At 43.2% G+C, this 288,358-nt stretch overlaps 2 protein-coding genes across 2 annotated transcripts; one reads left to right on the top strand and one right to left on the bottom strand.

The window, feature by feature from the left end:
• The first annotated feature begins 3,562 nt into the window (after nt 1-3,562).
• LOC121278332 (regulator of microtubule dynamics protein 2) lies at nt 3,563-167,254 on the top strand. Its single transcript, XM_041188638.1, has 10 exons — nt 3,563-4,594; nt 65,330-65,540; nt 78,325-78,427; nt 93,007-93,067; nt 136,565-136,640; nt 137,656-137,733; nt 151,235-151,333; nt 153,217-153,270; nt 153,394-153,471; nt 166,641-167,254. Exons 1-10 carry the CDS (start codon nt 4,110-4,112, stop codon nt 166,692-166,694), a joined length of 1,299 nt encoding a protein of 432 aa, XP_041044572.1. The 5' UTR covers nt 3,563-4,109; the 3' UTR covers nt 166,695-167,254.
• A 107,109-nt stretch (nt 167,255-274,363) lies between these two features.
• LOC121278439 (cytochrome P450 1B1) lies at nt 274,364-279,043 on the bottom strand. The gene has a single exon (XM_041188871.1). The coding sequence runs from the start codon at nt 278,992-278,994 to the stop codon at nt 277,345-277,347; it is 1,650 nt and encodes a 549-aa protein (XP_041044805.1). The 5' UTR covers nt 278,995-279,043; the 3' UTR covers nt 274,364-277,344.
• Between the last annotated feature and the right edge of the window lie 9,315 nt (nt 279,044-288,358).

The following is a 288,358-nucleotide window of genomic DNA, read 5'->3' on the forward strand; positions in this document are numbered from 1 at the left end:
TGGAAAGTAGGAGCAGAACCGTTGTTGATTTTTTCCATTTCTCCTCAGTCCAAGGAAAACTATTGCAGTCCCACTAGTAGCCATTATAAACTGAACAATTCAAATGATTATAACCTAGGAATCAACCTAGGAATTTTTACTATGTATGGCTCAGGACATCATGGAACACATTGCTCTTGGTTTGTTAATGTAATCTGATCTTCTGAAATGTGTTATAATCTTGGTTGCTTTGACCTTCTGAAATAGACAACATGTTGAACTCCAAAGACATTGACTTAGTGTAGGCAGTGCACACTGACATCTGTGGTTGTTTATAAGGGGCCAAATTCAAGGCTGTGGTAATCAATCAATCTGAACATCTGCCACTATAACAAATGTTTTACTTGAAATTCAAGGTTTATTTACCTCAGAAGTTAAGGTTGAATCCTTTATCTGCATGAAAAATAATAGTAATGATTTTAGCATTTAGCTGTGTCTGCAGTGTTTCAGCTTCATAATATTCTGGTTTAGCCAGTAGGGCAGGTCAGTCTAGGGATTACATGCCTTTGTGACCACTGTCATTCTCTTCAATGACAGCTGACAAGAGGCAGACAATAGGCTGGATTTTGCGGTAGACATAATGGTGAAACTGTCAGCATTCGCTGTCATTATTCATCTTAAACTGACAGCAACTTCTGGAGTCCGCACGTGTGCACTTAAACACGGAAGACTGTAAGATGCTGTCAGTGATTCCACGCTTCTTTGGATGAGCTGTTGAAGATGGCAATCATTGAACTGGGCAAGAATTCACTCTTTTACATTGTTCACCTCTTTGTAAAAACCCTTGAAGAAGTTACACCTTGTTGAATGAGATGTAACTTGGTTTGCCATGGTAAACTAAGTTCATAATTACTACTCAACAGCCTCACTGGCCTTGGAAAACTAGATTTATATTTAAAGTTTGTCAAATTTCTTCATTATGATAAAAGTTCCACATATTTTAAAGAATTTATAATCTTTTAACTTCTTCCTCAATCCCATGTATATGTTCCAATCATTTATTTTGCTCTCTGCAAAATCTAATTAAAAGTGATGCATAATGAATGTTTTTTACTTCCTGGTTTGCTGTATGTGAGAATACTTCAGTACAATTGGCTCATTACTCTGCTTGATGACATAGCTATTTGCTGTAGATTCCCTTGTCTTGGCGGCTGATTCAAATTGATACTTTGATAGGGAAAAATCCATACCATACCACTGAGTTGGTTATATCTTAGTAGTTACTCTCTTCAAGGTCAGCAGCAAGTGCTATAACTTTATCGCTGACTGCAAAATCTGGGCCTCTGTGGGATGGAGTAAGTCTTATACAGATTTTTTCCCCCTTATTCCCAAGTGTTAAGAGCCTGGGCTGCTACAAGATCTAACTTGATCAAAAAATAAACAGTGCATATAGCTAAACCTAAATAATTTGGGTATTTGAATCAGGATTTTGGGATAGAAGTTTATTATCCACCACTACAACTAAGAAGCCACCTGTACATTTTGGACTTCACGTCCTCTGGAGATTTTGTTGCCACTTTAAAGCTCCTGACCTTACATGCCTGCTTCTATCTATTCCCCAAAATAATGAACATGATTGTCCTGATGGATTTATCAGGGTGAATATTAATCTTCACTGCCCATTTGAAACTGGGCAATGAACATGGAGCAGCAGATTTGCCCAATGCTACTTCTCCCCAATCTGGCCAATTGCAATTTTAAATTGTAAATGGTAAGAGTATTCACATAAGTCATTGGGGTCATCCTCAATAAGCAAATTGGCTCATTTATTCAAAAAGGGAGGAAGACAAAAAACAGGTAACTGTAGGCCAGTTAGCTTAACAACTGTCATTAGGAAAATGTTAGAGTCTATTATAAAGGTTGTATTGGCAGAGCATCTAGAAATATATAATATAATCAAGCAGAGTCAGCATGGCCTCATGAAGGGGAAATCATACCTGACAAATTTATTAGAATTCTTTGAGGAGATAACAAGCAGGATAGCTAAAGGGGAGTAAGTAGATGTAATATATTTGAATTTCCAAAAGGTGTTCAATAAGGTACCGCACATAAGGCTACTTAATAAGATAAGGGCCCATGGTGTTGGGGGTAGTATATTAGCATGGATAAAGGATTGGCTAACTAGTAGTTGGGATAAGGGGCGCATTTTCAGGACGGCAACCTGTAACTAGTGGAGTGCCACAGGTATCAGTGCTTGGGGCCACAATTATTTACAATATATATTAATGACTTGGATGAGGGAAGTGAATGTACTATTGCTAAGTTTGCAAGTGACACAAAAAAAAGGGAGAAGGCAAGTGGTGAGGATGACACAAAGAGTCTGCAGAGGGATATAGACAGGTTAAGTGAATGGACAAAAACTTGGCAGATGGAATTTTGTGGGAAAATGTGAGGTTATGCACTTTGGCAGGAAGAATAGAGGAGCTGAATATTATTTAAATAGAGAAAGACTGTAGAAAGCTGCAGCACAGAGGGATTTGGGGGTTTTCGTGCATGAATCACAAAAAGCTAGCATACAAGTTCAGCAGGTAATAGGGAGAGCAAATGAAATGTTGGCCTTTATTTCAAAGGGAATGGAATATAAAAACAGGGGAGTCTTGCTAAAACTATACAAGGCACTAGTTAGACCACATCTGGAATACTGTGAACATTTTTGGTGCCCTTACCTAAGGAAAGATGTACCGGCATTGGGGGTGGTCCAGAGAATGTTCAGCAGGTTGATCCTGGGTATGGAGGGATTTTTCTATAAGGAAAGGTTGAGTAGGTTGGGCCTGTATTCATTGGAGTTTAGAAGAATGAGAGGCAACCTTATTGAAACATATAAGATTCTTAGGGGCCTTGACAGGGTAGATGCTGAGAGGTTGTTTCTTCCTGTGGGAGAGTCCAGGACCAGAGGGCATAATCTCAGAGTAAGGGGGCACCAATTTAAGACAGAGGGTAGTGAATCTGTCGAATTCTTTACCACAGAGGGCTGTAGAGGCTGGGTCGTTATGTATACTCAAGGCTGAGATGGAACATCAGAACATTAGAAATAGGAGCAGGAGCAGGTCATTTGGCCCCTCAAGCCTGTCATTCAATAAGACCATGGCTGATTTTAAATTATTAATTTTTAATTACAGATTTTTTATCAGTAACGGAATCAAGGGTTATGTGGAAAAGGCAGGAAAGTGGAGTTGAGGATTATCAGATCAGCCATAATCTCATTGAATGGCGGAGCAGACTCAATGGGCTGAATGGCCCACTTCTGCTCCTACGTCTTATGGTTTTATAACATCACATCATGATGCCATTTTAATCTGAGCCCTATGGGAGCGTCTTCCCTGCCAGGCCAAACCGACTGGAATAGGATCTAGCTCCAGAAGAGGCCCAAAAAGCATTATTTATTTATTTTTACTTGGCTCCTATGGCAGTCTGATCCTACCTAACACTGTAGCCAAGCTTTTGGTCACTGGTCCGAAAATCTCATGTGACTTGAGATCCAACTTTTTTTTTCGCTATCATTCCCGTGGAACATTTCACCACATTAAGGAGGCTACATAAATGCAAGTCCCTGTTGAGTAAAGAAGATGGCAGTGCAGCTGGCTCTTCAATCATAGTTGAACCCGATGCAGTTACTGGTCCCTGTGGCAGAACAGCACGTGGAACAAAAACGTGAGGTGCAAAATCACTGCAATGTTAGTGTGCAACATGTCGTAAACGAAGACAGAAATATTTTCATATGATGAAATACAATATTTGATGTACTGAATGTGACAGACCAACAATTCCGATATCAATTTTAAAAAAGAAACTACCTGACCGAGCGTGATTTCGCCTCCCGTATCAGAGGGCAAAATAGACTTTTGAAACCAGCAGAAGAGTCTCTAGTGGGCGGTTATGAATCCCGCCTGACAGCAGATAAGGGGGAGAAGTACTTTGTCGTTAACGTTAAATACGACGAGCTGTTTGTGACAGAGGTGAAGGTTAAGGGGGCACAGCAGCAAGAGAGAGGGAGGGAAAGGCCCTGCAGTTGGGCCAGATTCCAGACGCCGCTCGCGCTCGGTTCAAACGGGCCGGAGGCTCGCGCGGTTATGGCGCAGTCAACCGACGGCAAGGCCCTGACGCTGGGCTTGTTAGCCGGGGTGGGCATCGGGGTGGCCGCCCTCACGCTGGCGGTTGCCTGGTACCAGAGGACCAGGAAGAGCAACGGCAGCGTCTCCGCGGCGAGGAGCCGGACTGACTTTCACAACCACTTGAAAGCCTCTCCGCGTCAGGCCGACATCTTGGAGAAGCTCAGCGGGCTGATCCGCAGCCTGGAGGAGGTGAAGGGCGAGGTGCAGAGCCTGAAGGAGGCCGTGCCTCGCCTGGAGGAAAAGGTGAGGAGAGAGCTCGCCCAGTTCGGGCCGGAGCGGAGTCCAAGAAAGAGGAGCAGCCCCGGCCACACTGCGGCCAGGAAAAGGAAGAGGAGCGAGCAGGTCGCAGAGGATGAAGGTGCAGGTGGAGATGCTGCAGGTGGAGATGCTGCAGCTGCTGGCTATGCTTCCCTGAGCTCTGAGGAGGTGGAGAGTGAAGGAGGGTGAGGAACTGAACTCGCTTTAATTTTACACACGCAATAGAGCCAAGTCCAGATGTTTGCATTTTTGTTTTAAAAAAATGTATAAATCAATTACAAATGTAATGATATGGTAACTTTCCAGTGACATTACAGCATTATCACAGAATTTTCTTGGCATGTTGATACTCCAGAATTCCCCAGATGCTGGAATTGTCCCCATTGATTTGAATAGAAAACCTGCCATTCAAAGAAGGAGGGAGAGAAAAAACATGAAACCTTGACCATTTAATCCTGACATCAGTGTTTGGGGAAAAATGTGGCAACATGGCACTTTAGAAAATCATAACAGATTTATGAAGGGGAAGTCGTGTTTGACAAATTTGATGAGTTTTTTTAGGGTGTAACTAGTAGCATAGGGGAAGCAGTGTGTTTGGTTTTTCAGAAAGGTGCTGCACAGCTAGTCATTATACAAAATTAGGGCTTGTGGGATTGTGGATAATATAAAAGCAGGGTTTTTTAAAATTGGTTTATGGGATGTGAGTGTCTCCAGCAAAGCCAGCTTTTATTGTCCATCATTGCACCTGAGAAGGTGATGTTGAGGTACCTCCTTTAACCACTGCAGCCCATGTGCTGTAGGCACACCCACAATGATGTTAAAGAGGGAGGTCCAGGATTTTGACCCAGCGACAGTGGAGGAGTAGCAATAAAGTTCCAAGTCAGGATGCATGTGACATGATGGAAACTTGCAGGTAATGATGTTATCATGCATCTGCTGCCCTTGTCCTCCTAGGTGGTAGAGGTCATGGGTTTGGAAGATGCTGTTGAAGAGCCTTGGTGAGTTGCTGCAGTACATCTTGCAAAATGGTACGCACTGCTACCGCTGTGTGCTGGTGCGATGGGTGCTTTTTCCTGGAGGATGTTGAGCTTTTTGAATGTTGTTGGAACTGTACTGTTCCAGGCAAATATAGAGTATTCCATTACTATATTTGACTTGAACTTTTTAGCTGGTGGATGTCACTAGTACAGGGGGTGAGTTACTCACTGCAGAATTCCCAGCCTCTGATGTTCTTGTGGCCACAATATTTAAAATGCTGCTCCAGTTAAGTTTCTGGTCAATGGTACATATGAACTAGGAGTAGGTCCCCTGGCTCCTCAAGCCTGCTGCATCATATGATAAGATCATGGGTGATCTGACTGTGGCCTCATGTCTATTTTCCTGTCTATCCCTTAAACCCTTTGACTCTCTTGTCAATCAAGAATCTATCTATCTAACTCAGCCTTAAAAATATTCAGTGACCCTGCCTCTATTGCTCTCTGGGGAAGAGAATCCCACAGACTAATGACCCTCAGAAAAAATTTTCCTCATCTCTGTTTTAAATGAGAAACCCCTAATTTTTAAACTGTGTTCCCTCATTCTAGTCTCTCCCATTAGGGAAGCATCCTTTCAGCAATGGTAACCCTCTCCAGGGTATTGATGGTGGGTGATTCAACGATGGTAATTACCCCTAGTTCTAGATTCTCCCATAAGAGGAAACATAAGACCATAAGATGTAGGAGCAGAAGTAGGCCCACCGCGTCTGCTCTACCATTCAATGAGATCATGGCTGGTCTGATCATCCTCAGCTCCACTTTCCTGCCTTTTCCCCATAACCCTTCACTCCCTTACTGATTAAAAATCTGTCTATCTCCTCCTTGAATATACTTAACGACCCAGCCTCTACAGCCCTCATCCTCTCCTCATCCACTCAGTCAAGATCTCCCTCAAGATCTTGAAGGTTTTGATCAAGTCATCTCTTTCTCTTCTGAACTCTAGTGGATATAAGCCTAACCTGTCCAACCTTTCCTCATAAGACAATCAGCCCATTCCTGGTATGAGTCTAGTAAACTTTCTCTGAACTGTTTCTAATGCATTTACATCTTTCCTTAAATAAGGAGACCAATACTGTACATAATACTCCAGATGTGGTCTCATCAGTGCTTTGTGCAATTGAAGCATAACTTCTCTACTTTTTTATTCAACGCCCCTCACAATAAACAATAACATTCTTTTAGCTTTCCTAATTATTTACTGTACTGTGAATGTTATGTTGCATGAATGTTACTTACCACTTATCAGTTGCATGGGGGGCATGGGCTGCTTCCGTATCTGAGGAATTTCAATTGGTACTGATCACTGTGCAATCATCAGCAAACGTCCCCATTTCTGACCTCCTGTTGGATGGAAGGCCATTGATGAAACAGCAGAAAACATTTGGTCCCCCGACCTGCTGCTGTTTGGTCCTCTGACCCCTCGCATTACTTACATCCACTAACATGGGGACCAGGAAGGGGTTTAAGGTAGCCGGCAGTTTGGTGGGATTGGGCTCAATTGAGAAGGTGGTGAGACTCATGGAGAAGTTGAACTCAGATAGGGTATGATGTGAGGTAAGAGAGAAACTAGAGAAAGATGCAATTTAAGGGCATAAGATCCTTAGTGAAAAATTGGACCCATCGGTTAGGAAAATGGCAGAATCAATCCCCTTTTGTAATTTTAAAGACTTCTCATCTGCTCTTTTTTTGTAAGAGGAAGAAGCCACATCCTGATCTTTCTTTCCTGATGGTTATACCCACTTATTTACAAGGATGATACCAGAACTCTTTTTTTTGCACTTTTTCTATGCTCCTTTGTCCTTTTTGTACTATGATTCATGCAGTTTTGTTGCATCAGCAGCACAAACTGTTCCATAACATTCTGCAGCTAAGGCAGAAAGTGTTGATAGAATGTTACAAAATCAGACTAGCTATCCATTGATTAAAACTGACTGAATAATAGATACCAAAGTGCATGTTGCATTTATGACTTTTGTCTGCCACTGCATAATTATTGTATTTAGCAATTTTTTATTATATTTGAAAGATACAAGTATTCCTATTTTCTAAACTGTAAAATACTGTAGGCACACTTTTTACTTGCCACAGTGATGTCATAAAGGATATTAGTCTAATCTCCTCTGCATCCTCTGCAGTAGAGAGGGTGCAGAGGAGATTTACCAGGATGCTGCCTGGGCTAGATGGTCTGAGCTATGATGAAAGATTGGATAGGCGGGGTTTGTTTTCCTTGGAGCAGCAAAGATTGAGGGGGGAACCTGATAGAGGCATATAAGATTATGAGGAGCATAGATAGGGTGGATAGGAAGGCACTTTTTCCATTAGTAGAGGGGTCAATAACCAGGGGGCATAGATTTACGGTAAGAGGTAGAAGGCTAAGAGGGGAGTTGAGCAGAAATTCTTTCACCCAGAGGGTGGTGGGAGAGTCAGAAACCCTTGTAACATTTAAGAAGTTTAGACAGTCACTTGCTTTGCCATAGACTCCAGGGCTATGGGCCAAGCATTGTAAAATGAGATTAGTGTAGTCAGATCTTTTGTTGACTGGTGAGGACACGATGGGCCAAATGGCTGCCTTCTGTGCTGTAAACATCTGAGTCTATGATTCGTCTTTGATCTACAGCATTTGATAAAGCTGTTGGTGTTTAAGATGCTTAATATGCTACATGCCTATATCAATTACAAAAGTAGTTCTGATAAAAAATTATTCATGATGGTTAGTAGATCTGATGGACTAAACAATATAACACGTTATATGGTGTATCCCCCTCACTTCGGCCAACCATTGACAGTCATGCCTTCAGCTGGAATTCCCTGCCTAAGCTTCCACACTACCCTCCTTAAATCCAACCTCTTTCCAAGTTCCTAATATATCTTTATAAAGTACAAAATTCAACATTTTTCTATATTAAATGTGCTATATAGATGCAAGTTGCTGAAAGATAACCTGCGAGTGAGTGAGCAGGGACCAGTATTGCTGGATTGAGGACTGTAGGCTGCAAGTGAGGGTAACCCAATAAATAAAGTTATGAAAGCTTTGTTCATTGATAATCTGATTATAACCACTATTCCTATATCATATTGAATATGCAGCACAGAAACTTTTAAACTAATCCTGATTTACCATTGACTTGAACCCTGTCTATCAAAACCATTTGGGGTTGTAATTTATTTAGATTTGGCAAGGAACATTAATATTAATTTCAGTGGAAATATTAAACATTTCTAAGATTTAGTAAAACATTAAAATATTATTTCAAACAATGACTGTCCTCATGAATTTGAATTTGTTTTAAGTTACCAATTAAGGATTAAGTCATATGTTAGAGCAAACATTGAGGAGATTTGGGTTGCTTTGGGAAGTCAGTATATGTTCTATTTGAATGCTAGATGTAAGAGTAACTTATATAAGTGGCAACACAAGTTTTTTTTTTTCTCCCTAAATCATTTGTTCTTAACATGCATTCTATTTACATGCTAAGTAAGGCCTATATTTTAAAGAAGTTTTTAAAGTTGTTTGAATTGATTTTTTTTGAGGTAGTCTTAACTGTTTTGAAAGTGGGGTGGTATTATTGTGGTCAGTTAATAGAGCCTGGACATTGGCCAGGAATTCCTAGTCAGCTGAAAAGTGAAGGCATTCACCGCTGACCTTGAAGAAAACCACTCACAAAGATCTAGCAAACTCTGTGATATGGATTTTCCCTGTCCTGATGTCAGTTTGAATCTGGCACCAAATCAAAGGATCTACAGGTGCCCAACAATAGTGATGTAACCAAGCAGGGTAAGTAGCCAGCCACATTTTAATATTCTCACTGATAGCAAACCAGTAGGTAAAATGCACTAAATTTTTCACTTTCGAATTACAATTTATAGAGTGTGAAATAAATGTGTAGGACATACACATAGGATTAAGGGCAAAACTGAAATATCATAAACTTGTTTTAAACCTTTTTTTACCATAATGGAGAGATTTGACATACTGTAAACATGAAATCAGTTTTTCAGTGCCAGTGAAGCTGTTTAGAAGTAATTATGAACATACGCCTTTTAAAAACCCAGTTGCACCTCATTCAACATGGTGTAACTTTTTTAAGGTTTTTCATGCTGAGACCAAAAGCTTAAAAGAGCAAGTTTTTATTAGCTTAGTGATTTCTACTTGATTACAGTTTGGGAAGATTTAAATAGTGCACCTTATGGAGAAGCATACAATCACTAACAGCAGTTTCTCTTTAAAACTGTGTATGTTGGACATCAGAATTTGCTGTCAGTTTCAGAGGAGTGAACACTGACAGTTTTGCTATCAGTACTATTGCAAAATCCAGGCCATTGTGTTCTATTTCAAGCTCGAGTCCAATAGCTGTTAGTGCATAAACTATTGATAAAGAGGTCAGATATATAAATTATTTCAAGTGTTACTTGTGTTGTTCATTGGCTGCATGCATCAACAGGGAACCCAATATCATGAGTGGCTTATGCTGCATAAAGGCAGCTTGTTAGGGAGGTGCATTGTGGTTGTAAGATGTGGTGGGGGTTTTTTTGTAAAGAGAATCTGGTTCTGTAATACTTTATGGAGTAGCTGAACATGAGAGAGAGAGAGAGAAAAAACAACATTTTTTGACAATGCATTAGGAGTCTTCATGCAAGATGTGGAGAAGAGAGAGGTCCTGTATCCGCAAGGGAGCAGAAGGCCCTCCAGATGTATGATGTGGAGCCAATAGGAAGAAGTAGTGGCAGAGGTCAATGAAAACAATGTGCTATTAGAACATGGATGCAGCGGGAGGAGGGAATTTAAGGATATGACACAAGGTGAGTTTGGCTTAAAATGGCATACCCTCTCAACTGTCTCACTAACTTCATCTGCTGCTTGATTCACAAGACCTCCATCAGCTATCTACCAACAATCTTTATCAATAATACTCAACCCTTCAATTCATACGTTTTACCTCACTTGCACACACTTAGCACTGTTGCAAGCCTCACACCCATAACTCTCAGCTCTCACACACTGGGAGCTATTTCAATCATTACAACTACATCACCTAAACATATTGCTGGACAATTAATGACTCATTTCCCTCCTTCTTGCAGGCAAATGTGATGCATAACAGAGGCAGTAGGAAAGGACTGGAGGAGGACAAATGTACCTGCATGTTTTAATCCCCATAGATGAGACAGTGCTGGTCATCATGGGAAGGGGCATCACTGAGGTCATGGGCACTAGCAGGGATGGAAGGAATTATAATGATATTGGCATACCTAATCCTCCTCCTCCTCTCAACATTCTTCTCCATCATCTCAAGTCATCTGACCCGTAAGCTACAGCTAGTGTAAGCACACAATTTTTGCTTTCTCCTCTTCCCTTACTACAACCCAACTCATGTTCCTTTTTCATTTCAGGCACTCAAGAACTGTAACCTCCTACTTAGTGAAGGAAGACAACGAAGATAATGAAGATGAAGAGACACCATTACTTCATATTATACTTGCTGCTACCAACTCAGACGCTGACATTGTATGTTAGAGGCAAGGCATGTGATGAGACATAGGGTAATAATACACAGGTGCCAGTTTGCAGGAGGGTGAGATTGCACACTAGTTCTGCAAAGGAGTCAGATTACGATTTTCATGGATCAGGCTATAGAAAAAGGCACCAGCCTTTTGGGTTGCATAAACAAATGTTTGGTGCACTGGAAAGCCTGCACACAATGTCCAGGAACATACATTCACAGAGTCACAGAATGGTTACAGCATTGAAGGAAGCCTTTCGGCCTGTCGTGTCTGTTTTGTCTCTCTGAAGCAACAATTCACTTAATACCACTCCCCGCCTTCTCACGATAGCCCAGCACATTCTTCCTTTTCAGATAATCCAATTCCCTCTTGAATACCTCGATTAAAGGAGGAACATGGAGGAGTCCAGCCCCAATTTGGTACAGAGCTTGGAGCCCATTCTTTCCCACACGGAATGGGGAAGTTTTACATCAACACACCATCATTAGGACCCACTAGGGTGCAATGTCTGGTTGATGTCAAAATTTCCTTTGCAAGAGAAACAGCTTCCACTGCAGCACAAATGGCTTTTATCACAAGTTGAGAGCTGCAGTAGAATATCAGATTGCTGCTATAGTGGCTTTGGATACCAATGTCCAAAAGAAGTTCTAGGACATCACAGGGGTTCGTTTAATTAGTTTTCCAACAGACTGCTGGACTGTTGAGGGACTGCTATTGATGAGTGACAGTGGCTGTATGGAATATAAACCTGCTTTTTCTCCCAGGATAACATTCCTACACCTACTCCTGCTAGTCCAGAGTGCCTTGCTGTTGCTTGCCATCTAGCCAGCCCAGAATACTGCTTCCTAAGCTGAAAGGTTGCAAGCTGATGCTGGGTCTTCTGGCCCAAAGCTGCTTGAGGTCGCCCTCCAATGACATCAACATCTCAATCGTAGATCAGCTTTCTACCACCCTCTGCCATCTTCCACCACCCACGTTGCCCCACCAGGGAAGCAATTAGTTGGAGCACTCTGGGCCTGGGAAGTGGGTGGGAATGGTGGGGGGGCGGTGGGGGGTGGTGGCGGGACGGGCACAAGCTGCTAAATGCAGTAGACCATCCTGACTGACAGGCTATTTGGCCATTGATTGCTGTGTTCAGAACAACAGCAGTCATTGGCCGAGTAGGACACACCAGATTCCAAAGTACCTCTTTTTTTGCTTACTTCATGTCAGGATTTGTCTGAGGACTGTTCTATTTCTGTTGGAATTTAGGCGTTGGTGTCTTCTTCACTTCAGACCTGGCTGGAGGCTGCTGGAGCATAAAGTCAGTTAAAATGTCTAGTGCTTCACCATTATCCCCAGAAGGCTCTTCAAACCTCCTCCCTCTCAATGGTGTGTGGCTCCTGGGCCAGGCCCTACCTGCCTGACCTTTCTGAGTAAATATTGATCTGCATAGCATGATGCACAGGATGTAAAATTAGAAGCCTGATAAGTGTGACTAACCAACGTGAATGCTGTGGAGTGCTACGATTATCAACCCTTTGATGCCTTCAGAACAACCATTTTAACGAAAGACATATAATCTTCCGCTATTAACTTTGCCAGGGAAACAATGGGCTTGGACAGTAGGTGAAAGGGCTAGGTACAAGAAACAAATGTGTTAGTGGATATTGATTGCAGTAAAACTACAGTCATTTGGTGATCTTAACCTTAAGGATCATGCTTTCCTTCTTTCTTGGACAAGGGCAAATTATGATTGTAGAAAATGGCCTGATGGCAGATTGAGGAATTTCTATTAATCTCACAACAAATATTTGTCTACACGTAACATGTGGGGAATCTTAATGCAAAGTCCAAATGCCATTTGCTCGCTCTTTGTGAGGCCTGAGGAGGACACCATTGTCCATAATCTCATTGCATGAGATGTTGCCCTTTGTGATCTTTCCATGTACCTGCTTAGACCGATCTCACAACCAACGGATGAGATCTAAGCTCTGCAGTCTTGCCACATCCAGTTGTGAATGGTGGTGGATAATTAAATGACTCACTGGAGGAGGAAGCTCCACAAGTATCTCCATCCTCAATGATGGATGATTCCAGCACATCAGTGCAAAAGCTATAATTTTCAGCCAGGAGTGCCAAGTGGATTATCCATCTCGGCCTCCTCCAGAGGTCCCCAGCAGATGCCGATTTTCAGCCAATTCGATTCACTCCACATGATATCAAGAAACGGCTGATGACACTGGATACTGTAAAGGTTATGGGCCCTGACAATATTCTAGCAATAGTACCGAAGACTTGTGCTCCACAACTTGCTGCACCCCTAGCCAGTACAGCTACAACACTGACATCTACCTGGCTATGTGGAAAATTGAGCAGGTATGTCCTGTACACATAAAAACCGGACATGCACTCTGCCACTCCTTGTCAAGCCAGGGTTTCATTCCTAGTTCATTGTTAATGGTAGAGTGGGGGATACGCCAGGGCATGACGTTTCAGATTGTGGTTGAATGCAGGTGTATTGCTACTGATGGCCCGCAGGACTTCATGAATGCTCACTTTTGAGCTGTGTGACGAACCCCCAATAAACAGGAAAAAAACTTTGCTTAATCAGTAGTCAGGGGCTGGAAACTCCAGTTCCCAGTGGGCCTTTGGGTTTCTGTGCATCCATCTGCCATAGGATGTTGGAATGTGTAGAGTTCGTGTTCTTTTATGATCTTTGGGTCTTCTACGCATGTGCCAGCTGAAGAATGGCCGCACATGCACACATGGTGGATTAGACTGAGGACTGGCCCTGTGTGTGTGCATAGTTCATTTCTGTAGCTCTGCAGATTGGGAACTGGCCCTGTGCACCTGCACAAAAGGAAAAGAAAAAAAGGTGAAATGGTGTGAAACTGGAGGTCAGATGACCTCAAGTGGAGCACCATGGCAGAGAAGGTGTTCCAAGGAGCAGGAGACTGGAGGGGAACAGGAAAGAGGCCCCAGACAAAGAAGATCCCAAACCAGGGAGTGGGGCAGAAAGAGGGCTCAGAAGATTGTTTGAGGTAAAGGACAAGGACAGAGATTAGAAATGGGTCATGTTGAATAAAATTGAGAGAAAGAAGCAGAGCAATTGGCTCTTGAGTTAAAGAGAAAGCTGCAGGGAACAGACTTGAACCAAAGTGGGCTTGAGAGAAGCCAGAAGACCTGAGGAGCCAGCAAAAGGTTGGTGACTCCTTACTGTGGGCCCTTGGAGCAGTGATATTCTGCTTGGCAGGACAAACCCAACCCAGCCAATTAGTGCCCTGTCAGTCTACTCTCGATCATCAGTAAAGTAATGGAAGGAGTCATCAACAGTGCTATCAAGTGGCACTTACTTACCAATAACCTACTCATTGATGCCCAATTTGGGTTCTGCCAGGGCCACTCAGCTCCTGACTTCATTAAAGCCTTGGCTCAAACATGGACAAATGAGCTAAACACCTGAGGTGAAGTGAGAGTGACTGCACTTGACATCAAGACAGCATTTGACTGAGTGTGGTATCGAGGAGCCCTAGCAAAACTGGAGCAATGGGAATCAGGGGGGAAACTCTCCACTAGTTGGAGTCATACCTAGCACAGAGGAAGATGGTTGTGGTTGTTGGCAGTCAGTCATCTCAGTTCCAGGACATCACTGCAGGAGTTCCTCAGGGTAATGTCCTAGGCCCACCCATCTTCAGCTGCTTCATCAATGACCAACCTTCCACCGTAAGGTCAGAAGTGGGGATGTTCGCTGATGATTGCACAATGTTCATCTTTCACAACTCCTCAGGTACTGAAGCAGTCCATGTTCAAATGTAGCAAGACCTTGACAATATCCAGGCTTGGACTGACAAGTGGCAAGTAACATTCGCACCACACAAGTGCCAGGCAATGACCATCTCCAACAAGAGAGAATCCAACCATCGCCCCTTAACACTCAATGGCATTACCATCACTGAATCCCCCACTATCAACATGTTGGGGGGGTTACCATTGACCAGAATTTGAACTGGACTAGCCAGATATCTGAAAGTGTGCTTGGAAGGTGAAGCTGGAGTGTACACGGTGATCCAGGGCAAGGAACATTGGAAGGCAAGTTTGAAACCCTGGAGGTGGATCCTTGTTGAAGGTGTCTGAATGGAAGCGACGTTTGGAAGACAATTCCAAGGTGTGTTCTTCAAGTGTGGAGATTGGAAGCCCTCGTGAAAAAGCTGGAGTTTCGGTGAGATCGGTTGGCTCGTGGTGTAACAATTGTTTGGACGGGGGGTTGGGGGTTGATGAGAAATCCGTGGAATCTGCTTTGGTGACATCTGTTACTTGTTTGGGGGCATTGTGGCTCTGACCACAGTTTGTCTATTAGTTTACACGTACTGCTTACTTGCCCTGAATAGTAGAGTATAAGATAGATATTGTAAATTAGCTTTACAAAGTTGTATGTATCTGTAAAGGTATAGTTAGGGCGAAGGCAGAGCATGACTTGACTCATTTACTGGTGTTTGTATTGAAATTTTTCCAACCTTTTGTCAGGTGTAATATAGTTCATTTTTTTTCTTGTTTAATAAATGTTTTATTCTTCATGTTAAAAGTACACTAGCAGACTCCTGTGAATGTGTTCAGTAACTGCCCTCCACACTTTCCTCAAAAAAGTTAGGATCTGTCAAGCATAGAATTGGACTTGTCCAGTATTAAGATCAGCTTGGATCTTAACAGTTGCGAGATCTGTTCTGAATCTCTCCAGCAGCCACCTGAAAGAGTCGCCTTGAAGCCATAAGCATTGCTGTATTTCACTCTGAGGTTACAATTGTAACTGCAGCATTTGGCAGATTTCAGACACAATTGTTTTGCAAAACGAGCACATCTATAAGAAATTAACATTTTAATACATTATGGATTGATTTCTACTTTTATTATTTTAAACGTTGTACTGTTAGTAACTTGCTGTATTGTACACCTTATTTTCACCTACCTCTCCTTTAGGTATTTCATTAAAACTCATCTCTATGAACAAGCTTTCCACCCTTCATAGTTTCTCCTCTTTTGGGTTGATGTCCATTTTCTTTCATAATGCCTCTGTGAAGCACCTTGGGACGTTTTTCTACTTTAAAGATCTATATAAATGCAAATTTGGTGTTGGTGGTCTGATGCTGATAAACTTCTAGAAATAGCCCTAACCAACCTTGAGAATGGTGCATTATCTCTCCGCTTGATATCTTTATAGAAATGGTCATGGTCACCCACACCATCCTGCTTCAACAGTTTTCCCCTTGTCCAGTTATTGGAATTGCCCTAGCTTGTTTTCGCTGTTGCCCACCTGATTGGAACCAGAACATCTTCAGCAATGATTTCTATTCCTACTCCCCACACAGTTACCTCCAATGATATATCTTTAGCTGCCTCCTCTTCCTCATTTTTATATATATAAACATAGAAAGTAGGAGCAGGATTAGGTCGTTCGGCCCTTCAAGCCTGCTCTGTTACTCAGTATGATCATGGCTGACCCTCTATCTCAATGCTCTACTCTTGTGCTCTCCCCATACCCCTTGACGCCTTTAGAGTCCAGAAATCTATTTCCTTAAATATGTTCAGTGACTTGGCTTCCACAGCCTTCTGTGGTGGAGAATTCCAAAGGTTCACCACCCTCTGAGTAACGGAGTTTCTCCTCACCCCTTAATGGTCTACCCTGAATCTTGAGACTGTGACCCTTTGTTCTAGACCCCCAGCGAGAGGAAATGTCTTCCCTGCATCCCGTCTGTTCATCCCTATCAGAATTTTATATGTTTCAATGAGATCTTCTCTCATTCTTCTGAACTCCAGTGAATACAGCCCTAGTTGGTCCAGTCTCTCCTCATATGACAATCCTACCATCCCAGAAATCAGTCTGGTGAACCTTCGCTGCACTCCCTCTGTGGCAAGTACATCCTTTCTTAGGTAAGGAGACCAAAACTGCATACAATACTCCAGGTGTGGTCTCACCAAGACTCTGCACAGCTGTAGTAAGACATCCTTGCTCCTGTACTCAAGTCCTCTTGCAATGAAGGCCGACATACCATTTGCCACCTTAACTGCTTGCTGCACTGTGTGTGGTTTTACATTGATTAAATATTCTGACTTGCACATTTTGATTTAGACTCTGCATGCCTCAGTAAAGACTGTATCGTCTGTTCAGCTAAAGGGACACAGTTGTTTTCCTTGTTCACAGAGGTCCCAAATCCACCAGGACATCAGGTTGTATGAGATTACTAAAGATCATTAATTGGCTCTCAAAAGTCCATAAGCCTGGGCCAACTGTAAGTGATAATTCAGTATGTTGAAATATTTGCCATAAATAGTGGGGCAAAGTCCATACATTATTTTAGAAAGGAAATGCTTGAAAAAGAGAAATATTAAAGGATATAGTACGCATGCAGGAGAGTGGGTGACTTATGTGGAGAAACACATTGACAAAGACTAGTTGAGTCAAATGACCTGTTTCAATAATTCAAATTGTTGTCGGTTAAATTAAATGTAAGAGGCTTTGAGGTGTGACTGAAGTATGCTAAGCACAAGACTTTGCTATGTATTGATAACACAAATTGCTTGATAACCTAAACTGTTACTTTCTTAGGTCAGTATGAAACTTGGCAGTTCTTAAGAGATTAAAAAACTTACTCCATCTACAGTCCTTGTGTTTTTGTTCTAACATAGGATATTATATTTTAAGAAGTGCCAAGTGTCTTTATATGGTGAAATCTAACAAGCAGTTCTGTAAATTATCTGTAATCCTCAGTAGATGGCAGTAGAAGTCCCACAGATGCTACCTGTTAGGTTCAATGATAGCAGAAATGATCAATTATTAAATAACACATTTGTCTTAAAGTTTATTATCAAACATACCACCCCATTTGCTCACCATTAAATATATCCAGCATTTGCTATGGTGGTTACTGAATTGAGGTAGCCGTTTTTGTTTATTTTTTTGGGTTAAACTATGACTTTGAAAATATCTTTGATTGTGGCAGTTGCCATAGTAGTTTGACCTGTATTGAGCTGTATAAAGTTTCCACTTTGCCGCTGCCTCTAGTCAATTTTCTGGTCAAACTTTGCTAGTTTGTACAACTCTCCAAATCCTCAAGCTTTCTGCTATTCTTCACAGCTTTATAAAACCTCTTCTAATTTACTGTTATCCTTAATTTACTTAGTCGGCCATGGATGGATCATTTTTCACATGGAGTTTTGGCTTCTCAATGGAATATATTTTTGTTAAGAATTTTGAATTATTTAATTAAATGTTTGCCACTCTTTACCTACCTATAACTTTTTAATCTATTCTTCCAATCAACATGAGCCAACTTGCCCCTCATCTATGTCATTGGCTTTATTTAAGTTTTAAGACTCTCTTGTTTTTGGGTTTAAGTATGTGACTCTCAAACTTAATGTGAAACTCTATGATATGATCACTCTGCCCAATAGGCTCCTGAACTGAGATTGCTAATTAACCCTACTTCATTAAACAATACAAGATCTGAAATAACTTCATTTCTGCTTGGTTCCAGGACATTGTTCTGGGAAACTATCTAAATACATTTTATGAACTCATCTCCTAACTCTTTGTCATTTTTTTGTTCAGTCTTTATGAAGATTAAAGTTCCTCTTGATTATTGCATTATCTTTGTTACAAGCTCCTACTATTTCTTGATTAATACTCTGTCCAACAGAATATTTATGCTTAGAAAGCCTGTAAACTACTCCCACCAGTGTTTTCTGCCCTTTGTTATTCTTTATCTCCACCCATACTGATTCTACTTCTTGATCTTCTGAACCAAGATCCTGTCTCACATCTGCTGTTGTGTCATCCATTATTATTAGGGCCACCCCTCCCTACCCTTCCCTCCTTTCCATTCTGCCTATCTTTATGAAATGTCAAGTTTCTTAATTTTTAACTCCCAAACTTGGTCACCTTGCAAATACAGCTCTTTAATGGCTATTAGATCAAACCCATTTAACTCTATATGTGCCAATAGTTCATCAATTTTGTTATGAATTCTTTGTGTATTCATATAGAATTTTTAAATATAATTATGCCTTCCTTGGATCTTATTCTCTGATGCACAATTACCATTAAACTATCTGTCCATTCCTGTCACACTCTGCTTATCTTTACCCAAATCGCTTCACTGCTCTATTGCCTTGACTTTTTTTTAGATTTCTAAACTTCCCTCACCTGACATGCTGCCATTACCTTTTTCGTTTAAAGCCCTATCTGCAGCCCTAGTTATTTAATTGGCCAAGACATTGATCACAACCCAACTTAGGTGGAACCTGTCCCAAAGTAATACTTCCCTCTTCCACCACAGGTACTTATGTTTGTGGTTTCTACATGGGCATGACAACTGGATCCTCCTCCCATCCCACTCCAAGTTCTTCTACAGCCATGGCAAGATATTCATAATGCTGGCACAGCTTTCAGGGCTCCTGGTCACAAAGAACAATATCTATTCCCTGGATTATGCGTTCTCCTTACCACTACTTCATTTCTTTTTATCTACCCCCAATCTCTCCCTGACTTGGATGGCTCTCTGTACCACAGTTCCATGGTCAGTTGGCCCAATCTTCTTGCAGTCCTTGTTCTCCTCCTTGCAGCTAGTAAATGTCTCATACCTGTTGGACAAGATCATGGGCTGAGGCTTCTGCATTGCTACATCCTAGGTCCCCATACCTATCTGACTTGCAATCACACCCTCCTGTCCTTGACCAGTGAGTGTCTGTGAAGCGCTACTAATTAGCTTAAGGGGCATGACTGCCTCCTGGAGCACAATGCCCAGGGTTGTTCCCTCTTCACTTTCAGTGGTAGCTTAAAATTAATGACTCCTTGCCACTGGTATTTATTGCTTATCCCTAATTGCCCCTGAGAAGGTGATGGTGAGCTGCCATCTTGAATTGCTGTAGTCCATGTGATATAGGTACACCCATAATGCTATTTGGTGGGAGTTCCAGAATTTTGAGTCAGTGACAGACAAGGAATGGTGATAGCATTTCAAATCAGGATAGTGTATGTCTTAGAGGGGAAATTGCAGGTGGTGGTATTTCCATCGCCTGTTGTCCTTGTTCTTCTAGATGGTAGAGGTCGTAGGTTTGAAGGTACTGTCAGAGGAGCTATGGCGCACTTCTGCAGAGTTTTATTCCTATGCTCCATGCTCTTGTTTATAAAATACAAAAAAATCACTTGTCTTTATGGCTTTATCTACCTGCACTTGCGCTTTTAGAAAGTTAGGTATTTGAACTCTCTTTTTTCTGTTCATCCACTATCTTCAGTGTCTTACTGTAAGTGTATACTCTCATTGCTTATTATTCTCCTAAAATATATTTCTTATACATATTCAGATTAAATTCCATCTTTCCTAAATTCCCACTTGGCTACATTATCTATGTTGCCTAATTTGAATTGGTGGATTATTCAATTTTTAACACACAATATTCACTCAAAGTAATCGTATCATCTAGAGATAAACTCTAATTACTGTAGTTAGAATTGTTCCGTATCTAGCTACAGATAATCTCTAGTAAACACTATATTGGATTCCAGGACAGATTGTCTTCATTCACTCTAGCTTCATAAACCTAGGTTACAAGTTGCTTAAGATTGTCTTTAAAAGATTGCATACATCGAAGAGGTTTCAGTTCCAAGGTGCAGTTCGTAAAATACGTGATTTTTATTGCGGATCAGTGTACACTCTCATTATACCAGAAAATATATAACACGTTTGTCGTCTTAATACCAGGTGGCAGAAGTTTTTGTAAAAATAAATAGAACATTTTGAGGGAGGAACTTTTTTTGGTAATAAAATTATTTATGGGCATTTTGGGCTTTTCTTCCTACAGGTTTACAGTGTTAGTTTCACATTTGTCTCCCCCAGTTAGAAAGGAGATGCTTGCAAATGGAGAATTTTCAGGAGATCCTTATCGAAGGATAGAGCTTGTTAATTGCAAAGTTGTATTTGACAGAACATGGAGAATTTTAACCCTGACCCCTACCAGGATGGGAGCAGGTGGAATCAGCAAATATGGGTATGTGGACCCCAACCCAACTCAAAAATGCCTAGTTCTGCTTCAACAGCAGTGGGTTGGAGGGCATCTGAATAGTGCACTCTGCAGCAGCGGGTCTGTCATAATATATTAATGATGTTTCTTTCCTCAATTTTTGGAAGCCATTGCATTTAATGCTGGCTGGCCAGGTTTCCCTGGACTCGGGCAATTTCAACATTTTTGCCTGCATACACTCACCCTGATCCCTCTCTGTAAATACTGGGCTAATTAATCTGTTTCTTTCTTTATATTTCTTTTCCAGGGCCATACTATTCAAGCTGTATGACCTTTTAGAAAGTGAAATGTAACTTTGAGTATGATAACTAAAGAAATGTTCGTAAGCAGACATTATTGCTATAATATTTTGGAATAAATTTGCTGCAACTTTATTATGGTCAAATAATCAGGGGACATAGTCTTCTACCTCTTACTTTAAATCTATGAGGGGAGTTGAGGAGAAATTTTCTCACCCAGAGGGTGGTGGAAGTCTGGAACTCACTGACTAGAAGGGTGGTTGAGTCAGAAACTCTCATAACATTTAAGAAGTATTTAGATATTCACTTGCGTTGCCATAGCCTCCAGGGCTCCAGGCCAAGCGCTGGAAAATTAGATTAGTGTTGGCAGACTTTTGTTGACTAGTGCAGACACGATGGACCGAATGGCCTCCTTCTGTGCTGTAAATGTCTACAAGTCTGAGTTCAGCTGATGAATACTGCATTTAGCAAGGGTGAAATAAGAGTGTTTATCCACCTCCCTGGGAGATGGGTAAAAACAAGAGGAGCTGAGACAATGCTGGAATATGGTTGAGAAATTATTAAACTGCGATTGTAGAATTGCAGCAGTGCTGAGTTTTTACATTTGATGATTTTAGGTGGAAGGCCATCATTTCCTGGGGCTTTACCATTGGCAAGACAGCTAATAGCCTTGTTGTGCTCTACTATGCTGGCCTTGCTGTCCAACTTCTCTATGACAAGAAAGTCTGGAATGACGCTTAGCTTCAGTGTAAATGTTCTCTGTTGCCTAGAGTTCGAAGTAGTGATCCACCCACCTTTCCATCCATTTGCTAGATTCAGTGATGATCATCCTTGTCTTTGTCATCAAGGGTGCGGATTAGTTGCTTCTGGGCCTGTTGTTTTCTTGATTCCTTTAAACATCCGTCTAGCATCCCCAGATTCAGCAGCATATTGTATGTTGTTGCAGAGTTTCAACCGGTATTGATTGATGCAGTGCCGAGCAGTTTGTTGAGACTGGATTCTGGCAACTCTGAGAGCATCTAGATTTTCTTTGCTGGGGACTTGCTTGTAGTTTATTAGGGCTTTCCTCTTAGTTGCAACAGCTAGCTCCATTTCAGTCCAGTGTGCCTCAAACCAGTCAGCATTCGTCTGTTCTCTTTTCCCATACACAGTGAGTACAAAATTATATATGGTGTTACACAGATGATCCCAGTTTGACCCCACAGTCTGGACTTGGGCCTTGTCCAAAAGAGCCTGATCAAGGACTTTGAGGAACTCCTGGGTCCTTTCTGGGTCAGAGGTATGGCAAGTGTTGATCTGAGGTTGACCTTTTTGGAGTGGTATAGTTTCCTTGGTTTAAGCCTGACCTTGCTGCACATCAGGGAATGGTCAGTGTCATAGTCACTGCCACAAGTGATGAGGACGCTGTTGAAGACGATATGTCTGGTGATGACATCTAGCTGCTATCAGTGGTGTGATCTTGGATGACTCCAGGACACTTTATGGCACAGCTTGGTTTGGAAGTAGCTGCACGTCACACACAGCCCATGGTAACAGCATAGCTCCAACAACCTCTGTGCATTTTTGTTCATCTTGTCAATTCCATGGTGCCTATGTACATTGACCACACTGAGTTGTTGGTACTGTTATGGCACAGTGGATGGTAAATACTGAGGGAAACTTGAAACAACTGCCACAACTATTTTCCAATTTGTATTTATTTAGAAATGTGTAGATAAGATCACCGAGTCTTACAAGTTTCCTACAAAACTAAATTAAACCTTTTATTAATTAAAAAAAAGTGATTTTAAGCACATAGGTTTACAAATTACCACTGTGATAACTCTGAGCTCCCCTAGTTAATCTAACTCCCAGTTACACCTCTGTTAAGGCAACAGTAAAACAGAGATTTTAGAAAACCCAGGCAAAGTAACACAATACCCTGAGCAGTCGAATTCAAAGTGACTTTTCTTCTCTTCAGTTCGTGTAGACAGTAACTTGAGGCTTAGAGGCTTTAGGCTTTTCACACTTGTTAGATCTTAGAATTCCTTCCTCTTACCTCATCTCCTTTATGCAGGTTCCTTTCTATTTAATGGAAACCCCATTGTCCCAATATGTCTTTTCAACTCTACTTTTCTACTAATAAAAATATTTCATCATATCAATTTTATCAGCAAGCTTTGGAAAAAATAAACACTTTTTTTGGCTTCTTCTGGCTCAGTGCACCATTTCACCACCTCTTTTGAAATTCAAATTACTCTGGTTTATCTAAAAATGAAAATTTTCCTTTTACACCTCACATTCTAAATCTCCAACCATGTTTACCTATTTAACATTTCAAACCTAACTCCTCTTCTGATACATCAAAGCCTTCAGACCAGCTATCTTCAATTCAGTTAAATCGCTCTCTCTCTCTCTCTCTCTCACACACACACACACACACACACACACACACACACACACACACACACACACACACAATTCCTATCTTACAATAAATTGCAATAACATTATGAAAATTATATTTTCCTGACAGTACCTACCCTTGCATTGAAGTCCCGTAGAAAGTAAAGGCCCTTGGTGTTTGGAATTCTGCTGGCAGCAGTGTCAATTGCCTCGGAGAATTGATTCATGACACTGCTGTGGAGGTGAGTTTTGAGGCATAGATGCACATGAGGTAACTGAGTCTGTGTTTGCGGGGTGGGAGGGGTGTCAGTCATTGTGGTTAGAGTATTCTTTACTCTAAAATCTACTCCATCCTCCTGTTTTGTCTCTTGGGTTTGCCGTACCAAGAAGAATGCGTACATGTTCTCTTTAAGGGATCCACTTTGAGTGAGCCTAGTTCCTTGTAGTGCAGCAATGTTCACATTGAGCCTTGTAAGTTCTTTGTTGATCATAGCTGTCTTCCGTGCATCATCAACCTGAAGATTGTCAGTAAGGCCAGGATGCATGGTCATTGCATTCTAGCTTGCGATGAGAAAGATTGTGAATTCTTTATTGAGTTTGTCTTAACTGGTGCTCACATTGGAGAGGTGATGGCGTAGTGGTATTGCCACTAGACTAGTGACCCAGGTTCAAATTAAACCAGGGCAGTTGGTGGAATTTGAATTCAATAGAAATCTGGACTAAAGAGTCTAATGATGACCACGAAACCATTTTTCATGCATGTCCTGTACACAAAGAGCAGGACAAATCCAACTGCACTTGCTTAGCAATAACCTGCTCATTGATGCTCAATTTGGGTTCCACCAGGATCACTAAGCTCCTGACCTTATTACAGCTTTGGTTCAAACATGGACAAAAGAGCTGAACTCCAGAGGTGAGGTGAGAGTGACTGCCTTTGACATCAGGTAGCATTTGGCCAAATGTGACAGCAAGGAACCCGAGCAAAACAGTTATCTCAGTTCCCGGACCTCACTGTAGGAGTTCCTCAGGGTGATGTCCTAGGCCCAACCACCTTCAGCTGCTTCATCAATGACCTTCCTTCCATCCTAAGGTCAGAAGTGGGTTTGTTTGTGCAATCATCAACAATGTTCAGCACTATTCGCAGTCCATGTCCAAATGCAGCAAGACCTGGACAACTCAAGTTCTGTTGAAGGGTCATGAGGACTCGAAACGCCAACTCTTTTCTTCTCCGCCGATGCTGCCAGACCTGCTGAGTTTTTCCAGGTAATTCTGTTTTTGTTTTGGATTTCCAGCATCCGCAGTTTTTTGTTTTTAAGACCTGGACGATGTCCAGGCTTGGGCTGACAAGTGGCAAGTAACATTCGTGTCACACAAGTGCCAGGCAATGACCATCTCCAACAAGACTGAATCTAACCATTGCCCTTTGACATTCAATGGCATTACCATTGCTGAGCCACCCATTATCAACATCCTGGGGGTTACCATTGACCAGAAACTGAACTGGACTAGCCATATAAATACTGTGGCTACAAGAGCAGGTCAGAAGCTACAATCCTGTGGCGAGTAACTCACCTCCTGATTCCCCAGAACCTGTCCACCATCTACAAGGCACAAAGTCAGGAGTGTGATGGAATACTTTCCCATCACCTGGATGAGTGCAGCTCCAACAACACTCAAGAAGTTTGACATCATCCAGAACAAAGCAGCCTGCTTAATTGGCACCCCATTTGCAAACATTTATGCCCTCCACCACTGACACATGGTGGCAGCGGTGTGTACCATCTACAAGATGCACTGCAAGAACTCACCAAGGCTCCTTCGACAGCACCTTCAAAACTTATAAGTGCTACCATCCAAAAGGACAAAGGCAGCAGACACATGGGAACACCTGGAAGGTACTCGCCATCCTCATCTGGAATTATATTGCCATACCTTCGCTGTCGCTGGGTCAGAATCCTGGAACTCCCTCCCTAACAGCACTGTGGGTGTGCCTCCATCCCGTGGACTACAGTGATTCAAAAAGGCATCTCATTAGCACTTCTCCAGGGCAATTAGAGATGGACAATTAATGCTGGCCTAGCCAGTGATGCTGACAACGCATGAATGAATTTTTTAAAAATAGGAACCTGGCTGTCAAGAAATATTCCAAGCACCCATTTGAAGCAAGCAGGCTGTGGTGGGACAACACCTAACTGACTGGGGCCTGCCCAGCTTGAGGTGGGTGGTAGCTATCCAATGACATGCGATGATCTCTCCTATTATTGGAAGTAACCCCTGGTGCTAATGCTCTATGCCAATCAAGCGAGAGCTTATAACTAGTAACTTTTGCTTCCTGTGTTGTACCAATGTAAACCACAAAGCTGGAGTCTCCTCTCCAGGACATATGCCTGGGCAAATACTATGGAGACTGAGTTGTCCCAGCATCAGGACCCCTCTGTTGGCATTGTTGGAATTGTCCAAAGGCAAGGATAAAACCAGTACTGTTTGGTACCAGCTATGCTTCAGGAATTGCTAGAAAGCTGTCTGACTGATTACTGCCTACGGGACTCCACTCTGGATTTTCTGTGAGCTTTATTTCCTTAGCTGCCTTCTTTCCTGAGGCACCCACAAGGCAGTGGGGCTCTTACATTAACCACACGCCAATGGGCCTGTATGCCGCACATCTGGGGGCCATGCCTCCTCCGAGCCCCCTGTAGTTTAGCTTGGATCCGCAAAGTACCAAGTTTATGCATGTATGGGAAGCGCTACATAGGGTTTGTTGATGAAGAGTCTATCTACTGTGGGAGACACTTATGCGCTAGGCTCTCTTTTCGCAGCAATTTAACTGCTAGCCAGCGTGAGAATTGAAAGCAAGAAGTGACAAGCAAAATGGTCACTATGCACCAGCTACTATGCTAACACGTTTGATGCATTGCATCAGTTGGAGCCATACATATTCTCACTCAATGCCTACAATTCTATAAGGGGCATAGGGAGGGCATTAGTGGATCAGACTAAAAGCCCTGTTTGACTTTTTTTCCCCTCCTTCCTTTGTAATCCTGAAGTCACCTACAGTGTCTCAACTTATGTCCAAGCTGAGATACGTTAACTCAGCACAGACCAGAGAATGAACCTGGAACCTTCTGACCAGTATGACTTATGGTATACTAAGTTACTAGGTAACTTTGCTCACTGACCCCATCAGGGAGCTCTTACAAAAAAGATGAAAATGATGTGTTATAGTGTTTTTGTTTTCCATGTAAGTGGAAAACACAGGCTAATGGTGCCTAGAATAAATTTTGCTTAAAGCAAAATGTAGGTCTCTACTTGTGAAAGGATATAACTACATAGGTGCAATTTGATATTACTGTAGATAACATTGTGTCAAGTGAATTAGAAAAATATGTTCCCCTCACATCCATGGTAAAATTGGAAATATATGAAATGACTAATGTTCCTTGAATTAATTACTGATCAACTTTGATACTATTAGGATTAAAATTGAAAACCACAAGGAGATAAATGGATTAACGCGCATAGCCTGCAATTAACATCATGCAAGCTTGTTCACATCCTCCTCCTGTTTTGAACATAGTGGACAGTTTCAAATATTTTGAAGAGACCACTGATTGCTTTTTTTTTGCTTGACGTGATGGTTTGGAAAATTGCCTGTCTGTAATAAAATTTATCAAAGCAAGCTGTTTCCATTTCTGGCCAAGTTAGACGGAGATCCCTTACGGCAACATACCAGCAACTCAGAACATTAACAGACCAATACTTTGATGGTTTAGAACTGAAAACACACCTGCTTCTTCATATTATGCAGTTTGCAGATGCATTTTCCTTGCTGTAGCAGACTGAGAGCTGTAAATGTGATAGAAGCCTAGTTGTATTATGCCATTATAGGGCTATTAATGATATAGCAGTATTGGAAGTATGATAAAGGGTGGTGAGGAGGGGGAGGGCATGATTATTGAATATATAAACCATTGGCAACAGTCTCCTCACAGTCAACAAATAGCACTGGTACAGGCACACAATAAGATGAGTGGTAGGGGTGATAGTGGTAACATTTTTTAAAAATTTATTTTTTTTAAAGAATTCAGGTTGGCTGCAGGTAATCTGGCTGTGAATTCTAGCCTCAAACTGATGTTCCTATTCAGCTCGCCAACTTTTACTGGTTCTTAACTATAGATAGCACTATCTGCCATTGACAAAAAAAAACTGATGAAAATCTGTAACAAAAACAGAAACAGCCGGAAATATCAGCATCTCAAAAAGATAGGTCAAACACCTATATGTTACTCTTTCACAAAAGCAGTAGTCTGCTACAACTATTTGTCGTCCTAGAGTTTCTTGCTGTGAGCCTGAAAAATGCATATGGTGGAAGAGATAGCTGCCAAAGTTATCAGAAAGTGAACAACTGTAGATGTTGCCCCAGTTCTATTATGTCTCTATTCCCCAGGAACCCAAGATACTAACTAAGTATCTGCTGTATTGTGGTCCGGAAATACTTGGGAGTAAACTCAAATGAGCCAGTCAGCTTAACAGCAAAAGGATGTGTGAGCAATCATTTACGGAGTATAACTATGAAAAGGCAATTTTGGAGAACAGATTTGCTAATTTAATGGAACCTCTTCTTTCAGACCTAAGCAATCTTTTTTTCCAAAACACATGTTCATAATTTATAAAAATACATTACATGACTGTTCAAAGTTGACATTATGTAACGCGCAAACCCAATCAGTTTCCTCCAATACTATATGTTACTCACTACATTTGCAGTTAATATTTACAATATTCATTGCAAGTCAAACATACAGCCTGAAGGGTTTGACCCAGCTTCCAGCCCCTCTGTGCACTATGGCTGAATTAAAGCCTTCAACGGTGGCCTTTCCCCATCTGTACCTTTGCGGCAACTGCCCCAAGGTTTCGTGCATCCCTCGGCACATAGTCCTCGACCTTAGAATGTGCCAGTCTGCAACACTTGGTTGTGGACAGCTCTTTGCTCTAGAAAACTAGCAAATTTGGGGCAGTGTCTTACACTGAGATCACTCTCCAGCTTCAGATCATAGCTGAGCAGTCAGGAGCTCTCATTATCTGATGTAACTTCTTAAAAAATATTTCTGAGCCCCTATTGATGACATCAATCAGCAAAATTACCTCCATGGTCTCTACCCCAGAGGGCTTGGAGGCTAAGTCATTGAGTATAGTCAAGATAGAGATAGGTAGATTTCTAGTTAGAAAGATATCAAAGGAAATAGGGGTAGAGTGGGAAAATGACATTGAGGTAGAAGATTAGCCATGAATGGCAGACCAGGCTTGAGGCGCTGAATGGCCTACTCCTGTTCCTGTGTTCCATATAAATTGTAAATGGGTACTCACTGTATGATGTACTTCAAGTCAGAAGGAACTTGGGTTCAATCCTATACCTCATCAGTGGAGGTAGTGATGCACTCTGCACACAAACCAGGAGCAGAATAAGAATCAGCAGAAGTATTCACTCCTGAGTTTTGCTGGGATGTATACAGGTGCTTTTATACTGAATTAAGTGCTGTGCTAGTGCCACTGGCTTCTGGTATGTGGCTCCCAGGCAGCTGCTTAGAATCCCAAAATATATTTGGTAAATTTGGTTAGACTCTTTCAAGCATATCTTCTAATTGGCATGAGGCTTTTTTTGTTTTTTTTTACTTTTTTTAATATACAGCATTCATGCTGGCTGCATAAGATTCATGCATTAGAAGGTGATGACATCAGCCTGGCATTTACCAAATATGAGAGAGCTTATATGTGTGAAGATTTTGATGAGGACAAGTTCTGATTCCACCCAAGTTGTCTGCATAGTTGAACAGTGTGCTCACACAAGAAGTGCTTAAAAATGAAGGGTGAAGTTCTGACAGACTGCAATCTACACCAATCATATACCAAACAGTTCCCAAGTTCAGGACAGAAGGGAACTCTAAATGTTTGCTGCTTTTCTGGCACACTCCCACTAAGGAACCTGATCTCAACTGAGACTCAACTGATCTGCTGTCAGTATCCATGGGGTTATGTTCAGAAAGGAAATTCATCGTAACCTAAACACGATCACTTGTAACAGAAGGGACAGGCATAGCCAATGAAAGGGAATCATTGTCCCCAGTATGGGATTGCTGGGCAAAAGAAAGTGCCCCTGAGGATTCAAGTATTTGCCTAGGCTTGCAAAGAATCAATCTGCCAATATATAATAATTTTACAAGGGACTGAAAATCATCTGAGGATGGGGCCATCAGCATATTTCTGAGCAGCTGGCCCCTGCTGCCTCACCGGCACCTCTTCTCTCACCTTGTAGTAGTGGGCTACCAAGATATACCAATATTGACATGGTGCCTGCTCTTTGATCATAAGGAAACATTCACTGGCCTTCGTTCTTTGTGGCAGAGGCTCTTGATGGAGGATTTTGGGATCTCCTCTTGAATGAAAGGCCTGTGCTTGCATGGACTCGGGGGAAGAGAAGAGGAAAAAGACACAGGAGAAATCCTCTTTCTTTCTCTAATTTGGGGAGAGGGTGGCATAGTGGTAATTTCACTGGACTAGCAATCCAGGTTAATACACTGGGGACATGAGTTCAAATCCCACCATGGCAGCTGGTGGAATTTTAATTTAATTAACAAATTTGGAATTGAAAACTAGTTTCAGTAATGGTGACTATGAAACTGCCATTGGTTGTTATAAAAACCCATCTGGTTCATTAAATCTCCTTTAGGAAAGGAAATCTGCCATCCTTACCTGTCTGGCCTACATGTGACTCCAAAGTAATGTGGTTGAGTCTTAACTGCCCTTTGAAATGCTATGGCAAACTACTCAGTTCAAGGAAAATTCGGGATGTACAACAAATACTGGCCTTGTCTGCAATGCCCACATCCCATGAAAGAATTAAAAAATTCATGAATGCTAATGAACTTATATTCTTAAAACCTGTATATTTCAAAACTCTGCTTTTTTTGTAATTTTGTTGGTGGATTAGGAAAAAAGTGGCATCTCCTATTTTATAATTAGGGGGAAATTACAGGCTTCTAGTTCATTTATTTTCAGTGACCTTAGTTCTAGAATATCTCCATGTGACCTCATTTAGATTTGAGGGAGTTTTTTTTTATTCATGGGATGTGAGCTTCCAGCATTTATTTCCCATCCCTAATTACCCTTGAGAATGTGGTGGTGAGCTGCCTTCTTGAACCGTTGCAGTCCATTTGATGTAGGTCAACTCACAGTACTGTTAGGAAGGGAGTTCCAGGATTTTGACCTAGTGACAGTGAAGGAATTGCGATTATATTTCCAAGTCAGGATAGTGAGTCGCTTGGAGGGGAACTTGCAGGTGGTGGTGTTCCCATCTATCTGCTGCCCTTGTCTTTCTAGATGGTCATGGTTGTGGGTTTGGAAGGTGCTGTCGAAGGAGCCTTGGTGAATTCCTGCAGTGCAGTTTTTGAAGGGATAACAGAGATGGTTGATGAGGGCAAGGCAGTTGATGTGTATATGGACTTGTAAATATTGTTCGATGCAGTGCCACACAGCAGACTTGTGAGGAAAGTTATAGGTCATGGAATGAAAGGGACAGTAGCAATATAGATACAGAACTAGCTGAGGGATAGGAAACAGTGAATAATGGTTAATGGGTATTTTTTTGGCTGGAAGAAGGTTTGTAGTGGAGCTTCCCCAGGGGTCGGTATTGGGACTCTTGCTCATTCCCGATATACATAAATGATCTAGATCTTGGTGTGCAGGGGACAATTTCAAAGTTTGCAGATGACACAGACTTGGGAGAATTGTAAACTGTGAGGACGACGGTGTAGAACTTCAAAAGGACATTGACACATTGCTGGTGTGGGCAGATAGGTGGCAGATGAAGTTCAGTGATACACTTTGATACAAAGAACATGGAGAGACAGAATAAATAAAGGATTCTATTCTAAAGGGTGTGCAGGAGCAGAGACCTGGGTGTATATGTGCATAAGTCATTAAAGGTGGCAGGACAGGTAGTGAGAGCTGTTTCTAAAGCATACAGTATTCTAGGCTTCATTAGTAGGGGCATAGAGAATAAAGGCAGGGAGGTTATGATGAACTTATATAAGACACTGGTTAGACCTTAGCTGGAGTATTGTGTACAGTTCTGGACACCACACTATAGGAAGGATGTGAACGCATTGGAGACAGTGCAGAAGAGGTTTACGAGAATGGTTCCAGGGATGAGACACTTCAGTTATGAGGAAAGATTGAAGAAGTTGGGAATGTTTTCCTTGGAGAGGAGAAGGTTGAGAGGAGACTTGATAGAAGTTTTCAAAATCATGAGGGGCCTGGACTAAGTAGATAGGGAGAAACTTGTTCCTGCTTGTAAACAGATCGAGAACCAGAGGGGACAGTTTTAAAGTGTTTTGCAAAAGGAGCAAGTGCCAGATGAGAAAAAACTTCTTCACACAGTGAGTAGTTAGGGTTTGGAACGCAGTGTCTGGAAGTCTGCTGGAGGTAGGTTCAATTGAGGCATTCAAGAGGGCATTGGATGATTATCTAAATAGAAACAATGTGCAAGATTAGAGGGAAAAGGCAGGAGATTGGCACTAAGTTTAATGCTCAGAGAGCCAGTGCAGACATGATGGGCTGAATGGCCCCCTTCTACACCGTAACGATTCTGTGATCTTGTAGATCGTACACACTGCTGCTACTGTGTGTTGGTGGTGGAGGGAGTGAATATTTGTGGAGGCAATCAAGCGGGTTGCTTTGTCTTGGATGGTGTCAAGCTTCTTGTGTGTTGTGGGAGCTGCATTCATCCAAGCAAGTGGGGAGTATTCCATCATAATCCTGACTTGTGCTTTGTAGATGGTGGACAGGCTTTATTGGGGAGTTAGGAGTGAGTTACTCGTCACAGGATTCCTAGCCCCTGACCTGCTCTTATAGCCACAGCTTTTATATGGCTAGTCTAGTTCACTTTCTGGTCGATGGTAACCCCAAGGTATTGATAGTGGGGGATTCAGTGAATGTAATGCCATTAAATGTCAAGGGGCGATGGTTAGATTCTCTCTTGTTGCCTGGTACTTCTGTGGCATGAATGTTACTTGCCACTTGTCAGTCCAAGCCTGGATATTGTCCAGGTCTTGCTGCATTTGGACATGGACTGCTTCAATATCTGAGGAGTCACGAATGGTGCTGAACATTGTATAATCATCAGCGAACATCCCCACTTCTGACCTTATGATGGAAGGAAGCAGCTGAAGATGATTGGGCCAAGGACACTATCCTGAGGAACTCCTGCAGTCATGTCCTGGAGCTGAGATGACTGACCTCCAACAACCACAACCATCTTCCTTTGTGCTAGGTATGACTCCAACCAGTGGAGAGTTTTCCCCCGATTCCGATTGACTCCAGTTTTGCTAGGGCTCCTTGATGCCACACTGCATCAAATGCTGCCTTGATGTCAAGGGCCGTCACTCTCACTTCATCTCAGGAGTTCAGCTCTTTTGTCCATGTTTGAACCAAGGCTGTAATGAGGTCAGGAGCTGAGTGACCCCGGCAGAACCCACAGTGGGCGTCAGTGAGCAGGTTATTGCTGAGCAAGTGCCGTTTCATAGCAGTGTTGATGACCCCTTCCATTACTTTACTGATGATCAAGAGTAGACTCATGGGTGGATTTGTGGCCGGGTTGGATTTGTCCTGCTTTTTGTGTACAGGACATACCCTGAGCAATTTTCTACATAGCCGGGCAGGCCAGTGTTGTAGCTGTAATGGAACAGCTTGGCTAGGGGTGCGGCAATTTCTGGAGCACAAATCTTCAGTGCTATTGCCAGAATATTGTCAGGGCCCATAGCCTTTGCAGTATCCAGTGCTTTCAGCCATTTCTTGATATCACGTGCAGTGAATCGAATTGGTTGATGATTGGCATCTGTAATGCTGGGGGCCTCCAGAGGAGGCCGAGATGGATCTTCCACTCGGCACTTCTGGCTGAAGATTTTAGCAAATGCTTCAGCCTTATCTTTTGCACTGATGTGCTGTGCTCCCCCATCATTGAGGATGGGTGTATTTGTGGAGCCTCCTCCAGTGAGTTGTTTAATTGTCCAACACCATTCACGTCTGGATGTGACAGGACTGCAGAGCTTAGATCTGATCCGTTGGTTATGGGATTGCTTAGCTCTGTCTATCACTTGCTGCTTATACTGTTTGGCACGCAAGTAGACCTGTGTTATAGTTTCACCAGGTTGCCACCTCATTTTTAGGTAAGGCTGGTGCTGCTCCTGGCATGCCCTCCTGCAATCTTCAATGAACCAGGGTTGATCCATGGCTTGATGGCAGTGGTAGAATGGGAGATATGTCAGACCATGAGGTTACAGATTGTGGCCTGTTGATGCTGATGGCCCACGGCACCTCATGGATGCCCAGTCTTGTGTTGCCAGATCTGTTTGAGATCTATCCCATTTAGCATGGTGGTAGTGCCACTCAACACGATGGAGGGTATCTTCAATGTGAATGCAAGATTTCGTCTCCACAACGACTGTGCAGTGGTCACTCCTATCGATACTGTCATGGACAGATGCATCTGTGGCAGGCAGGTTGGTGAGGATGAGGTCAAGTGTATTTTTCCCTCTTGTTGGTTCCCTCACCACCTGCCGCGAGACCTAATTTAGCAGCTATGCCATTTAGGACTCAGCCAGCTCGGTCAGTAATGGTGCTGCTGTGCCACTGTTGGTGATAGACATTGCAGTCCCCCACCCAGAGTACATTCTGCGCCCTTTCCACCCTTAGTGCATCCTCCAAGTAGTGTTCAGTATGGAGGAGCACTGATTCATTAGCTGAGGCAGGGTGGTACACATACAGTAGCTATAAAAATCTTCACAACACTGGCCACAAATCAGTTAGTTGTTATCCTCTTGCAATTCAACATTTCAGGAATTGTTTTAGTCCAGTCTTGTACCTGACAAAATTTGGACAAATGTCGAATGGCTGTAATGGATCTCCTTATTTTGTTTGTTCATGTTATTTTGATCATTTACAGAAAAAAAGCTCTGGTAACATTCAATTTCTTTAGCATCTTGAACACTTGCAATTTGATTTTTGTTTTTAACCTATATCCCTGAATTTAATTTCACTCAATGCTGGACTCTGAATAAATGGAGATCACCTATTAAGATTGACTGCTTCCAACTCACTTGCACCTGTAAGCAAAACTAATCTAATTTTTAATAGGAGTCAGTTATTTTTGACTCAGCAACATCACAACAGCCTGCCAAGCCCTAAAGTCATTTAGACAATGTGTGTTACGTGTATGTCTACTTTTTATCTGTTTTTTTTCCACATTTAGGAGAAACTCAGCGAGGGTTAACTTGGCTAATCATCAAAATGGGCATTGGGATCATAGTATATGATTAACCAGTGCTCGATCATTGCATTTCGGGCAGCACATTAAATTGATACTGCATACTGTTTTGCATGTAAATTTAAAGGTGCATTATTCATTGGCTGCATACATCAAATTTGGGCCTAATATCCTGAGTGGCTAGTAGGGTTAAAAACAGCTTGCCCTCTTAAACGGCAAGGGGACTGCATGGATTGTGGTTGCAAGAAGCAGTGAAAATTTCTTTGCAAAGTGATTCTGGCCTATGTTCTTTGAGGAAAGGTTGAATGTGAAAGGGAGTGAGCACCAAGATTCTCTGACAATACATTGGAGGTCCAAGAACATGGGTACAATGCAGGAAAAAGTTTAACAATCTGACATGAGTTATTTTTGTGGGTATCCTTTCTTTAACTGGGGGTGTTTCAGCAAAGGCTTTGCCCTTTGATATTGGAAACTCTTCTGCAGTTGTTAGTTCTCCTTTGAAGGGGCTTCAGTGCCTAATATCGGGAATTTAAAGAGGTGATGGCTGCAACCAGTCGAGCTCCAAACCAGGGAGTGGTGGTGAAAGACAGCGAAGGAGTATGCCCATTGACCATGCCTTTTTCATTAGAAGAATTCTTTTGGAATCCTGTGGATTCGAAGCTGCGAAGATCTACTGTCTGCAAGACTTCCCCCAGCACTGGATACTTTGATGTGACCTCCAAGAATGTTGCTGTCTGCATCAAGTACCTGAAGATGTTCAAGGAGAAGAGAGACCAGCCACAGATAAGAATTCTCACTGTGGAGCCACTCTTTACTCTGCTGTCACAACAGGATCATGTGGTGACTGTGCACCTCTACAACCCCCATGTTTCTGTCGTTGATGTGCTCACCTCCCTTGCCAGGTGTGTTGATAAGGTTGGAAACTGCACTGAGGTCAAAAACACTTTCGGGATTTGGATCAGCAAATGCCAGGTCAAGGTCACATCCAAGATGGATGGTAAAGGAGCAATCCTCCATCCTCCTTCCAGCTTCACTACCGGGGAAGCCGTAGCTACCTTATCTATGCTGGGAAGCCCAAACTTTGTCACTCAAGTGGCAAATCTGGTCATGTGGCGGCCAACTGCAGCACCGTCCTTTGCAAGAATTGCAAGCAGGAAGGGCACCAAACAAAGGACTCTAAACAGATTAAGTGCTGTACCCTATGTGGCGAGGCAGGCCACCTCTATAAGACCTATCCCAAACGCTGCCTCACTTATGCACAAGTGGCCAAAACCAATGAGGGGCAAGCAGACAAAATAGTCAATGTCACTACTGCCAAGGAGACTTGCAAACCTTCATCCACCAATGTCTCCAGAGAGCACAATGGGACAAAGGAGGACACAGAGAGAGAGACAAGACGAAGGAAAGGATTGAGGCAGCAGACGGCAAAACGACTATATTGCCCCCCCAAACCTCCCACCTCTCACCAGAGCGAATCAATCGAGGAGGGACCAGCAGACAATCATGAAGACCAAAAAGACGAAGGAGTTAAGAAGGAACCAAGCCACTTCCCAGATGAGCAGCAAGAGGTGACTCCCATCTGACATGGATGACAAGGGCTGCTGCTTTTCGGATGAAGAAGGGCAAGGGCCGCACATACAGAAGAAGCGGCAAACCTTGAAAAAGCTGGAGGAGGAGACACTGGAGCTCCAGAACATTGGAGACAATGAAGAGACCAGCGCGTCCCAACTTCGCCCTCAACTTGAAGGGGCCAGCACACCCCCAGCCCCAGGAAGCTGGGAGCAGTGAAGCACTCAGCGCTCCCCAGTTCCAGGAAGCTGGGAGCAGCAACGCCCCGGAGGGGGAATGGATCGGAGAGACTTCTCCAACAGGGAACAATTCAAACCTCACTTCTTGCAAAAACCCCCTGATGCCATCTGAGCAGAACGTCTCCAGTGGGCGGTTCAGGACGATTTCCTCAGCCCATCCAAAGTGAGACAAATTGCAAACACTATGGGTACGCAGGAGCAGACCAAAGACAACAGGCCTGGTAAGCGACAAAATGCTTTAAAAATGGGGATGAAGGTTGTATCCATTAATGTGTGTGGCGTTGAATCAACCACGTGATGTGTTGTGACCTTGGATCACCTTGCCAAAGTCAAAGCTGACCTGTTACTGCAGGATTGTGCGATACCACATCTCAGCTCCTACAGACAATGATCACGATGGTGGTCCCATGGGTCATCGATCTGGTTGGGAGAAAATGACTCATGTTCCTCCACCCTGGGCATTCTGCTGCAGGGAGGCAACTTCGCCACTATCTTCGAGGTTAAGGAGGTGGTGGGCAGGTGCCTCCTCATAGCAGACCTATTATACAAGAATTCTCTGCTCCGGTTAATTAACGTTTATGCCCGGGCTCAAAATAGCGAACGGGTGGCGGTCCTTCAGCAGCTCCCACTCCTGCTGGTGACTTCCAGGCCGGTCGTTCTGGGTGGTGACTTCAACTGCATCATCGATGCAGCTGGATGATTCGATAGGGCCGACCGCCGATTGGACACCATGTCCAGATGCCTGATGGAAACAGTAAAGGATGCCAAGCTGCATGACGTCTTCAGTAACCCTGTAGAAGGAGCGCAGCATAAATACACCTGGTTGCGGCAAGACAGGTCCAGCTGTTCCAGGATAGACTTTCTGTTTGTGTCCCGTGCGTTCACGGTTAGATCCACTGACGTCAAGCCGGTGTTCTTTTCTGACTGCTGCCTCCTACTGGCCGACTGTCACTTACAGGAAGACTAGAGGGTTGGCAGGGGTACATGGAAGCTGAGCGTGCAACTCCTGACCCCAGAGAACATTGAGGAACTCAAAACGGAATACAAAGGTTGGAGAAACATGAAGCCCCTCTTTAAGTCCCTGACACACTGGTGGGAAGCAATCAAGTAGAACATCAAGAAGTTTTTCATCCTTAAAGGTGCCCAGAAAGCTATAAAGGAACAGAGGGAAATGTCCCGACTCCAGAAAAATATGCACAACCTGCTCCGGCTGCAGTTGATGGGGGCGGGGGTCGATGTCAAGGAGGAACTTCAAGAGGTGACGTGCCAGTAAGCCTTGCTCCTTGCCTCGGAGGCCTCCAAGATCATCTTCCGGTCCAGAGTCTGCTCCTTGGAGCAGGATGAGACGTGCTCACGTTTCTTCTTCCAAAAGGTACACAGAGAGAGCTCTGATCAGCAGCCTGATGGAAGAAGATTGGTCAGTAAAGTCATTGCAGTCTGACATTTTGAGGATCAGAAAATCCTTTTATGCCAGATTGTATGACGTGAAGTCCACGGACAGCGTGGCCCCCCAGTCCTTCCTGTCTTCTATCATAGAGGTCTTAGACAATAGTACACGGGAGAGTCTGGACAAACTGCTAACTCCTGACGAACTGACTAAGGCCTTCGAGAAGAGTAAAACTCCCGGAAGCGACGGCTTACCGGCCGAGTTGTATTCGGCACTGTGGGACTGGGACTGGATTAGCCCAAACCTGCTAGAACTGTATGAGAGTATGCTTCTGGCCAGCAGCATGTCAGAATCCATGAGGAAAAGCATCATCACCGTTATCTACAAGCGGAAGGGGGAAAGGGAGGAAATTAGAAATTGGCGACCCATTTCACTGTTGAATATGGACTGTAAGATCCAGTAGAGGGTCATCGCCAATCAGGTCAGGTTTGCTCTGAAGTTGGTTATCCACGTTGACCAGACCTGGGCTGTACCCAGCAGAAAGATCTCTGACAGCCTTGCACTACTCAGGGATACGATTGCCTATGTACGGGACAGGGGGGTGGACACCTGCCTCATCAGCATGGACCAGGAGAAGGCCTTTGATAGAGTATCACACACCTACATGATGGATGTGCTCTCCAAAATGAGGTTTGGGGAGGGAATCCACAACTGGATCCAACTGCTCTAAACAAACATCTGTAGCACAGTTTAAATCAATGGGCGGGAATCAGAAAGCTTTCCAATTAAATCTGGAGACAGGCAGCACTGCCCTCTTTCCCCTGTCCTGTTTGTGTGTTGCATAGAACCCTTTGCTGAGTCCATCAGGAACGATCTGGGCATAAGAGGAGTTACAATCCCAGGCAGTGGAGGCACTCAGGTCAAAGCCTCCCTGTACATGGACAATATCACCGTCTTCTGCTTGGATCCACTGGCGGTGTGCAGATTGTTTAATATTGGCGACCAGTTCGAACTGGCCTCCGGAGCCAAGGTAAATCATGGCAAGAGCGAGGCAATGTTCTATGGGAACTGAGCCGACCAATCCTTTTATCCCTTTCAATGTAAGGTCAGACTGCCTGAAGGTGCTGGGGATATGGTTCGGAAGGACCAGGGTACGCGTTAGAAACAAGGAAGGAGCAAGTGGCTATGGTGAAAAGAAAACTGGGCATGTGGGAGAGATGCTCCCTCTCCATTGCAGGTTAGAACACTCTTAAGAGGCACTCTGTGTTGCTGTACGTTGCACAGGTCTGGCCCATTCCTCACTCCTGCGCTGTGACGATCACACAAGCCATCTTTCACTTTATCTGGAGGTCAAAAATGGTTCGTGTTCGCAAAGACACGATGTACTAACCTCTAGATAAAGGAGGAAGAAACATGCCCAACATTGCCCTCATCCTGATGGCCACCTTTTGTGTGTGGCTGCATCAAGCTGTGCGTAGACGCTCAGTACACAAACACCAAGTGCCACTACGTGCTGAGGTTCTACCTGTCCCCGGTGTTGTGAAGGATGGGTCTGGACATGCTGCCGTGGAACACTTCAAGTAGTTGGACTGTGCCATACCGCCTGTCCCTCGTGGAAAAAGTTATGCATAGAAATACCTTTGACCACAAGTCACAGGCAGTAGTCTAACGTCCTAGAGACGATGCGGGAAAAGGAGATAGTGGATCCTGTGAGATGGTTCCTCGAGCAGACAGTCAAAGCCATTTGGCAGAATGTCTCATCACCAGAACTTTCTAACAAGCACCAAGATGTAGCTTGGTTGGTGGTGAGAAAGGCCCTCCTTGTCAGATCTTTTTTGCGCGCCAGGAGTCTCACCCCATCTGTGAGTTGCCCTCAAGGTGGCTGTGATGGGGAAGAGACCGTTGTTCATATCCTTGTGGAATGTGCCTTTGCAAAGAAGGTCTGGAGAGAGAGGCAGTGGTTTTTGTCGAGGTACATCCCAAGCAGTTCTGTGACATAGGACTCTGTGCTCTACAGGCTCTTCCCAGGGACACACACCGAGACAAACTGCAGCTGGAGGATCATCAACTCAGTGAAAGACACTCTTTGGTCTGCCCGAAACTTGTTGGTCTTCCAGTGCAAAGAGTTGTCCCCGACCGAGTGTTGCAGACTGGCACATTCCAAGGTCCAGGATTATGTGCTAAGGGATGCACTAAAGCTTGGAGCAGCAACCACAAAGGTCTTAGACAGCGACCTTTCTCCATTGGAGAAAGGTTGCAGTCTAAGACCTTCCAACCATAGTGTACCAAGTGGCTGGGAATTATATAGACCCCTTGGGCTGTAAGACTCACATTAAGTGTATGCATGTATCACAATTGTATTGAAGCACTTCAGAGTGCATCATGATTTATGCTGATAACTTGAATACCATTGCATTGTCTGTTTGTGATGACCATGTTGAAATGTCTGTAAGGTTCATTGATTATATTGAAGCTCCTCATGTTCTATGCGGAAAACTGGAATATGATTGCACTTTTTGTGATGGCCATTTTGAAATGTTTTGTAATGTTCTTTCAGATATTTTATGAATAAAGTATATTTTTCCAAAAAAAAGACAATTTATCAAGGTATGTTCACCTTCAAATGGCATATCATACCATCTGCACCAGTAGCCACATTCTCCACATTCTCATCCCATACCAATCTCTAACAATACTCCACAATCTCTTCTGACTCACAAGCTGCAGATGGTGTAAGCACGCACTTCTTATTTTCACCATCACCAAAATCAAACTCCTTTTTCATTTCAGAGGAAAAGGAACCTTCCCAGGCTTTATAATATTCTTTGTGGCAGTATGGCTGCATGTATCTCTGGCAGAGCCTGGAAGGAGCTGGTGCATAAAAATTAAGAGCCACTGTCACCTTGATAGCCATGGGCAATGCTATTCTTGCCCTGCTTTGAGATTACACTTGTGGTTGCAGTAGTTGGCAACTTTCAGTTGTGACCTCTTTTGTGAAGTGAAAACTTCTGATGCATTGGTTCTCATTGAAACTGAGGTAAAAGAGTCCTTCAGCAAAGATGCTTAGCAACTATGGTAAGCCCTGCTCCCCCTTCTTCCTCTTCTATCAGCTTTCCCTATTCTGTTTGGTTTCTTCATTCTCTCAAGTTTCTTAATTCTCAGGAAGCCCTACAAGGTCTGGAAATAACATTTCAGCACAAGCTTTTAAATGAATGGAAATGTATTTCAGTATCATCCGGAACACTCCCTATAGACTATTCAAACTTTAGTCAAGTGTAAGAAAGCTTCAGAAACAAGTACTAAGCCAGAAGAAATAGGCCAGTAACTAATTTGTAATTCATGAATTAAGTAACGCTGATGGGGACTCCTTCATTCTTTTTAACAACGTGTTCTTGCTGTGCAAAGTTTAGAAGAGGCATTTGCTGGAGTTCAAAAACAAATCTTCATTTTGCACTGATTGATGCTTTCATCTGTCTGCTCAGCATGCTGCTGGTAGTCATTGCGTATGAGAGCACGCAATCCCCTTTGCCCAGATGTTAGCCTACACACTTCTTGTCACAAGTGCTCATGTATTTCTTACACTCCATTTTTGATCATTGGGTTTCTATGTAGCATCTAAAAACAGGTGCCACATCAACCAATTTTGCCCTCAGCATACTTGTAAATCAACAGTTCAATTGAGTGGAATGATTCATTTTAATTATCAGCGTTTCCACTCTTCATCAGATGCCATGTTGTGCTGAAGAATCTCTATAATAATTAAACTAGAAACTGGACACAGTATTTTCCTGTTGCATTATTCTAGAACTTATTTAATTTATATTTTTGTCATCACTTGCAAATTTCTGTTTCTCACAAATCTACTGCACTTTTCTGGTAATTGAATTGCACCCAGATGGCAATAGAACAGAATAACGTTGATTGATCTTCTGGAACTGTTCCAGAGAACTTATGCCTGTGGTAAATGCAGTGAATTTAAATAATTTTTACTTTGTCAGTACACTTTATTAATGAGAACTGCAAGCTGCTATATCTATTTTAACATCTATAATCTTGTATATAGTTCATATTTTCTGTAAGAATTTTCTATCACACCGGACTACTGCACTTAAAATAAGAATCTCTAAGTTGGTTTGTTATATTTACCATTTATTGCCTCGTTTTTCCCACATGACTGACTCAAACTCTGGTCCGTACAGCCTTCCATTTGTATCTTTGCACTGGCGGGGCTGTTCTCCACAGCAACATTGGCCTGAGATTTGTGAAACTTGAACTTGCACCCAATACAAATGATGGCTGCTTTTCCCTGCTACGAATAACAGAGATCGTTGCTACTGTGCCTACTGCTTCTTGACAGTATTCCTGTCCTACTACACTGTCTTGAACATTGTGGCTTTCCCACTACCATAGTACTGTGTCACTGACTTGTCCACATCTGGCAGTACCATGGGGGGTGATTCTCAACTTGGACACCTGGGTGGTAACCTGGTGGAGCAAATTATCTGACTTTTATAGAATTTGCCAAATTATTGATGCATTGATTTTGATTAAATAAAAATAAGACAAGTTCTACAATTTGCAGACAATCTATTCAGCTAGCTTACCATACAAGTGGCAAAATTAATTTTAAACCCCATATTTGTGTTTCTACCTTTGAGGAGCCATACTAAATTTTGACAAATGTTTACTTTGGTTCCAAGAACTTGACTCCTAAATGTATGTCACTATGACAATTGCTCCTTCTGGAAGCAAGGGAAAATGGGTGTTATGGATGGCCTTCCCAGCACTATACCAAGAGAAAGGCTTTAGTTATTTAGTAAAGTTCTATAATAATTGCCAATGTGCAGTCAATAATGACAAAAATAAGTACTTTTTAAGTGGTCGTTTGGTAGTACAGAACTTGAGTAATTGCTGGAAAAAAGAGGCACTTTTTGTCAAAGTTTTCCGTCTTTCACTCGTCAGGACAATTCGCAAGAGTACCAACTGAAAGGGGAACAACAGTTTATACTGCATGATAAAGATTGTTTGAAATTTAAACTAGGCAGCTTGACTCTGGTAGAGGCATTGCCATGGAGAATACACCTGTCGATGGTGGTTGACAGTTAACTGCCAAGCATTGTTTGAAATTTAATGTGTGTACATGTTCTTTCTGTCTGCAAAGAACAGGGCCCTGTGCATTAATATATGTAGCTTCCAGTACACACAAATGCGCAACACTGCAAGCCTGACTGGCAATCTTAAATTCGTTGTCTGTAGTTCTTAGCACACTGAGGATTATTTAGTAAATGTTGTCCAATCGCAGAATCACATCCATTGTTGGATACTGTTTTGAGTTTTGCAAGCACGGGTTGGTTGGATATGGTCTGTACCTTGCCCATTGAACAGCGGAAGGGACACACTCTTGATACGATCTGCCAGTCTTTGGCATATGGGCTACATAGCATCACACTCACACTGAAATTCATACACCACATACTCATTTGTTTGATAGGCAGAATGTCTTTTTGGCATCACAAAATAATTGACCACCATTCATTGGTCATGGCATTGCCCTGAGGAATGAACCAATCAGAGTCAAGCTGTCGGCTTTAAATTTCAAGCAATTCTTGGCAGTTAACTATCAGTCACCATTGACTGGTACATTCTTCATGGTAATGCCTCTACCAATCAAAATCCACTTGCCAACCAATCAGCACTCTCTTCTCATGCAGTATAAATTGTTATTCCCCTTTCATTTGGTATTCTTGTGAATTATCCTGATGAGTGCAAGACAAAAAGCTTCGACAAAAATGTTTTTTTTCAGCAATACTTTTTAAGTCATAGAGAGAGTAACATGAAACTTCTGGGAATAATTGATAACTAATACCCTTCATCCTCCTTCACTGACCCACCTCAAAACAAAAAATACCATCTCTTAGCTCTTACATTATTATATTCTAGATCCACCAATAGTACCTATATCATACCAGTCCTCAATAGTCCTGGAATATAGGACTTAACTCCCCAACCCTCCCTGACCCTTGCACCCTCTTTACCAGTATGCAGGCAACCTACAATCAGCTTCGCATTCCCAAATCTCTTCCCCATGCCCACCCAATTCCAGGGGCAGGACTTTTCATTTGGTGGTCGGGCTTCCCACACTGGCACTGAAAATGTCAGCAGGGATCATATCCATGCCAATATTGGCTGTCGTGCAGCTATTTAATGCCCTGTGGAGCATTAATTGGCTGGAGGCGGGAGTTCCATCCCTCACTCGGGAGGAAGTCCCCTCAGAGAACTGCCAGTAAATTTCATTGGCCGGCAGCTCTCTAGTCTCAGCTATGCCACTGGGAGTGGTGGACCTAGTCCTTGAGCTTAATGCTGGAGCCCAGGACAAAGGTAAGTACAGGTGGACTCATGAGGCAGGAGGGGTGATCCCAGGGTGGGGAGTGGGGGCGGGGGATGTATGATGGGTGGGAGAGTCATATTGGAAAGGCTAGGGGGAGAGTGAACACATGAGAGCAGACGATGGAGGAAAAGGGGCCAATGATAGAGGTGCCCCTAGAGGCTAACCTGCTGGATTTTCCCACTTCCATCCCTGACTTCTTTCCACACATTAAAAATTGTAGCTGACCGGGAAGTGACCCTTAAGCGGCCATTAATTGACCTCTTAAGGGCTTCAATTGGGGTTGCCCTAGGCCTCACCCACTCCTCTGTAAAATTTCTGACAGGCCAGGGCTGGGCGGGTAGGCAGTGGGAAGACCACCCGATGAATTTTATGGGTCCTCTCACTGGCAAACCTGCCAGAGGGGGACCCATAAAATTCTGCCAATGATTTTTGAGATCAGCAATCCTCCCTACTGTTGTTTCTAGTAGTTCCAATCCTGATCTTGTTGAAAAAGGACAAAGATAAAATTTGCTCATTACAATTTCCTCATAAGCGTGAACAAAATCATATAATTTAAATGTGAAAATACTGGTAATATATTGTAATAAAAATCAATTCAATTTGCTGAATCACCTCAGTTCCGGTCCCCTGATAATATATTGTGCATTTCTGTGGCACAAAACAGCATATCTCCAACCAGACTTCATCCGAATTAAAGATGTTGCATGTTGATTGTCTTTTTGATGCTCTTCCTTTAATCTTAGTCAATTTATAAATTTGTGCTGAAAGCATCTCATATTGAAATTCTATCTACTGATTTTCTTAATATGCACATTTTAATTGAAATTCAGCCCATATTAGATTGTTGGAAGAACAGAAGGTTAACAAATGAAGTAAACAAACTACAAATGAAAGGATTTATAATTTTTTTGTCAGTGATTTTACCCTTCCGATGTCCTTTCCAAAGACCTCTGGGGGCTATGACTTGAATTCTGGCTTCAGTCCCAGAGTTGGACTTTTAATCTGGGCTTTGGGTGCTGGGGATTTCTGTCTTGGACACAATCCATTGAATTGAATTGAATAAACATATCTTTTCAGTGTTGTTACGTAGTTTAGGCCATTGAATAAAAATTCTAAGTTAGAAGCTGTTTTCAAAGAAGTATATTTTTAGGTCACTGGGAAGGAAACTGGTTGTGAAGCATGAAGGGAATGTTTGTAACGCTCTTTGACTGATCCCTTTTATTGTGTCCAGAGTCAAGTCAGCCAACTTCAGAGCATGGCATATTAGAATCTGTTCAATGTCAGTGGAGACTTGACAGTGGGGAAATGTCCCTTGAGAATTAAGGGAGAAATACTTTATTATGTAAATAACTAAGAAATATGGTTTGAACAGTGGAAAATAAAACAAACTTACAATTAAAGCAAGGTTTCAGTATGCATTTACTATGGTGGATGGAGTAAAAATGATGGTACAAGTATAAGAATAAAACGATTTCAGGTGGGTAGTGTAATTTATTTACATTTTGTAAAGTGCTAGAATAATGGTAGATAACACGTACATCTGAGGGATAGGTGGAATAACACGAAGGAGTGAGGAGGCAAGCTTTCTGATGGAAAAACTGGAGGTAAAAAGAGGCATTGTTGGGTAAGAGAACGAGGAAGAGAATGAGAGGACCAAAGCAGGTGAAAAAATAAAAACAAAAGCTGGAAAAACTCAGCAGGTTAGGCAGCATGTGTGGAAAGAAATAAAGTTAAGGTTTCAGTTGATCATCTTCCATCTATGATAGATGAAATTCCATTTTGAACTATGCCATAAAATCCCTTGCTAATGATTCCAACCCAGTCCCGAACCACTAACAGGTTGAACTAGACTGTCCACGTCAGTGTCCTATTTGACCCGGCCTAAGCTTCTCATATTCTAGTCCATTGTAAAGACTACTTACTTCCAACTCACCAGCATTGATTGTCTCCATTCCAGTTGTGGCCCATTTCTCCAGTCTCAAATATTGCATGAACTCCTGGCTAGTTTCCCATCTTCTAAAACTTCAGATCATCCAAATATCATCCTGTCCTATACCAACTCCTGCTCCCTCAACACTGGCCAGGCAAGCATTGGAAAATTTGAGACTGAGGTTGAAAAGCATGGATTAGGGTTTCAACAACAGCTCAGCTGAGGCAGGGCAGATGCGGGCAATGCAATGTGATTGGAAATTGGCAATCTTGTTGGGGAGGAGGTGGATTGGGGGAAGGGGGGATTGGGGTCAGAAGCTTTATTTGGTGAAATAAAGCTTCAAGGTTGCAAACAGGCTGGTTCACCCTGAGACATTTGAGGGGATGGAATTGGTGTCATTGGAATCTTGGGAGTGCTGAAATCAATGGGTTCAGTCTACCCAATGAATTTTAATTTGAGGAAATTGTAGCTCATCCAGAGCTGGGTGTCAGATGGTCAGTCTCATGCATTGCAGGTGCTGAGAGAGATGGCAGTGAGGTAGAGCTGGCTGTCAGTGTAGGTGTAAAACCAGATGCTGTGTCTTCGGGTGATGTTATAGAGGAACAGAATGAAGATATAGGAGGGGTCAAAGATGGATCGTAGGAGGACTCCTGGATAACAGCAGCACCAGGAAGGGAAGCCATTGCAGGGGATACTCTGGTTACTATGGGTTATAGGGTAGTGAGGGCAGTCCCACATTTGACAGTGCTTTGGATGCTTCGGAGGAGGATTTTGTGGCCAACTGTGTGAAAGGCTGAAGAGAGGTTCAGGAGGACATGGAAGGATAGTACATGATAGTCACATGTCACAAGGAATGTTATTTGTTACTGATTAGAATCGTTTCAGTGATGTGGAAATCTTATTGATTATTCCAACAGTGTCAAAACACTTGGCTCAATCTCTGAGACAAGTAGTTATAGATTGTGCTTTTTAGAATAGATCTTGTTTCAGGTTCCTTGCATGTGTAAGTGCTGTATTGTGCTTGGAAGCAATTTTTTTTATCGGAGAGATTCTTGACAAGTACTTTTGGCTATTTAGAACCACCAAGTATTTTACAATCAGTCCAGATAATGTCACCAGACTCTTTGACTATGGTGGGGAACACAGTGCTGCCTTCACCTGAAGTTAATTACACTATTCAGCAGGGGCCAACAGCTATTAATGGTGAATATTGCATTATTTTGACTCTTTTCTTGCCCACGGACATTGAAGCCAATTGCAGCATCCATTTGCTAGCAGGACTGAGACTAGCTGATTCAAAACATATTGCAGATTGAACCGGAGACCTCCTGGTCTTCAAAACTCAGTATCATTTTTTTAATATTCTTTCATAGGACGTGAGTGTCACTGGCAAAGACAACATTTGTTGTCCATCCCTAATTACCCTATAGAAGGTGGTGGTGCACAGCCACATTGAAATGCTGCAGTCCATCTGGTAGAGATACACCTATAGTCTATTAAGAAGGGAGTTCCATAATTTTGATCCAGCGACAGTGTAGGAATGGCAATATAGTTCCAAGTCAGAATGGTGTGTGGGTTGGACTGTTGGGAGCCGAACTCATCCAGGCAAGTGGAGAGTATCCCATCTCGCTCCTGACTTGTGCCTAGTATATTGTGGACAGACTTTGGGGAGTCAGGAGGTGTGTCGCTTGCTGCAGAGTTCCCAGCCTCTGACCTCTTTTGCTTCAGTATTTATATGGCTGATCCAGTTCAGTTTCTGGACAATGGTAAGCCCCAGGATGTTGATAGTGGGGGATTCAGTGATGGTAATGTCATGTCAGTGGACTGTCAAGAGGTGATGGTTAGATTCTCCCTTCTTGAAGATGGTCATTATCTGCCGCTTGAGTGGCGTGAATGTTATTTGCCACTTGTCAGCCCAAGCCTGGATATTGTCCAGGTCTTGCTGCATTTGGACATGAACTTCTTCGGTATCTGAGGAGTTTTGAATGGAACTGAACATTGTGCAATCATCAGAGAACATTCCCCACTCCTGACCTTAAAAAGAGGTCCGTTTTTTTTTCATTCATGAAATGTACGCATTTGTTGGCTAGGCCAGTATTTCTTGCTCATCCCTAATTGCCCTTGAGAAGGTGGTTTTGAGCTGCCTTCTTGAACCACTGCAGTCCATGTGGTGTAGGTACATGCACGGTGCTGTTAGGGAGGGAGTTCCAGGATTTTGACCCAGCGACAGTGAAGGAACAGCAATATATTTCCAAGTCAGGATGGTGAGTGGTTTGGAGAAGAATTTCAAGCGGTGGTCTTCCCATGTTTCTGCTGCCGTCATCATTAATGAAGCAGCTGAAGCTAGTTGGGTCTAGGTCACTGTTCTGAGGACCTCCTGCGGCGCTGTCCTGAGACTGAGATGATTGGCCTCCAACAACCACAGCCATCTTCCTTTGTACTAGGTATGAATCCAACCAGTGAAGAGTTTTCCCCCGATTCCCATTGATTCCAGTTTTGCTCGGGCTGGTTGATGCCGTACTTGGTCAAATGCTGCCTTGACGTCAGAGGCAATCACTCTCACTTCCCCTCTGGAGTTGAGTTCTTTAATCCATGTTTGGACCAAGGCTGCAATGAGATCATGAGCCAACTGGCCCTGGTGGAACCCAAACTGAGCATCAGTGAGCATGTTATTGCTGTGTAAGTGCTGTCGGCGCCACTTTCCATTATTTTACTGATAATTGAGAAAAGGCTGACGGGGGGTAACTGGCTGGATTGGATTGTTCTGCTTTTTGTGGACAATATTTCCATACTGCTGGGTTGATGCTAGTGTTGTAGATATGCTGGAACAGCTTGGTTAGGGGTACAGCTAGTTCTGGAGCACAAGCATTCAGTACTATTCCTGGAATGTTGTCAGGGCCCATAGCCTTTGCAGTATCTAGCGCCTTCGGCCGTATCTTGAGATCATGTAGAGTGAATGAAATTGGCTTAAGACTGGCATTTGTGATGCTAGGAGCCTCAGGAGAAGGTTGAGATGGATCATCCACTCGGCACTTCTGGCTGAAGATGGTTGTGATTGTCCAGCCTTGTCCTTTGCATTGATGTGCTGGGCTCCCCCATCATTAAGGATTGGGATATATTTGGAGCCACCTCCTATTATTTATTTAATCGTCCACCACCATTCATGACTGGATGTGACAGGACTGCAGAATCTGCCAGAAAGGTTGATCTTTGCACTAACATTGTCAATATCATCCTGAAAAATGCATTTAGTGGTCAGAGCTGTTGATTTTTTTTCTTCTATTACTCTCATCTGCTCTGCACAACAACCATGCTGCAGCAAAAGTGGTTCCACGTTTGTTCAGTACATGCAGAATTTTCCCTCCTTCCATTGCCACCCAGTTGTACATCAAAAGATAAAGGAAAATCAAATATGCTATTTGGCATCCATGTAATATGTTCCTAATTCTAATAAGCACATTGATAAAATCTGCCTATCTCCACCTGTGTTATCAGATTTCAACATGATTTGAGAAGGCAGGTATTTGCTGTCTTTGGAAGAGCTTACTTTCGACATGTAGAAACTGAAAGAATCTTATCTTGTACACTTAAAGGTTTTTCTTTCATGATTTCCTTTGACTGAAAATCATAAATGCAGCGTATTAACAATTTTCTTTTGTAAATACTCATGGGTGTAAGATTACAATGTTAATGTTTTTTTTAATTAAAGGCAGATTCCTTTTCTTCCCCCACCCTGATTTTATCACTCCACAGTAGATTGCGACCTGTTAACAATTTAAGTAATGTTATTGGTTACATTTTTGGAAATCTAAATATGGTAGCCATTGATGAGTGATCATTCGTGGATAATACTTATGAAAATACTGTATCATTGTGCTGTATCTACAGAGTTTTTAAAATCTTGCAAGCTGTTTTTTTTTTGTTTCAATATCACAGAATTGTTTCCAATCACTTGTTCCCAATTTTTGAAATGTAGGAATGGCTTAAAAGCCAACATTTTTGAACACAGAAGTAAGCTATGTGATTTTGTGGAGAAAAGAACATTATGACACTTCATTGTTAACTGGTTTGTACCAAGATGTGGTATTTCTGACTAGCGTATTGTGATGTATGTCCAATATGCAGAGTTTTTGTAATTTAATACATTTTTAAAAGTGCTTCCAGCATGGATTAAGAGTTTTCCTTTCTCTGTTCCAGCACTATGTTCGTGCTTGTCTACTGCACCTACAAGAATCAAATCCACTAATGCTGTAATCTCTGTAGGACAAGAAATATTAAAAACACTGAGCTTACAGATATTTTATATTGAATAACATTATACTTGCTGTCAGCAATGACTTGTATTTATATGGCGCCTTTTGCAAAATGAAGATATAAGCCTAAGTAAAAGATGTTAAACTCCTATTTCCCTTAAATTTTTTGTGACAATATGCTTTTCACTTTTGTGAATTATTTTAATAGTGCAATTTTTCATCCTGAATTAATTTTTTATACTACTTCATATTTTTTTTGGATTGCTGACCACTGTGCTCATATTTGTGCATTTAACCAGCTATCTATGAGCATCAGTCCCCCCAGTAATTTAAATAGCTTAGCAACTTTTAGCAAAACTTAAGTATTCTTAACAAATTCTTTGTTTCATGAAGTGAGAAGAAATGCATCACCTTTATTATCTCACTTCTGGATTTTCGCCAAATTTGTTAAGTGACGACCTCATAGTCTTGAATGTTCTTTTTAAATTATGGACGTGCTACGATCTATCAGTGAATTGGGCCATATCTGTAAACATTATATACTTGGATACCAGCTTGTACATATGAACATATAAAACTAAGAGCAGGAATAGGCCATTTGGCCCCTTGAGCCTGTCTGTCATTTGATAAGATCATAGCTGATCTGATTGTGGCCTCTACTTTCCTGTCTAGACCCCTAAACCCATTATTCCCTTGTCAGCCAGAACTCAGCCTTAAAAATATATAATGACCTTACCCCTGCTGCTCTCTGGGGAAGAGAATACAAAAGACTAACGATCCTCAGAGAGTAAAAAATGTCTCCTCACCTGTGTCTTAAGTGGGACACCATTTATTTTTAAACTGTGTCCCCTTGTTCTGGTCTCTCTCATAAGAGGAAACATCTTCTCGGCATCCACCCTGTCAAGTCTCCTCAGGATCTTATATGTTTCAATAAGAGTACCTCGCATTCTTCTAAGCTCCAATTGATACAGGCCCATCCTGCCCAATCTTTGCTCATAAGGTAACCCCTTCATCCCAGGAATCAGTTGAGTGAACCTTCTCTGCGCTGCTTTCAATGCAGTTACATTCTTTCTTAAATAAGGAGATCAAGACCAAAGCTTCTCACCCAAACTTCAAATGCCAAACTTAATCTGTCACCCTTGAGGCATTTTATTCTTTTTGGTATTGAGTGAAATGAAAATAATTTGTGTATTATTTTATTTTAAATGGTGACTTATGACAATAGAAGATAAGAACTTTGTTACTTTTAGCCAAGCTTCAAATTTCATGCCACAATCTTTTTTTGATTTTTGTAAATTATTAACATTTTCATTTGTATTTCTTCCTGAAACCAACTCATCTTGTGAAGAAGTGCTTGACTGTTTATATGATTGTAGAAATAACTCAGAATTTTCAGAAGAATGAGGTTGATGATGAGGTCTTCACTGTTGAGTTAGAAAGAGGGCCTCATGGTCTGGCTCTGGTGCTAGTGAATGGACTGAGAATCCTGTTAAAATGAGTGGGATTTAATTAATAATCAAAAATGGCATGCTTCCCAAGTTTGCAACTTTTGCAGCAGATGTGGTCCAGTGCGGTTCTGGGCTTGCTGCTACTTGACATTAGGTTTCCCTGGGGAGTTCACTATCCTCACAACACGTAGTTAAAATTAACATCATCAGGTGCTGACTTTTGAATCTCACTGAGACAATCGCCTGCCTAGAGCGAACACCAGAACACACCTGCTAAAATGATGTGGACTTAGTGTACTGTACACTTTCACAGTTTTAACCCCCTGCCTGCTTAATTTCCTGTGTCTGAAGAGAATTAAAATTGGTCCTTCAATTACCCAGTAATTCAACCATTTATCTTTCATTGTCCCTGATAAGTTATCCTGCACTCAGTTCCTGCTTGACATTTGACAACATAATTATTATGTGGGCGTCGCTAGCAAGGCCAGAATTTGTTGTTCATCCCTAATTGCCCTTGACTTGAGTGACTTGCTCAGAAGGCAGTTAAGAGTCAACCACGTTGCTGTGGATCTGGAGTCACATGTAGGCCAGATCAAGTAGGATGGCAGATTTCCTTTCCTAAATGATATGAGTGAACCAGATGGGTTTTTATGACAATTGGTGATAGTTTCGCAGTCACCATTACTAATACTAATTTTTCAATTCCAGGTTTTATTAATTGAGTTCAAATTCCACTAACTGGCATGGTGGGATTTGAACTGTGTCCCCAGAGCATTAACCTGGGCCTCTGGACTACTAGTCCAGTGACATTACCACTATGCCACCATCTTCCCCAAATATACATAAGTCTAACATGTTGAAAAAGTTTTAATCATTGGAGAAGTGATAGAACCAACAAATTAGGAGCTTAAAATAAAGTAACTATCAAAATGAACAACAAAAGAGCAGCTGTCTGAGTTGGAGCTGTAGAATTCATAACGATGGTTTGTCTCTAAGTTGCTTGAACTTGTCATACTTGTTTAAAGTTTGGCATTTCTAAATGCCAACATAAACAATATTTTAAAACATGGTAGTATGGACATTTTATATCGTAGGTTTGCCACTCCATTTTGTACTGATATCAAAATAACTTTATTCTTGCATTTTTATTTGAAGGTGTGCAAATGTTTAGGCAGAATTTGATCTGCCAAGGGGTGGCATGTTCAAATGTGTGTGTGGGCGGGGTTGGGGGGAGGTGCGGGGTGGTGGCTGGGTTGTTCTTGCAGAGAGCTGACTCAAACTCAACAGGTCAAATGGCCACCTTCTGTGCTGTAACCATTCTGAGATTCTATATGATAACTCTGAGATATTAAAAATTATGATGATCTTTGATACAGCAGGTAGGGAGAAACTGTTTACTCTTGATCAAGTTGGTCAATAACTAGAGGTTATAGGTTTTAAATAATTGGCAATTGGTACTAGAGGGGAAATAAGGAACTCCACCTAGAGGATTGTTAAGAGCTCGAATCCACTGCCTGAAAATGTGGTGGAATCTGATTCCGTAGGGACTTTCATAAGGTGATTGGACATGAATTTGAAGTGGACCAACTGGCAGAGTTTGGGGGAAAGTAGCATTTGGCTAGGAACCCAGTATGATTCTGCCCACTTCTTGATTTAACCCAGGCAGGTTTGCAGGCAAGCGGGAAACATCTGTGGAGCTGTCAAGTAATCAAAATATTCAGAGACAATTAACTGAGGATTTAACCCAAATTTCTGGCTTTAACAAGCAGCACAGGATTTCCTGAGTTGTGTGGAACTTGCCATGTCAACCAAATGAGACCATGGTGGGTAACGCTATTTCAGTGAAACTGACAGGCTGGAAAACAGTCAAACAGTGAAACTGAGTAGCTGCAGCCCGACCTAGTAAGAGGCTGCTGCTCACAGCACTTTGTCTGAGACTGCGCTCCCTGCTTGACAGATGATCTACTCTTGTAATTCAGTTGGACAATCTTGGACTTCACTCATCTTGATCTCCAACTCCCTGCTGTCAGTCTTCACCACAGCATGGGAGCAGCATATGCAGCTCTACCTTGCACCTCTGATGAGAAATAGAGGAGCAGCACTGCCAGGGGCAACACCACCAGCAGCAGAACCAGCTGCCTTCTCAGCTAAATGCTCCTCTACAGGCCAAAGGGGTTGGTCTGAGATACAGTTCGTAGGAGGGGAGACAACCCCTAATACAAGGAGGGAATCAACTCCATCGCTGTGTGAGTACCAGCGCCTCAGAGGCTCAGACTTTCACGTTAAGCGATTGGTGACATCTGCAGCCTCCTGAAACAAGAGCTTCTTCCCAATGGAGTAGGTGGGCACTCATTGCTAGTGCTTATCAATAGACATCAAGATGGCTATTGCGAGGGAGCCGCCCTCCCCCAATCCCCTCTTTCCCTGGTTGTCTGCCTCTCCCTGGACTTCACGCTTTCTTCTCCCACAAAGAGAAAACAAAGATCTGAGTCTGTGAAATTAATTGTATGGAGGGGAGGAAAGGACAACATTTGTAACGGATGTCTGTGAATAATGGGTGTGAGATGGCACAAAGATGAGGAGAGTGTATGAATTTTGGCTGTCCAGAAGGGGATGTGAAGAGGTGTCTGGAGAGAGAGGAATTATAGGAACTGCAAGTTGAGCTTTTGTCCGGAGAATGCTGGAAAAGTCAGAATGTGCAGTTGGCACCTGAAAGTGTTGTGCCACTCATCTTTCCTGCCCTCCACAGGTCCTTGAACCTCTTGGGGAACCACATTCCTGCTTCTCACTTCTGTCACTTCCATTCATGCTTGCTTGGTTTGAGGGGCTGGCCTCTTCCTTCCATCTTTGACAAATATCACCTTACTTAAGTTCCATGGAACCTTCAGCAGGACCTCCAGGTAAAGAGTTCAAGACCAGATGGAGCCGGGATGGGAGGCAGCCTTCCTAGGCCTCCTTTCCATTGGCTGCTGAAGCCATGGGAATCAATGTGCACTCCAGCCATTATGATGTTGCCAGGGCCCCTTTAACTGGAAATTCTTCCTTTGACAGATTTGGTGCATCATCCCACCCATCATGGTTGGTCAAGAACAAGATACTAAGACCATGACTAATTTGAACAGCCATGACAAAACCCATTGACAAAATGGGTTCCAGGCCCGCTACCAGCCTTCTCACTGCATGCAGATCTATTTTGTTAAGATTCGGTCATAGTGTCAAATTAACATAGATGCACAGTTCCACTGACACAGTGTCCTGTAACCAACTACCTACCTTTTTCTCCTGCACCAATTGATCCAGGTCAATTCATGACTTCAAATCCATCACCAAACAACTGAAAGGATGAGTTGGCACTTGGCAGTCAACAATCATCAACATGGTAAACTGGTGCAAAATAGAAATTTCATGTGAGTTGATTTTTAAAAAAAGAGAACTTCTCATATAAATACTTACACAAATGTTCTTGGTGAGCTACCAAGCTTTAATTTTCATTTTGCCTACTGCTTCTATGTGGTGTAACCCATGTAGTTTCAGGAGAGTTAGATGCAGCTTTCTCTAATCCCTGCTCTTAATTTTGAGATGCTCTTCATTGATGACCTCCTAGGTGATATAGCCCGGAGGATCCTGCTAAAGAATGCTCTTCCTACAGGAGTGGGCTCTGCCTTGTACAAGAGGAAACAGCATGCCCAGCATTGATTGAATAGGGGCAAGAATGAGGCGTGGGAGTACTTAAGTGGAGCTTACACTTCTATTTCTTCTTGTGCCATCAGCCTTTCCTAGGCCAACAGCACACCACTCTCCCCTCTCTATGGGGAGCAGCTTGGTGCAGATCAGTGCTGTGTTGTAAGGCCACAGCTAAGTTATCTGTTTAATGCGGCAGATGTGTTGGCATCCATAGACTTCACGGCCTCAGTCATCACTACATGGATTGATTCGATTGTACCAATTGAAGTTCCACGGAGGAGGTCAGTCTATCCATGGAAGACATCCTCACAATGGCTTGTGACATCAGTCCACAAACGCATGAGCTGCACTCCGCTGCCCTCTCTGCTGTTGTGAACAGTGTGCGTGTAACAGGACTGTTAGGGCCTACCAAAGTTACTGCTGTCCATCCTTTTCACTGATGGATCCTGGGGTTCAACATCTATGTCCAGCTGAGCAGTGCTTGCACAGGAATGTGTCCTCTAACGTGGACTCTCCACATCTGTGCTATTACCACTTTATGTACATGCTTACTTGTCAATTGTGAATCACCAGGTGAAAATCCACCTAATTTATTTGAGGTCCGCGTGTCTGGTTGGTGTGTTCCTGTGATGGTGCACCCTCTGAAAGAATGATCACTGTTGCACATGAAAAACTCTGTACAAAAACTCATATCCCAACTTTGATTAGCATTCTGACATAGGTGATTGTCATCTAGAAAGGCCACGGGCAGCTTTGAAGGCACTGGAGGAGAGCACAGGTATTTATGACTAGTAATAGTAATTTAGTAAGTAATAGCTACTTAGCATGAAGTTATTTTATTTGGCTAGTTGCTGAAATCAAGTCAACATCATTGAGTGCTGTATGAGATGTGGGTCAGAGCTATGTCTTGGTGCATTACAGCTGCATAAACCCAGACCCTCCATATTTCCAATGGTCAGTGCCAACTATCACTCGGTTAGTAGCACACTCACTTTCAAATCACAAGCTTCCGGTTTCAAGTCATAATCCAGGGCTTCAGCACAAAAATCAAGGCTGACTCCAGTGCAGCACAAAGGTAGCATTCCACTGACAGAGGTGCTGTCTCTCAGCACCTCTGTCTCTCTTAAACCGAGGCCCTGTCTGTCTGCTTGGGTTGATGGAAAGGATCCCATTGCACTTATTTGAAGAAGAGCAGGGGAGTTATCCCGTGTCCTGGTCAATGTTTATCCCTCAATCAGCATCACAAAAACAGATTATCTGGTCATTATCACATTGCTGTTTGTGGGAATTTGCTAAGGACAAATAGCTGCTATGTTCCCTATAACAACAATGACGACATTTCAAAATAAAGGTACTCATTGGCTGTAAAGTGCTTTACTGCTGGTGATTGTGAAAAACACTATATAAGTGGAAGTATTTCCTTTCAGGGATACAGATCTCCGTGGGGTCTTCCTCTGCAGATATCAGCTAAGCTACATTGGGGAGGCTTGTGCCAAAATTGGGAGAGGTGTCCCTCAGACTAGTCAAGCAATAGCCTGAAATAGCCATAGTCGTGGAATGATACCTTACAGATCATGTCCCAAACAACACCATCACAATCTCTGGGTATGTCCTGTCCCATTGGCAGGACAGACCCAACACAGTTGTGGGAATTGCCCTCGGAATCCTCAACATCGACTCTGGCCCCCATGAAGACTCATGGTATCATGTGAAACATGGACGAGGAAACCATCTGCTGATTATCACGTATCAGTCCCCCCACCAAACCGCAACCCCCTCTCCACTTAGCTGATGAATCAGTACACCTCCATGCTGAACACCACTTGGAGGAACCACTGAGGTTGGCAAGGGGACAGAATGTACTCTGGGTGGGGGACTTCAATTTTCATCACCAAGAGTGGTTCGGCGACACAGCTACAGACCGAGCTGGCTGAGTCCTAAAGAACATGTTGCTAGACTGGGTTTGCAGCAGGTGGTGAGGGAAAAACATACTTGATCTCATCCTCACCAACCTGCCTACTGCCAATGCATCTGTCCATGACAGTATTGGTAAGAGTGTGCATCGCACAGTCCTTGTGGAGACAAAGTCCTGTCTTCACATTGAGAACACCCTCCATCGTGTTTGTATGGCACTGCCACCATACTAAATGGGATAAATTTCGAACAGACCTAGCAATGCGAGACTGGGCATCCGTGAGGCGCTGTGGGCCAAATGCAGCAGCAGAATTGTACTCGACCACGATCTGTAACATCATGACCTGGCATATCCCCCACTCTACATTACCACCTAGCCAGGGGATCAACCCTAGTTACATGAGGAATGCAGCCAGGCATACCTAAAAATGAGATGTCAACCTGGTGAAGCTGCAACACAGGATTACGTGCATGCCAAACAGCATAAGGAGCAAGTGATAGACAGAGCTAAGCAATTCCACAATCAATGGATCAGATCTAAGCTCTGCAATCCTGCCACATCCAGTCGTGAAAGGTAGTGGACAATTAAACAATTCTCTGTTGAGGAGGCCCCACAAGTATCCCCATCCTCAATGATGGGGAAGCCCAGCACATCAGTGCAACAGATAAGGCTGAAACATTCACAACAATGTTCAGCCAGAAGTGCCAAGTAACATTTAAACAAGTGCTTAGCATTGACAGCTCCAGCAAAAGAGAACCTAACCACCTCCCTTGACTAAAGAATAGGCTGAAACACTTGCTACAATCTTCAACCAGAAATGTCGAATAGATGATCCATTTTGGCTTCCTCCAGCATCACAGATGCCTGTCTTCAGCCAATTCAATTGACTCCATGTGATATCAAGAAACAGCTGAAGGCACTGAATGCTGCAAAGGCTATGGGTGCTGACAATACTCTGGCAAAAGTACTGAAGACTTGTGCTCCAGAACTTGCCGCGCTCCCAGCCAAGCTGTTCCAGTACAGCTACAATGCTGGCATCTACCTAGCAACTACCATCTAGAAGGACAAGGGCAGCAGATAGATGGGAACACCATCACCTGGAAGTTCCCCTCCAAGTCACTCACCATTCTGACTTGGAAATATATGGCCATTCCTTCACTGTTTATGGGTCAAAATCCTGGAACTCCCTCCTGAACAGTACTGTGGGTGTACCTACATTACACGAATTGCAGCAGTTCAAGAAGGCAGCTCACTACTACCTTCTCAAGGGCAGTTAGGGATGGGCAATAAATGCTGACCTAGCCAGCGATGCCCACACCTTATGAATTAATTTTTTAAAAATGTGGAAAATTGTGCAGGTATGTCCTGTACACAAAACGCAGGGCAAATAAAACCCTCCAATTAGAGCCCCATCAATCTACTCTACATCATCGGTAAAGTGATGGAAGGAATCATCAACAGAGGTGTTAAGTGCCACTTGCTTAGCAATAACATGCTATCTCTGATGCCGAGTTTGGGTTCCGGCAGGGTCACTCGGCTTTTGAAATCATTACAGCTTGGGTTCAAACATGGACAAAAGTGCTGAACTCCAGAGGTGAGGTGAGTGATTGCCCTTGACAACAAGGCAGTATTTGACTGAGTGTGGCATCAAGGAGCCCGAGCAAAACTGGAGACAGTAGAAATCGGGGAAAACTATCCACTAGTTGGAGTCATACCTAGTACAAAGTTTGTGTTTGTTGGAGGTCAATCATCTGAGTTCTAGGACATCATTGCAGTCCCAGTCCAAATGCAGCAAGGCCTGGACAATATCCAGGCATATACTGACAAGTGGCAAGTAACTTCACGCCACACAAGTGTCAGGCAATGACCATCTCCAACAGGAGAGAATCTAACCATCGCTCCTTGACATGGAATGGCATTATCATTACTGAATCACCCCACTATCAACATCCTGGGAGTTACCGTTGACCAGAAACTGAACGGGACTAGCCATATAAATACTGTGATTACAAGAGCAGGTCAGAGGCTAGGAATCCTGTGGTGAGTAACTCACCCCTTGACTCCCCAAAGCCTGTCCACCATCTACAAGGCACAAGTCAGGAGTGTGATGGAATACTCTCCAGTTGCCTGGATGAGTGCGGCTCTGACAACACTCAACAAGTGACACCAGACCCACAGCAATGTAGTTGACTCTTAAATGCCCCCTGAAATGGCCTAGCAAGCCACTCAGTTATAACAAACCGCTACAAAGTCACAAAAAAGGAATGAAATTGGATGGATCACCTGGCATTGACCTCAGCATCAGAAATGACAATGGCAATCTCAGCCCTGTCGACCCTGCAAAGCCCTCCTTACTAACATCTGGGGGCTACTGCCGAAATTGGGAAAGCTTTCTCACGTACTGGTCAAGCAGCAGCCTGACATAGTCATACTCACGGAACCATACCTTACAGATAACGTCCCAGACACCACCATCACAATGCCGGGGTATGTCCTGCCCCACCAGCAGGACAGACCCAGTAGAGGTGGCTGCACAGTGGTATACAGTTGGGAGGGATTGGCCTGGAAGTCCTCAACATTGACTCTGGACCCCATGAAGTTTCATGGCATCAGGTCAAACATGGGCAAGGAAACCTCCAGTTGAGTACCACGTATTGTCCTCCCTCAGCTGATGAGTCAGTGCTCCTCCATGTTGAAAACCACTTGGAGGAAGCACTGTGGATGGCAGGGGTGCAGAATGTACTTTGGGTGGGGGATTTCAATGACCACCAACAAGAGTGGCTCGGTGGCACCACTACTGACTGAGCTGGCTGAGTCCTAAAGGATATATCTGCTGGACTGGGTCTGCGGCAGGTGGTGAGGGAAGCAACAAGAGGAAAATACGTACTTGACCTCATCCTCACCAACCTGCCTGCCACATGTGCATCTGTCCATGACCGTATCCGTAGGAGCGACCACTGCACAGTCGTTGTCGAGATGAAGTCCCAGCTTCACAGTGAGGATACCCTCCATCGTGTTGTGTGGCACTACCACCGTCTAAATGGGATAGATTTCAAACAGATCTAGCAACTCAAGACAGGGCCATCAGCTGCAGCAGAGTTGTACTCCATCACATCTGTAACTCACGGCCTGGCATATCCCCCACTCGAGCATTATCATCAAACCACGGAATCAACCCTGGTTCAATGAATACTGCAGGAGAGCATGCCAGAAGCAGCACCAGCCATACCTAAAAATGAGGTGTCAACCTGGTGAAGCTATATAACACAGAACTACTTGCGTGCCAAACAGCTTAAGCAGCAAGTGATAGACAGGGCTTAGCAATCTCACAGCCAACGGATGAGATCTAAACTCTGCAGTCCTACCACATCCAGTCATGAATGGTGGTGGACAATTAAACAGTTCACTGGAGAAGGAGGCTCCACAAGTCTCCCCATTCTCAATGACGGAGGAGCCCAACACATCCAGCACAAAAGATAAGGCATTTGCTACAATCTTCAGCTAGAAGTGCCGAGTGGATGATCCATCTCGGCCTCCTCCAGAGGTCCCTAGCAACGCAGTTGCCAGTCTTAAGCCAATTCGATGATATCATGAAACAGCTGAAGGCACTGGATAGTGCAAAGGCTATGGGCCCTGACAATATTCCAGCAATAGTGCTAGTCCAACTTGTGCTCCAGAACTTGCAGTGCCTCTAGCCAAGCTGTTCCAGTACAGCTACAACACTGGCATCTACCCAGCCATGTGGAAATATATGCAGGAATATGTCCTGTACACACAAAGCAGGACAATTCCAACCCGGCCAATTACCGCCCCACCAGTCTTTTTTTATTCATTCATGGGATGTGGGTGTCATTGGCCAGCATTTATTGTCCATCCCTAGTTGCCCTTGCTCAGAGGGCTTTTTTTTTTAAGTCAACCACATTCCTGTGGGTCTGGAGTCACATGTAGATAAGGACAGCAGATTTCCTTCCCTCAAGGATATCAGTAAACCAGATGGGTTTTTACAAAAATCGGCAATGGTTTTGTGGTCATCATCAGACTTTTAATTTCAGATTTTTATTGAATTTAAATTTCACCATCTGCCAGGGTAGGATTCGAACCCAAGTCCCCAGAGCATTAACCATAGAAAAGTTACAGCACAGAAGGAGGCCATTCGGCCCATCTTGTCCATGCCAGCCCGAGGACACCCATGTGCCCTTTCTAATCCCACCTTCCTGCAGCCGGCCCATAGCCCTGCAGCTTACAGCACTTAAGGTGCAGATCCAGGTACTTTTTAAAAGAGTTTAAAGTTTCTGCCTCTACCACCAACTTGGCAGCGAATTCCAGACACCCATTACCCTATGCGTAAAAAAGTTCTTCCTCATGTCCCCCCTACACCTTCTGCCACTTATCTTGAATCTATGTCCCCTGGTTCTAGAATTCTCCATCAAGGGAAATAATTTTATCCTGTCCACTCTATCTATTCCCCTCATAATTTTGTACACCTCAATAAAGTCACCTCTCAACCTTCTTTGTTCTAAGGAAAATAACCGCAACCTATCCAATCTCTCCTCATAGCTACACTTTTCTAACCCTGGCAACATTCTTGTAAACCTCCTCTGCACTCCCTCCAGAGCTATTACGACCTTTCTATAATGTGGTGACCAGTTGTGACCAATACTCCAGTTGTGACCTCACCAGCGTTTTATACAATTCCAACATTATATCCTTAGTTTTATATTCTATACCTCTACCATTGAAGGAGAGCATTCCATATGCCTTCTATACAACCTTGTCTACTTGAATTGCTACCTTCAGGAACCTGTGTGCTTGTACGCCAAGATCTCTCACTTCATCTACCCCTCTTAGTATATTCCCATTTATTTTATAATCGCTGTAATTGTTTGACCTCCCTAAATGTATAATCTGGGTCTCTAGAATACTAGCCCAGTGACAATACCGCTATGCCACTGCCTCCCCTACTCTCAATCATAAGTAAAGTAATAGAAGGAGTCAACAATAGTGCTATCAAGCAGCACTTGCTTAGCAATAACCTGCTCACTGATGCTCAGTGGGTTCCGCCAGGGCCACTCAGCTCCTGACTTCATTACAGCCTTGGTTGAAACAAGGACAAAAGAGCTGAACTCCAAAGGTGAGGTGAGAGTGACTGCCCTTGACATCAAAGCAGCGTTTGACAGAGTGTGGCATCAAGGAGCCTTAACAAAACTGGAGTCAATGGGAATCGGGGTAAACTCTCCGCTGGTTAGAGTCATACCTAGCACAAAGGAAGACAGTTGTGGTTGTTGGAGATCAGTCATCTCAGCTCCAGCACATCACTGCAGGAGTTCCTCAGAGTAGTGTCCTCGGCCTAACCATCTTCAGCTGCTTCAATGACGTTCCTTCCATCATAAGATTAGAAGTGGGGACGTTTGCTGATGATTGCACAATGTCCAGCACCATTCGTGACTCCTCAGATACTGAAGCAGTCCATGTCCAAATGCAGCAAGACCTGGACAATATGCAGGCTTGGGCTGACAAGCGGCAAGTAACATTCACACCACATAAGCGTCAGGCAACGACCATCTCCAACAAGAGAGAATCCAACCATCGCTCCTTGATATTCAATGGCATTACCATAACTGAACCCCCCACCATCAACATCCTGGGGATTTCCATTGACCAGAAAATGAACTGGACTAGCCATATAAATACAGTGGCTACAAGAGCAGGTCAGAGACTATGAATCCTGTGATGAATAACTCACTTCCTGACTACCCAGAGCCTGTCCACCATCTACAAGGCACAAGTCATGAGTGTAGTGGAATACTCCCCACTTGCCTGGATGAGTGCAGCTCCCACAATATTCAAGAAACTTGACACCATCCAAGACAAAGCAGACCACTTGACTGGCACTACATCTACAAACATTCACTCCCTCCACCACAGAAACACACTGGCAGCACTGTGTACCATCTACAAAATGCACTGCAGGGATCCACCAAGGCTCTTTTGACAGCACGCTCCAAACCAATGACCACTACCTTCTAGATGGACAAGGGCAGCAGATAGGTGGGAATACCACCATCTGGAAGTTCCCCTCCAAGCCACATACCATCCTGACTTGGAAATATATTGCCGTTCCTTCACTGTGGCTGGGTCAAAAAGTGGAGCACCCTCCCTAATAGCATTGTGGGTTTATTTACACCACTAGGACTGCAGCATTTCAAGAAAGCAACTCATCACCACCTTCTCAAGGGCCTTCAGGGACGGGTAATTATTCTGGCCTAGCCAGTGACGCCCACATTCCGTAAATGAATTAAAAAAAAACAACTTTCGTAAAAATTAACGTGAGCCCATCATCTGAGTTGCCTAAGCTAATCTAAAAGCACAACTCTGCACCCTGGCCTTTTTCCAGGACAGAAGTTATTTCCCCTTCTCAGCCTTTCTATTGTTTACCAGACTCATTTACACAATGAGTAATTTTGACTGTGTCAAATGGGTGATAGTGATTCAGTAGCCATTTTACATTTCTCCGGAGTTTCATTTTGTTGGAGCTCAGTGGAATGTTATTTTCTTTGACAATAACCAAAAATGTGGTATATTACGGTATCATTCTAACTTTGTCTCTTCCTTTCTGACAGAACATAATCATTTCTATTGAGTGGGTGTTCCAAAAATTTCCCTTCTTTAATTCAGTTTTCTTTTTAAAAAGAAGCAAAGGAACACTGACACTGATGCACATGAAAAGCTAGGTTCAAAGACTCATCTCCCAACTTTGACTAGCTTTTTGAGGTGGGTGAATGCAAAATGTAAAACACTTGGATGTAAATAATTTCAGGTGTATCGATCTCAGACTAATAAAATTAAGAGGATCAAGAATCATTGCCACATTGTGATAAAATATTCAAAAGAATGAATTGCATTTATATAGGGTCTTAGCACCTCAAAAATGTTCAGAATACTTTGAAGTGCCGTGACTATTGCAGATAAATGTGGCAAGCTTTTGCATACAGCAAGATCCCACAAATAACAAGATCTGTTACATTAATGTTCGTCACAGAGAATGAAATATCTGCTTAAACAGGAACACAACTCCTTACTCTTCAAAAGTACCATGGCTTTTTAATCTACATCTGACCTGGCATACTGGACATCTATTCAGTATCTTATCTGAAAGATGACACCTGAAAGATGTAACGTTCCCTCAGCCCTGCATTGAAGTGTCAACATGCATTATCTGCATTTGTATTGGAGCCTGTAACTTTCTGACTTTGGCACACGTTGAGATCCTAACTCAGAGGTGTGAAACTTGAATTGTCGTAAAATGCCATTTGAATATTGAAGTTGTCTGCATTTGCACAATTTTGGCTACCTTTATTATGTAACATAAAGGACTTTGTGGTGAAAGTGGACATGTTAGTACAGCATAAGAACCATTTTAAGGCTTGTTCTTGCAGTGTCCCAACTTTATTAATTCTGACACTGCACATTTTTGCAGTCACATTTTGATTTGTCATGTGAAACAGTGAAAGCTCAGTAATTAGAACCTATAGCCTTACGCATTGTAATAAACCTGCAAACATTTTAATTTGCAGCTACATCACAGCACATACAGATACAGAAGAAGAATCTGAAGAGGAGAAGGTTATACGTTCTACAGTAAATACTGCATTTGGATCTTCGGTACCGGAAGACAACCAGTCTAGCGAATTTGATGTCCTAATGCAGAAAGCAGATAATCTACATGAGAATCCAGAATTGGATAAGGAAGAAGGATTCCAGTTACTGCTTGAAAAAAAAGATCAGGTAGCTACAAACTGCTGTGTATCTTCAGTTAAATTTTCTATAAACATAGTGAATGTTTAACATGATCTTGTGTTAGGGAGATGCAGAGTTTGTGGCTAACTAAGTGTGAACTATAACAAGTACCATAATATAATGTTATCGAATAGAAAACAATAGGAGCAAAGTTTTAACTTTATAGCAAAGATTGTGTTTTCAAATAGTCATTGCAGTTAAATTATATACTGGAATCAGGAAACTTTCAATCTTTACCTCAGAATGTTTGGTTTGCATACATAACAGACATTAGGCAGCAATATAAAGTAAAGGTACAGTTCTAAAAGGGTTCAGGAACAGAGAGAGGTTGGGGTATATGTGCACAAGTCATTGAAGATGGCAGGGCAAGTTGAGAAAGTGGTTTAAAAGCCATTTGGGATCTTGTGCTTTATAAATTGAGGCATTGAGTACAAAAGCAAGGACGTTTTAATCATCCTTTATAAACGAATGCTTCAGCCTCAACTGATGCATAGTGTCCAATTCTGGGTACTGTACTTTAGAAAGGATCCAAATACTTTAGAGAGTGCGCAGAAAGGATGTATGATAATGATTCCAGGCAGTAGAGACTAAAGTTGAGTAGCTAGATTAGAGAAGCTAATCCTTAGAGAAGGTTCAAAGGGGATTTGATTGAAGTATTAAAAATTATTTGGGATCTGAACAAAGTAGATGGGGAGAAACTGTTCCCATTGATGGAATGGTTAAGAACCACATTTAAGGTGATTCGCAGAAGAACTAAAGACGTGTCATGAAGAGATGTCTAGGTGTGTGACTGCGTGTGTCTTAATTGGATTAAAGTCAACTAGTTTGGGTGCTTTGATGTACTGTAGCTTTGAGATGTTAATTGTGTAAAGTGTTCATTTGCATTTGTTGAATAAACCATTAAAGACTGCAGGTAAACTCTTCCACCTAGCTAGAAGAAGCCAAACAATGTGTTTATTTTTTCAGCTTATTAATAAAATTGGTGTTATGAAAAGGGTTTTATTGTTAGAAGAGCTGAAGTTCAGAAGACCTAGTGATACAACAGAAAATTTACGTTCAAAGGGAAAACTAGGGATATAAAGAATGGAGTTTGTGTGTGCAAGGTAGAGGCATTTAAAACCTAACCAGCTTGTACACCTCCAACCAACTTGCAAAGGAACCTCATTTGCAATCCGTAAGGTCAAATGTGCTTTGCCTAGTGTCTGTTTAAAGTCTATGGGTTACTGTTGTCTTAGTGAAGATTTACCTAGGGGTGATTAATTAGGGGATTTGTTAAAAAGTTATTATATTAGTAATTTGTAGCCATGTGTATGTGTTTAATTTGTTGTTAAATTAATAAATGTTTAATTTAGTTTTATGTAATAACGATGAGACTTGGTGATCATATTCCTACTGAATTCAAAGACATTACAAATTGCAAAAATGGATTATAACAGTTGTTTCAAGTTTCCCTTTGGGATTTGAACAACTCAGCCTTTACCATCAGCTATGTTGTAATAGGCTACATGAGGAAAAACATTTTTAAGCAGCTAGTGGTTAGAATTTGGAATGCACTGCCTGACAGTGAATAACCCTCCACCACAATTGTGGCTTTCAAAAGGGAATTGGAAGAGTACCTGACCAAAAATAAAATTGCAGGGATCCTGAGATAAGGCAGGGGAGTGGGATTAACTAAATACCCCTTGCTCAGAGCTGGCATGGACTGAGGGCTTCTTGACAGTCTGTGGGCATATCCAACAGCCTTTCTCTGTCTGCTGCCCCATTGAGATCGGCATCTGCGTCCTGTGGAGCAGAAGCCTTGTGTAACTTTGCACTCCAGTGAGCTGCTACCGTGCTACCCTTTCACTTTGCCAGGCCACTCACGCCTGGTGTCTCACCAAGTGCAGATACTGCCTCTCAGCTAGCTTCTCAGTTACGTGCAATGTCTGTATCTGAGCTTGTGGCTGTGAGTGTGAGAACTGGTGGCGGTGTTTCTTCTTCAGCACTGTCTTCCTGCTCATCTACCTCTTTGTCTTCCAACACCATCTGGCCAGGTGACACTTCTTGGTTATCTGAAAGGAGACAGGCATAAGGGTAGGGTTGTGCTGAGGGGAGGTGGGGATCCAAGACTTTTATGTTTTGACCATCTGCAGCGTGCATACCAGAAGGGATTTTCAATGAGCGGTAGGTGGGATTTGAGAAGGAAGAAACAATAAGAGTATACCATCATTGTCGATGATTTCAGCTTCGTCATGGGCCATAGTCTCAGTAATTGCTGATCAAATAATGGTGACCACTGTCTCCTCCTCCAGAGTGAGGGCATGCAGCCATGCCTATACCCTATTAGTTAACTGCTGATGTGTACAGTTGTGCACTACCTCCTCTTGCAAGAGAGGGGAACGTCTGTCAGTGAGTGTGGTGCAATGTGTTTGGGTGATGTGGCTGTTAAGGTTGAAAACTGGCAGTGTCTGCAAACTGTGAGGTGGGAGTGAGACTTACAACAGTGGTTAGTGTGTGAGGGTGAGGTGAAACTATGAATGTGAGGTCTGAGTTGTGATTGATAAATACTTGCTGGTGAGTGATGGGGCTATGATGCATTGAGCAGCGGGTGAGTTCATGGTGCCAGTAGCATATCGCCTTAACTGCCTGTGTGAGGTCATTGAACTTATTAAGAACAAAAGAAATAGGTGCAGGGGAAGGTGATTTGTCCCTTCAAATCTGCTCAGCCATTCAATAAAATCATGGCTGATCTTCCATTTCAACTGTGCCTTTATGCACTTTTCCTATTTCCCTTGATTTCAAACAGTCATTTGGTAGTACAGAATTTGAGTATTGCTTAAAAAAAAAAGACATTTTTTGTCGAAGCTTTTCGTCTTGCATTCATCAGGACAATTTGCAAGAATACCAAATATAAAGGGAGCAACACTTTACACTATGAGAAGAGAGTGTTGACTGGTTGCAAGGGGACTCTGATTGGTAGAGGCCACGGAGAATACACCAGTTGATGGTGACTGACAGTTAAATGCTAAGCATTGTTCGAAATTTAAACCAGGTAGCTTGACTCTGGTCAAGGCATTGCCCTGAGGAATGAACCAGCGAATGGCTATCACTTATTTTGTTTAGCCAAAACGGCCATAATGTGTGTACATTTTCTTTCTGTCTGCAAAGAACAAGGCCCTATGTATTAATATATGTAGCTTCCAGTACACGAAAATGCACCTCACTGCATGCCTGACTGATAATCTTAAATTGGTTGTCAGCAACAGGTGAAGCTAGCTGATTCACGCTACTATTATGCAGTAGCAACATGAGTGGTATTCGCCACTAATAGGATGCTGCCGTCAAGCCAAGAAGACACTGTGCCTATCACACAAATGAGTAATGTGGTATATGAATTTCAGTACCATTGTGATGCTAGGTATGTAGCCCCATACCTCCCAAAGACTGGCAGATTGTATCAAACAGCATGTCCCAGTCGCTGTTCACAACAGGCAAGGTACAGACCATGCCCAACCAGCTGGTGCTTGCAAAACTCAAAACTTAGTATCCGACATTAGATGTGACTCTGCGATTGGACAACATTTGCTAAATAATCCTCAGTGTGCTAAGAATTTCGATGGCAACCAATTTAAGATTGTTAGTTGGGCTTGCAGTGTGGCGCATTTGGGACCTTCAGCAGTAACACAAAAGATGGAGGATTCAATGCTGGCAGCGTTTCGAGACCATTTAGATATGTGGTGCAAAGGTCAATAGGAAAGAAGAAACACAAACAAAAAGAATGAGGAGAGACCCCTTGCCAGCTCTAATAGACGACGGAATTGGGAACTCCAGCAGGAGAATGAACCCATAGGAATAACCGAGGAATGGTCAACAGATATTTCATATGTGACATGAAATATCATTATGCGATGAATTGTCCAAAATGGAATAACAAGGTTTTTGAGATGACGCATGACAAGGAAGGTGCGGAAGGGGAAGGTGACGATACTGATCATTCCGAAGAAGTCATATTGGTCACCAGAAGCTTTAGTCCAGTAATGGTGTTGTTTGCAGACTCACTCAGTTGTACTGTGTTAGACAATGGGTGCATTCCGCAGTATGTGGAGTGAATTAGTTAAAGTGTTACCTGGATTCTCCAAATAATAAAGACGAAGTAAGGCTAAGGAATATGAAAGTTCTACTTACTTCAAGTTCAGGGACAATATCACAAAGTCACTAAAGAAAGTGGTGATTTCATGTAAAATAGCGGGATAAACCATTTTATCAGCACAGATATCATATCCAGTGAAATTCCCCTAGTGTTGAGTAAACCGTCTATGAAAAAAACTTAAATAAAATTAGATACGGAACACAAAAGGCAATTGTTTTTGGGAAATCTGTAGATTTAAAGTTTACACAATCAGGACATTACTATGCCCCCTTAACAAGACCTAACATTTCAAATCACGATGTTATGATGACATCAGGGGATAGGGATTTAAAGGAAAAAAGGCAAATTGTTTTAAAACTACATTAGTAGTTTGCCCATCCATCTTGTCATAGGTTAAAAATCCTACTGAAGATGCAGGGGTAATGGCTGATGAATATATTAAACTTATGGAACAGATCGGTGAGAAATGTGATATCTGTTAAAAAAAAAAATAGGAGGGCACCATCATGGCCCATAGTGAGTCTCCCATTAGCAAGAGACTTTCATGGAAATTGTAGCAATGGACTTGAAGATATGGGATGAGGATAAAAATATTTTTCAATTAGTCTTTGTAGACATGGCAACTAGATTCAATCTATCAACAGTAATATATAGTAAAGACAAAAAGGTAATTGTGGACAAGATATTGGAAAAATATATAGGAAGTGGACTGGGAGCTCCAGCTAAATTCCTAACTGACAACGAGGAAGAATTGGCAACAATTAATTTAAAAGTATGTGTGAAAATATGAACATCATATTGATGAACACAGCAGCAGACAGTCCCATGCAGTAATCGATATGCTGCACAAAGTCTTAGCCGACGAACCGAGCTGTAAACTGACATCTGCCCTGGCACGGGCAGTCCACGCAAAGAATTCACTTCAGATGGTTGGGCACTACAGACCAGTAGGGGCCAGTGAATGGAGAGATGCCGCCATTAAAGGGAGAGCAGGAAAAGCCACCAGCAAATATATACATTGGCTGAATGTGCAAGATGAGGGACAGATGATAAGATCCATGGATTGGCGAAATGAGGTAGAGATGTAGAAGGCCAGAAAATGCAGTGAGTTCTGAAAGTAGACCTGGAAGTGACCACAGTCCTAAGAAAAGATCATGGACTTGGGAAAAGGACCCAGAGGAGGGAGAAATTATGTAGCAGTAGTCCAGAAAAATGTAGGAAGGAGAGTAGAAGTCATAGATTAGGTGAGGAATTCCACAAGAAGTAGAAGCCTTTATGATCAAGAAGTTTTAGTGTCTACTAACAAATTCGAAGATAAGTTGATAAAGGACGCCAAACAAAAAGAGTTGAAAAGTTGGAATTTGGTGTAAACACTGAAATACCAGATGGAGGGCAGCCAGCCTTATCACGCAGGTGGATATGCACAGAAAAGGTATTTCCTGCTGGTACGTATAAGGCTAAAGCCAGACTAGTGGCTTGGCCATCAAGATGTCAGAGTGTGCTCCTCCATTTCAGGAAAGATGAGCTTAAAGATCGTCTTAGCTCTTTTAGCAACATATTCCTGGGAATGTAAATCAAAATTCATAAAAGCTGCATTTTTGCAGGGTTAGACATTTCAAAGGGAAGTCTTTTTGAAACCACCTACAGAAGCTGGCAATATAGAAGGGCAACCATGGAAATTAAATACGTTGAATGACGTGTCAAGGGTGTGGTGTTTCTCAGTTAGGTCCATCCTCTAAAAACAAGCTCTATTCAGCTAAAAGCAGACCCAGCAATGTTCTGTTGGCATCACAAGGCTAAACTAACAGGCATCTTTATGATGCACGTTGATGATTTTCTGTGGGGAGATTCTCCAGAATTTGAGCAATGGGTGATAGATAAAATAAAGGAGTTGAAGGTTGGAAGTCAGGCTTCGGACACCTTTTAAATATATAGCATTAGGTATTAAGCAGAATAAGTCATGACTAACCTTGAATCAACAGTCAATCGTATCCCAATAAATCGGGCCGGGTCCTCACAAAAGGGGACTCTGCATCCAAGGAAGAAATAGACCAGTTAAGAAGTTTGATTGGACAGTTGAACTGGTTGTGCACTCAGACGAGACCTGATGTCAGTTATGACATATTGGAACTGAATACTATGATAAAACATGCTATAGTTGGGTAAGTCCTGAGAACATTGAGGAAATTAAATTCGGAGAAACGTGCACTCAAGTTTCCAGCCTTAGTTGATCCAGAAGCTATGAAGTTAGTTATTTTTAGCAGTGCTTCACATGCCAATCTTCTAGATGAATCTTCTAGTACAGCAGGACCTATCATATTCTTGGTGAGAAAGAATAACAAATGTTATCTGTTGGCCTGGGAAGTGAAGAAAATAAGAAGGGTAGTTAGTTGCAGAAACACTGGCTTGAGTAGAAATGATAGATATGGGATTTTACTTATAAAACTTCTTGAGGGAAATCCTATACAAGGGACAATGAGAAAAGTTTGCCCATTGAATGTTATGTGGATGATCATTCTCTGGGATAATGTACATTCAACGAAGTGTGTAACTGAGAAAAAACTAAGGATTGACCTTGTTAGCATAAAGGAATTATTAGAGAGAAAAGAGACCTCTAAGGCAAAATGAGTTGGTGCAAGTCACCAATTATTGGACTGTTTTACAAAAAGGAACATTTGCCTGAAGAAACTGTTGGAGGTCCTAGAAGAAGAATGATTTGTATTATGTGTATATTAAATGTGGAAAATCGGCTTTTCTCTTTGATTTGTTTTGAAACTATTTGAGTGTTATAAAATTATTGTTTAAAGAAAAAAAAAGTGAACCTCATAATGTGTTAATTATATTGTTAAGATACACAGGTGAAGGGCATTGTTTAATTAACTACTATGAGCCCATATAAATAGGAGATTAGCCTGCTCCTGGGCTTGGCCAAGGTACGCATTAACAGGTCCAGGCAGTGGGTGGTCGAGGGGACCATCCTCCCCGACTGTCTGCCCCTCTTCCACGGCTGCGTTCACGGCCCAGTGCCCTTGGAGAGGGAGCACACAATGTCCATTGGCATGCTCGAGGCCTTCCATGACCAGTGGGGACCGCAGGGGCTGCAGTGCTTCCTCAGCCCCCAAAATGACATTTTAATTTAATTAGATAAGTTTCCTTTAAGAGCAAGCAGGACCTTAAAAGTAGTAATCTTCGAATTATTCCCAGTGCCACACACAAGTGACTACAGAAATAGGAGGTTAAGGCAGATGAATGCGTGGCTGGAAAGATGGCGCAGGAGAAGGGCTTTAGACTCTTGGGACATTGGGACTGGCTCTGAGGAAGATGGGACTTGTACAGACCAGACGGGTTGCATCTTAACGGAGCTGGGGTGGAGTTCCTTGCAGGGGATTTTGCTAGTGCTTTTGGGGAGGATTTAAACTAACTTGGCAGGTATGTGGGAACCAGGAGCTAATATCAGAGAGGAGTACCAAGTTGCATAGAATACAGGGAGAGATAGGTAGGGAATAGTAAGTTAATCAATGGGCTCGGATTAAAGGACAAACTAATGGAGCCTAAATCTGGCTTACTGTGCATGTATGTGAATGCAGAGAGTACGATTAATAAGATTGGTGAGTTACAGCAGTGGATTGACATGTGATGTTGTGGCAGTAGCAGAGACTTGGCTTGAAGAAGGGCAGGACTGAGTATTAAAAATCCCTGGACACAAGGCGTTTAGGCAAGATAGAAAAGGAAGAAAAGGATGAGGAGTAGCAATATTGATTAAGGAAAGCATTGCGGTGCTGGAGAAAGAGGTGCCAAGGATACAATCTAGTTGGCTAGAGCAAAGGAACAAAAAAGGTACAGTTACATTTCCTGTGGTCTATAGGCAGCCAACCAGTGGGAAGGATCTAGAGGAACAAATTTGCAAGGAAATTGCAGAGTTGCAAAAATTATACTTATATTGGGGGACTTCAGTTATCCAAACATAGACTGGGATAGTAGTGGTATGAAAGGGCAGAAAGCGACATGGTAAAAGAGCAGGCAATTCAGTCACTAGATGCATTTAAAATTGAAAAGGAGGAGGTATTGATAGGTTATCTGTACTTAAAGTTCATAAGGCACTGGGACCAGATGAGATGCATACAAGGATACTGAGGGAAGTGAGAGTGAAAGTTGCAGAAGTACTGGCCATAGCTTTTCAGTCTTCATTAGAATCAGGTAGTCCCAGAGGACTGGAGAATTGCAAACATTACACCTTTGTTTAAAAATGAATATAAAGATAAGCCCAGCAACTACAGGTCAGTCAGTTTAGCTTCAGTAGTGGGGAAACTTCTAGAAACAATAATTCAGGACAAAATTAGTAGTCAAATGTGGATTAATTAAGGAAAGCCAATATGAATTTCTTAAAGGAAAATCATGCTTAACTAACTTGCTGGAGGTTTTTGAAGAGGTAATAGAGAGGGTTGAAGAGGGCAATGCTGTTGATGTGGTGTATATGGATTTCCAAAAAGTGTTTAATACCGTGCTGCAAACAGACTTCTGAGCAAAGTTATAGCTCATGGAATAAAAGCAACAATAGCAACATGAATACAAAATTGGCTGAGTGACAGGAAGCAGAGAGTAGTGTTTAATAGATATTTTTCATGCTGGAGCAAGGTTTGTAGTGGAGTTCCCCAAGGGTCAGTGTTGGGATCTTTGCTTTTCCTGATATATATTAATGACCTAGACCTTGGTGTACAGGATGCAGTTTAAAAGTTTGCAGATTATACAAAACTTGGAAGCATTGTGAACTGTGAGGAGGATAGTGTGGAACTTCGAAAGGACATAGGCAAGTTGGTGGAATGGGCAGATAGGTGGCAGGTGAGGCTCAGTGTAGAAGAATGTGAGGTGATTCATTCTGGTAGGAAGAACATTGAGAGACAATATAAAATAAAGGTACAACCCTAAAAGGGGTGCAGGAGCAGAATGATCTGGGTGTATATATGCATAAGTCATTGAAGTTAGTTGGACATGGTGAATAAAGCATATAGTATCCTGGGCTTTATTAATAGGGGAATAGAGTAGAAGAACATGGAGGTTATATTGAACTTGCATAAGTAACTAGTTCGGCCTCAGCTAGAGTATTGCATCCATTTCTGGACACCGCATTTCAGGAAGGATGTGAAGGCATTAGAAAAAAGAATGGTTCCAGAGTTGAGGACCTTCAGTTATGAAGATAGATTGGAGAAGTTAGGACTGTTTTCCTTAGAGAAAAGAAGGTTGAGAGGAGATGTGATCATGAGGGGTCAGGGCAGAGTAGATAGGGAGAAACTGTTCTCACTCACTGAAAGAATCGAGAATGCGAGGGTGCCTTGGTTAGTTGCTGCAGTGCATCTTGTAGATGGTACTCCCTGTTGTCACTGTGTGTCGGTGTGGAGGGAGTGAATGTTTGTGAAAGAGGTGCCAATCAAGCAGGCTGCTTTGTCCTGGATAGTGTTGAGGTTTTTGAGTGTTGTTGGAGCTGCACTCATCCAGGCAAGTGGAGAGTATTCCAACACACTCCTGACTTGTGCCTTGTAGATTGTGGACAGGCTTTGGGGATCAGGATATGAGTTACTCACCTCAGGATTCCTAGCCTCTGACTTGGTCTTGAAGCCACAGTATTTATATGGCTAATCCAGTTCAGTTTCTGATAAATGGTAACTCCCAGGATGTTGATATTGGGGGATTCAGCGATTATAATGCCATTGAATGTCAAGGGACAATGGTTAGATTCTCTTGGTGGAGATGGTCATTGTCTGGCACTAGCGTGTCGCGAATGTTACCTGCCACTTGTCAGCCCAAGCCTGGATATTGCCCAGGTCTTGCTGCATTTGGACGTGGACTGCTTCAGTATCTGAGGATTCGCGAATGGTGCTGAACATTGTGCAATCATCAGCAAATATCTCCACTTTTGACCTTATGATGGAAGGAAGATCATTGATGAGGCAGTTGAAGATGGTTGGGCCGAGGACACTACTCTGAGGAACTCCTGCAGTGATGTCCTGAAGCTGAGATGACTGACCTCCAACAACCACAACCATCTTTGTGCTAGGTATGACTCCAACCAGCAGAGAGTTTCCCCCCCGATTCCCATTGACTCGAGTTTTACTGTGGCTCCTTGATGCCACTGTCAGCCAAATGCAGCCTTGATGTCAAGGGCAGTCACTCTCACCTCACCTCTGGAGTTCAGCTCTTTTGTCCATGTTTGTACCAAAGCTGTAATGAAGTCAGGAGCTGAGTTATCCTGCCGGAACCCAAACTGAGCATCAGTGACCAGGTTATTTCTAAGCAAGTGCTGCTTGATAGCACAGTTTATGACCCTTTCCATGACTTTACTGATGATCGCGAGTAGACTGATGGGGCAGATTGGTTTGTCTTACTTTTTGTGGAATTGTTCAAAGTCTCCCCTGTTTCCTTGTTTCCCATTATTAATTCCCCAGTCTTGCCCTTTAAGGGGCCAACACTTACTGTCACCACTCTTTTCCTTTTGTATATACATGTAGAAGCTTTTACTGTCTGTATCTATATTCTTGCAAGCTTTCTCTCATACTCCAATTTCCCCCTCTTTATTATTTGTTATTTGCCCTTTGCTGGTTTCTAAATTGTTGCCAACTTCTGGCCTATCAGTAATCTTCACAGCATTATACACCTATTCTTTCAATTTGATACCATCCTAAACTTCCTTTGCCATGATGGTGATCCTTCTTGGAAAGTTTTTTTTTTGAGGAAACGTATCTTTGTTGAGAGTTATGAAATATTTCCTTAAATGTCTACTGTTACTTCTCTGCCATTTTACCTTTTAACCTACTTACCTAATCCATTTTAGCCAACTCTGCCTTCATAACTTTGTAATTACCTCTATTCAAGACACTAGTTTCAGTCACAAATTTCCCAATTCTGAAACCAAATGCAAAATTTTGTCCAGTGTTACCTAGAGGACCATTTACTATAAGGTCATTTATTAATCCCGTCTTGTTACACATGACCAGATCTAAAATAGTCTTTTCCCTCGTAGGTTCCAGAGCATATTATTCTAAGAAAATGTCTTGAATACACTCTATGAACTCATCCTCCAGGCTACCTTTGCCAATTTGATTCACTTAATCTATATGAAAATTAACATCACCCACTGTTATTGCAGTACCTTTTTACAAGCCCCCATTATTTCTAGATTTATACTTTGTCGTACAGTATAGCTACTGTCAGGGGACTGTAAATCACTCCCACCAGTGAATTCTTTCCTTTGCTTTATCTTATTTCCACCCGACCTAATTGTATATTTTGGTACACGGAACCAAACTCATTTCTCACTTCTGTATTAATCTCATCCTTGATTAACAGAGCTATCTCACCTCCTTTTCCTTTCTTCCTGTCCTTCCAAAGTGTCAGATATTCGAATATTCACACTTTGAAATCATGTCTCTGTAATGGCTATCATTAATTTCTATTTGTGCTATCAACTCATCCATCTTACGAATGCTGCACGCGTTCATAGTCTTTTTACCATCTTTTCTCTATTCTAACCTTATTGCCGGTGCACGCTTATGTCTGTACTCTATGTCCCTTCCTGTCACACTTTGGCTATGATTATCTGCATCAATTCCCTGTACTGTTGGCTTATCCTTCCTCTTTAGCTTTGGAATCTCCCCTCACTTGAGTGCCCCCCCCCCCAAGATTATTAGCTTTTGAGGTTTGCTTTTTAATTTAGTCCCTCAATCCTCATATTCCCTCAGCAGAACCTCTTTAATAGTCCTACCCATGTGGACCACAACAACTGGATCCTTTCCCTCCCACTCCAGTTCCTCTCCAGCCCTGAGAAGGCACCAGGCAGGCAACACAGCCTTTGGGTCTCATGCCCTCGACTGCAAAGAACATTATCTATCCCCCTAACTCTGCTGTCCCCTACTTCAGTGGCCTCCTGCACCACAGTCTGTTTGTTCATCCTCCCTGCAGTCCCTGCTATCGTGCACAAAAGTTGCAAGAACTTCAAAGCTGTTGGACAATTGTAAGGACTGAAGCTCATCCAGTGCCAATTTCTGCCTCCCATAGCTCCCTCACTCACAGTCACATCCTCCTGTCCCTGAACATGGACCAAACCCGAAGTACCTATCCTAAGGGGTATGACTGCCTCCTGGGGAAAAAAGGTCAACATTCCCCCCACCCCTGATGTATCACAATGTCCAAAGCTCAAACTGTAGCTCATCAGCTCAGAGCTGAAGTTCCTCAAGCTCACTTACAGCAGATGTGGTTGCCATGGATCACACTGGTATCCACCTGCACCCAGCTGCAACACATCATCTGCTGTGCCATCTTTAGTTTATTTTAGTTAACTAATATGGTTTCAAGTTCAGAATATCACTCAGGATTAGCCATAGTTATATTATGGAGCTTAATTAGTTACACTATAAATTTAATTTAATAGCCATATCTCTCTAGTACTGAGTTAAACCACCACCCTAGTTCAGAGGGGCAGAAACTCACCAATTGATCATGCCAGCCATGTTCAGATTGACTTTGTTGTTACTCCATAAACTTTTATGTTCCTGACATTGCACTTGTGTTCAAGGATTACTGAATGTACTACTTAATGCAAAAATGTAAGAGACATGACAAATACTTAATGAATACCGTTTGTTTTTCAAGTTTTGGGATCAGGTGGAATTTCTGTGGCGATTAGCACGGGCATATGCTGATATGCATGACATTACGGCAGATGTTGAAGACAAGAAAAACTATGCTACACTTGGTAAGGTGTGAATAAAATGTTTGATTCTGCATGCTCTTTTATTTTTAAGAAACAAACTGTTGTTTCCAAAGCAGTTGATTTGGAACTTTGTTAAGGAATTTTTAAAAGTTTCAAACAAATGACAATGTGTGCTGTTGTGTTTAAATAATTTCTTCTGACCTTTTAAAACCTGGTTTGGAATATAGTGCCGATCAAAGCAGGAAAGTTGTCTTCATCTCTGATAGCTGTAAATGTTCTATATGACATGGGATGCGGGGTTCCCAATCCACTTTCTGGTGAACATGAATAAGGGTATTAAACTGCTCATAATTTGATAATAAATGTATCGCCTCATTCATCAAAGGCACTAAAGATGCTGCTGTGGAAACTGAAAAGTCAGTAGCAGCGTTGCTGTTCCAAGGTTGAGTTTCAGGAACTGTTTTAGGGCAAAATTGAACAGAAATGAACTGTCATGCCGCCTTTCTTCTTGACCTCTCAGAACTACTGACAGTCCTCATCCTGGTGACCAGAAAGTGTTTTTTTCTCTATCTTTTGTTCTTTCTTTCATTCTTCTTATCACGTTTTCTCCTCTCCCCTCCCTCTCCCTCTTTTTCTTCTCTTCATCATTCTTTTTGTATGGCTTGCTCTTTGTCTGATCCACAGACATACACACACAGACAGAGACACATAAAATGAGTTGAAATTTTTGAAAGTTAGAGGATGGAAGAGGCTAGAGAACATTGAAGTTAACGAGTTTGGAGGCGGCAATGACATATATAAAAATTTGAATTGCATACTGGCTGAGGTAGGGGTGGAGACAAGTGTGTTACAGAAATGGACAGGGATTTTCTTTTAATCATTCACGGGATGTGGGCTTTGTTGGCTGGACCAGCACTTATTGCCCATCCCTAGGTGCCCTTGAGAAGGTGGTGGTGAGCTGCCTTCTTGAATTGCTGCAGTCCATGTGGGGTAGGTACACCCACAGTGCTGTTAGAAAGGGAGCTCCAGGATTTTGACCCAGCGACAGTGAAGGAACAGCAATATATTTCCAAGTCAGGATGGTGAGTGACTTGGAGGGGAACTTCCAGGTGATGGTGTTCCCATCTATCTGCTGCCCTTGTCCTTCTAGATGGTAGTGGTCGTGTGTTTGGATGGTGCTGTTGAAGGAGCCTAGGTGAATTCCAGCAGTGCATCTTGTTGATGGTACACACTGCTGCTACTATGCATTAGTGGTGGAGGGAGTGAATGTTTGTGGAGCCAATCAAGCGGGCTGCTTTGACTTGAATGCACTCATGGGGAGTATTACATCACATTCCTGACTTGTGCCTTGTAGCTGGTGGACAGGCTTTGGGGAGACAGGAGATGAGTTACTCTTCGCAGGATTCCTAGCCTCTGACCTGCTCTTGTAGCCACAGTATTTATTTGGCTAGTCCAGTTCAGATTCTGGTCAATGGTAACCCCAGGATGTTGATGGTGGCGGATTCAGTGATGGTAATGCCATTGAACATCAAGGGGCGATGGTTGGATTCTCTCTTGTTGGAGATGGTCATTGCCTGATACTTGTGTGGTGTGAATGTTAGTTGCCACTTGTTAGCCCAAACCTGGATATTGTCCAGGTGTTGCTGCATTTGGACGTGGACTGCTTCAGTATCTGAGGAGTTGCAAATGGTGCTGAACATTGTGCGTTCATCAGCGAACATCCTCACTTCTGACCTTATGAGGGAAGGAAGGTCATTGATGAAGCAGCTGATGATGGTTGGACCGAGGACACTACCCTGAGGAACTCCTGTAATAATGTCCTGGAGCTAAGATGACTGACCTCCGACAACCACAACCTTTGTGCTAGGTATGAGTCCAACCAGCGGAGAGTTTTCCACCAATTCCCATTGACTCCAGTTTTGCTAGGGTTCATTGATGCCACACTCGGTCAAATGCTGCCTTGATGTCAAGGACAGTCACTCTCACCTCATCTCGGGAGTTCAGCTCTTTTGTCCATGTTTGAACCAAGGCTGTAATGAGGTCAGGAGTTGAATGGCCCTAGCAGGACCCAAACTGAGCATCAGTGAGCAGGTTATTTCTAATGATTGAAAGTAGATTGATAGGGTAGTAATTAGCCATGTTTGATTTGTCCTGCTTTTTGTGTGCAGGACATTCCTGGGCGATTTGACACATTGCTGGGTGGATGCCAGTGTTGTAGCTGTACTGGAACAGCTTGGCTATGGGCACGGCAAATTCTAGAGCACAAGCCTTCAGTACTATTGCCAAAATATTGTCAGGGCCCATAGCCTTTGTTCCATCAAGTGCCTACAGCCGTTTCTTGACATCACATGGAGTGGATCGAATTGACTGAAGACTGGCATCTGTGATGCTGGGGACCTCCAGAGAAAGCTGTGATGGATCATCCACCCTGCACTTCTGGCTGAAGATTGTAGCAAATGCTTCACCCTTATCGTTTGCACTGATGTGCTGGGCTTCTCCATCATTGAGAATGGAACCGCCTCCTCCAGTAAGTTTAATTGCCCACCACCATTCATGACTGGATGTGGCAGGACTGCAGAGCTTAGATCTCATCCGTTGGGTTGAGGGATCACTTAGATCTATCACTTGCTGCTTATGCTGTTTGACACACATGTAGTTCTATGTTATAGCTTCACTAGGTTGACACTTCATTTTGAATCATGTGTGGTGCTGCTCCTGGCATGCCCTCCTGCACTCTTCATTTTAACCAGGATTGATCCCTTGCCTTGATAGTAGTGTTAGATTTGGGCATATGCCGGGCATGAGGTTACAGATTGTATTAGAGTACAATTCTGCTGCTGCTGCTGATGGCCCACAGTGCCTCGTGGATGCCCAGTCTTGAGTTGCTAAATCTGTTTGAAATCGATCCCATTTAGCACGGTGGTAATGCCACACAACACGATGGAGTGTATCCTCAGTGTGAAGGTGGGACTTCACCTCCACAACAACTGAGTGGTCGTCACTCCTACGGATACTTTCATGGACAGATGCATCTTCGGCAGGCAGGTTGCTAAGGATGAGGTCAAGCGTGTTTTTCCCTCTTGGTTCCTTCACCACCTGCCTCAGCCCAAGCCTAGCAGCTATGTCATTTAGGAATCGGCCAGCTCAGTTAGTAGTGGTGCTACCGAGCCACTCTTGGTGATGGACATTGAAGTCCCCCACCCAGAGTACATTCTGCGCCCTTGTCACTCTCAGTGCTTCCTCCAAGTGGTGTTCGACATCAAGGAGCAATGATTCATCAGCTGAGGGAGGGCAGTTCATGGTAATCAGCAGGAGGTTTCCTTGCCCATGTTTGACCTGACGCCATGAGACTTCATGGGATCAGGAGTCGGGGTTGAGTACTTCCAGGGCAAATCCCACCTGACTGTATACCACTGTGCCGCACTTCTGCTGGGTCTGCCCTGCCAGTGGGACACAACATACCCAGGGATGGTGATGGCGGTGTCTGGGACATTATCTGTAAGATATGATTGTGAGGATGACTATGTCAGGCTGTTGCTTGACTAGTCTGTGAGACAGCCCAACCAATTCTGGCACTGGTCCCCAGATGTTATTAAGGAGGATGTTGCGGGTTGACAGGCCTGAGATTGCCGTTGTCGTTTCCAGTGCCTAGGTCGAAGCTGTGTGGCCTGTCCGGTTTTGTTCCTTAAGTCTATAATGGAGAGGAAATATATTTGAAACCTCAGCTGCAGGGTTAAGCAGTTGACTGAAATTGAAAATAATCCAGTTCAGCATGAGACAGAGGCTGAGATGGAGAATAGAAAAAGTTTATGGGGGATGCCAAAGATGATGGCTTCTGTCTTCAGTGATGAACTGGAGGACAGTAGATTGGGTCAGGATTGGACGTTGGACTTGTAGTTTTGCAGTGCAATGCTGGGGAGAGGGAGTGGAGAAGCAGACTGGGCATTATGGCAGATATGTGGAGGCTTACTCCCAGGTCTTATGATTTGGATGACCCTTGTCACATCCATGTCTATGCACCATTCTTTCAATACACAGTGGACTGTCGGCCTTGATTAGGAGCTCAAGTCCCAGTTTGAGGCCTGAGTCGTAAAATCATATAGCACAAAATGAAACCATTCAGCCCACCATGCCTGTGCCAGCTTCTTGGAAGAGCAATCCAATTAATCTCACACCCTTGCTGTTTTCTCATAGCCCTACATTTTCTTTCCCCATCAAGTATTTGTGGAATTTATTTTGAAGGTTTGTGATGAATCTGCTTCCACCACCTTTCGGGGAGGACATACCAGATCATAACAACTCTGTGAAAAAGATTATTTTCTTACACAGCCTCAGGTTCTTTTGCCAATTACCTGAAATCTTTGTCTTCTGATTACCAACCCTTATGCTACTGGAAACACAGTGTCTCATTATATACTCTAATCAAAGTCCTTCATGATTTTAAACACCCCTATCAAATCTCCTCTTAACTGTTTCTGCTGGCAGGAAAATGGTCCAAGCTTCTCCAGTCTCCCAACAAAACTGAAGTCTGACAACCTCAATACTATTATAATAAATATTTTCTACACCTCTCGTGAGATCTGGCCATCCTTCCTAAAGTTTGGTGCCCAGATTTGGGCACAATACTGGGCACCAATAGCTGGGACCTAAAAACGTCTTATGGAGATTTAGCAGGATTTCCTTGATTTGGTACTCCATACCTCTATTTATAAAGCTAGGGATCCCATATGCATTTTTAACAGCTTTCTCAACTTGTCCTGCTACCATCAAAGATTTGGTGCACATCTGGGTTTCTCTGTTCCTGCATCCCTTTTAATATTGTGTCATTTAATGTATGTTGAATCTCCTAATTTTTCCTACCAAAATGCATAACTGTGCACTTCTCTGTACTAAATTTCACCTGCCACATGCCCTTCTGAAGTCTACTATTACCTTCCTCTTACTACAATATGTAACCTTCTGACCCAGAAGTGAGAATGTCAATAACTAAGTTGACAGAATATTTAAGATAATTTAAATGTGTACGGTATATCAACGTCCTTCCAACAAAATTTCTTGCATTTCTTTATGTTCTAACCACTGTTTATGTCAATTTTAATCCTGGGTATTGGTTAAGTAGGGGGAGGCAGTGGCGTAGTGGTATTGTTGCTAGACTAGTAATCTAACGACCCAGCGTAATGCTTTGCAAACCAGGGTTCAAATCCCACCATGGCAGATGTTGGAATTTGAGTTCAATAAAAATCTACTGATGACCATGAAACCATTGTCATAAAAACCCATCTGGTCCACTAATGTCCTTTAGGAAAGGAAATCTCTGTCCTTACCTGGTCTGGCCTATAGACATGTACAGTTGTAGCTGGATGCCCAGACCACATGGAGCCGCTGGAAGACTGATGCTGCTTTGCTGATTCTTGTGTGAATGTCAACCTCTACATCGCCCTACCTGGAGATGTTCCTTCCTAAGCAGGGGAAGTGGTCGATGTCCTCTGTGCTCTGTTGGCTGATGGTGGTGGGAGGGCATTGTTGCTGTCCAGCTGTCACTGTCTTGGTCTTCTCCCAACTGATGCGTAGACCAGTTTTGGCACTGCTATTGTCAAGACTGGTGGTCATGCCTTGGAGTACGCATGATTCTTTGACCAGCAAGGTGATGTCGTCTGCAAGGTCCGTCAACAGGTGGTGTTGCCATGGGATGCCAAAGTCTCACCCACCATTACCTTTCTCATAATGAAATCTATAACCAAGAGGAAAAGGCATGGGGAGAGTATGTTGCCTTGCCATATTCCTGTGATGATAAAGGAACCTGTGGTGCCCATGCTGGTCTTGATGCAGCAGCGGAGTCACGGCATAAGGCTTTGAAGATGTTAATATACTGCTCCAGGATGCTATACTATCTTATAATGTACCAGAGAGACTGCCGATGGGTGCTATTTTTTTCTGGGTCAGAATGAGAAAATTCAGTAAATGAAGTGATATTTTTAATCCAGTGTATTCTGAGGTGAGTGGGTTAGTCTAGAAATAAAGCTGTTTTCATCATGTTGATGTAAAAATGATTGAGTCTACCTATTTCAGGCACTATGCCCCTTCCTTGTAATTACTTAGAGTTTCTCCTCAGCTTGCGAACAGGCTTGAAAGAAAGAGACCCATGAGGATATGGAAGAGTCTTTTTCATCTTTTATATACAAAAAACTCAATTGCTTTGATGATCTCAAAGCAGCAAAGTTACTGCTATTATGAAGTGACATAGGCATACATAGTGTCAGTGTTGGGCATTATTGACGTATAGCTGGTTTCTTTTGGTGTAGATCCTAATACAGCCAAAGAAAATCCTGTTTCTGCTCCATATTAATCATTCAGACTGATTGTCACCTGCGTCAAGCTGGCAGATACTGCTGTCTATAGGTGCCTAAAGTCAAAGTAACCTCCAGTGCACTTAGACTGCATTGTGTGCTATCTATAAGATTTACTGCAGCTATCTATAAGATTTACTACACCTTAATTCAACAACAACTTCAGCCATGAAATCATAACCGCTGAGAAGGACTAGAGCTTCAAGATCATGGGGACACCAACATCTTCAAATTCCCCTGGATGGGACATGTATCATTGTTTTGTTTCTTCCATTGTAGCTTACTTATAATCATTCCTACCTATCACCATTGTGGAAGCACCACCATCACAAAGACCTCAGCAGTTCAAGAAGGCCCACTACCGCCTTTCTCAGGCCAATTCAGATACATGCACGAAAAGGAAAGGTTCAAATTACTGTTGTCCAGGAAGTGCCTATGACATTTTATTATACAGCTACCTATGGAACCTGTAATATTCTGAATGCAGACAATAACCAGAGCCTATTAGAAACCCCTGCAAAGCAGCAGCTCAAAAATATACACCTTCTTGTCAATCAATTATTGGGGCACTTGAGCATTAATCCATTTCTTTGAATCACTTTACGCAGGTGTAGCTCTCCAGTCTTCCCAAAATATTCAAAATTATTATTGTCTAAACCTACCTTACGGTTTTGCCATATGCAGCATGCCATGCAGAAGGGTGAGGGCAAGGGTCATTAGGTTGCCTGCCACAGATAAAAAAGGGGATGAGCTGGATGACATGAAGGGAGCTGATGTACAGTCTAGCAGTTTGTTGCAGAATCCTGAGATCCACTTCTAGTAATAGGCACATTCTGCCAACTCAGTTCTTGTTATTATTTCCATGCATTGTGCACTGCAAAAATTTTACCCTTATCAAAACTGAGCTACCCTACTCAATGATTATCACTTTTCTATGGTTATACCCAAGTTAATAGGAAGTTTAGTTCAAAAAACTTAATATATATCTGATGCTACTTATCAGTATCCCATGCTCTAAAACTTGCATCCATGCTTCCCCTTAATACTGTATATCATCTGCTTGCCTTGCTTATTAGTCTAAGCAAGACTTGTGTCTCAAGTGCTTCCTGAGTAAGAATAGAGTGGCAGGTTGCTAGGTGGTACTGCAGCCCTCTAATGTTGTTTATGGCCACAGACCTCTAACTGCAAGCTCAGGAGGGATCCTGAAATAGCTGGAGCCATATTTGTCAATAGTAGTGGTTGTCAGCACCAAAACACTCCCAGTTGTTTTATTGGAATCTGGCTTTAGAGGGAAGATTTGAGGCTACTTTGAGAGGTAGTCAACCCAACATTCCATGTACCTGATGTTAGGCATCCCAGGCAGGAGGATCAATGATCTGCATGAAAGTCCATAGATTATCTTCAATATCGATGAATCACATTATTGTTGTAATTTCCAAAAGATCTTCCACCTGGTTCATGCAATCAACCAATCACTGACTCATATAAATAGCTGCCAAGAATCTCCATGACACTAGTCACAGTTCTGCACCTTTTCCCTTGTTGTTTTGGAGTTTCCCTAAAAAAGGCCATGAAGGTGCCACTTGCACTGTGTTTCTGCTTTTCTCTGTTGCTGCAATATCTGAAGGCTACTCAAAATAAGAAGTAAATGTGCTCCTGCATCACTGTTGACTGTCAACTGCTAAGTTAAATTTGGCTGCCCTCAGAAATTTGTCACAATCCTTCACCTGCCCCATGATGATGTGCAAGCTGTGACCTTTATCAACAGAGCCACCACATCTCAGTGGAGACTGGGGTCAAACAAGGCTCTGTCATTGTACCAACTCTTTTGTCCATTTTTCTTGCTACAATACTGCACCTCACCTCCAACAAATTACTCACAGGCATGGAGTTAATATACAGAACAGATGGGCAACTGTTCAACCTACACTGCCTTCAAACATAAACCAAAACCACTCCAAACTCAGTCATAGATATTCAGTATGCATATGAAAATTGTGTATGCGTTCACTCAGAAACTGAGCTCCTTGCTAACATCTGGGGACTTGTGCCAAAATTGGGAGAGCTGTCTCACAGATGAGTCGAGCAACAGCACGACATAGTCGTATTCACGGAATCATACCTTACAGATCATGTCCTAGATACCACCATTGCCATCCCTGGGTATGTCCTTCCCACTGGCAGGACAGACCTAGCAGAGATAGTGGCACAGTGGCATACAGTCGGGAGGGAGTTGCACTAGGAGTCCTCAAGACCGACTCTAGCCCCCATGAAGTCTCATGGCATCAGGTCAAATATGGGCAAGGGAATCTCCTGTTGATTACCACGTTACCACCCACCTTTCTCAGCTGATGAATCAGTACTCCTCCATGTTGAACATCACTGACGGTGGCAAGGGCACAGAATGTACTCTGGGTGGGGAACTCCAATGTTCATCACCAAGAGTGGCTTGGTAGCACCATTACAGAACAAGCTGGCTGAGTCCTAAAGGACATACCTGCTAGACTGGATCTGCCAGGTACTGAGGGAACCAACAGAGGGAAAAACATACTTGACCTCATCCTCACCAATCTGCATGTAGCAGATGTATCTGTTGATGACAGTATTGGTAGGAGTTTTTTTTTCATTCACAGGATGTGGGCTTCCCTGGCTGGGCCAGCATTTATTGCCCATCCCTAATTGCCCCTGAGAAGGTGGTAGTGAGCTGTCGCCTTGAATCACAGCAGTCCCTTTGATGTAGGTACACCCACAGTGCTGTTAGGAGGGAGTTCCAGGATTTTGATCCAGTGACAGTGAAGGAAAGATGACATATTTCCAAGTCAGGATGGTGAGTGACTTGTAGGGGAACTTCCACGTGGTGGTGTTCCCTGCTGTCTGCTGCTGCTCTTGTCCTCTAGATGGTGGTGGCCGTCGGTTTGGAAGGTGCTGTATAAGGAGCCTTGTGACCACTGCACAGTCCTTGTGGAGACGAAGTACAGCCTTCACATTGAGAATACCCGCGAATGTGTTCTGTGGCACTACCACTGTACTAAATGGAATAGACTTCGGACATATCTAGCAGCTCCAGACAGGGCATCCATGAGGCACTGTGGACCATCAGCAGCAGCAGAATTGTACTCGACTACAATCTGTAACCTCATGCCTAGCATATCCCCCACTCTACCATTACCACCAAGCCAGAGGATTAACCGTGGTTCAATAAAAAATGCAGGAGGGCATGCCAGGAGCAGCACCACACATACCTAAAAATGAGGTGTCAACCTGGTGAAACTACAACACAGGATTACTTGCATGACAAACAGAATAAGCAGCAACTGATGGACAGAGCTAAGCGATTCCACATTCAACAGATCAGATCTAAGCTCTGCAGTCCTGCCACATCCAGTCGTGAATGGTGGTGAACAATTAAGCAATTCACTGGAGGAGGAGGCTCCTCAAATACCCCCGTCCTCAATGATGGAGGAGCCCAGCACATCAGTGCAAAAGATAAGGCTGAAGCATTTGCAACAATCTTCAGCCAGAAGTGCAGGGCGGATGATCCATCTCGGCCTCTTCCAGAGGTCCCCAGAATCACAGATGCCAGTCTTCAGCCGATTCAATTCACTCCACGAGATATCAAGAAATGGCTGAAGGCACTGGATACTGTAAAGGTTATGGGCCCTGACAATATTTCAGCAACAGTACTGAAGGCTTGTGCTCTAGAACTTGTTGTGCTGCTAGCCAAGCTGTTCCAGTACAGCTACAACACTGGCATCTACCCGGCAATCTGGAAAATTGCCCAGGTATGTTCTGTACACACAAAGCAGGACAGATCCAACCCGGCCAGTTACCACCCCATTTATCTACTCTCGATCATCAATAGTGCAATCAAGCGACACTTGCTTAGCAATAACCTGCTCACTGGCACCCAATTTGCATTATGTCAGGGTCGCTCTGACCTCACTTCAGCCTAGGTTCAAACATGGACAAACGTGCTGAACTCCAGACATGAGGTGAGAGTGACTGCCCTCGACATCAAGGCAGCATTTGACCTAGTGTAGCATCAAGCAGCCCTAGCAAAACTGGAGGCCAATCATCTCAGTTCCAGGACATCACTGCAGGAGTTCCTTAGGGTAGTATCCTAGGCTCAAACATCTTCAACTGTTTCATGAATGATCTTCATCACAAGGTCAAAAGTGGGGTCTTTCATTGTTGATCGCACAGTTGTTCAGCACCATTTACAACTCTTCAGATACTGAAGCAATCCTTGTCCAAATGTAGCAAGACCTGGACAATATCCAGGCTTTGGCTGACCCAATTATCCTGACCCTGTTTCCTGTTGGTTAACCAATCCTCTATCCATGCTAATATATCATCTAACAATATAAGCCTTTATCTTGAGCAGTAACCTTTTGGAAATTCCAAGTGGTGTTCAACATGGAGGAGCAATGATTCATCATCTGATGGAGGGTATTTCATGGTAATCAGCAGGAGGTTTCCTTGCCCACGTTTGACCTGATGCCATGAGACTTGTGGGGTCTGGCTGCAGTGTTGAGGACTCCCAGGGCAAATCCCTTTTGACTGTATACTACTGTGCCGTCACCTCTGTTGGGTCCAGGCTTGGGCTGACAAGTGGCAAGTAACATTCGTGCCACACATGTAGCAGGCAATGACCATCTAAACAAGGGAGAATCTAACCATTGCTTCTTCTCATTCAATGTCATTACCATCACTGAATCCCCCACTATCAACATCCTGGGGGTTACCATTGACTAGAGACCGAACTGGACTGGCCATATAAATACTGTGGCTACAAGAGCAAGTCAGAGACTAGGAATCCTGTGGCGAGTAACTCACCTCCTGACTCCGCAAAGCCTGTCCACCATCTTATGAGGCACAAGTCAGGAGTGTGATGGAATACTCTCCACTTGCCTGGATGAATGCAGCTCCAATAACGTTCAAGATATTTGACGCCATCCAGTACAAAGCAGCCTGCTTGATTCGCACCCCTTCCACAAAAATTCACTCCCTCCACCACCGACAAACAGTGGCAGCAGTGTGTACCATCTTCAAGATGCACTGCAGAAACTCACCAAGGCTCCTTAGACAGCACCTCCCAAACCCATGACTGCTACCACGTAGAAGGGCGAGGGCAGCAGATACGTGCGAAAACTACCACCTGGTTGATCCCCTCCAAGTCCCATATCATCCTGACTTGGAAATATATCGCCATTCCTTCACTGTTGCTGGGTCAAAATCCTGGAAATCCCTTCCTAATAGCACTGTGAGTGTACCTACATCACGTAAACTGCAGCGGTTCAAGAAGGCAGCTCATCACCACCTCCTCAAGGGCAATTAAGGATGGACAATAAATGCTGGCCAAGCCAGCAATACCCAGATCCCATAAATGAATTAAAAAAAGGTCAGTGTCGACTCCCTCTCTGAAGCACATGAGAAAATGGGCCTTTTCACAAAACATTGGAAAACCAAGGCCCTCTTTCAACCAATTCCTACAGCACAACACCTCCCCATGTTGATTAAAATCAACAGCAAGATCCTGGAAAAAGTGATCCATTTTCTGTATTTTGGAAGCCTCGTCTCGATGAAGGCAGACATAGACAACAAAATTCATCATCACCATCAATAAACATGCTAAGCCTTCAGCCAACTGAGGAAAACATTATTTGAGAACCAGGATCTCAAATCCAAGACTAAGGTCAGGGTTTACTGCGTTCCTGCAATCCCCACGCTCCTATATGTTTCAGAGACTTGGATAGCCTACAGCAGGGACCTCAGAGCACATGAGAAGTACCACCAGCGGTGCCTTTGCACGATTCTCCAAATATTGAGGCAAAAAAGACCGTCCATCAGCACCTTTCTCTTCATAACCATATCTTGATACAGCTAAGAGTTATTTAACAGACCCAGAAATTATTTTGCCTTTTATGGCTCTGTTGGTAGTACGTTTGCCTCTGAATCACAAGGTTCTTGGTTCGAGTACCACTGCAGGACTTGAGCACAAGAAAGAAGGCTAACGCTACAGTAATGGATGAGACATTAAGTCAAGGCCCCATCTGCCTGTTCCAGTGGACATAAAGATTCCTTCGCCCTATATTGAAGAAGAGTAGTGGAGTTATCTCTAGCATCATGGCTAATATTTATCCCTCAATCAACATCACAAAAGAACAGATTATCTATCATTATCACATTGCGGTCTGTGGGAATTTGCTGATTGCAGATTAGCAGTTACGTTCCTATTATTACAACAGTGACTGCATTTCAAAAGTATTTCATTGGCTGAGAAGCACTTTGAGACATCCAGTGGTCATGAAAAGCACTATATAAATGCAAGTCATTTTTATAAGGACTAACAGCAGCTCTTTAGGAACTAAAGGGATAGAAGGATTTCTAGAAGGATAGAATTGAAAAGTTAGGGAAGTTATGCTAAACCTGTATCAGGCAAGTAACAGTTTTCCCTTTAAAAATGTGTGCTGACTATTCATTATTATATTTTCATGTCTAGATTTTCTTCTATTCTTCCCCTTTAGTAAGGATTGCATTATTTTCCCTCCCACCGATATTCAGCTGACTGGTATATAATTCCCTGGAAATGTTTTGTCCCCTTCTAAAGTATAGCAATTACACTATCCTCCAGTCCTTTGGCACTATGCCCTTTTTCTAACAAATTATTAAATATGACTGATCCTAATCACTTTTGTAGCCTTTTTGCTTTCAGGGGTTTACAATCCATCAGTTACCTTCTTGAATGGATTGTACTATTAGTCTGCAACAAACTTGTTGCACTCAATTCCTTTTTCATTCTTTCATTGTCCTGTTTAAGTTGATTTCCCTTTCCAGTGCATTTAATAGTGTTTTCTAACCTAATGTACTCGGTATTCTCAAGAAGCATTGTTATTCTCATAATGTTATCTATTTTTGATTCATTATTTATAAATTGAGGCTGGAGCCAAACATCACACATGTTTTCATAGCTTGAAAACTAATGCCTTCAATAGCTCAAAACACAGTTATAATTTGACTCATTCTGTTTTCATTATGCTTTCATGAGATGTGAGTACCGTTGGCAAGCTTAGCGTTTATTTAAAAACAAAAAACTGCGGATGCTGGAAATCCAAAACAAAAACAGAATTACCTGGAAAAACTCAACAGGTCTGGCAGCATCGGCGGAGAAGAAAATAGTTGTCGTTTCGAGTCCTCATGACCCTTCAACAGAACTGGGTGAATCCAAGGAGAGGGGTGAAATATAAGCTGGTTTAAGGTTGGGGGGTCGGGGGTGGGGGGGTGGGGGTTGGGTCGGGGGAGAGAAGTGGAGGGGGGTGATATGATTGTAGGGACAAGCAAGCTGCTGCTTGTCCCTACAACCACACCACCCCCCACCCAACCCCCCTCCCACCTTAAACCAGCTTATATTTCACCCCTCTCCTTGGATTCACCCAGTTCTGTTGAAGGGTCATGAGGACTCGAAACGACAACTCTTTTCTTGTCCGCTGATGCTGCCAGACCTGCTGAGTTTTTCCAGGTAATTCTGTTTTTGTTTCAGCGTTTATTTCCCAATTCTAATTGCCCTTGAGAAGGTGGTGGTGAGCTGCTTTCTTGAACTGCTGTAGTCCATCTGGGTGTAGATATACTTACAGTGTTAGGAAGGGAGATCCAGCTTTTTCACCTAGCGTCAATGAAGGAATGGTGATATAGTTTCACATCAGGAAGATGTGTTGCTTAGAGGGGAATTTGCAGGTGGTGGCGCTCCCAGGCATCTGTTGTCCTTGTCTTTCTAGGTAGCAAGAGGTCGTAGGTTTGGGAGGCATTGTCAAAGGAAGCTTGGCAAGTTGTTGCAGTGCATCTTGTATATGATTTAGATGGCTGCCACTGTGCACCGCTGTTGGAGGGAGTGAATGTTTAAGGTGGTGGATGGGTGTCGATCAATTGAGTTGTTTTGTCCAGGATGGTGTCCAGCTTCTTGAGTGTTGATGGAGCTGCACTCATCCAGGAATTTGGTGAGTATTTCATTGTACTTGTGCCTTGTAGGTAGTGGGCAGGCTTTGGGGAGACAGGAGTTGAGTTACTCACCTCAGAATTCCCAGCCTCTGACTCACTCTTGTGGCCACAGTATTTGTATGGCTGGTTCAACTAAGTTGCTGAAAAATGGTAACCCCACAGGATATTGATGGTGAGGGAGTTCACTTATATTAATATATTTTGGAGTAAATCCTAAATCCTCCAGCTTTGTTAAATTGTAAACAGCAGAAATTAAAGTGTTCGCAATATCCTTTCCAGGTAAGGAGATAGCTATGGACGCAGTTAATGTGGGTCCCCAGAGTGCTGATAGCCACATGTGGTAAGTCTGAATAACCTCACAAAAATATTGAATGCATATTATCTGTCAGTAACACAACTAATTGATTAAAAAAAAATTCTAAATCCCCAAACATTTTCTTTGTATTTATCCTTTTGAGGCCATGTCATGTTATTAGGAATCTTTCTTTGTCAACATCTAGGCTCAAACCTAGAATTTTTACTGTAACATTCTTGCAAGATCAGATTATTATTGGGAGTATCATTTGATTCTGTCAATAATAATTTGTACAAATATGATGTAACTTTTTGAAGTCAAAACCTAACTTGTTTTTAAAACTTTTTGAAATAAGCTGGCATGGAGAATTATAGCTGTATTGCAGTGCTGCCGCACGTCGTTTTCCTAATAGTATGTTAAAAAGCAATATATGCAATTGATTTAGTGCCACATTGTTGAGGTGAATAGAGATGCCTTTCAGGGGAAGCTAGGTAAGTATGAGACAAAGAAATGGAAAGATATATTGACAGTGTGAAATGAAGTAATGTTGTAGAAGCTTGTGTAGAGCATAAAAAGCAGCATACACCCCCCCCTTAGACCAAGTAGCCTGTTCTGTTCTGTAAACACTGCATTATATTACATTGGATATATGGCACAAAAACAGGCCCTTTCACCTAAGCAGTCCATGCTGGTGTTTGTGCTCTGCTATTGACTCCTCCTATATTTCCTCATCTAAATCTGTCATCATAACCATCTATTTCTATTCCCTGAAATACTTGCCTAACCTCTTAAATGCATCTATACGATTCGCTTCAACCACTTCCTGTGGTAGCGAGTTCTCCATTCTTACCACTCTTAAAGAATTCAAAATAAATCTCTACCCAATTTGATTTCTTGGTGACTATCTTACTTTTATGGCCTCTAGTTATCATATTCCCCACAAGAGGAAACATTCTCTCTGTATCCACTCCTTTCAGAAATTTAAAGACCTCTATTAGATCACCTCTCAGCTTTGATTTTTTCAAGCGAGAAGAGATCCCGCCTATCAATCTGTTCTTGATATGTATACCTACGCATTTCTGGTGTCATCCTTGTAAATATTCTCTGCACCCTCTCCAGTACCTCTATATCCTTATCAAGGTATGGTGACCAGAACTGTATATTTAAATGTAGGCTAACGAAGGTTCAATACAGGTTTAGCATAATTTCCTTAATTTTCATTTCCATCCATCTATTCCATCCATCAGCAATAAAACCTAGCATTTGGTTTGCTTTTTGAGGGACTTGCTAACCTGCGGTGCAACTTTTAGTGAGTGATGCATCTGTACTTTTGTTCCTCTATCCAACCTAGATTTACAAATTCCAAGTAAAAGGTAACCTCCCTATTCTTACCAAAGTGTACTACCTGACATTTACCTGTGTTGAACTATTTGCCAATTATTTACCTATTCTGCAAGTTTATTAATACCCCCCTTAATTTGTTACAGTTCTCCTCAGTATTAACAATCCTTGCCCACCCCCCCACCCTAATTTGGTGCCATCTACAAATTTAGAAATTGATTCCAAAGTCCAAATGGTTAATGTACACTAATGGACTGCAATGTTTCAAGAAGGCACCACCTCCTCAAGGTCAGTTAGGGATGGGCAAGAAATGCTGGCCTAGCTAGCGATGCCTACATCTCATGAACAAATAAATAAATAAAAATTGCGAACATTGGTTCCATCACGAAACCTTGTGGAACATCACTTCCCGTTTTCTGCCACCCGGAATAACTACCCTTTATTCCCACTCTCTGATTTCTGTCTTGAAGCTAGCCTGCAATCCATTCTGCCATTTGTCCCTAAATTCTGCATTTTCTGACCTTATTCATTAGCTTATTATGGGACACCTTATTGAAAGCCTTTTGAAAATCCATATAAATTGCATCTCCTATATTACCATTCTCTACTCTCTCTCTTCCATCCTCAAAAATTCAACAAAGTTGATCAAGCAAGATTTTTCCTTTTGAAATCCGTACTGACTATTCATTATTATATTTCTCATTTCTTTCCTTTAGTAATAATTCCATTATTTTTCCACAACTGATGTTAAGCTGACTAGTGTATAATTCCCTGCACCTTTCCTGTCCCCCTTCGCAAATATAGGAATTATATTAGCTATATGCTAGTCCTTTGGCACTACACCTTTTTCTAACGAAGTCTTAAATATGAGTAATAATGCCTCTGCCATCTCTTCCGCAGATTCCCTTAAAATAAGTAGACATAATCCATCCATACCAGATGCTTTATCATCTTCAGGTTTGTTTAATTTATTCACTACATCCTCTTTAAAATTTTAAATGCGCATCTCATTGCTCATCTTGTCATTTAATGTCATGTTTACCTGCTCTATTTCCCCTGTAAATAGCAAGCAAAATAATTATCTAATATATCTGTCTTTTCTTTACCATTACCTGTGGTATTACCCTGTCTTTCTCTTAATGATCCTATTACTGTCACAGGCTTCATTCTTTATTGATGTGCCTGTATAATGTTTTACTGTTTTGTTTCGTATTCCTTGATAATTATTTTCAAAGTTCCTCTTTGTCTTCCTAATTGTTTATTTTTTACTTGTCTGCTAATTTCTCTGAGGCTGGATGCCACTTTCCTAACTCTCAATTGTTCCCTCATGTCTTTACTTATCCATGGAATCCCAATGGTATTTCATTTGTTCTTTCCTTTTAGTGGAACTTAGGTTTACCATTTTATTTTCCAACGTCCTATCCCTCAAAACCACCTTTTCTTGCAACCTATTAACTTGGCCTTTGTCACACCTACATCTTTCTCTGTCATCATCTTAAAGCGTATTATATTATGGTCACCATTGCCTAGCTGTTCCGCTCCTTTTATTTTTCTTACCTGCTCTGGTTCATTCCTCATTCCTAAATTAGCAATTCTTCCCTTGTTGGGCTTTTTACATATTGAGTTGGAAAGGAGTCCTGTATACATTGTAGGATCTCTAATCCCTTATCCCCTTTATCTGCTTGTTCTGCCAAGTTAATGTCAGTTAGTTGAATCAACCCATGATTATTATCTATGTTTTTTACTCACTCCCCTGATTGTCTACATATTTCTTCCTCCATCTCCCTTCCACTATTAGGTGGTCTATAGACTACACCTATTAATGTGGTTGATCCTTTATTATCTCTATCCATGTGCATTCTATTTTTTTTTTGTTGATAGCTGCATTCATTTTTTCTATTGCCATTATGCTATTCCAAATAAGTACAACTAATCAGCTTCCCCTTTTCTCCCCCTACCTTTTCTAAATATCTGATATCCTACAATGTTTAATTCCCAGTCCTGATTTTCCTGCGGCCATATCTAAGTAATCCATTCTATGACTGGTTCCTTCCAACCCATGATTGCCTCTAGCTCCGTGTTTTATTACAGAGAGTGTGTCTATTGCTGTACCGATGTTTTAATTCATTTTTAATAGGTTTCCTCTCTATGTTTAACCATCTTTTTAGATTCTCATTCTGTAACATGCCCTTGCCATCAGTGCCCTCCCTTACTTTGTTCTTTTCTATGTTTTCCTACCGTATTCCGTTTACATTTAGGCTGTTTACTTTTCTCATAAATTTCTCTCTTCCCCCCTCCCCATGCCACCACTGCCAACCTACCTTACTAGTATAAAGCCTTTTCCACCTCCTTATTTACTCTTTCCGCTAGAACACAGACTCCACCCAGTTCAGGTGAAGCCCATCCCATTGGTACAGCTTCTTCTTGTCCCAAAACTTGTGCAAAATGAAACAGAATTTCTCTTTCCCACACTAGCTCTTTAGCTACATGTTAATTCTCCTGATCAGTCTGTTCCTATGCCAATTTGCAGGTGGCTTAAACAATAATTCAGAGATTATTGCCCTTGAGGTCCAGTTTTTTAATTTAGAGCCTAACTCGTGATACTCTTTCAGCAAGCACTCCTCCCTGTTTCTACCTAGACCATGGCAATTGAATTTGCCCTCTCCCTTTTCAAGTTCCTCTAGCCGCCATGAGATAAGCCTTACCCTGGCACCAGGCAGGTAACACACTCTTTGGGATTTTCATTCTTGGCTGCAGAAGACCCCATCTATCCCCCTAATTATAGAGTCCCCTACCATTACCACATTTCTATTCTGTTCTCCTCCCATACCACCCCCCTACCCTGGCTGCTGTTGCCATCAGCCTTCTAAGCCCAGTGCCTTGTTCCATCTTGTGCTACTTACTTTGTGCATAAGCAAAACCTCTTGTGTTTATACTGGCAAAATTCCAAAAATCTGAGTCAGGCTCGGCTGACTAGGTAACCAGTTCTACAGCAGGCAGCTTGTTTCCCACTGACTAAGACTGAAAGAGATTGCAAATTAAGGTTAAAGTTAAGTTAAATGCTAAACGCAAAATTTAATTTTCGAACAACTCCAAGTTCTGCACGATGTGCTGTGCCAGACACCTCCATGTCCCTACTTTGCAGGCTACTTGGTGGGTCTGCCAAAGACCCAAGCACCTTTGTTTGCATCATCGTCAGCATTTTCTTATGGTTTGCTCCAAAATGGTCCTCAACTGAGTCCCCTGTAGCACATTGTTTGCAAATTCTACCTCTGGGGAGTTCTCTCACAAGGTGACCAATCCCCTGTCCTGGCTGCAACCCATTCCAATAACTCACCACAAGCAGATGCTGACTCGAAACTAAGCACTGCGTTTTGCACAATCCCCGTATCTGAGCTAGTGGCTAAGTGTGGCCTGTCAAGTAACGATACTTCTTCATCAGAGGGCTGTATTTCCTCTTGCCCTTTCATTTGAGGCATCTGTGGATGAGCAGCTGGCAGTTCTCAACTATCTGAAAACACAAATGCATAAAGAGAGGATAGGAGTAAGGGAATTTGTGGGTGGGTGGGGAAGAAAACAGAAAATTAATTGGAGTTTTCATTTTATGAAGCTGAGGAGCGAATGGGGAAGGTAGAATCATCCTGGATGGCCTCAGCAGCACCGGTCCCAATTGTCTGTATTCTGTGGCATTGGTGCCCATTATCTTATGGGCCATCTTTTCATGGCCACTGGGGGAATGATTACATGATGGTCCTCTGCTTGTCCCTCAATTCTCTCCCTTGTTGTGGGCGATCTTCTTTTGCAAGAGAGGATAGAATGTCAGTGACTGTGTTGGGTGACGTGCCTGCTAAAGCTGAATTGAATATTTTGTATTATTATATACTTCTTGTATGTTAGTATATCTAAGATAAAATATCTGTTTACCTGCACAGATTAGCCATAAGGACCCTTAACATCCTTCAGAAAAATTACTGACATTTTAAAAATAAAAGTCACACAGTTTAAGATGTTAGAAATATAATGTATGTGTTTCCATTTATATTCTATTAATTTGGGAGATCTGCAGAGAATTTTATCCTAGTTTGAGTATACTTATGCTCTCCAAATCAGCAATACAAAGTAATTGCTGCTGAAATGTATATCAAATGGACTTTCTCACTAGACCAGCAGAGCCTCAGTGTGCTGGCTTCACCATTCCTACCTCTATTTCAACTATGATTAACTGTTACAACATGGGACAAAATCCACCCCCCCGCCCCCTTGGGGGAGAAGAATGGGAGCGGGTGCGAGTGGGCGGATTCCCTATTGGGGGCGCCATTTTGCATGGGCCTTAATTGGCCCGCTCAGCATGACATCCGCAAGGAAGCACTATGCGCTCCCTGTACGGGCAGAGGAAGGATGGAGGGAGATTCTGTCAGCCGGGAATGCACTCTTTCGCACATGCGAAATAGCACACAAACCCCCCTAAGGCTGAGTGCTGCTTCAGGGTGATCGGCCCAGATTTTCAACTTTTAATAAAGGAGTTTAAAAAGTTTCCCTGCCATGTCTTCTCATGTGACACTGTCACATGAGTTGGGACATGTCCATAACTTTTATTTAAACCTTTAATTAAAATTTTAATACCCTCATGAAACCTTAAGGTTGGACGGGCAGGTCCATTAATGAGTTGAATTGGTTTTCCCATGGCCTTAATAGGCCATTGACAGGTCGGTGGGCGCGCATCCGACTTGGCTGCGCCTCCACCGACCTGAAAATGGAAATGACACAGGGTGACGTCGGGAGTTCCACCTGACATCACCCCGCGTTATTTTATGTGCCCTGCTCGCTGACCAGAAGATCCTGCCCATGATGTGACTTTGAAAAGAGCTTAAACATGTACCTTGTTGCTGCTTCGTCCTATCGAAGGTGTTTTAGATATGGAAACTACTTTGAAAATGCTACATTAAAGCTGTATCATTACAGTCACGTAATATAATGAAAAGTTCCTGTCTGTAATTTGACGAATTGATCTGCAAAATGAGGTACACTTTTCCCCACAAAGCTGCAACAAATTCAATAAAATAGAAAAAATGTGCGGGGTTACGGAAAAAATGCAGGAGATTGGCACTAAGTTAAAATGCTCACAGAGAGCCGGTGCAGACAGGATGGGCCAAACGACCTTCTTCTACACCGTAACAATTCTGTGATCCATGCCCTAAATTGAATTTCAGTAACTCATAAATTTTGAAATGAGAGAGGTTGTGTCATTACTGTTTCCAAAATATTCTTTGTACTATTGCAGCTCTGGTATCACTTGCCAAGTTCTTAACTTTCACAGTTTACATGACAGCAATTTTTCATGAATGGAATCGAGCCAGTCGAGGAAAAAAGAAAGGAATTTGCATATTAAATGTAAAATGATAGACAGTTGGAATGAACTCAAATGTTTTTAGTTTGTGCAGGAATGGCATAGTCAAGCGTATACCCAATGATTGCAAAGCAACTTGGGACCGCGTACCTTGAAATTGTTCTCAACTATTCAAGTTTCTTTTTCAGCTGCATTTGTTAAATTGAGTGCAATTGCCTACTTAAACATTACAAAAATTAAAATAATTTGGATTGTAACTAATAAGGCCCATTATGAGAGATGACTTATTTGTCAATTCTAAATATCTGAAACCAAGGTTGGAAATATAATTTAAACACTTTTTGCTACAGGTGAAAAGATGCTGCTTTATGCCATGTTAGAATTTCTTCAAAATCCAGACTTGGATGGACAAATGGTAGATGACACTTACATAAGTGATAGGTAGTTATTCACTCCAACAAGGAAAAGCCTAGCCACTTTTCTGTGAAATTTAATGCGTGAGGTGCTACGTTTTGGTAGGAAAATTAAGGAGGCCGCATACCTCATACTGCACCTCGAAAACTGTGTGCAGTTTTGGCCTCCTTATTTAAGGACGAATGTAAATGCATTGGAAGCGGTTTAAAGGAGGTTTACTATATTGATACCTGGAATGTGTGTGTTGTCTTATGAGGAAAGGGTGGACGGACTGGTCTTGTTTCCACTGGAGTTTAGAAGAGTGAGGGGTGATTTGATTGAATATACAAGATCTTGAACGACCTTAACAAGGTGGTCGTCGGAAGGATGTTTCCTCTTGTGGGTGAGTCCAGAACTAGGGGGCACTGTTTTAAAATTAGGGGTCGCCCTTTTAGGACAGAGATGTGGAGAATTTTTTTTCCCTGAGGGTTGTGCGACTTCGGAATTCTCTGCCTCAGAAGGCGGTGGAGGCGGGGTCATTGAATATTTTTTAAGGCAGAGGTAGGTAGATTCTTAACAAAAACAAAAACAGAATTACCTGGAAAAACTCAGCAGGTCTGGCAGCATCGGCGGAGAAGAAAAGAGTTGACGTTTCGAGTCCTCATGACCCTTCGACAGAACTTGAGTTCGAGTCCAAGAAAGAGTTGAAATATAAGCTTATATTTCAACTCTTTCTTGGACTCGAACTCAAGTTCTGTCGAAGGGTCATGAGGACTCGAAACGTCAACTCTTTTCTTCTCCGCCGATGCTGCCAGACCTGCTGAGTTTTTCCAGGTAATTCTGTTTTTGTTTTTGTTTTGGATTTCCAGCATCCGCAGTTTTTTTGTTTTTATCTCTGTAGATAGATTCTTGTTAGGCAAGGGAATCAAAGGTTACCGGGGTTAGTTGGGAACGTGGAAATCGAAACACAAGAAGATCAGCCATGATCTTTTTGAATGGTGGAGCAGGCTCGAGGGGCCAAGTGGTCTACTCCTGTTCCTATTTCTTATATTCTCATACTGTTTGGTTAATAAAAGATTGAAAGGGGTGGAGGAGCAAAGGGATCTAGATGCACTGATTCACAAATCACTGAAAGTAGCAACACAGGTTAAAAGGCCATTAAAAAGGCAAAACAAACACTTGGATTCATTTTTAGAGGGATGGAACTGGAAAGTTCATATAAACTTGCATCAAACCTTGATTAGACCACATTTGGAAAACTGCACAGTTCTGGTATCCATTTTACACAGGGTATTGAGACATTAGAGAAGATGCAAAAAAGATTCAAGAGATGATACCAGAACAGAGAGGATATACATATTAGGAAAGGTTGAGCATGCTGACGATCCTTTCTCTAGAAAATAAAAGGTTGAAGGGTAACCTGATGTATGCCTTCATGGTTTTGATAGGCTAGATGTAAAAAAAATGTTTCTATTTATAGGGGCTTCCAAAGCTAGAGGTCATAAATTTAAGAGTAGCCAAAACGTCCAATAAGGAATTCAGAGAAAACTTCATCAATGAAACATTTGTAAGATTGTAGAGCACGCTACCATTAGGAGTAGTTGAGGCAAATAGCACAGATGCATTTAGGGGAAGCTAGAATAGCAGAGAGGGTGAAAGGAACAGAAGGATATGCTGATAAGGTTAGATGAAGTAGGGTGGAAGGAGACTCTTGCAAAGCATAAATATCCACATAGACCAGTTGGGCAGAATGGTGTATTCCTGTGCAATACATTTGCTATTACTTGGTATTTCTTTTGAGCAATAACCACTTTTAACCTTATGATGGCGTGAAGGTCACTGATGAAACAATTGAAAATGGTTGGTCCTAGGTCACTGCTGTGAGGAACTCCTGCAGTGATGTCCTGGGGCTGAAATGATTGGTCTCCAACAACCAAATCACCTTCCTTTGCACTAGGTATGACTCTAGCCAGTGAGGCGTTTTCTCCCGATTTCCATTGACTTCAATTTTACTAGGTATGGAGCTGAGTGTTATTAGTAGAACCCAGACTGAGCATCAGTGAGCACATTATTGCTGAATAAGACTGCTTGATACTTTCAACGATACCTTCCATTACTTTGATGGGAATTGAGAGTAGACTAATGGAGCAGTAATTGGCTGAATTGGATTTGTCTTGCCTTTTTTGGACAGAATATACCTGGGCAATAAGCCTACCCTGGTAGTGTTCATCTCCTTTAAATTTAATTCATTAAATTTTCATCAGTTGTAGATACTTCTAAGCGAGTTCCTTACCCTGCGAAGTTCACCTGGACTCAACTACATTGGTAATCTTCCAAAAGTGTTTGTGACTTAGCCTGCCAGCTATTGTTGCTGTTCAGGTCTTATCAAAACTCATTATTTCTCAAGGTCTGTTCCCTCATTTCAAACACAGATGTTGGCTTTGCTCAATTTGATATCACTTTCTGGGAAAACGCAATATCTACAGAATACTATAGTTCAGCGAATTTTAACAGAAACCAGTGGTTTTCCTATCAAACTGCCCTTAGCCTCTTAAAGCATGATGGTAATTTAGGCAAGCCTCAGCCTGAAGCTAATTTTTTTTAGTAAAACTGTATTGTCTTACAGCATGCTCTCTTACACACCTCCCTAAACCAGGGTTTATCCCTTGGCTTGATGGTAATGGCAGAGTGAAGGATATACCAGACCATGAATTTAGAGATTGTGATGGAATACAATTTTATTTCTGTTGCAAATGGCCTATAGTGCCTTATGAATGCCCAGTTTTAAGTTGCTAGATCTGTTCTGAATCTACCCCATTTAGCATGGTGGTAGTGCTACACAATATGTTAGAGGATGCCCTCATGTCAAGACAGGACTTTGTCTCCACAGGATTGTGCAGTGGTCACTCCTACCAATATTGTCAGTGATGGATGTGTCAGCAGTGGGGTAGTGAGGATGAGCAACAAATGTCAACCTTGCTTGCAATGCTTAAGTCCCATGAAAACGTTTTTAAAAAGTAGATTTTTCCCTTGTGTTGGTTCTGCCACCACCTGCCCTGCATCCAGTCTGTCGGCTATTTCCTTCAGGACCCAACTGGCTTGGCTAGTATTGCTACCGAGCCTCTCTTGGTGATGTACATTGAAGTTTCCCCACCCAAAGTATCATTCTATCCCCTTTGCTACCCTTAGTGCTTCTTCCAAGTAGGGTTTAACATTGAGGACTAGCGATATATCAATTGACAGAGGGCAGTAGATACTTATAAGGTTCACTTGCCCATGTTTGACTTGATGCCATCAGACTTCATGGGTTCCAGAGCCAATGTTGAGGACACCCAGGGCCATTCTGTCCTCACTGTGAACCACTGTGCCACCACCTCTGGTCAGTCTTTCCTTGCAGTGGGACAGGAGTATTGCTAAACAAAGAGACATGTTGAAGCTTTCTGTCTTGCATTTATCAGGACACCTCACAAGAATACCAATATAAGGGGAAAACACCAGTTTATACTGTTTGTGAAGAGAGTGCTGATTGGTTGGCAGTTGGATTCTGTTTGATAGAGACATTGCCATGGAGAATGCACTGGTGATTATGATTGACAGTTAACTGCCAAGCATTGTTTGAAATTTAAACCAGGCAGTTTGACCCTGATTAGCCAAGACACTGTCCTGAGGGATGAGCCAGCGAATGGCTATCACTTATTTTATTTAACTGAAACTTTATTAGTCCAGTAACAGAACCACTATGCTATCCTTCTCGTATAAGTGCAAGATGAATATTCAGTAAAATTTAAACTTAGAAATGAATAGTGACATAACAGCATTTGAATTCTAACCTTACTAATCTGTTAATAACTAATTTCCTCTTTTCGTTTGGGATATTTGATTAGCGCACAACACTTCTTCAATCTAGTTTTGAATTTTATCTTGCTCTGTATATGACTGATTACTTTTAATGATTTTCATTGAAAATATGAAGTAGATTTATAATGGTCGGCAATGGCAGTAGTGTTGGTGTCTGTAGACAATGCAGAAAAATCAAAGGTGGTAATTTTAACTTGGCAATAGTATTTTTTTTCTTTATTCTTTCATGTGGTGTAGGTATCTCTGGCAAGACCAGCATTTGTTGCCCATCCCTAATTGTTCTTGAACTGAGTGGCTAGCTAGGCCATTTCAGAGGGCAATTAAGAGTCAACCACATTGCAGTGAGCATGGAGTCAAATGTAGGCCAGACCAGATAAGGATGGGCTCTTACGACAATCAATGATAGTTTCACGATTACTGAGATTACCTTTCAGTTCCAGATTTTATAATTGAATTTAAATACCACCAGCTTTTGTGGTAGGATTTGAACCCATCTCCCCTCGTCATTAGCCTGGGCCTCTGGATTACTGGTCCGGTGACAATATGACTACGCCACAGTCTCCCCTTAACTAAGCAATATTGAATCAGCCAGCTGTTATTTAACTTGAACAATTTTCCTTATCATTAACTTCAGTGGAAAGAATAACATGGCCAAGTGTGTAATTGCTGGCTGATCTGATGTTTCCTATTTCACACTTTCGCAACAAGTTTAAATTACCCGTAAGGCATGGATCCTGAACTGGCTGGTTTTGAACTGGAGTGAATCTTAATATCTGTTTTTCAACAATTTGTTTAATTTTTAGACTGCAAGAGTTCCTTAATGAAAACACCTCAATTTGCACAGAAATGTTTTGATTATGGAACACAAACTGTGTACCATATGAGTTCAATTCTGCTAAGTTGTTCTATCAGCCTTCCTGATGGCTAAGTGTTTGTACATTTCTGGCTTTGCCTTGCTCATACATGTCCCAGTATGTTAGAAGTCTGTTGCTGTGACAAGTAACTTCCAGAAAAGATGCAACATGATTAATAATATTCAGTGCTATGAAATTACATTTGTTACAAATTTATTTATTTGAGAATTCTCAGCATAATTTAAGCCAGTTAGTTTTGTAAACAGTTACACATTTATTTCTCAGCTTTATCTTGCTAAATGCAGTATTTTTACGTTGAAGCTTTTGCCTTTTTACTGTTATAAATATGCATTCTTTAAATATGTATTCTTCAAATACGTATGTAATCCCAAATTGCAAATCTCTCACTGTTCTGGATGTCAGAAAATAACATTGTTAACAGAAGGCATTTGATAAAGTGCCACATCAAAGGTTAATGCAAAAAATAAAAGCTCATGGTTTAGGGGGTAACATATTGGCATGGATAGAAGATTGGCTAGCTAACAGGAAACAGAGAGCTGGCATAAATGGGTCATTTTCTGGTTGGCAGGATGTGAGAGTGGTGTGCCACAAGGATCAGTGCTGGGGCCTCAACTTTTTACAATTTATATAAGTGACTTGGATGAAGGGACCGAAGGAATGGTTGCTAAATTTACTGACGACACAAAAATAGGTAGGAAAGTAAATTGTGAAAAGCACGGAAGGCGGCTACAAAATGACATAGATGGTTAAGTGGGTGAGCAAAGATCTGCCAGATGGAGTATAATATGATGGGCAAATGTGAAATTGTTCATTTTGACAGGAGGAATTAAAAAGAAAGCTTATTATCTAAATAATGAGAGACTGAGCATCACATCCACAAACATTCACTCTCTTCACCACTGACGCACCACTTGCAGCGGTGTGTACCATCTACAAGATGCAGTGCAGGAGTTCACCAAGGCTTCTTCAACAGCACCTTCCAAACCCACGACCACTACCATCTAGAAGGACAAGGGCAGCAGATAGATGGGACCACCACCACCACCTAGAAGTTCCCCTCCAAGTCACTCACCATCCTGACTTGGAACTATATCGCCGTCCTTTCACTGTTGTTGGGTCAAAATCCTGGAACTCCCTTCCTGACAGCACTATGGGTGTGCCTACACCACATGGACTGCAGTGGTTCAAGAAGGCAGCTCATCACCAACTTCTCAAGGACAACTAGGGATGGGGCCATAAATGCTGGCCCAGCCAGCGAAGCCCACATCCCAAGAATTAATAAAAAGAAAAGGAGTTCAGAGGGATCCGGGTGCCCTAGCGCATGAATCACAAAAGGTTAGTATGCAGGTACAGCAGGTAATTAGGAGAGCTAAAGTTATCATTTATTGTAGGGGGAATTGATTTCATAGATACTTAACATTTATGCTTCAGTTGTACAGTGCATTGGTGAGACCACATCTGGAGTATTGTGTACAGTACTGGCCTCCTTATTTAAAGAAAGATGTAAATGCATTAGAAGCAGTTTAGAGAAAGTTTACTAGACTAATACCAGGGATGAGTGGGTTGTCCTATGAGGAAAGGCTGGGCTGGTTAGGCTTGTATCCACTGGAATTTAGAAGAGTAAGAGGCGATGTAATTGACAACTTTAAGATCCTGAGGGGTCTTGACGAAGTAGATGTGGAGAGAATGTTCCCTCTTATGGGAGAATCTAGAGCTAGGGGTCATTGTTTAAAAATAAGGGGTCGCTCATTTAAGACAGAGATGAGGAGAAATTTTTTCTGAGGGTTGAGAGCCTTTGGAACTCTTCCTCAAAAGGCGGTGGAAGCAGAGTCTTTTAATATTTTTAAGGCAGAGCTAAATAGATTCTTGATTAACAAGGGGGTGAAAGGTTATTGGAGGTAGGCAGGAATGTGGAGTTGAGGTTACATTCGATCAGCCATGGTCTTATTGAATGGTAAGGAAGGCTAGAGGGGCTGAGTGGCCTACTCCTGCTCCTAATTCATATGTTCGTATGTAACTTAGTTGAAACTTACAACTAAAAATAAAAATTGCTGCAAAATCCATTAGCATCCAAAAAAAACTGAAACTTTTACTTGTTCAGTTAGCACCCATTCATAACTGACTAGTTCAATAATTCAACAGTATAAAATTGTTTTCTTTTACAAAATCAGTACATTTTGCTTTTCTTTTTTTGCTGCTGTGTTTAATAAGGTTGTGAAATCCTGATACTTGTTTGTACTGGTGCAATTTTTCAGTCTTGAGAGGAAAACATTTATCTTTCAATCCTAATGATGTCAGCATAATTGTTCATAGATATTTAACATCCATCTAAAGTTTGTCATTTGTTAAGTTTTTCAGCCAAAACTCAAGCAGTAACACAACTTTTTGTAGAATGAGCATATAGGAAGTTTATTTTACGGCAGTTAATTTGTCTTCAGTCCATTTTTGTGCAGATAAGCTTGATGCTGCTTTTACAATGCAGACCACAAAGAATTATTTTGTAATCCTTAAGTAAGTGCTAAGCAACATGCAACACCAAAGCAAATTTCATTTTTTTTGCACATTATCATACAGCACAGAAGCTGTGCCCAGCTAGTCTGCTGGTGTTTACGTGAGTCTTCTCCCAATCCACGTGCCTCATCTCAGCCTTTCAGCATATATTTCTACATTCTTTTCTCTCATCTACTCACCTAGTTTCCTTTTGAAAGCATCTAAACTGTTTACCTCAACCAATTTCAGGTTCTGTACTAGCTTCATAAGCAGTTAGTGAAATTAATTTACTTTTAATGTTCCAAATGGTAATTAAACTTTGATAGAAACTTTTTTGTTGCAGTGTGTTCTCTGGTCCTAGCAGAAGCTAGCTCCAATTTTAACAGGGATGAGGAAGAGATCAACATGGGTCAGCAGGGCAAGCAGAAAGCTTGCAAATTACCTGCGTAGTCCTGGATAATTTTAACTCCTAGGTCTTTCTAACATAAACCAAGTCCAACTCCTGCCCAAATATGGCAGGAATGATGAGATAGGCAGGCAGGAGTGGGATGGGCACATCAGGAGAACATTGCCCAAGAAAACATTTCCTGGTGTGATGAAGGAAAGTGGGGACAAGTTGATCAGAGGAAGGGGAGGGGAAGAAAGCATTCTGATCTCTAAGATGGTCCAGTGATAGAATTTCAGATTTTGAATAATTGTGAATTTGCCAATTACTTTAACATACTAGTTTTATGACCACTGATTAAGCATACAGGCCCCAGTTTGAAAGTGGGAATCGGAATGGAGCAGAACGATCCATGAAGTTGACAGTGAACCCAAGGAATCTAGAGGTGTGGAGCCTGACCAACTTAATGACTGGACCTCATTTAAATCAATTTTTCCGGGAGTCATGTCTGAAACTGATTAGATCCATTACGAGGCTGATGAGCAGGAGGGGGTGTTCGTCGACAGGAGGCCACATCCAATGACCCGTGTGAATAACCCCCAGCAGTCAGTTGGAGGAGGGGTGTGGGTATGTTCATCGCAACTGGGGAGAGGAGTTTTCTAGTCCTGATCAGGGTTGTGAAAGGGGAAGGCAGAGCCTCAGAGCCGCTAGTCTTTCCTGTGAGACCTGCTCCTCCTGGCACACAAGGAAATTTCAAATTATAATTTTTGAACTTACCTTGCATGGCCCTCTTCGAGCCCACAGTCCCCTTCCCAACAGGCTCAGTCTGATGCTGAATCCGTCACTACTCCCTCATTCAGGCCTCCAACTAAATTTGCAGATCAGGCCCCAATAACAGAATTGGACCCAGTTTGGATATTTAAAGAAAGACGCCACTTCAACCCTGCAAGTGTTCCACTTACCTAGTCAAAAGACCTTTAAAGACCCAATTTACTTGGCATGAGAGATGATCGTGGCACTGGCAAACGAGTGACAGACCCATCCTGCCTCATCATCCGGACCTCTGAACAGAATCCAGATTGGCACCTACCTGGACCCGATGAGAATAGTGAGGAGGCCAGCAGGCTGGATGGAACCATGACAAATCACAGGCAGCTGCACCAGAGAGTCACAAGATTTTTGCCTGGTGATTAGTTAAATATATCTTGTCCAACCTCCAAACATGATCAAAGTTAGAAGAAAAGTAGGGAACCTTAGGATAGGAGTAAGGCCCCATTAGTTTCTTTGTGGGGTCCTGCTCCAATTGACAATGTTAGAAATGTAGATCCCTTTAAGAATAAACCAGTACAAGCTTCAGAGTGAATTGAGAGCAGGTGATGCTCATTGAAGCCTGTACTTAAGAGCTAGGTTTTTCCAAAGTAAGGGTATTTTTGCTTCTGGACAGGGAAGGGATCTAGAAGGGAAGAGTGGAAACTGGTACTGAACTATAGTTCAACAATAAAACAGTTGTGATTCACATAATGTCTTCTGTTGCCTGATTCAGTAAATGGATATCCACCTATTAAACATGGGAGCAGAGGATTGACCTCGATATCTTCAGGTGGGAAGATAAAGAAAACAAAGTAATCCCTGTTTCTTACAAAAGCAAAATTCTCAGTGGCTTTTAAGGTGAACTGGCTGAGTCACGCTGCAGATTACAAACTATGCTTATCCACCAGCCTTTTCAGAACTGGAACCATAGGAACAATGAAAGAATGAGGTGGAGATCTGGACTGAGGTCGCTTCTGTAGCCATAAGAAAGAAAGGTATGGATTTGACCTTGTCTATACCAGGAAGAAATAAGATTAGAAATAAAGTATTTTAGGAACTGAATGTAACTGACTTAGATACTGAAGAGGGATTGATAATTCTACTACGGTTTATGGATAGAATTTACAAAAAAGGTGACTTATTAGAAGCCTACGAAGCATGGCCAATATTTGATAAATTTAAAAAGATGGATAGTCAGTCCATAGAAGAATCTGTCATGGATTTTGAGAGGTTATATAAAAGACTAAAGAAATTTGATCTAGAAATTCCAAAGTTTATACTTGCGTTCAAGTTATTAGATTGTGCACAAATTTCACACATGGATAGACCTTTGGTTTTGACAGGGTTCAATTTCATGGTGATGATTCTCTCTTTGAACAAATGACTGCTGCTCTTAAAAAAAAAAATTTGGGGGAAACAGTCGTTTCCAGTTACCTTCTTGAAACGTTGGAAGTTCTGCAGTGGTTTAGAGAATGGAAGACTCCAAGATTACTGACTCTCGAAATCGACGGGGGCCTAGTTGCAGGCACTTGTACAAGAAGGAATAGCTGGAAGACCTTTTGAGGTGGGTGGTACTTTTCATAGATTTATGGATCAAGGCGAAATGCAAGATTGGGGTGATAGCCAGCAGTTACTGAATCCCAGAAATATTTGAGGAATAATTAATAGGTGTTTCCAGTGTAACTCTAAATATCACTGTAAGGAATTGTCCAAAAATTAGGAATCAAGCATTTGAACATCTCATGAAACAGACGGTCCTAATGATGAAGATAAGGATGCATGGCAAGAAAATCTTGCATTAGTGACTGAAAACTTAAGTCAGCCAATGAGTATCTTGGTTGCTGATTCATTCAATTGTGCCATACTGGATACCTCAACAGTGTGTGGGGTCGATTGGCTATAAATAAAGTCAAGGAATATGAAAGCACTACCTGCTTTCGATTTGGGGATGCTAATACATTAACATCTTTAAAGAGAGTGGTCCTCCCATGTGAAATTGCAGGAATGCATCTTTACATCAGCACTGATGTGGTTTACAGTGACATACTGTTATTGCTGAGTAAGTCTTCGATGAAAAAAGCAAAGATGCATTTGGACATGGAGAATGACAAAGCATTTGTCTTTGGTGATGTGGTAAGCTTACAGTTCACTGGACCTGGATATTATTGTATTCTGTTGAGGAAGCCAGGAGTTTCCCTTCAAGAAGTATTGCTGACCTCTGGAGATAAAGGTCTGGCTAATGAGAATTATCTGGAAATTGCACAAACAACTTGCCCATCCTTCATCACAGAAGTTAAAGCTACTGCTAAAGGATGATGGAGTTGTGGATAAAGAATATGAATCCCTTGTAGAACAGATCACATCTCAATGTGATATATGTATTAAATGTCTGAAGACACCACCGTGCTTGGTTGAGGTGTCCTGGGAATTTAACGAAGTGGTAGCCATGGGCCTGAAGGTATGGGACAAGGATCGGTGTATTTATCTGTTACATTTTGTAGATACGGCAACCAGGTTCAGCATATCTATGGTAGTAAACAACAAGCACAGACAGACAATAGTGGATAAAGTCATGGAAAAGTGGGTGGGCAGGCGTTGGGTCACAAACAAAATTCTTAACAGTTAATGGAGGTAAATTTGCACACAACGAGTTTAGGGACATGTGTGAGAATTTAAATATTATCATCATGCATACTGCTGCAGGAAGTCTGTTCAGTAATGACTTATGCAAAAGAAACCATGCCATAATTGATGAAATGTGCACAAAATACTGGCAGATCAACCAAACTGTAAGTTAGAAATGGCACTGGCATGGCCAATACATGCAAAAAATTCCTTACAGATGATTGGGGGAATATAGCCCATACCAATTAATATATAGCCAGAATCTAAAATTGCCTTCAATACTATATGACAATCCTCCAGCACCCGAGGGAACGGCTATTAGCTCTACTTTCTCCACCCACTCAAATGCACTACATGCCAACAGGTAAGTGTTTATCAAAGCTGAAGCATCAGAAAAAATTAGGGGAGCATTAAGACATCGTATAATACCGTCTAGGGGAATTTTCTGTTCTGGTGACTTGGTTTTTCATAAGAGAGAAGGATGCAGAGAATGGAGAGGCCCGGGAAAAATTATTGGACAAGACAGGAAAGCCCTAATAATATGACATGGGAATCAGACTATAAAAGCATATTTTTCACGAGTAATAGGAATGAGTTATGAATTTTCAAACTCTGAGCACATAGAAGAAGATGATGATAATGAGGCGCCTTGTACTTCACATACCCATGAGTGCTACAATTTGGAGCCAGAGGGGCAGGATTTGAGAGCTCAAGAAATACATACCAATAAGTGTACTGATCATGAAGAACATGAAAAAGTAACCTCATGGTTGCCTAAAGTAGATTTCCAGGTGTTGTGCCAGACAGATGGAGGGAAGCCACGATAGCGAGACGAGCAGGGAAGTCTATGGCTAAATATAAAAATTTAAATATCCATGATGAGGGACAAGAGCTGAGGGCCATGGATTGGCAGCAGGGAGTACTGGAATGGAGAACAAGAAAACAGTACGAATTCAAATACTGATTCAGGTGATAGGTTTAGGAGGAGGAAAAGAGCAGGTATAATAGAAGGGACCTGCAGTAGAGATCCTGATATAAGTAGTCCTGAGAGATCCCATCAAGAGAAAAGAAGCCGCAGCCCCATAAGGTGACAGTGTAGCATGGGTAGTGGAGAGCTTTCTCGGACAAAGGACAGAAATAAAAGTCCCCTTGATCGAGAGGTGTTTGTAGCTACTAATAGATTAGAAGACAGGGCAATAAAAGAGGCTAAACTAAGATTACAAAGCTTGAAACTATTTGGGGTATATTCAGAGGTTGACAATAGAGGACAACTTGCTCTATCTCACAGATGGATCTGTATGGAAAAGGTCCTACCAGACAGGAACTATAAGACCAAGGCCAGAGGTTTTGAGGAATACTTGGGGGATAGAGAGATCAGAGTAGACTCTCCCACAGCTGGAAAGGTGATTTTGAAGATCTTTTTAGCCATTTTAACTACTTATTCTTGGAAATGTAACTCCATTGATATCAAAGTGGCTTTCCTTTAGGGTAACCTGTTCAAGAGGGAAGTATTCTTACAAATTCCAAAGGAAGCACCAGAAATAGAGGGGAAGCTCTTGAAATTGAATAAATGTGTTAATGGGTTAAATGTCGCTTCTTGGGTGTGGTACTTTTTGGTAAGGGCAGTTCTGTTAAAGTTAGATGTTCACAACTGAAGGCGGGCCCAGCCATGCTCTATTGGCACTGCAATGGAAAATTTTCGGGCATCTTTATGATACATGTGGATGATTTTTTATGGGGGAGCGCTAATGACGTTGAAGAAAATGTTATTAATCAAGTTAGGAAGGAATTTAAAATTGGCAGTTAAGCTTCTGGGGCTTTCAAATATGTGGGTTTGGGGATTAAGCAGGGTGAATCCGATGTAATATTACATCAACAATCTTTCTTGGACAATGTCAATCCTATCACAATTAGTCGTACCAGATCGGACAGAATGTTGCGGCTGCTACCAAGGATGAGATGGAACAAATGAGGAGTTTCGTCAGACAGCTCGATTGGCTAGGCACACAGACAAGACCAGATGCAAGTCTTAATGTGCTGGTACCTGGTCTGGTCATGAAAAATCTGAAGATGGAGGGCTTCTTGAGAGCGAATAAAAGTTTATAAAAATTAAAAAATAGAGAAGTGTATGCTGAAGGGTGCTTTCTGTAATTCCATGAAATTAATCATTTTTAGGGTGCCTCGCATGCAAACTTTGACAATGGATTTTTCCAGGGCAGGAGGATTTGTGATATTTCCTGTGGGAGAGAATGGGAAAGTTGCCCTTTGACATGGAAGGCAAAATAAATAAGAACAGTGGTGAAGAGCACACTACCGCTGAAACTCTTGTTCTCATTGATGCTGTTGACATGGCATTCTATTTGTCCAAGATCTTTGAGGAAATGCTATATAAAAAAGAAATTGAAAGATCAATACCAATACCAATAGAATGTTACATAGCTAACCGACCTTTGTGGGATAATGTACATTCTACAAAAAGCGTAAATGCAAAAAGGCTTAGAAATAGCCAGTTTAAAGCAGATGTTGGAGAGGAAAGAAAATCTCTAAGCCAAGGTGGGTAGTCATAACTATTATTTCAAAGTAAAAAAATACCTGGAAAAACTCAGCCGATCTGGCAGCATCGGCGGAGAAGACTACAGTTGATGTTTCGAGTCCTCATGACCCTTCAACAGAACTAAGTAAAAATAAAAGTAAAAACTATTATTTCAGTAAGAAGAATGCCTCTACAGATAAATTGTTGAAGGTTCTAGAAGAAGGATGTCTCTGTATGTAACAGTGGTGCATCTGTAATTATTTTCTTCTCCATATTTACACCTATGTATTTTTGTCTAAATGAATTGTTATTTTGTTTAAAGAAAGGGAGTCTGACAGTGTTAGAAATGCAGGCCCCTTAAGTAAACCAAGACAAGCTTCTGAGTGAATCAAGAGCAGGTGACGCTCATTGAAGCCTGTACTTAAGAGCTAGGTTTTTCCCTCATAAGGGTTTTTTTGCTTCTGGACAGGGAAAAAATCCAGAGAAAAGAGTGGATACTGTTATGTGTACTGAACTATAGTTTGACAATAAAACAGTTGCGGGTCACAGAATGTCTTCTGCTGCCTGATTCGGTAAATGCATATTTACCTGTTAAATACTAATGACCCAGCAAAGCAAATTTCAAAAAATTGTTACCCTGTACTTTGCTGGCCCTTGGTTCCTTTTGTGCTCAGCATTTAACACCAAACGCATGATGGGAACTAAAATAGGGTCTGAATGACATCATCAGACTCCAGCTTTTGAATTTCAATGATGCCTTGGCTGTGTGATGCGATGGCCTCACATACTGACTAAAATATGCCCCTTCTGTATACTATATCAGTGGTTTGAAGCCTTGTCTCCTGTTTCCAAAAAAGATAGATACACAAGTTAGTCTGGGGTGGAATTTCCATTGTAGGTGGAATTGGTGATCCAGGCGCTAATTGCAAACAAATTTGTACTAGTTTTCAGTTCTCTTTCTCAATTTTCTGCTCACTCATTCTCATTTTAATTTTCCAAATATAAAAATATTTGCCATGAACCAGCACTATCAGGCAGCGTTTTATAATATAAATTTCATTTTAAAATTTTAAAACACTACTTGATATATCTAAGAGTGGTAACTTGGTGTGCTTTGATTAAAATAGCTAAAGCTAAGTTTATCACAAAAAAAAGTACTTTGAAATCAGTGTGTCAGAACCTGGGAGTGACTCGATCTTAAGTACTGAAAATGACTTTTTTTAAAAAACTATACAGAATCACTTGCTAATTTTATATTGGTGTCAGTTTCTTATTTTATTTTAAATATATTCAAAAGCTTTCAAATTGTATCTATTAGTTAGCGTCCTTGCACCCAAAAGAACTAGTCTAATTTTAAGAACTCCTTTGAAGGCCTGCAAAAGGGGGCAGTTAGCAAAATCTTACCACGATGATGGGGGCATGGTCACTTTAATGGGTGGGGGACAGTTTCTAGCATGCTGTTTTTATACTAGCACAAAAGATTGTGGAAATTCAGTTTGTACTGCACGTAACTTGTGTTTGAAATTACATGATCTTCTGTGCTGATGTGGTCTATTTTGAGCGAATTTTGGTAAAACATGCCCTCTACTGGTATACATTTTAATTAGATAATTAAAATAAATCTGGAATAAAAAGCTAGTATCAGTATTGGTGACCATGTAACTAACATTGTCATAAAACCCATCTTGTTCACTGTTTATTGTTCACTAGAGAAGGAAATCTACCATCCTTCCTGATTTGGCTTATATATGACTTGGTAGAAAAAAGGCTGGGATTCAGAAACTTTGTACTAGAATTTTAGTGCCACATTTATGTTAAAATATGTGTAAATGCAACACAAATTTTATTAAAAATAAATAAAAGCAGACAAATGTGAAACTAATATCGCTATACCTTTGCCAACTGTGAAAGTAAAGAATCTCATGTGCTGACTGAACTGATGTGGAACTGGGTATTGCTATTGAACTAATACTAGCACCTTCCATGGTTACTCGGGCCAGAGTTTTCCGGGGTGGGGAGGTGGGGGTGGGGAAGGAGTCCAGGCGGGGAGGAGGGAGTAAGGAGGGGGAGTGGGGGCATTGTCCTGGTGAACGTGTAAGCGAGGGGTGTGTGGAGTCAATGACTGCCTCCTGGGGAATGAACTGAGGGTAGGCGTGGCAGGAGGAAATGGTGAGTATGCAGGGAGCAGAGTGAACCAGAAGTGTAGGAGGGTGAGGGTGTGATGGTAGCAGTAAAAGGGGCGGCGAGGGTGGTTGGTGGGGACTCGGGGACAGACACGGACATGGAAAGGAGGAGGACAAGGAGGTCAATGTGGTTGGAGATGGAATTCTTGTGAAGGTAGGGAACTTGCACGTTCACCTGGACATCCTGGAAAGAAAAGGGTTCTGGTCGGTAGGTGATGGTGGGGAGGTAAAATGTGATGCCGGTGGGTCAACAGTGATGGGGGAGAGGATGTGGGTGGAGGAAGAGAAAGGACAGGGGAGCTGAGAAGAAACCTTACTATGACCATGTTTTTGAAAGCGAAAATGAGAGGAACCTAGTGTTGGGCGGGCATAGGTGCTGCATGGGAATGCAGTCAGTGGGTGGATGGAGGTGCAGGTCAGCTCAGATGGACAACTGAAAGAGAACCCCAGAAGGCAGCATTGAAAATGCTTGGGTCATTGAAAAGAGTGTGATTGAGGAAGGCTTTGTGTGCATGGGAGAATGCTTCCATGAGGCTCCATTCAGAATCACTCATGGTCTGGCTGTGTGCAGCTGAACTGCTAGTGGGCGGAATGCAGGGGGAGGACTCGTGAAGCTGGTAGATGAAGCTCAAAGAGACCATCACATATTACTCAGTGAAAGTGAATATACTTTCAGTGACAAAATGTGTTCGCCAGTGCAGTTACTTGCGATCAGAAATTCCTAATGTTTCTAGGTCTACCACTTATTCTAGGTGCTGCCCTGACATCCACAGTACGGCTGGAGACAGTCTGTGCAAGGACTGGCCCTGTTGCCTCTGTTGACTTCGGCATGCCCTGAGGGCTCCGGCTTGCTTTGGCTGTCCTCTCCTTCTGATTATGAAGGGCATGGACAGGGTGGATAGGGAGCAGCTGTTCCCCTCAGTTGAACGGTCAGTCATGAGGGGGCATAAGTTCAAGGTGAGGGGCAGGAGGTTTAGGGGGGATGTGAGGTAAAATGCTTTTACCCAGATGGTGGTGACGGTCTGGAATGCTCTGCCTGGGAGGATGATGGAGGCGGGTTGACTCGTATCTTTTAAAAAGTGCCTGGATGAGCATTTGGCACGTCATAACATTCAAGGCTATGGGCCAAGTGCTGGTAAATGGGATTAGGTAGATAAGTCAGGTGTTTTTCACGTGTTGGTGCAGACTTGATGGGACAAAGGGCCTCTTCTGCACTGTGAGATTCTGTGACTCCTCCTGTTGGCCAGGTGCTGCCTATGCGGTGACAAAGGATGAGGTTGAGGTTGAGGGGACTCGGAGGGAGAGGACAGCCTCTGAGGTTCCTGAGTGGATGACCCAGGGTTGTCCAGCTGCCGCTGCTCCTCCCTTCTTGAGGAGAAGGAGCACCTGGAGGGACGTTGAGGTTCCCATTTCCTCCTCACGGTGCCATTGCAGGAACTTACCCATGGTTATGGCAATGGAGTACAAGTCTGCATACATCTCCACATTCTGCTGGACCAGGGTCTCCATGGTGACAGCTATCTTCTCCATGGAGATCTCCATGCACACACATGTGGACGCCACTTCATCAGAGAGCAGGCGGATGCGCTGCTCCAATTCACATGCCACTCTATTGAGGGCTGCCAACAGCTCTCCGTGATTTACCCCTGCCTGACTGTCCGCGATGATTTGGAAAGCTGAATCCAGAGGCTTGTCATCTGACTTGGACCTCACAGATGCCACTTCCCCAGCAGTCCTCCGAGTGCCAGAGCGCTTGGCTGTACCTGCCTCCTCCTGCTGCGGACACGTGTCCGTACAGTCACCACTAGATTGTGAACCTGAGCCTGCTCTCGATCTAAGTTCCACTGAGATGTGCATGGTGGCAGAGTCATAGGCAGGAGAGAGAGCACTCACATTTGCATTGAGAGAGGGATGATGTGGTGCAGGACCCACAAGTGGGTGTTTGCCGCTGACCTCACTGTCGCCACAAGCATGGTCCATGCCCTCACCAATCGGGCTGATGGCACGGTCTTCAAAATTTGAGGGATCTACTGTGAGCAGCTAACCCCCAGTTTGGGACCTCACCTGCTATTGTCAGCCAGCTTCTCCTGCATGAAAACAGATGGAGAGAGTGTGAACAGGACGCAGGCACTGCATGGAATGTTTGTGTGGTGAGCTGAGACGGGATGAGGACACGAGCTCCAGAGAATGTGAGCCTGATGGAGATGTGAGGGTGTGTGTGAGAGTTAGTGGTGTTGTCCCTTGAGGTGCGAGATCCCTATGGATATGTGATGGGTTTGTGAGTGTGAGAGTTGAAAGTGAAGAGGTGCTTGACTTACCCTGGTGGAACGGGTGAGAGCGTTCATCCTGTTCCTGCACTGGGTGACTGTCCTCTTTTGCAGGGTATTGGCACTGCCACCTTGCTTGCTGGTCTTTGTCCAGAGCGGGGGTAGAGGACTTTGCGGCAGGCCACTACCGCATCCAGTAGGTGCTCAAGGGGGAGGCGTTGTTAAATTTGGGAGCAGCATGCTTCCTCCCTTTGGCAGCTATCCGTCCCCAGCAGCTTCCTATCCCTTGAAGAGTGCAAGCTCTGTGCAGGGGCGCTCCTTAAATATGGCACCTGATTTACTGAAGGCCTGAGATGACAACGGGGTAGGTGAATCAGAGGCTGCCCTGCCACTGATCCGGCGTGTTTCCTGGGAATGCATTATTAATGAGATAGGTCGCACCAGAAAGGGGACGATATGGCGTGAAAAGCTGCCATTGCGGCTGGCAGGTAAAATGTCCTTTTCCCCACCCGCCATTGCACTTAGGGCGAAATTATCCCAGATTTACACTGTGTCGCATTTTAATTGTGATTGCTTGTGTGCTTATGCACTGTATCTTTGAGGAGACCTGCCCTGCTGTGACTATAATGTAAATAGAGCTGGCTTTGATCATAGCTCTCTATTCTTAAGAATTAAGAAGTAGGTATTGTTCTTACAATATCAAGGGCATTTATAAATGCTCTGGCGAAGGCTGTACAAAAAATTTTTTTGGCCTGTCCATCATTCAAGGCTTTATGTTTGTGCATTTCTTTTAATTTTCAAATTGTTTGAAATGTGGTAATAATGCAAAGTAAATTGGTAAGTTTTTTAAAAAAATATATTTTGCTACACTGAACTGTCTGCCAAATTGGATTTTACATCTTTCTCCCCCGCAATCCAACCGCCATCCAAATAACCTTTTATGGCCTTTTGAACTCCAGCCATTGCATAAGAGATACTTGTGCCCTGCTGCTGTAGTTGACAGACACACCAGCAGGATTAGCTAAATTCCTTTCACTGCTTTGATCAGATCACGCACCTTGTTTGACGTTGTTTAATGAACTATCACAAGCTCACACGAACCAAACCACTGTATTTACTTCCTAAACTTTACATAGCGATGTATTTTGAGTGCCGAAATATATTTTGGACGATATAGAATTTACCATTTTCAGCTGCATACCAGTATTGTAAAAGCAGCAGAATTAATATTGATTCGTTTTAATGCAATTAACATTGAGCTGGAAGAACACTTCACTTAATTTTACATATTTCTTGCCATGTTAAAACCAGAAAAAGACAAACTATCCTGTCAGAATTAACAGAACTGTATGTTAAAGGTAAGCAGGCAAGACTGTACAGCTATTTAGAGAAGGGAATGTATGCTACAAGAGAACATTTTTTCTTCAATGTATATATTTAATACTTATAGTTAATATTTATGTAGTCTGTGCAAAGTAATTTTATGCCACTTAACGAAAAAGTGCTCTGTTCAGGCTGGTGCCTAATGGAAGGTGTATATGGGTGGTCCCTACCAAAACCATTGTAACCTAGATATACAAGGAGTTTCTGACCTAACTTCTCCATTTGTTCCTTAATTCTGTGGTGGGGATGGGGGGGTGGTGGGTGGGCTGCACTTGCATGACATTGTGAACATGGTAACGTAGATATCCAGGTATGTAACTGTCAGGTAAAATTGAGACAGTTGTGCTTTTTCCCTGGAAAAGACAAAAATAAAAGGAGATCTGATAGAGATGTTAAAAAAATTTTGAGGAACTTCGAAAGGGTGGATGTGGAGAAATAGTTTCTGCTTCGTGCAGGGCCCACTTTCATTTGAATATGCTGGCCTTGTTCAAAACAATGTGATGCTAACCAACATGAAGGCACTCTTGGGGTGCAGTAGTTATAGGTTAGTTGCTAGTTTTATTTCTGGCTACTATGAGTTTGAGTCTTTTTGCTGCGTTCCGGCACTCAAAAGTTTACTTTGTCTCCTGAGAGAGATTTTTCTTCTTTTCACAGTGCTTTATTTTGTTCATTCAAGGGCTGTTGGTTTCGCTGGCTGGGCCAGCATTTATTGCTCATCCCTAGTTGCTCTTGAGAAGGTGGTGGTGAACTACCTTCTTGAATCACTGCAGTCCATGTGGTGTAGGTGCACCCACAGCGCTGTTAGGGAGGGAGTTCCAGGATTTTGACCCAGTGATAGTAAGGGAACAGTGATCTATTTCCAAGTCAGAATGGTGAGTGGTATTCCCATCTGTCTGCTGCCCTTGTCCAGCTAGATGGTAGTGGTCGTTGATTTGGATGGTGCTGTTGAAGGAGCCTTGGTGAATCTCTGCAGTTTACACACTGTTACTATTGTGCGATGGTTGTGGAGGGAATGAATGTTTGTGGGTGTGGTGCCAATCAAGTGGGTTGCTTTGTCCTGGATGGTGTCAATTTTCTTGAATGTTGTGGGAGCTGCATTCATCCAGGCAAGTGGGGAATATTCCATCACACTCCTGACTTGTGCCTCATAGATTGTGGACAGGCTTTGGGGAGTCAGGCGGTGAGTTACTCATCATGCGATTCCTGCTCTTGTAGCTGCAATATTTATATGGCTAGTCCAGTTCAATTTCTGGTCAATGGTCACCCCCAGGATGTTGATAGTGGGGGATTCGATGATGGTAATGCTGTTGAACATCAAAGGGTGATGGTTGGATTCTCTCTTGTTGGAGATGGTCATTGCTTGACACTTATGTGGTGTGAATGTTACTTGCCACTTGTCAGCCTAAGCCTCGGTATTGTCCAGCTCTTGCTGCATTTGGACATGGACTGCTTCAGTATCTGAGGAGTCGCGAATGGTGCTGAACATTGTGCAATCATAAGCGAACATCCCCACTTCTGACCTTATGAGGGAAGCTGCTGAAGATGGTTTGGCTGAGGACAGTACCCAGAGGAATTCATGCAGTGATTTCCACCAGTTATTTGACTGAAAACATTGGTGGTATGCTAGGATTGCCTTTAGGATTAGATGATATTTGGAAGTAGCAAGGAAAATATAGAGCCAAATAAACTGCCAGACAAGGGAAGAGGAGGGCCTATACATATGAGGGTCTTCATGGAGCACTTTTCCTACATCAACTTGACTGAAGAGTAATGCCTTTGGTTTTCCAAGTTTCTGTTAGTGAGCTATAACCTCTGTTCCAGCACAAACCAGGGTAGGAATGACACTGTCTGTGGTTGTTGATGTCCCTATCACCCTCAACTTTCATGCTGCTGATTCCCTTTAGGCAGCAGCGGATGGCATCAGCAACATTTCACAGGTGTAGTGCACCAATGAATCAAGAAGATCACCGAGCTTCTCTACACCAGTAGAAATACTTGCATCTCCTTTCCCAGAGGAGATAGCATGTCGTTTTATTTGTATAACAGGCTTACCCATGGTACAAGATCCAATTGACTGCACACATATTGTCTTGTGTGCAATCTGTAATCAGCCTGGAATACCTCTGTTTTATCAATTGAGAGGGATTACACCTGGTTTGTAACCACAGACAATATATCAAATTTGGGACTATCCCTGCAGCAGTCAAGACTATTTCATTCTGCGGTAGTTCTCTGTGCTGCAATTTTTAAAATATATTCTTTCATGGGATGCGAACCTCATTGGCAAGACCAGCATTTGTTACTCATCCCTAATTGCCTCTTCAGAAGGTGGTGGTGAGCCCACCTCCTTGAACTACTGCAGCCCATCTTGTGTAGGTACACATACAGTACTGTTAAGCAAATTCCAGGATTATGAGCCAATTACATTGAAGGAACTGTAATATCATTCCAAGTGAGGATGGTGTGTTGGGCTTGGAGGGGAACCTGCAAGCTGTGGTGTTGCCATGCATCTTTTGTCCTTATAAGTGGAAGAAGTCACAGTTTGGAAGGTGCTGTCAAAGGAGCCTTGGGGAATTGCTGAAGTGCATCTTTTGCAAATGGGGGCATACTACTGCCACTGTGCATTGGCGGTGGAGGAAGTAAATGTTTAAATTGGTGGATAGGTTGCCAAACATATAGGCTGCTTTGTCATGGATTGTGCTGAGATTTTTGAGTGTTGTTGGAGCTGTGTCATACAGGCAAGCAGAGAGTATTCCATCACACTCCTGACTTGTGCCTTGTCGATAGTGGGCAGGCTTTGAGGAGGCAAGAGGTGAGTTATTTGTCAGAGAGTTCCAAGCCTCTTGACCTGCTCTGTATCTGTGGTATTTATATGGCTATTGCAGTTATGTTTCTGGTTAATTGTAACCCCTCCGGGATGTTGATGGTGGCGGATTTAGCAATGGAATGCCATGGGAAGATGGTTATATTCTCTCTCATTGGAGGTGGTCATTGCTTAGTACTTGTGTGTTCTGAATGTTGCTTATTTTTAAAAGGCTGCCAATTTATTGGTGGTTTTTAAGCCTAACATGTTATTGAATGACAAGAGTTATTCCTTCTGGACATGACTCCAGTTAGGAGCCTATGCACAGCTACAGAGAACACCTACAACAAGGTCCATGATGCCATAAAGATCATCATTGAGGAAGCGATTGTTGTGCTCAAGTAACGTTTCCGATATCTTGATTGATCCAGAGTAACTTTGCAGTACATGCCCAGGCATCCAGATTTGTAGATGGTCTCTCCACTATCTACAAGGTGCAAGCCAGGGGTGTGATGGAATACTACTCGCCTGGATGAATGCAGTTCCAACAACACTTGAGAAGCTCGACACCATCCTGGGCAATGCAGCACATTTTATCGGTACCCAGACCATCACCTAAGCATTCACTCTCCTTACCACTAGCTCACAGTGGATGGCAGTTTGTACCATATACCAAATGCACTGCAGCAGCTTGCCAAGCCTCTTTTGATAGCCTTCCAAACCTGCAACCTTTATCACCTAGAAGAATAAGGGCAGCAGAAGCATGGGAACGTGGCCGACTGCAAGTTTCCCTCCAAGCCAACATCATCCTAACTTGGAATTGTATCGCCATTCCTTTATTGTTGCTGGGTTAATAACCAGGAACTCACTTCCTTACAACACTAGTTGTACCTACATAAGATTGACTGCAGCAGTTCAAGAAGACGGCTCACCATTATCTTCTCAATGGCAGTAAGGGACGGGCAACAAATGCTGGTCTTGCCAGTGATGCTCACATCCCATGAATGAATAAAAGGAAAGCCATTACCTCTAACTGGGAACCAACAAGTTTTTTAAAAAGGGGAAGAGTATTATTATTTCTGAACTAGTAATCCAGAGGCACAAGTTAATGCTCAGCAGACATGAATTCACACCCACCAAAGCAGCTGATGAAATTTAAATTTAATTACTAAAACCTGGAATTAAAAATCAGTAATGGTGACCATGAAACTAGCAGATTTTCATAAAAACCCATCTGATTCAGGAATATTCTTTAGAGAAGGAAATCTGCATCCTTTCCTGGTCTGGTCTACATGTTACTCCAGACGCACAGTAATGTTTTTGACTTTTAACTGACTATCAAGTGGCCTAGCCACCACTCAGTTGTACAATGCTGCAGAAAGTACAAAGGAGGATCAGAGCTTGTCACTATGTATGACCAGTTGCAGATGTCTTCAACACATGCTTCTTTCTCTGTTATGCAGTATACATCTAATGAGGGAAAAGTTGGATGTCCCCTCCAGCATCACCATTGGCCACAGCCTCCACTCTCCCTTTCTATTATTGCCAGGACACTTCTTCAGTAGCAGACTTTTGCCTGGTGTAGTGTGCCACCTTCTCCTGCAAGAAAGTGGGAAGCAGTATTGACTCCTGTGGCCATTAGGGCAGAATTGCTGATAGGATACATGTAATGTGACGTGATGGTATTTCAAGTTTGTAATAGTGCTTTTTTTCCCTTTTCAAGAGATGTGGGTGTCACTGGCTAGGCTAGCGTTTATGGCCCAGCCCTAATTTCCCTTGAGTATGTGGTGGTGATCCGCCTTCTATAACCACTGCAGTTCACATGGTGTATGTATGCTCACAGTGCTGTTAGGAAGGGAGTTCCAGTATTTTGGCCCAGCGACAGTGAAGAAACGACGATATAGTCCCAAGCCAGAATGATGTGTGGATTGGAGGGGAACTAGTAGATGGTGATGTTTCCATGCGTCTGCTGCCCTTGTCCTTCTAGGTGTTCAAGGTTACGGGTTTGGAAGGTGCTGTCGAAGGAGCCTTGGTGAGTTGCTGCAATGCATTTTGTAGAGATGCACATTGCTGGCACTGTGCATCAGTGGTGGAGGAAGTGAATGTTCAAGGTGGTGAGTGGGGTGTTAATAAAGCAGGATGCTTTGACCTGGATGGTGTCAAGCTTGTTGAGTATTGGAGCTACACTCATCCAGGCAAGTGGAGAGTATTACAGCACATTCCTAACTTGTGCTTTGTAGATCGTGGACCGGCTTTGGGGAGTCAGGAGGTGAGTTACCATTAGCAGCCTCTGACCTACTCTTGTAGCCACAGTATTTATGTGGCTGGTCCAGTTTCCCACAACACTCGAAACTTGACACTGTCCAGGACAAAGCAGCCCGCTTGATTGACACCACATCCACAAACATTCATCCCTCCAACACCGATGCACGGTGTGTGCCATGTGCATGATGCATTGCAGAAATTCACCAAGCCTCCTTAGACAGCACCTTCCAAACCCACGACCACTACCATCAAGGTCTAACAGCATTTGTGGAAAGAAAGACAGAGTTAACATTTAGAGTCCATATGACTCTTCCTCAGAGCTGAAGAAGAGTCATATGGACTCAAAACGTAAACTCTGTCTTTCCCTCCCCCTCCACAGATGCCTTTAGACCTGCTGAGTTTTTCCACCATTTTCTGTTTGTGTTTTAGATTTCCAGCATCTGCAGTATTTTGCTTTTACCACTACCATCTAATTGGACAAGGGCAGCAGATAGATGGGAACACCACCACCTGGAAGTTCCCCTCCAAGTCACTCACCGTCCTGACTTGGAAATATATCGCTGTTCCTTCACTGTCAATGGGTCAAAATCCTGGAACTCCCTAACAGCACTGTGGGTGCACCTATACCACATGGACTGCAGCGGTTCAAGAAGGCAGCTCACCACGCCTACTCGAGGGCAACTAGGGATGGGCAATAAATGCTGTCCCAGCCAGAGAAGCCCACATCCTGTGAATGATTTTTTTTAAATTTAAAGTTCAGTTTCTAGGCAATAGTAATCCCCAGGATGTTGAATGTGGGGGACTCAACACTAGTAATGCTACTGAATGTCAAGGGGAGATGGTTAAATTCTCTATTGTTGGAGATAACCATCCCCTGGCACTTGTGTGGCGAGAATGTTACTTGCAACTTATCAGCCCAAGCTTGAATGTTGTCCAGGTCTTGCTGCACATGGGCACAGGCCACTTAAGTATCTGAGGCATCGCGAATGGTGCTGTACGTTGTACAATCATCAGCAAACATCCTCACTTCTGACCTTATGATGGAGGGAAGATCATTGGTGAGGCAGTGGAAGATGTTTGAGCCTAGAACACTACCCCGAGGAACTCCTGCAGTGATATCCTGGGACTGAGATGATTGACTTCCAACAACCACAACCATCTTCCTTTGTATCAGTATGATTCCAACCAGTGGAGAGTTTTCCTCCTTATTCCCACTGACTTCAGTTTTGCTGGGGCTCCTCGATATCATACTCGGTCAACTGATTCCTTGATATCGAGGGCAGTCGTTCACTTCATCCTTGGAGTTCAGCTCTTTGATCCATGTTTGGGCCAAGGCTGTAATGAGGTCAGGAGCTGAGTGGCTCTGGCGGAACCTAAACTGAACGTAAATGAGCAGGTTATCGCTGAATAAGTACCACTTGATGGCACTGTCAGTGACACCTTCCATCACTTTGCTGATGATCAAGAGTAGACTGTTGGGGTCGTAATTGCCGCATTGAATTTATCCTGCTTTTTGTGGACAGGACATACCTGGGTAGATGTCAGAGCTGTAGCTATACTCGAACTGCTTGGCTAGGGGTGCGGCTAGTTCTGGAGCACATGTCTTCAGTACTTGGCTTTAATCTTGTCAGGGCCCATAGCCTTTGTAGTATCCAGTCTCTTCAGCCGTTTCTTGATCTCACATGGAGTGAATTTAATTGTCTGATGCTGGGGACCTCGGGAGGAGGCCAAGATGGATCATCCACTTAGCACTTTTGGCTGAGGATGGTTACAAATGCTTCAGCCTTGTCTTTTGCACTGATGTGCTGGGCTCTCCCATCATTGAAAATAAAGATATTTGTGGCCTCCTCCCCCAGTTAGTTATTTATTTGTCCATTGGCATTCACCATTGAATGTGGCAGGACTGCAGAGCTTCAATCCGATTCATTGGTTGTGGAATTGCTTAGCTCTGTCTCTTGCGTGCTGCTTCTTCTGTTTGGCATGCAAACCCATCAGTTGGAGTGGGTTCAAGCAAGGCCCAGAGGCGAAGAACAGCGCCGATTCCACTGTCGCGCCAAAGCAACAAATTCCACAGCACGTGCAACACGACCCAATCTGTGAAAATAGCAACCACAGCAAACCGCACCAGCCAATACTGACTCAGTATATATTAATCTCCAACAGGTGTAAAAAAAAAATAAACAGGGTCAGTTCTGGGCAGACCCAGGCTGTATTTTTCATGACAGCATTTAGTTTATATTTAACTAACTAACTCCAGGTTCCAGGTACAGACTCCAGACTGGAAGCATCATCCTCAAGCAATACAGGGTTCTCGACACCAGCAACATCGTTGACATCAGAACCATCCTGAGCATTCACTGTCTCTTCCATCTCATCCTTTATCCCACTAACATCTCGAGGCTCTGGCTCTTCCTCCTGTGTTTTAGTTTCACCAGGTTTATTTGTCATTTTTTAGGTTTGCCTGGTGCTTCTCCTCTGCACTTCGTTGAGTCAGAGTTGATCCCCCCCGCTTGATGGTAATGGAAGAGTGGGGGTATGCTGAGCCATGAGGTTATAGACTGTGATTGAGTACAATTCTGCTGCTGCTGTTGGCCCACAGCACCTCATGGATATCTGGTTTTGAACTGCTATATCTGTTTGAAATCCATCCCATTTAGCACACTGGTAAGGCTGCGCAACACAATGGAGGGCACTCTCACTGTGAAGACAGGACTTTGTCTCCATAAGGACGGTGAGGTGGTCACTCCTACTAGTACTGTCATGGACAGATGCATGTGTGACAGGTGAATTGGTGAGAACGAGGTCAAGTAAGTTTTTCCCTCTTGTTGGTTCCCTCACGAATATACAAACCATGAGCAAGAGTAAGCCGTTCAGCCTCTTGAGCCTGTTCCGCCATTAAGAAAGGTCATGGCTGGTCTCAACTCCACATTCCGCCTACCCCCAATATCTTTTGACTCCCTTGTTAAGAATCTATCTACCTCTGCCTTAAAAATATCCAATGACCTTGCCTCCACCACTCTCTGGGGAAGAGAATTCCAAAGACTAATGATCCTCTGAGAAAAAAAATTCTCATCTTGAATTAGAGACCTCTTACTTTTCAAACTATGTCCTCTAGTTCTAGTCTCTCCCATAAAGGGAAGCATCCTTTCAGCATCCACCTTGTGAAGTCCCTCAGGATCTTATATATCTCAATAAGATCATCTCTCATTTTTCTAAACTCAAAATAGATACAGACCTAGCCTGTTCAACCTTTCCTCATAAGATAACCCCTCCAACCCAGGTATCAGTCGAGTGAATCTTCTCTGAACTGCTTCTACCTCATTTATATCCTTCCTTAAATAAGGAGACCAAAACTGTACACAGTACTTCAGGTGTGGTCTCACCAATGTCCTATACAACCATAGCAAAACATCCTTACTTTTATAAAAGCAAAATACTGCTGATGCTGGAAATATGAAATAAAAACAGAGAATTCACATAAATTAGTCAAACATAATTTCCCTTGCACAAAACCATGTTAACTCTGCCTGATTGCATTGAGATTTTCTAAGTGCCCTACTGTAACCTTAATAATAGCATTTTCCCAATGACAGATGTTAGGTTAACCGATCTGTCGTTCCTGCTTTCTCTCTCTCTCTCTTGAATAGAGTAGTCACATTCACTATTTTTCAATCAGATGGGACCTTTCCAGAATCTAGGGAATTTTAGAAAATTAAAACCAATGCATTTACTATTTCAGCAGCCACTTCCTTTAAGACCCTAGGATGAAGTCCATCAGGATCTGAGGACTTGTCAGCTTTTAGTCCTAATAATTTACTCAGTACCCTTTCCCTGGTGATTGTAATTACTTTAAGCTCCCCCCTCCTTTTCACCTCCTGTTCACATTTATTTCTGGAATGTTATTTGTATCATCAATAGTGAAGACAGATGTAAAATAGCTGTTCAGTTAATCCACCATTTCCTTATTTTCCATTATTCCTAGATCACTCTCTAGAGGACCAATGTTCACTTTAGTTTTTTAAATACTGTAGAAAGTCCTGCTTTTATATTTTTTAGCCAGCTTTCTTTCATACTCTAATTTCTCCCTTCTTGTTAATCTTTTAGCCATTCTTTGCTGTTGTTTATATTCTGTCCAATCTTCTGACCTGTTACTCATCTTCGTGGAATTAAATGTTTTGGCTTTCAATTTGATATTGTGATGGAACTCAATTACTTACCTTAATCTGAAGTCGGGAGGTTGGGAACTCCAGTTCCTGATGAGCCTCAGACCTTTTGCACATGCGCCGGCTGGGAAATAGCCGTCCGTGTGCAGTTTGGGGTTTTCATGGCTTCAGACAGGGGACTAGACCTGTGCGCCTGCAGAAATCAAATAATCATGGCACGAAGTGCAGATCATGCAATCTGAACCGGAGCACCATTACTGCGGAAAGTTTCCCAGAAAGTAAGACATGGGGAGGGGTCCCAGAAGAAAGTCCCAGGCAGGAACAAAGACAGGGATCAGAAACAGGTCCCAGAAGTCAAAAGAAAGGAGCAGAGAAATAGGCTCTAAGTTAAAGAGGGAGCTGCAAGGAGCAGCCTTGAAGCAAAGGGCTTGAAAGAGGCTTTGCAGCCGAAGGTTGGTGACTCCTTACCCCAGGCCTTTTGGAGCAGTGTTCTGCTTGGCACAGCCAGAGAGCTGAAATTGTGTTTGGAAGGTAAAGTTTGAGTGTACTCAGAGATCCAGGCAAAGAAATCCCGGAAGGTGAGGTTGAAACCCTCACTGTGAAAACAGGACTTTGTCTCCATAAGGACGGTGAGGTGGTCACTCCTACTAGTACTGTCATGGACAGATGCATGTGCGACTGGTGGATTGGTGAGAACGAGGTCAAGTAAGTTTTTCCCTCTTGTTGGTTCCCTCACGAATATACAAACCGTGAGCAAGAGTAAGCCATTCAGCCTCTTGAGCCTGTTCCGCCATTAAGAAAGGTCATGGCTGGCCTGGAGGCAGATCCTTGTTGAATCCGTCCAAGTGGGAGTGATGTTTAGAGAGAATTCCAAGGTGAGATCTTCAAATATGGGGATTGGAAACCTTTGTGAGAAAGACAAAGTTTCAGTGAGATTAGTTGGCTCACAATGTGATGAACATCTGGCTGGTGTGAAAATGGATTTTTTAAAAATACTTTGGGAAATATTGTGTTAGTCTGTGAAGAAGGCTGTGTGCATGTGTCTGTCTGTGTGTGTGTGTAAAATTGATTTAATTAAGCTGGGGAAAGGTAACTAGAGATAGGCTGTCTGGGAGGTAAGACATGAAAGGATAGAGACATTAGGTTTATCCATTTGTAATATGGTTTGAGGTACAAGGAAATAGATTGGATCTAACATTTGCGTTTTTAGATAAGTTGGGTGTTTGTTTTAATATCAAAGGGAAGTCAGAGGCAATGAGTGTAATGAAGAGATATTAATGTCTATAATGTTATTGGAAATTATTTTTAAATTGGAGTCTGTGTCTATGTGTGTGTCTTAATTGGATTAAAGCTAGCTAGTCTGGGTGCTTTGATGTATAGTAGTTTGAGATGTTAATTGGATAAGCAGTAAGGAAGTTAAAAAGGTTATGTGTACATTTGCATTTGTTGAATAAAGCATTCAAGAGTGGGAGTAAAATGTTGCTCCTAGCTGGGAGACGCCAAGCAATGTGTTTATATTACAAATAAAATTAGTGGGATGAAAATGTTATTGTTAGAAGACGTGATGTTAAAAGCCTAATGATACAAAGGAAAATGTACATTCAAAAGAGAAGCTAGGTATAAACATAAAGAAGTTTGTGTGTGTGTAAGTCAGAGGCATTTAAGATCTAACCAGCCTATAAGCCTACAACTATGTCTGCAAATGAACCACATTGCAAGGAACCTCATTTTTAATTTCAAAGGTCAAATGTGCTTCGCTGGGTGTCTGTTTAAAGTCTATGGGTTACTGTTCGCTTGGTGGAGATTTACCTTGGTGTGATTAATTTGGGGATTTGTTTAAAAGTAATTGTGGTAGTAATTTGTAGACATGTTTATGTGTTTAATTTGTTGTTAAGTGAATAAATGTTTAATTTATTTTTATATAAAAAAAATCTCTTGAGCACTTGGTGGTCTTATTCCTGAATTCTGAGCTGCATCTCAAACATACCAATTGAAAATGCAGGTTATGACAGTTGTTCAACTTTTCCTCTGGGATTTAAACAACTCAGCATTTACAAACAGCTGCGTCATAACATAAGAAACATGTTTGCAACTTGCATGAGTTCCATGGGTGAACAGAAGAGGTGTATTGCATTTTATTGACCGGAAAGCAGAGACAACACAGAAACATGAAAGATTTTATATTTGGAACGATTTGAGTTTTAAGAGGTGTGAGAACAATGGAATCTGAGATGAAAGGGGAGGAAAGATATTTTGGAGTTACTCTGGAGAGCTTAGGGGTTAGCTGTTGGCTGTGTGAGGAAGAACTCATGGAAAAAGATCTAGGCTGGGAGAAGATGCAGTTTGAATCAGCCATTCAGTCAAGCCAGAAAAGTCTTGGGCTGCAAAACTCAGTCTTGTTCTGAAGCTTTGGATTTCCACAGCAGAGTGGAAGAGAGTTTAGGAGGCCGTGAGGTCTGCCTTTATTAAAGCTACAGCAGTTTGCCTTGGGTAATATTACTGGATTTTTATAATTTAACATCTATAAGGGATTGTTTCCTGGAAGGTGTTTACTTGTGGGTCTGACCACGTAGGGAGTCTTTTGGAGGATTGTTTGTAAGACTAATTTTAACTGTGCAACTGTAATCTTATGTGCTTAAGTTTTCTTTTCTTCTTGTTAATAGAACTTGTACTTTTAATTTTTAAAATCCCAAAAGTGTCCCTGGACTTCTTAAACAAAGAACATAGAAAATAGGAGCAGGAAGCCATTCAGGCCTTCGAACCTGCTCCGCCATTCATCATGGTCATGGCTGATCATCCAACTCAATAGCTTGCTCCCGCTTTCCCCCCATATCCTTTGATCCCTTTCGCCCCAAGATCTATATCTAACTCCTCCTTGAAAACATACAATGTTTTGGCCTCAACAACTTTCTGTGATAGCAAATTCCACAGGCTCGCCACTCTCTGGGTGAAGAAATTTCTCCTCATCTCAGTCCTAAATGGTCTACCCCATGTCCTCAGACTGTGACCCCTGGTTCTGAACTCCTCCACCTTCGGAAACATCCTTCCTGCATCTACCCTGTCTAGTCCTGTTAGAATTTTATAGGTTTCTATGAGATCCTCCCCTCATTCTTCTGAACTCCAGGGAATATAATCCTAATCGACTCAATCTCTCCTCATATGTCAGTCCCGCCATCCCAGGAATCAGTCGGGTAAACCTTCGCTGCACTCCCTCTATAGCAAGTACATCCTTCCTCAGATAAGGAGACCAAAACTGCACACAGTATTCCAGGTGTGGTCTCACCAAGGCCCTGTACAATTGCAGCAAGACATCCCTATTCCTGTACTTGAATCCTCTGGCTATGAAGGCCAACATATCATTTGCCTTCTTTAGTGCCTGCTGCACCTGCAGTGACTGGTGTACAAGGACACCCAGGTCTCATTGCACATCCCCTTCTCTCAATTTATAGTCATTCAGATAATAATCTGCCTTCCTGTTTTTGTTACCAAAGTGGATAACCTTACATTTATCCACAATATACGGAAACTGCCATGCATTTTCCCACTCACTCAGCTTGTCCAAATCACACTGAAGCATTTCTGCATGCTCCTCACAGCTCATCCTCCTATCCAGCTTTGTGTCATCTGCATTGTGTCATTCTTGATGCTGAGATCACATTTTCTTCTCTTTTTCAGAATACAAAAAAGGAATATGGCCCATAAGCTAAGTTTCCCTCTGGGATTTGGTTTGCTTGGCAATTAACATCTGCTGTGATCATAACAGTGGGTTGTTGAGAAATCCATAGAATCTGCTTTGGTCAAGTTTGTCATTTACTTTGAGTCTGGTGTGTCTGACCACAGTTCGAATGTTAATTCACATAAGATAGATATAGTAAATTGCTTTATCTTTCTGAATTTGTATGTGTCTATAAAGATATTGCTGGGGTAAAAGGAATAGTTTGAGTTTGAATCATTTTCTTGTGTTTGTATTGAGATCTTTCCAACTTTTTTGCCTGGTGTAGTATGGTTCATTTTTTTTCTTGTTGAATAAATATTTTAAATTTTGTGTTAAAAGTTCATCAGCAGACTCCCGTGAGTTTGTTCAGTAACTTTCCTCCACAGTTTTGAAAAAAGTTAGGATCTATCAAGCGAGGTTTCACTCTGGGATCTGACTGGTCCAACATTAACATTAGCTGCGATTGTAATAACGTTAGCTGGGATTGTAATAATACTAGCTTTAACTTCCTTAGTTAGCCACAGATGGTGCGTTCTTCCCTTAGAGTCTTTCTTTCTCACTGGAATGTATGTTTTCTGAGTATTCTGAAGTATCATCTTAAATGTCTGCCACTGCATCTCTACACCCCTTTCCCTTAATCAAATTTCCCAGTTCACTTTAGTCACCCCTGAGTTCATGCCTTCATTATTACCCTTGTTTAAGTTTAAAACACTGGTCTTAGATCCCCTTCTCTCTCCCTCAAACTGAATGTGAAATTCAATCATAGTATGATCAATGCTACATAGGGGCACCTTAACAATGAGGTCATTAATTAATCTTGTCTCCAGAGAGTAGGCTATACTAGATTTGATCATTTGTAATGAGGTAGGTTTAATAAATGACCTCATAGTCAAAACAACCCTAGGTAGCAGTTGATCGTAATATGATTGAATTTCTCCACCTGCCACAGATCCAGCCCACCAGTTATGTCCTTTAGGACTCAGCTAGCTTGGTCACTAGCGGTGCTACCGAGCCACTGTTGATGTTGGACTTTGAAGGCCCCCACCCTGAGTACATTGTGTGCCCTTGCCACCCTCAGTGGTGTTACGTAGAAACAAGGAGCAGGAGTAGGCCATTCGGCCCTTCGAACCCGTTCTGCCATTCATTATGATCATGGCTGATCATCCAACTCAATAGCCTGCTCCTGCTTTCTCCCCATACCCTTTCACCCCAAGAGCTATATCTAACTCCTCCTTGAAAGCATACAAAGTGAAGGACTATTGATTCATCAGCTGAGGGAGGGCAGTCGGTGGTAATCAGCAGGAGGTTTCCTTGCCCATGTTTACCCTGAAGCCATGAGACTTCATAGGGTCAGAGTCAATGTTGAGGACTCCCAAGGCAACTCATTTTCCACTGTATACCACTGTGCCACCAACCCTGATGGAACTTGTGGTGGGACAGGACATACCCAGGAATGACGATGGTTTTGTCTTGGACATCGTAAGGTATGATTCGGTGAGTATGACTCTGTGAATCTGTTGCTTGACTAGTTTGTGGGACAGCTCTCCACATTTTGGCACAAGCCCTCCTTAGTAAGGAGAATTTCGCAGGGTCGACAGAGTTGCCGTTGTCGTTTCTGGTGCCTCAGTCGATGTTGGGTGGTCCGCCTGGTTTCATTCATTTTAGACTTTGTAACGATTTTAACACAAGTGAGTAGCAGGTTCAAAAAAATTCATAGAATGACTGCAGCACCGAAGGAAGCCCTTCAGCCCATCGTATATACGGCAGCTCTCAGAACCACTCAGCTATTCACACACTCATGTCTTTTTCGCAAATTGCTTCAAATTTTGTCTCTTCGGATGACAATTATCAAATAATACCCTTGTTAAAACCATAATTAAATCTGCTTCCACCATGCCCTCAGGCAATGGATTTCAGTTTGAAAACACTTGCTGTGTAGAAACACCTTTTTCAAATTTCCCCTCAACCTTTTCCAAATAGAACAGCTCTATCAATTGATCTCATAATTGAAGTCTCTCATCCCTAGAACTATTCTCATCAATCTTTTCTGTACTATATCCTTCCTAAAGGGTGGTGCCCAGAATTCAGTTCAGGCCAAACCATATTTTCTTTGCGTTTGTACTCTGTCTCTATTTATTAAGCCCAAGCACCCTTTATGTCTTATGCCTTCTCAACCTGTCCTGCCACCTGCAATGATTTGTGCACATATATCCCCAGGTCCCTCTGCACCTGCACCCCCAACCAAAATGTATCACTTCACACTTCCCTGTATTAAATTTCATCTGGCATCTATCCATCCATTCCACCAGCCTGTCTATGTCCTCTTAAAGTCTATGATCATCCTCCTCACAGTTCACAATACTTCCGAGTTTTGCGACATGTGCAAATTCTGAAATTGTGCCCTGCGTACCCAAGTCTAAGTCATTAATATAGATCAGGAACAGAAGAGATTCTAATAATGACCCCTGGAAACATCATTACATTACTGTCCTCAAGTCCTTAAAAGAACTGTTCACTACTACTCTTTCCTGTCGCTCAGCAAACTTTGTATCCATGTTGCCACTGCCCCTTTGATCAGATCATGCATCTTGCTTGACATTGCTCAACAAATTTCTCACAAGCTACTCCTAAGTCAGTGTCTCTAGTGTTTAACTAGCTTTGCTTTCTTGGGTACTGATTAAATTTGAATATTTAAAGAAAATTATGAAATATTCTTCTTCTTTCGGCTTCTCCTATTTTCCTTGGGGTCACCACAATACTGGTTGACCACCCTTCTTCATCTCCTCCTGTCAGTTACCCATTCCTCTTCTAATTCCACTGCATTTAAGTCTCTCACTGTCACATCTTTCCATCTGGTATTACACATTCCTCCTCTCCTTTTGCCTGCAGTTCCATCTCCATCACTTACCTCACCACAAGTCCTCTCTCTCTTTCCAAACAGGTGACCATGCAACTTCAGTCTTTTATCAGCTATTTTCTTTAATATTCCCACAATTTTCATTGACCCCCTGATGTACTGGCTCCTGATTTTGTCCTTTCTCATTACTCCACATCTCTGTATCGCATCTCACTAGTATCCAGTCATAGTCCCTCTCTTCTTCATGTTGCACAAGTTTCTGCAGTATACAACTAGGCTGATCTCACAACTGTCTTGTAAATTCTTTCTTTTAATTTCAGCAATTCCTCTCCATCTCACAACACTCCACTGCACTTCTGACTACTCCAGCCAGAACCAATCCGTTGCTTGATTTCCATCTCCACACTTTCATCTACTGCCACCACTGACCCCAGGTTCTTGAAACTCACTTTTTCCAAGCCTTCACTGAATCTTTACACCTTCATTCTGATTCTCTCCCCCTAGGCTCAAACTGACAGCCCATAAATTGGATCTTTAGTCTTCTGATCTTCATACCCTTGTCTTTCAATGTTTTTCTCCCGTTCTCCAGATACTAGGTCAAGTGCTTATTATCCCCACCACTTAGTTCAATGTCATCTACAAACGTCATTAACCATGGTACTTCCCACCTGCTCAGTTAGAACATCCATGACAATCAGGAAGAGGAAGGTGCCGAACCTTGGTGTAATGCAATTTTGGCTTCAAAACTCTCACTCTCCCCCACACTGCTTCTTACTCTTGCCTGGCACTCCTTGGACATGTCCTGTAAAAGTCGTACGTACTTCTCAGGGGCTGCCCAAATTCTAGTACATCTCCAGGCTTCCTTCCTAGGCTCCCTGTCATAAGTCTTCTCAGCCACAGGTGCATGCAAGTCAGTGTGTATCCAGTCCCAAGCCTGGGTAAATGGAGAGGGTTAGCGGTAGGAAGGGGACAGGCTTTAAAACCACCCACCAATTCCAAATGATGGTTGATATGAATGGAGTGAAATATTTTTTTTTTCAAAAAAGGAAAATTTCATTTATTGCAGGTGATTTCCAGTGATATTAAAGGAGTACCTGTGGGCAATCCGTAGCAAAAGATTGTCAGATGTTTGCATTAATTTTTGTGCTTATAGATATGTTTTCCACTTTCCTGTTCATTGTTCTCTTTATCAGATTATCAATATGATTGTGCTTTTCAGTGTAATGATTTTGTTTTTTGTTATTTGCAGGCTTGCAATTATTTGTGGGCATCTTTCCGAATGTGGAAGCATACAGGCTAAAATCAAGAATGGCTCTCTTTTCAAAGTAAGTTTGGCAGTTGCGCCAATTAACCATATTTTGCAATACTTTTGTGACAGATCAGAAAACTGTGCTCTTAAAATGCACAATCTTTACTTCTGTGTAGCGTGGGTGCGTAAATCTATAGTTGTGCCAGTATTGTGGTCCCTGAAACTGGGTACTGTACTGTTAGAAACAGCTTGTCTAGTTAGAAAGTATGACCAGGATTTTATGGCCCCTCCCTCCCGGCGGGGCCGTAAAATCCTGGTCGATGTCTTTAGAACAGGCAGGGATTGTTTTGATAAAAACAAAAATAAAAACAAAAAGCTGCGGATGCTGGAAATCCAAAACAAAAACAGAATTACCTGGAAAAACTCAGCAGGTCTGGCAGCAACGGCGGAGAAGAAAAGAGTTGATGTTTCGAGTCCTCATGACCCTTCAACAGAAGTCGGTTGCTTCAATCACCTCAAATAACCATTCTTCCATAGAAACTGGGGTAGGCCATTCAGGTTTTGTGCCTGCTCTGCCTTTCTTTTAGAACGTGGCTAATCTGTATGTTAACTTAATTTGCTTGCTTCAATTCCATATCCAGTCCCCAACAAGAATCTCTCACACTTACAAACTAGCTAAATACACCTTTTTAAAGACTTAGTCGACTAGGAAGCGACCTTGAAAAACGTGCCCGTTTTATATAGTCTATTAACGATAATGCATTTGTGTACCAAATCATGTAACATGACAGACAATGAGGTGATTGATTTCAATGAGGTGATTGAAAGGAGTTGATGTTGAAGAAAATAGGGGACATAAAAAAGAAATTCCAGAGTTCTGAATGTGATAACTAAAGGCATTGCCACCAATAGTGGAGACAAGAGACAGAAAGGAAGCGAGAATGGGACAAGGATATGGAAGGATTTTTAAACAAAGAAAGATTTTGAAACACTTTCTGAAATTGTGAAAGATATTTTTAGATTTAAGGCAATATTTACACATGATATCCTGTACTAACTAGTTGCTGCAAATATCATTTTTTTATAAATAGGATCATATAGACAAAGCAATTGAACTGAGGCCACAAGATCCCCTATTGTATCATCTGCTGGGAAGATGGCGCTATGCAGTAAGTTGGTGAATTCTGTAAAAATATCTTTGGACAAAAGTTCAGCTAGGCAGGGAGCAGGTGGAATGGTGTTCCCCTTCCAACTTATCTCAATTCTTTTAAAGCTTAGGGCATCCCACTATCCATGCTTTCTCAATCATCAGAGAGACTGTCTCTCCTAGGAACATACACAAGGCATTCTAGAATGCGAATAATTAACAACCACAGCTACCTATTCGACCCTGAGCTGAGTTTATGATCCCATTTCAACTCCAACACATAAATAAGGATAATAAATAATATTTGAGCTTAAGTATTGCTGAAAAAGAGGCATGTCAAAACTTTTTGTGTTGCCCTCATCAGGACACTTCGCAAGAATGCCAATATAAGGGGAAAACAGTAATTTATACCATATGGGAAGAAAATGCTGATTGGTTGGCAAGTGGACTCTGGTAGACGCATTGCCATGGAGAGTACACCAGTTGATGGTGACTGACAGTTAACTGCCAGTATTGTTTGAAGTTTAAACCAGGCAGCTTGACCCTGATGTGTTAAGGCCTTGCCCTGAGGAATAAGTCAGCAAATGGCTGTCACTTATTTTGTTCAGCTGGAACAAGTGGAATGTGTGTACATGTTCTTTCTATCTACAAAGAACAGGGCCCTGTGTATTAGTATATGTAGCTTCCAGTACACGCAAATGCACTGCACTGCTAGCCCGACTGAGAATCATAAATTGATTGTCAGCGTTATTCATGGCACACTGAGCATTATTTAGCAAATGTTGTCCAATCACGGAATCACATCAAATGTTGGACATTGCGTTTTGAGTTTTGCAAGCATGGGCTGGTTGGTTATGGTCTGTGACATGCTCATTGCGAACAGTGGCTATGACATGCTGTTTGATACGATCCATCTATCTTCGGGATGTTTGGCCTATGTACCTAGCATCACACTGGCACTGAAATTCACATACATTACTCATTTGTGTGATAGACAGAACATCTTTTTGGCTTGACGGCAGCATCCTGTTAATGGCGAATACCACTCATGTTGCTACTTCATAGTAGCAGCGTGAAACAGCTAGCTTCACCTATTGCTCAAATTCAGTCTCACATGCAACAGCCTGACATAGTCATCTTCACAGAATCATATCTTACAGTTAATGCCACCATCACCATCCCTAGGTATGCCCTGTCCCACTGGCAGGACAAACCCAGCAGAGTTGACGGCACAGTTGTATACAGTTGGGAGGGAGTTGCCCTGGGAGTCCTCTGGCTCCAGATCTCATGAAGTTTTATGGCATCAGGTCAAACATGGGCAAGGAAATCTCCTTTTGGTAGCCAAAACGGGAATGCAGATTATTATCTGAATGGCTATAAATTGAGAAAGGGGAATGTGCAACGAGACCTGGCCGTCCTTGTACACCAGTCACTGAAGGTAATCATGCAGGTGCAGCAGGCAGTAAAGAAGGCAAAGGGAATATTGGCCTTCATAGCCAGAGGATTCGAGTACAGGAACAGGGATGTCTTGCTGCAATTGTACAGGGCCTTGGTGAGATCACACCTGGAATATTGCATGCAGTTTTGGTCTCTTTATCTGAGGAAGGATGTACTTGCTATAGAGGGAGTGCAGCGAAGGTTTACCCGACTGATTCCTGGGATGGCAGGGCTGACACATGAGGAGAGATTGAGTCGATTAGGATTATATTCCTGGAGTTCAGAAGAATGAGGGGGGGATCTCATAGAAACCTATAAAATTCTGACAGGACTAGATAGGGTAGAAGCAGGAAGGATGTTCCCGCTGGTGGAGGAGTCCAGAGCCAGGGGTCACAGTCTGAAGAAATGGGGTAGACCATTTAGGACTGAGATGAGAAATTTCTTCACCCAGAGAGCGGTGAGCCTGTGGAATTCGTTACCACAGAAAGTAGTTGAGACCAAAACATTGTATGCTTTCAAGAAGGAGTTAGATATAGCTCTTATGGCGAAAGGGATCAAAGGATATGGGGAGAAAGCGGGAGCAGGCTATTGAGTTGGATGATCAGCCATGATCATAATGAATGGCGGAGCAGGCTCAAAGGGCCGAATGGCCTGCTCCTCCTAGTTTCTATGTTTCCTGCTGATTACATCCTACCACACCCTGTCAGCTGATGAATGAATAATCTTCTATATTGAGCACCACTTGGAAGAAGCACTCAGGGTGGCAAGGATACAGAATGTACCCTGGGTGGGGGACATCAATATCCATCATCAAGAGTTGCTCAGTAGCACCACTGCTCACCAAGCTGGTCGAGTCCTAAAGGACATAACTGCTAGACTTGGTCAGCAGCAGGTGCCGAGAGAACCAACAAGAGGTGAAAACCTACTTGACCTCATCCTCAACAATCTACTTTTCGCAGATGCGTCTGTCTATGACAGAATTAGCAGGAGTGACCACCTTACAGTCTTTGTGGAGACAAAGTCCTGTTTTCACATTGAAGATATGCCCCATTGTGTTGTGTGGCACGCCATAGTGCTAAATGGGATAGATTTTGATCAGATCTAGCAACTCTAAACAGCATCAAAGAGGTGTTGTGGGCCATCATCAGCAGCAGAATTGCATTCAACCACAATCTGCAACGTCATGACCCGGCATACCTCCCATCTACCATTACCATCAAGCCGGGGATCGAGACTGTTCAATGAAGTGTGCAAGAGGGCATGCCCGGAGCCACTAATCTGTGCAGACAGCAGAAGCATTGCTTTAACACTCCAATTGCCTACTTAATGTGGGCTCTAGTTGATGTTGATCCACTGGTACTGCAGTTCAGCCAGCAAATATGAGTTTCTGAAAGGAAGCGTAAACCGTGTGTGCAGGGGAGCCCCTTGTCCATTCACAGCCAGTCACTACTGTCCAGGCTCAAAGAGTGGGATGTTGGGTATGGAGAATGGGCACAAGCTAAAAATATCTTGAGCAGAGGCCTGCACGTTGCAATATTCACACACTATTTACTTATTAGTGAATTAGAAGCCCTTCTGATTCTTGAAGCCATAGATCCATTTTCACAAGAATATTGTCATGTGTGTCCAGGGGAAAGTTGCAAATTATCCTGAACCCCACAGTCCAATTCTACTGTTTCCACTTGCAAATGGATAAGTGATGAAATAGTTTGCTGTGGCAAACGTAGTATTCATCTGTATAATTCAAACATGAACTGCAGACTGACTGAGGTTGCTGGCATAAAACTTTATCTGCAGCAGGCAGGGTACCAAACCCAAACATTTTAAATTCTGGTTAAGTCCAGGCTGCAGCAGAGGATAACAGCAACACGAGGCAACACAGATGTGTGACAGTTGTGGGGAACTGCAATCTTCTGTGCAATTTTCCTTTCAGAATTGCAAGTATGTAACCTTGGGCTTATGCATTCTTTTAGTGGAATAAAGATATCTCCAAGCTCCACTCCTCCTCAGTAGTCTCCATGCAACTGAAGTTCCATGTGTTTCTTCCACCTGTTGCTCCTGCTGCTCCCACGAGCAAGAAATTGCATTTTTGTGGCCAGTGTCCCCTAATCTTCCTGAAAGTTGTCCAGCCACTCAAAATTCTGCACCAAAAGTAACAGAAAAACAAACGATCTGTCAACCAAGCATTCGCAGTGATTTAAATTGTAGCAGGTGACTTTCCGTTTAAATACTGTTGGAATTGGCTATTTCTATTCTGTACTAAATCATATCCTTAGATCAATAAATTATCACTTAATATCATGAGCAAATTCTGCTACAACTTAATAATTGATGATGACTGAAAAAAGGAGAAAATAGGTTATGAGAATAAACTGGCGAGAAATATAAAAACAGAGCTTCTACAGGTATAATAAAAGGAAAATAAACAATGATCCCTTAGAGGATGATACTAGGTACTAACAGGGGAAAAAAGGAAATTGCGGAGACTTTATATAAATATTTTGTATCTGTCATGAAAGGGAGGGAGGAACTTAAGACAATCATTATCACTTTATCACTAGAAAAAAAGTACTAGGCAAACTAGTGCGATTAAAGGCTGACAAGTCCCCTGATCCTGATGGCCTGCATCCCAGGGTCTGAAAAAAATGGCTGTACCTGGCGCACACATGCGCATAATGCCTGAGGCTTGTTAGCTCTCATGGTTCCCGACACCCCCCCCCCCCCCCCCCCCCCCCCCCCAATTTTCCAAAATTCCCTAGATTCTGGAAAGATACCAGCGGATTGGAAAACCACAAATGTAATGAACCTATTCAAGAAAAGAGGGAGACGGAAAGCAGGAAACTATAGATCAGTTAGCCTAATATCTGTCATTGGGAACATGCTGGAATCAATTATTAAGGAAATAATGACAAGGCATTTAGAAAATATTAATACAATCAAGCAGATTCAACATGATTTTATGAAAGGGAAATCGTATTTGACAAATTTATTAGAGTTCTTTGAAGATGTAACAAGCAGGTTGGATAAAGGGAAACCAGTAGATGTAGCATATTTGGATTTCCAAAAGGTGCCACATAAAAGGTTGATGCACAAGAAAAGAGACGGTTGTGCTGGCAGTAATACGTGGATGGAAGATTGTTTCCTGTTAATTAGCCAATCAGGATAAATGTGTCATTATCAGATTGGCAAGCTGTGACTAGTGTAGTGCCACAGGGATCAGTGCTGGGGCTTCAGCTATTTACAATCTATGTCAATGACTTGGATGAAGGGACCTAGTGTATGGTGGCAAATTTACTGATGATATAAAGATAGATGAGAAAGCAGGTTCTGAGGAGGACACCATCTGCAAAAAGATATAGATAGATTAAGTGAGTGGGCAAAAATGGCAAATGTGGGAAAATGTGAGGTTATCCATTTTGGTAGGAAGAATAGTCAAGCAAAAAAAATGTAAATGTAGCAAGACTGGGGAATGCTATATGGCACAGAGGGATCTAGGTGTCCTCGTACATGAAACAGAAAATGTTATCAGGCAAGTACAGCAAGTAATTAGGAAGGCAAACGAATGGAACGTTTGCCTTTACTGCAAGAAGATGGAGTATAAAAGTAGGTCTCGCTACAGCTGTAGTGCATTGGGGAGGTCCACACCAAGATATTGCATACAGTTTTGGTCTCCTCATTTAAGGAGGGATGTAATTGCATTGGAAGCAGTTCAGAAGGCTCACTAAATTGCTCTTTGGGATGAAGGGGTTGTATTATGAGGAAAGATTGAGCAGGTTGGGCCTATACTCATTGGAGTTTAGAAGAATAAGAGATGATTTTATTGAAATGTCAAGCTTCCTCAGAATCTTATACGGGTTAGATGCTGAGAGGATGTTTCTCCTCATGAGAGAGTTTAGAACTAGGGGGCATAATTTCAGAATAAGGGATCATCCATTTAGGATGGGGATGACGAGGAGTTTATTCTCTCAGCAGGTCGTGACTCTTTAGAATTCGCTACCCCAGCAAGCTGTGGAGACTGAGTCATTGAATTTATTCAGGGCTGAAATGGACCAATTCTTGAATGGCAGGAAAGTCAAAGATTATGCAAAACAGAGGAAAGTGGCGTTGAGGCCAAGAACATACCAGCCATGATATTATTGAATAGCAGAGCGGGCCCCAGGGGCCTTATGACCAATTCCTGCTTCTATTTCTTACTTTGTTTTGTTCTTATTTTCTTCTGATGTCACCAATCAGATTAGCAGAGTTAGCTTTGACTTTGGCAAGCATGTGCAAACACCCTGGCAAAAACAAGGGATTTGTCTGCCAACAAAGTTTGCTATTTACCAAACTTTAGCTCTCAGCACCCTACTATTTGGATTTGAGTCATGGATCTGCTACTGCCGTCACATCAAACCATTTGACCATTTCCACTTGCGCTATTTATGAAATATTGCTGGCATAAGCAGCAGGACAAGATACATAACACTGCTCCTTAAATGCGACAATACAACTAAAGTTGACACTTTGATCAAAAAAGAAATAGACACCAAGGCCATCTAACAATAAATGAAAAGAGAAAGAAGCAAGTTAGCGTTGCAGAAGGGATTTCTAAAACATTTTAACTTCCAACTTTTATGTTATCCATTTACTTTAATTAACTGAATGAATCATTTTAAACTTCACTGCTTTGTAGGATGTAAGTAAAGAAATCTGTTTTGTCTTTTTTAAAATGTCTGTCAGAATTATTAACTTGCAGTGAAATATTTAAGGCAAATAACATATGCAGCAGTTAGGCCAATTATTCTTTACAGTATTTTATAGCTCAATTTGGAATCTCTGGCCAGAGTCCATGTTATTAGAGACCTTATTAAATTGTTCATTCATGGCATAAGGGCATCACTAGTAAGGCCAGTATTTATTGCCCATCCCTATATGCCATTGATCAGATTTTGGTGAGCTTCCACCTTGAATAGAACTCAGTGGCTTGCTAGACCATTTCAGAGAGATGTCAAGAGTCAACCACATTGCCATGGGTCTGGAGTCACGTATAGGAAAGATCAGTTAAGGTCGGCAGATTTACATCCCTAATTTCTTTCTGTAGCAGCCTTTCGTCTCATAAGATGATGGCTTGAGCCATGGTGGTCAACCGTGTTAAGCATCACCTGGTGTCACTCAGGAACCTCACACTGGTTTGGCAGTCTCTAGCACATTTGAACATGGAACATAGGAATTAGGAGCTGGAGTAGCCCATTTGGCCCTTGAGCCTGCTCTTGCATCAACAAGATTATGGCTGATCTACTACCTCAACGCCATTTTCCCGCATTATCCCCATATCCCTTGGTACCTTCAATAACTAGAAATCTATCAATCTCTGTCTTGAATATACTCAATGCCAGCCTCCACAACCCTCTGAGGTAAATAATTCCAAAGATTTACCACCCTCTGAATGATGAAGTTCCTCCTCATTTCAGTCCTAAATGACCTACCTCTTATTCTGAGACTATGTTCCCTGGTTCTCGAGTCCCCAGCCATGGAAACGTCCCTCCTGCATCTACCCTGTGGATTCCTATAAAAATGTTGAATGCCTCAATGATATCATCTCTCATTCTTCTAAACTCTAAACGATATAGGCCAATCTCCTCAGTCTCTCCTCATAAGACAATCCCGCCATCGCAGGGATCAGTCTGATGAACCTTCGTCCCTTTTTGGCTGGTATATCCTTCCTTAGATAAGGAGACCAAACTGTACATAATACTCCAGGTGCAGTCTCACCCAAGGTTCTATACAATTGTAGCAAGACCTCTTTACTCCTGCACTCAAATCCTCTTGCATTAAAGGTTTGCTACATCTGCATCTTAGCTTGCAGTGACTTATGAATGAGAACACCCAGATCCCTTTGGACAACAATACTCTGCATTTCTGTTTTTCTAATCAAAATGTAGAACTTCACATTTATCCACATTATATTCCATCTGCCATATTCCTGCTCACTCACTTAACCTGTCTAAATCCCCTTGAAGCCTCTTTGCACCTTCCTCAAAACTCTCATTACCACCTAGTTTTATGTCATTAGCAAACATGGAAATATTATATTTGGTCCTCACATCCATTTCATTGATATAGATTGTGAAGGGCCCAAGCACTAATCCTGTGGTACTCCACTAGTCACAGCCTGCTAACTTAAGAATGACCCACTTATTCCTACTCTTTGTTTTCTCTCTGTTAACCATTTTTCAATCCACACCAGAATATTACCCAAACACACATGTGCTCTGATTTTGCTTTCTAATCTCCTGCCTGGGATCTTTTCAAAAGCCTTCTGAAAATCCAAATGCACCACATCCACTTGTTCCCCCTTATCTATTCTGCTAGTTTCATCCTCAAAAAACTCTAACAGGTTTGTCAAACATGATTTCTCTTGCATAAATCCATGTTGACTCTGCCTAATCCTACCATTATTTTCAAAGTGTCCAGTTCTCACATCCTTTATAATAGATTCTAACATTTTCCCTACTATAGATATCAAGCTAACAGACCTGTAGTTCCCCATTTTCTCTTTCCCTCCTTTCTTAACTAGCTGGATTGCATTTGCTATCTTCATTTCTGCAGGAACCCTTACAGAATCAATAGAATTTTGAAAGATGACCATCAATGTATCCAATATCTCTACAGATACCTCTTTAAACATTGCGATATAGATCATCGGGCCCAGGGGATTTATCAACTTTCAGTCCCATTAATTTCTCCAGTACTACTTTTTTACTAATATATATTTCTAATTTTTTTCACTTTCTCATTCTTGCCAGTCCCTTGGTTCTCTAGTATTCCTGGGAATTTTTTTGCATTTTCCTCCGTGAGGATAGACACAAAGTATTTGTTTAGTTTCTTTGCCATTTCCTTATTCCCATTATAAATTCTCCTGTCTCTGCCTGTTAGTGGGCCCGCTTCTATGCTAATCTTGTCTTTTTACATACCTATGGAAGCTTGTACCGTCCATTTTTATGTTTCTTGCTAGTTTACTTTCATATTCTATTTTCTCTTTATCGATGTCTTAGTCCTCCTTCACTGAATTCTAAAATGCTCCCAGTCTTCAGGCTTACTACTTTTTTGACAACTTTATAAGCCTCTTCCTTTGACCTAATACAATCTTTCACTTTACTTTTTAGCCGTGGCTGGATCACCTTTCCTGCTGGGCTTTTGTGCCTTAAAGGAATGTAAATTTGTTGTAAACCATGTATTAATTCTTTAAATACTAGCCATTGCCTGTCAACTGTCATAGCTTTTAATGTAGTTTCCCCAATCTACCAAAGGCCTTCATAGTTTCCTTGTTTAGATTTAAGATCCTAGCTTTGGATTGAATTGCATCACTTTCAAACTTAATGTAAAATTCTATCCTATTATTGTCACTCTTTCCTAGGGACACCTTTACAACAAGAATATTACTTAGCTCTTTCTCATTGCGCAATAATAGATCTAAAATAGCCCATTGTATAGTTGGTTGCTCAACATACTGTTCTAGAAAACCATCTCGTATACATTCCAGGAATTCATCCTCCACAACATTAGTGCTAATTAGGTTTACCCAGTCTATATATATATATATTGAAGTCCCCCATGATTACTGTATTATCCTTGTTGCATGCACCTCTAATTTTCCTGATCTATACTGTGCCCTGCATTACCATTACTTTTTGGTGGCCTATAAAAATCTGCTCCCAATGTTTGATGTCCCTTGCTGTTTCTTAGCTTCACCCAAACTGATTCTACATCTTGATCTTCTGATCTAAGATCCTCTGTCACTAATTTATTGACCTCATCCTTTATTAACAGCGCTACCCCACTTCCTTTTCCTATTTGCTTATCCTCACTAAATATCAAATACCCTTGAACATTCAGTTCTCAGCCTTGTTCACCCTGCAACCACGACTCCGTAATTAAAATTAGACCATACCTGTTTACTTTCATTTGTGCCATCAATTCATCTACCTTGTTGCAAATGCTGTCTTATTTAATTCTGTCTTATTATTCTCGCAACCATCCAGCCTTATCTGCTGGCGCACTGGTAAGTTTGTACACTCTGTTCCTTCCTGCCACACACAGATTATTAAGTTCCTTATTGCTACCTTGTTCTCTTGCCTTGTCCTCTCTCTTTAATTTATCACATCTTCCCTGACTTAATCCCTCCCATTTGCTACTGAGGCTTATTTTTTGGCCTTTGTCTTCTTTTGGCCTTCTTCTCATGGTCCTCTTCTCAGCCAGCTGAACATTTCTCTTCTGCTCACCTCTTCCAATGCCCTTCCCGTCACCCTCCGGAGGTCATGACCATCAGCGACTGTCTCCCAATTGCCGGTGTCAATATCCGCCATCTTCGTATCTCACTTTCAGGTGTCCTTGTAGTAGAAGTATGGACACCCAGGAGTCATGACCCAGTGGCCAATTCACCATATAGAAGGTCTCTGGGTATATATACAAGATCCATCTGTTGAATGTGGCTGAGCCAGCACAGACAACGTTGACTTAACAATGAGTGTATGCAGATGGAATTATCACACCACAGGACCTCTGAGTATGGTGACCTTGTCCTGCCAAGAGATGCCGAGGATATCTGAGACAGCAAAGGTGGAAACTGTTAAGACTTTTCTCCTTCCGAGTATATGTTGTCTGGGTCTCACCACTGTAGAGGAGTGAGCTGAGGACCCAGGCTTGGTAGACTTGCGATTTGATGTTCTTACTCAATTTGCTGTTGTTCCTCACACTCTTATTCAGCTTGCACATAACAACTGCAGCTTTTGCTTTGCATTGTTGATTTCAGCATCAAGCCATAGATTGCTGGTGATTGTAGAACCTAAATATGTAAAGACATCAATAACTTGCAGCATTACATTGTCAATTCTGATAGATGGTAGTATGGCAATGTTCTGGACTATGACATTTGTCTTCCTGCTGCTGATGATTAAACCAAACTCTTTACAGGCATCAGAGAGTCTGTTGGTTTGCCACTGCAGATGTTTGTCAGTATGGAATGTTAGTTCAGCATCCATTAGCGTAGAGCAGTTCTCTGATGACGACTTGGTGCACCTCCGTCTTGGATCTCAGGGCAAGCAAGGCTGAACAGCTTTCTGTCAGTTCTGGTAGTAAGTAGACATCCTCTGTAGATGACGTGAAGGCATATCATAGCAGCCAAGAGAAGAATATATCAAAGAGTGTCAAACACAAACCTGTTTGACTCCACTGCTGATCTCAAAGATTTCTGATGTTACTCTATCATAGTTGACTTTACCCGTCATGTTGTCATGAAACCTGGGAATCACATTGAGCAGCTTTGGTGGGCAGCTAATTGTCTCCAGCAGCTTAAATAGACTGCCTCTGATCTTGTGGTCTTGGTGAGATTTATGAAGGCAACACAAAGTGGCCTTCTTTGTTTATGGAATTTCTCTTGCAGCTGTCGGGCTGAGAAGATCATGTCAATTGTAGATCTTCCAGTTCTGAAACCATACTGGGATTCGGGATGGATGTGTTCGGCCAAGACCTGCAGCCTAACGAGGACAATATAGGCAAAAATTTCGCTCAATTGCTCAGCGTGGAGATGCCTCAATTGATGTTGCAATTACTGTGTTTGCCCTTGTTCTTATACAGGGTCACAATCCTTGTATCATGCAAATCCTGGGACACAGCCCTTCCCTCCAGCAAAGACAGAGAAGCTCATGCAGGTGCTGCAGGAGAGCCGGTTTCCCATGCTTGATGAGGACAGGCAGTATAGCACTAGCACCTGGCACTTTGCCCATGGCAAGCAAGTCAGTTACTTTGCTATGTTCCTCCACTGGTTCAATATTCATCTCTGCCATGATGGGCAGTCTTTGTTATAGTGCCTAGAGCTTCCTCGGTTACAGGGGTTTACCTAGAATACAGCTCATGGTGGTGTTCCACCCATCTCTGCAACTGTTTATTGCAGTTGGTGATGATGTCCCCTGCCGTTGTTTTTGATGGGAGTTGTTTTTGCTGATTGATCCCTTCAAACATATTCCTGACATTCCCTGTGTTGAAGAACGTCTGGATATTCTGGTAGAGGTGTAACCAGTAGAGGTGTAACTCACTGGAGGAGGAGGCTCCGCAAATATCCCCATCCTCAATGATGGGGGAGCCCAGCACATCAGTGTAAAAGATAAGGCTGAAGCATTTAGTACAATCTTCAGCCAGAAGTACCAAGTGGATGATCCAACTCGACCTCCTCCGGAGGTCCCAAGCATCACAGATGCCAGACTTCAGTCTATTCGATTCACTCCACGTGATATTAAGAAATGGCTGATGGCACTGGATAGTGCAAAGGCTATGAACCCTGACAATATTCTGGCAATAGTAATGAAGACTTGTGCTCCAGAACTTGCCGTGCCCCTAACCAAGCTGTCCCAATACAGCTACAACACTGGCATCTACCCGGCTATGTGAAAAATTGCCCAGGTATGTCCTGTACGCAAAAAGCAGGACAAATCCAACACGGCCAATTACTGCCCCATCAGCCTACTCTCAATCATCAATAAAGTAATGGAAGGAGTCATCAACAGTGCTATCAAACGGCACTTGCTTAGCAATAACCAGTTTGGGTTCCGCCAAGGCCACTCAGCTCCTGACCTCATTACAGCCTTGGTTCAAACATGGATAAAAGAGCTGAACTCCTGAGGTGAGGCGAGAGAGACTGCCCTTGACATCAAGGCTGCATTTGACCAAGGAGCCCTAACAAAACTTGAGTCAATGGGAATTGGGGGAAACTCTTTGCTCGTTTGAGTCATACATAGCACAAAGGAAGATAGTTGTGGTTGTTGACGTTCAGCCATCTCAGCTCCAGGACATCTCTGCAGAAGTTCCTCAGGGTGGTGTCCTAGGCCCAACCATCTTCAGCTGCTTCATCAATGACCTTCCATCCATCATAAGATCAGAAGTGGGGACATTCGTTGATGATTGTAAAATGTTCACCATTCGCGACAACTCAGATGCTGAAGTAGTTCACATCCAAATGCAGCAAGACCTGGACAATATCCAGGCTTGGACTGATAAGTGGCAAATAACATTTGCGCCACACAAGTGCCAGACAATGACCACCTCCAACAAGTGAGAATCTAACTATTGATCCTTGACGTTCAATGACATTACCATCCCTGAATCCCCCGCTATCAACATCCTGGGGATTACCATTGATCAAAAACTGAACTGTAAATGCTGTGGCTACAAGAGCAGGTCAGAGACTAGAGATCCGACGACGAATGACTCACCTGTTGACTCCCCAACGTCTGTCCATCATCTACAAGTCACAAATCAGGAATGTGATGGAATACTCCCCACTTGCCTGGATGAGTGCAGCTCCCACAACACTCGAGAAGCTACAAAACAGCCCGCTTGATTGGCACCACATCCACAAACATTCACCCCCTCCACCACCGATGCACAGTAGCAGCTGTGTACACCATGTACAAGATGCACTGCAGGAATTAACCAGGGCTCCTTTGACAACAGCTTCCAAACCTACGACCACCACTATGTAGTAGGGCAAGGGCAGCTGATAGATGGGAGCACCGCCACCTGGAAGTTCTCCTCCAATTCACTCACCATCCTGACTTGGAAATATATTGCCGTTCCTTCAGTGTCGCTGGGTCAAAATCTTGGAACTTGCTTCCTAACAGCACGAGATGAGTATACCTACACCACATGGATTGCAATGGTTCAAGAAAGCTGCTCACCATCACCACCTCGAGGGTGATTAGGGATGGACAAGAAATAACTGACCTTGCTAGCAACACTCACATCTCATGAAATAAATTTTTAAAAATTAATGATTGCAGTATCTTTTTCTAGAATGTATTTCTTATACTGTCAGTAACATGATAAAGCTTTTGGATTAGTCTTTCATCCCTAAGTGCATCTTTCAACAAGACTTTGATCACCAGAAGTTAATGTGCAACCACATTTATCTTTTAGTTAATTGTTTTTAAAATTAAAATTATTCCCATATTTAGGATAAATTAAAATTATTCCATTGTATATTGTTACACTAAACTGATTCATTTGGTTCCATTGTTATATATGCTAATAATGTTTGAGTTAATGGTTTGCAGGCTTCACAGTTGTCATGGCTAGAAAGAAAGGTGGCTGCAACATTGTTTGGCGAGCCGCCAAATTCAACCGTACAGGATGCTTTGCAGTGTTTCCTCAAGGTAATTAACTTTTGCCATTTATTCAGTTCTAAGTATCTTGCTTGCTGTCTAGTTATGAGTCAAATGTTAATTTTAATTTTAAAGTATTTGAGAGTGAAGCCAAAACTTCAGGCCATTTAAATACTGCATTTATCTATTCGTGTCATTTATCACTTGCAATCTTGTTCATCCTTCAAGGTGACAATGTTCATCATCTGAGGTGTTTGGTTGGCATCCAGGGGCTATTTAGTTGATTGTTAGGGCTGATCTGCGCCCGGAAGTTTCTGCTGCAAATAGAGTCATAGAGGTGTACAGCACAGAAAAAGGCCCTTCGTCCCATCGAGTCTGCACCTGACAAACAAGTACCTAACTATTCTAATCCCATTTTCCAGCACTTGGCCCATAGCCTTGTATGCCATGGCATTGCAAGTGCCCATCCAAATACTTCTTAAATGTTATGAGGGTTTCTGCCTCTATCCCCTTTCAGGCAGTGAGTTCCAGATTCCCACCAGCCCCTGGGTGAAAGAATTCTTCCTCACATCCCTTCTAACTCCAGGATAGACAAATGCCTAAGTCGCCGAGAGTAGGGGACCCTCCTTGGTTTGGCCCGCCTAGTAAGGCGGTTTATTGGAGTGTAGCCGCTGACAAACATTAACAACCAATTGGAGCCACAGGTGAGAGCTGGGTGAAGATGAGGTCCAATACAAGATGGACCACTCCAAAGAGTGCAGCAAACCCAGCTATGAGAGGTGCTACCTCTCCCTTACACCCCATCACTTGCATTAGGCAGATATAGAAACAAGGGCTGCTTAATACAGACAGCTAGTACAGGCTGAAGTGCTTGTATTTTGACCTAGTTTTTAGTATTTACATTTTTCCTGGTTCTTAATCCTCCACTCCTGAAGTTGGTGACACATTCTGGAATACAGTTCAATGGGTGTTGCCAGCATCCAAGTTTATATGTTGACTTAAATTGCAAGTTCAGCACTTTCAGTTATGAGATATTTCATATGTCCTTGCCCAAGAGTTTCCAAATGTATATTCTAGCAAGGGTTACTGGGGAGCAACCAAGAACAGAAATTCTGGCTGTCTTAATTTTCTAGTTGTAAGATCTTAGGCAAGCCTAGGACAAGAATAAGCCATTTAACCCATCTCCCACTTTCAGTCAACTAACTCAACTAGTATTGCTGAAAAGAGACATTTTGTCAGGACAATCACAAGAATACTAATGTCACCAGTTAATGGTGACTGACAGTTAACTGCGAAAGCATTGTTTGAAATTTAAACCAGGCAGCTTGACTCTGGTCAAGCCATTGCCCTGAGGAATGAACCAACAAATGGCTATAACTTACTTTGTTTAGCTGAAACAGGAACAATGTGCGTGCACATGTTCTTTCTCCATGCTGCTTAGTTTAAATTTCAAACGTGCTTTGGCAGTATACTGCCCTTAGCATAGCAAATGTCCTAAGGGACTTCACTGGAGCGTGATAAAAACAAAATTTGACTCCGAGCCACATAAGCACACATTAGGACAGGTAATCAAAGGTTTGGTCAAAGTGGTAGGTAATATGGTGTGCCTTAAAAGAGGGGAAAGCGAGGCAGAGAGTTTTAGGGATGGGACATCAGAGCTCAAGGCCCTGGCAGATGAAGGCACAGCACTGATGGTGCAGCAATGAAGATCAGCATTCTATATTGCAACTCAGCCAACCTTCCGATCCATGAGTTGCACCATTGGAGATTTGCTAATCAGCCAGCTTACCTATCAAGCTGAGTCTCATGGTCTGCCATGTAAATTAGCTGCTCAGTTCTCACTTTGAATTCTGACTGTCACCCCAACTCAGCTCAATCCTTTAATTCTCGAGCGTAACCTGTCAGTAAATATGTATTTGTCTCCTGTTTTCCAGGTAGAGGAACTACACCCAAGATATTCCAAAGCTAATTGTGTATATATAACAAAGGTGGGTACCACGTTTTCCTTGTCCCTTAGAAATTTCATGTGCAGTTCTGTTTATAAACTCAAGACCATCATGTTCAAAGTTGTTTAAGCTCCATTTCTGCAAATTCTTTTGTTTTACCTTCAGTGTTACAGAGAACTTGGACAAACCAACAACGCACAAATGTGGTGTGACATGGCAGCATCCTTTCCCAACAATACAGAGGTATTTAAAATTTAATCTGTGCTTAACATTGTTTACGATGCACCTCCCCAGCAATTCCGTGAATTTCTCCTGTGAATAGCTGAGTCTGACCTCTGCCTGGGCTGAGGTGGGTAGCACTAAGAGCGTTATAATGGCTTCAGTAACCTTATACTGGGAAGGGAAAAATGTCCAAGATTTGTTTCCTAAAGATAATTAAATAGCTGTCATTAGAATTATGCATTTGTGGATAGTAAACAACAAGATCTGGCTTGGCCGTAACATCACCTGCCTCCTGTGGCAGCCTTCCATCTCGTAAGACAATGGTTTGCGCCATGGTAGTCTACTCTGTGTTAAGCATTGCCTGGTGTGGCTCTGGAGCCCCATTCTGACATGGCAGTCCCTGCTGCATTTCCAGCAGAGGAAGACAGTGAGCTGAGAAGGTGCACAATTCTCTTGCCTCTATTTTCTCTTGGCCCTCTTCTCAGCCAACTGAGCTTTTAGTTTCTGCTCACCTCTTTAGATGCCCTTCCAAGCAGTCAGCCTCCAGAGGTCACGGCCATCAGCGACTGTCTCTCATTTGTCAGTGTTGATGCCCACCATCTTCATACCTCGCTTGCAGGTCACCACCGCTGAGGAGCACACTGAGGACGCAGGCTTGATCAGCTTGCAGTTTGATGTTCTCAGTCAGGCTGCTGTTGTTCCACACTCTTACTCAGCTTGGACATAACAGCTGCAGCTTTTTGGATGCATGTGTTAACTTCAGCAACAAGTGAGAGATTGCTGATGATTGTGGAGCCTAGATATGTGAAGCTATTGCCAATGTCCAGTGTCACACTGTCAAAGCTGATAGATGGTGGTACAGCAACATCCTGTAACATGACCTTTGTCTTCCTGATACTTACAGGTGTGAGAGAGCATCCATTTGTCACTACAGGTGTTTCTCAGTATGGAATGTTAGTGTGCCATTGCCAGCATAGAGCAATTCTTTGATGAGGACTTGGTTCTCAGGCATGTAAGGCTGAACAGCTTTCCATCAGTTCTGCTATGTAAGTAGATATACTGTGTAGATGATGTGCAGGCATATGATAGCAAAGAGAAGAATATGCCAAAGAGTGTCAGTGCTAGAACACAACTTTGTTTGAACCAACTGTGGTTCTCAAAGGGTTCTAATGTTGCATCGTCATAGCCGACCTTACCCATCATGTTGTAATGGAAAGAGATCACATTGAGCAGCTTCGGTGGGTAGCCAGTTGTCTCCAACAGCTTAAATAGACCACCTCTGTTCACATGGTCGAAAGCCTTGGTGAGATTGACGAAGGCAATATATAGTGGTCTCCTTTGTTCATGGCATTTCTCTTGCAGCTACTGGAGTGAGATCAGATCAATTATAGATTCCAGTCTGCAACCACACTGGGATTTGGGATAAATGCGTTCAGCCAAGATATACTGTTTGACAAGGGTAACACAGGCAAATATTTTTCCCATGATGCTCAGCATGGAAATGCCTCAATTGTTGTTGCAATCGCTGCGGTTGTCTTTGTTCTTTTACAGGTTCATAGTATTTGCATCCTGCATATGGTTCACTAATGTTCTTTAGGGAAGGAAATCTGCCATCCTTACCTGACCGGACCTACATGTGACTCCAGACAACAGCAACATGGTTGACTCCTAACTGCCCTCTGAAATGGCCTAGCAAGCCACTCATTTATGTCAAACCGCTATGAAGTCTAAAAGGAATGAAACTGGAGGGACCACCTGGCATCTACCTAGTCACCAGAAATGACAATAGCGCACTCAGTCGACCTTGAAAATCCCTCCTTGCTAACATCTGGGGGCCTGTGCCAAAATTAGGAGAGCTGTCCCACAGACTAGTCAAGCTACAGCCTGACATAGCCAGACACGCAGAATCACACCTTACAGTCAACACCATCAGCATTACTGGGTATGTCCTGTCCCGCCAACCTCATCATCGACTCTGGATCCCATGAAGTCACATGGCATCAGGTCAAACATGGACAAGGAAACCTCCTGCTGGTTACCACCCACCAACATCACCCCTGTCCACCTCTCATGTACACCACTTGGAGCAAACACTGAGGGTGGCAAGGACATAGAATGCACTCTGGATGGGGGACTTCAATGTCTATCACCAAAAGTGGCTCAATAGCACCACAACTGAATGAGCTGGTCGAATCCTGAAGGACATATCTCTAGACTAGGTCTGCGGCAGTGGTGAGGGAACCAACAAGAAGGGAAAACCTACTTGACCTCTTCCTCACCAACCTAGATGTCGCAGATGCATCTGTCCATGATAGTATTGGTAGGAGTGAATACCACACAGTTCTTGTGGAGATGAAGTCCTTTCTTCACAGTGAGGATACCCTCCATTGTGTTGTTGAACCTACCACCGTGCCAAATGGGATAGATTTCGAACAGATCTAGCAGCTCAAAACTGGGCATTCGTGAGGCGCTGTGGGCATTCAGCAGCAGCAGTATTGTATACAACCACAATCTGTAACCTCGTGGCCCAGCATAACCCCCACTGTGCCATTACCTGCAAGCCGGTGGATCAACGCTGATTCAATGAAGTGCAGAAAGGCATACCAGGAGCAGCACCAGACATACCTAAAAAATAAGGTATGAACCTGGTGAAGTAACAACATCGGACTATTTGCATGCCAAGCAGCAGAAGCAGTATGCGATAGACAGAGCTAAGTGATCCCACACCGAACGGATAGAAGCTAAGTGATCCCACACCGAACGGATAGAATCTCAGTTCTGCAGTCCTGAGACATCCAGTTGTGAATGATGGTGGTCAATTAAACAACTAACTAGAGGAAGAGGCTCCATAAATATCCCATCCTCAATGATGGGTGAGCCCAGCATTTGCAACAGTCTTCAGCCAGAAGTGACAAATGGATGATCTACTTCAGCCTCCTTCTGAGGCTCCCAGCATTTCAGATGCCAGTCTTCAGCCAATTCTATTCACCCGATATCACGAAATGGCTGAAGGCACTGGGGATACTGCAAAGGCTGTGGGCCATAACAATATCTGGCACTAGTACTGAAGACTTGTGCTCCAGAACTAGCCCTACCCCCTTGCCAAACTGTTCCAGCACAGCTACAACAAATGCATCCACCCAGCAATGTGAAAAATTGCCTGGGTATGTTCTGTCCAATAGAAGCAAGTCAAATCCAACCTAGCCAATTACTGCCCCATCAGTCTACTCTCGATCATCAGCAAAGTGATGGAAAGTGTCATCGACAGTTCTGTCAAGCGGCACTTACTCAGCAATAACTGCTCACTGACGCTCAGGTTGGGTTCCGCCAGGGCCACTGAGCTCTGACCTTGTTACAGTCTTGGTCCAAACACGGACAAAAGAGCTGAACTCCAGAGATGAGGTGAGAGTGACTGCCCTGGACATCAAGGCATTTGACCAAATATGGCATCAAGGAGTCCTAGCAAAACTGGAGTCAATAGGAATCGGTGAAAACTCTCCACTGGTTGGAGTCACAAATAACCACAAAGAAGATGTTTCTGATTATTGGGACTGAGTCTTCTCAGCCCCAGGACATTATTGCAGGAGTTCCTCAGAGTAATTTCCTAGGTCCAACTATCTCCAGTTGCTTTATCAAGACCTTCACTCTGTCGTAAAGTTAGAACTAGGAATGTTCACTTATTTTTGTACAATATTCAACACCATCCACGAATCCTCAGGTACTGAAGCAATTCATATTGAAATGCAGCAGGACCTGGACAACATTCAGACTTGGATTAATAAGTGGCAAATAACCACACAAATGCCAGGCAATGACCACCCCTAACAAGAGGGAATCCAACCATCTCGCCTTGACATTCAATGGTATTACTGTCACTGAATCCCTCACTATCAAATTCTTGGGGGTTGCCATTGACCAAAAAAGAACTGGACCACCAATATAAATACTGTGACTACAAGAGCAGGTCAGAAGCTGGGAACTCTGCAGCGTGTAATTGACCTCCTGATTCCCCAAAGAATGTCCACCATCTAGAAGGCATAAGACAGGAGTATGGTGGAATACCCTCCTCTTGCCTGGATGAATGCCGCTTCAACAATACCCGAAGCTCGACACCATCCGGGACAAAGAAGCCCACTTGACTGACATGCCATCCGCACCTTCAACGTTCACTCCCTCCACCACTGAGGTATAGTGGCAGTATTGTGTACTATACACAAGATTCACTGCAGCAACTCATCAACTCACCAAGGCTCCTTTGACAGCACCTTCTAAACCCGCGCCCTCGAGTATCCAGAAGGATAACGGCAGCAGATGCTTGGGAACACCACCACCTGCAAGTTGCCCTCCAAGGCACACACACCATCCCAACTTGGAACAATATCACCATTCCTTCACAATTGCTGGGTCAAAGTCCTTGAACTCCCTTCCCAACAGCACTGTCACTGTCGGTGTACCTACTCCACATGGACTGCAGCAGTTCAAGGTGGCGGCTCGCTACCCCTTTTCAAGGGCATTCAGGATGGGTAATAAATGCTGGCCTAGCCAGCAATGCCCACATTTCTGTGAAAGAATTTTTAAAAAATCCTAGGGCACTGCTGCCTCCCTCCAGCAAAAACAGAGAAGATCACACAGATACTGCAGGAGTGCCAGTTTACCATGCTTGATGAGTTCAAGCGGTATAGCATCAGCACCTGCAGCTTTTCCCATGTAAGCAAGTCAATAGTTTTGCTAAGCTCCTCCAATGTGCTTTTGATATAGTGTTGCCATGCCAGGTAGGCTTTTTATGGTGTCCAAAGCTTCCTCAATGATAGTGCTCTCCCTAGAATACAACTCAACATAATGTTCCACCCGTCTCTCCAACTGTTTTTGTCAGTGATGTCCTCCCCTGCCTTTGTTTTCAGTGAAGCCATTTTCTTTCCTGATGGACCTGTTGCCTTTTTGATCCTTTCATGTGTGCTCCTGTGTCAAAAGCCGTTTGGATATTCTGACAGAGTTGTAACCAGCAGTCATGAGCAGTTTGTTGGACTTTATTTCCAGCGACTGTTAGAGCATTCAGAGCTTTTTCCTTCAAATCTGTTACAATTAATGAGAATGAACTGCTTGGCGTCAATGACAGGTTCTATCACAGTGATGTTAGCCTTAAACCACTTAGAATTTGTCCACTTTAGCTTTCCATATGCAATGTAGGTGGTGTCTCGAAGTATGTTCTATTTTGCAAATGTGCCCTCGGAATGCCTGAGAGCCCCTGTTCAATCGAGTCAGGGAAATGTTTGTTTTTATCTGGATAGGCAGTATGGCTGATATTCTTATGATGATGGCATTTCTGCTTTGAATAATTAGGCTTCTTCAAAGCTTGCATCCTCACCGTAGTGCACACTCGGGAGTGATTTGTATCACAGTCAGCGCTGAGGCAACTACGTATGTTGAGAATGCTGTAACATCCTGTCCCCTGCAATTGGGTGGCAATAAGGGTATTACAGTTGGCTTTCATGTTGTTCGTTCTTGAGTTAGGGAGAGGAAAGTTGTCCAAAGTTCCAGTTCCTATTGACAATGAAAGCATATGTACCTGAATCTTAGGATTGGATCTAGTTTGGTTGTGACATCACCTGCAGTCAAATTAACAAGGAAACAAAGAACATTTGCGTATGAAACTTAGATCAACACCAGTGTCATCATACCCCAGCAAGGTGTCATTGTCTTCAGAAAAGGAAAAAAACCTGATATTAGAGTTCCTTCTTCCTCTTTTTCTTTGTTTTTCCTAATCCTTTTCTGCTACTGAAGCTCATGAGCATTCTCTTGTCGCTCTCATTCATAAAAAAAGTACTTTTGAGATGCTTTTTACTTTAATCATTTATGGTTCTTTCCGCTAGTCTTTCATGGAATGTGGGTGTCACCAGCAAGGCCAGCATTTGTTGCCCATCCTGAATTGCCCTTGAACTGAATGGTTTGCTAGGCCATTTCAGAAGGCAGTTAAGAATCAACCACATTGCTGTGGGCCTGGAGTCACATGTAGGCCAAACCAGGTAAGGATGGCAGATTTCCTTCCCTAAAGGACATTAGTGAACCAGATAAGTTTTTACGACATGCTTTCATGGCCACCTTTACTGAGACTAGGCTTTTATTCCAGATTTATTAACTGAATTCACATTCCACCAGCTGCCATGGTGGGGTTTGAACCTGCATCCCCAGAGCATCAGCCTGTGCCTCTGGCTTACTAGTCCAACGACATTATCACTATGCCACCATTTCCCATTACCTGTTGCCATCTCTCCAGCTACATATTCCTCTTGTGTACCCTCCTCTTTCTTTACTCGTTAGCTTGTGGCACAGGGAATGATCCTGAGATTATTCCCTTTGAGATCCTACTTGCTGATTTCTTTCCCAGCTCCCTTAACTCTTTCCATCTATGTCGTTGATACTGAAATGGAGCATTACTGCTGGCTGTTCACACTCCCATTTCAGAGTGCTCTGCAGCTGCTCTGTGAAGTCCTTAACTTTGACCACCAGAAAGGCAATGTATCATCCTGGGTACATCAGCAAGTCCATGAGCTCTCTGCACTTTTTGTTGGAGGTGAGGATTTAGTGGGAAAGTGAGAGGGTGAAGAAGGTACTGTCTCCAATTCAGCAACTACCACATAGGCCAGTTGAAGATGAGAAGTTACAATCCCCAATCACACAGCAACCACAGAGACTCAGGCTTCCTTTAACCAGTTTTATTCAAGCATATGCATGGGAGCTGCAATCATTCCTAAGAATGAAGACCCAGCTCCCAGATTGATTACATTTCATTACTTTTGTACTTATCACAATACGTTTTAGTACATTTGAATACATCCAATCGATAACCGACACACTGGTCTCATGCTAACTCTATCCTATTGAGTACATAAACATGTAATTTTGCTAACCAATTATTCTAAAGGTGTATACATAATTATATTATGCAATCAAAATTAAAACACGTATGCAAAGACCTTGGTTCTCACAGCTCAAGATTGTTTGTGTTTCATCAAAGCCCCCTCTTTGTCTATTGCATGTCCTCCCATATCTAAGCTAAAACTCTTCCTTATGTGAGAGGAGAGTGCACTTAATCTATTTTATGTCCTGCTTGTGTCTTCAGCTTGACTCTCAGGGCTGTGCAATGTTCATTTGGTAATCGTCAACTCTTAATATGTTTAGCAGCCATGTCTGCCTGGAGATTTTAAGTGTTCTCTTTTAGCATTTTTAATTTTCCCCTAACAGAGGGGTTTACTAAGACAGTTGCTGGTAGAGAAAAGGAGCTTGTGTTTATCTTTTCATCCCAAGATGATCCTGGAAAAGTGAGCAGTTTTGGCTTTTCCAAAGCCAATAATACTAGAATGTCCCAGCTTGATTTCTACAGTATGAAAGCCGCCAAAGTCCCAGAGGACCATAGGCTGCTCTCTCATCTGAGAGACGGACGACTGGTGGTGAGGGTCACCATGCCTCAGGTGAGGGGCGAGGTTGAGAAGGCAGAGCCTTCATGGTGACCTCAGCCAGTACAGGAATTGAACCCGTTGCTGCTGGCGTCACTCTGCATCACAAACCAGCGAACTAAGCTAAGCAACCCCCAGCTTGATTTCTGCTGTGTAATGAGTTAGATTATCTCAGTCAGGTGGCTGTGGAACATCACAACAGATTTCATTGCCTCTGGGTTAGAAAGGGGGTAAAACAGCAAAATTACCCATTTCTAATTACTGTCCATTGAATCTTAATGGGACATGTGCATTTTAGAAAATAATCTGAGTTGCCTATGATACTTCCCACAGTTCAATATATTAGCAACATTTGGTTCACTGTGAAAAATTATCACCTTGGCAAGACATTGGACTGACATAAGAGCACAACGTAGTGAGAGTCAGCAACTTCAGGAGAGAAGCAGGACAAAAATTGGAGGGGAAAACTGGCTTGCCAGAATAAAGATTATGTCTATTCTGGGAATATGCTAGTGACCACAACAGAGAAATAAAATTCACACAATTAATTTTTAACAAGGGAACACAGTGAACAATATGCCATATAGTATACCATAACCATGTTTATTATTTGACAGCTGTTAGAAAATAGGCTGTGTTTGTGCACCATTCTGAAGGACATTTTCACAGTGACTTAGTTCCCTGTCCTCAGGGGAATGGCTATGAGCAGTTGAATTAAAAAGTGCTTATTATCTGTAATAAGGAAATGAGCACCTTTTTAATCCTACTGTTTGTATCTTAATTTCTCCATGGCTGAAAACAAGGACCAACCCAAGGCTGCTTATGTTCTGCTTGTCCTCAGCATCGTTTGTTTTGGCCAACTGGTTGTAGGTGGCAGAAGTCCATCGCTAACACCAGTAATAACAAATGTTCATTCACACCTGACTGAAACAGGACTCTGTGTGGATGTGCAGTGAGAAAGGTGAATATGAAGTACATGACAAAATTACCTGGCATATTAGCCAAGGGATATTTTGGTACAATGTTCGAAGAGTTACATGTATAATTTCTTCAATTTGGAATATAGATTTTAGGGATTAACCCATGTGTGGAGGAAACATTGATTTGGTGAATGAGGGTCTTTTTGTTCTTCGGTGAATAATTGACCATTTTAGAAGTACATGACAATACCTTTGTGCCAAATTGCAAAAGCTGACTCATCCATCCTTTTTTATGGTATTAAAATAACCAAATATTGTAAATTGCTACAAATTTACAATGCTATGTACAAAATAAAGGAAAGGTAATTAAGATATATTTATCTCTGTGATCTGAAACAGATGTGTATATAAAAATGCATTGATGGAAAGAAATAGCTTGAACTTTGTTATTATGCCCACATGGGTAACAATTGGAAAATGGATATCAATTTTAATTATTATGACACAACTGTTGGTAAAGGCTGAGTTATTCAAATCCCAGAGGGAAATTTAAAACAACTGTCAACCCATTTCTTTAATTTGTATGTTTCGAGATACAGGGTTTGAATTCAGTAGTAATAAGATCACTGAGTCTCAAGAGGGTATTTATGAAACTAAATTAAACATTTATTAATAGAAGAAAGATTGTAAGCACATACATATGTCTACAAAATTACCACTATAGTAGCTACAAAAATCTCCTGATTAATCTCAGTTGCACCCCTGTTAAGGCAACAATAAATCTCATAGATTTAAAAAGACATCTGGCAAAGCACAACCTGGACAGTTGCATCCAAATTGTGTTTCTTTCAGTTCTGGATCCTTGCAGACAGCAGCTTGAGGCTTCTCACACTTGTTGAATCTTAAAATGCCTCTACCTTACACACAACCTCCTTTCTCCTTTATACAAATTTTCCTCTTTGAATGTAAAGTTTCCATTGTATCACTAGGCCTTTAACTTCACCTATTCTAACAATAACATCCTTTCATCCTACCAATTTTATTAGTAAGCTGAAAAAAAATAAACATATTACTTGGTGTCTTCCAGCTAGGTGCTCGATTTCGCCCATTCTTTTGAATGGTTTATTTAAAAATGCAAATTGCCCCCTTGACAACCGTGTTTCTAAATTTCCCCAAGTTTATCTAATTACCATTTCAAACCTACTTCTTTCTATACATCAAAGCATCTAGACCAGCTGGCTTTAATCCAATTAAGATACACAAACATAGACACAGACTCCACTAGAAATCCATTTTAAAATAATTTCCAGTAACATTATTATATCTTCTTGACAATAACTGTTCACTATTTAAAGATTTTTAACAGTATCCATGAGGGAGGTCATTTGGCCAAGCTCATCCATCCAGAATAAAGAAAATATTCTGTTGCTCTTTTCACATGATCTTGTCAAATTTGGAATAGTTCTGTGGTTCCACTTCCCCTACTTGATCTAAAAGGCAAACCTTGTGTGGTTCTTTCTGACTTCATTCCGAAATTTCCTTTTATTAGTTTTAATTAGTGTACCATTTATTCTATTTTATTGCCACTCCTTGAAGTAGTACTCAAGATTAACCATATCTATGCTATCTAATAGCTTGTAAACTTCTGTAAGCTGCTCTCTGTTACCTGCTTTCAAGATTAAAGAATTTTACTAGTATGTCATAAGTGATCAGCTGTCCTTTTTTTACGAACAGGCAGCTTGATGTTCATTCTTGATCATGCACAACTTAGAATTATCAGAAAGCAAAGCATGATTTTCTTTAAAAAATTTAAAAAATGAAGTTCAGGATTGAGATCATCGGGTTTTAAGTTACAGCCCAAAAGGAACATGAGAGAAGCAGATTTGTTGCTGACATACAGCAGTTTGTGGATGGGGAAGGTAAATGTAGTGTGATTATAGCCAAGCCCTGCATATTCAATGCACAGTCTTCAAGCTTGCTCATGTTTGTGTGCCAAAAGCAGGAGACAAACCGAATAATGATTTCACTCGAGTCTCAAGAGCTCTACATCAAAAATCAAAGTAGCATTAGGTGGAATGACACCATTAATAACTGAATTATTTTGCTCCAGGGATTAACCTAATTGCTATTTCCTGCATTGTCTTCATCACTTCAATATTTCACTTATGTTTTATTAACTAAAACTGAAGCTCAAGGTGCAATCAGAGCAGAACGCTGCTTGAACTCGACATCTTCTGACTAATCAACTGTCCTAGAAATATAATTAACCATTATTATAGTTAACCATTCTGCACAGTTCAGTGGGAAAACTCTCCACTGCTTGGAGTCATATCTAGCACAAAGGAAGATGGCTGTAGTTGTTGGAGATCAGTCAACTCAGGTCCAGGACATCACTGCAGGAGTTCTTCAGGGTTGTGTCCTAGGCCCAACAATTTCAGCTGCTTCATCAATGACCTTCCTTCCATCATAAGGTCAAAAGTGGGCATATTCACTGATGACCATGTTCAGCACCATTCATGATGCCTCAGCTACTGAAACAGTCCATGTACAAATGCAGCAACACCTGGACAGTATCAGGCTTGGGCTGACAAATGGCAAGTAACATTCATGCCACACAAGTGTCAGGTAATGATCATCTCCAACAAGAGAGAATCTAACCATTGCTCCTTGACATTCAATGGCATTACCATCACTTAATCCCCCAGTATCAACATCCTGGGGGGGGGGGGCGGGGTTTACCATTGACCAGAAACTGAACTGGACTAGCTATATAAATACTATGGCTACAGAGCAAGTCAGAGGCTAGGAATTGTGTGAAGAGTAACTCACGTTCTGAGCTCCCAAAGTCTGTCCACTATCTACAAAGCACAAGTCAGGAGTGAGATGGATTACTTCCCACTTGCCTGGATGAGAGCAGCTCTCACAACACTCAAGAAGCTTGACACCATCCAGGACAAAGCAGCCCACTTGATTGGCACCACATCCACAAACATTCACTCCTTCCACCATTGACGCACAGTGTACCATCTACTAGATGCACTGCAGGAATTTACCCAGGCTCCTTGGACAGCATCTTCCAAACCCACAACCACTACCATCTAGAAGGACAATGGCAGCAGATAGATTGGAAACACGACCACCTGGAAGCTCCCCTCCAAGTCACTCACCATTTTGACTTGGAAATATATCCACATTCCTTCACTGCAGCTGGGTCAATATCCTGGAATTCCCTCCCTAACAGCACTGTGGGTGTACCAACATCACATGGACTGCAGCGGTTCAAGAAGGTAGCTCAACACCACCTGCTCAAGGGCAATCAGGGATGGGCAATAAATGCTGGCCCAGCCAGTGAAGCTCACATCCCCTGAATGAATTAAAAAAACAATTATTTTTGTTTCACTGATTTCATGTCATGCTGAACCTATCCCCCAAATCCTTTTCCACTTTACGTTTAGCTATTTCTAGACCACTCAGACAATGTGTCATTCAAAGAATGTTGCTGAAACTTTTGAAAATTTCAGGTGAATTTTTCAAGAAAATTGACATATCCATTCATGGTCTTTCCTCCCTCAGGATTATCCTCCAGGTTTGGTTGCTCACACACAAACGTTCGGCTCCCCTGACTCTAGGTTATTCCCTCTGCTACATTTTTTAAAATTATTTCACGGGACAGCAGGTCAAGCAATAATTTTTGCTGCTTATCCCTAATTGACCTTGAGAAGGCGATGGTGAGACCCCTTCTTGAACCGCTGCAATCCATGTGCTGTAGGCACACCCGCAGTGTTGTTAATGGCGGGGGTGGTGGGAGGGGGGGAGTTCCAGGATTTTGACCCAGTGACAGTGAAGTAATGGCGATATACTCCCAAGCCAACAAAAACAAAAAATGCTGGAAAAACTCAGCAGGTCTAAAGCATCTGTGGAGAGAAAAAGAACATTGAACATTTTGAGTCCTTATGACTCATCTTCAGAGCTCGTTGAAACCATTGCTGATTGTCGTAAAAACCCATCTGGTTCACTAATGCCGTTAGGGAAGGAAATCTGCCATCCTTACCTGGTCCGGCCTATACGTGACTGCAGATCCACAATAACGTGGTTGCCTCTTAAATACCCTTGTGCCCTCTAAACAAGGGCAATTAGGGATGGGCAATAAACGCTGGCCTAGCCAATGATGCCTACGCCATTAGTGAACCAGATGGGTTTTTATGACAATCAGCAATGGTTTCAATGAGCTCTGAAGATGACTCATAAGGACTCAAAATGTTCAATGTTCTTTTTCTCTCCACAGATGCTTTAGACCTGCTGAGTTTTTCCAGCATTTTCTGTTTTTGATGCCTACACCCCGTGAACGAATAATTTTAAAAAAACAGCTGAGGATTAATTGGACAGCCCACACAACTAATGAGGAAGTTTTGAGGAAAGCAGGTACACGAGAAACTTTTGCAAATGATCACCAAGAGACAACTACAGTTCCTTGGGTGCGTACTTAGGAGAGAGAAACTAGAACATTTAGTGATGACTGGTAAGATTGAGTGCAGCAGAGCAAAAAGGAGGAAATACACCAACAGCTTAAGAAGCACTGAGGTACAAGATTTGAGAACACCAAGATCAAGATGTTGGCCTTTATCAAAGATCATGGAAGTTGGAGAGCCATGACTGCTGACATTGCAAAACATGGCAACTGAAGAAGAAGCAATTAGAGACATCTTCCTGTATATGAGGACCATGACAAAAATAATTATGCTATATAAAAATATGCCAGTTTAAAATGGAGTATTGATTAAATATTCTTATGGGTATTTTCCTTTCCTCTCTACAGGAACCAGAAATTCAGGAAGAATTAGAAAACCTGCTCTCTCTCTTCAAGCAATAAACTTCATTTCTTTACTTCCAGTTATGAAAATGATTTAAACATTTGAATGCACTCATGATTGGATAACTATATTGTAATATTCCCTTGAGAAAAGGAACACGACAAATGGGTTTTATTGAGAATAAGAAACCAAGAAACATTTCTGACATTTGCTGAAATTTTGTTTCAATAAATTAATTTACTGAATCATGTTGACTTCAAAGATTCTAAGTTAATCTGGTTAAGATTGTTAACATTGAAAATATCTACAATATGGAAATGTACATTTTTTAAAAATATATGATGGGCTATATCAGCAAATATAGTTTTTTTAAGTAGATTTATTGTCACTAAAATGTCTGTAAAGTCCAGGAAATGTACAGTAATGTACAGAAACCACTACATGCATCACTACATGGGCAGTGCAAGTGACTTGAAACATTAACATTCTTTTGCTTTTTTTTTTACTTTTTATGGGAAGATTAACTTACATTTATCAACATACACAATGGATTTTCAAATGGATTTCATTAAATGCTGTATTTAAACAAGCTGATCAGTTTTTCCAAAGATTAATAAAATATAAAAATCAGTGCATTGGACATGAAGTTTCTCTTTTCTATGCTACAACAATAAATATGACTATTTCTATATCCGAGAGGGTTAAAATAAATATGTCATGAATTGGAAAGGTTCCTTTTTTAGATCTTTCTATCTGCTGCTCAAAAAAAGTGATAGCAGGGAATGAGGATTATATATTGTAAATGAGAAGCCAACTTCATGAAATGGTATCTAACGGGATGAAACATTTATTTTTGAGTTTTCATCCATACTTCTGAATGCATCAAAAAGTGAATAAGTGCATCTGAGGACCTTTATTTTAAAAGAAACATCCATAGAACTCACATTGTCTCTGACATTTTGAAGAAAAGAGATTAAAATTTTCCTGACTTCCAATTACCTCCTACAGCTACAAACATATATTATCTATTGAGCCTTGTGGATCTTGGTGCGTCAGCCACTTCCTACTCTTAAAATCTTTACCCAATGAGCATAATGATCTCCATGTAAACATTGTGCTGCACAGATGCAGTCAGCAGCAGATGAAGACTGCAATTCTACTTGACTGTGCTCCTCAAATAACCATCGAACAGGAATTACTGGATAAGGAACAGCAGCTCCTTAGTAATGATACTGTCAGCACACTATTTGAATCTCAGTATGATTTTGGGTTTCCCAGAATTGCATTAAGTGCGGTAGCGGGCAGGTAAAAGTCCTACCTGCCGATGAAAATGGCGGGCTTTCATGCCGTATCTTCCCAAGCCGGCCTCATTATATATTAACTCCTGCGAAACTTGTCATTTCCTTGTCGGGCAGGCTCTCGTTCGCCTGCTAGGCATCACTCCACTGTTGCATCATGGCCAGCCGCCATTTTTAAAAGGCAGCCGCCAGCAAAGCGCTTATCGCCACCAGCTCACCACCACTGCCTGGAAGACATGGCCAGCAAAGGCAAAAAGACTGCAGTCCCCTGCTTTGAGGACAGGTCCCTCAGCGACTGCTGGATGCAATGGAGGCTGGCCGGGATGTGCTCTACCCCCACTCTAGCTGCAGGATGGGTAGCAATGTCACCGACCTGGCTTGGGAGGTGGTGGCAGCAGTGGTCGGCACGAGCGCCCTGCAGCCACCCAGTGCCACAAAAGCATGAATGGTCTCCGTTCCGCCAGGGTTAGTGACTCTTTTCATCACTCCCAACGCTCTCACTCACAAACCCATCACACATCCACAGGGCCCTCATTCATTGCCAGTGCAAGGCACATCACCATTCACTCTTTCACACACACCATCATTGTCCTCATCCCGTCCATAGGACCACTCACCGCCCACACTGGCCAGGCATACTTATCATCTAGCCTGGCAGGCGTCTGATACACTCTCCGCACCTCTATCCATGCAGGACACACTGGCTCACAGCAGGAGGTAAGGGTTACAGACCAGTGGAGGGATGCTAGAAATTAAAGTTCTGACAGAATTTTAAATGCAGCCATCCAGCTGGCTGGCAATGACCAGGACTGGTCCTGTGCTAATGGTGAGGTTGGCGTTGCTCAACAAAGTAAGGATCCAGCAGGGCTATATCCATCAGACAGCATGCTGTGAGCGATGTGTCCTCTTTCACAGGCCACTGCCATGCACTAATTAACTCCTCTTGCTTTTGCAACCATATCTGCCAACAGAGTCCATGACCCAGGGCCTCCAATCAACCTCCAAAGAAACCTCTGAAGAGGAATCTGAAGGCACCCTCCCTGAAGTTCCATCACAGCGCTCACCCACACCCTCCACCAGCACAGAGACAAACACCTCGGTGGAACCTAGCTTTAGAGTAACCTCAGGATCACAATTTTGTAAGCACATCGCACTTTCTGTTCCACAACAGGCAGAGGCAAGGACTTCCCAGGTTACCGGCACTCAGAGAACTGCTGGAGACCAGAACGTTGCTGAGTCCAAGTCAGATGATGAGCCTCTGGACTTAGTCATGTCACAGTTGCTGGAGCTGCAAAGGCAAGCTAGGGAACAACAGGAAGGGATGCCCGCTGCACTCCTCAGATTGCAAGGCATGATGGAGGAGTCTGTCCATCTTCAAGCTGAGGTGATTGCAACGGGCATTGCAATGCACTGAGGCCAACACTGTCAGGATAGCAGCCACCATGGAGAGCTTGGTCCAGGATGTCACTCCTGCACTGCTGCGTGGGCTTAATTCCACCGCTGATGCCATAGTTGGCCTCCAACAGTGTGTACGTGAGAGGGGTGCTGGGCAGCTTGATCTCATTCCAGCTACCCCTTCCGCTCATGGAGTCAGCGAGGGGCCCTCGGGCACCCAGAGGGAGGAGGATCAGCAGGTGCATGCTCTGGGGCCATCTGCCCAGGTGACTCTGGAAATGACCGGCCCATTTGACTCCACTCTTCCTGTGACCTCCGCAGATCCAGCTTCACCGGCTGAGGAGGGTGGCACTGCCACACAGCAGGACCCCGAAAGGCGCGGGTCCTCCCAAGTAGGACGCCCACCAAAGTCATCACAGTTAGGGTGTCACAGTCAGTAGGCGGCCTCTACATCTGCTGTAGATGACTGGGGAGCACCAAGGCGTAGCAGCATGGTTAGGAAAGTTAGGTAAAAGTAACTTCTGGACCAACCAAGTAAACTAAATTAACAAAATTAGGGACAATGTAAAAAAGCAGCCCCTTAAAGGGAAACTGCATAAACAAAGACAAAATTTAAAAGAAATTTGCAAACATTAAACCAAAGTGTGATTAACAGGGCCAATAAAACACCCCAATCCCCACGGAGCATGGAAGGCCTCGACAGTGCCGGCAGACACTGTGTGCTCCCTCTCCAGGGATTCCACAGCAGCAGGAACAACCACTAGAAATCCCACAGTAGCAACAGCAACAACCACAGGAAAACAGCAGCAGGAACAGCCGTTGGAAATCCCACAGCAGCAGGAACAGACACTGGAAATCCCACAGCAGCAGGAACAGCCACTGGAAATCCCACAGCAGCAGGAACAGCCACAGGAATACAGCAGCAGGAACAGCCACTGGAAATTCCACAGCAGCAGCAGCAACAACCACAGGAAAACAGCAGGAACAGCCATTGGAAATCCCACAGCAGCAGGAACAGACACTGGAAATCCCACAGCAGCAGCAGCAACAGCCACAGGAAAACAGCAGCAGGATCAGCCACTGGAGATCCTACAGCACCAAGAACAGCCACAGGAATACAGCAGCAGGAACAGCCACTGGAAATCCCACAGCAGCAAGAACAGACGCTGCCATTCCTACAGCAGCAGGAACAGCCACAGCCAGCATCAAGCACAGCCACAGCAACAGCACACAGCTCAGGTAGTAATGAGCTGCAACTGAGGCCAATCAGGAAGCACAGCCTGGGCACAGGTGTTGATCACTTAGACATACTGCTCACTATTGTCAATAAACTCCTAAGAATGTCGCCTGCCTACGGCTCCTTGTTCTAATGAGCAGTGCTCTTGTCACTCAGATGTGAAACCTTTCTGCACAAGATAAAAGGCATGTGTCTCAGTCCAGGGCCTCTTCCCTGTGCTCTGTGCAGCCTTCAGACCACAATGATGGTCCAGCCTCACACTCCCTGGAAACATTACTGATGCCTGGACCTGCCAGAATGTAATGGGCAGGTGCCACAGAGTCCTCTCATACTCTCTGTGTGCTCTCAGCGCCGTTAAGGTGGGGCTGGCCCCCATCACACAAGCATCTGCAACCGGTAATGCTGTGCACTAGCTCCTGAAGGGCTGAGGTGCTGAAGGCAGACACAGTATCAGATACATCTAAAGTTTCATGGCTGCATCTCTGAGATCGCCCTGATCATGGAATGCAAGCGAGCTGCCCTTGGCCAGATAGGAGTCAGACATACTCAGAGGCTATGTGAAGATCTATGGAGGGTCCTCACTGCATGTTGTCATCATCCTCCTACGATTGAGTGATTAGGGTCTCCACTGCATCTCCATGGCAGGAGCATTCTCACAGTCAAACATTCATAACTGCGATGTGAGGATCTAAGGGGGCACCTCAGTGCATGTCGTCATCATCCTTTACAAATCCGGCAGCTCTGAAGGTCTCCTGAGTGTGCCTGCCTCGTCTAGCCCCATCCCCATCGTGGTCACCACCGAGGACCCCCTCATCCACATCCCCATCGGTGTCCTCCTCATTAGAGGAGATGTGCAGCTCTTCCATCTCCTCCTCAGACAGCTCCTCACCCTGTTGCAGCGCCAGGTTGTAAAGGTCGCAGCAGATGACAACAATGCGTAATATCCTCCGCAGACTGTATTGCAGGGCTCCACCAGACTGGTTCAGGCACCGGAACCGCATCTTCAGCATCCGGATGATCATCTCCACCAAGTTGCGAGCTGCTGCATGAGCCTCACTATAGCGCCACTCTGCTACAGTCTGAGGCTGCCACATGGGTTTCATCAGCCACAGCCTCTGCGGGTAGCCCTTTTCCCCAGGAAGCCAACTCTGCAGCCTCTGTGGACCCTGGAAGACTGCAAGGATCTGCGAGCAACTTAGGATGGAGGCGTCATGCACACTCCCTGGAAACCATGCGCATTCCTGCAGGATGCATTTCTGGTGGTTGCATACCAGCTGCACGTTCAGTGAGTGGAGGCTCTTGCGGTTGATGAAGTCCACTGGGTGTAGCGATGGAGACCTGAACGCCACATGAGCGCAGTCAATCACACCCTGCACCTGTGGGAATTCTGAGATCAGGGTGAGTCCAATGGTCCTTGCATCCTGGCTATCCCGGTCCTGGGCGAAATGCACAAAGTTGTGTGCCATGGAGAAAATGGTATCCGTGACCTCATGGATGCATTTGTGGGGTGGTGGATTGTGAAATCCCACAGAGGTCACCTGTGGAACCCTGAAAGGAGCCACTGACAGAGAAATTGAGCACCGGAGTCACTTTCACAGCCACTGGCTGTGGATGCCCTTCATGTGCGCTTGGCACCAAGTCCTGCAGTAAGTGGCAGATGTGAGCCACCAGGTCCTTTGACTCGCGCAGTTGTCGGTGACACTGGTTCTCAGTCATCTGCAAGAATGGCAGGTAGCAACTATAGACCCTGGGTGTCGCCAGGTGCCGACCAGCCAAGGCTCACTGTTGCTCCTGGGCAGCGTACATGGAAGTCATTGCTGCCCCTTCTTCATGAGGTTGCTACTCCTGCGTTTGCTTGGCCTGGTGCCTCAGTCGCTCTCTCCCTCGTCTTCTATGGTCTCTGTGGGCCATCAGGCATACAGCTTGGTCACAAGGATCCATGATCTGGATGTGGGCCTCCTGCAGCATGAGAGAAAGAGAGACATGGTTATCATGACTGTACTTCATACCTTTCCTGGCCCTGTGTGACCCCCACTTCATGCTTGCCAGAGAGTGCCTGTGACCCCTCGGATGGCCAGAGATGAGTGTGTTGCATGGCTGTCCTGTCAACCTGTGACATGGGGGACCCTGGTTGAAACCGGGATGCTGAGATTGCAAGGGGCTGTGAGTGCCTTCAGCAGTGACTGCTACATGGCCAGCGTTGGCAAGAAGATTGTACAGCATGTGCAATCCAACTGCTCTACTGTCCAATAAAGCAATGGCAGACTTGAAGTCTGGGCTGGAGGGTGAAGGAGGAGGTAAGGCACGGAGCATTTGGTGGCCCTTTGGTGCCTTCGAGTTGCTTGTATTAGCGGGTAGGCTGGGAGCCTGACCCCAGTGATGTCATTGTGGCTGCACCTGATCTGTCTTAGTTGCAGAGCCATGGTCAGTTTATACAGGTGACCCTAATACATGGCCACTTCCCTCACTTACCCTGCCCCCACCTCGATTGCCCGTACGCGGTATGCAGCGCCAGGGCAACACTTAATACCCCCCCCCCCCCCTCAGCAGTCGCCTACCAGGCCAGGCATCAGTTTTCCCAGCCCCCCTGTGCCCCTGAGGCCTGTACAACAGGCGAGCTGTGGAGCACGCTGCTGCTCACTCACATCAGTTCCCCCAAAGTGAAGGCAGCCAAGTGTACGTCACCTGCGTGCTGTTGTGAAACACATCGGCGTGCTTTCCTGCCGATGTGGACAGACAATACGGCGGGGTTCCAAGTGCCTGGCAGGATGGCCTTTTAATTATATGCTAATATATTACAATTAGCTTCCTGGCGACCGATGACAGGAAACATGGCCTGCCGTCGGCAGGCTGAGCGGAAGATTGCGGCCTGCCTTCACGCCATCGTGAAGTGCGTCCTGCTATATTTTCCACGCATGCCACCTATCATGCCCGCCACAAGAAGCTCAGAAAATTTGTTTTCCATGCTGAAGGAGGCCTTTGAATTCGTACATGAATTCTCTAGGTACATATTAAGATTTGTATTGATTGCTAAGTCAACACTTGTATTTAACATCAGCATTAGCAGAATCACTATTTTTTATTCTCAGCACCTTATCCACCACGCACAGCTGCAACGTTTTGACACTGGGGTACACTCTTCCACCAAAACTTAAATTAGTGCCAAACTCCGTAGCACAGATTTCAATGCTAGAATATTGAAGGCATGCCAAAGTGAACAGGCCTGCTCCCGAACAAAAATAAAAATACCTGGAAAAGCTCAATAGGTCTGGCAGCATCTGTGGAGAGGAACACTGGTAACGTTTCGAGTCCGTATGACTCTTCAACAGAACTAAGTAAAAATAGAAGAGGTGAAATATAAGCTGGTTGAAGGGGGGCAGGTGGGACAGGTAGAGCTGGATAGAGGGCCAGTGATAGGTGAAGATAACCAAAAGATGTCACAGACAAAAGGACAAAGGGATGTTGAAGGTGATGATATTATTTAAGGAATGTGCTAATTAAAGGTAGAAAGCAGGACAAGCAAGGTACAAATAGCCCTAGTGGGGGTGGGGTGGGGTGAAGGAATCGAAATAGGCTAAAAGGCAGAGATAAAACAATGGATGGAAATACATTTAATCCTGGGTGGGTTCGAAACTTCAGTTGAAGTCCATGTGGGGTAAGTCAGAGACGGAGACAGGCGCTGAGGAAGGAAATATGGCTGTGAAAGCGGGTTTTAGTAAACACCTTGTCAAACACCAGGAGAGAAATGGAAAGCAATGAAGATGAACAAGGCAAAAGAGAGATACGGAAATCCTGTCGGAGAGAAGAGCAATACTTCTTCAAGGTGGGCATTCCTTGAAGAGAAGTGGCAGTCAATTAAACACTAAGATAAAAGCAAAAAACTGCGGATGCTGGAAATCCAAAACAAAAATAAAAATACCTGGAAAAACTCAGCAAGTCTGGCAGCATCTGCAGAGAGGAACACAGTTAATGTTTCGAGTCCGTATGACTCTTCAACAGAACTAAGTAAAAATAGAAGAGAGATGAAATATAAACTGGTTTAAGGGGGGGTGGGGTAGGACAGGTAGAGCTGGATAGAGGGCCAGTGATAGGTGGAGACCTGCTCCCGAACAGTGCAAAGCGGTCATAAGGACATGAGAAGACCATACAGCCTGTCGAGGCTGCTTCCCATTCAAAATTATTGTGGCTGATCCTGGGCTTCAACTTCACTTTCCCATAATCCCTTGATTCCCTGAGGAACCAAATATCTTTCTGTCTCAGCCTTAAATACATTCAACCCTTTGAGTGAAGAATTTGCTCCTCATCTCAGTCCTAAATGATCAGCCTTAATTCTGAAACTGCGCGCACTTGTTCTAAAACCTCCAGCTAGGAGAAACAATGTCTTGGTGTCTACCCTGTCAAGCCCCTTCATAATCTTGAATGTTTCAATGAGACCACCTCTCATTGTTCTCAACTCCAGAGAATATAGATCCAATTTACTCAGCTTCTCATCATAGAACAACCCCCTCATTCCAGGGTCCAATCTATTGAACCATTACTCTACTGCCTCCAAAGCAAATATAGCATGTATACTCTTCCTTAAATATGGAGACCAAAATTGCACACAGCATTTTAGGTATGGTCTCACCAAAACCCTTACAAATGTAGCAAGACTTTATTCTTGTACTCCAATCCCCTTGCAATAAAGGCCCAACATGACATTAGCTTTCTTAATTGCTTGCTGTACCTGCATACTAACTTTCTGTGTTCGTTATACGAGTACACCCAATCAATCTGAACATCAACATTTTATAAGTTTCACGCCTTTTTAAAAAATATTCTGCTTTTCTATTCTTACAACCAAAGTGAACAACCTCACACTTCCCCACATTATACTCCATCTGGTAGCTTGTTACCTAATCAATTAACTTATCTGAAGCCTACTGTTGTCCTGCTCACAGCTTGTATTGCCACCTAGCTATGTACCATCAGCAAACTTAGATGCATTTCTCTCTGACTATTCATCTAAGCCATTACTTTAGATTGTAAATACTTGAGGCCCTAGCACTGATCCTTGTGGCACTCCATTAGCCACAGCCTGCCAGCTTGAAAATTCCCCATTTATCCCTACTCCCTGCTTCCTTTTCATTAACCAATCCTCTATCCATGTTAATATATCACCCCAACTCCATGAGCACTTGTGGCACATTATCAAATTCCTTTTGGAAATCCAAACATACTACTTCTATGGTTCCCCTTTTTCTAACCTACTAGTTACATTGAGTCAAAAGACTCAATAAATTTGTCAAACTGTTTCCCTTTTGTAAAACCATGTTGACTTGTTCTAATCATACTAAGTCCATTGATAAAGGTCTGTCTCTTGTCACACAATGCCCCATAATATTCTCCAGTCATGGTTGAACAATAGTTTCCTTGTAAGTGTTAGGAATGAGTTTTAGCTTTAAGTTAAGTTTGGTTTGTGTTTCTGTATTTGAGTGCTAAAAGGGAAAGTTGTGATTTAGTTTTACCTGAAAAGATGCCTGCATTTAACTGAAGGTTTTACAACTCTTAAAGGAAAGGTAAGACGAACACAGGGTAGAAAAGAACTGTGCTGTTGCCTAGCAACAGGAGGCCCCACAGAGACCGAGAAAAACAAAACGTAGTTTCAGTTCAGTTGAAGTCAGGATTCCAGAGAAGCAGGAGAGGGAACTGCATGGAACAGGTTCCAAAAACAAGAGAAGTCCCCAAAACCAGGGAGTGAAACAGGAAAGGTCCCAAGAGGACAGTGAAATCAAAGGACAAGGACAGGAACCTGGAAAAGGTCATGCCAAGTGAAGTTAAGAGTGAGGAGCAGAGGAAGGCTCCCAAGCTTAAAGGGAGAAAGCTGCAGGACACAGGTTTAAAGCAATATAGGGTTGTGAAACAGCCACAGGTCTGTAACTCTTTACTATGGGCATGTGAAGCAGTGGTGTTCTGTTGGCTCAGCTGAGCATTTGAGAGAGAGTGCATAGAAGGAATCTTGAATGCAAATGGTGACCCAGGAGATAGGGACGTCGGAAGGAGAGTTTGAAACCCTGAAAGTGGACCCTTGTGGAAGGCATCTGAAAGCATCAGCTTGGGAGAAGATTCCAAAGCGAGTTCTTCAAGAGTGGAGATTGGAAACCTTTGTTTGAAAGATGGAGTTCAGTGAGACTGGTTGGGTCACAATGTGACAAGCACCTAGGGGGAATTGATGAGAGACCCATAGCGTTTGTTTGGGGTGGCATCTGTCACTTGCTTCCAGTGTGTGGTGTGCCTGAACACAGGTTGCCTATTGAATTACATGAACTGTGTATTTACTGTGAACATTAGAGTATAAGATAGCTTTTGTATCTTGTGTTATCCTTACAAATCTGTATATATCTGTAAAGGTATAGTTGTGGATGAAGGAGTATTGTAATATAGTTAATCTTTTCCTGTTTAATAAATGTTTTATTCTTTTGTTAAAAGTTCATCAGTTGACTCCTGTGACTATGTTCAGTAGCCACTCTTCATATATCTAAACAAAAAAATAAAAGTTAGGAATTATCAAGCCAGGTTCCACTCTGGGATTTGGCTTGTCCAATAGTAACATTAACTGGGATCATAACAAAGTGGGGGCTTACCTGGGATTATTGTTAAAAGGTGGGATCTCTTGTGGGATTAGAAATCCTTGACTTTCAGTAGGATCCTTGAATCCTTTTAAGTTGTATATGGAGGTGCTGAGGTACTGGACATAGGAATTGTAGTTGCTGAGAGATACATTATCCTGGTTAGAATTCAAAATGGCTTTGGAAGTTGCTAAGATCTTTTTACAGATGGAAAATATAACCCTAACTTGTTTACGAAAATTAACCAAGAGTAAGATAATGGAATTGGTGGATAAATTGGAGTTAGGGGTGAGGAAAGCAGACATAGTTGAGATAATAGTGCAGGATTTGAATTTGGAAGGGATACCAGAGGGACCACATTCTCCAGGAGGTGAATTAATTGAGTTAGCCAAGATCCATTTGAATGAAGCAACTTGAACATGAAAAGTAACTGCAAAAAACTTGAATTGGAGACAGAAGAAAAAGAAAAGGAAAGAGAGGAAAAGGAAAAACAGCCTTTCAAAGGGAACAAGCAGAAAGGCAGCAGAGAGAAAGGGAGCAAGATAAGATATGAAAACTTGACCTTCCAAGGCAGAAGTTATTTATGCAGGAAAGAGAATAGGAACAAGAAAGGGAATACCAGATAAAAGGCTGAACTTTAAAAGACTTGACTTTAAAAGAGCCACCTCAGATGCTAAGCAAGGTTGTGATGGTGAAACGATAGCTTCCAACCCAAAGCCCAGTGGGGAGGTGTTTAAGTTTGTGCAAACTCTTCCAAGATTTGAGGAATGGGATGCAGAGGCATTCTTTATCTCATTTGAAAAGGTGGCTAAGCAAATTAAATGGCCAAAAGAAATCTTGGCATTGCTCTTACAGAGTAGGTTAGTGGACTGAGCTCATGAGGTTTATGCATCGCTGTTAGACTAGGTATCTATGGATAATGACACAGTAAAAAAGGCTATTCTTAGTGCATACGAATTGGTCCCTGAGGCATACAGGCAGAAATTTCAGAACATAAGGAAACAGCCTGGGCAAACCTATATTGAGTTTGAGAGGATAAAGCAAAGTACTTTTGACTGTTGGATGTGGACATTAAAGGTAGAGATAACGTATGAAGCTCTTAGGAAAAAAATCTCTTTGAAGAATTTAAAGATTCACTTCCTCCTATAGTTAGAACTCATGTTGAAGACCAAAGGGTAAAAACATCTAGGCAGGCAGTGGAGATGGCTGATGAGTATGAACTGGTGCATAAATCCAAAAACTTTTTCCATCACCCCCACAAACCTGAGAAAGATGGAAGGTGAGAATGAGAAAGGAAGGCAAGTAGCCAGGGAAGAGAAGGGACAGTTAGAATTCCCAGGAAATTTCTCAGCAGGCCACAAAGGAAGGTGCTGAGGGTGGAAGTGAGAATTGAAAGCCTAAGTGTAACAAGGTGGGACACCTTCAGACAGATTTCTGGAAACTAAATGTTAGACCTACTGCAGCAGTAGGAATACCTAAGGAATCCTCAGGAAAGGTTGCATCAGAAAAGGAAATGGTTGTTAACACTGTAGCAGTCGTACAGGTGAAACGTGTTCCCTGAGAACCTGAGCGAAAGGGAGATATAGTTCAGGATAATCCAGAGAATTCTCCTTTGGTTACTGGTAAAGGAAAGCAGGCTATTAAAGGTTCTAAAAACAAAAAAACTGCGGATGCTGGAAATCCAAAACAAAAACAGAATTACCTGGAAAAACTCAGCAGGTCTGGCAGCATCGGCGGAGAAGAAAAGAGTTGACGTTTTGAGTCCTCATGACCCTTCGACAGAACTTGAGTTCAAGTCCAAGAAAGAGTTGAAATATAAGCTGGTTTAAGGTGTGTGGGGGGGCGGTGGGGGGGGGGGGGGGCGGCGGGGTGGTGGGGGGGGGGGGGGGTTGCTGCGGAGAGAGAGAGAGAGAGAGAGAGAGGTGGGGGGGGAGCGGTGTGGTTGTAGGGACAAACAAGCAGTGCTAGAAGCAGATCATCAAAAGATGTCACCAACAATAGAACAAAAGAACACATAGGTGTTAAAGTTGGTGATATTATCTAAACGAATGTGCTAATTAAGAATGGATGGTAGGGCACTCAAGGTATAGCTCTAGTGGGGGTGGGGAGAGCATAAAAGATTTTAAAATATTTAAAAATAATGGAAATAGGTGGTAAAAGAAAAATCTATATAATTTATTGGAAAAAAAACAAAAGGGTGAAGCAGAAAGGGGGTGGGGATGGGGGAGGGAGCTCAAGACCTAAAGTTGTTGAATTCAATATTCAGTCCGGAAGGCTGTAAAGTGCCTAGTCAGAAGATGAGGTGTTGTTCTTCCAGTTTGCGTTGGGCTTCACTGGAACAATGCAGCAAGCCAAGGACAGACATGTGGGCAAGAGAGCAGGGTGGAGTGTTAAAATGGCAAGCGACAGGGAGGTTTGGGTCATTCTTGCAGACAGACCGCAAGAATTAAAGGTTCTGTATGTTTTGTCTTGAATGGAGAAGTGGTCCCTTACTCCTCCAACAAAATAAGTAAACAAATTTAAATTCTGAGAGATACTGGGGCAGATCAGTAATTGATGGTGACTGATGATACCATTTCTGTTCCAGGAAGCTTTATGAAGGAAAAAGTATTTATTAGGGGCATTAATGGAATTTATGAGCCTGTTTCTTTGTGTAAACTCAACTTACAAAGTCACTTTGTAAACGGAATTGTTATGGTGGGAATTATTTCTGGATCACCTATTGAAGGGGTGGATTTTATTCTGGGTAAAGACTAAGCTAGCAGATGCAGTAATGTGGCAACAACTGTATTGCAGCAGGCACTTGATCATGCTGATCTTAACAAACTTCAGAAAATTACCATGGCCAACAATGAGATGCTTAACACAGATAACAAGCAATTGAAGGTAAACCTGATCAATGTAGAAAACCAACTTTCACATACAAAAGAGGAATTTGCTAATGAAAAATGAAAATTGGTGAGAACAATTGAGGATCAGTCATGGAAAGTTGAACACTTGACTGAGGACTTGAAATGTCTAAATGATAAACCTGTAGAAGCAAATTTAACAAAGGTCAATCTTCTGTTAAAACTTGATGAATTTCAGGCTTTAGTAAGTTGCTATGAATTATCATGGAAAATACCTTAAACAAAAAAAAGAATTGTTGGTGTATCAGAATAATTGGTTGAATGCAGAATTAAAAACCAAAACTAATGAACTGTTAGAACTTCATTGTGAACTTCGAAGCAATCAGGAAAAATTGAAAGAGAAGATTTGTGTTAGGGAGTCCACAGTTCTAAAGTTGTTCCTGTAAGTAAAAATGTTGCACTAAATTGCAGTCCATTTGAGCAAAGAACTGATCCAAGTAATGGTACTGATGTATCAACTTCAGTAATGGACAATATGAAAACAACTAAAGTGCCTGCGGAATTGGTAATCAAGAAGTGTCAACAAAAAGGTTTGAGAGTGCTAAATGAATCTTCCACGTCAATGACCAGAGGTACTGATTTACAAGTGCTTGCTGGCGTTAATACAAAAAATACAGCAGTGGGAATCCAGGCAAGTGGACAGTTGGCAAAAGACCATTCAAAACCTGTAGAGCAGAGGCACGATATAGTTCATAGATTATGCAAAAGAGTTGAAGGGTTGGAACGGACCATGAAACTCCAAAGAAAGAAAATAATTGACTTTGCTCAGAGGAGTGGAAAAGACCTGTTCGAAATGGGACCATAAAAAGTTCAAAGATCAAACTAAGCAGGAGTACAAAACCTTTTTTTGTGAACATAAATAGCATATCAATCACATCCTTGAAACGGCTAAAAGAGATTTTTGACTAGAGAAGAAATTAGATGTTAATGCACAAAAATACCATTTTGGCTTTGCTAAATCGAAATGAGAATTTACCGCATTTGAGTTCAGAAAATGAGCCTTGAAGGTGGAATTATGCCTACAGCTAATGAACAGAACATTGGTCTGTAGACTTGAATGAAACATTCTTTGCTGAGTTAAGTAATGGGAATAAGAGGAAAGAGAAATACAAGGGTTGAGTTATGATAATGCTATGATGTACAAATTCTGCTAACTTTAGTACGTTTACGGACTTGGTTTTGCTTATATCTTTGTAATTGTACGATATAACATGTAATTGTGAAACAAGATGGAAAATTTATTTATATACACTGTAATAAGCTATTAGAGGTTTATGATGTTAAGCTTGTGTGAAGCCATTGTAAGGCCATTCACTGTTGTGAAGCTTTCTTTCACTGAGTGAGGCGTTGGGAAATAGAGATAGCTTAAGTGAGTTATATTTCTGGGTGTTAGGAATGAGTTTTACCTTTATTAAGTTTGATTTGTGTTTATTTGTGTGTTAGGAAAAGGGAAACTTGAGATTTAGTTTCACCTTAAAAGATGCTTGCATTTTAATGAAGGTTTTATGATTCCTAAAGGGCAGGTAAAACAAACACAAGGTACAAAAGAACTGTGCGGTTGCCTAGCAGCAGGAGGCCCCACAGAAACAGAGAAAATCAAAAAGTAGTTTCAGTTCAGTTGAAGCCAGGATTCCAGAGAAGCAGGACAGGAGAGAGAACTGTAAGGAACAGGTTCCAAAAACCAAAGAAGAAAGTCCCCAAAACCAGAGAGTGGAAAAGAAAAGATCCCGAGAAGACAGTTAAGTCAAAGAACAAGAGCAGGAACCTGGAAAAAGCCCTGTTAAGTGAAGTTAAGAGTGAGGAGCAGAGAAAGGCTCCAAGCTTAAAGAGAGAAAGCTGCTGGATGCAGATTTAAAGCAGTATAGGGTTGCAAGAAGCCAGAAGACCCAAGGAGACAGCCAAAGCCTGTAACTCTTTACTATGGGCATGTGAAGCAGTGGTGTGTTGTTGGCATGGCTGAGCATTTGAGAGAGAGAGAGATTGCATGCAGCAATCCAGGGGAGAGGGATATCGGAAGGAGAACTTGAAAGCCTGGAAGTGGACCCTCGTGGAAGACGTCTGAGAGAAACTGTCGGCTTAGGAGAAGATTCAAAAGTGAGTTCCTCAAGAGTGGAGATTGGAAACCCTTGTTTGAGAGATGGAGTTCAGTGAGACTGATTGGCTCACAGTGTGATAAGCGCTTGGGGGAGTTGATGAGAGATCCAAAGCATCTGTTTGGGATGGCATCTATCATTTGGTTTCAGAGTGTGGTGTGCCTGACCACAGGTTGCCTATTTTAACTTGTGTTATCCTTACAAATCTATATATATCTATAAAGCTATAGTTGTGGGTGAAGGAGTATTGTAAGTGAAGGAATATTGTAATATAGCTAATCTTTTCCTATTTAATAAATGTTTTATTCTTTTGTTAAAAGTTCATCAGCTGACTGCTGTGACTCTGTTCAGTAGCCACTCTCCACATGTCTGAACAAAAAATAAAAGTTAGGATCTATCAAGCTGGCTTCCACCCTGGGATCTGGCTTGTTCAGTAGTAACATCAGCTGGGATCATAACTCAAGTCACATTAACTTTATCATTGAATTTGATTTTTGTTTTTAATCAGTAAATTAGACTTATAAGGCTTATAGAATAAAGTTAATTACAATGCCAATAGATCCAAACTAATATTGCTCACCATTCATTAGATGTTTTGAATCTTCTCAAAATTATTCTTCTTAAAAGTTTCAGTAATGGCCACCGCCCTTATCAATTCTAACTAGCTGATTTTCCCATCCCTAGCCCACGGGAACCGAGGACAGTTGTGGATTTGAAGTTTGTCCGTCTGTTAAATTCCAATTCATTGACTACAAACCAAACTTTATTATTAAGGTAATGACACATCATTTGCAAACCACTTAGAACAATAATGGTGTTACATTTTTCAAGGGTGGTGGCAAGGGTGCAGACGTGAATTAGAGGTTATGAATTAACTACCTGCAACATACTGTCCAGGTACTCTGTAACTCTAAGCCCCAATAGCTTAAAATGCACACAATGTGGAAACATCTCTTCATTGTATAAGTGGAAAATTGCTTTGATTACCATACATAGTTAGAATTAACCATTCAGTTCTGCACACTGTGGTACCCTTGTTTATTCTGTCTTGCTGTAACTGATTCTCACGGAGAATTGAACAATGGATCAAACCTCTTTTAACTTTGTAGAACAATTGGTGAGTAAAACACATAACCAGTGCAATGGATATGGAGTAATGTAATTTGTACTTAAAACACCATTTCACAATAGCTCTGAAGTGCAGTAATCCCAGATGCCTGTGCATGCCATGTGAAACATAGTTCTGAAATACTAATTATGAAAAATCTTTTCATAATGGTTAAACGAGCCATATGAAGATGAGCTTTGAAGCTCAATGTAAGATGGTTTTAATGGCATTTCAAGTCTCATTTTCAATGCAATGCTGGAGTGCTGCTTTGATAGGAAACAGATTTTAGCTGCATTAATGAATAATAATGATTTTATTTTATATCGTAGAAGGAAGACTGGGACATTTTTGAATTTTGAATATCAATGGTTGGCATACTGTTATACACCACTGGCTGGAGTACCATGAAGTGTGGGATGAATGTTTGATTCACTTGCATGAGCTTGACTTTGCTGTTCTGGGTAGATTTGAACCGAAAGCTCATCTTTGGCTGGCCTCACCTTCCTCTTAGCGGGCAACTCAGAGCAACACCTACCCTCTCACTGCAGTCTAAAGGATGAAGTAATCTCCAGAGAAAATAAAGAGTCGTTAAACTGTCCAGTAAATGTGAAGTGCCAGCAATTATCTGTTGTGCTGACAGTCAGCTTAGGGAAATTGGAAGAAATGACAATTGCCAAGGCCTTTATTAGGCTGCAGATAAGAAACAAAAACAAAAATACCTGGAAAAACTCAGCAGGTCTGGCAGCATCTGTGGAAAGGAGCACAGTTAACATTTCGAGTCCGCATGACTCTTCAACAGAACTATGGAAAAATAGAAAAGAGGTGAAATATAAGCTGGTTTAAGGAGGGGGGGGAGGGGGGCTGGGACAAGTAGAGCTGGATAGAGGGCCAGTGATAGGTGGAGATAGCCAAAAGATGTCACAGACAAGAGGACAAAGAGGTGTTGAAGGTGGTGATATTATCTAAGGAATGTGCTAATTAAGGGTAGAAAGCAGGACGAGCAAGGTACAGATAGCCCTAGTGGGGGTGGGGTGAAGGAATCGAAAAAGGCTAAAATGTAGAGATAAAACAATGGATGGAAATACATTTAAAAATAATGGAAATAGGTGGGAAAAGAAAAATCTATATAAAATATTGGAAAAAAACAAAAAGGAGGGGGAAAATCGGAAAGGGGGTGGGGATGGAGGGAGTTCATGATCTAAAATTGTTGAACTCAATATTCAGTCCGGAAGGCTGTAAAGTGCCTAGTCAGAAGATGAGGTGCTGTTCCACCAGTTTGCGTTGAGATTCACTGGAACAATGCAGCAAGCCAAGGATGGACAAGTGGGCATGAGAGCAGGGTGGAGTGTTGAAATGCAAGCGACAGGGAGGTCTGGGTCATGCTTGCGGACAGACCGAAGGTGTTCTGCAAAGCAGTCACCCAGTCTGCGTTTGGTCTCTCCAATGTAGAGGAAACTGCATTGGGAGCAACAAATGCAGTAGACTAAGTTGAAGGAAATGCAAGTGAAATGCTGCTTCACTTGAAAGGAGTGTTTGTGCCCTTGGACGGTGAGGAGAGGGGAAATGAAGGGGCAGGTGTTGCATCTTCTGCAGTTGCATGGGAAGGTGCCTTGGGAGGAGGTTGAGGTGTAGGGGGTGATGGAGGAGTGGACCAGGGTGTCACAGAGGGAATGATCCCTACGGAATTCCGCAGGGGGGGTTGGGGGGGGTGGTGGTGAAGGGAAGATGTGTTTGGTGGTGGCATCATGCTGGAGTTGGCGGAAATGGCGGAGGATGATCCTTTGAATGCGGAGGCTGGTGGGGTGATAAGTGAGGACAAGGGGGACCCTATCATGTTTCTGGGAGGGAGAAGAAGGTGTGAGGGCAGATGCGCGGGAGATGGGCCGGATACGGTTGAGGGCCCTGTCAACCACTGTGGGTGGAAAACCTCAGTTAAGGAAGAAGGAGGACATGTCAGAGGAACTGTTTTTGAAAGTGGCATCATCAGAACAAATGCGACGGAGGCGAAGGAACTGAGAGAATGGGATGGAGTCCTTACAGGAAGCGGGGTGTGAGGAGCTGTATTCAAGGTAGCTGTGGGAGTCAGTAGGCTTGTAATGGATATTGGTGGACAGTCTATCACCAGAAATTGAGACAGAGAGGTCAAGAAAGGGAAGGGAAGTGTCAGAGATGGACCATGTGGAAATGATGGAGGGGTGGATATTGGAAGCAAAATTAATAAATTTTTCCAGGTCCAGACGAGAGCATGAAGCAGCACCGAAGTAATCATCGATGTACCGGAGAAAGAGTTGTGGAAGGGGGCCGGAGTAGGACTGGAACAAGGAATGTTCCACATACCCCATAAAGAGACAGGCATAGCTGGGGCCCATGCAGGTACCCATAGCCACACCTTTTATTTGGAGGAAGTGAGAGGAGTTTAAGGAGAAATTGTTCAGTGTGAGAACAAGTTCAGCCAGACAGAGGAGAGTAGTGGTAGATGGGGATTGTTCGGGCCTCTGTTCGAGGAAGAAGCGGAGAGTTATCAGACCATCCCGTGGGGGATGGAGGTGTAGAGGCGGTTGGGGCCAGAGAACTGGAAATTTTGATATGATGCAGGGTGTCAGAGGAATCACGGATGTAGGTGGGAAAGGACTGGACAAGGGGAGAGAGAATGGAGTCAAGATAGCAAGAAATGAGTTCCGTGGGGCAGGAACAGGCTAACACGATCGGTCTGCCGGGACAGTCCTGTTTGTGGACTTTGGGTAGGAGATAGAAGCGGGCCGTCGGAGGTTGGGAGACTATCAGGTTGGAAGCTGTGGGAGGAAGGTCTCCAGTGGAGATGAGGTCAGTAACAGTCCTGGAAACAATGGTTTGATGTTCAGTGGTGGGGTCAGGGTCCAGGGAGAGGTAGGAGAAAGTGTCTGCGAGTTGACACTCAGCCTCCGCGAGGTAGAGGTCAGTGCACTAGACAACAACAGCACCACCCTTGTCAGCGGGTTTGATGACAATGTCAGGGTTGGACCTGAGAGAACAGAGTGCAGCAAGTTCAGAGAGAGACAGGTTAGAATGGGTGCAGAGAAAATGAGACGACTAATGTCACGCTGACAGTTCTCAATGAAAAGATCAAGAGAAGGTAAGAATCCAGAGGGAGGAGTCCAGGTGGAGGGCGAATATTGGAGGTGGGTAAAAGGATCAGTTGAACCGGGAGAGGACTCCTGCCCAAAGAAGTGAGCATGGTGACGTAGGCGGTGGAAGAAGAGTTCAGCATCGTGCCAAGCCTGAAATTCATTGAGATGAGGGTGTAAGGGTATGAAACTAAGTCCTTTGCTGAACACTGAACGTTCAGCTTCGGAGAGGGGAAGGTCAGGGGGTATAGTGAATACATGGCCGGGGCTGGGATTGGAAGATGGGATGGGGACAGAGGGACAGGCGACAGGCAGGGGTGGAGGGTCCTGGATGGGTGTTGGTGTCGATGAGTTAGCCTTGGATCATATTCTGATATTGTTTTCTCATAGTGGTCTGCCTCCTGCAGTGCCCTGTAGCCTTTTTTTACTCATTCATGGGATGTGGGCACCGCTGGCTAGGCCAGCGCACATTGCCCATCCCTAGTTGCCCTTGAAAAGATGGTGATGAGCTGCCTTCTTGAACTACTGCAGTCCATGTGTTGTAGGTACACCCACAGTGCTGTTGGGGAGGGAGTACCAGGATTTTGATCCAGCGACAGTGAAGGAACAGCGATATATTTCCAAGTCAGGATGATGAGTGGCTTCAAGGGGAACTTCCAAGTGGTGGTGTTCCCATTTATCTGCTGCCCTTGACCTTCTAGATGGTAGTGGTCGTGTGTTTGGAAGGTGCTATCTAAGGAGGCTTGGTGAGTTTCTGCAGTGCATCTTGCAGATGGTACATACTGCTGCCACTCTGTGTCGGTGGTGGAGGGACTGAATGTTTGTGGCTGGGGTGCCAATCAAGCAGGCTGCTTTGTCCTGGATGATGCCAAGCTTCTCGAGTGTTATTGGAGCTGCACTCATCCAGGCAAGTGGAGAGTATTCCATCACACTCCTGACTTGTGCCTTGTAGATGGTGGACAGGCTTCGGCGAGTCAGGAGGTAAGTTACTTGCCGCAGGATTCCTAGCCTCTGACCGGCTCTTGTAGCTGCAGTATTTATATGGCTAGTCCAGTTCAGTTTCTGGTCAATGGTAACCTCAAGGATGTTGATAGCAAGGGATTCAGCGATGGTAATACAATTGAATGTTATGGGGCGACAATTAGATTCTCTCTTGTTGGAGATGGTCATTATCTGGCACTTGTATGGTGTGGATGTTAATTGCCACCTGTCAGCCCAAGCCTGGATATTGTCCAGGTCTTGTTGCATTTGGACATGGACTGCTTCAGTATCTGAGGTGTCGCAAATGGTGCTGAACATTATGCAATCATCAGCGAACATCCCCATCTCTGACCTTATGATGGAAGGAAAGTCATTGATGGAGCAGCTGAAGATGGTTGTGCCAAGGCCACTACCCACTACCCTGAAGAACTCCAGCAGTGATGTGCTGGAGCTGAGATGATTGATCTCCAACAGCCACAACCACCTTCCTTTGTACTAGGTATGATTCCAACCAGGGGAGAGTTTTGCCCCTGATTCCCATTGACTCCAGCTATGTTAGGCACCTTGATGCCACACTTGGTCAAATGCTGCCTTGATGTCAAGGGCAGTCACCTGAAATTATTGCTTCCTTTGACATTGGTATTCCTGCATTTGTCCTGTTGAGTGCAAGATAAAAAGCTTCAACAAAATGTCTTTTCAGAAAGTAAAAACAGTGTATAGTGGAATTAAAATTATTGAAGATATAATTATTAATGTTTAGATACAAGAATGCCGAACAATTTCCAAGGTAATAACTAAGAACCCTTGCTAACATTGCGTTGCTTTGTGTTTCAGACCTACATGTGTATCAAAAAGCTATATCAGTTACCATCACTACGGCACATTGTGCTCAAGCAAGGCTTGTTCTTGGTAACAGGAGAGCCCTGGATCATATTTCACTGCTATTGTTCTCATCTTTAGACTTAAAAAAAAATGAACTAATTAAAGTATGTTTTCTCATGTTCCCTTTCTAAAAAGGTAAACAATAGTAGGAATAAAATCTTGCTATTAACCTGGAGCAAGTATTATTGTCTAGTTTTGCAAACATCCTAAAGAATAAAGTCAACTTTAGTTATTTTGAAGTCTTAAATTATGATTGACATCTTTGTGCCACATTGTTTCCAAGGCAATGTTGTGGTTTCTGTTATCATACCTTTGACTATGTCACCAGATTGTCTTAGTCTAATGCCCACCACTTAATACACATTTAAAATGGACAGTCATTTAAATTGGGCAAAAGCACAAACCAATATCCATTACCATTTTCGCCAATTACAAAGTCACTCCATTAACTGCACCAGTTACTTTGAACAAAAACAAGTGCACAGTAAGTACTTTGCTCCTCATAAAGGTGGATTTCTAAGTAAATTATTTATTACCTAATATGTAAATTACACAACAATTACCCAACTAGGATTTAGTTCAGTTAGCTAGATGGCTAGCATATGGATCAGTGCCAGCGGCACTGGGTTTGATCTCTGTTCTGGCTGAGGTAGACTCGGGATCTGCCTCCTTGCCCTACTGGTAGTGAAAATCCTGGCACCTTGCCATGGTTGAGACCTGCCATCAGGGGACACAAGGGGAAGAAAAATCCAGCCACGCCATTCCGATGCAGCTAGTCCAGCCGCCTTTATATAATGGTATATTTTCACCTTGGGTATGTTTTTGTCATCTGAAAGCTTTTGTGGGATTCAAGTTCCTCTGCTGCTACTACTGCCTCTATTGTTCTTATGTAAGTAAACATTGTGAAAGAAAAAAAATTAAGGCAAGCAAGGCAGATTAAATCAAAGTCCCACAGAAAAGGCAGGCTTTGTACAGGTTCTCTGGAAGGATTTTTTAAATATCTTTTTTAAGGCTTAATTAGTGTCAGAATATTGCCGGAATATTTTTGATCATATAAACTGCCCAGTGCTTGCAATGGGAAAATTGTGTTAACGTCAATTTTAAATGGGGATTATACGAAGCTCAAGAGAAGAAGGGCTAAAAATTTGTGTTTGCTGTTTTTCTAGTACCGTGATCACAATTCGAGTGGCGGTAGACAGCACATAAATTTGGTTATTTTCCTTGATTGCAGCATAGTGTGAAGTGTCTGCCATGCTGGTGGTTCCCTCTGCAATCAGCAGGGAGCCTAGCAGTGTGCGCTAATAGCAAGTCCCTTTAGCGCTTTCAAACAGTGAAGAACTGCAGCATGCCCAGCCACAACAACTGCAGAGGGAGGGGAGAGAGAGCAACAGAACTGCACTAGTGAAATGGCACTTGATAACAGTTATTAACTCAGATACCGGCACTAGATGTACTTTAAAGGCTGGTGTAGAGTTGGGGTCAGTATGGGATGGGTCACCAGGCATGAGTGGGATATAGCCAGCCAGGTGTAAAGGATGGTTTGTGTGCCAGGGAGCAAGACCGCAGACGAGTTCTGCTATTGGGCACTCAGATGAGGACCTTGAAGGGGCCTTCATAAGAATGCTGATAGGCTTGCACATCAAGATGCTGGGTGCATTCGTTGGCCTGCCAGACAGCCTAATGTCACTGTTAAAGAGCTTGGAGGAATCCAGCTCAAAGTTACAAGAAGACAAAGTGCAGACCTAATCTCTCCCCAGCCTCTGTTCCACCTTCCTGCTGTGCTGCAGACCCAGAGGCACTGCAACTGTGTCCTCCATACCTGTTTTAACCTTTGTGCGGTCAGGTCACCTACTCCCTGTGAGGATAAAAGAACGTGAGGAGAGCAGCGAAGACACAGGATAAAAAAGCGTGAAGAGAATGGAGGAGACATGGGATAAAAGAGCACAAGGAGAGCGGACCTTTGTGAGAATGGCAGCGGGGGCAGGTGATAAAGACTGCCAGCAAAGAGCCCCTTTAACCTGTTTCTACTTGTCAGAGCCAAAGTGTGATGTCACAGGGCAACAGGTAGGTGATTGGTGGCTACTTCTTCCGTGTCTCTTTTGATTGGCCAAGTGGTCTAAATCAGGAGACGTTGTTACAGCTGAAGAGTACAGTTAACAAATTCACATTCAAAATATTTAACACCCAAATTAATTAATTAAATAGAATAAAGATGGCTGGGCAGACAATATGTTGCAGTTGTAGTATGTGGGGGCTGGTGGATCCATGGTGACCACATCTGCAGCAAGTGTTGACTGCTCAAGGAACTTCGGCTCAGATTTGATGAGTTGGAGTCTGAGCTGTGGACACTGCGATACATATGGAAGGGGGAGAGTTACCTGGGCACTATGTTTCAGGAGACAGTCACACCCCTTAAATTAAGTACATCAAATTTGGACCATGGTCAGGTGTGACTGCGAGTGAGGCAGGTATGGGGATCCAGAACTTAGATTTGGAGGAGGCTCAGCCATTGCCCCTGTCCAATAGGTACGAGTTTCTTGCTCCCAATGTGGATGAGGGCACAGACTGCAGGGAGAATGAGTGAAACTGACCACAGTACCATGGTACAGAGCGCCATTCAAGTTGGGGGGGAGGGGGGCGTGTAGAAAAGGGAAATGTAGTAGTAATAGGGGATAGCATAGTTAGGAGAATAAATACTGTTCTCTGCAGCAAAGACAGAGAGTCCTGAAGGCTATGTTGCCTACCTGGTGCCAAGGTTAAGGACATCTCTTCTGGGCTGGAGAGGAACTTGGAGCGGGAGGAGATGGATCAAGTTTTCATGGACCATGTAGGTACCAATAATACAGGTAGGACTAGGAAAGAGGTTCTATTGAGGGTCTACAGCTTTAGACTAAATTAAAAAGCAGAACCACAAAGGTAATAATCTCCGGATTACTACCTGAGCCACGTGCAAATTGACATAGGGTAAATAAGATTAGAGAGGTAAATGCATGGCTCAAAGATTGGTGTGGGAGAAATGGGTTCCGATTCATAGGGCACTGGCACCAGTACTGGAGAAGGAGAGAGCTGTTCTGTTGGGACTGGCTTTATTTGAACCCATGCTGGGATCAGTGTCCTGGCGAATTATATATAACTAGGATTGTTGATTGGACTTTAAACTAATTAGTCGGTGGGGGGGGAGGGTTCACTTGAGGGGAAGTTTAAAAAATCAAAATGAAATGAGAGAGCAGAAGTGTAGGATAATGAAGAGGCGAACAATAATCAAAGTGTGACAGGAAGGGGTAAAAAATATAGGCAGAAGAGAGCAGTAGAAATTAGAACTAGAATGAGTAACAATGGTAAAAAGTCAAAGCTTAAGGCTCTTTATCTGAATGCACACTGCATTTGTAACAAGATAGATGAGTTGACGGCACAAATATAGATAAATGAATATGATTTGATAGCAGAGGCGGCTACAGGGTGACCAAGACTGGGAATTCAATATTCAAGGGTATTCGACGTTCTGGAAAAATGTGCAAAAAGGAAAAGGAGGTGGGGTAGCTTTGTTAATAAAGGAGAATGTCAGTGCTTGGTGAGTAGTGATATAGGTGCAATAGATTGTGATATGGAATCAATTTGGGTGGAAATAAGGAATAGCAAAGGAGTCCCCTATAGGCCCCAAAGTGTTGCCACACTGCAAGAAAAAGCATAAATCAGGAATTATGGAGGTGTGTAAGAAGGGCGTTACAATTGTCATGGGTGATATTAATCTCATTTTGACTAGACAAATCAAATTGGCAGGATTGACATAGAAGATAAATTTGTGGAGTGCATCAGGGATTGTTTCTTAGAACAATACATTGCAGAACCTACCCGGGAACAGGTTATTGTAGATCTAGTAATGAGGTAGGATTAATAAGAGATCTCATAGTTAAGGATCCTCTAGGGGGTAGCAATCACAACATGATAGAATTTCAAATTCAGTTTGAGGACGAGCAACTCACGTCTCAAAGCAGTGTCCTCAACTTAAATAAAGGCAATTACAAAGATATGAAGAAAGAGTTGTCTGAAGCGGGCTGGGAAAACAGACTAAGGTGAAGGTCAGTGGATGAACAGTGGCAGACACTTAAGCAGATATTTCATAAAGCTCAGAAAAAAATTATCTCGATCAAAAAGAAGGACTCGGTGAGAAGGATGAATTACCCGTGGTTAACAAAGGCGGTCAAGGAGAATATCCAGTCAAAAACTATGGCATAAAAAGCGGCAGAAACTATTGGTAGGCCAGCCAGAGGATTAGGAATTTTTTAAGAACCAGCAGCAGATGACTAAAAAGCTAATAAAGAGGGAGAAAGTTGATTATGAAAGTAAATTTGCAACAAATATAAAAACAAACAGCAAGAGCTTCTATGGGTATATAAAAAGAGAGTGGCTAATGTGAGCGTGGGACCATTGGAGGCTGCGACTGGAGAATTGATAATGGGGAACAGAGAAATGGCAGATAACTTAAAACAATATTTTGCATCGCCCTTCACGGTGGAGGACACTATAAACAACCCAAAGATATCAGATAAGCAAGGAGCTAATATAATAGTCTCTATCGTGAGGGACAAAGCATTTAACAAACTATAGGGACTAAAGGCAGACAATTTGCCAGGACCTGATGGCCTGCATCCAAGGATTTTAAAGGAAGTGGCTACAGAGATAGTGGAGGCATTGGTCAATTTTTTTAATATGCATTCATGGGATGTGGAAATTACTGGCTAGGCCAGCATTTATTACCCATCCCTAGTTCAGAGGGCATTTAAGAATCAACCACAATGCTGTGGGTTACATGTAGTTACATATAGGCCAGACCAGGTAAGGATGGCAGATTTCCTTTCCTAAAGAACATTATTGAACCAGATGGGTTTTTACAACAATCAAAATTGTTTCATGGTCATCAATAGACATTTAATTCCAGATTTTTATTGAATTCAAATCCCACCATCTGCCATGGCAGGATTCAAACCCAGGTCCCCAGAGCATTACCCTGGGTCTTTGGATTACTAGTCCAGCGACAATACCACTACACAATCACCTTCCCATCCGCTTCCAGAACTCACTAGATTCCGGGAGGATTCAAGCGGATTGGAAAACCGCTAACGTGACAGCCCTGTTCAGGGAGGGAGGGAGACAAAAAGCAGGAAACTATAGGCCAGTCAGCTTAACATCAGTCATTGGAAAAATGCTCAAGCCCATTATTAAGGTCCATATTTGGAAAATGGGTGTTACATCAGCTGGTAGGCCTGTGTAACATCATGATAGGACTAGTTCAATTGCTTCCAGCATTTGTAGGGGACACCCGCGCAAGTGAACTTCTCAACATGGTGTGCCATGGAAGCAGCTGATGGTGCAGTGCGTACTCCCAAGAAGATCCAAATTTTGCACCCTTAATCTTCTTTATACATAACTACCTGAATATGCCCTTGCTTTGCAAATAGCCTTGCACTATTTATATATCCTCAGCAGCCTAGATGCAACACAGAATCACTCATTGCTCTTTGGAATATGCCCAAGATAGGGAATTGGTTCCAGTTGCACAATCAGAGTGCCTAATTACATTATACCATCACAATGTGATGATGAACATCAGGGCTGCCTTACTCAGCATCTGTCCATCCCTGGCACAATAGTCTTATTTCCAGTAGGGAGATATGACCTGGGTACCCAGCTTGCACAAGAGTGGCTCGGTAGCACTGCTTCTGACTGAGCTGGCTGAGTCCTGAAGGACATAGCTGCCAGATTGGTTCTGTGGCAGGTGGTGAGAAACATAGAAATAGAAAAAATAGGCACAGAAGTAAGTAATTCAGCCATCCAAGCCTGCTCCACCGTTCAATATGATCTTGGTTGATTCCCTACTTCAATGCCATACTACTGCTCTCACTCCCCATACTCCTTGATGCCTTTAGAGCCTAGAAATCTATCTATTTCCTTCTTCAATATATTCAGTGACTTGGCCTCCACAGTCTCCTGTGATAGAGAATTCCACAGGTTCATCACCCTCTGAGTGAAGAAATTTCTCCTCATCTCAGTCTTAAATGGCCTACCCCATATCCTGAGACTGTGACCCAGAATCACAGAATCACACAGTGCAGAAGAGGCCATTCAGCCCATCGAGTCTGCACTGACACATGAGAAACACCTGACCTACCTATCTAATCCCATTTACCAGCACTTGGCCCATAGCCTTGAATGTTATGACGTGCCAAGTGCTCATCCAGGTACTTTTTAAATGATGTAAGGCAACCCGCCTCCACCACCCTCGCAGGCAGCGCATTCCAGACCGTCACCACCCTCTGGGTAAAAAAGTTTTTCCTCACATCACCCAAAAACCTCCTGCCCCTCACCTTGAACTTATGCCCCCTTGTGATTGACCCTTCAACTAAGGGGAACAGCTGCTCCCTATCCACCCTGTCCATGCCCCTCATAATCTTGTACTCCTCGATCAGGTTGCCCCTCAGTCTTCTCTGCTCCAACGAAAACAACCCAAGTCTTTCCAACCTCTCTTCATAACTTACATGCTTCATCCCAGGCAACATCCTGATGAATCTCCCCTGCACCCCCTCCAGTGCAATCACATCCTTCCTATAATGTGGCGACCAGAACTGCACACAGTACTCCAGCTGTGGCTTCCCTACTTTTGGAATCTATGTCTCTTTGATCCAACGACCTCTGGTTTATGGGCCCAGCACTCTTCCGCTGCGCCACTCTGCTATGCACCTAAAGAAGGCAGTGCTGTAGTTATCATTACTGAGACTGACTTTCAGTTTTTGTTAAGTGAAGTCAAATTCCCCCAGCTGCCGGGGTGGGTTTCAATGAGTTCCCCTTTCATTCTTCTAAACTCCAGTGAATACAGGCCTAGTTGGCCCAATCTGTCCACTTACCACAATCCTGCCATCCCAGGAACCAGTCTGCTGAACCTTTGCTGCACCCCCTCTATGGCAAGTATATCTTTTCTTCGGTAAGGAGAATAAAACTGCACACAGTACTCCAGTTGTGGTCTCACCAAGGCCCTGTACAGCTGCAAATAAGACATCCTTGATCCTGTACTCAAATCCTCTCGCAATGAAGGCCAATAAACCATTTACTTGCTGCAATTGCATGCTTGCTTTCAGTGACTGGTGTACAAGGCCATTCAGATCTCTTTGTACATCAACATTTCCTAAACTATCACCATTCAAATAATACCCTGCCATTCTGTTTTTCCTGCCGAAGTGGATAACTTTACACTTATCCATGTTACACTGTATCAGCCATGTATTTGCCCACTCACTCAACTTGTCTAAATCACCTGGAAGCTTCTTAACATCCTCCTCACTACTCACATTCCCACCTGATTTTGTGTTGTCAGCAAACTTGGAAATATTACATTTGGTTCCCTCATCCAAATCATTGATATATATTGTGAATAGCTGGGGCCCCACCAGCCACTCTGAAAAAGATCCATTTACTCCTACTCTGTTTCCTGTCTCTTAACAAATTCTCAACCCATGCCACAATCCCATGTGCTTTAATTTTGCACTCTAACCCCTTATATGGGACTTCATCTAGAGCTTTCTGAAAATCCAAAAATACCACATCCACTGGTTCTCCCTTATCTGTTCTACTAGTTACATCCTCAAAAAACTCCAGAACGTTTGTCAAACCTGATTTCCCTTTCATAAATACATGTTGACTTTGTCTAATCCCTTTGATATTTTTTAAGTATCCTGTTATCTCATCATTTATAATAGACTATAGCATTTTCCCTACTGATGTTAGGCTAACCAGTCTGTAATTCCCAGTTTTCTCCCTCCCTCCTTTTTTAAATGGTGGGGTCACATTTGTCATCCTCCAATCTGCCAGGACTGTTCCAGAATCTATAAAATGCATTAGTTCCTTAAATATTAGCCATTGCCTATCCACCGTTATACCTTTTAATGAAGTTCCCTAATCTATCTTAGCCAACTAACCCCTCATACCTTCATTGTTTCCTTTGCTTAGATTTAGGATCCTAGTTTCGGATTGGACTACTTCACTTTCCATCCTGTTGAAGAATCCTATCATGTTATGGTCACTGTTCCCTGAAGACCCTGCACAACAAGATTATTAATTAACCCCTTCTCATTGCACAATACCAAATCTAGGATAACTTGTTCCCGAGTTGGTTCCTCAACATACTGGTCTTAAAAAACCATCTAGCACACATTCCAGGAATTCTTCCACAACAGTATTATTGCTCATTTGGTTTGCCCAGTCAATATATAGATGAAAGTCACCCATGATTACTGTAGCACCCTTGTTGCATGAATCTCTAATGTTCTGTTTAATGCTGCCCCCTTCCTTACCACTGCTATTTGGAGGCCTATAGGCAACTTCCACTAATGTTTTTCGCCTCTTGTTGCTTTTTCGCTCTACCCAGACTGATTTTCTGAGCCAATATCCTTTCTCACTATTGCACTGAATTCATCCTCAACTAACAACGCCACGCAACCTCCATTTCCTTTTTGTCTGTCCTTCGTAAATATCGAATACCCTTGAATATTCAGTTCCCAGCCTTGGTCATCCTGCAGCCATGTCTCCCTAATCACAATCATATCATACCCATTAACATCTATTTGTGCTGTCAATTCATCCACCTTATTGTGAATGCTCCGTGCATTCAGATACAGTGCCTTTAGACTTGTCCTTTTAACAGTTTTACACATTTTTTTTGTACTTTGGCCCTATTTGCTGCTAGCCCTTGTTTCCTCTCCTTCTACATTTGCTTTTTAATGTTCTATCTCTGTTTCCTTCTCTGGTGTCTCCCTGCTCAGTTTCCCATCCCCCTGCCACTCGACCCAAATTTGTCTCATCAGAAAACCTGAATACGTTACACTCAGGGTGGAATTTGCCGAGTCTGCTGGCGGTGGGTGTGATAGGTGGCATGTGCGAAAAATATGGCAGGATCCAATTCACGATGGCGTGGAGGCAGGTCACGAACTTCCGTTCAACCTGCCGACGGCGGGCCGCATTTCCCACCATCGGTCGGCAGGGAGCTTGATTGTAATGCATTAGCATATAATTGAAAGGCCATCCCACCAGGCTCTGGGAACCCCGCCGTGCCGCCCGTCCATGTCGGAAAGCACGCTGACGCATTTCACAACAGCACGCAGGGGACGCGCACTTGGCAGAACTTCACTTTGGGGGAACTGAGGTGAGCGAGCATCAGCATCCTCCACAGCTCGCCCGGCGTTGACAAGCCCTGGGGCGCCGGGAGGCGGGGGAAACTGATGTCTAGTCCCCCAGGTGACTGCTGAGGGGTGGGGGTCAAGTGCTGCCCTTGCACTGCATCCCACACACAGGTGCGGGGGGGGGGGTGGGGGTGGCGGTTGTGGATGGGCAGGGTAAGTGAGGGAAATGGCCACACATTAGGGACACCTGTATAAACTGACCATGCCTCTGCAACTAGGACAGATCAGGCGCAGTCACAGTGATATGGTTGGGGTCAGGCTCCTAGCCTGCCCACCCATGCAAGGATCGCAGAGGCACCAAAGGGCCACCAGGCGCTCCATACATTACCCACCCACCATCTCCCCGCGCCCACCGCGCCCCCCCCCCCCGGCCCACCCAGCACAGACTTCGAGTTCGCCATTGGATCGTTATTGGATTGTTATTGGATCGTGGAGCAGTTGGCCTTCACATGTTGCGCAATCTCCTTGCCAATACTGGCCATGTAGCAGTCACTGCTGGAGGCACTCACGGCCCCTGGCAATCTCAGCATCCTGGTTTGGATCAGTGTCCCCCATGTCGCAGGTTGACAAGGCAGCCATGCAGCACACTCATCTCCGGTCATCCGAGGGGTCACCAGCACTCTCCAGGAAGCATTAAGGGGCAGTCTCACAGGGCCAGAAAAGGTGCTAAGTACAGCCATGATAACCACGTCTCTCTGTCTCTCTCTCTCTTTCATGCTGCAGGAGGACCACATCAGGATCTTGGATCCTGGTGACCTAGCAGTATGCCTGATGGCCTACAGAGACCATAGGAAAAGGAGGAGAGAGGCAGGAGCAGCAACCTCATAAAGAAAGGGCAGCAGAGGCTCCCTCACATGCTGCCCAGGAGAAACAGTGAGCTGTGGCTGGTTGGCGTCTAGCGACACCCAGCATCTATTGACATCGCCTGCCATCCCTGCAGATGACTGAAAACCAGTGTCACCGACTGTGCATGTCTAGGGACCTGGTGGCTCACATTTGCCACTTACTGCAGGACTTGGCGCCACGGGGACATGGAGGGCATCCACTGCCAGTGGCTGTAAAAGTGACCGCTGTACTCAATTTCTCTGCCAGTGGCTCCTTTCAGGGCTCCACAGGTGGCCTCTGTGGAATTTCACAACCCACCACCCACAAATGCATCCATGAGGTCACAGATGCCATCTTCTCCATGACACACAACTTTGTGCATTTCGCCCGAGACCGGAGCAGCCAGGAAGTAAGGGCCCAGTGGATTCGCCCTAATCTCAGGATCCCCACAGGTGCAGGGTGCAATTGACTGTACTCATGTGGCGCTCAGGTCTCCATCACTATGCTCAGTGGATTTCATCAACTGCAAGGGCTTCCACTCACTGAACGTGAAGCTGCTATGCGACCACCAGAAACTCATCATGCACAAATGCATTCAGTTTCCAGGGAGTGTGCATGCCCCTGCATCCTGAGTCACTCGAAGATCTCTGCAGTCTTCCAGGGTCCGCAGAGGTTGCAGGGTTGGCTCCTTGGGCACAAGGGCAACTGCAGAGGCCATGGCTGATGACACCCATGCGGCGGCCTCAGACTACAGCAGTGCGACGCTATAATGAGGCTCATGCAGCAGCTCACAATTTGGTGGAGCTGAAGTTTTGGTGCCTGGACTGGTCTGTTGAAGCCCTGCAATACTGTCTGCAGAGGGTGTCATGCATTGTCATCGGCTGCTACGCCCTTTACAACCTAGCGCTGCAATAGGGTGAGGAGCTGGCTGAGGTGGATGGCAGCCTGCTGACTGTGACGCCCTATCTGTGATGATTTTGGGGGGCCATACTCTGGAGGGCCGAGGCTTGGAGGTGCCCGGCCTGCTTCCAGGGTCCTGCTGTGTGGCAGTGGCACCCTCCTCGGCCTGTGAAGCTGGATCTGCGGAGGTCACAGGAAGACGGGGGACAAATGGGCCAGTCACTCCCACAGTCTCCTGGGTGGATGGCCCTCTGTGTGCACATAATGATTCTCCTCCCTATGGGTGCCTGAGGGCCCCTGGCTGACTGTGTGAGTGGAAGGGGTAGCTGGAGTGAGATCGAGCTGCTCAGCACCCCTCTCATGTACACACTGTTGGAGGCCAACAATGGCATCAGCGATGGAGTTCAGAAAAACAGAAGTGCAGGAGTGATGCCCTGGACCAAGGTCTCCATGGCGGCTGCCATCCTGCCAGTGTTGACCTCAGTGTTGCAATGCCGGTGCTACCATCTTAGCCTGAAGATGGACGGGCTCCTCCATCATGCCTTGCAAACTGAGGAGTGCAGCGGGCATCCCTTCCTGTTGTTCCATAGCTTGCATTTGCAACTCCAGCAACTGTGCCAAGACCGAGTCCAGAGGCTCATCATCTGACTCGGACTCAGCAATGTTCTGGCCTCCAGCAATCCTCCGAGTGCCAGGGACCTGGGAAGTCCCTGCCTCTGCCTGCCGTGGATCAGAAAGTGCAATGTACTCACCAGATTGTGGCTACTCTAAAGCTAGGTCCCACCGAGGTGTAGTGGAGGGTGTGGGTGAGCACTGTGACAGGACTTCAGTGAGGGTGCCTTCAGATTCCTCTTCAGAGGTTTCTTCAGAGCTTGCTTGGAGGCACTGGGTTGTGGACTTGGTCGACTGCTTCCCAGATGTGCCTGCGAAAGCAAGGGGAAATAATTAGTGCGTGGCAGTGCCCTGTGAAAGAGGTCACATCACTCATGGCATGACTGTCTGATGGACTTAGCACTGCTGGATCCTCACCTGGTAGAGCAGCGCCAACCTCACCATCAGCACAGGACCACCCACAGGCCTGTGTGGGTGGTGAATGGTCCCATGGACAGGATGAGAACAATGATGGTGTGTGTGAAAGAATGAATGGTGATGTCCTTTGCACTGGCAGTGAGTGAGGGCCCTGTGGGTGTGTGATGGGTTTGTGAGTGTGTGAGTTGGGAGTGATGAAAAGAGTGATTTACCCTGGCGGAATGGAGGATATCATTCATCCTTTTGCAGCACTGGGCGGCTGTGCTCCTCTGCAGGGTGATCGCGCTGACCACCGCTGTCACTGCCTCCCAAGCCGGGTCGGTGACATTGCTACCCATCCTGCGGCCAGAGCGGGGGTAGAGCACATCCCGGCCGGCCTCCGTGGCATCCAGCAGTCGCTCGAGGGACCCATTGCTGAAGCTGGGGGCATCAGTCTTTTTGCCTTTGCTGGCCATGTCTCCCAGGCAGCAGTGGTGAGCTGGTGGCGATGAGCGCTTTGCTGGCGGCTGCCTTTTAAAGATGGCGGCCGGCGCGATGCAACAGCGGGGTAATGGCGAGTGGGCGAATGAGAGCCATGGAAACGACTTGTTTCGCGGTAGTGAATATTTAATGAGGCGGGCTCAGGAAGATACGGCATGAAAACCCGCCATTTTCATCGGCGGGTAGGACTGCATTTTACCCGCCCTCTACTGCACTTAGTGCAATTCTGGGAAAATTCAGCTCTCAAGTCCCCTCATCTGGGCCATAATCATAGATTGTAAATAGCCAAGGCCCAAGTACTGATCTTTGGTGACACTGGTAGCAATTTCTAGCCAAATTCAGTATTTTGCATTGGAGGCCATTGTCGTTGTATTGTGGAATACAAGAAATAAATATGATTGGACTAGAAACGCAGATATTAAGCACTGTTCGTAAATTTTTGGGCAAAAGGAATCGAATCAAAAGACAACAGAAAAGCCACAGATAGGAGAGGTAAAACTAAGGGCTGGATTTTACCAGCCCTCGAGAAATGGGCGGGGAGTGCAATCTGTATACATAACCTTGGGCTATTATCAATGATGGGAACAGTAGCGACGCAGCTAATTAAACCAACTAATAGGCCAATTAGCAGCTATTTCCAGCCCCCAATGACATTTTACCGATGTTGGGTGGGGCTGCTGCAGCATGGGGAAACTTTCAGGTTAACCATGGAACCCAGCGGATTCCAGGAGGGTCAGGTCCCTCCCTTATGGCTGATCCGTGCCTCCCACTCCCAGTGCCAATGGCCGCCCCCGCCACTCAAGGGGGCAACCCTCCATTCGCTGGGGACTGCCTGCCTGGCCCTAAAACTGAAAAGAAAACTTATCTGGTTTTAGAGGAGCGCCCTCCTTTGTCCTGCAGGCTCAGCAGCGGCCACCCCAAGAGGCAGGCTACCGTCCTCAATTGGACGACAATCCCAGCAGCAGCCTCTTAATTGGGCGTTGCAGGTAAAATCTGCTTTCGGTCCCGACGATAGGGCAACCTGCCTTTTGATAAAATTCTGGCCAAAGTATCAAATTGATATGGACTTTTGCACCTAAAATTTCTCTGCAAAGAATTATGTCAGAGGACCTGATGCTTAAAACTTTGGGAAGCCAGAGATAATTGAGAAAAAGCAGGATTGACTGTGTTGTCGGTCCCGGGTGCCAAAATTGCTGAACAAATGTAGCCATGAAATAGAGAAATGATACTTAGTTTTGTTAACACCCCTTTGTCCTTTTGTCAATGACATCTTTGGCAATCTCTTCTTTGCCTCCACCCATCACTGGCCCTCTATCCAGCTCTACCTGTCCCACCCCCCTTCAACCAGCTTATATTTCACCACATTTCTATATTTATTTAGTTCTAATGAAGAGTCATTCGGACTCGAAACGTTAACTGTGTTCCTCTCCGCAAATGCTGTCGGACCTGCTGAGTTTTTCCAGCTATTTTTGTTTTTGCTTAGTTTTGTTAGGTTGGTCTATTCTTTTGCATTGTCAATTGAATGCTGCTGTTCAGTCTTAATGTTTTACATTGACTTTAGGCTACTGCTGGAAAAATGCTAAGCCATGATATTTACATAATATATTGCCTCTCCAACCAGCCACAGTTGAGTAAATGCCTTATATTAATTTATTGAGCAGCAGTATAACCACAAAGCTCCTTTGATTGTTTGGAATGAAACTTACTGAACAGTATAATGGTGAGCCAGATAGGCTGTCAATAACCTGGGTTTAACTCCTGACCTGAGCCTAATTTGCTGATCTTAATGCCTATAAGTTAAGGGGGGATTCGGCCAAGGAGTCTGCCCCAATAACTGTTTGGTGACACCTGCTGGAGGTTGCAGGAGTATTGCACACGTGAACTATAGTACTTCTCTTGTTAAAAAGGCTCATCGCTTACTCTCTATTCTTACAGATGAAAAGTATCCACTTGGACAAGATATTAAAGGACTGAGTTGACACCCTGTGGAATCATACCCTGCCTGAGTTAGCACCTTCAGAAGAAGGGAGGAGAGAAAGGAAAGAAAGGAGGGAGAATAGGAATTGCGTTTGGCTTCAAAAGAGAAGAAAATATGTTACTAGAAAATAACTCTGCTTTCTTTAACTTGCTGTTAAATTGCTAAGTGGGTAGTATTTGTATATAAATGAATCCATAATATTGTTCACTTTTGCATACAGTTAATACCTTTTAGGAAAAAATTCTGAACATTTCCCAAAATCAGGTAAACTGAAAATTAACAGGATGCAGCACTTGCTTGATGCAGGACTGAAAATGGTTATGTTTTAATCTATGGACAAAATTTTAAAGCTTTAATGTTGCATTTGCCACAGCAACTATGATTTTACTCTGTGCTAAGGCAGCACTTATAATGGTAAATTCTGCAAAGCCTCAAAAGCAACACTAGCTTTTCAAACTTTACCTTTTAGTTTAAATGCAGCCTAACTCCAGAGTCAGGATCTGGCAATGTTCATGTCAGTCAGTTTCACAGGTTACCATGGTGGGACTTACACTCACAACCTCTGGGTCACTAGTTTTGTACCATAATCACCACCATATCCACTTAATCATTCTGTAATTTATGGTTCTTACAAACATCTTGATTGCAAAATGCAGTAGTAGGAAGATGTTAATGTAATAAGCCAGTCATATTAGCAGCAGGTTCTACAAGATTTTTTTGTTGGAAATTACAGTCATAAATCGTAGACAGGTAATGATCTGAGTTTCACATAGCATGGTCATATTAACTAAATCCTAAGCTAAACAAATTTTCAGTGATGTGTTTACATGAGCCAAGTCTTATTAACTCTCAAGACCAACAAAACACTAATTAATGCACATGTAACTCCTTTTTCATACAGCTAACTGCTGACAGGGTTTTAATTCAGTCCCTTGCAAATTCCACACAAGTTCTACATATGACAACTGCACCAATATTTAATTCAGTGTAAAGTTCTTAGTTCTTTTAAAATGAGTAAGATTATTGAGAAGAATTCTGTATTCATGGTCTCATAAAGAAGCCAACTTGCATCATTTAATTTCAAGTTATGGTTTGTCCAGCACACCCGGAACTTAGCCCATCCCATCGTCCCGGCTGAATTAAGATTCAGGCATTTGAAAAGGCGGAAATGACATTGGCGTTAGAAGAATTTGAAATGATGACATCATTCTACAACAAGGTGTACGACTCTGGCTTAATTCCAGAAGACCTTTGTAAGTCAGTACTTACAGCACTACCTAAAAGATCAGGTGCAACAGAATGTGAATTTCATAGAACAATCGGCCTCATGAGCCACATAATCAAGTTCATTCCAAGAATCATTATGATTACAGCACGAAGCAGAATTAGATAGGATATCAGGGGAACAATAGGGTTCATTGAAGGAAAATGAACCAGAAATGCAGCATTTGTGTTAAGAACTATAATAGAGGGGGCGAGAGAATTCCAAAAAAAAAAACGTACACCTATGTTTCATTGATTACACCAAAGCATTTGACAGAGTGATGCACGAGCAGATGTTTGAAATGCTACATAACTTGGATGCAGAAGGGAAAAAAATTAATATTACTTCATAAATTATACTGGAATCAAACAGCAGTCAGAACAGACAATGAATACAGTAAATGGATAGCTGTTAGGAGGAGTGTGACAATGTTGCATTGTCTCCAAATCTTTTCAATCTTTATAGTGAATTGATTAGAAGACATCTATCAGTTACCAGGAATTTCAGTAGGTGGACAGAAAATAAATAACCTGAGATATAAGGATGACATAGTAATTATGGCAGAAACAAAGACACATTGACACAATTGTAACAGGTAGTAACATATGGATTATCATTAAACTGCAGCAAAACAGTATGTATGGTAATATCAAATGAAAGGATTATACCTTGATACAAAATAAAGGTTAAATCGAAAGAAATAAAACAAGTAGAATCATTTTATCCGGGTGGCCTGGGAAAAATGATCAAGACATCAGGAAGCACAAAACACCTGCAAAACAAGTCTTCACAGAATTACCAGAGCTCTTTAGAAATAGGAACATTTCTATAGAGAGCAGAATGAGATTATTAAAATGCTACATCTTGTCAATATTACCATTTAGATGCAAAAGTTTTAATATAAGCAGGACAACAGAAGATAAATGAATGAATAGATAAATTAAAAGAAGGGCCAGAAAAGACTGTTACTGTTCCCTCTATCCTTTAAGATGATGGCCCAACTTCATGCAAAGGTGGACTTCCCCAAAGGTGGACTATTCAGTAGTTAATGCTAACTATGCCTATTTAATAGGGTTAGGGTTAGAAATGTTAGGTAGAAGTGAATGGTCTCAAGGGTATCTGCAGCAACCCTTCACAAACCAGATCGACAAATTTGATAACTCTTGGATTTGATTGTATTGCAAGTCATCTTTTCAGCGAATAAATGCATCCATTTCTGCTGATATGTTTAAAATTTATTCATTCGTGAGATGTGGATGTTGTGCCTAGGCTGGCATTTATTGCCCATCCCTAATTGCCCTTGAGGAGGTGGTGGTGAGCTGCCTTCTTAAACTACTGCAGTCCATGTGCTATAGGTACACCCACAGAGCTGTTAGGGAGAGAGTTCCAGGATTTTGATGCAGCGACTGTGAAGGAACAGTGATATAGTTCCAAGTCAGGATGGTGAGTGGCTTGGGGGGGAACTTGCAGGTGGTGGTGTTCCCATGCATGTCTTCCCTTGTAATTCTGGGTTCTAGAGTTCGAGAGTTTGGAAGGTGCTGTTGAAGGAGCCTTGGTGAGTTACTGCAGTGCAGCTTATAGATGATACACACTGCTGCTACTATGCATTGGTGGTGGAGGGAATGCCTCGCAAGGGGGCTGCATTGTCCTGATGGTGTTGAGCTTTTTGAATGTTGTTGGAGCTGCACTCATCCAGGCAAGTGGAGGGTATTTCATCACACTCCTGACTTGTGCCTTGTAGATGGTAGACAGGCTTTGGGGAGTCAGATGAGTTACTGGCCACAGAATTCCCAGCTTCTGACCTGCTCTTGTAGCCTCAGTATTCTCAGTATTTATATGGCTGGTCCAATGATAACACCCAGGATGAAGGTAGTGGGAGATTCAGTGATGGTAATGTCATTGAATGTAAGGGTAAGATGGTTAGATTTTCTCTTTTTGGAGATAGTCATTGCCTGACACTGGTGGCCTGACATGAATTTTACTTGCCACTAATCATCATAAGTAACATGTTATCATGGATAGATGATTGGTTAGCTAACAAGAAACAGACAGTAGGCATAAATCTGCTCAGGGCTAGAGAGAAACTTGCAGTGGGAGGGGAGGATCCGGTTGTCAGGGTCCATGTAGGTATTAATGATGTAGGTAGAACTAGGAAAGGGTACCTACATAAAGTCTATGAGGAGCTAGGTACTAAATTGAAAAGCAGAACCTCAAAGGTTATAGGCTCTTGATTATCATCAGAGCCATGTCCAAATTGGCATAGGTACATAAAACTAGAGAGATGAACACGTGGCTCAAAGACTAGTGTGGGAGAAGTGGATTCTGGTTTGTGAGGCACTAGCACCAGTACTGGGGAAAGTGGGGCCTGTACCATTGAGACAGCCTATATCTGAACTGTGCTGGAACCAGTGTTCTTGCGAACTGCATAACTAGGGAAGTAGAGAGGGTTTTAAGATAAATAGTAGGGGCAAGGAATCAAATGTGGAAAGATGTGGTATATCAAAGAGCAGAAACAAGGTAGGGGAGGAAACAAGTAATATGTGAAATGAGGGTCGGAGAATGGCATGACGGGACAGAGAGAAAAAACCTAAGAATGCACCAAAAATCAATGATTTGGATGAGGGAAACAAATGTCATATTTCCAAGTTTGCTGACAATACAAAACTTGTTGGGAATGTGAGAAGGATGTTATGAGGCTTCAAGGCAATTTCGACAACTTGGGTGAGTGGAAAAATACATGGCTGATACAGTATAACATGGATAAGTGTGAAGTTATCCACTTCAGGAGGAAAAACAGAATGGCAGAGTATTATTTAAATGGTGATAAATTGGAAAATGGTGATGTACAAAATTGGAAAATGGTGATGTACAAAAGCACCTGTGTGTCCTTGTATGCCAATCACTGAAAGCAAACATTCAGGTGCAGCAAGCAGTTAAGAAGGTAAATGGTATGTTGGCCTTCATTGAGAGAGGACTTGAGTACAGGAGCAAGAATGTCTTGTTGCAGCTGTAAAAGGCCATGGTGAGACCACACCTGGAGTATTGTGTGCAGTTTTGGTCTCCTTACCTAAGAAAGATATACTTGCCATAGAGGGAGTGCAGTGAATGTTCACCAGACTGATTCCTGGGATGGTAGGATTGTTGTATGAGGAGAGATTGGATCAACGAGACCTGTATTCACTGGAGTTTAGAAGAATGAGAAGGGATCTCATTGAAATATATACAAATCTGATGGGGCTGGACAGACAGGATGCAGGGATAATGTTTCCCCTGGCTGGAATCTGGAACAAGGGGTCACAGACTCAAGATACAAGGTAGGCCATTTAGGACTGAGATGAGGAGAAATTTCTTTACTCAAAGGGTAGTGAATCTATGGAATTCTCTACTACAGAAGGCTGTGGATGCCAAATCACTGAATATATTTAAGAAGGAAATAGATAGATTTCTAGACTCCAAAGGTGTCAGGGGTATGAGGAATGAGTAGGAGTATGGCGCTGAGATAGAAGATGAGCCATGATCATATTGAATGGCAGAGCAGGCTCAGTGCTCCTATTTTCTATGCTTCTAAGAAGCAAGACTAGATGTCACAAAGATAACAAAAAGACAAAACTAAAGTCTCTATATCTGAAGGCAGGCATAGCATTCTTAACAAAGTAAACAAACTGATAGTGCACATAGAAATAAATAAATATGACCTGATAGCCATCACAGTGATGTGGCTGCATGATGACAAGGATTGGGTCTTGAATATGACCTTTCTAGAAATATAGGAAGCTAGGTAAAGGTGGAGGGGTAATATTGTTAATCAAGGATGGCACTTGTGCAATAGTTAAAGATGACCTTGGTTCATGAGATCACGGTGTAGAATCGGTTTGAACGGAGTTGAGGAATAGTAATGGGAGTGGTCAACAGGCCCTCTAACAGTAACCACAGTGTAGGACAAAATATACAAGAAGAAATATTGGGTGCTTGTGATAAAGGAGCAGCAATAATCAGTAAAGTAATGGAAGAGGTCATCAATGGTGCTATCAAACGGCACTTGCTCAGCAATAACCTGCTTAATGATGCCCAGTTTGGGTTCTGCCAGGGCCACTCACCTCCTGACTTCATTACAGGCTTGGTTCAAACGACAAAAGAGCTGAACTCCCGAGGTGAGGTGAGGTGAGAGTGACTGCCCTTGACATCAAGGCAGCATTTGACAGAGTGTGGCATCAAGGAGACCTAGCAAAACTGAAGTCAATGAGAATCGGGGAAAACTCTGCACTGGTTGGAGTCATACCTAGCACAAAGGAATGTGATTGTTGGAGGTCAGTCATCTCAGCTCCAGGACATCACTGCAGGAGTTCCTCAGGATAGTGTGCTCGGCCCAACCACCTTCAGCTGCTTCATCAATGACCTTCCTTCCATCATATGTTCGGAAGCAGGGATGTTCGCTGATGATTGCACAATGTTCAGCATCATTTGTGACTCCTCAGATACTGAATCAGTCCATATCCAAATGCAGCAAGACCTGGGCAATATCCAGGCTTGGGATGACAAGTGGCAAGCAACATTTGTGCCACACAATTGTTAAGCAATGACCATCTCCAACTAGAGAGAATCCAACCATCAACCCTTGATGTTCAAGGGCATTACCATCACTGAATCTCCCACTATCAACAAACTGGGTGTTACCATTGACCAGAAACTGAACTAGACAAGCCATATAAGTAGTGTGGCTACAAGAGCAGGTCAAAGGCTAGGAATCCTGTGATGAGTAACTCAACTCCTGACTCCTCAAAGCCTGTTCACAAGACACAAGTCAGGAGTGTGATGGAATACTCCCACATGCCTGGATGAGTGCAGTTCCAACAACACTGAAGAAGCTTGACACCATCCAGGACAAAGCAACTTGCTGGATTGACACCACATCCACAAACATTCACTCCCTCCACCACTGACGCACAGTAGCAGCAGTGTGTACCATCTACAAGATGCACTGCAGAAATTCACCAAGGCTCCATAGACGGCACCTTCCAAACACACGACCACTACCACCTAGAAGGGATATAGATATATATCTATAGCACATAGATGGGAATGCCACCACCTGGAAGCTCCCCTCCAAGTCATCCTGACTTGGAAATATATTGTCATTCCTCCACTGTTGCAGGGTCAAAATCCTGGAACTCCATTCCTAACAGCACTGTGGATGTACCTACACCACATGGACTAGAGTGGTTCAAGAAGGCAGCTCACTACCATCTTCTCAAGGGCAACTAGGGATGGGCAATCAATGTTGGCCCAGCCAGCGAAGCCCAAAGCTTGTGAATGAATAAAAAAAAGTTAATGACCCTCAGTGTAAAGCCACCCTTAGATAGCCATGACCACAATTTGACCAAATTTGCATCCAGTATGACAGGGAGAAGAGTAGGTCGAAGACTAGTATTTTAAACTTAAATAAGGGCAACTATGTGGGCATGAAAGCTGAGCTAGCTGAAGTTAACTGTTATACTAGGCTAGGGGATAGATCAATAGAGAATCAATAGCAAACGTTTAAGGGGATTTTTCAGAATACTCAGAAATAAGGTTAAAGGTTAATCAAGATGAAGAAATTAGAATATGAGAGGAAGCTAGCTAGAAATATCAAAGCAGATAGCAAGAGCTATCTGGTAGTTAAGCCGGAAAAGAGTAGGTAAAGTGATTGTTGGTCCTCAGGAGAATGAGAATGGGAGTTAATAGTAGATAATAAGGAAATGGCAGATGAAATGAACAAATATTTTGCTTCTGTCTTCACTATAGAGGATATAAAAAGCATTCCGGTAATGGCTATAAATCAGGAGATGGAGGGGAGAGAGGAACTTGGTGAAATTAAAATCACTAGGGAAGTGGTACTGAGCAAATTGATGTAGCTGCGGGCTGACAAGTCTCCAGGTCCTGATGGACTTCATCCTAGGTTCTTAAAAGAGGTGGCTTATGAGGTAGTAGATGTACTGGTGTTAATTTTCCGAAATTCCCTAGATTCTAGAAAGGTTCCATCAGACTGGAAAGTAGAAAATATAACCCCTATATTCATGAAGTGAAGGGGGCAGAAAAGAGGAAACTAGAGGCCAGTTAGCTTGACATCTAACATGGGGAAGGTGTTAGAGTCGATCATTAAAGAGGTTATAGGCAGGCACTTAGAAAAACACAAAGTAATCAGGAAGAGTCAGCATGGTTTTGTGAAAGGGAAATTTTGTTTAACCAATTTAGTAGAGTTCTTTGAAGGAATAACATGTGCTGTGATTAAAGGGGAGCCTATAGATGTACTGTACTTGCATTTCCAGAAGGCATTTGATAAGGTGCCAGATCAAAGGTTATTGCAGAAAATAAAAGCTCATGAAGTAGGCGTAATATATTAGCCTGGATAGAGGACTGGCTGGCTGTTAGAAACCAGAGAGTATGCATAAATTGGCCTTTGAATGATTGGCAGGATGTGTGTAGTGGAGTCCCGCAGGGCTCTGTGTTGTGGCCTCAACTTTTTACAATTTACATCAATGACTTAGGTGAGGGGATTGAAAACATGGTAGCTAAATTTTCAGATGACACAAAGATAGGTAGGAAAGTATGCTGCGAAGAAAACATAAGGAGTTTGCAGACGGATATAAGATAAATTGAGTGAGTGGGCAAAAATCTGGCAGATGGAGTATTATGTGGGAAAATGTGAAGTTGTTCAGTTTGGCAGGAAGAATAAAAAAGCAGAGTATTAAATGGAGAACAGCTACAGAATTCAGAGGTGCAAAGGGATCTGAGTCACAAAATGTTAATATGCAGGTAGAGCATGTAATCAAGATGGCTAATTGGATGCTATCCTTTATTATGAGAGGAATTGACCATGAAAGTAAGGATGTTATGGTTCAGTTATACAGGGTATTGATGAGACCACATCTCGAATACTGTGTGCAGTTTTGGTCTCCTTATTTCAGGAAGGATATAAGTGTGTTGGAGGCAGTTCAGAGGAAATTTACTAGACTTTAAGGCAGAGGTAGATAAATTCTTGTTAGGCAAGGGAATCAACAGTTATCGGGGGTAGATGAGAATGAGTGGGTTGTCCTATGAGAATAAGTTGGGCAGGCTGGGCTTGTTTCCACTGGAGTTTAGAAGAGTGAGGGATGACTTGGTTGAAGTATGTAAGATCCTGCATGGTCTTGACAAGGTGGACGTGAAAAGGATGTTTCCTTTTGTGGGTGAGTCCAGAACTAGGGGACACTGTTTTAAAATTAGGGGCCAACCTTATAGGACAGAGATGAAGAGAAATTTTTTCTCTCAGAGGGTTGTGCGACTTTGGAAATCGCTGCCTCAGAAGGTGGTGGAGGTGGGGTCACTGAATATTTTTAAGGCAGAGGTAGATAAATTCTTGTTAGGCAAGGGAATTAAAGGTTATCAGGGCAGATGGGAATGTAGAACTCAAAGCACAAGCAGTTCAACCATAATCTTGTTGAATGGTGGAGCAGGCTTGATGGGCCGATTGGCCTGCTTCTGCTCCTATTTCGTATGTTCGAAGAAATTGATTATTTTTTGTTTGGCAAGATGTGACGAGTGGAGTGTCACAGGGATCAGTGCTGGGGTCAACTATTTACAATTTATATCAATGACTTGGATGAAGGGACCAAATGTACGGTCACTAAGTGTGCTGATAGCACAAAGATAGGCGGGGAAATAAGTTGTAAAGAGGACATAAGGAGTTTGCAAACTGTTATAGATAGGTTAAGTAAGGAGACAAAAATTTGGCAGATGGAGTATAATGTGGGAAGATATGAGCTTGTCCACTTTGGTAGGAAGAATAGAAAAGCAGCATGTTATTTAAATGGTGAGAGATTGCAGAGCTCTGAGTTACAGAGGGATTTGGATGTCCTGTTACATGAATCTCAAAATGTTAGTATGCAGATACAGTAAGTGGAATGTTGTTGTTTATTGCAAGGGGAATGGAATATAAAAGTAGGGATGTTTTGCTACAGTTGTATAGGGTGTTGTTGAGACAACACCTTGAGTACTGTGTACAGTTTGATTCTCATTAGTTAAGAAAGGATATAAATACATTAGAAGCAGTTCAGAGAAGGTTCACTTGACTGATGCCTGGGATGGGGGATGGGGTTAACTTATGAGAAAAGGTTGGACAGGCTGGACCTGTGTCCATTGGCATTTAAAAGAATAAGAGGTGATCTAATTGAAACATATAAGATCCTGATGGGACTTAACAGGCTGGATGCTGAATGGATGATGCCATTTGTAGGAGAGACTAGAACTAGGGGACATAGTTAAAAAATAAGGGGTCTCCAATTTAAGACAGAGATGAGAAGAAAGTTTTTCTCTCAGAGGGTGTGAGCCTTTGGGACTGTCTTCCCCAGAGAGTGGCAGAGGCAGGGTCATTGAATATTTTTAAGCCAGAGGTATATAGATTCTTGACTAACAAGGGTGTCAAAGATTATTGGGGATAGGCGGGAATGTGGATTTGAGGCCAGAATCATGATCTAATTGAATGGCGGAGCAGGCACGAGGAGCTGAATGGCCTACTCCTCTTCCTAATTCTAGTATGTTTATACATACTACAGAATTTGTATATTCCTGGCCCAAGCCTAAATATTGAACAGGTCTTGTAGGACATGGACATGGACTGCTTCAGTATCTCAAGAGTCACAAATGTTTTTTTGAATTTATTCATCGGATGTGGGCATCACTAACTAGGCCAACATTTATTGCCACCCCCAATTGTCCTTGAGAAGATGGTGGTGTGCTGCCTTCTTGAATCACTGCAGTCCATGTGGTGTAGGTACACCCTCAGTGCTGTTAGGGAGGGAGTTCCAAGATTTTGATCCAGTGACAGTGAAGGGATGGTGATATATCCCCAAGTCAGGACGGTGAGTAAATTGGAGGTGAGCTTTCAGGTGGTGGTCTTCCCATCTATATGCTGCCCTTGTCCATCTAGATGGTAGTGGTCGTGGGTTTGGAAAGTGCTATCAAAGGAGGATTGGAGAATTCCTGCAGTGCGTCTTATAGACGGTACACACTACTGCCATTGTGCATCAGTGACGGAGGCTATATATATTTATAGATTGGGTGCCAATCAAGTCCTGAATGGTATCAAGCTTCTTGAGTATTGTGGAAGATGCACTCATCCAGGCAAGTGGAGAGTATTCCATCACGCTCCTGACTTGTGCATTCTCGATGGTGGACAGGCTTTGGGGAGTCAGGAAGAGAGTTACTTGTCGCAGGATTCCTAGCCTCTGACCTGCTCTTGTAGCCACAGTGTTTATATGCCTAGTCCAGTTCATCTTCTGATCAATGGTGATGCCCAGGATGTTGATAGTGGGGGATTCAATGGAACCAAGTCTTGGGAGATGAGATTAAAACCCTGCAAGGTGGGCCATCATTGACGCTGTCCAAATTGGAATGACTTTTGCAGAGAATTCTAAGGTGTGATCTTCAAAGGTGAAAGTTGAAGCCTCTCGTGAGAGAGACAGAGTTTCAGTGAGATTGGTTGAGTGACAGTGTTACTGATGTTTGGGTAGGTTGTTGAGAAATCTGTGGACTCTGTTTTGGTCCCTTTTGTCATTTATTGTGCAGTACTATGTTCGACCACTGTTTCCTTGTTAATTGACATGTACCTCATATTAACTCTGAATGTTAAAGTAGTATAAGATATTGTAAAATGTTTTATCTATCTAACTGTTATGTCACAGCAGTTGGTAAAGGCTGAGTTGTTTAGGTCCCAGAGGGAAATTTTAAACAACGATCATAACTATATTTTCAATTGATATGTTTTAGATTTAGCTCTGAATTCAGGCATAACACCACCGAGCCTCAAGAGGTTTTTTTATATAAAACTAAATTAAACATTTATTAATTTACAACAAATTAAACACATACACATGTCTACAAATTGCTACCATAATAACTTTTAAACAAATCCCCGAATTATTCACTCCCAGGTAAATCTCCACTAAGGCAACGGTAGCCCATAGACTTTAAATGGACAACAGACAAAGCACATTTGACCTCACGAATTCAAGATGAGGTTCCTTGCAATTTGGCTCCTTTGCAGACAGAGTTGGAGGCTTACAGGCTGGTTAGATCTTAAATGCCTTTACCTTACACACAATCTCCTTTCCCTGTTTATACCGAGCTTCCCCTTTGAATGTAAATTTTCCATGATATCACTAGGCTTTTAACGTCACAGATTCTAACAATAACATTTTCATCACACTAATTTTATCAGTAATATAAAGACATTGTTTGGCGTCCCCCAGATGGTGCAAAAATTTACTCCCACTCTTGAATGCTTTATTCAGCAAATGAAAATGTACACTTTACCTTTTAACTTCCTTATTGTTTACCCAATTAACATCTCAAACTTTATTCAGCAAATGAAAATGTACACTTTACCTTTTAACTTCCTTATTGTTTACCCAATTAACATCTCAAAGTACTATACATCAAAGCACCCAGGCTAGCTGGCTTTAATCCAGTTAAGACACACACAGTCAAATGCATAGACACAGACCCCACTACAATTCCATTTTAAAAATAATTTCCAATAACATTATAGATATTACTATCTGTTCATGACATCCCTCTGCCTATCAAAAAATGAACCATCACAATTTTAAAAGACAGCTTCATTTTTAATATCTTACACTACCTCCTATACTTATTACTCTATCACATTACCAGACACATGCATTAACATAACGATATACATACACAAGTGCTTGGTATCAATAGAAATCGCTCCAATTCAGTCTCCAGGTTTTATAAAATGTCAAGTTTTCCCTTTAAGCTTCAAAATCTTGATAACGCATCTGTGAACAGATTTTCTCTCCCAGCAACATGTATAACTCGTAGATTAAATGGTTGTAATAATAGATTAGTATAATAGAATAATAACCTGAAAGGTCTTGCACTTTTGTCTTGAAATTTGTCCAAAATACTTCAAAGGATCGCTGTCTGTACAAACAATTGTTTCTGATTAATTGTTTGCAACATAAATTTCAAAATGCTGCAAAGCTAGCGCCAAGCCCAAGGTCTCTTTTTCAATCATTGAATATCTTCTCCGTTGTACATTCAGCTTCCGTGAAAAATACCCTTTGGTTTTTCAATTCCAGTGTCATCCACTTGTAACAGTTCGGCCCCAATGCCATATCGCTCATGTCAACGGCCAACTTAAATTGTTTGGCATAATTGGGTGCTGCCAAAATTGGTGTCATAGTAAATACAGTTTTCAAACTATCAAATTACTTCTGACATGCCAGTGTCCATTAAAACCTCCTGCTCTTCTTTATAGTTCAGTCAGTGGAGCAACCACTCAGCTAAAATTTGGTACAAATTTCCAGTAAAACCCACTCATGCCCAGAAATCTCAAAGCATCTCATTTTGTTGTAAGCACTAGGAAATCCACAATAGCCTTGGCTTTTGCATCTCTTGGAACCGCCTTACCATATCCAATGGTATGGCCTAGATACATGACTTGTGCTTTTGCAAATTCACTTTTAGCCAAACTCATCACCAAATTAGCTTCTTGCAATCGAGAAAATAATTCTTTCAGAAGCTGTAAATGTCCACGTCTGACTGAAAACTATCAGACCATCAGTATAAACAGCAAAATTGCTTAGGCCTTCAATTACTTTGTCAGTCTTTGAAATGTTGCAGGTGCATTCTTCATACCAAATGGCATGACTTTAAACTGATATAATCCATTTGGTGTCACAAAAGCCCATGGACGGAATTTTCCAAGCCCGCTAGTGGCGGGCATGATAGGTGGAGTGTGCGGAAAATATGGTGGGACCCACTCCATGACGGCATGAAGGCAGGTTGTGAGCTTCTGCTCAGCCCGCTGATGGAGGGCCGCATTTCCTGCTATCAGTCAGCGGGGAGCTAATTGTAATACATAAAAGGTCTTCTCACCAGGCTCTTGGAACCCCGCCATATTCGTCCGTCCACACCAGCGGGAAAGCACGCTGATGTATTTCAAAACAGCACGCTGGCGACATTCACTTGGCGGCCTTCACTTTGTGGGAGCTGAGGTGAGTGAGCAGCAGCGTTCTCCACAGCTCGCCTGTTGTTTACAGGTTCAGGGGTGCCGGAGGGAGGGTGGGGGGGGGGGGGGGAGCAGGTGGTGGGGTGGGGGTTTGGGGGGGTGCGGGTGGGGGCGGGTAGGGGAAACTCATGCCTGGCCCCGCAGACAACTGCTGAACGGTGGGGGTGTCTGCGGGCAAGCGCTGGTCAGCCTCGGAGGCGACTGCTGAGGGGGGTGGGGGGTGGGTCAAGTGCTTCCCTGGCACTGCATCCCGCACGCAGGCAATCGAAGTGGGGGGCAGGGGAAGCAAGAGCGAAGTGGCCATGCATTAGGGACACCTGTTTAAACTGACCATGCCTCTGCAACTGAGACAGATCAGGCGCTGTCACGGTGATATGATTGGGGTCAGGCTCCTAGCCTGCAAGCCCTTTCAAGCAACGCTGGGCCACAAAGTGCTCCACACCTCACCCCCCATCTCAACCACCCCCCCCACCCCGCCCCCGGCACAAATTTGCATCTGCCACCACTTTATTGGACCACGGAGCAGTTGGACTGCACACATTGTACAATCTCCTCGCCAACACTAGCCATGTAGCAGTCACTGCTGGAGGTGCTCACAGCCCCTGGCAATCTCAGTATCCTGGTTTGGACCAATATCCCCCATGTTGCAGGTTGACAAGGCAGCCATGCAGTGCACTCATCTCTGGTCATCCGAGGAGTGACCAACGCTCTCCAGGAACCACTAAGGGCCAGGAAAGGTGCTAAGTATAGCCATGATAATCATGTCTCTCTCTCTCTCTTCCATGCTGCAGGAGGACCATGTCAGGGTCATGGATCCTGGTGACCTAGCTGTAGGCCCGATGGCCTTCAGAGATTGTAGAAGATGGAGGAGAGAGCGACTGAGGCTCCTGGCCACACAAAGGCAGGAGCAGCAACCTCATGAAGAAGGGGCAGCAGGGGCTCCCGCACACACTGCCCAGGAGCGACAGTGAGCCATGGCTGGTTGGCGCCTAGCAACACCCAGGGTCTATAGATACCACCTGCCATTCCTGCAGATTACAAAGAACCAGTGTCGCCAACGACTGCGCATGTCTAGGGACCTGGCGGGTCAGATCTGCCACTTACTGCAGGACTTGGCGCCACGGGGACATGGAGGGCATCCACTGCCAGTAGTTGTGAAAGTGACCATTGCACTGAATATCTATGCCGTGTCTCCTTTCAGGGCTCCACAGGTGACCTCTGTGGGATTTCACAATCCGCCACCCACAAATGCATCCATGAGGTCACAGATACCATCTCCTCCATGGCACACAACTTTGTGCATTTTGCCCGGGACCGGGGCAGTCAGGATGCAAAGGCCATTGGGTTCTCCCTGATCTCGGGATTCCCACAGGTGCAGGGTGCGATTGACCACACTCATGTGGTGCTCAGGTCTCCATCGCTACACCCAGTGGACTTCATCAACCACAAGGGCGTCCACTCCTTGAACATGCAGCTGGTATGCAACCATCAGAAACGTACCCTGCAGGTATGCACACGGTTTCCAGGGAGTGTGCACAGTGCCTGCATCCTGAGTTGCTCGCAGATCCCTGCAGTCTTCCAGGGTCCACAGAGGCTGCAGGATTGGCTCCTTTGGGATAAGGGCTACCCGCAGAGGCCATGGCTGATGACATCCTTGCAGCGGCCTCGGACTGCAGCAGAGTGACGCTATAATGAGGCTCATGCAACAGCTTGCAACTTGGTGGAGCAGACCATCGTGATGCTGAAGATGCAGTTCCAGTGCCTGAATCGGTCTGGTGGAGCCCTGCATTACAGTCCACAGAGGGTGTCATGCATCGTTGTCGCCTGTTGTGCCCTTTACAACCTGGCGCTGCAATGGGGTGAGGAGCTGGCTGAGGGGGGAGATGGAGGAGCTGCAGGTCTCCGCTGAGGAGAACGCCAATGGGGATAAGGGTGAGGGGGTCCTCAGTGGTGATGACGATGGGGATGAGGCTATTGCACTGGCTAGACGAGGCGCACTCGGGAGGCCCTCAGAGCTGCCAGATTTGTGGAGGATGATGACGACATGCAGTGAGGTATCCCCGTAGATCCTCACATCACAGTTGTGAACCTTTGACTCCAGTCTGCCTTATCGCAGCACAAATACCCTCCGAGAATGTTCTTGTCACAGAGATGCAGTGGAGGCCCTAATAGTTGCTCGATCGCAGGAGGATGATGACAATATGTAGTGATGACACTCCATAGATCTTCACATAGCCTCTGAGAATATCTGACTCCTCTCTGGCCGAGGGCAGCTCACTTGTGTTCCATGATCAGGGCCATCTCAGAGATGCAGCCATGAAAGTTTAGACGCATCTTATGCTGCGTCCCCCTTCAGCACCTGACCCCTTCAGGAGCTGGTGCACAGCATCACTGGTCACAGATGCTGGTGTGATGGGGGCCAGCCCCACCTTAAAGGTGCTGAGAGCACACAGAGATTATGAGAGAGCTCTGTATTGCTTGCCCACTACATTCTGGCAGCAATGACAAGCGCTGCCGAGGTGCAGGCATCAGTAATGTTCCAGGGAGTGTGAGGCTGGACCATCACTGTGGTCTGAAGGCTGCACAGAGCACAGGGAAGAGGCCCTGGACTGAAGCACCTGCCTTTTATCTTGTGCAGAAAGGTTTCACATCTGAGTGACAAGAACACTGCTCATCAGAACAAGGAGCCACAGGCAGGGTAACATTATTAGGAGTTTGTTGACAATAGTGAACAGTATGTACAAGTGATCAGCACCCATGGCCAAGTTGTGCAACCACTTTTACTCAACTTTCCTAACCCTGCCGCTACGTCTTGTTGCGCCTCGGACATCTACAACAGAGGTGGAGCAGCCTGCTGTCTGTGACGCCCTGTTTTTGATGACTTTGGAGGGCGTCCTCTGGAGGGCCCAGCCTTCTTTCAGGGTCCTGCTGTGTGGCATTGGCACCCTCCTCGGCCTTTGAAGCAGGATCTGCGGAGGTCACAGGAAGAGGGGAGTCAGATGGGCCGGTCATTCCCAGAGTCACCTGGGTGGATGGCCCCAGTGCGTGCACCTGCTGATCCTCCTCCCTATGGGTGCCTGAAGGCCCCTGGCTGACTCAGCGAACAGATGGGGTAGCTGGAGGGAGATCGAGTGCCTAGCACCCTTCTCGCATACACACTGTTGGAGGCCAATTATGACATCAACGATGGAATTAAGCCCGCGCAGCTGTGCAGGAGCGACATCCTGGGCCAAGGCCTCCATGGCAGCTGCCATCCTGCCAGTGTTGACCTTGGTGCATTGCAATACCGGTGCTATCAGCTTAGCCTGAAGATGGATGGACTCCTCCATCATACCTTACAATCTGAGGAATGCAGCGGACATCCCTTCCTGTTGTTCCCGCGCTTGCCTTTGCAACTCCAGCAACTCTAGCAACTGTGCCATGACTGAGGCCAGAGGCTGATCATCTGACTTGGACTCAGCAAAATTCTGGCCTCCAGCAGTCCTCCGAGTGCTAGGGATCTGGGAAGTCCCTGCCTCCGGCTGCTGTGGATCAGAAAGTACAATGTGCTCAAAGATTGTGATCCCGAGGCTACTCTAAAGCTAGGTTCCACCGAGCTGTGTGTCTCTGTGTTGGTGGAGGGTGTCGGTGAGCACTGTGACAAGACTTCAGAGAGTGTGCCTTCAAATTCATCTTCAGGGGTTTCTTCGGAGCTTGCTTGGAGGCTCTGGGTCATGGACTTCGTTGGCTGCTTCCCAGATGTGCCTGCGAGATCAAGGGGAAATAATTAGTGCTTGGCAGTGGCCTGTGAAAGAGGACACATCACTCATGGCATGACTGTCTGATAGATGCAGCACTGCTGGATCCTCACTTGATGGAGCAGAGCTGACCTCAGCGTCAGCACAGGACTGGTACCGTTCATCTCCAGTCTGGTGGATGGCTCTGTTTTCAAATTCTGTGAGCACTTTGAATTCCTCCACATCTCTCCACCTGTCAGCAACCTTTGCTTTCTGTTGTGAGCTTGTTTGTCCTGCATGGATAGAGATGAGGAGAGGTATGAGGATGCCTGCCGGGCCAGATGATAAGTGTGCCTGGCCTGTGTGGGTGGTGAGTGGTCCCACGGACAGGATGAGAACAATGACGGTGTGTGTGAGAGAATGAATGGTGATGTCCCTTGCACTGGCAGTGAGTGAGGGCCCTGTGGGTGTGTGATGGGTTTGTAAGTGTGTGAGTTGGGAGTGATGAAAAGAGTGATTTACACTGGTGGAACGGAGGATATCATTCATCCTTTTGCGGCACTGGGTGGCTGTGCTTCCCTGCAGGGTGTTCACGCTTACCACCGCTGCCACTGCCTCCTAAGCTGGGTTGGTGACATTGCTACCCATCCTGCAGCCAGAGAAGGGGTGAAGCACATCCCGGCCAGCCTCCATTACATCCAGCAGTCACTCGAGGGACCCATTGTTGAAGCTGGGGGCTGCATTCTTTTTGCCTTTGCTGGCCATGTCTCCCAGGCAGCGATGGTGAGCTGGTGGCAATGAGCGCTTTGCTGGCGACTGCCTTTTAAAGATGGCGGCCAGTGTGATGCAACAGTGGGGTGATGGCGAGCGGGTGAATGAGAGCCCGCCCACCATGGAAATGGCATATCTTGTGAGAGTGAATGTATAGTGAGGCGGCCCGGGAAGATACGGCGTCAAAACCCATCATTTTCATCAGTGGGTAGGACTCCATTTTACCCATCCGCTACTGCACTTAGTGCAATTCCGGGAAAATTCCGCCCAATATCTCCTTTGTTCTTTACGACATCAGTTCCTGCCAATATCCTTTTAGCAAGTCAATCTTTGTGATAAATTTTGATTGCCTCACTTTCTCAATGCAATCTTCCAACAGTGGTATCGGACAGGAATCTGCTTTTGTCACCGCATTTACCTGTCGATAGTCCACACACACAGCCTTTGTGTTCCATCCAATTTCAGTACCAGCACAATAGGTGAACTCCAGTTACAGCAACTAGATGCAATGATACCATTATGAAGTATGAAGTCAATTTCTTTCTGTACTTGTGATAACTTCGCCAGATTTAATCTAGAAGGATGTTGTCTTACTGAAGATGAAACTTGTACAGGCACATCATGTATAGCTAAATCTGTCTCTCCCAACTTATTCCCACAAATAGGTTTGTGTGACTGCAATAGCTTTTCCAAATCACTTTGACACTTGTTTGGAAGGTAACTCAATACTTCATTAAATTTTCAAGAACCATCTCATTATCCAATTTAATTAGAGGAGAATCAATTTCAGAATGCTGCACTTCTACCTCTTTCTCATCATCCACCATCACTAATAGCCCTTTTTGTCCCTCTACCTAGTCAAAGTACTTTTTAAGCATAATTACATGACACACCTTCAGTTTCTTTCTTCTATCTGGAGTATTTATTAAATAATTTACTTCACTCAATTTCTTTTCAACCCTGTAAGATCCACTAAACCTTGCATTTAATAAATCCCCTAGGAGCGGTAACTGAACTAGCACTTTCTCTCCAGAAACAAAACTGCGGGCTGTAGCTTTCTCATCTGCCTTTATTTTCATTACTTGCTCTGACATCTTTAAATGTTCCCTAGTGAACTCACATGCTCCATTCAACCTTTCCCTGAAATTTGATACGTAATCCAGGAGAATAGTTTCTGAATTTTGACCCACCAATTTCTCATATATCAATTTCAGCTGTCCCCTTACCTCATGACCATAAACTAGTTCAAAAGGGATAAAACCAGTCAATGCATTAGAAACATCTCTAATAGCAAGAAGGGAATTCCTGTACCCCAATCCTGTGGATAATCCTGGCTCTTATCATAGGTCTTAAAGTTTGATGCCATGTTTCCATAGCCTCTTGTGATTCCGGATGATAAGCTGTTGAATTAAATTGTTTTATCCCCAAACTGTTCATTACTTCCTGAAACAGCTGTGACATGAAATTTGACCCCTGATCTGATTGTATTCTCTTAGGTAAACCATATCTTGTAAAAAAGCTTAGTTAACTCCTCCACAGTCTTCTTGGTTGTAATATTTCTTAAATGTATTGCTTCAGGAAACCTGGTAGATAAATCCATTATTGTCAGTGAGTCCTTATTGACAGTTTTGGTCTTAGAGAGGGGTCCTACACAATCAATCATGGCCCTGGTAAAAGGTTCTTCAAATGCTAGTTTTGGGATTAAGGCTGCCGGTTTAATCACTGCTGTGGTTTCCCTATTACCTGACATGTGTAATATGTCCTACAGAATTTTACTACATCCCTATGCAATCCAGGCCCAAAAAAAACCTCTGCACCTTTTCCTGTGTTTTCCTAATTCCTAAATGTCTTCCCATTGGAATTTCATGAGCAATCCTCATCATCTCATTTCTATACCCAACTGTGTACCTGATGCACCTCACTCCAGTTTTAATTTGCTGAGACATGATCCAGCCTCCATTTTCTCATTAAGATATCATCTTTAAGTTAATAGCATACTGGAATACATTTTGCCTCTGTTTCTGAGTAAGCTGCCTGATATAACTTTTAATTGCAAATCCTGTTTCTGTAACTCCACTAACCTCCTTGAGTTAAACATTTCAGCTGAATTGCCTACAATCTTTCCTCCTGAACAATGTTATCAAACATAGTGCCAGCTAATTGGATTTCGACACCTTCTTCTTGCCTTTGAACTGCCTGCCCTTCTTGTTTTTCTTGTTTCAACCTATCAGCCTGTGATCTCATTACTACACAATTGGGAAACAATTCAGGATGCCCTCTCTGTAACACCTCTGTTGAACCAGTTCTACAGGCTGCTCAACTATCATAGGCATCATCCAAATCTGTCACCCAGCTATATCATTAACCAAAATAAATTGAACCCCTGCAATGGGTAATTTTTCCACTACTCCAACAATAACTTCGCCTGACTTCCATTTACTCTTTAAATTTATGTTCCATAAGGAGATAGGTTTAGCATCTCCATGAACCCCACTTCTTATCTGGGGAAACTTTAAACAACTGTCATAACCTATATTTTCAATTGGTATGTTTGAGATGTAGCTCTGAATTCAGAAATTAAACCAACAAAAGTCACTATCCCACAACATTTAGGATTGACTAGCTCCATGTCTCTTAAAATTTTAACAACTTTACCTACTTCACCCTGTACACATGGAAAGACTTTCCTTTCACATCCAAAGACTTTAAACATTTCTGCAACTAGCCCCTCAGAATTCTCTTAGGTAAATTGTGAACACATTCCCACTTCTTTAGCTATCACTGATTCTTCCTGTTTGCCTTGTACACACACCACTGGTTTTTCCTATGTCTGAACCTCAGGACTCACAGTACTTTAATGACCAGAACTTTTATGCACCCCAATAATTCCAACAGATTTTCCCAGTAATTTCCAACACTGGCTTTGTATGCCCCACTTTATTGCAATGAAAACACCTCAATTTTTGAATGTCACTCCTACGCTCAGCACCTTCCTTTTTATTCTGAGAAAAAAAAGTTCATGGGAATTTCCAGCCATTCCTTCTCTTCCCTGATTACCCATCTTCCTTTCACCTTCTCACTTTCTATCCTCTTCCGATTTAAAAAGACGAAGGAAGCAAGGGTTAGCTCTATTCTTTTATTCATTCATGGGACAGGGGCTTCACTGGCTGTATTGCCCCTCCCTGGTTGCCCTTGAGAAGGTAGTGGTGAGCTGCCTCCTTGAACCACTACAGCCCATGTGGTGTGGGTACACCCACAGTGCTATTATGAAGGGAGTGCCAGGATTTTGACCCAGCAACAGTGAAGGAACAGCGATATATTTCCAAGTCAGGAATGTGAGTTATGCACTAATTCTATGCACTAATTCCTAATCATCAGCTATCTCTGCTGCTTGTCTTGCCATTTGAACCCTCTGTTCCTCCACATGAGTTCTCACTACCGAAGGAATTGAATCTTTAAATTCTTCCAAAAGAATTAACACTCTAAGAGCTGCATACGTTGCCTCTATTTTTAACGCCAATTATGACACAGCAGTTGGTAAAGGCTGAGTTATTTAAAATCCCAGAGGGAAACTTTAAACAACAACTATATTGTCAATTGGTATGTTTGAGATGCAGCTTTGAATTCAGAAATGGAGCCACCAAGCCTCCAGGGCTTTTATATAAATTAAATTGAACACTTATTAATTTAACAAGGAATTAAACACATACACACATCTCAAATTGCTACCATTATAACTTTTAAATAAATCCCCAAATTAATCACTCCTCAGTAAATCTTCACCAAGGCAACATTAACCCATAGACTTAAATAAACACCAGGCAAAGCACATTTAATCATATGAATTCAAAGTGAAGTCCAGTGTAATTTGGTTCCTTTGCGCTGTAGGCTTACAGGCAGCTTAGATCTCACACGTCTCTGACTTACAGCTCACAAAACTCTTTTCTGTATATTCCTAGCCTTCCCTTTGAATGCAAATCCTCATTGTATCATCAGGCCCTTTGAACTCCACCTCTTCTAACAATAAAACCTCTTTCATAGCACCAATTTTATTAGTAATATAAACATATTGCTTGGTGTCTCCTATCTAGATGCAAGATTTCACCAATCTTTGAATGGTTTATTCAACAAAATGCAAGTGTATCCTCTACCTTACTGTTTAACATCTCAAAACTACTATACATCAAAGCACCCGAACTAGCTGGCTTTAATCCAGTGAAGACACACACACTCACATTTACACAGACCCCACTACAACTCCAATTTAAAATAATTTCCAATAACATTATATATTAATATCTTCATGACAATGCCCATATCCACATCAAAAGTACTCTTGTTTTACTCTTTCAAACAGCGCAAGTTTACCCAGGCTGTTTTCTCATATTCCTAAATGTCTGCCTGTATGCCTCAGGAACCAACTCATATGCACTCAAAATACCCTTATACACATCATAACTCACTGATACCTCTTCAGATTTTTTTTATTCATTCATAGGATGTGGGCATCACTGGCTAGGCCAATATTTATTGTCCATCCCTAATTGCCCTTGTTCAGAAAGAATTTAAGAGACAACCATGTTGCTGTGGGTCTGGACCACATGTAAGATTTCCTTCATTGGTGAACCAGATGGGGTTTTACAACAATTGAGTTAATTCCAGATTTTTATTGAATTCAAATCGCACTATCTGCTGTGGGAGAATTTGAACGCAGCTCCTCACCCTGTGTCCCTAGAGTACTAGTCCAGCAACAATACCACTATGCTATCACCTCCCCTGATAGCAAAGCACTTAACTCATGCACTCTACCCACCAACCTAGATTGCAAAAATAATGTCCAGTACTCCTGTGGCCATTTCATCTGTTTATCTATCTTCTCAAATGAAATAAAGAGTGCTTAAACATCTCTTTCTTCAAACTTTGGAAGAGCTCGTACAAATCTAAATATCTCCCCATTGGGTTTTAGATGAAAGGTTTTTTCATCACCAGAACTCTCCTCAGCATCTGAGATTTTTTTAACTTCCAGCCCTTTAAGCAGTTATTATCTTTCCCTTTTTTTCTCTCTTTCCCTTGCCTCTCTTTCTTTATCCTTCTCTCTTGCTGAAATTCAAGTTCCAGCTTCCTTTCTTTCTCCTGCCTTTCTGCTTGCTCCCTTTGAAATGCTTTTTCTGTTCCCTTTGCTTCTAATTTAAGTTTTTTCAGCTCCTTTGCTTGTTCAAGTAGAAGCATCTTCATTTGTAACTGCAGTTTCACTATCTCCAGCAGTGACTCACTCGTTTTTCTTTTATTCATTCACGGGATGAGGGCTTCGCTGGCTAGGCCAGCATTTATTGCCCATCCCTAATTGCCCTTGAGAAGGTGGTGGTGAGCTGCCTTCTTGAACTGCTGTAGCCCATGTTGTGTAGGTACATCCACAGTGCTGTTAGGAAGGGAGTTCCAGGATTTTGACCCAGCGACAGTGAAGGAACGGTGATATATTTCCAAGGCAGGATGGTGAGTGACTTGGGAGGGGAACTTCCAGGTGGTGATGTTCCCATCTATCTGCTGACCTTCTCCTTCTAAATGGTAGTGGTTGTAGGTTTGGAAGGTGCTGTTTAAGAAGCCTTGGTGAATTCCTGCAGTGCATATTGTAGATGGCACACACTGCTGCTACTGTGCGTCGGTGGTGAAGGGAATGACTGTTTCTGGATGTGGTACCAATCAAGCGGACTGCTTTCTCCTGGACGATGTCCAACTTCCGTGTTATGAGAGCTTCACTCATCCAGGCAAGTGGGGAGTGTTCCATAACATTCCTGACTTGTGCCTTGTAGATGGTGGACAGGCTTTGGGGAGTCAGGAGGTGAGTTACTCTTCGCAAGATTCCTAGCCTCTGACCTGCTCTTGTAGCTGCAGTATTTCTATGGCTAGTCCAGTTTAGTTTCTGGTCAATAGTAACCCCCAAGATGTTGATAGTGGGGGATTCAGTGATGGTAATGCCATTGAACATAGGGGAGGGGACACAGAATGTTAGCAGAATAGGGACACATCATAATCAGAGGGAGTACACCTGCATTAAGTCTCAAGGGAGTAAGGCAAGGCTAGATGGCCTCTAATGCCAGGAGTCTTACAGGTAAAACAGATAAGTTAATGGTGAGGATTGACACATGGAATTGTGATATAGTAGCCATCACTGAGACGTGGTTGATGGAGGAGCAGGATTGGCAGCTCAACATTCCAGGATATAGAATCTTCAAGCGAGACAGGGGAGGGGGTAAAAGATGAGGAGGCATTGCATTATTAGTTAAAGAGTCAGTTACTGCAGAAAGGAGAGATGATATATTGAAGGGAGCATCGAATGAAGCTTTGATGGTAGAGCTTAGGAATAAAAAAGGGGCAGCCACATAGTTAGGTGATTATTATAGACCCCCAGGTAGTGAGCTTGAAATTGAGGAGCAAATATGTGCACAATTTGCGGAGATGTGTAAAAATAATAACAATAGGGTAATTATGTTAGGTGATTTCAACTTCCCCAACATTTAGACAGACATAGTGTTAAGGGCTTGGATGGAGTGGATTTCTTGAAATGTGTACAGGGGAACTTTTCAGGTCAATATGTAGAGGGTCCAACAAGGGACAGAGCAGTGCTGGACCTATTTCTTGGGAATGAAGCCGGACAGGTGGCTGAGGTGGTGGTGGGGGAGCATTTTAGTGATAGTGACCACAACATGGTACAGTTTAAATTTGTTATGGACAAAGAAATCAACAAGTTGCAAAAAAATGTTTTGGATTGGGGAAGAGTGGCTCATCCAGGCAAGTGGGGAGTGTTCCATAACATTCCTGACTTGTGCCTTGTAGATGGTGGACAGGCTTTGGGGAGTCAGGAGGTGAGTTACTCTTCGCAAGATTCCTAGCCTCTGAACTGCTCTTGTAGCTGCAGTATTTCTATGGCTAGTCCAGTTTAGTTTCTGGTCAATAGTAACCCCCAAGATGTTGATAGTGGGGGATTCAGTGATGGTAATGCCATTGAACATAGGGGAGGGGACACAGAATGTTAGCAGAATAGGGACACATCATAATCAGAGGGAGTACACCTGCATTAAGTCTCAAGGGAGTAAGGCAAGGCTAGATGGCCTCTAATGCCAGGAGTCTTACAGGTAAAACAGATAAGTTAATGGTGAGGATTGACACATGGAATTGTGATATAGTAGCCATCACTGAGACGTGGTTGATGGAGGAGCAGGATTGGCAGCTCAACATTCCAGGATATAGAATCTTCAAGCGAGACAGGGGAGGGGGTAAAAGATGAGGAGGCATTGCATTATTAGTTAAAGAGTCAGTTACTGCAGAAAGGAGAGATGATATATTGAAGGGAGCATCGAATGAAGCTTTGATGGTAGAGCTTAGGAATAAAAAAGGGGCAGCCACATAGTTAGGTGATTATTATAGACCCCCAGGTAGTGAGCTTGAAATTGAGGAGCAAATATGTGCACAATTTGCGGAGATGTGTAAAAATAATAACAATAGGGTAATTATGTTAGGTGATTTCAACTTCCCCAACATTTAGACAGACATAGTGTTAAGGGCTTGGATGGAGTGGATTTCTTGAAATGTGTACAGGGGAACTTTTCAGGTCAATATGTAGAGGGTCCAACAAGGGACAGAGCAGTGCTGGACCTATTTCTTGGGAATGAAGCCGGACAGGTGGCTGAGGTGGTGGTGGGGGAGCATTTTAGTGATAGTGACCACAACATGGTACAGTTTAAATTTGTTATGGACAAAGAAATCAACAAGTTGCAAAAAAATGTTTTGGATTGGGGAAGAGTGGATTTTAGTAAAATAAGGCAGAATCTGGCCAAGGTAAGCTGGGAACAGCTACTTGTGGGGAAATCTACAGAGGAGCAGTGGGGGGCATTCAAAAAGGAAATGGGGAGGGTACAGGCTCAACATGGTCCCTCTAGGGTGATAGGAAGGAGTAACAAGCTCAGAGAACCATGGATGACCAGAGATATTCAGGTTACAATGAGAAGGAAAAGAGAGGCTTTTAGCAGGTACAAGGGAAGCAAATCAGTGGAGGCATTAGTGGAGTACAGGAAGTGCAGGGTGGAGCTTAAGAAAGCAATTAGGAGAGCAAAGGGAGGATATGAGAAAGCTCTGGCTGGTAAAAGTAGGGAAAATCCCAAGATATTCTGTAAGTATATCAATGGGAAGAGGCTAACCAGGGAAAGAGTAGGGCCCATAAAGAACCAAGGGGGCAATCTGTGGGTGGGGCCAGAGGTCATCGGTAGAGTGTTGAATGAATACTTCACATCCGTCTTCACCCAAGAGAATGAGGATGAAGGTATCGAACTCTGGGAGAAAGACTGCAAGGTTCTTAAGCAAATTTATATAGGGAGTGACAAGGTATTGGAGGTGTTGGCCGGCTTAAAAGTGGACAAATCTCCAGGTCCAGATGATTTGTGTCCCAGACTGCTGAGGGAGGCAAGGGAGGAGATCGCAGGGGCTCTGACCCAAATTTTTAATTCCTCTCTGGCCAAGGGGGAGATGCCAGAGGACTGGAGAACAGCTAATGTGGTTCTGCTATTTAAGAAGGGTAGTAGAGATAAGCCAGGGAACGACAGACCAGTGAGTCTCATGTCAGTGGTAGGGAAAAAACTTTTGGAGAAAATTCTGAAGGAAAGAATCTATTTCCACTTGAAGAGGCAAAGTTTGATCAGGGATAGTCAACATGGCTTTGTCCAAGGGAGGTCATGCCTAATAAATTTGATTGAATTTTTTGAGGAGGTGACCAGGTGTGTAGATGAGGGTAGTGCAGTTGATGTAGTTTATATGGATTTCAGCAAAGCCTTTGACAAGGTCCCACATGGGAGCCTTATAAATAAGGAAAAGGCACATGGGATACAAGGTAATTTGATAAGGTGGATTCAAAATTGGCTTAGTTGTAGGAGACAGAGGGCAATGACAGAAGGATGCTTTAGTGACTGGAAGCCAGTGTCCAGTGGCGTACCACAGGGATCTGTGCTCGGTCCCCTATTATTTGTCATTTATATAAACGACGTAGATGACTATGTGGGGAGTAGGATTAGTAAGTTTGCGGATGACACAAAGATTGGCCGGGTCGTTAACAGTGAGATTGAGTGTCTTGGGCTACAGGAAGATATAGATGGGATGGTCAAATAGGCAGATAAGTGGCAGATGAAATTTAACCCTGAAAAGTGTGAGGTGATACACTTTGGAACGAGTAATTTGACAAGGAAGTATTCAATGAACGGCATGACACTAGGAAGTTCTGAGGAACAAAGGGATCTTGGTGTGTGTGTCCATAGATTTCTGAAGGTGGAGGGGCATGTTAGTGGGGTGGTGAAAAAGGCATATGGGATGCTTGCCTTTATCAATCGAGGCATAGATTACAAAAGTAGGGAGGCCATGTTAGACTTGTATAGAACCTTGGTGAGGCCACAGCTGGAGTACTGTGTGCAGTTCTGATCACCACATTATAGGAAGGATGTGATTGCACTGGAGGCGGTGCAGGGGAGATTCATCAGGATGTTGCTGAGATGAAACATTTAAGTTATGAAGAGAGGTTGGATAGACTTGGGTTGTTTTCGTTGGAGCAGAGGAGACTGAGAGGCAACCTGGTCAAGGTGTACAAGATTATAAGGGGCATGGACAGGGTGGATAGGGAGCAGCTGTTCCCCTTAGTTGAAGGGTCAGTCACAAGGGGGCATAAGTTTAAGGTGAGAGGCAGTAGATTTAGGGGGGATGTGAGGAAAAACTTTTTTACCCAGAGGGTGGTGACAGTCTAGAATGCACTGCCTGGGAGGGTGGAGGAGACGGGTTGCCTCACATCCTTTAAAAAGTACCTGGATGAGCACTTGGCACATCGTAGCATTCGGGGTTATGGGCCAAGTCCTGGTAAATGGGGTTGGGTAGGTAGGTCAGGTGTTTCTCACGTATTGGTGCAGACCCAATGGGCCGAAGGGCATCTTCTGCACTGCGAGATTCTGTGAACATCAAGTGTCGATGTTTGGATTCTCTCTTGTTGAAGATGATCATTGCCTGACACTTGTGTGGCATGAATGTTGCCTGACACTTGTCAGCCCAAGCCTGGATACTGCCCAGGTCTTGCTTCATTAGGTCATGGACTGCTTCAGTATCTGAGGATTCGTGAATGGCACTAAACATTGTGCAATCATCACATTCCCACTTCTGACCTTATGATGGAAGGAAGGTCATTGACTCACTAGTGTCTGGTATTACTTATAACTGTAGATGCTGTGATATACCTTTAATTATATTTGCTTCCTCACCCCTACATGTAACAATAATTTTAATTAATTAATCTGCCAACTCTGTTAACTTACTCTTGGAAACTTTTTGTAAACCAATCAGAGTTATATATTACACTCCCAGACAAGTCTTAGCAATTGCCAAAGCCATTTTGCAGTCTCACCACTTACAAAAAACCTCACCAACTCCTGAATTCAAAGTGCCTCTTGTACTCTTAACCTTAAGATTCACCAATTCCAAACCAATCCAGGAATTCCAAATATTATCCCAGACAAGCCCCCAATTGTTATGACACAACAGCCTCAAGAGGGTTTTTTATATAAAACTAAATTAAATATTTATTAATATACAACAAATTAAACACATACTCAAGTCTACAAATTAATACCATAATAACTTTTAAACAAATCCCCAAATTAATCACTCCCAGGTAAGTTACAACCAGACCAACAGTAATCCATAGACTTTAAATAGAGATCAAGCAAAGCATATTTGACCTAATGAATTCAAATGAGTTTCCTTGCAATTTGGTTCCTTTGCAGACAGAGTTGGAGGCTTACATGCTGGTTAGATCTTAAATGCCTCTACTTTACACACAGTCTCCTTTCCCTCTTTATACCTAGCTTCCCCTTTGAATGTAAATTTTCCATGATGTCACTAGGCTTCTAATTTCACAACTTCTAACAATAACATTTTCATCCCACTAATTTTGTTCGTAAGATAAACATATTGCTTGGTGTCTCCCTGCTAGGTGTAATATTTTATTCCCACTTTTGAATTTATTCAACAAGTGCAAATGTACTCTTTAACTTTTAATTTCCTTGCTGTTTACCCAATTAACACCTCAACCTACTGTGCATCAAGGTACCCAGAGTAGCTGGCTTTAATCCAATTCAACACTAGTCAAACACATAGACACAGACCCCCTACAACTCCATTTTAAAAATATTTTCTAATAACATTATCGACACTAATATCTCTTCATGACACTGACATTTTATCGTAAAGTTTATTTTTGTTTATTCAAAACCCATGGAACCTTGTGACTTTATTCACTGATCAAGTGTCTTGAATCTCAAATTTTGTCTACCTTAAACAAAATGTTATTCATCCCCAAGCAAATCTTACCAAAAACTTGGGGGCCTGGTCAAGGATCATCCTCACCATCCAAGGGCCCAAACACTCCTTTCAAGTGAAGCAGCATTTCATTTGCATTTCCCCCAACTTAGTCTACTGTATTCGTTGCTCCCAATGCAGTCTCCTCTACATTGGAGAGACCAAACGTAAACTGGGTGACCGCTTTGCAGAACTCCTGCGGTCTGCGCAAGAATGACCCAAACCTCCCTGTCGCTTGCCATTTTAACACTCCACCCTGCTCTCTTGCCCACATGTCCGTACTTGACCTGCTGCATTATTCCAGTGAAACTCAATGCAAACTGGAGGAACAGCACCTCATCTTCTGACTAGGCACTTTACAGCCTTCCGGACTGAATATTGAATTCAACAACTTTAGGTCTTGAGCTCCCTCCTCCATCCCCACCCCCTTTCTGTTTCTTCCCCCTTCCTTTTGTTTTTTCCAATAATTTATATAGATTTTTCTTTTCCCACCTATTTCCATTATTTTTAAATCTTTTATGCCCCCCCACCCCCACTAGAGCTATACCTTGAGTGCCTTACCATCCATTCTTAAGTAGCACATTCATTTAAATAATATCACTACCTTCAACACCTCTGTGTTCCTTTGTTCTTTTGTCTGTGACATCTTTTGATGATCTGCTCCTATCACTGCTTGTTGTCCCTACAACAACAGCCCCTCCTCTACTTCTCTCCACCCCCCCTCCACCTTAAACCAGCTTATATTTCACCCCTCTCCTTGTAAAGAAAAATCAGTTCTGTTGAAGGGTCATGAGGACTCGAAACGTCAACTCTTTTCTTCTCCGCTGATGCTGCCAGATCTGCTGAGTTTTTCCAGGCAATTCTGTTTTTGTTTTGGATTTCCAGCATCCACAGTTTTTTGTTTTTATCCCTGTGTTTAATTGACTGCCACTGCTCTTCAAGAAATGCCTACCTTGAAGAAGTTCTGTTCATCTCTGCGACAAGATTTCCGTATCTCTCTTTTGCCTTGTTCACCTTCATTGCTTTCCATTTCTCTCCTGATGTTTGACAAGGTGTTTACTAAAACCCGCTTTCACAGCCACATCTCCTTTCTCAGTGACTGTCTCCGTCTCCGACTAACCCCACGTGGATTTCAACTGAAATTCCACCCCTCATATTTCGAACCCACCCAGGATTACAGGTATCTCCGGGACATAAAACGTTTCTCGGACTGCTGTTCCCATCACATTCTGAGATCCACACTCAGTGCCATGCGCCGCCATATGAACACACTCGACCTCTCCCTCCAGCAGCACCGCCGTACCCTTTTTCAAAGCTGTGCGTGCCCCCAGTTTCATTTTATTCTTCGTCTCATCCGACGCCTCAACAAGAAACTTTTTCTCTTTCTCTCAAGTGCTAAGGAACTCAAGCTCCAACAACTCATCGACACCAACACCCATCTAGGACCTTCCACCCCTGCTTGTCCCTCTGTCCCCACCCCATCTTCCAATCCCAGCCCCAGCCGTGTATTCACTATACCCACTGGCCTTCCCCTCTCCAACACTGAACGTTCAGTGCTTAGCAAAGGACTTAGTTTCATGCCCTTACGCCCTCACCTCATTGAATTTCGGGCTGAACTCTTCTTCCGCCGTCTTCGTCTCCGGGCTCACTTCTTTGGGCAGGAGTCCTCTCACCGTTCAACGGATCCTTTTACCCACCTCCAATATTCTCCCTCCACCTGGACCCCCTCCCTCCTAATTCTTACCTTCTCTTGATCTTTTCATTGAGAACTGTTGGCGTGACATTAGTCTTCTCAATTTCTCTGCTCCTCTCACCCATTCTAATCTCTCTCTCTCTGAACTTACTGCACTCCGTTCTCTCAGGTCCAACCCTGATATTGTCATCAAACCCGCTGACAAGGGTGGTGCTGTTGTTGTCTGGCGCACTGACCTCTACCTCGCGGAGGCTGAGCGTCAACTCGCAGACACTTCCTCCTACCTCTCCCTTGACCATGACCTCATCACTGAACATCAAGCCATTGTTTCCAGGACTGTCACTGACCTCATCTCCTCTGGGGATCTTCCTCCCACAGCTTCCAACCTGATAGTCGCCCAACCTCGGACGGCCCGCTTCTACCTCCTACCTAAAATCCACAAACAGAACTGTCCTGGTAGACCGATCGTGTCAGCTTGCTCCTGCTCCTTGGAACTCATTTCTTGTTATCTTGACTCCCTTCTCTCTCCCCTTGTCCAGTCCCTTCCCACCTACATCTGTGATTCCTCTGACACCTTACGTCACATCAACAATTTCCAATTCCCTGGCCCCAACCGCTTCCTCTTCACCATGGACGTCCAATCCCTCTACACCTCCATCCCCCACCAGGATGGTATGAGGGTCCTTAGCTTCTTCCTCGAACAGAGGCCCGAACAATCCCCATCCACCACTACTCTTCTCCGTCTGGCTGAACTTGTTCTCACACTGAACAATTTCTCCTTCAACTCCTCTCACTTCCTCCAAATAAAAGGTGTGGCTATGGGTACCCACATGGGCCCCAGCTATGCCTGTCTCTTTATGGGGTATGTGGAACATTCCTTGTTCCAGTCCTACTCCGGCCCCCTCCCACAACTCTTTCTCCGGTACATCGATGATTACTTCAGTGCTGCTTCATGCTCTCGTCGGGACTTGGAAAAATTTATTAATTTTGCTTCCAATCTCCACCCCTCCATCATTTTCACGTGGTCCATCTCTGACACTTCCCTTCCCTTCCTTGACCTCCCTGTCTCAATCTCCGGTGATAGACTGTCCACCAATGTCCATTACAAGCCTACCGACTCCCACAGCTACCTTGACTACAGCTCCTCAAACCCCGCTTCCTGTAAGTATTCCATCCCATTCTCTCAGTTCCTTCGCCTCCTTCGCATCTGTTCCGATGATGCTACCTTCAAAAACAGTTCCTCTGACATGTCCTCCTTCTTCCTTAACCGAGGTTTTCCACCCACGATCGTTGACAGGGCCCTCAACAGTGTCCGGCCCATCTCCCGCGCATCCGCCCTCACGCCTTCTCCTCCCTCCCAGAAACATGATAGGATCCCCCTTGTCCTCACTTATCACCCCACAAGCCTCCGCATTCAAAGGATCATCCTCCGCCATTTCTGCCAACTCCACCAAACACATCTTCCCTTCACCCACCCTGTCGGCATTCCGTAGGGATCGTTCCCTCCAGGACACCCTGGTCCACTCCTCCATCACCCCGTACTCCTCAACCCCCACCTATGGCACCTCCCCATGCCCACGCAAAAGATGTAACACCTGCCCCTTCACTTCCTCTCTCCTCACCGTCCAAGGGCCTAAACACTCCTTTCAAGTGAAGCAGCATTTCACTTGCATTTCCCCCAACTTAGTCTACTGTATTCGTTGCTCCCAATGCAGTCTCCAATGCAGTCTCCGATGCAGACCAAACATAAACTGGGCCAGCGCTTTGCAGAACACCTGCAGTCTGTCCACAAGAATGACCCAAACCTCCCTGTTGCTTGCCATTTTAACACTCCACCCTGCTCTCTTGACCACATGTCTGTCCTTGGCCTGCTGCATTGTTCCAGTGAAGCCCAACGCAAACTGGAGGAACAGCACCTCATCTTCCGACTAGGCACTTTACAGCCTTCCGGACTGAATATTGAATTCAACAACTTTAGGTCTTGAGCCCCCTCCTCCATCCCCACCCCCTTTCTGTTTCTTCCCCCTTCCTTTTGTTTTTTCCAATAATTTATATAGATTTTTCTTTTCCCACCTATTTCCATTATTTTTAAATCTTTTATGCCCCCCCACCCCCACTAGAGCTATACCTTGAGTGCCCTACCATCCATTCTGAATTAGCACATTCATTTATATAATATCACCAACTTCAACACCTCTGTGTTCTTTTGTTCCTTTGTCTGTGACATATTTTGATGATCTGCTCCTATCACTGCTTGCTTGTCCCTACAACAACACCCACCCCCCCTACTTCTCTCCCACCCCAACCTTAAACCAGCTTATATTTCACCCCTCTCATTGTAAAGAAAAATCAGTTCTGTTGAAGGGTCATGAGGACTCGAAACGTCAACTCTTTTCTTCTCTGCCGATGTTGCTGAGTTTTTCCAGGTAATTCTGTTTTTGTTTTGGGCATTAAATATTCCTGGGTACAGGGTATTTAGGAGAGACAGCAAAGGAAGAAAAGGGGTGGGGGAGTGGCAGTATTGATTAAAGATGGCATTACAGGACTGGAGAGAGAGGATGTTCCAGAGGGGTCAAGGACGGGATCTCTCTGGCTAGACGGAAGGAATGAAAAAGGTGCAATAACAGTGATCATTGTAGTATATAGACCACCAACTATTGGAAGGGATGTGGAGAAACAAAAAGAAATTAGAGAGAGGTGCAAGAACTATGGAGTAATGATAATGGGGGACTTCAATTATACAAATATAGACTGGGATAGGAATACTGCTAAGGGACAAGAAGGGCGAGAGTTCCTAGAATGTATTCAAGATCATTTTCTGCAGCCAATGAGAGGGCAGACACTGTTGGACCTGGTTCTGGGGAATGAATTGGCCCAAGTGGATCAGATAACAGTGTGAGAGCATTTAGGGGATAGTGACCATTGTTTCATAAGACTTAGGTTGGCCATGGAGAAGGACAAGGAGCAATCCAGAGCAGGAATAATTCACTGGAGGAAAGCCAACTTTGATGGGATGAGAATGCATCTGAGTCAAGTGAGTTGGAATCAAATGTTGGCAGAAAAGATGGTGGCTGAACAATGGGCTACCTTCAAAGAGATAGTATTGCAGGCAATGTCACAGTATATTCCTTTGAAGGAGAAAGGTAGGACAATTAAATCTAGAACACCCAGGATGATGAGAGGGATAGAGGTGAAGTACACATATGACGGATGTCAGGTAGAAAATTAGATGGAGAATCAGACTGAATGTGGAAAGACCAGTGGGGAAGTGAAAAAACTAACCAGAAAACCAAGGAGGGAGTGTGAAAAGAGACCAGCAGCTAACACAAAAGAGAATCCCAGGGTCTTCTACAAGCATGTGAATAATAAAAAAGTGGTAAAAGAAAGGATAGGGCCAATTAGAGATAAAAGAGGAGACTTGCATGTGAAGGCAGGAGAAGCAGCAGAGGTATTAAACAAATACTTTGTGTCTGTCTTTACAAAGGATGAGGATACAACCCCGGCTGAGGTGAGAGAGGAGGTAACTTGTACACTCAAGGAGTTTACAATTGAGGAGGAGGTGGTATTAGAAATGCTATCTTAAAATTGATAAGGTACCAGGACTGGATGAGATGCTTCTGAGGATACTGAGGGAGGTGAGAATGGAAACTTCAGAGGCACTGGTAATAATTTTCCAGTCTTCCTTAGACACAGGGTGGTGCCAGAGGACAGGAGAATTGCGTATGTTATACCATTGTTCAAAAAGGGGTGCAAGGATAATGCCAGCAACTACAGATCAGTCAGTTTGACCACACTGGTAGGGAAACTTCTGGAAACTATAGTTAGAGACAAAATCAATAGTCACTTGATCAGGTGCCGGATAATTAAGGAAAGCCAGGAAGGATTCCTTAAGGGAAAATCAAGTTTAACTAACTTGCTGGAGTCTTTTGAGGGGGTAACAGAGAAGGTTGATAAGGGCAATGCTGTTGATGTGGTATATATGGATTTTCAAAAGGCATTTGAAACAGTGCCACACCATAGACATGTGAGCAAAATTCTAGCTCATGGAATCAAGGGAAGGTAGGAACATGGATAAGAAATTGGGTGAAGGACAGGAAACAGAGAGCGATACATGGTTGTTTTTCAGATTGGAGGAAGGTCTGTAGTGGAGTTCCTCAGGGGTCAGCGTTGGGACCTTTGCTCTTCCTGATATATATTAAGAACCTGTACTGTGGTGTGCAGGGCATATTCAAAATTTGCAGATGATATGAAGATTGGAAGCATTGTCAACTGTGATAGGATAGTCTTGAACTTCAAAAGGACACAGACATATTGGTGGATTGGGCAAACAAATGGCAAGTGAAGTTCAATGCAGAGGATTGTGAGGTGATTCATTTTGGCAGGAAGAATGTGGAAACACAGTATAAAATAAGGGAGAGTCTTTAAAGGAGGTGCAGGAACAGAGAGACCTTGGTGTCTATGTACATAAGTCATTGAAGGTGGCAGGGCATGTTGAGAGAGCAGTTAATAAAGCATGTGGTATCCTAGGTTTTATTAATAGGGGCATTAAGTACAAGGGTAAGGAGATCATGTCAAACTTGTAAAAGACCTCATCTGGTGTACTGCATCCAGTTCTTGGCGCCATACTTGAGGAAGGATGTGAAGGCATTGAAGAGAGTATAGAGGAGATTCACAAGAATGATTCCAGGGATAAACAAATGTAGCTATGAAGATAGATTGGAGAGGTTGGTTCTGTTTTCCTTGGAGAAAAGAAGGCTGAGAGGAGACTTGATAGAGGTATTTGAGATCCTGATGGGTATGGACAGGGTAAATAGTGAGAAACTGTTCCCACTCAAGAGTACATCAGGAACTAGAGGACACAGATTCAAAATAATGGGCAAAAGGAGTGGAAGTGATGTGAAGAAAAAAAATTTTCACCCAGAGGGTGGTTGGAACCTTGAACAAACTCCTTGAAAGGGTGATGGAGGCAGGTTCAATCAAGGTATTCAAAAGGAAATTAGATTGCTATCTGAAAAGAAAGAATGTGCAAGGTTCTGGAGATAAGGCAGGGGAGTGGGATTAGTTAGAATGCTCTTTCAGCGAGCCAGTGCAGACTTGATGGGCTGAATGGCCTCTTCTGCACTGTAAAGATTCTGTGCTTCTTTGATTCTGATTCTGTGATTCTGTGAAGTGAAAAAGGCCACTAGCCCAGGACCAGGAAAAGTTAGTATCTGAAATGAAAGAATGTCAAAGGCTGGGTGAGGAATTAAGCTTTGCTAAGAAGAAACAGATCAGTGTAGAGAACCAATTTTCATGCACGAAAGATAAGTTTGCGAATGAAAACGGAGAACTGATAAGAAAACTGGAGTGTCAGTCGCACTTGATTAAGCACTTGAAAAGTCTAAATGATAAACTCATAGAAGCAAATTCAATAAAGATGGATCATCAAGTAAAACGTGATGAACTTCAAGTAACAGAAGACTATTTTAAGTATCGTGAAGGACACCTTGAACAAGAAAAGGAATTGCTGATGAATCAGAACAGCCAGTTGAATGCCAAATTAAAAACCAAGACTGATGAACTGTTGGAAGCCCTGGAAATTGAATAGGGGCTCAGGAGAAGCCATAAAGATCCAAGAAGGATGCACAAGGTTGATGACTTCATGCCATGGACCACTGGGGCAAAGGTACCTTTAGAGAGCAGTAGTGTTCTTCTCAGCATGGCCTAAGAGCAGAAGTCATGCTTGTGAATTGGTGCTTGAGTGACAATTCTGGAATTCAAGGGAATGGACTCTCGGAAGACAAGATTGAAATGCTGTTAAGTGGGCCATCATTGACGCCTGATTTAAAGCGACTTGGAGAGAATTCCAAGGTGAGATCTTTGAAGGAAAATTCCTCGTGAGAGAGATCGAGTTTCAGTAAGATTGGTTGACTCACAGTGTTACTGACATCCGGGTGGGTTGTTGTGAAATCCGTGGACCCTATTTTGGTCACATTTGACATTTATTGTGCAATTTGGTGTGTTAGACCACAGTTTGTTTGTTAAATCATATGTACCTCATATTAACTCTGAATGTTATAGTATGATATGGATATTGTAAATTGTTTTAAATTTCTGACTTTGTATCATAAAGTGCAGAAGATGCCCTTCGGCCCATTGAGTCTGCACCGACACATGAGAAACACCTGACCTACCTACCAAATCCCATTTACCAGCACTTGGCCCATAGCCTTGAATGTTATGACATGCCAAGTGCTCAACCAGGTACTTTTTAAAGGATGTGAGACAACCCGCCTCCACCACCCTCCCAGGCAGTGCATTCCAGACTGTCACTACCCTCTGGGTAAAAAAGTTTTTCCTCACATCCCCCCTAAACCTCCTGCCCCTCACCTTGAACTTATGCCCCCTTGTGACTGACCCTTCAACTAAGGGGAACAGCTGCTCCCTATCCACCCTGTCCATGCCCCTCTTAATCTTGTACACCTCGATCAGGTTGCCCCTCAGTCTTCTCTGCTCCAACGAAAACAACCCAAGTCTATCCAACCTCTCTTCATAACTTAAATGTTTCATCCCAGGCAACATCCTGGTGAATGTCCTCTGCACCCCCTCCAGTGCAATCACATCCTTCCAATAATGTGGTGACCAGAACTGCACACACTACTCCAGCTGTGGCCTCACCAAGGTTCTATACAAGTCCAACATGACCTCCCTACTTTTGTAATCTATGCCTCAATTGATAAAGGCAAGTGTCCCATATGCCTTTTTCACCACCCCACTAACATACCCCTCTGCCTTCAGAGATCAATGGACACACACGCCAAGGTCCCTTTGTTCCTCAGAACTTCCTAGTGTCATGCCTTTCATTGAATACTTCCTTGTCAAGTTACTCCTTCCAAAGTACTCACACTTTTCAGGGTTAAATTCCGTCTGCCACTTATCTGCCCATTTGGCCATTTTTGTTCAAAACCCATGGAATCTTGTGGCTTTACTTACTGAGCCAGTATCTTGAACCTCAAACTTTTTCTACTCTAAGCAATTATTTGTCCCCAAACGAATCTTACCAAAAAGTTGGGGGTCTGGCCCAGGATCATAACACTATGTCACGCTGTTGCTTGACAAGTCTGTGGAACAGCTCTCCCAAATTTGGCACAAGCCCCCCGATGTTACGAAGGAGGACTTCGCAGGGTCGACAAGGCTAGGATTGCTGTTGTAATTTCCAGTGCCTCGGTCAATGCCGGATGGTCCATCCAGTTTCGTTCCTTTTTGATTTTGTAACAGTTTGATCCAACTGAATGGCTTGCTCAGCCATTTCAAAGGGCAGTTAAGAGTCAAACACATTACTGTGGGTCTGGAGTCACATGTAGGCAGACCAGGTAAGGATGGGAGATTTCCTTCCCTCAAGGGCGTTAGTGAACCAGATGGGTTTTTTTTTCGACAATGGTCTCCATTAGACTAGCATTTAATTCCAAATTTATTAATTGAATTTAAATTCCACCAGCTGCTGTAGCGGGATTTGAACCCTTGCCCTCAGAACATTAGCCTGGACCTCTGGATTTTTAAAGATTAATTTATGGGATGTGTGTGTCACTTGCTAGGCCAGCATTTATTGCCCATTCCTAATTGCCCTTGAGAAGGTGGTGATGAGCTGCCTTTTTGAACCCCTCCAGTCCATGTGGTGTGGGTACACCCACATTGCTGTTAGGAAGGGAGTTCCAGGATTTTGACCCAGCGACAGTGAAGGAACGGTGATATATTTCCAAGTCAGGATGGTGAGTGGCTTGGAGAGGAACTTCCAGGTGATGGTGTTCCCTTGTGTCTGCTGCCCTTGTCCTTCTAGATTGTAACAATCGTGGATTTAGAAAGTGCTGCCTAAGGAGCACTGGTGAGTTCCTGCAGTGCATCTTGTCGCTGGTACACAGTAGAAAAAGTGTGCTGGCGGTGGAGGGAGTGAATGCTTGTGGCTGGGGTGCCAATCAAGCGGGGTGCTTTGTCCTGGATGGTCAAGCTTTTTGAGTGTTGTTGGTGCTGTACCCATCCAGGCAAGTGGAGGGCATTCCATTACACTCCTGACTTGACCTTGTAGATGGCGGACAGGCTTTGGGGAGTCAGGAGGTGAGTTACTAGCTGCAGGATTCCTAGCCTATGACCTCTCTTGTAGCCATAGCATTTATATAGCTAGTCCAGTTCAGTTTCTGGTCAATGATAACCCCTGGATGTTGCTAGTGGGGGAATTCAATGATGGTAATGCCATTGAATGTCAGGGGGCGATGGTTAGATCCTCCCTTGTTGGAGATGGTCGTTGCCTGACACTTGTGGGGCATGAATGTTAATTGCCACTTGTCAGCCCAAGCTGGGATTTTGTTTTTATTCAATTACGGGACATGGGCATTGCTGGCTAGGTCAGCATTTATTCCACCCCTAATTGCCTTTGTCCAGGTCTTGCTGTATTTGAACATGGACTGCTTCAGTATCTGAGGAGTTGCAAATGGTGCTGAACACAGCTATCATCAGCAAATATTCCCACTTCTGACCTTATGAAGCAAGGAAGGTCATTGATGAAGCAGCTGAAGATGGTTGGGCCAAGGACCTTGAAGAACTCCTGCAGTGATGTCCTGGAACTGAGATCATTGACATACATTGATTTAATCAGCCACAATCATCTTCCTTTGTGCTAAGAATGACTCCAACTAGCGGAGAGTTTTACCCCGATTCTCTTGGCTCCATTTTTGCTAGGGCTCCTTGATGCCACACTCGGTCAAATGGCCCCTTGATGTCCAGGGCAGTCGCTCTCACCTCATCTCTGGAGTTCAACTGTTCTGTCCATTTCTGAACCAAGGCTGTAATGAGTTAATGAGCTGAGTGATTTTGGGGAACTCAAACGGAGTGTCAGGTCGCAGGTTATTGTTAAGCAAATGCCATTTGATAACACTGTTGATGACTCCCTCCATCACTTTACAGATGTTTGAGAGTAGACTGATGGGGTGGTAATTGACCGGGTTGGATTTGTCCTGCCTTTTGTATACAGGACATACCTGGGCAATTTTCCACATAGCCGGGCAGATGCCAGTGCTGTAGCTGAATTGGAACAGCTTGGCTAGGGGCACGGCAAGTTCTGGAGCACAAGTTTTCAGTACTTTTGCCGGAATATTGTCAGGGCCCATAGACTTTGCAGCATCCAGTGCCTTCAGCAGTTTCTTGATATCACATGGAGTGAATTGAATCGGCTGAAGACTGGCACCTGTGATGCTGGGGGCCCCTGGAGGAGGCCGAGATGGATCATCCACTTGGCATTTCTGGCTGAAGATTGTTTCTAACGCTTCAGCCTTACCTTTTGTGCTATGATAACCCCCTCATTGGGGCTGGGGATATTTGTGGAGCCTCGTCCTTCAGTGAGTTGTTTAAGAATCCACCACTATTCATAACTGGATGTGGCAGGACTGCAGATCTTAGAGCTGATCTGTTAGTCATGGGATTGCTTAGCTCTGTCTGTCACCTGCTGCTTATGCTGTTGGCATGCAAGTAGTCCGGTGTTGTAGCTTCACCAGGTTGAAACTCATTTTTAGGTATACCTGGTGTTGCTCCTGACGTGCCCTCCTGCACTCTTCATTGAACCAGGGTAGATCTCCTGGCTTGGTGGTAATGGTAGAGTGGGGGATATCCTGCACCATGTGGTTACAAAATATGGTTGATGGCCCACTGCACCTCATGGATGCCCAGTCTTGAGCTGCAAAATATTTTCAAAATCTATCCCATTTAGCACGGTGGTAGTGCCACACAACACAATGGAGGGTATCCCCAACATGAAAGCAGGACTTAGTCTCCACAAAGACTGTGGTGGTGACTCCTACTGATATTGTCATGGACAGATGCATCTGCAGTAGGCAGGTTGGTGAGAATGAGGCCAAATATGTTCCTCCCTCTTGTTGGTTCCCTCACCACCTGCTGCAGACTCAGTCTAGCAGCTCTGTCATTTAGGAATCGACCTGCTCGGTCAGTAGTGGTGCTACCAAGTCGCTTTTAGCGATGGACATTGAAGTCCCCCACCCAGAATGCATTCCGCACCCTTGCCACCCTCAGTGCTTCCTCCAAATGGTGTTCAACATGGAGGAGCACTGATTCATCAGCTGAGGTGGTACATGGTAATCGGCAGGAGGTTTCCTTTCCCATATTTGACTTGATGCCATGAGACTTCATGAGATCCAGAATTGCTTTATAGGGTTCCCAAGGCAATTGCCACCAATTCCACCCCCACCACCCCCCCCCACCCAAAAGACTGTAAATCACTGCTGCTGCCAATGCTGCCACCTGCTGGCTCTGTCCTACTGGTGGAACCGGACATACCCAGGGATAGTGATGTTGGTGTCTGGGCCATTATCTGTAAGGTATGAATCCGTAACTGTGACTTTGTCAGGCTTTTGCTTGACTAGTCTTTGAGACAGCTCTCTCAATTTGGAACTCAGCCCCAGATGTTAGTAAGGAGGACTTTGCAGGGCTGACAGGGCTGAGCTTGCCGTTGTTGTTTCCGGTGCAGAAATGAGAAGGGACTTGGCTGAGGTAGACTGGACAGCACTGCTGGAGGATAAAACACTGGAAAAACAGTGGGAAGTACTAAAAAGCGAGATCCTAATTGTACAAAGTAGACATGTCCCCTACAAAAATAAGAGTGGTACTGCCAAATCTAGACCTCCCTGGTTGTCTAGAGGAATACAGGGGAAGTTCAAACAGAAAAAGAAAGCGTACAATAGGCACAAAGAACTAAGCACTGCAGATAGCCTAGACAAACATAGGAAGTGCAGGGACGAAGTAAAAAAGTAAATAAGGGAATCAAAGAGAGGGCATGAAAAAAGATTAGCAAATAAAGGTAAAGATAACCCAAAGATATTTTACCAATACATTAATGCTAAAAGGTTAGTTAAGGAAAAAATGGGACCCATCAGAGATGAAGATGGAAACTTGTGTGTAGATGCAGAGACTGTGGGAAGGTGTTTGAATGAATATTTTGTCTCCGAGTTTACAAAGGAAAGGGAGGATGTAGATATAGTAGTTCAGGAGGAACACTGCGTGATATTGGACGGGATAGTCATAAAGAGAGAGGAAGTACTCGAAGGGTTGAAATCCTTGAAAGTTGATAAGTCACCGGGGCCAGATGGATTGTTTCCGAGGCTGCTGAAGGAAGTCAGGGAGGAGATGGCAGACGCTCTGAGGATGATTTTCCAATATTCACTAGATACAGGGGAGGTACCAGAGTACTGGAGAAATGCAAACATAGTTCTATTGTTTAAAAAGGGATCAAAGGAAATGCCAAACAATTATAGGCCAGTTAGTCTTACATCGGTGGTGAGCAAATTAGTAGAATCAATCCTGAGAGACAGGATTAACTGTCATGTGGAAAGGCATGGACTAGTCAGGGATGGTCAGCATGGATTTGTTAAAGGAAGGTCTTGCCTCAAAAATTTGATTGAATTCTTTGAGGAAGTGACAAGAAGGGTTGATGAAGGTAGTGTAATGGATGTTGTATACATGGATTTTAGCAAGGCATTTGACAAGGTCCCAAATGGCAGATTGGTCAGGAAAGTAAAAGCCCATGCGGTTCAGGGTAATGTGACAAACTGGATAAAAGGTTGGCTTTGTAACAGGAAACAAAGGGTAATGGTCAATGGATGCCCTTGCAAATGGAAAGTTGTCTCAAGTGGTGTTCCACAGGGCTTGGTGTTGGGACCTTTGCTGTTTGTGTTATATATTAACGATTTGGACGTGAATGTGGGGGGCACAATTGGGAAATTCGCAGATGACACAAAGATTGGCCGAGTAGTGGATAGTGTAGAGGATGGCCATAATCTCCAAAACGATATAGATGGGTTGGTGGAGTAGGCAGTAAAGTGGCAGATGGATTTTAACATAGAAAAGTGTGTGGTCATACATTTAGGGAGGTCAAACAGTTACAGGGATTACAAAATAAATGGGAATATACTAAGAGGGGTAGATGAAGTGAGAGATCTTGGCGTACAAGTACACAGGTCCCTGAAGGCAGCAGTTCAAGTAGACAAGGTTGTAAAGAAGGCATGTGGAATGCTCTCCTTCACTGGCAGATGTATAGAATATAAAAGTAAGGATATAATGTTGGAATCATATAAAACACTGGTGAGGCCACAACTGGAGTATTGTGTGCAGTTCTGGTCACCACATTACATGAAGGACGTAATAGCTCTGGAGAGAGTGCAGAGGAGGTTTACAAGAATGATGCCAGGGTTAGAAAAGTGTAGCTACGAGGAGAGATTGGATAGGTTGGGGTTATTTTCCTTAGAACAAAGAAGGCTGAGAGGTGACTTGATTGAGGTGTACAAAATTATGAGGAGAATAGATAGAGTGGACAGGATAAAATTGTTTCCCTTGGTGGAAAATTCTAGAACCAGCGGACATAGATTCAAGATAAGTGGCAGAAGGTGTAGGGGGGACATGAGGAAGAACCTTTTTACGCAGAGGGTAGTGAGTGTCTAGAATTCACTACCTAAGTTGGTGGTAGAGGCAGAAACTTTAAACTCTTTTAAACAGTACCTGAATCTGCACCTAAAGAGCTGTAAGCTGCAGGGCTGTGAGCCAGGTGCAGGAAGGTGGGATTAGAAAAGGCACTTGTGTGTCCTCGGGCTGGCATGGACAAGATGGGCTGAATAGCCTCCTTCTGTGCTATAACCTTTCTATGGTTCTATTCCTGTTGGACTCTTTTTTTCTTGCTGTTGGAATTTCTTATTTATTTATTACATTTTCAACTTAATTTGCCTGTTTCTCTCATACTTCAAACAACAATTAGAATAAAAAAAATACTTTACCACATTTATTTATCACAAATGTAATGCAACATCATATGGAACCAGTGGACAGGTTGTAAATTCACAGTGTACAAAACAATTTGTATGATAGCTTCTGGGGGAAGTGGAAACAATCCAGTTCTTGAGTAAAGGCCATACTAAATTTTTCTACCATTTATCATTCTTCTCTGAAAAATTCAGATCAATGATTCAATCTACATTTTTCCTGAGCTGCTGCTATATGTCTGATTCACAAATCCTAGGAATAGTGTAATTAGCGTAAAGGGGGCAGATGCCATTTGTGGCATATTGTGGGTTGACGCTAGAGAAGCCAGAATGGTAAAGTTGTATTAGCTACAGAGTTGAATTGTTTTGTAAATATAGTGATTTATTGGTATCTACTTTCCTAACATCAGTTGATTGCTCTGTGATTAATTATCCTTACAGGACCAACATTAGGCCTGCAATTTCACCATTGCTACAGTCACTCTGCCCACTGCATGCAGGTGTAATGAAAGAAAGACAAAACTTGATTTATACAGCACTTTTCATGATGTCTCAAATTGCTTTGCAGTCAATTAAATACTTTTAAGTTGTAGTCACTGGTATAGTATAGGCAATGTTATCAAATAGCTGAGCAGACTCGAAGAGCTGAATGGCTTACTCCTACTCCTAATACGTATATTTGTATGTTATTCTGCATAGATTAGATGAGTTGGGCTATATGGCCTTTGTCATTCATAATTGTCTTGTGAACAAAGGGTGGACTCATGGCTGGAGTTTTGTTTATTTTGATGTTAATGGAAGTTTACTGTGAGCAGGTTTTGTGGGGGGAAATTGCCAGGATGGGAGTGCTTAATAGGCTCATAGTGAATCATTATGGAGATATCTGAGAGGCTGTGAACCAATTAGACTTAGAGAAAAGGTCTGTCTCCACTAAAAAGGCAGGGATTTTGAAAAGCCCATCCCCATCATAGAGCCAGCAGGGGTGGGACTGCTACATACAGGCTGAGTGCCCACAATATTTTCCAGTGCCAGTGAAAATTGGCAGAAATAGAATGGGTATGGGATTCTTGATCCCACCAGCCATTTTTAAAGGGGTCCCCTTTTACACTGCACATGACTTTCAAGAGTTTTTTCCATTGACTTCAATCTTGTTCTTTTGTCCACCTACCTATTATCTCACCCTATCTTCATGCTTTTATGATGTTTATGAGGAATGAAATATCATGATATAGTTGTATTGCATAATAGATATTGAAAATATAATGTAATGAGAAGCAGAAATCAGCAGAATCTTCAGACTTGCTGATCAAGAAAACAACAATACAATTGTGAATCATTCTTTGTCTTTGTCCTCTGGCCTCTTAAATGTTGTGCTGCACAGAGACACCTGAGGACTCCAATGCTTCTCACTGACAATGACAACCTATGGCCGGGGTTTTATGGCCCCTCCTGCCTGACAGAATATTACAGTCCCACCGAACTGAATAGAGATTCAAATTGCTCGCCACATCCACCAAGGGGAGACATGCGGTGGCAGGGCCATAAGATCCTGTCCTATGTTGTTCAATCAGTCTACTTTGTTGTTCAGGAGTCATTTGATCTTTCTACCCTGTGAGATTACTGACAAAATAGAATTCAATTACACCTCTTATATGAAATAATTATATTAAATAATTCCCAGGCAGGAGGAAGTTGTCTAATTCTTCTACAGAATAGAAAATACATTGTGCAGTTCATCTGGGTTGTAAATCTTTAATCTTTCCCCTGAAAATGAATTTGCTGTCATTGTGTTCATATGGTGCAATGTGCAGACCATGTTAATGAGGGCTGAGGCAGTCACCAAAACCAATGTTATCGTCTGCACGGTGTTATAAATAATTAATGGGATATTTGCCTGTCAAATTAACAATATTGCATGATGCTGTTAAAGTAAAATTTGTACTTTCTGGTTCATTTAATAGCTGCGGTGGGATCACCTATAGGGTGCACACAAACTACCACTGCTTTATATCATTGTTGCTCTTAATATTAATGACCCATAGTGCAGAGATATTGGACAATATTTATAACCAGATACCAACAGTGGGTGTTATCATTTTAGTAGGACCATTCTGCGATTGCTTGGTGAATTGATTGATGAATCTTGAAAGGGGCGAAAATATCATGCATGATCGTAGGGTAAGGGTAAGGTGGGAGGGGGAGTGATGGTGGGGTGAATAGAGGGCTGGAAACAGGAGAAGCATCCAGGTCCATGATTTCTCTCCCTGGCCCTGTCCTCAGGCAGTGTATTTTAACTACTCGCTATGTGAAGAAGTTTTTCCTCATGTGGCCATTGCTTCTTTTTCCAATTACCTTAAATCTGTGCCCTCTGGTTCTCAATCCTTCCACAATGGGAACAGTTTCTCCCTGTCTACTCTGTCCAGACCCCTCCTGACTTTGAATAACTGTACAAAACCTCTTCTCAGCCTATTCTCCTCAAAGGAAAACAGTTCCTACTTCTTCAATCTATCTATATAACTGGAGTTTCTCATCCCTGGAACCATTCTTGTGAATCTTTTCTGCATCCTCTCTAATGCCTTCACATCCTTCCTAAATTGTGAAGCCTAGAACTGGATGCAATATTCCAGTTGATGCCACATCAGTGTTTTTTAGAAGTTTAACATAACTTCCTTGCGTTTGTACTCTATGCCCCTATTAATAAAGCCTAGGATGTTGTATGCTTTACTAACTGCTCTCTCAACTTGTCTTGCTTCCTTCAATGATTTATGTACATATACACCAAGGAGATAGTTAGAATCTTGAATCTTGTGGGACAGGAGACTTCTATTTTTGTTTGAATGTAATTGTTGCTCATAGAGGTGACACTAAAAACTGTGTTACAACAGCATCAACACAGAACCAATTATGCGACATTTTAAAATTGCATATAGTAACCATTAGTATGGTAGGTCAAGGATTTAATTCTTTGATTAACAATGCAGTGGAAGATGAAAATAAGATATGGCAATCATAACATGTTTGCTAAAGAAAATAAGTCTTAGCTTGGGGAGAGTAGCTGAGCCGTAAAGCTGATTCTTACATGGAAAGCACATCATGCACACAGGTTGTTTGGCCCATCTTCTATGTACCCACCTGGTTCTGATGTTCTTTTATCCCCCTTTTCTTCAGTGCTCATCTCACCTTAAGGGGCAGCTAGATGAATACATAAGGGAAAGTTATGTTGATAGGGTGCCATGAAATAAGGCAAGAGGAGGCTTGCACAGGTCAGTTGTGCAGAAATAACCTATTTCTGTGCTGTAAATACTGTGTAATTCTATGTAAACAGCAGGAATGGATCAATTCCTGGTATGATCTCAGCTCAGACACTCATAGTGGAAAGCAGAGTTGGCCTCAATATCTCTGAGTTAGGGTGGTGAAAAATTGATTGAGTTTCTCACTGCCTTTCATCAACAACTCCCTGCTGAAAGTGCAATGAAGACATCTTTGGGCTTATTTGTAATGCTTCATGTGGTCAAATAGCCAGCTCAAATATTTCTTGAGTCTGGCTAAATTGGGATCCCTTTAAAAATGGCTGGTGGGATCAAGAATCCCATACCCATTCCTATTTCTGCCAATTCTCACTGGCACTGGAAAAAGTTGTGGGCACTCAGCCTGTATGTAGCAATCCCACCCCTGCTGTCTCTATGATGGGGGTGGGCTTTTCAAAAGCCCTGTCATTTTAGTGGAGTCAGACCTCTTCTCTAAGTCTAAGTGGTTCACAGCCTCTTAGATATCTCTATAGTGAACCACAAGGGAACCCTAGTCCCAAGTGGGGAGCCAAAAGAATTCTTCACATGCTCCTGGAATTCTTTAATTGACAAGCTTTGAATTACATAAAAAACTTGTTCTTTCCGTTTCAATAGTTAGATATATTGTACTTTAACTGTGTTTTTACTGCAGTGATTGATTATAGGTCTCTGTCCTATAAAGACAAATTGACCATTACATTGATCAACATTGTGTAAGTGTTGAGATGGGTTTGAGTACTTTTCCCATTGGAAACAGTGCTACTATGCATTCAAAACAAGATAAAACAATCCTTGGGAACTCTGGTATAATAATCTGAAGTAATCTAAATTCCCAGAGCCCTTTTCAATTGAAAAAATAAACTTCAGCAGCTTTTTCTTAGAGAAAAAAAAGCATCCATCTGCTCCTGGACTGCTCTGATTGACAGGATATCTGGTGTAGCTTAGGGGAAAAAAGGCCATCTGATTTTTCATTTTCAAAAGACTCCATTGTTTAGATCCCAGGGGTTTGTTTTGACAGCTGAGATCATCATGAATGCTTAGCTGGAGAACATGGAGGGGCATGGGGAGTATGAGGGGACATGAGAGGGGCATAAAAATTATGAGGGGGTATGGGCAGTATGATTGGGCATGGCGAGTATGAAGGGACATGGAGGGAGTATAGGAGTATGAGGGGGAATATGAGGGTATTGAGGAATGGAGGGGGCATGGGATATGAGGGAGCATAGGGTTTAAGGGGCTGTGGGAACAGCATGTGTGGTGGGTGGGGGATGAAGGGTGAGGGTTTGAGGGCCAGACATTCATCATTACAATTGGGACAATATCCCATTAAAAGGGGACAGGCGTTGTAGCCTGCCAGTTATGCCATACCCTATTTCCAATGCCACCAGAGGTAGCGTGCCCAACTCCATCACACCTTTGCCTCCCTGGATTGAAAATAGGGTGGGCAGGGTCCTTTTCAAAGGAGACAAGTCTGCCGAATTGGCAAGTTTCTTGACTCAACCTTCCCATCTCTTCCATGAAAATCCAGCCATCCATGTCTAAACATATGCATGAGTAATAACCACGTGAATGAGGATAGCTTATGGAAATATATCTCAAGAATGAGTCAATATTTTAGCATTCCTGCTGAGAAATTTTCTGCCCATCTATATCTTTCTCACACCTTTTAACAAATCTCTCGAATACAGCTTGAAAGATCACCAAAGCTTCATCTCTGAAAACTTGTGTATTGATTTTTCCTTCAATCTTGAATTTTACAAAGCATACTTATAAAATTCTAGTGTCCTGAAATCCTTTATGAAATGCTAAAAGTTACAAAGATGTTTCTGGAACAATTAGATCACTTTTTTTTTGCAAACTTATAAAATTCTGTTCCTTTCATCTTGAAAGCAAGTCAGCTTAGCATTATCACAAAGTTCACGTTATTTTGCCCCTACTGCAACCATTTATGGTAAATATATCTTCCTCTAGAGTTTATAATAATGTCATAGAGTTAATTACAGCACAGGAGGAGGCCATTTGGCCCATATTGTGCAAGCAAGGTCCCCAGAGAGTAATCCAGTCAGTACCATTCCCCTGCTTAGTCCTCACAGCCCTGCAGGTTTATTTCCTTCAACTGCCCATCCAATTTCCTTTTGAAATCATTGATTGTTTCCGCATCCACCACCCTTGTGGGCAGTGGGTTCCAGGTCATTACCATTTACTGCATTAAAAAATTATTCCTCACATCCCACACGCATCTCTTGCCCAAAATATTAAATCTGTGTCCCCTGGTCTTCTACAATCACCTAATGGGAAGAGATTTTCCTTGTCTATCTTTCTCTAAGCCTGTAAGAATCTCGTACACCTCTATCAAATTTCCCCTCAATCTCTTTTGCTCCAAGTAGAACAAAGCCAGCCTTCCCAACCTAACCTTGTAACTAAAGTCTCCCATCCCTGGAGCTAAGGTCTAGATCTTTAACAAATGTTTACAGACAAATAGAATGCATGTGCAAACATTGATTTCTATAATACTTCAAAGCTTTCAGGCTTGTGATAACTTTTATTGCCCTCAATGCTGTTCACAATGATTATTCTGAACCAAAGGTTGGGACTTTTTTTTAAAGCTTATCTGCATTTGCTTGTATTGCTTTCTGTCACGCAATTGGAGTCTGGTACTTGATTTAAAGTTTTGTGTTAATAATGTACAGGATGTACTAAACAAAAAGGATAATACATTATACGAGGGAGATTAACTTAAACGCTTCCTTTTTGTTCCTGTGCCATTTGGAAAACCTATTCAAACTATGCCCCTGCTGGGCACACTTGCAGTAGTGTAGATTAAGCAATATATGTGTTAGAAGCATGGTTATATGAAAAACAGGTACAAACATGAGCTTGATATGGCAACACCCACCAGTGTACTTTTCGTAAATGCTAAACATGCACTATGTATCATTTTAGCAATAAAAATACTTAAAAATCTTGCACTGGAATAAACAGTAGAAGTGCATACTTACACAAAGGCTACTAGTCAACAGCTGTTGAGCTTGCTGCATAGACTAATTCCTACCGTACAGAACCCTATCTGTGGCACCAGTGGTTTTAATCCCTTCCAGATGCTCACCGACATGCGACACATATGGAAAAAATCACTTACCCTCCTAGTGACCAACACTTTCTATGGGACAAAGAAAGTTTTGTGTGGAAATTTAGGTTTTGCTTAAATTTCCTGTCCATGTTATCCACCCAATTTGCAACCAGGCAAAAATATTTTAATGTACTATCATACATCTACAATGAAGCCAATTACTGAGGGATGAATCAATCTGGTCCACTTTCATTTCAAACTGATGTTGAGAGAGCTAACACGACGGAAAAATCTACTTGGCCTTGTCGTCACCAATCCACCTGTCACTGATGCATCTGTTCATTATTGGTACAGGTGACCACTACACAGTCCTTTATCCCATCTTTACACTGAGGCCATTCTTCATCGTGTTGTGTGGCAGTATCTCTGTGATAAATGGGATAGGTTCAGAACAAGTCCAGCCAGAAACTGGACTTTCATGAGGCATTGTGGATCATTCAAAGCAGAACAGTTGTATTCCACCAGAATCTGTAACCTCATGGCCTGGCATATCCTTCACTCTACCGTTACCATTAACCAGGTCAAAGATTGAGTTTCTGCAGAGAGTGGCTCACCTGACTCCTCAAAGCCTTTCCAAAATCTACATGGAACAAACCAGGAGTGTGATTGAATACTGTCCATGTGTTTAGATGATTGCCACTTCGGCAAAACTCATGGAATGTAACGTCATCCAGGACAAAATAGCACTTGATTGTCACCCCATCCCCCACTATGAACTTTAACTCCCCTCCAACACTGACACACTGTGTCTGCAACGTGTACCATCTCCAAGATGTACTGCAGCAACTTGCCAAGGCTTCTTCAGTGGCATCTCCCAAACCCACAACCTCTACTACTTAAAAGGATAAAGTCAGCAAGTCCATAGGAGCACCGCAGCCTGCAAGTTCCCCTTTAAGTCACACACAATCCTGACTTTGAACTATATCACCATTCCCTCATTATTGCTGAAAGTCATGGAACTCCCTGCTTAACAGCACTATGGGTGTTCAGCTGACAGAGTGCAGTCACTCAAGAAGGCAGCTCACTATCACTTTCTCAAGGGCAATCAGCAACATTAATAACTGATGATCCAGAATGACTTAAGGATCCAATAAAAAAGCATATACAGATCTTGGGATTGTTACTGGGATTGTTCTTGCTGAGGAGGACTGCAATCCATTGGCATACATAAGTAGCAAGAATAAACATTTTAGGTTTATTTTTAATTCATTTATGAGATTTGGATCTCACTGGCTGGGCCAGCATTTATTACCCATTCCTAATTGCCCTTGAGAAAGTGGTGGTGAGCTGCCTTCTTGAACCACTTGCAGTCCATGTAGTGTAGGTACACCCACATTGCTATTAGGGAGGGAGTTCCAGGACTTTGACCCAGCGACAGGGAGGAAACAGCGATATATTTTCAAGTCAGGATGGTGAGTGGCTTAGCACCATAAAACCAAAGAAAAGCTATGGCACAGAAAGAGGCCATTCAGTCCATCATGTCTGTGCCTGCCAGAAAAAGATGAAAAAAAACTAGCCGCTCATTTTAATCCCACTTTCCAGAAATTGGTCTGTAGCTTTGCAAGTTACAGCACTTCAGCAGATGCAGATCCAAGTGCCTTTTAAATGAGTTGAGCATTTCAACCTCAACCATCGATTCAGGCAGTGAATTCCAGACTCCTACCATCCTCTGGGTGAAAAGATTTTTCCTCACGTCCCCTCTAATCCTTCTACCAATCACCTTAAACCTATGCCCCCTGGTAATTGACCCATCAGCTAGGGAAAATGAGTCTTCCCTGTCTACCCTATCTAGGCCCCTCATAATTTTGTACACCTCCATTAGGTCACCCCTCAGCCTCCTCTGTTTGAAGGAAAACAACCCTAGACTATCCAATCTCTCTTCATAGCTGCAATTTTCAAGCCCTGGCAGCATTCTTGTAAATCTCTGTACTCTCTCCAGAGCAATTATATCTTTTCTGTAATGTGGTGACCAGAGCTGTACGCAAAATTCCAGCTGTGGCCTAACCAGCATTTTATACAGTTCCATCATTACATCCTTGCGTTTATATTCAGTACTTCGCCCAATAAAGGAAAGCATTCCATATGCTTTCTTTACCACCTTATCCACCTGTCCTGACACCTTCAGTGACCTGTAGACATGCACTCCAAGGTCCCTCACTTCCTCAACCCCCCCTCAATATCTCCATGTTTATTGAGTATTTCCTTGCTTTTATTGCCCACCCCAAATGCATTACCTCACACTTTTCCAGACTGAATTCCATTTGTCACTTTTCTGCCCACTCAACCAAACCATTGATATCATTCTGGAGACAGCAGCTATCCTCTTCACTATCAACTACACGGCTAATTTTTGTGTCACCTGCAAATTTTCCAATCATACCTCCCACATTTATGTCCAAATCATTAATATATACAACAGACAGTAAGGGCGCCAATACTGAGCCCTGTGGAACACCTCTGGAAACTGCTTTATGTTCACGAAAACATCTATCGACCATTACCCTTTGTTTCTTGTCGCTGAGCCAATTTTGGATCCAACCTGCCACCTTCCCCTGTATCCCATGGGATCTCACTTTCCTGACCACTCTGCCATGTGGGACCTTGTCAAATGCCATACTAAAATCCATGTAGACAACATCCACTGCACTACTCTCATCAATCCTCCTTGTTACTTCCTCAAAAATTTCTATTAAATTAACAAGACATGACCTTCCCTTAACAAAACCATGCTGACTATCCCCGATAATCCTTGTCTTTCTAAGTGACAGTTTATCTTGTCTCTCAGAATTGATTCCAATAATTTGTCCACCACTGAAGTCAGACCGGTCTATAATTTTCTGCCTATCTCTTGCAACCTTTTTAAATGATGGTACAACATTTGCAAATCTCCTATCCTCTGGTACCTTGCCTGTATCTAATGAGGATTGGAAAATGATCCTCAGAGCATCCGTTATTTCCTCCCTGGCTTCCTTTAACAGCCTGGGATACAATCCATCTGGCACTGGTGCTTATCCACCTTCAAGGATGTCAGTCGTTCCAGTATTTCCTTTCTTACTATGCTTGTTGTATCTAACATTTCACTATCCTCCTCATTAACTAGAATGTCTGTATCATGCCTCTCCTTAGTGAAGACGGAGACAAATGCTCATTGAGAACCCTGCCCACATCTTCAGCAGCAATGCATAAGTTACCATGTATATCTCTGAAAAACCCTACCCTTTCCTTAGTTACTCTCTTGCTCTTAAGGTACTGGTAAAACACCTTTGGGTTTTCTTTGATTTTACCTGTCAATATTGTTTCATATCTTCTCTTTTCTTTCCTAATTTCCATTTTTACTTCACCCCTGTACTTTCTATACTCCTCTAGGCTTTTTACAGTACCAAGTCTTTTCTAACCGTCAGAAGCTTTCTTTCTCTGCTTTATCTTGGCCAGTAAGCTTCTGGATAGCCAGGGGACTCTAGATTTGGCAGTACCACATGTCTACACTGTGCTTGTAGAATCTTTCTTTTTGGCTCCCACTGATTTGACACTGTTTCCCTTCTAATAGCTGCATCCAGTCCACTCTCACCAGCTCACCTCTCAGCTTCATAAAATTTGTCTTCCAACAGTTTAGAACTCTCACTCCTGTTCTACCTTTGTCCTTTCCCATAATGATGCTAAAAATAATTGTGTTTTGGTCACTATCTCCAAAATGGTCCCCCACTGCTACTTTATCCACTTGCCCAGCTTCAATTTCCTAAGACTAAATCTAGAATTGCACTCCCTCTCACTGGGCTCGTTATGTGCTGGCTAAAAAAGTTCTCTTGAATGCAGTTCAAGAATTTTACACCCACTGTGCCCTTCACACTGTTTGTATTTTAATTGATGTTAGGGTAGTTGAAGTCCCCAACTATTACTGCCCTATTGTTTTTGCACTCAGAAATCTGTCTACATATTTGCTCGCCTAACTCTCTTCCACCATTTGGGGGTCTGTGGCACATTGTGGATGCCCCTTTTTTATTTCTGAGCTCAACCCATAAGGCCTCATTTGATGCCTCATTTAGTTTATCATCCCTCACCACAGCTGTAATTGATTCTTTAACCAATAATGCTTCACCATATGTTTTACTCTCCTCCCTATCCTGCCTGAAAACTCTATATCTGGGGAGGTTGAGCTGCCATATTTGTCGCTCCTTAAGCCAAGTTTTTTTTATTTGCTATACTCCTTGCATTTACATATATATCTTTTTAACACTGCCAAATTCCTGTGCTTCACACTTTTTAATCTGTGCTTCTTCTGTCTTTCAGAGTCACTCACTAATTCCCCATCTCCTGTTCCCTGCTCTGACTTTGCCCTCAGGTCCCCAGTCCCATGCCAATCTATTCTAAACCCGCCCTCCGACAGCACTAGCAAATCTCCCTGTGAGGATATTCATCTCAGCCCTGTTCAGATGTAGACCGTCCAGCTTGTATAGGTCCCACCTTCCTTTTCTCCAGAGCTGGTCCCAATGCCTCAGGAATCTGATGCCCTCCCTCCTACACAAGCTTTCCAGCCATGTGTTTAATCACTCAATCCTCCTATTTCTATACTCACTTGCACATGGGTTGGGAATAATCCTGAGATTACTGCTTTTCAGTCTCCTTCCTAGCTCCCTAAAGTCTGCTTTCAGGACCTCATCCCATTTCCTACCTAAGTCATTGGTACCCATGTGGACCAAAATCTCTGGCTGATCACCCTTTCCCAGAAGAATGTCCTCCAGCTGCTCCATTACATTCTTGACCCTGGCACAGGGAGGCAACATACCATCCTGGAGCCATGTCTAAGGCCACAGAAATGCCTGTCTGTTCTCCTAACTAATGAATTCCCTATCACTATAGTTCTTCCTTTCTTCTTCCTCCCCTCCAGTGCAGCTGAGCCTCTCATGGTGCCACAGACTTGGCTCTGACTGCACTCCTCTGGGGAACCAGCACCCTCACCAGTATTTAAAATGGAAAATTGATTTGTGAGCAGGATCTCAGGGGACTCCTGCATCACCTGCCTAGTTTTCTTGGACTACCTGGCAGTCACCCATTCCCTTTCTACCTCCAGGCTCCTAAGCTGCGGTGTGACCACCTCTCTGAATGTGCTACTCACGTAGCTCGCAGCCTGGCAGATGTGCCACAGTGACTCCAGCTGCCACTTGAGCTCTGAAACCCGGAGTTCAAGGTTCTGCTGCTGGTGACACTTCCTGCACATGCGGTCGTTTAGGACATCGGGAGCATCCACAACTTCCCACATATTACAGGATGTGCATTTCACATGACCTAGTTGACCTGCCATGAATTCAATTTACTTCTTTTACATTTACTTTATTTTACTTGGTTTACTTCTATTAACTTTATATTACCTGGCTCTATTTAATAAACCTTACTAAAAGTACAGTTCCTGCTTTGGTTTTAAACCTTAGGAATGATATAAACCTTAAACACTTTCTAGATACTCACCAGATACTCACCAAACAGCTAGCTTCTTCTCTAACCAATCAAATTGCTTCTTTTCTGTGATGTCACAATTTGTTTCTTTTACTTTCCTTTCGAACTCAGCGCGGACCAGTTCCTAGCAGCTGACAGGTACGTCTCTCTGCCTCTCTGACTGCTCTTCCCCAAGGTGAGTGATATAGGCTGCATTGCCCAGGCTGTATTTATTTTCTCCCCGCTCCATGTATCTCCCGCAGGTCCACCTCTCCGACTGCTCTTCCCGAAGGTGAGTGTTGTAGGCCGCACTCCCCAGACTGTATTTATTCTTACCCCACTCTATGTATATCCCACAGGTCCGCCTCTCCAACTGCTCTTCCCGAAGGTGAGTCACTAATCTTCCTGAAAGGAGAGGGGAGCTTCAAGTGGTGATGTGCCTATGTATCTGTAACTCTTGTCCGTCTAGATGGTAGCAGTCGTGGATTTGGAAGATGCTGCCTAAGGAGCCTTGGTAAGTTTCTGCAGTGCATGTTCTAGTTGCTACACACTGCTGTCACTGTTAGTCAGTGGTAAAGGGAATGAATTCTTGTGGAAGGGATGTCAATCAAGCAGGCTGCTTCATCCTGGATGGTATCAAGCTTCTCAAGTTTGAAGTTGCACTCATCCAGGCAAGTGGAGAGTATTCCATCACACTCCTGACTTGTGCCTTGTAGATGGTGGACAGGCTTTGGGGAATCAGAAGGTGAGTTACTCACTGCAGAATTCCTAGCCTCTGACCTGTTCTTACAGCCACAGTATTTATAGGGCTAGTCCAGTTCAGTTTCTGGACAACGGTAACCCCCAGAATATTGATAGTGGGGGATTCAATGATGGTAATGCCATTGAACGTCAAGGGGCAACAGTTAGATTCTCTCATTGGAGATGGTCATTGTCTGGCACTTGTTTGGCACAAATGTTACTTGCCACTTGTCAGCCTAAGCCTGGATATTGTCCAGGTCTTGCTGCATTTGGACATGGACTGCTTCAGTATCTGAGGAGTCACAAATAATGCTGAACATTGTGCAAAGATATGTAGTTGAAAAGATATAGAGGCTAGCAATGAAGCATTTTGATCTCTACAATGAGTAGACAGTGTTACTCAAGGAGTGGGCCATGGAGGGCATCACAAAACACTGCAGATCTTAACATCGTTTCTATCCACTGCACAGGTATACATAGGTGGCAGCAAAACTCAGTTTTCTTTAACAAATACCCAGCCAAGCTACTAGAGAAAATTATACTGGAGTTACAAAAAGTGCAGTGTTTTGGTGTGTATGGAAGATAATTAAAGCTGTAATGGTGCATTCTTCATGGCTGTTCATTTCTCAAAGAATATTGACAGACAGGTAACAAAGCACTACACTTTTCATGCACTTGAGGATTCCTTCAAGTCGGGGGAGTCTGTGTCTGCACATGTATTTAGACACAGGCACCCGTTTACTTCAAAGAAATGATTCTACTTCATGAGCACACAAATCACACATTATAAACAGGACATTATGTTACTGACATTTTACACAATGAATTCATCATAATTGCTGTTGATGTACAAAGAAGACAACCATTTGACTGGATGACTCCTGTGGATTTAAAGCCATGACTAATGACACTGATCCAGAATTCATACACAGAATGAGGACCATCGATCTGTAAAACCATACCCCCATCAGTTGTAGAAGCCATATGTGAAATGTTGAAGTACAGCTGGAGGTGTTCGGGTACATATCTAGTGGTGCCTTTCTATAAATTGCCCCCCCCTCCGCCCAATTTTTGCTGTTCTCTGTAAATGTAAAAGGGTTATTATTCAAATAATAGTTGATAAAGGAAGATTCTACGCAATACAAAGTTGGGCACCTGCAAGTGCCAGATCTTGAGTGACAGCTGTGGCACACTTTCCTCTAAGGTTGTGAAGTATAAGAAAATTATAAGTAGAAGTCCCACTCCACAACTTGAGCCCAAAAATATAGGCTGACAATCCAGTGCAGGACTGAGGGAGTGCTGCACAGTTGAATGTGCTATCCTTTGAATGGGACATTAAACTGAGGACCCAACTTGCCTCTTCAATGGATGCAAAGAATTCCATAACACCATTTTGAAGAAGAGCAGGGGAATTATCCTTAGTGTCCTAGCCAATATTTATCCCTCAATCAACATCACAAAAACAGATGATCTGTTCTTTCTCACATTTGTGGATGCTTGCTGTGTACAAACTGGCTGCACTTTTCTCATGTAGAAACATAGAAAATAGGAGCAGGAGTAGGCCATTTGGCCCTTTGAGCCTGCTCCCCCATTCATTATGATCATGACTGATCATCCAATTCAATAGCATGCTCCCGCTTTCTCCCTGTATCCTTTGATCTCTTTTGTCCCAAGAGTTACATCTAACTCCTTCTTGAAAACATACAATGTTTTGGTCTCAACTACTTTCTGTGGTAACAAATTCCACAAGCTCACCACTCTCTGGGTGAAGAAATTTCTCCTCATCTCAGTCCCAAATGGTCTACCCCGTATCCTCAGACTGTGACCCCTGGTTCTGGACTCCCCCACCATCGGGAACATTCTTCCTGCATCTACTCTGTCTAGTCCTGTTAGAATTTTATAGATTTCTTTGAGATACCCCCTCATTCTTCTGAACTCCAGCGAATATAATCCTAACCAACTCAATCTCTCCTCATATGTCAGTCCCGCCATCCCAGGAATCAGTCGGGTAAACTTTCGTTACACTCCCTCTATAGCAAGAACATCCTTCCTCAGATAAGGAGACCTAAACTGCATGCAATACTCCACATGTGGTCTCACCAAGGCCCTGTATAATTGCAGCAAGACATCCCTGCTCCTGTACTCGAATCCTCTGGCTATGAAGGCCAACATACCATTTGCCTTCTTTACCGCCTGCTGCACCTGCATGCTTACCTTCAGCGACTGGTGTACGAGGACACCCAGGTCTCGTTGCACATTCCCCTCTCTCAATTTATAGCCATTCAGATAATAATCTACCTTCCTGTTTTTGCTACCAAAGTGAATAACCTCACATTTATCCACATTATACTGCATCTGCCATGCATTTGACCACTCACTCAGCTTGTCCAAATCACACTGAAGCATCTCTGCATCCTCCTCACAGTTCACCCTCCCATCCAGCTTTGTGTCATCTGCAAATTTGGATATATTACATTTAGTTCCCTCATCTAAATCATTAATATATATTGTGAATAGCTGCGGTCCCAGCACCGATCCCTGCGGTACCTCACTAGTCACTGCCTGCCATTCAGAAAAAGACCCGTCTATTCCCATTCTTTGTTTCCTGTCTGCCAACCAGTTTTCTATCCATCGCAATACACTACCCCCAATCCTATGCGCTTTAATTTTACACGCTAATCTCTTATGTGGGACTTTGTCGAAAGCCTTCTGAAGGTCCAAATAAACCACATCCAGTGGCTGCCCCTCATCAACTCTACTAGTTACATCCTTGAAAAATTCCAGTAGATTTGACAAGCATGATTTCCCTTTCATAAATCCATGCTGACTCTGTCCGATTCTGCCACTGTTTTCCATGTGCTCAGCTATTAAATCTTTTATAATGAACTCTAGAATTTTCCCCACTACTGATGTCAGGCTGATTGGTCTATAATTCCCTGTTTTCTCTCTACCTCCCTTTTTAAATAGTGGGGTTACATTAGCTACCCTCCAATTTGTAGGAACTGTTCCAGAGTCTATAGAATCTCAGAAGATGACCACTAATGCATCCACTATTTCTAGGGCCACTTCCTTAAGTACTCTGGGATGGAGATTATCAGGCCCCGGGGATTTATCCGCCTTCAATGCGATCAATTTCCCCAACACCATTTCCATGCTAATACTGATTTTTTTTCCCTTCCTCCCTCTCACGAAACCCTGTGTTCCTCAACATTTCTGGTATGTTATTTGTTTCCCCCTTTGTGAAGACCGAAGTATGTATTTAGTTGGCCAGCCAGTTCTTTGTTCCCCATTATAAATTCCTCAGTTTCAGACTGTATATTTGTCTTCACCAATCTTCTTCTCTTCACATACCGATAGAAACTTTTACAGTCAGTTTTTAGTTGGTGCAATAATGACTGCACTTCATTTGCTGTAAAGTGCATTGGGACTTCCAGTGGTTGTGAAAGATGCTATATAAATGTAAGTCTTTCTTTATATAATATGCTGAAAATGGCAATTCAACAACCTGTTTGCATTACATAACAAAAACAGAAAATGCTGGAAAAACTCAATGGGTCTGGCAGCATCGGTGGTTTTTCCAGAATTTTCTATTTTTATTTCAGATTTCCAGCATCTGCAATATTTTGCTTTAATATTTATGTCTGTGTTACATGTTAGTTTCAGCAATGGAACTAGCTCCCTTGAAAATCCCTCTCTCAGTTCATGTGGAATAGTTAAAGAACAGCAAAAGGTCTGTCGTAAGAAGAAAAGCTGTGGGCCTTGCCTACTCTCAAATAAACCAAAAAGGTGTTTGTTTTACAACCTCAAGAAATTTGTGCTTAAGGATGCTGTCATTTCATTTCCTGACACCATACTCAATGAGTGCTGATATAAGGTAACTAATTAATAAGTGGTAAAATGGTGTAATAAATATACAGTCACTAATGTTTGTCTTTTTTCTCCAGCCAGATGTATTTACAATAAACAAAGCAATACGCAGAAGATGAAGCAATCTAAATGATAGTAACTTAATCCACAATTTACTAAAATATAGTTAAAAATATTACATCCACAAGCACTCTGAATTTTTATAAATTCCCATGTCCACATTTATAATGAAAAGTGCTCATGTAAGCTTGTCACACTGTATGTATGGACTGAGGTAATCCAGATACTTGTTCTGCAGATATGTGTTTAAAAGCCAAGAAAGGGCCTGTTCACTAATGGTTCCACAGGGTCCAACTCCATTTACAATTCCTCCAACAATAAGACAGCCCACGCCAAACTACAACATGATCTAGATAACACCCAGACTTGGTCTGACATGTGACAGACAACATTTGCAATTCAGAATTGCCAAGCTTTGATCAGCTCAAACACACAAAAAAAAAATCCATCAGCTCCCTTACTTCCTTCAAGAAGCCACTATCTTCCCCATTATCAACATCATGACAGTCGTTATGAGATAGTAGCTCAGCCAGACCAGCCATCTCAACACAGTAATTATAAAAGCAAGAGAGAGACTACATAATCTGTAGTAGGTCGCTCACCTCCTGACCTCTCAAAGCCTCTCCATCATCTACAAGGCTCAATTAGGAGGGTAATAAAGTCTCCTCTTTTATCTGGAGGGGTCCAACAGCAGCAAGACTTGAGAAGTTCAATACCATCCAGGACAAAGCAACTTGCTTGATCAGTACCCCGGCTATTGCACTCCAATCTACTCCCAGCACTGCATATGTACTATCTACAATTTTTGCTACAGCCAATCATGATTAAGTTTGATGACAAGATGCTGGAAAATCTGAAACATTTTCCACATCTTGGGATCCTCCTCTCTATGAAGGCAAACATGGATAATGAAATTCCTCATCACCTATAACGTGCCTATTCATCCTTTAGCCGACTAAGGAAAAGTGTATTTCATGACCAGGATCTCAAACCCAAGACTAAGGTCAAGGTTTACCCGCACTCCCATATGGCTTGGAGGCTTGGACGACCTATAGCAGGCACATCACAGCACTGGAGAAGCGCCACTAGCGGCATCTTTGCAAGATTCTCCAGATCCATGGAACCATAGAACCATAGAAAAGTTATAGCGCAGAAGGAGGCCATTCATCCCATCTTGTCCATGCCAGCCCGAGGAAACCCAGGTGCCCTTTCTAATCCCACCTTCCTGCACCCGGCCCATAGCCCTGCAGCTTACAGCACTTAAGGTGCAGACCCAGGTACTTTTTAAAAGAGTTTAAAGTTTCTGCCTCTACCACCAACTTGGGCAGCAAATTCCAGACACCCACTATCCTCTGCATAAAAAAGTTCTTCCTCATGTCCCCCTTACACCTTCTGCCACTTATCTTGAATCTATGTCTGCTGGTTCTAGAATTCTCCAAGGGAAACAATTTTATCCTGTCCACTCTATCTATTCCCCTCATAATTTTGTGCACCTCAATCAAGTCACCTCTCAGCCTTCTTTGTTCTAAGGAAAATAACCCCAACCTATCCAATCTCTCCTCATAGCTACACTTTTCTAACCCAGGCAACATTCTTGTAAACTTCCTCTGCACTCTCTCCAGAACTATTACATCCTTCCTGTAATGTGGTGACCAGAACTGTGCACAATACTCCAGTTGTGGCCTCACCAGTGTTTTATATGATTCCAACATTATATCCTTACTTTAATATTCTATACCTCTGCCAATGAAGGAGAGCATTCCATATGCCTTCTTTACAACCTTGTCTACTTGAACTGCTGCCTTCAGGGACCTGTGTACTTGTACGCCAAGATCTCTCACTTCATCTACCCCTCTTAGTATATTCCCATTTATTTTGTAATCCCTGTAACTGCTTGACCTCCCTAAATGTATGACTTCACATTTCGCTATGTTAAAATCCATCTGCCACTTTACTGCCCACTCCACCAACCCATCTATATCGTTTTGGAGATTATGGCCATCCTCTACACTATCCACTATTCAGTCAATCTTCATGTCATCTGCAAATTTCCCAATCGTGCCCCCCACATTCACGTCCAAATCGTTACTATATAACACAAACAGCAAGGGTCCCAACACCAAGCCCTGTGGAACACCACTTGAGATAACTTTCCATTTGCAAGGGCATCCATCGACCATTACCCTCTGTTTCCTGTTACAAAGCCAACCTTTTATCCAGTTTGCCACAATACCCTGAACCCCATGGGCTTTTACTTTCCTGACCAATCTGCCATGTGGGACCTTGTCAAATGCCTTGCTAAAATCCATGTACACAACATCCACTGCACCACCTTCATCAACCCTTCTTGTCACTTCCTCAAATAATTCAGTCAAATTTATGAGGCAAGACCTTCCTTTAACAAATCCATGCTAACCATCCCTGACTAGTCCATGCCTTTCCACATGACAATTAATCCTATCTCTCAGGATTGATTCTACTAATTTGCTCACCACTGATGTAAGACTAACTGGCCTATAATTGTTTGGCATTTCCTTTGATCCCTTTTTAAACAATGGAACTATGTTTGCATTTCTCCAGTCCTTCAGTACCTCCCCTGTATCCAGTGGTAAGAAAGGCAGCCCAACATAGCATCCTGTCTCAAGCCAACTTTCCCAGCATCAAGGCGCTAATCAATCAAAGCCAGCTCCACTGGACAGGAGATATCAGTTGTATGCCTGACATTAGACTCCCGAAGCAACTGCTCCACTCAGAACTCAGATACAGCAGGACACTGCCATATGGACAGCAGAAACACTTTAGGGATGTCCTCAAGATCCCTGAAGACTTCAAACATACCCACAGACTCATGGAAGTCCCTGGCTTGTGACTAACCAGAATGTAGAGCATTCATTCAGGAAAGCACCAAGCACATGAAAAGGCTTTGTTGGAATGTGCAGAAGTAATGTTGAGGCACTGGAAGGAGTGTACAAACCTCCAAACAATACATCTACCTAACCCTTCAAGCAGCACCCGCTCCTCATGTGGCAAAGTCTCCAAATCACTCATTGGACTTAGCAGCCATTTCAGAACCCATTGAAGCAGAGTGGAACCAGGTTATCCTCGATCTCAAGAGACTGTCCAAGAAGAACAGAAGAACCTACAAGGTTCGCTGCAGCCAATCCACAACCCCACTTTGATAACCTCAAGAAAACTGAAGACCAAGTTACGGAAACATCGATTCTCCCCTTCAACTCATACACTATCCGGACCTAAGCATATACCACACGTTCCTTCATCTCTGCTGGGTTAGTAACCTATAATTCCCTACCTCCCACCATTACTTCATATTCTCTGCATTAAATTCCGTTTGCCATGTATCTGCCCATTTTACCTGTACTCCTAAAGTCTTCTGCTATCCATTGTTTACTACATTTTGAGTTTCATATTGCCTGCAGACATTGAAATTATGCCCTCTAAATACAAGTCCTGGTCATTCAAAGTGCAGTGCTCTTCATACAGGCAGGCTTGAGAGCCTTTAAATAGTGAAATAGCATAGCTGTTGGCCAGCCTATGTGAAAGATTTGTTTGAGCAATAGGACATAGCTAGGCTAGAAGAATGGGCAGACAAGTGGAAGGTGGAATTTAATACAGAGAAGTGTGAGGTAATGCATTTTGGCAGAAGGCGTAGGTAGAGGCAATACAGACTAAATGCAAGTTGTAAAGAGTGTGCAGGGACAGAGCGGCATGTGCATAGACCTTTGAAGGTGTCAGGAGATATTGAGAGAGTGATTAGCAAAGCATTTGGGATCTTAGGCTTCATTAATAGAGGAATTGAGTACAAAAGCAGAGAAGTAAGACTAAACCTGTATAAAGCTCTGGTTAGGCCATCACTAGAAGTATTGCATCCTGTTCCAGTCACCACACTTTAGGAACGATTTAAGGGTCCTTGACAAGGTCCAGAGGAGATTTACCAGGATGGTTCTAGGGATGGGGATTTTACCTACAAGGTTAAGTTGGAAAAGTTGGGGTTGATTTGAAAGAACTGTACAAGATTGTGACAAACTTGGATATGATAGACAAGGAAAAACTGTTCCCATTAGTTGATGGTAGAGGTCAGTAAAACAGTTGCAATAAACAAAACTCAAGAAGCATAACTGGTTACACAACAACAGAATCAGATGAGACCTGGTCCAAAGAAACTTTCTTTCTAATTCACCTGTTTCTCACCTTTGCTCCTTTGAATACCATTGCTTTGATTAAAGATACAACTTGTTAACTCATTATTCATTTGCTGCCTTTAAGACTTTATAACCTTACAACCTTTTGTCAAACTGAAGTGGAATTTTTAATAACTTCAGATTTTACCACCAGCAGTGGCTGCGAGGAATAGTTGAGAAGAGCAAAAAGTCATTCGCAATAAAGAGAAAAAGATCAAATGCTTAGAGATAGCTTTAGCAAGGGGTAAGAGGTGTTCCATTTGAAGCGAATTCTTTGTTGAGATGACTAAACTGGAGGACAAGGGTCATAATTAGATTTCAAAAGGTATTTGATAAACATCCGCAACATTGAAATCAAGAAAATTAAAGTTGTATGGAACTACTACCATTGAAAGTGTGAGATATTGTTAAATGCAAAAGATGGAGGAAAGTAAACAATGGAGTCCAAAAGGGATCTATTCTGCCATTCATTTTTCATAAATAGCCAGCATTTAGTGTAAAATTTGCTGATGAGTAGTCATGTGATTACTGTAGGGAAGACTGATGGTACACTGGATACCAAGTAGGTGGGCTAAGAATTGTGCCATTGGCAAATGTGAAATAATGCACTCAGTACAAGAAGCATGAAATGTGGATAACATGGATACCTATCTGCTGGAAAATGGAATAAGCAAAGTATTTCTGTTGAATGGCACACTGAAAATATCTACTCATTGTGAGGTAGTTGTGAGGAATGCTATCAAGTCCTGGGATGTCTATCAAAATTATTTGTTTATAGCTATATAATTCATTGCTAATGTAAAAAGAATATCATTTTTCTTAATATTATTGTGGAATACTATGAAGCAGGCTTGAGGAGGGCTATGTGGGTGTGTGACTAATTTAATTAAACTGAAGGCAGTCAGACTGCAAGGTTTAAATCATCAAAGTATTAGGTGTGAAAGCAGGTATTTTGAAATGGAGGTGGGTGAGCTTAGTTGAGATCCCAGTAGATACAGAATGAATGGGAATTTGCATTAGGAGATAAGTGAGGAGAGAATTGTTAACTGTTGAATTACAAAGAGGCATAACAGGAAGTTTTATAACTGGCAAAAATCATAAACAAATAAGGCAAAGTTAATAAGTTTATTTTCCCAAAAGTGCTGGCCATAATGGCAACATGAAAGCTTTTATATTCTGGGAAAGGTAACTTCCAAAGAAAGTTTAGAACAATGGGTTTAAAGATCAAAGGGGAAAAAATATATTTAAGGCAAGAGTGAAAGCTATATAAGGTGAGTGGCCATGTGAGATCATGAAAGGTGGACTGTGTGAAGATAGACCTGTGAAAAGGAACCTCTAGCCATCCCAGAAAAGTGCTTGTTTGTTCCAGAAAGCAAGGGTTTGTTACAAGCCTTGATTTCCATTGTTGAGTGAGAGAGGAAAGCCATGTGAAATTCCTCCCTTATCGCAACAGTGGGTGCCTTGTGGTAATATTACTGGATGTTTAATAGATTTAGAATCTATTTGGACTGTTGCCTGGAAAGGCATGTTTATTTGGGAGTCTAGCTAAGTAGAAATCTTTTGTGGAATGTTGTAGGACTAAACTTAACTGTGTGCCTATAATCTTGTGTGTTTAAGTTTTCTTTTCCTTTAATAATAAATGTTTGAATTTAATATTTAAAATTTCCAGAAGTGGTAGTGAAATATTTGTATCTGACTTCAGTGCATATACTTTCTCATAATACAAATACATGTTGCAAATAGTTTGATAGCTTGGCCAAGTTTTCCTTTGGGATTTGGTCAGCCCAGCAATTACCACTTGCCATATCATAACATTAAGTTGACCTTTGGGCTATTATTTCCAAATTTTGACTACATATTTTACAAGGGCAGTGATTATTGAGAGTCAACTTACTTTCCATGGACTAGTGCACTGAGAGGGCATCCAGAAGTATAACAAGAAAAAATCTGAAACTTTAGGTTGCAATAGGAGACTTAGAGAACAGAATATGATTTCATCAGAGAACAGAAGATGTGTAAATTATCCAGGTCTTGATATAGAATTAAATACAGCTCAGAAGCAGGCCTTAACTGGTCCTTGCCTGTATTTTTGCTCCACATGAACCCCCTCCCACTTTTTTCATCTGACCTCATCAGTATGACCTCCTATTCCTTCCTCCCTTATGGATTTATCTACCTTTCCCTTAAATGCTTCTGTGCTAGTCACCTCCGCTACTCTTTTCTAACCACTAAAGACGTTTCCTCCGAATTCCCTATTGGATTTATTTATGACTATTTAATGTAAATCCTATATAGTGGCCCCTGGTTTTGATATCCCCCACAAGTGGAAGCACCTTCTTTATGTCTACCTTATCAAACCCTTTCATAGTATTAAAGACCTCCTTCAATCATCCCTCAGCTTTTTCTTTTCCAAAAGTGCACTGACCACATGCATGCACGTAGATGTAGCCATATAATTGAACTTACACTTTGTGTTTGTAGAACTGGAAAACTTAGATTCAACCCGGAGAGAAATTCTATTATACTTACCATAGTGGTCAGCTTTATGTTTTCCCATAAAATATGCCATCTTCCTTTTTTTATGTATTTGTATTGGAGAGACAAGGAGAAATTTCAGAAGAGCTTTATAGCTTATAGAAACCTATAAAATTCTAACAGGACTAGACAGGGTAGATACAGGAAGGATGTTCCTGATGGTGGGGGAGTCCAGAACCAGGGGCACAGTCTCAGGATAATGGGTAGGCCATTTAGGACTGAGATGAGGAGAAATTTCTTCACCCAGAGAGTGGTGAGCCTGTGGAATTCATTACCACAGAAAGTAGTTGAGACCAAAACATTGTATGTTTTCAAGAAGGAGTTAGATATAGCTCCTGGGGCGAAAGGGATCAAAAGGTATGGGGAGAAAGCGGGAGCATGCTATTGAGTTGGATGATCAGTCATGATCATAATGAATGGCAGAGCAGGCTCGGAGGGCCGAATGGCCTACTCCTGCTCCTAGTTTCTATGTTTCTATAATGGGTTGATAATTCACCAGTTGGAGTATGGGCCTTTGGAGGGAGGAAGCATGATGTGTTGAATAAACTTTTTCCAGTCCATATTTTTTATGTTCCACAAGTAATACTACCAGCCTGCCATATTTGTATAACATTCCTTTGCCCTCTATTTTGGAAGAAGGTATAACCGAGATGGAAATTTATAGCTGAAAGATCATAGACCTGACTCTGTTTCTAACTCCACAGATGCTGCCTGACCTACTGAGTATTTCCAGCATTTTCTGTTATTTTATTTTTCCAGTATCCATGATATTTTTGCTTTTGCAAAAAATCAAAGAACTGTTCTACCTCCCCCCCTCCCCCCACCCCACCCAGAGATATAGCAACATGAACCAGACTCCCAACAAAAATGTTTGCTACTCTTTTTATAGCTCTTTAAAAATGAGCTGCATAAATATCTCATAAAGAAAGGAGTTGAAGAATGCAAAGACATAGACAGAAATAATCAGTGTGCTGTTTGAAACATAGGACCATTGAGGTTTACAGTGCAAAAGGGGGCTAATTGGTCCATCATGTCCATGCTGTTTTTTTTTAACTACAGCAACCCAAAACTCATTCAATTGGCTTTCTCCCCATAGTCCTGTACCATCCTCTGCTCCAATAATTTATCCATATTTCCTTTGAAAGATGCAATTCTCCACCTTGAACATTGAAAAAATACCTCCTAACTTCTATTCAATCTGCATAGCCTTTTCTGTTTATGGAACACATAGGATCATAGAAATGTGTGGTACAGAAGGACGCATTGTGACTGTGCAGACTTCCAAAGAGCTTTCCAGCCTAATCCCATTTCCCAGCTCTTGGTCCATAGCCTTATGCGTTCACATCAAGTGCATATCCAAATATTTTATAAATGTGAAATAAAAACAGAAAATGCTGGAAAATCTCAGCAGGTCTTGCAGCATCTGTGGAGAGAGGAACAGAGTTACCGTTTTGAGTCTAATATGACTCTTCTTTTACAGTTGGAGTCATACCTAGCACAAAGGAATGTAGTTGTGGTTGTTGAGGGTCAGTCATCTCAGCTCCAGGACATCACTTCAGGAGTTCCTCAGGGTAGTGTCCTAGGCCCAACCATCTTCAGCTACTTCATCAAGGACCTTCCTTCCATCATAAGGTCAGAACTGGGGATGTTTGCTGATGCACAATGTTCAGCACTATTCGTGACTCCTCAGATACCAAAGCAGTCCTTGTCCAAATGCAGCAAGACCTGGACAATATCCAGGCTTGGGCTGACAAGTGCCAAGTAACATTTGTGCCACACTGGTGTCAGGCAATGACCATCTCCAACCAAGAGAGAATCCAACCATCGCCCCTTGATGTTCAATGGCATTACCATTACTGAAACCCCCACTATCAACATCCTAGGGGTTACCATTGACCAGAAACTGAACTGGACTAGCCATATAAATACTGTGGCTAGAAGAGCAGGTCAGAGGCTAGGAATCATGTGAGGAGTAACTCACCTCCTGATTCCACAAAGCCTGTCCACCATCTACAAGGCACAAGTCAGAAGTGTGATGGAATACTCCCCACTTGCCTGGATGAGTGCAGCTCCAACAGCACTCAAGAAGCTTGACACTGTCCAGGTCAAAGCAGCCCGCTTGATTGGCACCACATCCACTACTTAATAACCTACTTAAAATAAATGAGTTATCTCCTACTATGAAGTAGTGGGTGAAGGAACATCACGCAATCTCAGTTATCCTTTATCCACTAATATCATCAACAGTAATTTTTAGTCTAATATTTATTAAAAATACTGTGGCAGAATGAGTTTGTGCAAAGTAATCCTGGTGGTTAGAATCTACAGTTTAAGAGAATTTTCAAATTCTGTGAATTTGATCCAACTTTAGCATAGCTAAGTTGGTGTTTCAGTCATTCTCTTTGAAAGATTTATTACAATTACTCCATCACTCATGACTTAGCAGGTTTTCCCCACAAAGTGAAATCTGTATTCAACGGTTTGAAGTTGAAATCCTGCATCCAAGCCCATTTCCTTCTGAACATGGCCATGGCTTAATATCTTGCAGTTGTACTTTATAAGGCAGTAAATCTGGCTAAAAGTATCACTCCTGCCATTAAAGTCAACATCCCTTCCCTCTGCCACAGGTGCACTGGATATACTATCTGGTACTCACAATATACTTTGTACAGGATGCACTGCAGCAAACCGTCATTAATTCAATAGCATGGCCCCAACCCAGCCCTGTGAATAGTAGCACTTGTGGTTTTCCTTTTCAACCCCATTCTTATGGAATCTATCACCTCTTTGGTAAAAGTGACCTTTTTGAGATGGATTTCTAGGTGGAGCATTGCATTTTTTAAACCATTCAGCAGATGACCAGTATGTTTAGTAAATTATTTCAATGATAATGCTAGAGAGTGTTCGGTAGATTGAAGAGATACTATAATTTACCAGTTCGAAAGAAGTAGGTTAACATCAATCAATTCCATTTAACTCATAGAACAGTTGAACCATAGTTTGATCAGAACACTTTTTAATACCTAGTAAAGAAACACAAACCACTGAACAGATTAAGTACTGTGTTGTTGATGATATTAATGCACAACATGTTCCAAGTGCTATGTTCATGTTTTCAATTTACAACTCACAATTATGATATAATTTATGGGTTTATTGTGTGTTAAAATACAGAATGGTTAAACTTAATTTAGGAAACTGCTTCAATTTATAAAATTCTATATATTTAACAGCTTTATCAGCAACCACTGATTTTGATTACTGTAAATATATTACACATTTCATTGATATATATATATAGCATATAATCAAAGCACAAAAATGAAGGTGTTCAAGTTAAATTATGGAACATTGAACTTGAAGGAGATAAAAAGAAATTATAGCAGCCATCTAAATGTGTTAAAGCTTATGAGACAATATAAAAATACAAATCTTAAATAAGGTTTATCTTGTGTTATTGCAACCATACAGATGTATAAATATATAACAATATTTCCTATTTTGTAGGAAAGATCAATCACATTTAAAATGAGTAGGAAGAAATGAATGTCATATAATATATCTAACATATCTAACATGGTCTAACATATCTATTCGATTTAACAAATATGTAAAAAAAATAACATTTCAATATTTAACAGCAGTTCACAGATATAGGCTAAGTCTGGAAATTGCACAAAGGTGGCAATCACCTGAGATTTTGTATGGGTTCAGAGAAATAATGATACTTAATTACAGGGCACAATAGACAGCAATTGGGCAATGGCTATGTACAGTAATGGAATAAAGGGTTTTCAAAGGATTATATGGCAAGGATTTTGTTTTAAAGTATTGCTGTTCCTGAACTTCTCACATGCGATGCATAAAGGTTTTAAAAACACATGCACTTCCTCCAGTCTACCTTCACAAAATACCCAATAAAGTCACCTCCAGTTTGCCAAAGACAAATTATCACATCTTTGCAAGTAACAACTCTATTGCCAGTTCCAGGGCAGCTTTAATATGCAACAATCACCACATTAACTAGCCTGAATTTGCAGCTTGTTTTCTGTGGCTATTATCTGTCAATCCATTTGACTTCGAGCATTTCAAAAGCAATGCATCAAATTTAAAAGTGTGCTTATTAATTCAGTCTCAAGATAATTTTGATTGATTATTCTTATGGACACTCAGCATTGTTCCCTAAATTTATTGTATATAACAGCTGAAAACAGCATTGTTAAAGATTGTATCAAATTATTAATATTTGAAATCACTGGTCCTTTCGATATTGGTGATTTGATCTCAAAATTCAATGAATGGTAGGGTGATTTCTGCTGGAATAACTGAAATCATCTAAAGTCTTCTTAGATAGCAGCTTCCAAACTCACAACCACTAACATCTAGAAGGACAAGGGCAGTGGATAGATGGGAACACCGCCACCTGGAAGTTCCCTCCAAGTCGCTCATCATCCTGACTTGGAAATATATCACTGTTATATTTCACTGACACTGGGTTAAAATCCTGGAACTCCCTCCCTAACAGCATTGTGGGTATACCTGCACCAGATGCACTGTTTAAAAAGGCAGCTCACCACCACCTTCTCAAGGGAAATTAAGGATGGGCAATAAATGCTGGCATAGCCAGTGGTGCTCATATCCCATGAACAGACAAAAAAGATTTCCTGCATATTGAAAATGTCCTCCTCATTTTTGCAACTTATATCATTTTGCAAAATTCCCATAAAATTTGCATAATCAATTGACCCTTGTGTTTTGCTGTTTGTTTGGTCTATTGAAGAAAAGAAACTGCATTGTGAGATGTCAACAGTTCTGTTGGAAGCCTTTATTTAGATTTAGCCTTGCCTGATGAGGGAACCCCTTTTATAATTTATGTACTCCTATCCAAAATAAACCTTGTTGCATCTGATTAATTTGGTCAACTGGAACCCTGTGCAGGATGGAGATAAGGAAGTGCAAAATTTACTTTCATGATGAGGAAGTTTCTGTGAAAAGTTTTTATTTTAATTTTCAACAGTCTTATCAGTGTGATTGGTCCTACTTCAGAGGATTAGGCATAAAGGATTGGAACATTAACATACTGGGAAGTACCTTACCACTGCTGTGATGAAATCAACCAACAATCTACAGTTTCATCTGAGGCTTAAATTTAGGTCCAGTTTTCTGTAGCCAGTCTAGTTTTCTTAACATGCATTAGAGCATTAATTTAGCCAGATATTGTATTTTCAAAGAAGATGCCTGAAAGTAGTCAAATTAATATATGTACACCATGGACAGCAACGTATCTGCCTTGTTTCTTAAATATTAATTTGTTTTGTTTTACTGAAGGTATTGTACCTAATATAAATATGAAAATGCTGAATGTGAAGATTACCTATTTACTCCTGTTGACCTAGGCAGGTACCTTCATTATATACTTTGCTATCCAATCTTTTCCCAGAAGATAAACTTCCATACAGCGATTCCATAATAAGATGAATTGAACCCCAGTTTGTCAGGACCCCTCTCCAGCACACTCTCCTAAATCATATTCCATCATTAGGCTACTCGGTTTCCTTTCTTTTCCCCCTGAAAGTGTTCAGTGTGGCTGAGGTATGAATTCACAGGGGAAGTGTATTACAGTATTCACCCAAATGACCGTTTCTGTGTGCGAGATCCTGTCCAGTCGAAGCTTTATCCACGGCAGGAGAGCATTATGGACAAACCTCACCACTCAACATCCACACAACTGGATTTTTCAGCAAGAGTCAGAGGATAATGATCAGCAGTGGGTGATTATTTTTCCCCTTGCCATTGCCCAGGCATGAGGAGGCCAATCGTTGTTCCGGCTGAGACCAGCTAACAGCACAGACCCTATATCAAACGTGGAAGAGTCGTCTTCCATAATAGTCAGTTTCATACCAGGTTGTGCCTTAATCAACTGGGTTAGTAGTAACATATTATTTTTAACAGTCAACACAATTACATTTTTGTTCTGTAACAAACAGCAATTCTGGTAGCTATCATGAGCTTGAGATCCTGCCAAATCTTGTCATTTCATTGATTTCTAACAGGCTCTAATTATTTGTACAGCGGTTCATTTAACATATAAAAGCACAATTATTATTCGTTTGCACTGTAGCTATTTTCTCTCTTGTAATTTTACCTTCATTAGCAACATAATCAATTACTGCGCGTCTGATGCCGCTACCTGATCCGCGGCCGTCGCTTTATTCAGATCTTCCAGTTTCATTACTGCTATATGATACTTTACCTTAAAGTTATTAAGTTATTGATTTAAAAACTGTCATCATCGGTACTCACTGGATTGTATCTGAAGAAGCACTGAGACTTATCTATTAACTTTTGATAAAAATGATGGCTTCCATGTAATGTAAAATTACAATGACTGCCCAGTTACGGAAAGTTTGATCGGCGCATTTGATTTTGGTTAAGCGCAGTGGTGTCCCAGCAAAGAAGGTTGTAGCCAAATTAAGGTGCAGACGAAAGCATTGAGTCGTCGATTTAGGGGCAAGCATCTGTGCAAACTGTGAAGCAGTTTCGCCTTCCAAATGAGACCACCGGAGTGACGCCGCTTGCAATTTTTGACAAGATTAATTCCCTCCCATTTCCGACTACCTGTCCTGAACATTGATAAGCTTTTGCTGCAACTGTGCGTGGGAGAGCTTGTCTCTCACTACAACCAATCCAATGTGCCCATAGCTTTAGCCTCCACAAAGTAACAGAACGGGAATAAAGTACATGCCGCTTTGAATAAGGTGATAATACTGGAAGGCATGATTAACATATCAAAATCTTTGTGTTTGAGCTTACAGCGTCAGACACGCGGGGGAAACCTGATTGTAGTACAGTGGCGGCGTTCGGGTCTGTTAATATACCTCCAACCCCGGCTCTACCTGAAACACTGTCAATCGTTGCAGAAAAGAGCCAGTGGGCTTCAGTAACTGGTTTGTCCCCGCTTCACAGCTTGCAGGAATGCTCTTGAGCAGGAAGTGAAGAATTGGGCTTGGGTCAGGAGGGTGGTCAATGTTCCGATACAGGACAGTGTAGGTCACTCATCAGAAATGAAGACCTGAGGATCGTCAGTTTGGAATCACTATTTCAAATCATCACATTACTGAAAATCCGAAAGTGGCAATGGGGATAGTAGAGGAAGGGCGGAAGCTGAAATCAGTGTTTGGAAATAGCTCAGAGCCTCTCACACAGCGAATGACTTTCCGAGTTGGGGGTCACTGTTGGTTATGTCGGCAAACTTCAGGTGCTGTGCTCCCTCCGCACCTAAAGCAGTTTCGGGAGACTATTTAATGTCATCAAGTTCTGAATCTCGGGTTCAAGTGTGGATATGTGTGCGCGGACGATCACTCTTAAAAACTCGTTTGATTTCGAGTCTGTGTCAGGCTGATCGCCGGAAAGCCCCTGCGCCAATGTTGGGAGTAGGTTATATACAGGATCCCCATTTATTGCCCACTTCTTGCTGCCCAAGTAGGCACTTAGGTCAGTACACGGGGACTCGTTTCACCATTCCCACAAAACTATACCTTTTCTCCAGCCATTGGCACACGAACCATGAGGTGCAACACCACTAGTGGGTTAAAGTCAACATTGGGTTAAAGTCAACAGCAACAAGCCTCAAGCGGCGCTCGGACCTGGACGCCACAGTCAGGTTGGAATCGGTTTTTTTTAATTGTAAACTCTTCTGTATTTCGTTTTTAACTCACAAAGAAGAGCCAGAAGTTACTGGTTGTCCTCGGCTTGGATTCTCTGGACGGCCGCCTGCAGAGGTTCCATGGTGTCCCGCAGAGTCACGTTGATGGTGAAAGCCTTGGGCTTTATGGATAAGCCATAGTTGAAGTCCAGGGTGAGCTGCTGCCGGGGGTTCGCGGTGAAGGTGCACTGGTGCATCAGGAGCGAGACGCACAGGAAGAGCTGCAGCTTGGCCAGCTCATCCCCGATGCACCTCCTCCTCCCCACCGAGAAGATCATCACCCGGCTGGCCAGGTCCTTGTTGAAGGTGCCGTCCTCGCTGAGGAACCTGCTGGGGTCAAACGTCTCGGGCTGGCGCCACTTCTGGGGGTCGTGGTTGACCGACCACTGGTTGACGAAGATCACGGTGCCCTTGGCGATGTAGTAGCCGTTGAGGAGCGTGTCCCGGGTGGTGGCGTGCGGGATGGTGAGGGACACGAAGCTGCTGAAGCGCATGGACTCGTGCAGGAAGGCCATGAGGTAGGGCATGCGGGGCTGGTCCTCGATGGTGGGGATCCTCCCCCTGCCCACCACCCTGTCCACCTCCTCCTGGATCTTCAGCTGGACTTCGGGGCACCAGACCAGGTAGAGGGTCATCCAGTGCAGGGCGGTGGACAGGGTGTCCTGGCTGGCCCCGAAGATGTCGCCCACCGTGGCGTCCACGTAGTCGGGGCTCAGCCTCAAGCCCTTGTCGCTGCTCACCTTCTCGTAGTCGATGATGCGGATGAAAGCGTCCATCATGTCGCGGACCCGGTCCAGGCGGAAAAGCCGGCGGTGCTGCTGCGCTTTCTCCTGGATGAAGGTGTGGAAGTCCCTGTTGAGCTGCTTGAAGTCCTGGAAGACGCTGCGGACGGGGTTGGGGAAGTATTGGAGCCAGGGCATGATGTCCACCAAGCTGCCGGCTCCCACTGTCTGCCCGAAGCGGTGGTTCTTGGAGAGCAGCGAGCGGAATTCCTGGTCGTCGTGACTGTACCGCTTGCCGAAGCAGACGGCGCTCATGACATTGGCCACGGCCACCACCACGCTGACCCACGGGTCAAAGTAACCCCCCGCCCGGCTCCGCTGCAGGAAGTGGCTGATGAGCTGGTGCATCTCGCACACCACATGCTGCTCGAAGGCTTTCTTGGTGGCCAGGTTGCTGGTGGAGAAAGCCCGCACGGTGGAGTGGGCCACCTTGCGGTGGAGCCTCCACAGGTCCCCGTGGCTCCTGAAGGCCAGGCTCCGGCCGCCGGACACCACGCCGAACGAGGTGAAGTCGGGTCTGCCCGAGAAGTCCCCCCCTTGCCTGACCAGCGCCTGGCGGATGGTCTCCTCCCCGTTCAGCACCACCACCGTGCGGCTGCCCAGCTTCAGGCGGAACACGCTGCCGTACTTCTCGGCCATCCTAGAGAAAGAGAGGTGGGGGGCCGGGCCGATCTGCGCCGCGTTGCCGATCAGGGGCCAGGGGAAAGGGCCCGGCGGGCTCCTCCGGTGCCAGCCCCGCCGTTGGCACTGGAGCCAGCACCAGCCGCGCAGCCCGAGCAGGAGGGAGAGAGCGGCCGCCAGCACTAGCTGCACGCTCGGCGTGACGGGGAGCCCGCTCTCGGTCAACATCCCCTTCTCCGGGGCACGTCCAAAAGTGCAAGTTTTATTGGAAAGCATTGCTGGCCTGGTTGCTGAATCTCTTCTGCATATTCCTGCTCCCGCGTCGAAAAGCTTTCCCCCACCCCCCCCCCCACCTCCCTCCCTAAGCTAACGCAGAAGGATATGTTTTATATATATATATATATATATTCGCAATTAAACAGATGCTCCTATATTCCTGAGATGCTCCTGCCGGATCAGCGGTTCCCGCCGTGCTAAGCCAATTCTGTGTCGCCGGTTGTTACTGAGCAGCACATAACGCAGATGGTGGCAAACGAAAAAAAGGTCGAGGGAACCAATTGACCAAGTGTCCCAGCCTCAGCTTCTCCCGGATCACTGTCACCTTGAGCACGTATATATATATAGAGGGAGAGAGAGAGAGATGCCGACACTGTCCCACCGTCACACAGAGCAGGCAAACTCTTCTCAGCGTTTACCAAGTCACAGCGAATAGGATCAAAAAAAAAGGATTTAGCCCCCCTTTTTTTGTCTCTTCCCCCCTCCCTCTTTCTGTACAACGGCTCCAATCGCTTTAGATCGTCAATGAAGAAAAAAGCCTTGGCACATCCAACTTGCCTGGTCTTGTCATAAGTGATTGAATGAGAGAGCTGGGTCCGGGACACACACACATACAGGGGGTGTGAACTCCCCCCTCCCCCACCCCCCACCCCCCCACCACCACCACCCCCACCCCACCCCGAGTCACCTCAGCCGGTACAGCGAGCGCTGTTCCAGCCACTCCGCTGTCGCCTCCCAGCTGCGTGCGGAGCGAAGGCAAAGCGTGATGCGATTGGGGGCTATTTAAATGCAATCTCGCACAGAACGATGTGATAACCTGACACCAGCGGTGGATTTTTAATGGGCGAACGCGAGAGAGATTGAAGAACCGTTTCCGTCTGTGATCTCCCCGCCCCCTCCCTTTTGCCCCCGCCTGTTTGCTTATCGTATTTACATTGTGCAGCGTAGATGAAAGGGCTGACCGCAATTTTTATCTCCAAGTAGCGGGTTGGAAATGGAGATTGATGCTTTTAACCTGAAGCCTCGCAGTCTTATTTCACCCCTCCCCCCCGCCGATTTAATAATAAAACAGAAAAACACTCAACAGGCCAGGCAGCATCTGGGGTGAGAGAAACAGGGGCTTAATGTTTCAGGTCATCGACCTTTCACCAAGAACAACAGCATTTTCTGTTTTAATTCCACATTTCCAGCAGTGGATTCACTATTATTGTCTGGTCACCAAAAGTCTTTATTTCGGGCTGGGGTTGGAAGGGATATTTAAATAAACGATAATGGGAGACCGACTTGATCTCTGGATGCAACAACGATTCTGACTGAGAAATACCCCCACCCCCGGTCCCCCACCCCCCATCCCACATTTACCGATGCCTGGAGTCACTGTCGCCCTGTTTCTCCCGAGAATTAAACCCAGATTGGTCAGCCCTACTGGTTTTCTTACTGAACCACTAGCATCTGAGCGCCTCCTCCTTCCTCTCTGAGGCCGGGTTAGAGTTTGGATTTGTGATCTATCACCTCCACTCGATCCCAGCTAATCGACTCTTTTAACTCTCGGTTCTCGCAAGGATTCGGGTACATGTATAACTATCTTCCATCCTTCATCCCTTACCTCCCATTTTTAAGTTACAAAGTTTTTTAAAAAGAGCTTTGCCACTCTGCTCCCCCTCTCCGCTACTCCCCCTCTCTGCTCCCCCTCTCCGCTACTCCTCTCTCTGCTCCCCCTCTCTGCTCTTCCTCTCCGCTACCCCTCTCTCTGCTCCCCCTCTCTGCTACCCCTCTCTCTGCTCTCCCTCTCCGCTACTCCTCTCTCTGCTCCCCCTCTCTGTTACCCCTCTCCGCTACCCCTCTCTGCTCTTCCTCTCCGCTACCTCTCTCTCTGTTACCCCTCTCCGCTACCCCTCTCTCTGCTCCCCCTCTCTGCTCTCCCTCTCCGCTACCCCTCTGTCCGCTTCTCCTCTCTCTGCTCCCCCTCTCCGCTACCCGTCTCTCTGCTCCCCCTCTCTGCTCTCCCTGTCCGCCCAGTTCCTCCACTTGTTGCTCCGTCCCCACATCGCTGGGCTGAAAGTCCCTGCTCGGGACTGCGACCGCAGCGAGCGAATTTACTGCTTTCCATCGCAACATCGAACACCGCCGCCCCTCCTCCCCTCCACCCCCAAACACACACACACACACCCCAAAACCTCCCCGGAACGGAGGAAATGTCTTCCTGGCAGCATTGCCCCACACCCAGCGAGTCCCCAATACTGTCCAAAGACCAGAGTCACAAGAGACAGCGGCTGAAGGAAATGCAGTAGATGCTCGGCTTCCTCAGCCAGGCAAAAGATTTAAATGGATAACAGGAAGCAGCCTTGTGCAGGTGAGTATGCGGGTTTTAGTTGAAGGAAGACAAGTTTTAAAAACACGTCATGAATGATGAAATAAAGTTTATGCTTCTGAATGAAGTGTGTGCGTGTGTGCAGCAGTGTTTTGCGTGTACGCATGTATACGCGGAAACATACGTGTGCGAGCGTGTGCACGTGTGTATGTGCGCGTGTGTAAGTGTGTGTGTGCGTGTGTGTGCACCAACATCACTAAAACAGATACCATGATCACATTGTGGTTTGTGGGATCTTGCTGTGCATTTCGGCTGCCACCTTCCCTGCATTCGAACAGTGACTACACTCGCAGAGCACTTCATTGGCTGCAAAGGCTTTGGACATCTGAGGCTGTAACAGGCGTTATTCATTGTGCATCTCTTTATTTCTGTACATGTGCGGGTGCCTTTGAGAAACCCATTCCGAACGAATACGCAGTAACCAGCCCTTTCTTAGTTAGCTTTAACGTGATGTTCTCCGCTAGGCACATTTCTTTCCCTATTAAACACTGAGAATACTGGAAACACGCAGCAATAGTGAAGATAAAAAAACAGTTAGCATTTGAGGTCGCTGGCCTTCCGTCAGAACCTAGGAAAGTTAGGAATGTAATGGAAGTGAGGCATTTCTCTCCTCCCGGGCGCACCGCAGTTCAAAGACTGATCGCCTCTCTGGGATAAGGAGCGCTCCCACAGTGGAATTTGAGTTGTTGCGCTCTCTGCTGCCGCAGTGAGCGGACCCGGGGAGATCACGGTGTCAGTCACAGGCGCATCATTTCGCCTGTGAGTGTTTCATACAGCAACTGAATCGTGTCTACCTCACTTCCTCTCCAACAACCCCCTTAGTTACTTACACAAATCAAATTCTTCCTTTACACACACATAAATCTTAATCATATAACACGGGCCACGAGACCCTTGACCACCTTGAAAAATGGCATATAAGTACAAGTTGTGCTTCCTTCGAGCCGTGCTATGCCATTTTTGCCGTCGCTCCAATACAAGTAGATAACCAACACCTTTGTTTCAAACCATTAAACTCAAATCCGAGGTACCATTTTAAACCACGCTCCCTCCCGCCTGGCTCCCCATCCCACACACATGACTATAAGCCTCTTTACGAGGAGCGAGGGAGCTTTCCACTTAGTTGCAGATGCGTGAGAAATAACCCCGGCCTCAGTATTACTAATATGTATTCGTAAGGCTGAAGAAAATGTCAAACAGACATGAGCAAAAAAAAATGAATCGCCCCAAGTCCCGGCGGTTTGTCGAACTGTTGCAGTATTTCTGTGACTGATATTAACATCTATGGAATTCCGCTATTTTGCGGTCGTACTGGATTGGGCAGGACTTTGGCTATTTATCGTTAATTCAAATATAAAACCATGAGATTTTCCACAATTACTATTATATACATGGGGATTTTAATAGGATTCGAGCTAAAATATCATGGATTTAGGTGGACTCATCGATAGAAATAGGAGTATTGGAAAATAGATATATATCGAATTGCTAAAGTAAAGGCCGTCGAGGGAGAGGTAAAATATTTGCCAGCTAGTTAGACCGATAGCTACATAAGCAACTGTTCTGGCTTCTCTAAATAACATGACGATGTACAAAAGGTAAACAACAATTGAACAATTCTACAATATATTGGAATTTATAGGTTGGCATATATACAAATATAATGTTATATGATACATGTAGTAAGTAAAGTACATGTAAATGTTTAATAACAAACATATGCTTATGGGTACAGAAATACGCGCATTTTGTACATTCTCCCTAGGTAACTAAAGGATATGGGTATATTTAATAGAATGCCATAAAATGGACGGAATATATGGAAGTCCACAATACATGAAAAGTATCAGATAGTACAAACACCATGGATCGACAGATATTTAAGTATAGCTATATAGACAGCCAATTACAATGCATATTTAACAGGTAGCATGAATGTTGGTTGAAAGATTTATTAATAGGTATGTACGTTACAAGTACATGTATAATATGCAGCTGTCTGAAAGTGTCACACATAAAACCTAAAACAAGATAATGTAGGACTGAAGCAATAACATCCAGCAGTAAACACTAAGCTGGCGATAATTTGCATTCCCTTTTCTTTTTCCAACTTCAGTTAGGAGACGCTTCGTTGTAAGACAGTTTAATCGCCTAACAGAGTAGGTTGGGCATTAGTGCCGTTGTTTAGACTGCTGCCCGTAAGGTTATTTGGAAAACGTGTCAGAGATGAGTTTGTAAAATAACAGTCAGTGCAGTTTAAGTCAATGAATGTTTTTCTTCTTAACAAGCGGACAGGTGAAACCTGGATCTGCTTCAGGTTTATTCAAAATAAACTACATTGATTTTTACTTTTCAAAACAAAAGGCCTCTGATGGGATTCTGGTGAACTCCAGAAAAACCTATAAACCTCAGGGACATTTTTAAACAATAGATCCCGCAGACGGTACACCAGAACTCCCGCATTGCCTGTCACCCTTGCTGTATTTTTGACGAGCTTATGGCGGCGAACGTTGTCCTAACGCTGATCATTCAGTGGGAAGATCCCATCGAATAGATTCAGATATTAACCGGGCTGAGGAAGCTTTTAAAATCTTACCTAAAATATGTGACTTTTTTTTAAAAAAAACCTGGAAATCGGAGTTAAAGTCGTTGTTGGAAATACACGGCAGTTTCACGAACACCTGGCAGAGAGGAGTTAATATTTTCCTCTCGGCCAGTATATCAGTAGTTGTGGTAGTTAACCAGCTTATATTTCACCCCTTTCCTAATTTTACTTAGTTCTGTTGAAGGGTCATGAAGACTCGAAACGTCAACTGTGCTGTCTTCTCCGCCGATGCTGCCAGACCTGCTGAGTTTTTCCAGGTATTTCTGTTTCTGTTTTTGTTTTGGACTTCCAGCATCCGCAGTTTTTTTTGTTTTTATATCAGTAGTTGTGAGTTTGTTAAAAAAATTATTTCAGGCAACCAGTTAGATCCTGGAATTGTGATGGGAATGTCAAGCAGGTGGGGGGAGGGCGGCTATGCTCTTAACGCATCCCCCATCTCAATGGGCCGTGCCTCAAATTTCATAGACTCAGATGGATTGTCTAATGGGTTGATGATGGGAAAGATTCAAGGACATAGAGGTCAGATGCTTCACACATTTCACTCATGCCTTGAGATGTTTTACTGATAATCGATATCCCCGAGATTCCACCGACTGTGTGTTATATCAATGGATATTTCCCTTGACTGACAACTGTAAACGCGTCCACCAAATAATGGGCCCTGCCCCCACCCACCCCCGCGCTTTGAGGTCATTCATAATTTGCGGTTTCCTCAAGGGACGCGCGAAAAGGCGCCAAGCAAATGCTGCACGATTGTGTACATAATGCGCGCCAGGCCACCGATCTGATGTTCAATTTAACGACGAGGTAACAGCACTGAACCGGTTCACCGGGACCCGGGCTCTTGCCCGGAGGTGACATTGTGAAGGTGGCGCCGAAAGTGGGGAGCGGCGGCCCCGGGATGCTGCTTAATTCCTCTCAAGCGCGCCTGGCCATGTGCTCGGGTGGAGCCTCCGAACCCCCAACTCCGGGAGAAATCCCAGCGGCCGTGGAAAGCTTCCAGGGTCTTGTGGCATCAGTTTAAGGCTGGGAGTTCGTTACAAACAAGTAACTGTAAAGGATGCCCTGGTGATGTCGTTTTACACTGGCGAAGTCATTGGCTGGAATATCAGGTCCGAACCCTACCCTGCATTGGACCAGTATTCCACTGTAAATGGACGAACAATATTTCAATTTAAATAAAGCCGTTATTAGCACTTAAAAAAATAAGCATTTTCTGGTCACTTAACTTCCCCAGTGCTGGTTAGACATTAGACATTTTATTCGCCAAAACTAATGGTGCACGTGCAAGGTTTATGCTTCAGCAGTAACGACCAATTGGCAAAAATCCCTAGAGCTGGGTTGTTGAATGGGAAACTTGCAGGTGAGTAAGCGTTGCAGGTCCAGTCTGGTCTGAAGCTCGCTTCAGGATATCCGTGTGTTAAAAGCCTGATGTTCAGGATTAATGCTTATGTTTGTGTTCCCTGAGGACACTATTTTCAAAATAGCGACACAGTCATTTGACGAATAAGGGTTTTTTTTTCAAAAATAAAAACTATTGCAACAGGCGGGGGAGAGAAAAATGTTTAAAACACATAGACAGACACCATTCTCAAGCCCTGCGTTAAGTTAACCCTTAATGCACTGCCCGGTTAAATATGTTCTCAAAGGCGCATTCTACGGATCCAGGGCAGGACGTGCAACACACTCATTCTGCAATGCAAAATGCTGGAAACCTGACTTAAAAATAACACAGAAGAATGCTAGAGTACGTCAATAGAGAGAGGAAAATAGGTTTAACTTCCTAAATCAATGGCTCTTCGTCAGAACCTGAGAAGGGTCGCTGGCCTGAAACGTTAACTTTGTTTTTTTCAACCTCACCGCCCCCCACCGCCCCCCGATGCTACTGATCTGCAGAGCGTTACGAGCATATTTCACACTCATTTCTCTTCACAGTATCACATATACCTCAGAATGTTTACAGTGCAGAAGGAAGCCATTCGGCCAATCGAGTCTGCACTGACTCTCTGAAAGGGCATTCCACCTAGTCCTACTCCAGTGCCTTATCTCCCAAACCTTGCACACTCTCTTTTCAGGTAGCAGTCAAATTCCCTTCTGAATACCTGGATCACATCTGCCCCCACCAGCCTTTGTTCCAGACTCCAACCACCTTCTGGGGGAAAAATATTTCCTCACATTTATTCCTTTTGCCAATTATTTTGAATCTGTGCCCTCTAGTTCTTGATGTTCACTTGAGTGGGAATAGTTTCTCACTATTTACCCCATCCATCCCCTCAGGATCTGGAATACCCCCATCAAGTGTCCTCTCAGCCTTCTTTTCTCCAAGGAAAACAGTCCCAATCTCCCCAAACTATCCTCATAGCTCCAGTTCTTCACCTCTGGAATCATTCTTGTGAATCTCCTCTGTACTCTCTCCAATGTCTTCACATCCTTCCTCAAGTATGGCACCCAGAACTGGACACTGTACTCCAGATGAGGCCTAGCTAGTGTCTTATACAAGTTTGAATGATCTCCTTACTCTTGCACTCAATGCCCCTATTAATAAAGCCGAAGATACTATATGCTTTACTAACTGCTCTCCCAACATGCCCTGCCATCTTCAATGAATTATGTACATATACACAGAGGTCCCTCTGTTCCTGCACCTCCTTTAAAGGCCCTCCCTTTATTTTATCCTGTTTCCCCATATCTTTCCTGCCAAAATGAATCATCTCAAATTTTTTATTCATTCGCAGGATGTGGGCTTTGCTGGCTGTTGAAGAGGGAGTTCCAGGATTTTGACCCAACGATAGTGAAGGAACAGCAATATATTTCCAAATCAGGATGGTGAGTGACTTGGAGGGAACTTCCAAGTGGTGGTGTTCCCCTCTGCTGCCCTTGTTGTTCTAGATGTTAGTGGTCGTGAGTTTGGAAGTTGCTGTCTAAGGAGCCTTGGTGAATTCCTGCAGTGCATCTTGTACATGGCACACACTGCTGCCACTGTGCATCAGTGGTGGAGGGAGCGAATGTTTGTGGATGTGGTGCCAATCAAGTAGACTGCTTTGTCCTAAATGGTGTCCAGTTTCCTCATTGTGCAGGAACTGCACTCATCCATCACATTCCTGACTTGTGCCTTGTAGATGGTGAAAAGGCTTTGGGGAGTCAAGAGACAAGTTACTCAACGCACAATTCCTAGTCTCTGACCTGCTCTTGTAGCCACAGTATTGAAATGACTAGTCTAATTCAGTTTCTAATTCGGATGTTGATTGTGGGGGATTCAGTGATGTTAATGCCATTGAGTGTCACGGGACAATGGTTGGATTCTCTCTTGTTGGAGATGGTCATTGCCTGACACTTGTGTAGCGCGAATGTTACTTGCTGCTTGTCAGTCCAAGCCTGGATATTGTCCAGACCTTGCTGCATTTGGACATGGACTGCTTCAGTATCTGAGGAATCACAAATGGTGCTGACCATTGTGCAATCATCAATGAACATCCTCAATTCTACCTTATGATGGAAGGAAGGTCATTGATGAAGCAGCTGAAGATGGTTAGGATAGGACACTATCCTGAGGAACTCCTGCAGTGATGTCCTGGAGCTGAGATGACTGACCTCCAACAATCACAACCATCTTCCTTTGTGCTAGGTCTGATTCCAACCAGCAGAGAATTTTCTCCTTGATTCCCATTGACTGCAGTTTTGCTAGGGCTCCTTGATGCCACACTCGGTCAAATGCTGCCTTGATGTCAAGGGCAGTCACTCTCATCTCGTCTCGGGAGTTCAGCTCTTTTGCCTATGTTTGAACGAAGGCTGTAACGAGGTCAGGAGCTAAGTGGCCCATAGCCTTTGCAGCATCCAGTACCTTGAGCCATTTCTTGATATCACATGGAGTGAATCAAATTGGCTGAAGACTGGCAACTGTGATGCTGGGGACCTCCTGAGGAGGCCGAGATGGATCATCCACTTGGCACTTCTGGCTGAAGATTGTTGCTAATGCTTCAGCCTCCTCTTTTGCACGGCTGTGCTGGGCTCCTCCATCATTGAGGATGGGAATATTTGTGGAGCCTCCTCCTCCAGTGAGTTATTTAATTGTCCACCACCATTCAAGACTGGATGTAGCAGAACTGCAGATCTTTGATCTCATCCATTGGTTGTGGGATTGCTTAGCTCTGTCTATCGCTTGCTGCTTATGCTGCTTGGCATGCAATTAGACCTGTTTTATAGCTTCACCAGGTTAACACCTCATTTTTAGGAATGCTTTGTGCTTGAACCAGGGTTGGCCCCCTGGCTTGATAGTAATGGTAGAGTGGGGGATATGCTGGGCCATGAGGTTACAGATTGTGTTTGAGTACAATTCTGCTGCTGCTGATGGCCCTCAGCGCCTCATGGATGCCCAGTCTTGAGTTGCT

Source organism: Carcharodon carcharias, chromosome 5, assembly GCF_017639515.1.
Source record: "Carcharodon carcharias isolate sCarCar2 chromosome 5, sCarCar2.pri, whole genome shotgun sequence".
Taxonomy (NCBI): Eukaryota; Metazoa; Chordata; class Chondrichthyes; order Lamniformes; family Lamnidae; genus Carcharodon; species Carcharodon carcharias.

Bases quoted from the DNA above. Each gene is read 5' to 3' on its own strand.
- LOC121278439 (XM_041188871.1), bottom strand. From the start codon at position 278,994: ATGCTTTCCAATAAAACTTGCACTTTTGGACGTGCCCCGGAGAAGGGG.
- LOC121278332 (XM_041188638.1), top strand. From the start codon at position 4,110: ATGGCGCAGTCAACCGACGGCAAGGCCCTGACGCTGGGCTTGTTAGCC. The intron at 65,541-78,324 runs GTAGCTACAAAC...TTGTTTTTCAAG, and splicing joins TGCTTGAAAAAAAAGATCAG to TTTTGGGATCAGGTGGAATT. The intron at 136,641-137,655 runs GTAAGTTTGGCA...TTTTATAAATAG, and splicing joins AGAATGGCTCTCTTTTCAAA to GATCATATAGACAAAGCAAT.